The 288,358-nt window shown below is 42.3% G+C and overlaps 1 protein-coding gene and 3 long non-coding RNA genes across 11 annotated transcripts; 3 read left to right on the forward strand and 1 right to left on the reverse strand.

Moving 5' to 3' along the window:
* The first annotated feature begins 7,605 nt into the window (after positions 1-7,605).
* On the forward strand, positions 7,606-34,966 carry LOC120398873. Its single transcript, XR_005594761.1, has 3 exons — positions 7,606-7,717; positions 8,839-8,969; positions 34,868-34,966. It is a non-coding gene; the product is annotated as an uncharacterized LOC120398873 (long non-coding RNA).
* A 16,469-nt stretch (positions 34,967-51,435) lies between these two features.
* FAM110B (family with sequence similarity 110 member B) lies at positions 51,436-242,507 on the forward strand. Of its 6 annotated transcripts, none has more exons than XM_039527668.1 (3): positions 51,436-52,018; positions 112,221-112,376; positions 239,618-242,507. In XM_039527668.1, exon 3 carries the CDS (start codon positions 239,918-239,920, stop codon positions 241,028-241,030), a length of 1,113 nt encoding a protein of 370 aa, XP_039383602.1. In that variant the 5' UTR covers positions 51,436-52,018; positions 112,221-112,376; positions 239,618-239,917; the 3' UTR covers positions 241,031-242,507. The 6 variants fall into 6 exon arrangements, with proteins under 6 accessions (XP_039383602.1, XP_039383604.1, XP_039383603.1 ...); XM_039527669.1 differs by lacking the exon at positions 51,436-52,018 and adding an exon at positions 53,228-53,335; XM_039527670.1 differs by lacking the exon at positions 112,221-112,376.
* On the reverse strand, positions 78,031-84,854 carry LOC120399434. Its single transcript, XR_005595154.1, has 3 exons — positions 84,746-84,854; positions 78,931-79,094; positions 78,031-78,136 (listed from the first exon to the last, which is right to left on the reverse strand). It is a non-coding gene; the product is annotated as an uncharacterized LOC120399434 (long non-coding RNA).
* A 7,612-nt stretch (positions 242,508-250,119) lies between the features above and the next one.
* Positions 250,120-262,810, forward strand: LOC120398393. Of its 3 annotated transcripts, XR_005594346.1 has the most exons (6): positions 250,120-250,379; positions 250,645-250,722; positions 251,758-251,874; positions 252,557-252,676; positions 252,778-253,096; positions 262,424-262,810. It is a non-coding gene; the product is annotated as an uncharacterized LOC120398393 (long non-coding RNA). The 3 variants fall into 3 exon arrangements; XR_005594347.1 differs by lacking the exon at positions 252,778-253,096; XR_005594348.1 differs by lacking the exons at positions 252,778-253,096; positions 262,424-262,810 and adding an exon at positions 255,709-256,147.
* The last annotated feature ends 25,548 nt before the right edge of the window (positions 262,811-288,358 follow it).

Below are 288,358 nucleotides of genomic sequence, written 5' to 3' on the forward strand. Positions count from 1 at the left end.
TGAGACAACATGCCACAAATGGGTCATTAGATAATAAGAATCGAATGAGGGGCAGCAAATACCTATGTACTAGGGCACTGACAACATTACAAGGTTTGAGGATTGTAGAATGGACTTAAACTTGAGCTCTTTCTCCTAGGTATTCCCTCTTACACGTTAATTGGGCTTGCCATTCTGGGTTCCTGGATGGTACATCAAAACAAAGTTAAATCTGGAGAAGAATAAAGACCATCAGATTTGACAATGGTTCCAGAACCAGCAGCCCAGGTACCACTCCAGGCGTGGGGAGAGAGCAGTCAAACCATGTCTATGCCTAGTGAGTGTGGAGCAGATGCTGGGTGGCACTTGCTGAGTTATTAAATAGCTGGTATGGGAGATCCCTGATGGGCAATGACCAATAGGGGGTAAACTATACTAATTCAATTACAAACCCTGCACAGGGGTTCCTTACAAATGGGGTCAGTTATAAACTCTGCATAGGCTGCATGAGTTCCTTCCAGACTCCCAGTAAAACAGTTCCTGCAGCGGTAACATACATTATACAGATTGTATCAGTCAGCAGATCTCTTTTGCCTGGAGGAAGTTGGTGAAAATTAACACTAAAGGCCAAGGAACTTTACTGAACCTTTGCCATGTTCCCCCCCTCTGAAATGTCATAGAAATCTTGTTAGTGCAAACACAATAAAGCAGGCTTGTTGAAATAACCCATTGGTGTGCTTCTCTGATCCAGGCCACATCAGTAAATAAATGACTGCTCTCTCTATTTTTTGATCAATCCTTCTTTGTTACACATGTCCACTGAGGCTTTCCAGATTAATTCCCAAAGTAATAAACTAGTTCCTGCTGAATGGGCCCTATTGTATAGGCACCCCGACAGTAAACCATATATCTGCCAGGGACAAAGCATTCTATAGACGCCATCTCTTATTGAAGATTTTCAAACACTAAATACAAAAATGTTGCTGTTAATATTATAATGAGCACTGCAGTTAGCAATGTTAATATTGATAAATAGCTCTTTATATAGATATGAAGGTGGGAGATGAATTAGAAAGAGAAGTAGATAGATCTTAAAAGTGTCAAACAGTTCTCCTCAAACGTAACCTAATTTTTTGCAGGGGTAGCTGGGAGCCCCAGAGCTGCTCTAAGTTACCCAGACAGAAACAGCCCCCCTCCCTAGAGGTTACTCCATTGGCCCTAATTTCTGGAGTGCAAGGCTCCTCTCTTACCTTCTGAATGAGGAGGTTGTCCTATTATATTTGTGTGTTATCCCATCTCTCCACCCCAGCCTGGCCTGCTTGTTTGTCTCATCCAGACATTAGCCTGGTTTTTAAGGCTATAAGTCTTTTTGGAAACAGACTTTTATTTCTATGTTTGTACAGAAACTTAGTACAATGGGTCCAACCTGGTTGCAGCCTTCAGGCACTACTGCAAAATAAATGTTAAATAATAATATTAATAAGCTACATGGGATCTGCTTCAGTTGGGAATTTCTCTATACAAAACATAGTGTCACAAAGAGGCTAGACCAGAGGCGGCTGATCAGTCCCATAATTCTTACATGTAGATATCTTATTTATAGCAGCCCACCAAAAATGTAAGAGACAAGGCTCATTCTCTGAGCTGAGCTATCTGTAAGGAGGAAAGGGCCCTATTCATTAAAGATATAATATGAAGATGCATTTCCTTAATATTAGTTAATAAATGGCAATCTTAGAACCCTATTATCATTAATTTTAAGATGATTCCATTAATTTAAAGGGAGAGTTTGTATCCATTTGTAAAGCTTATCTTTATCTTCAGTAATATTTATTGGATGTAGATATTGTGGCAAATTGCCGGCACTATTATGATGGGTCTCGCTCTTTCTCTTCTTTGGGGGGGGGGGTTTCAGGGCACCATTTCTTGCCCCTGAATTGAAATATTAATTGCCCCACTAGTGTCCTTGAGGAGGGGAGTGGAGAAGGAGGGACCTGGGCCCACCCTCTACTCCAGGTCCCAGCCCAGGAGCCCTGAGGATAGTGATAAACCACTTGAACTGGCAGTTCCTTCCCCTGGGCTACTTCTGTCTCCTGCCCTTCAGCTTGTGGGGGGGCTTCCTACCCTCCCTCTACACAAGCCAGGTGCCCCTTACTTAGGGTCTTGGACTTCTTAGCCCACCACAGCACTCCTCCAAACTTTCCTCTGCTTCTCTTCAAACTGTTCTCTGCTCCAATACCAATCCTTTCTGCTGCAACTCCCACACTGTCTGATTGAAGCAGGGGGGTTTTATCATGTGACTGACTGCAGGTGCTCTAATTGGCTTCAGGTGCTCTAGTTAATCTATAGCAAACTTTCTTCCCCTTACAGGGAATAAGGCTCCCTTCTAACACTCTCCTGCTGCCCTCTGGCCATGCTGTATCACAATATTTAGTGAAAAACAGCACATATGAAGATATTTGCAAAAATGTGTGAAAATGCTACTTGAAGCAAATAAAGAATCATGAAAAATATTTGTTTGTGAAAATCACAAAACAGAAATCTTTGTTCTCAATACCTCTTTGATAAGTATAATATTCAGAGAAACTCAAACTCAGTGAAACTCAAAACTTTTACATTTTGCCTTTAGTGTAGCATCCAGAAATTCAGATGCATTATTTTAACTACCTGGGACTCTTAAGCCTCATTCTGACTTCACTTTGCTGTAAATCAGGAATAGTTCTGTTGAAATTAATGGAGCCGCACCAGTGGAAAACTTGTGTAAATGAGATCAGAACTGGGCATCAGAAGTTAGCAAAATTGGCTTGGAAGTCTCCTAAAATTATGCTTTCTGACTTCTGCAACTGAACAGAAAAATTGCAAAAACAGGTTTTTCTCATGGTATTTTGGAACTTCTAGTTCTAGTTTGGTTGGAATAGCTGTGTAAAAGCATTCATGCTAACATTTCATAACCTCAGAATAGGTTTGGTTTGAATTCAGAGGGAGGTTTGGGACAGGAAAGGACCTTGGTTTATTCCAGCTGGTTTGCCTAGTCCCAAAACAGATTATTAGAGATGAATCAGAAGCTTTAAACTGAATTTGTTTTGGTTAAACCCATGACAGGCAGTAAGAGATCAGCTGTGAAGATCTGATTTGAATTTGATCCAACTCATATCTGAACTTCCCCAAAGTTCTAATTCTGGGGTATTCACATCTGGGATAAAATCCTGGCCCTGTTGAAGTAAATGGGAGTTTTCCATTTACTTCAATGGGGCCAGGATTTGATCACTGGAATTTTGGCTCAGGGCCATTTCTGTCTGTAATGCACATTTGCTTGATTTCTTGCAAATCTTACAGATTCCTTTCTGCTTCTCTTCCACCAACCCCTGCTTACAAATGTCAAAAGCTAACAGAGCACTGTATTACTGCAACTATTTAACTGTCTTTGTATCTTATATAGTGGTGAAAAATGTGATATCGTTATTTTTAAATGTTGTTTATATCTTAAATAGACAGGAGACTACAGGATTAAGATGACAGAAGAGTGAAGCTGTTGTAGAAACTAGTGTTGATATTTGCCACATCAGCAGAGTGTGGGGTCAAAAAATGCAAGATTGGCCAGCAAAAGCATCTGTCTGGCATCCCAGCTAGTTAGCTGATATTCATTTTTTTAAAATGCATAACATCATAGCCAGGATAACTGTTATTGATACTGGGGATGGCTGAATAACAAAAGGAATCTCCCTGAACCTTCAGCTTGTTTAGAACCATACTTGAACTGAACCTTTGCTCAGGTTTGAAAGGTCCAAGTAAATTTAAAGGAGGTTAGTTGTTTATTTACTGTGTTCTTTTCACTTCCAGAGTCATAGCTGGATGTGCTATAATATCAAGAGAGAGGCTTTATTTTATTTTATTTTTTTGTCATATTTAAAACTGGGACTGGAAGTGGGAGGGTTGGAAATTTAGCAAGATTTACAGCCCAGTTATGCAGTCCTAGGAGGTTGTTACTCTGAAGATTGAGATACGCATCCAAACTATTTGGTGGTCATTCTAAGTTCCAAACCATTTGCTGTTCATCCATCACTGCCTGATCCTTCAAGGTGTTACGTGCCTCTGAGGCAGTGCTGAGCTCCCTCAGTGCCATGTGATACCAATGGGAGTTGAGGGTGCTCAGCATCCTACAGAAGGCAGTAAACCCCACGTGTGGCCAGACCTTTACTTGACCCTGCATCTTTTGGGTCATACATCTAAAAACGTGTAATGTTTCAGTCTATAAATTTGTGTTGCAGCTCATTGATAAGTAAGACAAATTTTACACATTGAGGAATTGTGGTACCAGTGGTCCAGCTATTCTGGTAGCCTTCCTCTGAAACTCTGTGAGAGGTTAGTGTAGGCCCTGAAACATGGGACTTGTATGCCTTCTTAACTATAAATTAAAGGAGTGTGCTGAGACTTGTTACACAATATATCATTTATTCACAAAAGTAATCTTATGTACAGGATCTTTCCAGTAGAAGGCAACGTCATTCCCTCGCATTGTGCACGTATGTAAATGATACATATTTATAGCAGGTATCAAGGAACAAAATGACACTTTTAAGACAACATGGCATCCCCATGAGTACAATGCCCCAAGCATTGGAGTCAGGGAACTTTGTCATCTTCCTTTACTCTATAAAGACTTGTGGTACAAAGCTAGTTGCAGAATGTGTGGAATGTGACCTTAATACTCTTTATATTACTAAAAACAAACTGATGTTCATATGACAGAGAATTTCATAATGTCAGCTTTGCCATTGGCAGAAAATGTTCCATCACTCACTTTAACAACTTTGCATTCTGCAAAACAAATATAAATGTTTTCTATAATTTTTCTAAACAGAAATATTGCTCAAAGCATTTTATATTGCATTAGACACTTGATCTAGTGACTAAAGTGACTGCTAACTTAGGTGAATGTCAGGGGGAGTGCAAGACCAACAGAGGCATGTATTCAGGGATTATCTATGTGTGTCTCTGTGTGTTTGTTTTGGGGAAGGAGGAAAGTTGTACTGGTATAGCTGCTTTTGTACCAGCGTCCATGTATTACATCACTGTAAAAAGTGACTTGCACCTGGGTAAGACATTCCAAAGCAAATCTCTTTTTACGAAACAGTACATCTATCCTAGGGTGTTTCACTAGTGCAAAAATAAATAAATAAACAAGCAAGTCAGTGTAGAAAAGCCCTAAGTCATTTTTACAATGACTATGTACTTTTCTAATTACACTCTCAGATTATTTCACTATGGGTCATATCTGCTTCCATGTAAACCAGCATGAAGCGCGCAGATATTCCCCAAAAGTTTCAGTGCAACAAAGAAGTGAAAACAGCATGTCATCATGACCTGTGAAAATCACTCTTCACAAATTGTGGTAGGACGTGTAAGAGTGGCTTAAAAAAGCTACAGGTGAAGCCATGATGTGGGAAAACAATTACTGCTCCAGTGTAACACTGCCCCATGATGCATCTCCCATAAGTGCCCGGTGCATGCAGCATCTAGCATAGCCACATTAACCTAACATATATATGTCACTCTCGCCTATATACTATGGATAAAATCCTGGCTCCCTTGAAGTCAATGGCAAATTCCCACTGACTTCAACGGGGCCAAGATTTCACCCTGTAATTATAATTACAGTCCATTACATGGCTCCAGTATAAGTTTCTTTTTGTGTGACTGTGCCAGATGCTAGCATGGTTGTCATATGCAGCAATTCTGCAGAATTTCTCATTAATTCTGAAAGTGTCTATAGCCAATGGTTTCCAGAGCTTGCTTTCTAGGTCAATAATTTGCAAACAATCTTTCAAAGCTCTGTTAAAATATTCAATTTCCTCATTGGCCTAAGGACGAGAAATGGAAGAAGGTCTGTTCTTAATATTTCTTCAGAAATTCTTCAAAGTCCATTTGTGTGAACTGAGCTGTCAGAGACTAATTCTTCAGGGTTTCCTTCATGCATGACAATTGCTAACACAAACCTCCTACAATTGCTGAAGAAACCTGGGTGGTAAAGGATACTTCTGTGCACTTGCTGAGGTAATCAATTACAGTAAGAACATAACAGCCATCTGCTGGCACTGTTTCAAAATGCCTTACTATGTCAATAATAAACTTTTCCCATGCATGATCAAATAAGAGGCTTGAATGTAATGGCAGCATGGATATTACAGCTGTTTTGTCTGCCTCTGGCAAGTAGCACAGGAACTTATAGCACATTAATCTTGTGAAGCCATTCATGGCAACCAGGAGATATCTCTGACCCTTTGTCATGTCTGAGAAATCCCTGGTAAGTTTCATATGGGATTTGAACAGACCTGGGTTAGAGCTGAGTAGAAACAAGGAGAGGCACATATCACACAATGATGCCCTCCTCTGCAGCCATACAGCCATACTCCTGCTTATCTGTAGTGCAGCATGCTGCCACAAGACTGGATCTTGAATGATGCTACAGTGGAGAAAAAAAAAGTTTCTTCACCACCATTGCAGCCCTGACATATGTTTGTAAAAAATCTTCATGCTGTGATTTGCTGAATTCAGCCTGGAATTTCTGCCACCAGCACTCTAGCCTCATTCCTTCATGCTTCATCTGCCCAATTATCAAATTCCCTGTTGTACAAAGACACAATTCAGCTGTTCTAAGGGCTTAGCTCTGCCCTCAGATACAGGGATGTGCAGTGCTCTGCATCTTGTAAAATCAAAATGTGCAGCAGCCAGTTTTCCCTGGGTGTGCCATGATGCATGTATTTATGTAGCTGGATATTGTGCTTCTGATACTCATAAGAGAATAAAGGCACATCTACCAATACAATAAACTTTATTATTAGGCACCTATCAGATCAATAGCATGCAGTAGGATCTTTACCACTGGAACATGAAACCTGGGGAAATCCATAGGCTAAACAGATGTTCTGGTTTATTTGGACAGTCCTGAAAGAGTACAGTAGTTTGGATGTACCAGCTGACTATAAAACAAGATTTTTATCCAGATATCAATATTATTAGCTTGCTAAATATCTGGCACCTCCCAATGTGGGTTCTCCACTACTTCCTTTCCCCTGACAGCTTCTACACCCTACCTTAATGCTGATCACCGGCCCAGCAATCCCACCTCTGTGTGTGTCAGTAACTTCTATGAATTCTGAAATTCTGAGCATGTGACCATGCAGTGACTATGGGGAATGATCTGAGATGCTTTATGCACCATTGCAGTGTTGGTCTCACTTAAACTTTATAAAATCTGGATTGTTTCCTTTGCTGCCATAAGAGCCCCTACATGCCCCATTTGAGAAAATACTTTAACAGGAAACAGAAAAAGGGCAAACTGAAACTGAAATTAAAAAATGAATATAATTAATGATTGCTAATGTAAATCTTATCAAGGCCAGTAATGATCAAACATCCAAGACTATTTAGTGATCTGTCTGAAATGAGATAGTGGTTTCAATTCAATTCTTTCCTCATGGAGAAGAGTTTACATCACAAAAATCCATCATCTGGTTGGCACACTTGTTGGTGATATGAACAGAAAAGCCAAGGACTGAATTGCTATGGATATAGAAATACTAACTTATTCCTTGTGGTGTTCCCTCCAAACCAAGGTGGAGACGTGCGGGTGGGAAAGGAAGACTGTATTGCCATTACCATGCTATAGACACTGTAGAGAGCCAGGATCTGCCTACCTTATGACGACTACTGCCAAAGAGATGAACCATGGAATAAGGTACTACACAATGTGAGTAAGGGTGGGAGAATTTGGGCCTCTGCGATTAGAGAGAGGGCTTCATTCCCCAGAGTGGTCTGTTCAGTACCATGAAGAAATATGAAATTAACTCAAAATACACCTTTATGATAATATTTTGTAAATTATAGCATGTACAAGTGGATTCAGAGGATTCATTCAGCTCCCTGATTAAAATGTTAGCTTTTTATTATATGTTTAGCCAGGTAGTGCGTGGGAAGATATAGCTTTTTGCTATTTTGAATGCAACCTTCATTTTCACTGACAGGTTGAACTCTGAATCAAAATGCAAATCACTGCAGGCACGGATACCTATAGAGCAAAGGTGCTGCTTTGCTATGTATACAACTAAAAAACGTACGAGATATGGACTCCCTGAAGAGCTCCCCTTAAAACAGTAAATTAAAAATAATGGACATGTGGGATTGAAGCCTTTTTGAAGGGTTGCATGAAATCCTGTATCATTTCAGAAGCACTAAGTTTTCCCTGGGAGCATAGCAAAAGGTTGCTAGGTTCCAGAGAATATAAAGAAAATGGAGACGATGTTCATTTTTCATTCTCGGTAAAATATTGATGGAGCATCACTGTCAAAATCTATTTGGCAAACTGCACTGTGTACCTTGAAAAACTACATTATATATTTCTGGACACAGAGAACATCATCTTTCAAGATGCTTCAAACCAATAGGTGTAGCAAAACAAGAATATTGAATTTTTGTTTATTACAATACATTTGGTAATAAAATAGTTAGTGTTACATTTAGACAGTTTTACTGACTGGAATAAATACTCATGAAGGTCAATGTTTTTCCACGCTCTTCTTTAGGTGTTCTCTGACCTGCTGCTTCCACTCTTCTCCATTTTAATGTCATATTGTGTCAACACAGTAGCAAACTGTTAAGATATTCAAATGAGTTTTCTACCCTGAGAAATTATGGGATCAAGTAGTCAAACCTCCAGGATAAGGCTAAAATAAGAAACATTTTCATTTTAAAAGAATGATTTATTTGAATAAGTAGTCATGCAAAGGCACATATTATTGGATTACAGCTATATCAGATACAAGATGGGCAGCTGACACAGACAGGAAATTCATTCCTCAGGGAGAGAGGAAGCAGAAACAGCTGGAATGTCTCCTGTGGCTTCAGAGATGCTCAAGATACTGGCAACAGCATATGCATCCCCAAGCAGCATTGCTGGCATATACGGAGAGCTTCACAGATCATTTGAAAAGGTTGGTGTCATCAATGCATTTTGCCAGTGTAGACACTTGTGGCTGGTCCTGTATGGGTGTGCCAGATGGGGGAGAAAGCTATGCTACTTCATATTTTTCAACAAACAGTTTCTCTCATTTCTAAAAATTACACAGCATATTCAATATTATAGTTTTCTATGGTATTTATTTGCTATTATGTCTAACATAGATATTATTAAATAACGAGTCACAATTCACTACTCACTGTTAGCATGCAACTGAAAAATGGAAATTATACTGGGCAAAGCACAATATCTTCTCCCCCATCTCGCACACCCACATAGGACCAGCCATAATTGAGCCCTTATATGATTGTCAAAATATATTCCATCTTTAGCTCTGATCAAAACTGGACACTAGAATACAAATACACTCTGATCAAAACTCAGAACTAGAGGTGATCCAATTATTTATTCTGAGTAATGTACTGAACAATGTTAGTCACTTTTTCTGACTTCCAATCAAAAACAACTGAGTCAATTGGATTCCTGCACCTAACTCAGTTAGGTGCCTTTGAAAATCCCTCTTTTTAACTGTTCACTGTTCATTATTCATGGTGTGTAACTGGTCAGTAAAGTTACATGGCATTTTTACTGATCCCCAGCTGGAAGACTAAAGCTTTATAAACAAAAGAAGATGAATACACCTCTACCTCGATATAACGCTGTCCTCAGGAGCCAAAAAATCTTACTGCGTTATAGATGAAACCGCATTCTATAGAACTTGCTTTGATCCACCAGAGTGCGCAGCCCTGCCTCCCCAGAGCGCTGCTTTACTGCGTTATATCCGAATTTGTGTTATATCGGGTTGCGTTATATTGAGGTAGAGGTGTACCTCTCTTTGCATATAGGTATTTGTATGAAAAACAAACACTCTTCAAACATTTTTGAACAAAAACTCATTGGTGTGGGTGTGTTCATGAACAGTGAATAAAAAGGGGGTATGAACATGGTCAAAGTGAACAGATGTTCGGAACTTGCACAAATGTTCGCAAATTCTGTTCAGCAGTATTCTTCTATCTCTGATTGAAACATGTCGGTATTTTTCTTGCAACTATGGTCTGCAGTTGTGTGGCTTAGTAAAATAAAGACAGATGGCAATGGATTAACTCTAACACTTCATTAATTGCAGTACAGCCATTACATACTTTTCTAATGAACTCACTATGTCTTTGCCTAGCACAATTTCTTTTTCTCATTCACATGACACCACTTAGTGAGTAGTGACCTAATAAGAAATCATGACTAATTAATTAAGAATGTCAGACATACACCATAACACATTAGCAAACGATATTATTGAATACGTTGTATTATTTTTATGACTGGGAGAACTTTTTCAATGAAAAATAGGAAGTAGCGCAGCAGCACCCAAACTCCAGATTCCTCATCAGGATTTGCTAATACAGACCCCTGTACGGGTGCCAGGAGATCATGGTACAAGGTCCAAAAGCAGAATCCAAACATAAATCCTGAATAGAACCAAACTAGATGTTTTCAGCAGAGTTAGGTGGGATACGGTTTTCCCCTTGTGCAAAAGTTTTTGAGATTTTGACATTTTGTCCAGTCCTGAAAGAAAAAGTCAAAACCTTGAAATTTTCACCAACCAATAATCTGGAAAAAATAGATTGGTCTAAATATTTTATTGGCATTTTAATCTTTATTTATTTATTTATTTTTAGCCAAAGTCTGCCATTTCAAAACAAAGTCATTATGAACCAGAAAATGAAAATTTTTGTTTAGAAAATGTCCACATGGGTTGTTAAGCCCCTAGGGCTTTTTGAAAATCCCACTACACCCCGTCTGCGAAGCTCATTGAAATTCAATAGAATTTAGGCTAAATGCCTAAAGGCCAGATTTTTAAATAGTAAATTCCGTCCACAGTTGATGTGATTTTGGTTCCTAAGTGCCTAAATGACTTTTGAAAATGAGATTTAAGCTCCTGAATCAGTTAAATGTTGTAACACTGAGCATAGCAACACTTGAATACCCTTACAAATCTGGGCCTTAGTCACTTTGGAAAATGTAGTTTAAGGTCCTAACCCACTAAGACTCTTTTGAAATTTTTACCCCAAATCTGAAACTCAAACTTGGAGCTTGTCCTGTAAATACATATGCAAATATGTTTCCTTGTGACAGTTCATGCAGAAGTATTTGTTTACCTAATCCGGGGCCCATTGAACTCAGTGGAGAGATTCCCAACTGACTTCAATAGACTTTGGATAAGGTCAACTTGAAATCTCTTTGATTTCTTTCCTTCTGTTTATAAAAAATTCAGTCATCTAGTCATGGAACAGAAACAACAGCCAGGGATTTAGGTGACAAATCACACGCAACTGATAAGGAAAAATGAAAAGTCAAAGTGAATAGTTCTGAGATAACCCAAAGGCTGAAATGTATTAGCATAAAATGTCCATTGAACAATTCTGAATAACAAACACATTTTAAAAAATAAAGTCCATGTGTGGAAGACTTACAGACAAAGAAAAGGGCTACATTCATCTAATGCATAGACTGCTCAATTCTGAAAGAGAGCAGTTAATATTGGCATTGTTTAAATATTCATTAAAATTATCAGTGTTGACTATTTTTTCTGCTTGAAAAAAACCCAGTATTAATTCATTTTGCCTTGTGAGCATACATCACAGGGATTTTGCAATACAGAAATTCATATTTTAATAGAGTTGGGAGAGCTTGGGAAACGTGCCTGGCAAATAGCTCACTTTTTATAGCAAGAGTAATGAAAAAGGCTTTTGCATCTAAAGAGAGGTTAATTGCAGTAACAGGAGAAATTAAAACTGTGTGCTAAGTGGTGGGGGGAAAATAGAGTACGAGGGACAAAACAGAAACAAAAAAAATAAAAGATTAAATTAGAATAATAAGTAAAAGATAATGTAGGATCAATATTGTAAAATGTTTCTTAATGGTAAGACTTTTTTACAGTGTGAAATAATCTCCTAAGGAAAGTCCAGTTGCTTCAGTCAGTTAAAACATTGGACAAAGCATTGCAGAACATACTCTCAGGAATGACTGTTCATTGGATTTTTAAGTGGAGGAACATCAAAAAAGAGCAGGGGTGGGCATTACCTCTGTATATGGCATTAGTGAGACCAATATTGGAATAATATGACTATTTCTGGTATCTACACTTTCAAAAGGATGTTGAAAAATTGAAAAAGGTTCAGAAAAGAGTGACAAGAAATTATTCAGATCCTGGAAAACATGTCTTTATAGTGAGAGATTTAAGAAGCTCAATCCAATCTATTTAGTTTATTCAAGAGAAGGGTAAGTGATAACTTGATCATGGTCTGTAAGTACAAATATGGAAAAAAGATAGCTGATTGTAGATGACTTTTTAATTTTGCAGAAAAAGATATACCATATATACTCGTTCATTAGCCTGTTCGTTTATAAGCTGACCCCCCAATATGGTTAGGTAAAAATAGCAAAAACTGCATGAACCTTTCATAAGATGACCCTATATTTCAGGGGTTGGCAAACTTTGGCTCCTGGCCCGTTAGGGTAAGCCGCTAGCAGGCCTGGACGTTTTGTTTACCTGGAACATTCACAGGCATGGAGCCCCTCAGCTCCCAGTGGCTGAGGGGCTTCATGCCTGCAGATGGTCCAGGTAAACAAAATGACAATGTATTAGATATTCGATTCAATGATTCCATACAGTTTAAAATAATCAAATTTTGGTGTAGACCCATTTATAAGCCGACCCCCGCTCTTTGATGCGTCACTTTTTTACCAAAAATATTTGGCTTCTGAATGAGTATATACAGTAATTGTTTGGATGCTTCAGCTAGGCAAATTCAAACTAGACATAAGGTGCATATTTTTAACACTGGGGGTAACAACCATTGAAACAACTTACCTAGAGACATAGTAAATTCTCCATCACCTGAAGTCTTTAAATCAAGACTGGATATTTTTCTAAAAGATCTGATGTATCTGAAAATAAGTTATGAGCTTCATGAAGAACTTGTTGAGTGTGGTTTTTTGGCCTGCGTTATATAGGAGGTCATACTAGAGCAGTGGTTCTCAAACTGTGAGTCGGGACCTCAAAGTGGGTTTTAATGGGGTTGTCAGGGCTGGCTTAGACTTGCTGGGGCCCAGGGCCCAAGTTATAGGCCCCCTGCCTGGGTTTGAAGCCCTTCGACTTTGGCCCCCCTGCCCAGGGCAGTGGGGCTCAGGCTTTGACTCCCCCAGGGCGGCAGAGCTTGGACAGGCTCAGGCTTCGGTCCCCCCTCCTGGGGTTGTGTCATAATTTTTGTTGTTAGAAGTGGGTCACAGAGCAATGAAATTTGAGAACCCCTGGACTAGAGGAAAATAATGGTCCATTCTGGCCTTAAAATCTATGATTTGATATATGGATTTGTCTTATCTAATATAGACCTTTCATTTTAGTTACATTCTACAGTTTCCAATAGCACTAACATTTCTTGCAAAACTTGACAAAATCTACTTTTAAATCATTCCCAAGGAAAAGAGCTTATGGGATTTATGGTGGATTATTATTCATGAAATCCTATTATCAAAGTAATATTCCTCACTTTCCACAATAAGTATCTTCCAAAAAAGTCCATGTGACAGGATGTACCTGAAAAAGGAGGCCTTTTGGGGAAAATGTACACAAAGTTTAGGCCTCTGGGAGCTGCCTAGAAAGGCCAGCCAGGAACAGCTGTAGGTGGAACCAATCAGTATTGGTCCTCTGGTAGCTAGAGGGGCTGGAAGCAGGCAAAAGCCAATCAGGGCATAGCAGGCAAAATAAAAAGTGCTGGCTGCTTCTTCCAGGGGCCAGTACTGAGTGAAGTTGGGATGGGGAAGAAGGATCTCCCCCATCTTAACCAAAGAAGCTTGGTCTGGTCAGAGCCTAACTTTGACTATACATTTTTGCTTGAATCAATGAAAGACTATTTTGTTTATTTTGTGGAATATAAAGCCCAGGTGGGCCATCCTGAGCTGAATATCAATTTGACTTCTGTAAGACAAGGAGAAGCTCATGCCATGAGATGCGACAATCCAATTCAGTCAGAGACAAAATGGGATTTATTTTATTTTATTTTATGTTATTCTGTTCTTGTAATTGATTTTCATACTGAAGGTAACTCTATACAAAGCAAACGGATAGGTACTGGTAGTACTGTTTTACTGTGCTGGAGGGATGGGCAACAGTGGTACAGATAAAATAAACATTGACCCAAAATTTAACCCAGCCAATGAACTTGTGTTCATTTTTGAGATTCATAAATTAAGTTAAGTTTTTATTATCATTTTTCATTCTGTATGCCTGATCTTGTATTGGTTTCAATGAACAGGGGTCTCAGAAGTGTAGAAATGGCATTAGAAAGATCACTTTCACAGTCTTTGCAGATTCACGGGAAGCAGGAAATGCTGGAAGTCTCATGGAAATGCCTGGTCTCTAGAGATTCCCTGCCTGGTACAGTTTTGACAAATTTCAGCTAAGTTTGCAAAAATTTGAACATATAGCCAAACCAAACCAGTGGCCCTTTTGAGGTTTGTCTATCACTACTGCGTAGGAAAATGCAGCAGCCATTATGCAAAAATGTTGAAACTTTTCCAACATTTCAAAATGAGAAATTAATGGAAACTGACCCTTTCCTGAAAACAGTTTTAGTTTAGATAAACTGGCATATTCCAATGAAAAAACATTTAATCAAAATATTCCAGATTGGCTCCAATTATAATAGCTTTTGAATTATAATAAAATGAACCCATTAGTGGTCACTTCTTCTAGAGAATATTATTCTCCAATACCAGACAGCCCCATATTTTGTATCATGATAAATAAATGGGTTAAATCCCATCTACACATGCACATTTGCAACTTCAATTGACTTCAACTTCAATATATTTCTCTCTGTCTAGGCAGAATTTAGCCTTGTGAATCTCTCTCTAGATTTCTGTAGCCTTGTGGAGATTTGTCTAAAAGAGGTAGATTAATACAAGGACTGAATGCTGAATGTATGTACAAATTAATTTAGTTTCTATAACAATAAGTTTTTCCTATGTAACATTTGATTAAGATTTTTGATTCATTCCCATTGTCCACTTCAAGGTCAAAAAACAGCTCTCTAATGTCTGTCTTAAACTTATATTTCTTATATTCTATTCTCTTCCTGATAACACTAGGTCACATAAGATGATTATTGAATGGAAAATTAGTGATTTTGATTATGATTATTGATGATGATTAATGGAAAATTTCCTGGTTTCTCATGACTGAATGTTTAGGGACCCATTTATCACTTCACTGAAAGGAGGTCTGGAAGTCCCATCATTAATGCCGAAGCATAATACATTTGTCTGTCATATCAATAAAGCATTTGTCAACCAGAAGGTTGGAGGGTTTTACAGCATTAATTTGCTTGATCTGGGAATAGCATTTACACATCATTTTTATTTATTATGCATAACGAGTGGGGTCCCACAGGGATCGGTTCGGGGTCTGGTTCTGTTCAGTATCTTCATCATGATTTAGATAATGGCATAGAGAGTACACTTATAAAGTTTGTGGATGATACCAAGCTGAGAGGGGTTTCAAGTGCTTTGGAGGATAGGATTAAAATTCAAAATGATCTGGACAAACTGGAGAAATGGTCTGAAGTAAATAGGATGATATTCAATAAAGACAAATGCAAAGTACTCCATTTAGGAAGGAACAATCAGTTGCACACATACAAAATGGGAAATGACTGCCTAGGAAGGAGTACTGCAGAAAGGAATCTGGGGGTCATAGTGGATCACAAGCTAAATATGAGTCAACAGTGTAACACTGTTACAAAAAAAGCAAACATCATTCTGGGATGCTGTAGCCTGGTGGTCCCCTGCTCCTGCCTGGGAGGGCTGCAGAAGTAAAATTAGCCCTGGAGAGGGCTGCAGCTCTAAAAGCTGGGCTGATTGTGGAAGCGACTGCAGCTGGGCCACACCCCAATCAGGCCCAGCTGTCCCCTATAAAAGGCTGTGAGCCAGAGGCCCAGGCAGTCTCTCTCTGTGTTCAGAGGGAGAAGGGCCTGGCTGCAGGGAGCTGGAGACAGGGTACCTGAGTGGAGCAGGGCTGGGGAAAGGTATAGGAGCTGGGGAGCTCCAGCCTGGAAAGCCCCAGGCTGTGGCCTAGCATTGGGCTAATAGGTACTGGGGGTTGCAGAGATCAGCCCACGGGTAGCCAGAGGCAGCAGGTCCAAACCCCTTTGCCTGTGATGAGTGGCTTATACTGCAGTCTGCCCTAGTGAATGGGGGCTATATGGAGACTGGGCAGTAGCCAAGACTGAGGCAAAGTGGGGATAGTGGTGGGGGTTCCCCTGGGAAGGGGAGACCCAGAACTGTGAGAGTACTGCCAGGGGGCAGCACCCAGTTAAAGGGGCACTGGGGTCCAGGGAGGGACACGGGGGCCAGAGGACAGGCAGATCACCAGCCTGCAGAGGGCACTCTGGTGCTGGAATGAGCTAATTCCTGGAAGTCACCAGCAGGAGGCGCCGTAGGGGTGAGTCTGCTCCTCTATAGATGTATTAGCAGGATTATTGTAAGTAAGACAAGAGAAGTAATTCTTCTGCTCTACTCCACGCTGATTAGGCCTCAACTGGAGTATTGTGTCCAGTTCTGGGCACCCCATTTCTGGAAAGATGTGGACAAATTGGAGCAAGTCCAGAGAAGAGCAACAAAAATGATTAAAGGTCTAGAAAACATGACCTATGAGAGAAGATTGGAAAAAATTGAGTTTGTTTAGTCTGCAGAAGAGAAGACTGAGAGGAGACATGTTAACAGTTTTCAAGTACATAAACAGTTGTTACAAGGAGCAGGGAGAAAAATTGTTCTTCTTAACCTCTGAGGACAGGACAAGGAGCAATGGGCTTAAATTGCAACAAGGGCGGTTTAGGTTGGATGTTAGGAAAAACTTCCTAACTGTCAGAGTGGTTAAGCACTAGAATAAATTGCCTAGGGAGGTTGTGGGATCTCCATCATTGGGGATTTTAAGAGCAGGCTGGACACCTCTCAGGGATGATCTAGATAATACTTAGTCCTGCCTTGAGTGCAGGGGACTGGACTAGATGCAGGGCCAGCTCCAGGCACCAGCGAAGGAAGCAGGTGCCTGTGGCAGCCAATAGAAAGGGGCGGCACTCCGTCCGTTGTTGGGGTGGCACGTCCAGGTTGGCGGCAGCACTTTGGCGGCAGCTTGATTGGCCCGCTTCAGTCTTTGGCAGCAATTCAGTGGTGGGCCCTTCACTCCCTGTCTTCCACTTCGGTGGCAGCTCAATCGGGTTGTTGGGGTTTTTTTTGCCGCTTGGGGTGGCATTCCTTGTATTCTTCTCCTGCTGCACATTTAAGGGGCAGATGCAAGTTAAAATAATGATGAGGCTTGGGAAAATCATCAGTGAAGCTGTAATGCACAGGCCAAGGTCACACTTTTTATATAAAACGAATAACAATAATTCATAATCATTGATTTCTTACTAGAGGGGAGAATCTCAGCCTGATTTTTACTAGATGGAGCATGAGCTATCTTATAAGTAAATATTTCTTATTCGTTGCTCTTATTGCATTATAGTATTATTATTACAGTATATGAGGGAATGCTGATTCTGGAAACGTGCCTTAAATGGAGGTGAGATGTTGCAAAATTTAATAGACCATGTTTAACCCCTAACTCCTCTGGAAGAACATACTGAAAAATACAGGTTTCAGAGTAGCAGCCGTGTTAGTCTATATTCGCAAAAAGAACAGGAGTACTTGTGGCACCTTAGAGACTAACAAATTTATTTGAGCATAAGCTTTCATGGGCTACAGCCCACTTCATCAGATGCATAGAATGGAATATATAGTAAAATATATATATATATATATACACACATACAGAGAACATGAAAAGGTGGAAGTAGCCATACCAACAGTAAGAGGCTAATTAATTAAGAGGAGAAAAAAAATGTTTGTAGTGATAATCAAGATGGCCCATTTTAGTCAGTTGACAAGAAGGTGTGAGGATACTTAACATGGGGAAATAGATTCAATATGTGTAATGACCCAGCCATTCCCCATCTCTGTTCAAACCCAAGTTAATGGTATCTAGTTTGCATATCAATTCAAGCTCAACAGTTTCTCTTTGGAGTCTGTTTTTGAAGCTTTGCTGTTGCAAAATTGCCACCTTTAAGTCTGTTTCTGAGTGACCAGAGAGGACGAAGTGTTCTCCTACTGGTTTTTGAATGTTATGATTCCTGATGTCAGATTTGGGTCAATTTATTCTTTTGTATAGAGACTGAGTTTGGCCAATGTACATGGCAGAGGGGTATTGCTGGCACATGATGGCATATATCACATTGGTAGATATGCAGGTGAATGAGCCCCTGATGGAGTGGCTAATGTGATTAAGTCCTATGACGGTGTCATTTGAATAAATATGTGGACAGAGTTGACATCAGGCTTTGTTGCAAGGATAGGTTCTTGTGTTAGTGTTTTTGTTGTGTGGCGTGTGGTTGCTGGTGAGTATTTGCTTCAGGTTGGGGGGCTGTCTGTAAGCGAGGACAGGTCTGTCTCCCAAGATCTGTGAGAGTGAGGGATCATCTTTCAGGATAGGTTGTAGATCCTTGATGTGCTGGAGAGGTTTTAGTTGGGGGCTGAAGGTGATGGCTAGTGGTGTTCTGTTATTTCTTTGTTGGGCCTGTCCTGTAGTAGGTGACTTCTGGATATTCTTCTGGCTCTGTCAATCTGTTTTTTCACTTCAGCAAATGGGTATTGTAGTTTTAAGAATGCTTGATGGAGATCTTGTAGGTGTTCGTCTCTGTCTGATGGATTGGAGCAAATGTGGTTGTATCTTAGAGCTTGGCTGTAGACAATGGATCATGTGGTGTGTCCTGGATGAAAGCTGGAGGCATACAGGTAAGTATAGCAGTCAGTAGGTTTCCGGAATAGGGTGATGTTTATGTGACTATCACTTATTAGCACAGTAGTGTCCAGGAAATGAACCACTTGTGTGGATTGTGAGGTTGATGGTGGGATGGAAATTGTTGAAATAATGGTGGAATTCCTCAAGGGCTTCTTTTCCATGGGTCCAGATGATGAAGATGTCATCAATGTAGTGCAAGTAGAGTAGGGGCATTAGGGGTCGAGAGCTAAGGAAGCATTGTTCTAAGTCAGCCATAAAAATGTTGGCATACTGTAGGGCCCTGTGGGTACCCATAGCAGTGCCGCTGACTTGAAGGTATATATTGTCCCCAAATGTGAAATAGTTGTGAGTGAGGACAAAGTCACAAAGTTCAGCCACCAGGTTTGCCATGATATTATCGGGGATACTGTTCCTGATAGCTTGTAGTCCATCTTTGTGTGGAATGTTGAGTCTATTTCCCCATGTTAAGTATCCTCACATTTTCTTGTCAACTGTCTAAAATGGGCCATATTGATTATCACTACAATTTTTTTTCTCCTGCTGATAATACCTCATCTTAATTAATTAGCCTCTTACAGTTGGCATGGCTACTTCCACCTTTTCATGTTCTCTGTATGTGTATGTATATATATATATTTTACTGTATGTTCCATTTTGTGCATCTGATGAAGTGGGCTGTAGCCCACAAAAGCTTATGCTCAAATAAATTTCTTAGTCTCTAAGGTGCCACAAGTACTCCTGTTTTAGAAAAATACAGTGGATGAGGTAATATCTTCACATCTGGAAGAAGAGCCCTGTGTATCTTGAAAACTTGTCTCTTCTGCCAACTGAAGGTGGTCCAGTAAAAGATATTACCTCACCCACCTTGTCTCTATTATCCTGGGACCAACACAGCTACAACAACACAACAAATATACTAGAAAAATAAAATGCTCAGTTCTTCTGCTTGCTTTATTTATTTTGGGCTTCTTCTGTAATCGAGATAATTTAAAAGTTTCCGGTAGGATTAAACAGAGATTAGATTATACCAGTGGTCCTGACTGTAACTTCAGTTTCACATACACAACCCAACTGGCTTCAGTGAGGTTTTGCAAATGTAACAAATTTTGGTCTTGTCCCAGTAATAAAAATTAAATAGAGATTAAACTAGAAAATGTTGCATGTTCTGTTATGTAATCTAATTTTCTGGTCCTTGTTGCTGCTTTATGTATCTTTGTGTGATCTAAAACCACAGAACTTTTGCTCAAATGTGCCCACTGAGGCTACCCTCTGTAAATTCTTAAATAGGAAAAAGATAAAGTCCATTAATTCACACTAAATTACAACAAATTTCCTATGGAATTACATATTATATTAACATAAATACCAAAAAGACTATCTCTCATTTAAAATGTTTATTGTAATGGGTATCAGAAGAGATGATAATGCATTGAAACATAGTAAACTTTCATTTTGAGAGATTACGTTTTGAGTTGGATGTTAATGTACATCATCATTATGAGAGAAACATTTTAGATCAATTTCTGCCCTGCTGAGATACAGGTTTAAGAGTCATCAGAAGAACTTTAATATTTAAATTCATGTCTAGTTCTGTTCTTCCGATATTAGGCCAATATTAAAGCCAACAAGATACATTATTTTAAATTTTGCGATACAGTGGTGTTAACTAAAGCTCATTCCCCATATATAAGCTTAAAAATTAACCTAGAAGGTTCTTTAATAATTAAAATGTGCAGTCTTCAGACTTCTTGATACAAGTGCCCACACTAATCTTATAACCTCTAAATTGCTTCTTATATTAGTTTTCTTTAGGGACCAAAAAGAAACAAGTGGGAATGGTGTATAGAATCTCATACAAGATTGTATGATTACTTGGAATTTGTCCTCGAAGAGTCACATGTTTAAACAGAACTGATTTTAGCATTAAGCTTAAACATCTTTCCAGTCAGCTAATCCATTTTTTAGACTTTCAAATTGTGGTCATTTGTCCTCAATTAAGATAATAATCTGCATCAATTCCAAGAAAAGTTGATTTAAGACTATGATTATCTTCTATTATTTTAAGTGTCCAGTTCAACAGAATACATATTAAAAGATAGCAAGACTGACTATCCTCATTTAATGCAATATTAGACCATTGTAACTCCACTGGGTATGTTGCACCATATTTACTCCAGTTTAGTGTATTTTTAGTACAGTTAAAATGACATAAAACTGGAACACAGTAGTGAATCAGAATAAGGTCCATCGATTTTGGGGGATTACTCCAGACTTGCATCCAATTTAAATTAGATTAGAATCAGGCCTATTTAATTACTACATATGACTGTCTCAGGTAATGGCTTCCTAGCCCACTCCCTGCTGTCAAGAGCTACCTCAGAAAACCTGAACAAAAGCAGGGAGTCAAAATTAAAGTTATGCTATCCAAAGATAGAGGGTGATTTTTTTTTTTAAATGAGAGCAGTGTTCTTGGTCCTGCAGGGCTGGCTGAAAAGACTGGAGTGAAGAGTGAGTGAGGAGTTGGTTACCACGGTAACAAGACTAATATAGGCTTCTTTGCTTGAAGAAATTAAATCCCTCCAAACTATTAGGAATTCCTCTATAGTGGGAACAGAAGCAGAAATGGCAAAAGGGAGGTCAGGTATGAATGCATTGTGTGTCCAGGGCTGTCAGATGTAGACAGAAATAGTGAAGATTTTGGAAGATAATGTGACTGAGTTAGAAAGCTGTAGCAGAAGTCTAGGAAAAGAGGGAAGACCTAGAGAAGAGAATTTGCCTCATCAGCCCCTGGATTATGGATCTGAAAGAAGATGCTGAGGAAGAAGGGAGTAATTAAGGCCTTTATTAATCAAGATATATAAGCATATGAAGTCAGTTGATGACACTCATACATGTAAAAGCAGCAAAGAATCCCGTGGCACCTTATAGACTAACAAACGTCAGTTAGTCTATAAGGTGCCACAGGATTCTTTTTCTTCTTTTACAGATCCAGACTAACACGGCTACCCCTCTGATACTTCATACATGTAAAGTAAAGCACATGCTTAAGTACCTTGCTGAATCAAGTTTGCAGAAAATTAGGGCAGCAGATTTTTAAAGCTAGAATCTGACAGAGAACCACAAGTAGTATGGCCTCACAGAATATCATTTTCTGTCTATAACAGTAACCGCCCCACATCTCTTATCTTTAGGAATTTAAGATACCCAAAGATGTTTCAAGATACAGTGATGAGCATCATAGAAAGGCCTAAAAGTAAAATAAAATTCAGATAAAGAAACACATACTCATGCCTCCCTAAGTGATTTGGACAGAAAATTATCACAACAGACCCAGAGAAAGGTACAGCTCAAGATATTCAAAAATAAGAACCTAAAGTTAGGTTCCTAAATCCATATTTGGGTTTCTGTGTAAGTGGTCTGACTTTCAAAAGTACTGAGCACCCTTCAGGGAAAGGGGACTTAAAGTTAAGCATGTAAACAAGTGTTTTGTTGACCCAGACAGGGGCGGCCAGTTTGTATAATTTTTGGTGGTGCCCAGAAGGAATCCAAGTGTCCCCCCCCACCAAAAAAGAGTAAGTGTTTAACAGTTTCCCTATATTTCACAATGTGGGGGGATGAGGGCTCTGGTGTGGGGATGAGGGGTTTGGAGTGTGGGAGGGAGCTCAGGGCTAGGGCAGAGGGTTGAGGTGCAGGGTTGAGGGCTGCTGGGTGGGGCCAGGGATGAGGGGGTTCAGGGTGCAGGAGGGGGCTCAGGGCTGGGGCAGGGTTGGGGTGTGGGGGGATGAGGGCTCAGGCTGGGGATGAGGGAGTTTAGGGTGTACTAGGGGCTCAGGGCTAGGGCAGAGGGTTGAGGTGCAGGGGTGAGGGCTGCTGGGTGGGGCCAGGGATGAGGGGTTCATGGTGCAGGAGGGGACTCAGGGCTGGGACAGAGGGTTGGGGTGCAGGGAGGTGAGGGCTCTGGCTGGAGGAGCAGGCTCTGGAGTGGGGCAGAGCTGGGGATGAGAAGTTTGGTACAGGCAGGCTGCCCTGGGGCTGAGGCCAAAGAGGAGGACTCCACAGTCCCCCGCCCCAGGCCTCTCCCTGCCAGCAGCAGTGAGCCCCAGGGAGGGACCCCCCCTTTCCCACCTGGCAGCACACTCACCTGGCACCATCACTGCATGTGCTCCTAGGGGCTGGGCACCTCTTAGGTCCAGGAAGCCCCCTTGTCTCCCCTGTGGTGGGTGCTGGGGGAGGGGAGGACTGCCATCATGTGTGCGCCTCCTCCCCTCCTCAGGCGGCACCAGCACTGGCACTGCTCCCTTTTGTAGCTGGCAGCAGCTGGCAAGGGATCGCAGCGTGGAGTGGTACGGCATCTGCCCGCTGTCCAGGGCACTGGCAGGGATGCTCCAGGGGAGGTGCACAGGGGCAGCAGGCAGGGCCAGGGGACTATCCAGGGGAGGTGTGCAGTGCAGCAGGTGGGTCCAGGGGAGAGTCCCGGCCCCAAACATTGGTGGAGCCGGCCCCCTGTGCCCTGAATTTGCTGGAGCACGGGCACCACAGCCCATATAACTCCCCACCCCTGGAATCAGAGCCTGCACCTTGAAGGACTGACCCTTTGATGTTCAAATATTAGATTCTAATATAGCTGTCCTAATGAGAAATTTCATTATTTCAGGATTATTTGTTGAGCAATATTTAAATCCAGTTATGGGCTCCCTGAGAAGTTCTAAGCTTAAACTTAATGGTGCAATGTCCTGTTTGGCACAAGTTTCTTTTCCTTTTCTGTAACACAGAACAGCCTCTGAGAAATTATTGGGTCATAGTCAAAACTGGTTTGACTGAGAATTCATACACACAATGCCTCTTTATCTGTTCTCTTTAATACTGATCAATAGAAATGATCCCTGGAATGTAAACCTAGGCTTGAAAGCTACAGCTGATGCTTTAGAAAGCGTAAATAAATTGCAATCCCGAGAAATTCAAAGATGAACAAACTGGTGTATGGAAAACCTATATATACCTACATATATAATAAGTAGCAGAAAATGCCTGGAAGAGTGAAACTGGATAGATGCAGATACCCCAAAAGTGGAAATTCTTGGAGAGGATGATTGTGTGGCTAACATCCAAGATTATGAGTCAGGCTAGTTGTGTTCTATCATGGCTCTGCCATGAACTTTTTGTGTAACTATGAGCAAGTCACTGAACATCCCTGAGCCTTGGTTTCCCCATCTGTGAAACTGGGAAGGTGATACTTTGTCATAATGAAGTTGTGAGGCTTAATTCATTAATGTCTGAGATCCTTAGATGGAAGGTGTTATAGAAATTATGTTTTGCTCTTTTACGTTTAAGGAAAAGTTTTTCTCTTTTGTAAATCTAAACTGCATTAAATATAGGTAATTTTATTCTCATAATTTTCCAGCTGCTGCTCCTCTGCAGTTAGATATTTTATGGATATTTTCATTTTTATGATATATATATAATTTCTTGTTTCTCTCCTTGATTCTCTGCATTCGGTCTTTTTGAATCATCTGTGCAAAGGGACACTGGTAATTAGATTTTACATTATTTGCACTATTATTAATGCTATAATAACTTATGTTACGTACCTTGAAAAGAACTTAGCTCATTTTTATGATACAAGTACTTTATTTATATTGTATGCTTTTATATTTATTTATGCACTTATCTTTATTGCTGTGGAAGTATGCATTTCTTACTGTAAGTAAACAAATTATCAACTTAAAAATGTGATGTTACACGAATGTTTTAGTCTATTCTAAATGAACTAGGCAGAGTATGTTTTTTCCAGATATGTTGAAATATTTAGGTGTGAATATAAGGAGACTCTACCGGTAAGAAATTTTTGTATTGTGCAGAACCTCCATAAAAGCCAGTAGACTAATGTCTTAGTTGTGGTGGTGGGTGGGGAAACAAGCTCTATTATATTTGGCATCTTGCAAAATGTAAATTTCTTTAAATGATTTCTTTTGTGTCCTGAAAGCAAAACAAATTTAATAAACTAATAAACTTGTTTAAGGCCCCGATCCAGCAAACCAATTAATTATATGCTTTACTTTAACACAAGCAGTCATGTTAATCGTGGGACTACTTGTGCTTGTGGATAAACGTGCTTAAACGCTTTACTGGATCAGGGCCTTAAAGTTGACTAAATTTGCTGCAACAGGGGGAGTTAAAAGCTCCATGATGGTGCATTGGTTTTGCTGTGGACACCGCAGCATAGATAATATCATGTATGTAGTTTTAGAGGCATCATATTAAAGCAGTAGAGAAGGGGAATAATAATATAGTTTGTTAGTTCTGTAGCACACACAGCTGAATAATTAAAATTATGTTTGATTAATAGCCTCCCTTTCCTGGCTCACTTATGCAGATTCTAAACATAACAAAACTCAGAGACATGGCTCTGTCCATTTTGCTAATTATTATTCTTAGCTAAATAGCTCGATGTTTATTATCAGGCATCAATCACTGTAGTATCTAGGCTGAAGCATGTATGTAGCATCATAACTTTTCATGGTTCATTATAGAGATTAAAAAGAATTTGCAACCTCAGTTAGACAGACACAAAGGAAAGAGATGTGATTTAAAGCAAATAAAAACAATGAGTTGTATTGTATCCAAAGCACACAATACAAATGTAGATAGTTTTAAGCAGAAACTGAATTGAGGCAAGAGAGGAGGAATAGTTTGATAGAGCATAGAAGACAGTAGCATAAAACAAGGCAAAAGAAGAGGGTATTGAGATGGGATTTAAAGAAAGGGAGTGAGAGTGCTTGTGTACATTTGAAGACAAACTGAGAGACAAGGTGGGGAGAGCGTGTGAGGGGAGAGGTGGGAGATTAAAGCTGAGCAGGGCCAGCGTTTCCACTAGGCGACCCTAGGCAGTTGCCTAGGGCGGCAGGATTTGCAGGGTCGGCATTTTGCCGCCCTCGGCAGAAATTCGGCAGTGGAGGGGGTCCTTCCACTCTGCATCTTTGGCGGAAATTTGGCGGCGGGTCCTTCACTCACTCCGGGACCCGCCACCGAAGTGCCCCGAAGACGTGGAGTGGAAGGACACCCGCCGCTGAATGCTCAGGAGGAGCGCTGCCGCCTAGTGTGGCAAAAACCGTGGAGCCACTCCTGAAGCTGAGAAGCAGCCAGGCGCAGAGCGGTGCAGAGTCTTAAACTGCAGTGTAGATATTCAGGCTCGGGATTCAACCCGAGCTCTCCTCCCTCCCACCTCAAACAGTCTTAGAGCCAAAACTCAAGCCCAAGCCTGAACATCTACTCTGCAATTAAATAGCCCCTTAGCCTGAGCCCGAGTCAGCTTCCATGGGCCAGCCGCAGGTTTTTAACTGCAGAGTAGACGTACCCAGTGAGGTCAGCTGTTGTGAAAATAGAAGGATAAAAGGAGAGGGCCAAAAACAGCCCTCTGAAAGGAAGAGGGAGGAAGAAGAGGGTACACCAAGGGAATGCTGAAGAAGCAGTAAGCAAGCTTGGACAAAACCTGGAAAGGACAGTCTCAGAAGCTGAAGGAAGTGAGGATCTTGATGGGAAGTGAATGATCAGCTGTGTCAATTAACAGGTCAGAGATGAAGGAAGAAAAGGCAAGCTTAAACTGGTGGAACCCAGTGAGGTTACAGGTCTCCAGACGTGAAAGTAAGACGGTACACTGTACCGGGGCGGATCAGCTTCCCCTGGCAGCAATTTAAAGGGCCTGGGGCTCCCAGCAGCGGCTGGTGCTCTGGGCCCTTAAATTGCTGCCGGAGCCCTGGGGAAGCGGTGGTGGGGCTTGGGCAGTGATTTAAAGGATCTGGGGCTGCAGCAGCTACCGCCCTGGGCCCTTTAAATCATCCCTGGAGCCCTGGGGTAGCGGCAGCGGGGCTCCAGCAGCTATTTAAAGGATCCGGGGCTTCAGCAGCCACTACCACACCGGACCCTTTAAATCATCCCCAGAGCCTGCTGGAGCCCTGGGGTCGCATGGTGGGGCTCTGGCGGTGATTTAAAGGGCCAGGGGCTCGGCCACCGCTACAGCCCTGGAGCCTTTAACTTGCCATTGGAACATCGCCGCTGCTACCCCAGAGCTCTGGGGACAATATAAAGGGCCCAGGGTGGTAGCGGCAGCCAGAGCCCCAGGCCCTTTAAATCACCGCCCAAGCCCCCAGCTGCCAGTGCTACCCTGGGGCTCTGGCAGTGCGGTTTGGGTGGCTATTTAAAGGGCTCAGGGCTCCCACTGCTGCTACTCTCTGGGGCCCTTTAAATTGCCACCTGAGCCCTGCTGCTGGAGCCCTGGGGTAGCGGTGGCGGGGCTCTGGCAGTGATTTAAAAGGCCAGGGGTTCCCGGCTGCCACTACTGTAGCAGAGCCCCAGGCCCTTTAAAGCTCCACCAGAGGCTGGAGTCCACTCCGATGGTGATTTAAAGTTCCCGGAGCTCCCAGCTGCTGCTACCACAGCCCCAGCAGCCCCGGGCCCTTTAAACCCTGATTTAAAGCACTGGGTATTTAAAGGCCAAGCCTCTTCTGGTTGGCCCCACCCCCTCTTAAGGACTCCAGAGTACCGGTATGTCCTTTAAGTTACTTTCACCCCTGCAGGTCTCTCTCCTGAGGTGCTCCCATAATGAGACCATGAGTGGAAATAAAAGACTTTGATTCTGGCCAAGATTCTGATCAGCTCACCCCTGAGCCCACCAGCTACCCATGATCAAGCCCTGACAGACTGTTCAGATCACCCGCAAACTTCCCCTTGACAGATGATGGAAGGGGCAGGTCCAGCTCCAAATGGCTGAAGTGCTGGCCCTGCACAAAGAACTGGCTTAGCTACAGAGGCATTCCATGCAACTCATATCTGAAGTACAAACCCTCTGAGAGCAACTTGCACAGTCACAAAGAGAGGCAGCTGCCTTATGAGTTTGGGCACAGCACATCCCTTCTGATGAGGGCCCCACAGTGCTTCTCCAGGAGCAATTTGATTGGGACCACCACAAACAGAGTTTTCCTAAACCACTATCACCTGCTCTTCCTGCTATGTCCTCAAACTTACCCCATGAATCATGCAAAGGAGAGGGCTGGTGCTTAGCCTGCTTACAGAAGAACAAAACAGTCTGGAACTACAGCCTTCCCTCTGTTAGAACAAAACAGTCTGGAACTCTTGAATCGTGGTGACTTCCTGCAAGAATTCTCACCCCTCTTTGACCCACACCAGGTTCACTCAGCAGAAATTATCCTCTGGAAGCTTAAACAAAGTCAAGGATCAGCCACATCATATGCTGCCCATTTCCAACAGATGCTGGCTGATGTCAAGTGGAACGAGGCGGCTCAACTGCAGCAGTTCCGATGGGATCTCAGCAAAGAGGTAAAAGATGAGCTACTTAGGGCTAGTCTACACTTACCAGCCAGGTCGACGCGGTGAGTTCGACTTCTCGGAGTTCGAACTATCGCGTCTAATCTGGACGCGATAGTTCGAACTCCGGAAGCGCCGGGGTCGACTCCGGTACTCCACCACTGCAAAAGGCGGTGGCGGAGTCGACCTTGGAGCCACGGACTTCGATTCTGCGGCATCTGGACGGGTGAGTAGTTCGAACTAGGGTACTTCGAATTCAGCTACGCTATTCACGTAGCTGAACTTGCGTACCCTAGTTCAACCCCCGCTCTTAGTGTAGACCTGCCCTTAGTGTAGAGAACCTTGCCCAACTCACTTTTATTGACTTCATCCTTTGTATTGACACCTACCTGTGGGGGGAGGAGGAGGAGGAGAGAAAAGGAGGCCCAACATCGCCATGCCCACCCACTGTGACTAGGCCTGTGGAACCAAACTCTGAATCAGTGCAGGTGAACCGGGATCACAAACATCTGACCCCAGAAGAAAAGGATGTCATCTACTATGGAATGTCAGGACACTCACTTGCCTCCTGTACATCCAGACCAAAATCGAGAAACAGCCCAGGGCCAGTAGTGGGTACTGCTGGGCATCAACAGGTCACCAAGCCCTAAGCTAGTTTCCCCACCTTTGAAAAGTACTCAACCAAAACCCTTCAGGGCCTCCCCACACTTTCAGATATCACCGCAATTACATGTCCTAGGGGCATCAAGGTTGATATCCCCTCAGGCAGCCATGATCGACTCCTGACTGCCAACAATTTTATAAATGCAAACATGGCCTAGACCCTAAAAATTCCTCTTCAGCCTAAACCTTCACAAGACTTGGTAGAAACAATCAGTGAGCCACCCCATCACTCAGTTCAGTAATTCAGGAAAATGTTCTCTTCAAGGCCAGAGTGGAAGACCACCATGAGTTATTACACTTTAATGTGATGCCCGCTCTACACATCCCACTATTACTTGGTATGCTGTGGTGGGTGCAGTATGACCCACAAATCTACTGAAGGAGGAAGTGTGTCCACTTTTCTTCCAATTATTGACAAAAAGTCTGTCTGCAACCCCCATGTGAGACAATCTCTGTTCCTCAGGAAGGGACATTACCACCTGAGGGGACACCCAGGGCAGTAGGGGCTGGCCAGAAAGACAGCACCTTGAGCCCAGAACTCCATCTCTCGGAGAAATACCAGGAGTATACTGAAGTTTTTGAGGAAAAAATGCAGACATCCTGCCCCCACACTGGGATTCTCACATAGACTTGCCCTGGGTGAATGTCCTGTTTGGCTGATTATATACCATGTCCGAACCAGAACTGGAAGCACTATATCCAAGAAAATCTTGAGGAGGGCTTCATCTTTTAATCTACTTCCAGCAGATCACTGTTCCTTTGCATGGACTGTTGAGCCCTAAATCAAGTCACAATCTGCAGCTGGCATCTTCGGCCTCTTATTCCAGAATTACTAGTTCCAGAAGTGCAAATGGCCAAGAACTTCACAAAGCTAGACCTTCAGGGAGAGAGCTTACAACTTAGCGCATATAAGAGCCAGGGAATGGGTACCAAACTTCCTTTTGTACTCAGTAAGGGTGCTTTGAATACCTAATAATGTCATTCGGCCTCATCAGTGCCCCGGTAACTTTCCAATACTTTGTGAATGATGTGGTCAGCGATGTATTGGATCAACATGACATCATTTATCTCGACGATATCCTAGTATTTTCAGAGAACCAAGAACAACACTGTTGTCATATCAGATAGATCCCCCAAATGATAGTAGCAATCCGTGACTGGGCAGATCCATGGAATCCCTGTGAATTACAATGCTTCCTGGCTTCCTGGCCTTTGCCAATTTTTACTGGTGGGTTATCACCAACTTCTCAGGAAAAATCACTCCACTGACTTTGCTCCTACTTAAGACCATCAGGTTCATATGGTCACCTGAAGCCCAGCATGCCTTCACCCAGCTCAAATCTGCCTTCACGATGGCTGCCATCCTGATCATGAGCCATTTTGCACATTCATAGAGGAGGCTGACACATCCAACATGACCCTGGGGATGGAACTCTCACAGAAGCTCAGACCCAGCAAAGTCTTGCACCCCTGGGCATTTTACTCCTGCAAGTTTTGCCCTAGTGGAAGGAAACTATGAAATCCTAGATAAGGAGCTACTCACAATTAAAAGTGTGTTTGTTTGAGGAGGGGCACTACCATCTTGAGGGGACTTGGCACCCTGTACAGGTCTTCATAAGACCATAAGAACCTTAAGCATCTCTGCAAAGCCAAGTATTAAACCAAAGGCAGCTACGGTGAGCCCTGTTTTTCTCTTGGTCAAGTTCACATCATCTACTGACCTGGTCCCAAAATGGGAAAGCTGACATCTTATCGTGAAAAGGAGAGTGCTCTTAGGAGGGCAAGAAACCAACCGCCAAGCCACCATTCCTCCTCAAACCCAGTAATTTCCTCAGTGCGGCAGTTCATCAAGGTCTGATCTCCCTTATTCAGTACACCTCAAAAGAGGATCCTGTCACCCAGGAGCCACTTCCTGAGCACTCAGGGACATGGATGCACTGCTCCAAACTCAATGGAGTAACATATTTCAATGGGTGCATGTACGTCCATCCATGAGGAGCCCTCATGTCAAGGTACTACATCTTCGTCATGACACCCAACTGACAGGACATTTTGATCATCAAAAGACTTCCCACACAGCCACTTCCTTTTGTTTTTTTTCCCGGCCCTGCACAAGGGCTGAAATTCAAGCCTATGTAGATTTCTGCAAGCTTTGTGCCCATTCCAAGACACCTCAAACCAAGCCCTTTGGTATCCCTAGAAACAATCGCAGAGCCCTGGACAGTGATCTCACTAGACTTCATCATGGAACTCCCCGACTCTAACGGTCACACTGTCATCTTGACAGTCATGGACTGTCTGACAAAAATTGCTCACTTCTTCCCCTCCAGCCACCTACCTTCCACTGAGGTTACCAGCCAACTCTTGATAAGACATGTTGTTTGTCTTCATATGCTCCCAGGTCACATTGTCTCAGATCGAAGCCCCCAATTCACCTTGCACTTCTGGCACAAAATCCTGCGACTATTGGACATCAGCACCTCTACCTCCACCGCTTACCACCCCCCAAACTGCTTCCTCATCTTCACCAGGGGCCTAAGAAGGGTTGCCTCTGAGCCCCTGGCCTGACCCAACCCTAATCAGGATGGCCCATTTCCAACAGTGGACAAGAAGGTGTGAGTAACAGTATGCTAATTTTTCCCCTACTATTACTCACACCTTCTTGTCAACTATTGGAAATGGGCCATCCTGATTATCACTACAAAAGTTTTTTTTCCTCCTGTTAATAGCCCACCTTAATTGATTAGTCTCATTAGAGTTGATATGGCAACACCCATTTTTTTCATGTTCTGTGTGTGTGTGTGTGTGTGTATAGCTTCCTACTGTATTTTCCACTGCATGAATCCAATGAAGTGAGTTTTAGCCCATGAAAGCTTATGCCCAAATAAATTTGTTAGTCTCTAAAGTGCCACAAGTACTCCTCGTTCTTTTTGCTGATACAGACTAACACAGTTACTACTCTGAAAATTGCTTTTCCTAATCACTGCTCAGAGAAATGGCAGCTGAAACACTTATTCATTCTTTCATTCCTGTGTATCATTTAGGTAACACAGTGATAGGCTGTCTGGTTAAGCTGGCAGTATGGCCCCTTTGTGCTGCTGGAGAGGTACAAGGGGGAGTAGCAAATCCCAAGGCTTTTCAAAAATAAACCATTAGGATTGGGCGGGCTTTCTAGTAGCAAAAGGAGGTACTGCTTTGTAGTACTTCGCATGTACCATGGAAAAGGTAGTAGGGTCTAAATTCATTGAAGAGAATTGAAACCAGCAAATGCAGGAAGCCCTATGGAAGTCAGCATATTTAGCTCATAGGATAAGAGAGAAGTCCTTCATGTTACATTTTACCAGTACCCTCTGAAAGTGGTGATGTCATGAAGAAGCACTGACAGAATCTGGAAGGAGCTTTATCTACTCTCTTCTCTGTCAGAGGAAAGGTCAGTCTGATGGGGGATCTTTAGGAAAGAGGAAAGATACCAAAGAGGAAGCAGAGGGATAGATTCTCAGTAGGCCAAGAGATCTCAGACGTTATCTGGGAGAAAAAAGTTTACGTCCACACTGTGATCCTTACTCATTGCTTCTCAGATCAAAATGTTGGTGCTCTGCACCTTATAGAATCTCTTCTTGGAATTAAGCATAAATGTGTCAATCATTGTTCATGCCATCCTGTAGGCAGAGGGCTTTATTTCTGATTAACTGTATTCCTTACAGGAAACCCAGTGAGCAGAGCTCTAAAGATTGTGGTTTTTGTTTGGTTGTTTTTTTTAAAGAAAATAAAAGCTCACATTATATTGGAAGTTACATAAAAGCTATATTATATTAACCATCAATGTAGTAAAATATATAATTTTTGGATCACTTAGGTCAAATGAGATGGATTTATTATCAAGAAAAACTTTTAACACTAAACTTAGACCTACAAATTAAATGAAACTTCCTCTTTGCTGTGTATACTGTATTTCAAGCATTTACAGATTTAGTAGCTTTTTAAAAATTATATACTTTAACTCAGGTGGAGACAGTTCCCATCAGTCTTCATTAATCAGCTAATCAGTGGCATATACTATATAAAATGCGTAAGATTTAATATTAAAAATATGGCTTACTTAAAGTCAGCAAATCTTCTTATGCAGCAAAATAGTACAAAATACTTTGAAGTTAAAAAACACTCCAAATGACAAGATTACCATATGGCTGGAATGTTGTGGGAATACTCAGAGGGAATTGATTATTTCATATAAAGTTTTATGGTGCCTAGAAGGATAACTGTTTATACTAAAAGCTCTCTTATGAACAGTTCCAATTTCTACCATAGAGTCAGGACAGTGATGCAGAGCAAAGGAGTTCTTACCTTAGAGGGACTGTGACAGAAACATTCTATATTACCAGCAAAAACACACTTGACGTTTCATGTGTTCTATGTTTATTACAAAATAGGTGGATAAAGAAATAACTAAAAAAAACAACGCTTATTTTATCAAAGTAAGACTGTTTTCTTCCCACCAGGTTACTCATAAAATGGAACAACCTAACATTTTGTTCCATTATAAGTATCTAAGGGTGGCTAGTTCCCCAGCAAGAGGCACTTTCCATAACAAAATGTACTTTTTCTATTTGCATTATTCTTGTTAACTTGCTTACACTATTACCTGCTTGAATCACTCCTGAACCGAGAAACTTCCCTTATGTTAGTTTTCAGAGCTGCTTTGGAGTCAGATTGGAGCATATGTATTCCCCATGTTTGACTGTCCAGACACAAAATGTGATGTGGAAAATATTATGGCTATCTCTGAGTGTTATTGTGAGGAGGAGGAAGAGGGAACACAGGGACCTCCTTCTCCCTCACCCCACAGAACATCCTTGCAGAAGGCAACCATAATGGAGCTGCTTATGCTCCATAATGTCCTGCCCTGTTATTCCTAGTGGGGCATGTTTGGATTGGTTAGGGGTGTGGTCAGGGTTTCAATCCATTAACTACTGGCTATCACTGGAAAAGTTATGAGTGTGATAAATGTATTTTCAGAGACGGCGTCCCCAAATCCCTCTGCAATGCATTCATTCTCTATCAGTAGAAAATACACCAACCAAAACATCGCTGTCGTTCAGTCATAATTTAATGTACACTATTTGAAAAAATATATGTATAAGAACCTATTTAGAACTGATTTAAAAATGAACCCAGGATTCAACATTTGGACCCAGATCAGGTTCCACACTTCTCTCAAGTTGAGGGATGTGTAAATCTAGGGTTTGGTTTAGCCCTTTGTAGAGTAAGGGCACAGCTGTAACATTCAGATACAGATCAGGCCTTGTGCAAAGTTTGCATCTGTAGTTTTGGTTTGAGCCCCTCACTAATCAGAACAAATATTGTTGCCAGCCCTCATGATTTAATTGGGAGTCTCACTATATTTGGTGTTTTCCTTAAAGCACCAGCTCCTGAAATCAAATAATTACATGAGAATCTCAGCTTTCATTTAGAAAGAAAAGTAGCCCCGATGGCTGCAGAGAAAAGCTTAAACAATACTTGAGTATAGCGTAAAGGCTCAAAAACCAGAAGACAAATAAAAAGAATCCAAACATTATTATTTTTTAAAATCTCATATTAAAATCAATCTAATAGTTTTGGGGGGCCTGAGTCATGTTTTTTTATTAAATCCAATGCCATCTATACTGATATGGGTATGACTAAATTTTGTTCACTTCTAATGGGCTGGAAACATGGAAAATATTGAAATAACTTGTGTAGCTGACAGAGGTGGCTCTAGGATTTGCGCCACCCCAAGCAGGGCGGCACGCCGCGGGGGGCGCTCTGGCAGTCGCCGGTCCCGCGGCTCCGGTGGACCTCCTGCAGACGTGCCTGCGGATGCTCCACTGGAGCCGCGGGACCAGCGGACCCTCCGCAGGCATGCCTGCGTGAGGTCCACCGCAGCTGCTTGCCGCCCTCCCGCGGGACGGAGTCTGGAGCCGGCCCTGGTAGCTGATATTTTCTTGCTTACACAGGATGATATCTGAGGGAGAAAATGCAGCTACCAGCCTTGATGTTCTGTATTGATGGAAATGGATGAAATGTCTATAACACAAGGAATACCAGTGAGGAGAATACAAAGGTCCTAAAAAGTACTGTATTTTTATAAATATGTGATGTCTAAAGCAAATCCAATATTTCCATATAAAGACTTTGTGAAAAAATGTAAGGAGTCAGAGACATTCAACGACTTTGGTACCAAGGTAAAAGTGTTTAATTAAAGAATGTGGCTAGGCAGACAGTGATGAAATGATGACACCATATAGTCTGTCTCTCTAGTGTGCTTACCCAAGACAAAAACATTACAATTGGGATTTTCAAAGGAATCTATGGGAGTTACATGCTCAAATCCCACTGAAACATAAGGCCCAGCTCCTGATAAGTCTCAGCACATGTGTAAGCCTTAAATTTCAATGGGAATTGTATTGCCTAATCCCTTTGGTTTCCTTTGAAATTCCTAGCCCTTCACCTCTAGTACACTAAATTATAGGTTGTATGTATGCCTTCTAATTTGATCAGTGTGGAAGCAAGAGTTCTAAATTGATACACCAGTTTCATTTGAATCAATGGGAATTTTGCCACTGACTTCAGCTGGGCCAGGATTGCACCCTAACTATCTAAACAGAAGAAGAGAGCACAGGCAAAATGAAATGTATTACTACTTTTACTGACAGAAATAAAAAGAGACAATCAAAACCAAATGAAATATTAAGAAGTTAATATTTAGTCAGTAGTTAAAAATATCAGATAAAGGTATATCCATAGTTTACAAGTGTATACCTCATTTCTGTTTGGCTGATAAATATTCTTTGAAAAACTGTTCACAATGACTGTTTTTCTTTCCTATTTTCTGACTTGATAAGTTGATGTTTATAATGGATAATTGTATTTACTGATACACAGTCTGGTTCCAGAACTAGTTAACTCAAGACCACTTTACTCAAAAATAAATTAAAAAATAGATATTTCTGGCCAGTTTCCACTATAGCAATATTGGAATGCTACCTCCTTTTCATTTAGGAAAGGGAATTATCAAATTGTCAACAAATCTTTTGGGCCTGCTTATTGTGTATTTTAATATTATATGATTTAGGTTTCTCAAAACTCCACAAGAGACTAACCGCAATACACTTGCTAGTCATACTGAGTCTTTCCTGGCTGATGTACTTTAATTTACTTCAGAGAAAGAAAATGAATGTTGCTAAAAGCCAAACTCCACTATTTTTTAAGAAAGACAAAAGAGAGTATGTTATTTTGTGCATCCGCCTCTTCTATTTGTTACTTTTGTTCAAAACGATGGGTGTAGTTTGGCTGGGAGGTGGGGGCATTGCCCTCCCTAAACTTCAAGCCTTGGGTAGGTGTGGAATTTGCCCCCGAAGGTGTGGCCCCATTGGCCTGACTGTAGATGCCCCCCGAAATATAGAAGTCTAACTACTCCTATGTTAGAAACCCAACTGGTTTAAGCAGGACTGTGGCCTTCCGTAGGCTATTCATGCTAATAAACTTTGCAGTTACAGAGCTCACATAAGCGAATCCCTCAAGAGATACGAGATTTTTATAAATTTTAATAAGATATGCCAATTTTTGTGCTAAAGAACAGCTGTTTCATTTGGGGGCATTTATCATAATCATAAAGAGTTGGAGTTGCTGAGCCCAAGGGGATAAAATGTAGTGAAAAGTATATTCTGCAATATTAGAAATATGTATTAGAACAAAATAGTAAAGATTTATTACTGAATCATGAGGATTAGCAATACAGTTTTGTCATTAATATGATTTATTCATAAAATAAAGTAACACCTTTGTAAAACATCAGGAAGGTACAGCATAATATTCTAAATCACATAATAAATAAGTCAAAAACATTCCAAAACAATTTTAAATCTTATGTCCAAGAATGCCCAAATAAATGCATCCTTCATAATTATTTTAGAGATCTAGGAAGAAGCTTATCCTGGTGCAGCCCTGAATTTCATTAATGCTTTTTATAGCTCTCGAAAATCTGCTTACCTTAAAATGTGTAGCATTAACAGGGAAAAAATAGAACAGAATTCTGTTTATATTTTAATTAATAAAATTACATACACTTGTCCACAATTCAGGAAAGCACTTAAGCATATGCTTAAGTCCATTCCTATAAGCATGTACTTAAAGTTTAGCATGTTGTAAGCACCCTTTCTGAATAGGGATGCCTTCCTGAATTGGAGTGCTGTATAGCGTCTAGAATAAACGTTTGTATAAACAGTAAATATGAATGTAAGTGTGCGATGTGATGACAACATGCTAGCAATTACACAATATAACACATTACACAGTATTTTTCCTCTAGCCATGTGTTCTATTAGTGCTATTATAGCTGCGTGAACAACATAGGAACCATTCCTTCGTCCCCTGTGCACCCAAAATCATTCATATCAGGTATAAAAACACTCCAGAGCCAATGGAATTTTGGGTGAGTGAGAAAAGTAGGATCTGTCCCAATTTATGGTAACTTTAATAAAACATCTTCCGCTTGGAAAAGTGGGAATCAGATACCTCATTCTTTTTCATGAGCAATTCCATTAACTACATAGAGCAAGAATAAGTAAACATTAATTCTCCTTCATTTCAATGCTTTCTTCTATAATACATTTTTGGATACTGTAAGGTTACCATAAAGCTAAATAGAGTAGTATGAGGCTATCATATCTTTGCACAGCATTTTCTCATTCAAGACACCTTATTAATTATAATCAGGGATCCTAGAAATCTGTTTGCCACAGAAAAACATGGAATTTGCATTTTTACAGAGAATCTTTCGTTTTTACATTTTGTGAAAAAATAAAAACATATGCAGTAGAATCCCATTTATCCAAGCCACCATTATCTGGCTCTCCATATTCTGTTCAAACAATACCTATATCTATGTGGCTAGAGAAACTAAAGTTAAGTATTTCATTTTAACTGCGGAAAAATGCTGATTTTTATGTTTTTTTTATATTGGAGAATGTTGCGGGTTTTATCATGGAAAACTAGGATCCCTAATTATAATATACTTGCAATGTGAGGATTTTATTGGGAGAATACTGCATAACTACAAATAACTTCTATTCTGATGTGAAATCAAACACCTTTACTGTTGTTATGCTTCTCCTTAATCTATGTGATTTCATAATTTAAAAGTGATCATGAACAGTAGATTATTTATTAGTCAATCTTTTATACAATAATAATACTTCATACTTACACTGCACATCACCTTCTATCTAAGGATCCCATCATGATTTACAAACATTACTACAATAATCCCTGCAGAAGCCCTGTAAACTAAGGGCATATTGATTTTGCTTCTTTTAAATATTATGAACAGAGGCACAGAGAAGTTAAGGCCTAAATTTTCAAATGCAGTCACTAATTTGGGGCACCTCACTTATTGGGTGCTCACCTTGAGAACACATGGGTCTGATTTTCAAAGGTGCTTAGCAACTGTATCTCCTATTGGCTTGAAGTGAAGCTGTAAGTGGTCAGTACCTCTGAGAACCAACCCTTAGGTGTTCCAAATTGGGGACCCCAAATTAGTGGCCACTTCTGGAAATGTAAGTATTGGAATATTCCTATGGTCTTAGAGCAAGTCTGTGGTGGAGCCAGGAATAGAATACAGTTTCCTGACTCAGTTTTCCGGTTTAACATTAATCATCCTTTTCTCTATATCAAAGATTTGCCTCTTGGGTAGGCTGCAGATGAACAGAGAAGCCTTTCCATGAGTTACAATAATGGCAAACATGGTGGCTCAAGTATTTCTCATCACACACATTGAAAATATGGTTTAACTAATCTAAAGAATCTTATCTGAGAACTAGTTTTCCTAAAAACTCTTGTTTAAATGTAATACTGTCTCACATAACCACAGAGGCGCTGGTATTGTGTCTCAGTGCATGAACCTATCCATATGAGAAGTGCCCCATCTCTCTGCCATCTGGTTTTCTAAAGTAAGGATTCCAATTTCTGATGATATTGTAGCGTTTGTAGCCTGCTACATTATGTTTGTTCCTAATGATGGAGACAGTAATTGACATAGTGAGAAGAAAGAACAACATTCTGTAAATACAAATGGCTTCAAAAGCTCCCTACACCGTTGCATATTTTGTTTTTGTTGTCAACAGATGGCTCCTTTAAAGGACTATAGCTAATCTTAGCAACATTGCCCAATGGCAGACTTTGCTGCAGGGCTTCTCCAGTGACCCCAAATTAAGATAATTTCCCCTCCCACAGTCCCACACCTCAGAAATCATTGTACCAGGTCCCCTGGTAGTTCAGTCTTTGCAGGAATTCCTGGCAGAAGAGGAGTATGACTCACTCTTCCCCAATTGCTTCTGAGAAGAGGGGAAAGTGTCATTCTTTTTATGTGAACACACTCCTGCTGCTGCATTAGAGTTGAGTGTAATTTAAAACACATCCTTTGACAGTTGTTGAGTAATAGGGAAGTATCTTTGAAGTCAATGGGACTATTCAGAATATGTTAAGTTAAGCACATATACAAGTATTTGCAGGAGCAGGTCTTTAGTTTGGAGGAGGGCTGTTGATTAATCGCAGTTAACTCATGATTAACTAAAAATAATTAATCGTGATTAATCACAGTTTTAATTGCCCTCTTAAACAATAGAATACCAACTGAACTTTATTACATATTTTTGGATATTTTTCTACATTTTCAGATATATGGGTTTCAATTACAACACAAAATACAAAGTGTATAGTGCTCACTTTATATTATTTTATTACAAATAGTTGCACTGTAAAAATGATAAAAGAAATAGTATTTTTAATTCACCTCATACAAGTAGTGTAGTGAAGTCTCTTTATCATGAAAGTGTAACTTACAAACATAGCAGCAAAGAATCCTGTGGCATCTTATAGACTAACAGACGTTTTGGAGCATGAGCTTTCGTGGGTGAATACCCACTTCGTCGGATGCATATTCACTCACAAAAGCTCATGCTCCAAAACGTCTGTTAGTCTATAAGGTGCCACAGGACTCTTTGCAGCTTTTACAGATCCAGACTAACACAGCTACCCCTCTGATACTTACAAACAGATTTTTTTTCTTACATAACTGCACTCAAAAACAAAACAATGTAAAACTTGAGAGCCTATAACTCCATTAAGTCCTACTTCTTGTTCAGCCAATTGCTAAGACAAACAAGTTTACTTACTTTTACATGAGTTAAAGCTGCCCAGTTCTTATTTACAATGTCACCAGAAAGTGAGAACAGGCATTCGCATGGCACGTTTGTAGCCAGCATTGCAAGGTATTTACATGCCAGATATGCTAAACATTTGTATGCCCCTTCGTGCTTTGGCCACCATTCCAGAGGATATGCTTCCATGCTGACAATGCTCATTTAAAAAAAATGTGTTAATTAAATTTGTAACTGAACTCCCTGGGCGAGAATTTATCTCCTTCTCTGTTTTACCTGCATTCTGCCATATATTTCATGTTATAGCTGTCTCAGAAGATGCCCCAGTACATGTTCATTTTAAGAGCACTTTCATTGCAGATTTGACAAAATGCAAAGAAGGTACCAATGTGAGATTTCTAAAGATAGCTACAGCACTGGACCCAAGGTTTAAGAATGAGAAATGCCTTCCAAAATCTGAGATGGACGAGGTGTGGAGCATGCTTTCAGAAGTCTTAAAAGAGCAACACTCTGATACAGAAACTACAGAACCCAAACTACCAAAAAAGAAAATCAACCTTCTGCTGGTGGCATCTGACTCAGATAATGAAAATGAAGATGCGTCGATCCATACTGCTTTGGACTGTTATTGAGCAGAACCTGTCATCAGCATGGACGCATGTCCTCTGGAATGGTGGTTGAAACATGAAGAGAATATGAATCTTTAGTGCATCTGGCATGTAAATGTCTTCCAGTGCCAGCTACTACAGTGCCATGCGAACGCTGGTTCTCATTTTCAGGTGACACTGTAAAGAAGAAGCAGGCAGCATTATCTCCTGCAAATGTAAACAAACTTGTTTCTCTGAGCAATTGGCTGAACAGGAAGTAGGACTGAGTGGACTTGTAGGCTCTAAAGTTTTACAGTGTTTTATTTTTGAGTGCAGTTATTTTTTGTACACAAGTCTACATTTGTAAGTTCAACTTTCATGATAAAGAGATTGCATTACAGTACTTGCATTAGGTAGATTGAAAGATACTATTTCTTTTGTTTTTTACAATGTAAATATTTGTAATAAAAATAAAGTGAGCACTGTACACTTTGTATTCTGTTACAACTGAAATAAATATATTTGAAAATATAGAAAACCTCCACAAATATTTAAATAAATTGTATTTTATTATTGTTTAATAGTGCAATTAATTGTGCAATTTATCACAATTAATTTTTTTAATCACTTGACAGCCCAAGTTTGGAGATATTTATAGACTCTTTGAATGGTCCCTGGTTACATACAGTAATATAGAATAATTATGCAAACATATTTGTTTCTCCTTAATTTTTCTCCCCATTTGTCATCGTAGTTTCTCTCATGCTGAATCTCTCTCTTGCTCTTTCACATAGTCTATCAGTTTGAATTATTTTTCCCCTCTTTTCACTTTGTTAATTCTCTTTACTCTCCTTTTCCTCGCTCCTTTCTACTGCTATTATCACTCCTCCATTTCTGACATTCTTTCTGACTCTCCTTTCCTGCAAGATAACAGAGATGTGTATTTTTTTAAATGACATACCCAAATCATAATACAAATATTACTTATGCTTGATGTCCGTTATTCATTGCATGTCAGTTCCAATGTATTCCTCCTGAGATAGCCAGTTGACACTCTTCCCCAAAATAAAAAACTCTACCACTACATTTCAGAGAAGAATAACACCCCCTCATGTATGAACTGTAAAAGAAATTCACAGAGAATGTCACTTGGTAAACACAACACGGACAAAGGAACACTGATGTCACCCACTGAAGGAATAAAATGTTGATAGGTTACACGCATTCCTCATGATAAGGCTGAACCATAACACTTATTGGCATCAGCTGGTAAAATCAGCAGAAGCCATACCCCAACTCTGAGATCCTATCCAAATAATGCCGAGTGTTTAAATACTTTTTATTTGTTCCTACATGAATGGATACTTGCAGCACTGCTCAGAATAGTGACACTGGAGGAAGTGTTTCTGGAAACGAAGCCTGAGTTCCAATGCAGCAGTATTTCAAGTGCGATACTTTTGGAAGAAATACTGGTAACCACACACAAAAATAAGATCCTTGGTTCCAGTTTATCTGTGACTGGTGCAGGACCCAACATGGGGAAGTCAAAGTGGGTGTAAGTCACCTTTTCACTTCCCAATTCACGAGGCTGCTAAGGGGACAGCAGCTTGATCCTTGCTGTAATGTAGAGTAGCCTCTGGGCTGTTCTAAATTGGACTGACTGAGCTTTTAGCAGCCCTGAGGAATCATTGCATCAATGTCCAGAGTACTCTGACCATGCTCCTGCCCATCCTGGCATGTCCCTACCCCAGCAAGATTAGGAAGGGGAGGTGAAGAAGTACCTGTTCTAGCTCTATCCCAGATGGGGTGCCTCTCACACAAAGGAAATCAACAGCTGCCTAATTAGTGCAGCTTTCTTCCCCCTTTTCACCACCAGAGTTGCACAAAGGAGGCAGGATCTGGCCCATGGCATGATCTCTTGTCGATAAATACTCTGAGAAGAGGATATTTACACTATGTATTAGTAACATAATGCATTAATTAAAATAATAAGAGCTAACAAGATCTGTCCATTCCAATAAACATTTTATGATCTTTCACTGCTGTAATTGTGAGGTTCTTATGTCCCATACCTCACCCTTTGCTTAGGGTCTTCACTTGCCATGTCACTTTTAGTTAGGTTGTAAGCATTTCAATATTATTGTTGTGGTTGTCTCTAAAGTGCCATGCACATTTATAATACTGTACAAATAAGTACCATGTCATAACAAAACTTATTAATATTATTTTAATATATCCTTTTTCTGATCTATCAGAGGGTTAATCTAGACGATTTTTTTGCATTTGTCCTCACTGCAGTCTTCACACTCTTGTAAGTGTTCAATCTGGAGTATATAGCATCTTTTTTATGTTCCTCCTCATTTTTTTCCCCTGGAAGATTGTTTCTTTAATCAGTTATTCATTTTGTCCTAAAGTTGACATTCTTTTCTGGCAAGTTTTACAAATATATTTTAAAAAAATTAAACACATACACTCTTCTGAATTGGTTATAATAAATCATTCCAGAAAAGCAAATGCTGCTGGCTGGATTAAGGATTTATCAATCCAAATGTTTGGTTTTTTTTAATTCCTGGGAACTGTAAAGAGTTTTTCCACCCTGATTTTGATCTTCAATCTGATATTCTTTGTGGCCAAGATAATAAAAGCTCTTTGATTTCTTTACTCTGGCATCTACTAATTCAGACACACAGTTCTGGCATCTACTAGTTCACATCTTGTGAAAATCTTTTGTTTTAAGGAATGTATTTTTTCATGATACGTCCTTACTGACCCTATATAAAAAATACAATGTACAACATATTAAATAAAAACAGACTATATTTAATAACATTAAGAATTTTAATTGAATGCACAATAGAGAGGAAACACAAAACCCTGCTCTTGATTCACACTAAATATTTTAAAGAGTTGAGTTAACAGATGACCATATTCTGATTTTATTTACACCAATGTAACTACCAAGTAATTCAACTAGTTTTAATAGAGTTAAATGAGATATGAATCTGGACCAGAAGGTGTCAGTTTTTAATTTCCTACCTCTTGTTCATTGAAGGTAAAGTTTCATTAGTTAAATCATCATTTTTGTATTGTTCCTCGTGTGAGGTTTTCAGAAGAAAAACAGTCATGTTAGTTTATAAAGCTAGCATTGCAACATTTCCCTAGAGACTTTTCATATTGTCTGGTTCTGTATAAATCTGTCCTATTATTATTCAGGTTCTGTAGGATTTATTGAAAGTAGATTTTTTAATCTATATTCCCTACTTGAGGTATTAGAAAAACATTGCAAAAACTGTTAATTTTGTGTGAAATTTGCCCCAGTGCAAAAGGCCCATGTGAGGCTCCCCTTGCTTCTTAACTCCTAAGAAGAAAACATTTTTCACCTGCATAAAGTCTGAATAATTGTGCTTCATGCAGGTGAAATGGGATAATTTTAGGAAAGCAGGAAACATGGATTAAGACTAAAGCACTTCTATGTCCTGTGCCTTCTCCCCTAGCCTATACAGGGACAATTTATGTAGGTATAAGAACAACTGTATCCTGTTGCCCCTCCCTGGCCAATCCAACCCTCACCTAGTGCTATCCTGCATGCTGGCCTGTTTAAATCTGGTACAAGACTCCTGCTATGATGTACAAGAGTAGTATAGCATGGCTTGCAGTTCCATCACAGGACATAAGTGGTGTGGAAGGTCTTATATGGCCCCTCTACACTGGGGTAAATGTTCTTCTCTACAAATTAGTGCCATCAGGTTATCTTGGTGGTATTGGCTCTACTGTATATGCTATCACTTTGATTTGATCATGACTCAGCTCTGTGTGTGTAGTAATGAGCTGAGTATCTACAATGAGAACAAGATTCTCCCTCCCTCAGATGTAGCTGCAAAGGGCTGTATTGTGTTATTGGTTACTAAGTAGAATTCTCTGATTAAATGACACTATTTAGTTACAGATCAGTAAAATATAATGTCAAAAATCAGTGTAGTGAATGGGTTGTTTATGAGGCTGAACTGAATGGGACTGTGGGGGGGGAAGTAAACAGGATTAGACTATATTGGGTATTTTAAAATTTGTTATTATTGCAATAAATACTGATATAGATGCATTCCTTGTCCTTTGGGAAATCTAAAAATGGAACTTTTAATTTACTTTTTGTGTATCTCAGTTCCTGTTGGTTTTGGGTCAAATAAATAAAATGACCCAGAGAATTAGACAAAGGAACCCAAAAGGGCAGCCTAAAATTACAATATTTAGTCTCACAAAGCACCTTATATAGTGAAAGCGCTGTGCAGACATTGACTAATTAATTTTGACAACACCTCTGTGAAGTAATATTATTACTTCCATTTTACAGATGGAGAAATTGAGAAAGAAACTGAAGTGATTTGCTCAAGGTCACACAGTACATAAATGGCAAAACTGAGATTAGAATTCAGGATTTCCCATCTAGTCTTAGAATCCTGTGGCACCTTATAGACTAACAGACGTTTTGCAGCATGAGCTTTCGTGGGTGAATACCCACTTCTTTGGATGCAAGAAGTATTCGTATTCACCCACGAAAGCTCATGCTGCAAAACGTCTGTTAGTCTATAAGGTGCCACAGGATTCTTTGCTGCTTTTACAGAACCAGACTAACACGGCTACCCCTCTGATACTTGACATCTAGTCTTAGTCCTTCAGAATACACGACCGCTCAAAAAAACACTGTTACTGCTGTTGCTAGAAAGCATACACATCTATAATTTATTCATATGATATTGTTGGGCGGTGAAGTTTATATTTTCCATGAATACTTACATGTGGTGTGAAGAGGATTGGAGGACTCAACCTTGTATCTAGTGTGAACGGAATCATATCTGAGAGCCAACAGAAGTAGTGAGCATAACCCACAGAGCTTGCAATTGTTATTAACTACACATTTAGGTTCCTATTATCAGCTTGTATATCTGAAGGGCTCACAGCAGTTACAAACTCGACTGGTGGATCAGGTGGGCTTGGACTCTAGTGGGCAGCCTAAGCCACTGCCTGTGTTACAATGTCCACACTTCTAGTTTTAGTGCACAGCTCAAGCTGAGCTAGTGTGAGTCTGTCTATCCATGCAGGAATCACAGCTCCCAGTTGCAGTACAGACATACCCATTGAGAATTGGAGTCCTGAGGGGATGTTTCCTGAGGAAATATTTATAATTTTTGCTGAAAAATATCCATTTTAAATATATGCTTAGGCATATTTTTATAATTTTGGATAAGTTTATACATGATCAAGCAGGACTAGTTGAAAGCCTAAACATCCAGCAACTCTACCTTAAAGAGAGTTGGAGCCCAGCTATCTATGCCAGGGGTGAGGAACCTATGGCCTGTGGGCCGGATCTGGCCCATTCCTTCATTTCATCCAGCCTTGGTGCCCCCCCCCACCCCGGGGCTGGAGCCACAAGCACCGGCTCGCACCACTGCCCCAAGCCTCTGCACCGCTCCCCGGGGTGCTGTGTGTGGCATGCAATTGATGTTTTCTGTGGGTCAATAGCCCGTGATAGAAAAAAGGTTCCCCACCCTTGATCTATGCTATACACTGTTATAGATGGCTGCGTCTTCTATTCCTATTCCCTGTCCCAAAGTAGAGAATCTAAGATTCTTGTTCCTGTAAAATATTGATAGGAAAAATCATCTGAGAAACAACCATAATGGTTTATTTTTACATTTTAGATCTAAAACCAAGGTTTACATTCTTGGGGCTAGATTGTAATGAAGAAGGCTAGAGATTTAGCCCTAATCTCAAAAATATTTAAGCACGTGTAACTTTTCTCATGTGATTAGTCCAAGTTAAAGGGACTAAATACTCACAGCACATACTATTAAGTGCATGCACAAGTCTTGTAAAGGTAGGCAATGGTTAGCCTCTGCAAGACTGGGGAAAGAGGCACCAATGCTGCGCGTTGCTCCATGTAGGCAGACCACACCTCCACTGACTTCACTGGGGTTCTGCATAGACCCAGAGTTTCATTCTTGTGGAACAACTTGCAAGATACAGACCATCAGAAATTTAAAACTCAGCACCTGAATGAATACTTACATTTTCAAAAATCCATAACCAATAACTAAAGCTGATTGGGGGAAAAAAGCTGAAAACTTTCAAAAAAAATTTAAAACTTGTTTTGTTTTTTTTTAATTCAAAAATTTTAATTTTGGAAAATTTTGATTAGTTCTATATGCGGTCAAAAAGATGGGGTAATTTTTTTAAAAATCTCATTTTTTTCAAATCTTGAAATTATGAATTTTGAAACGTCATTGAAATGTAGAAATCCTAAAATTATTGACAAACTTTACCAACAACTCAAAATGCTTGCACCCATCTTTATAAAAATTAAAAGATCTTTATGTAGATTTTTTGTACTAGATACCATCAGGAAATAAAATAAATTTGGAATTTTTAGACCAACGGCCCGAGCCTGCAAACACTGATTCACATGTACAACTTTATTCATAGAAGTAATCCCATTAGAATCACTGGGACAACAGACTACTCACATATGTAAACAGACACCTGGGTAAGAGTTTGCACAATTAGCATCCAAACTATTTTGGAGATAGAACTTTCCCTTCACAAAATAATACAAAGCTTTTTTCAGAAAAATTCACCTTGATCTTTTAACCTGAAATTTTCCACAAAACATCTTCTCTGAATAAAGACCACCCATATGCCATTTCTAAAAAGGATTTATTTTAAAGAAGTTGGGGTTGGCATCATCTCAGAGTCAAAACTCAATCTTAAATCAGTCAGTTATAAATTCAGCTTTAGAACTTTAATTCTCATCCCTTACTCATACAAGTCATTGCTACTCATGTGAGTGTGCCCAATTCCAGTCAATGAAATTACTTACCTGGATAAGAACTACTTGACTGACTAAAGTTTGCAGGATTAGTCCCTCAATTATAGTGTCACTACTGGATATGTCCATCTTGTAAGGAAAGTGTGTGTGTAACTAACTGCTGCCCTCTATTGGATAGAATCATTACCCTCTCCTGGGGACAATCAGAACTCTCCAACTGTGTTTTATACATTAACAGCTTACAAATTCTCCTTTAGCTCAAGTTAGAGGGAGGGGTCTGTATTTTGGAGGATAACACCAGTTCTAGCCTCACTGTTAATATAAAGTTAAAAATGGCGATGAGCCACAGATTTGTGGCAGACAGGGCTTGTCATCATAAGAATATTAGGTTGTGTTAGAATACGACCTTGAGGCACTGTGTTAATTAACCTGATGTTAAACATGATATAATCAGAAACAAGTTGTGTTTAACACTGAGTAAGCTGGTTGTCGGTAAACTGTACTGGAATCATACATTTAGAGGAATAAGTCTCATTGTTCTTATACTCAGTTGCATTAATATGGATTTAAGATATGTGTTTTGCGCAGCAGATTTCTGAAAAGACTCTGATTAACAGCATTAGTTGGGTTTTAAACGTTTCATCTCTCAACCTCTTTTCAAAATATCAAAATACTACAAACCATAGATAAGCTAATACATTTTGATAATTAGTAATTTTTAGATAAATGTAAACATTTCTGGACATAAGTAAGTGAAAAGCCATTTTAAAATGATGAGTGTAAGAAAATGTACTGAGTGTATTTTCTTACACCCATCTTAATTAAATGGCTTTTCACTTACTTATGTCCAGATTCTGCAAACACTTATGCATGTGCTTAACTTCATTCATGTACAGTAGTCCCACTCAGATCAATGGGACTGCTCAGGTGCATGAGACCGACCAGGTCTACACTAGACACTTTTGCCAGTATGGCAATGTTGGTTAAGGGTGTGATTTATTTATTTATTTAGCATCTATATACTGGCAAAAGCCCTAGATAGAGTTATACTGGCACAAAAGTACTTTTGCCAGGTATAGTTTGTTTTGCTTGCCAAACCAGGATAAGTACCTGTTTGCCAGTAGAAGCTGTGTCTACACTAGGGAGGTTTGTCAGGGTAGCTATAGCAGCAAACTTTTTCTATTGCCCTGTAGACTTCGCCTAAAGTGAAGCATATGCATGTTTACAGGATTGAGGTCTTCCATTATATAATGTGTTTTAAAATACAATATTTGTGAATCAGTTACTGTTTATTTTCAATAAATAACATTTCAAGGTTAAAATATAAATTGCTAGAGTTTTGTTTTGGGGTTTGGTTTTTTACAAATACTTGTAAAATAATTTGCTCTCAGACTGAGACCCTGCATGCCAAATTTCAGCTCTGAGGTAAATTTCATGGCCTAAACAAAACTCCCTGAATATAGGTACTTACATTTGAAAGGAAATAAATGAGACTCTAAAGCTGTTGAATCAAAAATGGCTACGTTAAAATAAAGAAGGTGAGATATTAAATGTAGTATTCCACTCTTGCTAGAAACATAAGGTGGTAATTTAATTAAGCTATCCGTCATGTGAAGTTTGGGAGTAAAAATCTGTCAGTGAATAGTATAAGAAACAATTTGATGGACTGCTCTGTTTCATTATCAAGGACATGACAGCAAAGGCACAATACATATTACTGAGCATTTAGAAAGATTTTGGCATCCTTGGGTAGCATTTTGGAGCTTTGTAGGCCTTTTCATAGAGTGTTTGGTAGAGCTTACTTTCAAGGTCAGATTAAGGCGATCAAAGGCCCTCAGCACACCATCACATGCAGGCTCCCCTGTGGCTTCTCCCCCATAGCTGTGCTCCCTGGGCCTTCGCCCTGTATCCACTTGGAAGGGGACGGCAGGGGAGCCCCACCCTTCCCAGAAAGGTAGTGGCTGTGACACTTTCCCCCTCAGAAGCACTGCAGCATCACAGGACTCCTCCCAAAGTCTGGACAGGCAGAAGGAAGCCCTTGGTAGTCACTCCAGCAGTCAGTGTGTATCTAGTTGGGTGAGTGGGCTGGGTACACTGCACTTTTCTCCCCTGCCACAAAGTTCTCTATAAGGGTGTTGTTGGCAAGGGCCCCCAGAGCAGTGGGGCTTGGAGTTAATACCCTACTGAGGTACAGGGTGCTGTTTAATTCTTGTTTCAGGCTCTCTGCTGAGTCAGTCAGACTCCTTGAATTTATTACACAAGTTTCACATTTTTATGCTTTTCTTCACAACAATGAGGACTGGAAACCTCCTCTTTTTTAAATGAAAGCTTAGGTTCTGGTGTAATCAAATAGCTGCAGAAACTGCGTCTCTGGCATGAATTTATAGCCCCTAGGCCTTAATTCAACCCTGCTTACATTTCAGGTATGACAATATTCTTTCCTTGTCACATAAACCCTAAGTAATAGGGAGTTCTGATGTTGGGTTATGGAATACATACAAATAACCTGTGAGCAGGTTGTTGATATGCAGCACTGGTACTTTGTGGATAATAGTTAAATATGTTAGCTGGAATAGTTGCTGCTGCTCCTATATTGGTTTCTGGGGACACTGAATCTGCTTTCGGGGCTGCTGGTTCTAGACCCTCCCAGCCCTCTTCCTTTGTGCCAGCCTATTCAGTGTGTAGTGTGTAGGAGGTGAAGAGGCCTCTATACAGGGCCATTCTGCTTGTGCTCTTCTCATGCAGATATCTAATGTCTGGCCTAGCTGTTGGAGAAAGCCTGGGCAATACACATTTGGATAAACTTCAGTTCTAATGAATGGGATAGGTTGTGATAGCAAAAGGGTAAGAACCTGTGTCAAGGGACAGTAAGTCAAACTCAGCCAGGGAACTGGGTCAAGGGCTCAGATTAGGAATGTGGAAAAGTGTGTATGAGCAGCCATATGGACACCTGGATGTGTAAATGAGTAGAGAAATGGAAGTAAGTAACTAAATGAGCAAGGAAGTGCATATGTGAATAGTGAAAGTATCAGTACATGTGTGCTGGCACAGACCAGAGGAAAAACAGTTGTCTAAATGAGCTTTAACTTTTGTGTGTGTCAGATTTGCATTTGCTACAGTTTTTGTATATTCCAAAGATGACTGCTGTGAATGCAAAAGAAATATTCCTTACCATCTCTGCTACTAAGATTGACAATTATGTAACAGAAAGCTTAGTCTAAATTAGGAGTCACTGGTCAGCTCCTCCAGGACAAAAATAGGCATTGAAGACAATGCGGCTATACTGACTTACAGCAGTTAAGGTTCTAGCCTACTGTGAGAAATGCTGCTCTCAGTCCTACGTATAACCAATTGACTCCATTCACTTCAATGAAGTTCCTTTAGATTTTTCACTGGTGCACATCTGACTACTGTAGTTAAAGCATGCCACATGGACCAATTAACAATGATCAAAATAAATGAACATCTTCTGTAAGCGAATTTCTCATTTCTTGTACAAAGGGAAAGTGAACATTGCTTTTACAGCTGTACAATTTTGGAAATTCTCCTATGCTGCCTGAAGGATCCCATCTTAACTTAATGGTATTTCATCAAAACCATATATATTTTGGTGAAGTAAGTTTTCTCGAGCCCACTTTCAAGGCTCTATTGGGTGAAATCCTGGCCCGTCCCCCGCTTTCAAAGATCTTCTGGGGGGAATCCTGGCCCCATTGACGCCAATAACACAACTCCTTTTGTAATGGGGCCAGGATATTATTTATTATTGTTATCATTGTTACTCTTTTATATAATGCAAATAATATTAAAATGGATGCAGCCGTTCTCATATCATCGCAGGCTAGCACTGGCATCGGGCTGCTAATCAGCTTCCACTCCAGCGTCACAAGAGCGTGCCTAACAGCAGCCCGGGAGTGAGTGTGTGTGTGTGTGTATATTTGCATAGAGAGTGTGTTTGTCATCGAGAACCCCCGCACCAGCCCTGACCCCAGCCTGGGCTGCCCAGCCGGGCTAGGGACCCTTTGCCCGTGTCTGGGTTGCAGAGCCCAGCCTCACCCGCTGGCTCGACGGAGGCTCCCAGCCGCTCCAGCCCAGAGCCCGGCTCGGCCCATTGTGTGTGAACATCCCCCCGCCAGTCCCTCCCCATTTCAGCGTGGACCAAACCATTGCACTGCGCCGCCAGACGTGCGGAGCCGCCGTCTCCCGAGCGGTCGCTCACCCTAGGCAAAGGCCGGGAGGCACTGGGAAGCGCGGGGCACGGCCGAGCCCGCAGCTCCGCTCCCCTCCGCGCGTGGGGGCAGTGGGAAGAACCCGGCTGCGCTCTGCCTCCCCCCGCCGCCAGCAGCTGCAACACCGCCGGGGAGAGTTTCATTCAGTGCCGGGAGGAAGCGCTGCCTGCACGGGAGGCGCCTGCCCGCCGCGCGGCTCGCTGCTCTCCTCCTCCTCTCGGCGGCTGCTTCCCCGCCGGAGGCCGGCTGCCCCCTGCCTGCGCTGCGCGCAGCCACCCCCCGGAGCAGAGGCGCCCGCGAGAGGCCGGCAGGGAAGGTAAGGGCGCCGCGCGGGAGGCAGGTCTGCGAGCGGGGAGCCGGGGGGAGGCAGCGCCGGGGCTGCACGCGCTTATTGTTGTCCCAAGCAGCTGCAGCTCCCGCTGCCTGCCCCCCAGTGTAATAGCTTTGCACGGAGGGTGGGCTTCCCGGAGCTCGTGTCTGAGGGGTAGCGGCATATTCAGCACGATTCAGAACATCTGTGGGCCCCGGGGTGTTTTTCCCCCCCGCGCCCCATGCGTCCCCCTTTCCTCCTGTGATGTGGGTCGTGGGGTCTGGAGTTGTGACAGCAGGAGGTGGAAGTTTCCCCAGCAGCTCGGGAAGCGGAAAGCTGTTTTTAAAGGGGGGAGGGATTGGGTGGTTTTGTGTGTGCGCCGACGGAGCCTGCAGCCTTGTAGCTGCAAAGAGAGAGGGGAAAGTTATGATGGAGAGGTTGGACGCACGAGGCGTTCGGAAGGATTTTTCTTGCAGGGTTAGATGTTTGATGCTGGAGGGGTTTGATCGCTGATACTAAACTTAACAGGGCAGATGCACTCAGCAGGGTCCTGGTGCCTAGTTGCGAGGTTGCTGCTGGAAGTCTCGAACCCGTGAGCGCTGACAGTTTTTCTCCATGCATTTGATTTTAATACCACTGTTGCCCTTTAAGGAATGTTTCAATATACTCACGTTCCTCAGTGTTTGCAGGATCAGTGCCTAAGTAGCAGTGGTGGGTTGCGGGCCGGGGGGAGTGATAAAGAGAAGTGAAAAGGTTGTTTGTCTCAGTAGTGCACAGTTCACTTTTCAGAATAAGATGCAATAATGTGGTGGCATACCCCTGCTGTTGGAAAGCCCAGCTGCCTCTCTGCATAGAGACAAATTGCAGTGCCAAATTTGTATTAGTTCTTTTTACTTAAGGCCAGGTTATTGTAGTTCTAGTAACAGGACAAGTCCCCCAACTCTTTTTTTTGTTGTATTTGCTTTCTTCACCATAAAACTGCTGAGAAATAAAGTGGTTTGGTTGTTCCTAAATTCCTCATTAATGTCAAGGGAAAACACGTGGCCCAGGAGACAGAAACCGAGAGTAACTGTTTAACCCTTCGGATGTGTTTTTCTGACTCAGAAAGAAGTGTGGACTTCCTTCCTCCTCTAATTCTCTTTCTCTGTGATGCAGGGCAAAGTACAAGGCTTCTTCCTGTGGGTCAGGCTTATGCCCTGTTCAGAATCTGGTACACATCTGTCACAACATTACATGAAATTAGGCCTGTCTTGTGGCTGGTTTTTTAAGGACCCCTGACAGGTTTTGTTTCAAGGGAGGATTTGACTCTGAAGGAAACTTTAGGTGAGAGAAGAGAGAAGACTTATCCAAAATAAAATGCACGGGGGTATTTTTCACTATTCCCTTTCCTGCTATTATTGTTATATAGATTATATTTCTCTTAGAAAATACTTGCTCAGAGCCATTGCTCAGAGTTCAGTGAAGTCAAATTGTTTTACATTGTTGGAAAGGTAGTGATGTGTCATATGACCTAATATGTGATCACTTGTAGGGGGCGGAGATGGTCTGTGAAGGAATGAAGTCTTTAAAAAACCTAGTGTAAGCAAATAGAATGTACAATAAGAAATTATGTTACAGAATCTGAAAAGTATATGCATTTAAGGACTTAACTTTGCAAGTTTTACTTAACATGAAAATTCATGTAATTTGCATGTTGATCCCTGTTATCTCAAAAAGAACAGGAGTACTTGTGGCACCTTAAAGACTAACAAATTTATTTTAGCATGAGCTTTCGGGAGCTACAGCTCACTTCTTCGGATGCATAGAATGGAACACACAGACAGGAGATATTTATATCTTCGGATGCATAGAATGGAACACACAGACAGGAGATATTTATGTATAAATATGTATGTATAAATATCTCCTGTCTGTGTGTTCCATTCTATGCATCCGAAGAAGTGAGCTGTAGCTCACGAAAGCTCATGCTAAAATAAATTTGTTAGTCTTTAAGGTGCCACAAGTACTCCTGTTCTTTTTGCGGATACAGACTAACACGGCTGCTACTCTGAAACCTGTTATCTCAGTGTTTAAGATAAAAAATTGATCACACTTATGTTAATTCAGACATACTGAAGCTGATAGCTGCTTTTGCTTCATTATATGCAATTATCCCTTGTACTTAAAATGACCGCGTTAATTTTCTTGCCTAAAAGACTTAACATACCTGTAAAAGATCTGGGAATGTAATTCTTTTTATAACTTAGTTATAGGTTTTAAAAATAGTTTGTATTCCTAACTCTTTCATAGATTTTCTGGGTGACCTTGGGAAAATAATTTAAGCTTTGAGCCTCAGTTTGCTCATCTGTAAAATGTCTGTAACCTTACCTTTTCTAACATATTGTTGCTAAATGTTCATTTGTAGAGTATGGCTGATAGGGCTGATGCTATAAAAGTATAAATGTTAATTTGTTACAAAAAATGTTATATCACTTCTTGTCCTACATACAAAATCTGTTGCATGTTCTTAATAGTAGGTGGTGTAGGTGCACTGCTTTGTGTGTGTGTAGACTTAGACTAAGTACCTCGCTTATTTTTAAATGCTCTAAAAAGATCAATTTAATCTATTCCTTAGTGCTAAACATTGGCATGCCCCTTCATGCTATGACCACATTCCAGAGGACATGCTTCCATGCTGATGACAGGTTCTGCTCAATAACGATCCAAAGCAGTGTGGACTGTTGCATGTTCACTTTCATCATCTGAATCAGATGCTATCTACAGAAGGTTGATTTTCTTTTTTGGTAGTTTGGATTCTGTTGTTTCCGAATTGGAGTAGCAAAGAATCCTGTGGCACCTTATAGACTAACAGACTATTAGTCTATAAGTCTATAAGGTGCCACAGGATTCTTTGCTTTCATCATCTGAATTCTTTGCTGCTTTTACAGAACCAGACTAACACGGCTACCCCTCCGAATTGCTCTTTGAAGACTTCTGACAGTATGTTCCACACCTCACCCCCCCTCAGATTTTGGAAGGCATTTCAGATTCTTAAACCTTGGGTCGAGTGCTGTAGCTGTTTTTAGAAATCTCATATTGGTATCTTCTTTGCATTTTGTCACATCTGCTGTGAAAGTGTTCTTAAAATGAACACGTGCTGGGTCTTCATCTGAGACTGCTATAACATGAAATACATGGCAGAATTCAGGTAAAACAGAACAGGAGACATACAATTCTCCCCCAAGGAGTTCAGTCACAAATTTAACTAACACATTCTTTTTTTTAACAAGCATCATCAGCATGGAAGCATGTCCTCTGGAATGGTGGTCAAATCATGAAGGGGCATACAAATGTTTAGACTATCTGGCACATAAATACTTTGCAAAGCCAGCTACAAAAGTGCCATGTGAACGCCTGTTCTCACTTTCAGGTGACCTTGTAAATAAGAAGCGGGCAGCATTATCTCCCGTAAGTGTAAACAAACTTATTTGTCTGAGGGTACGTCTTCACTACCCGCCGTATCGGCGGGCAGCAATCGATTTCTCGGGGATCGATATATCGCGTCTCATCTAGACGCGATATATCGATCCCCGAACGTGCTCATGTCGACTCCGTAACTCCACCAACGCGAATGGCGGTAACGGAGTCGACATGGGGGAGCTGCGGACGTTGATCCTGCGCCGTGAGGACGGTAAGTAATTCAGTATCAGATACTTCGACTTCAGCTACGTTATTCACGTAGCTGAAGTTGCGTATCTTATATCGATTTTCCCCCATAGTGTAGACCTGCCCTTAGTTATTGACTGAATAAGAAATAGGACTGAGTGGACTTGTAGGCTCTAAAGCTTTACTTGTTTTCTTTTTGAGTGCAGTTATCTATATAAAAAAATCTACGTTTGTAAACTGAACTTTCAAGATAAAGAGATTGCACTACAGTACTTGTATGAAGTGAATTGAAAAATACTATTTCTTTTGTTTATCTTTTTTACAGGGCAAATATTTGTCATAAAAATAAGATGAAGTGAGCATTGTGCACTTTGTATTCTGTGTTGTAATTGAAATCAATATATTTGAAAAGGTAGAAAAACATCCACAAATATTTATAATAAATTTAAATTGGCATTCTATTATTGTTTAACAGTGCAATTAAAGCTGCGATTAATCACAGTTAATTTCTTTAATTGAGTTAATTTGTTTTGTTAATTGCTTGAATTAACTGTGATTAATTGACAGTCCTATCCTAAATGTATTAAAATATGTTTGTGGAGTAAAGAATTAGTGTGTCATTTGCACTGTTAGACTAACTCTGTGGTGAATTGTTTTTTTCTGAAACTTGCAAAGTATCTGGCAACCTCCTCTGTTGCACAGAGTGATCAAAGCCCTGCTCCAGTAAGCACTTATGCATCTATTCATGGGACTACTGTAACTAAAGTTAAGCATCAGCATTGCATGATTCTGTCTTATCGGTGCAGAAAATGTGATATCTGGAAGGGGTGGCAGAGATGTGGCTATGCAGCATTCTTAACAATTACTAACAGCCTTTTCTGAGGCAACAATTTTTGTCATATGCTCGTGGTCATGAGAGCTGTGGCTGAGATTTAACTCAGAACAGCTACTCTGCATGGCATGATCCCAGTCAAAAAGGCCCTAAATTACACCGCAATTTGTCACAGATTATTGTTTTGTGTTTCAATGTTAACTTCTTCTTCAGGGTTTAAGTCTTTGGAGGTAGCAGGCAGGTGCCATAGGAGGTTTCAGTGGCAACTGAGCTAACTGTGGTGGCGGTGATCATGGGGAAATGGAGGGGCAGGCTCTCTAGAGTGGATGTCCTGAGATCCTCAACTGTAGGGCTTTTACAGAGATGCTTTTACACCATGCAGTTAAGCAACCATGCCCCCTGCCTCTTCCATGCAGCTGCTGATCCCTCTCCAGAGGGATCAAGTTTCCTATGTCCTCAGCCATGTGGAATATTTGTTGTAACTTTCTCCTCTGGTGGATTTTTTCACAAGAGTTGATAATGTGGTCCCTGTTCATATGAAAGGCCATACTTTTTCAGTATGACAAAATGATTGTAAGGCCTAGCCTACCCGTAACCCGATAACTTTTAGGTGTATGGGTTTTGTTTTTGTTTTTATTGTTACCAAAATAGTTATACCACTAAAAACCCCGGTGTGGGTATAGTTACACTGGTATAAAGGTGACTTCCACTTTCTCTTATGGAATAGTTACAGTAGATCAATATAAACTGTGTCCAAACTGGGAAGGTTGTTCTGTTTTAACAATACCGGCATAGTTAAAGTGGTACACATTTCTAATGTAGACACACCCTAAGTACACCATGGTTATTTCCAATTCCATATGCAGATAATTCACCATACTTTACTACCTTGTATCTTTTGATATTACTTTTTTCTTTCTTTCTTCTTTAGTTTTTAAAGTTAGTATCAACATTTTCAGTGTCTGTCTTTGTGGACTCCTGACATGGTGGGAATGTGAAATCTCAGAGTGTTATTGGAAACTTTCAATGTGGGAACATTCTTAGGAGGGGGAAAAAAAGTAATTTGACTCTTTTTCTGAAAGTATATTTTGGTATTCCAGATTGGGGAGATTACTGAAGTCTCATTTAAAGTAATGAATAAACTGACAAAAAAAACCAAGACAATTTCCAAGCCAAAAAAACTGCGTAAACTACAGTTAAGGTTGTAAGTATAGATTGCTTAATAATAATTAAAAAAAAACCTTAAATATATGTTGTAATTTTCCTAAACACAAACTGGGAAATTGAGAATTAAGATTACATGTAAATGTCTGAAAGTAAAGATGTGCAGACTACAGATAAACCAAACAACCTTAACCCTGCTCCCCTAAAACCACCCCTTGAACACCAGAAACAGGAAACAATTCTGTAGTAATGGTGGGACATGTAGGCATGCTGGTAATTGAATGAACTCTCCCTCCCCCCCCACCAGTCTACTCTCTTGAAATGGGTTGGGGTTATAAAAAGTAATACTCCTGTCACATGATGGGGGTGAGTAGGGGTGAGTATTTATTTACTCTGATGGCTACTGTGTTGTTTTCCCTTTTCATATGGGGGAAGAGGAGAAATGTAACTAAAAACTAACCACAAACGAACACAGACAACTAAGAAAACACACAAATGGAGAAATCTAAAATGGAGGTCAGAATGAATGACTTGAACCCCTTGATACATCAAAGGATTATTCTTCCTCTTTGTGGACATCTGCCAACAACTATTACCTCTTCCTAATCACATGACACTTCTTATTCTAAGTACCAGAGGGGTATCCGTGTTAGTCGCTTTCCTTATTCTAAGAGTTCCTTTTGCAATGGTCTTGTTTGTCTGCTGAGTAGGATCTGCCACCTAGGGCCTGTTTGCTTCTCCCATGTCCCTTTAGGTATGAATAAGAAGCAAGTAGTTGGAAGGGACCGAGGGAAGGCATAGTGCGATGGTGGAAGTTATAGGAGAAAGGCATTCATGTTTAGGGTCCTGGACTGGAGCCTGTAGCAGAGAATGGACATGCCCTCTCACCCCCTTGAATGCAACCTAGAGTGGTAGTGTGGAAATCCATGTGAGCCTGGCAGTAAGGGGCCTAAGAAAAAAGGTGTTTGTTGTTTTAGGGAGAGCTAAAGAACTCTTTAGCCAGATGATGGGTGAAGGTTGGTAGTGAAGCCTTAAATTATAACAGGTGTGAATGCTGTAGTCCTAGGAAAACCACTGCTGTATTTTAATTCTGTGCTTGGGACCTTTGTTATCCTGGAAGGAGCAGACTTTTGCTTTGATCAGAGGGCCAAACACTAAAATTCACTCTATGACCAAAGAAAGCAAGGCCAGACAGACAATGGATGCATCCTGGCACCAGCCTGCTAAGCCGCTGTTACAGATAGACTTTAAGTGCAGCCAAGTGCTTCCTTTTTCTCCAAGAAGGATGACGACAAAATTACATATGGACCATTTAATAAAGCAATTTAGCAGATATATTTGAGTCTAAGGCCCCAGATGTGACCTAGTCAAATGAATTGTTCCTCTGTTCAGGCACCCACATGGTATACCTTGCAAGGTTAGGCTTTAAGACTGTAAACTCGGCTTTTGAATTTCAAAGGTGAATGTTTAAAACAGAAAGAAAATGGATGTCAATAATGTGGACAGATATTTGGAAGAATCATTAAGAAAGTAAGATATTTTGGGTAATATTTTATGTATCAGAGCAACATCAGTGCTCTAGAAATTGCTTTATGCCAGTTGAGGTTTTTAATTGATAAAGCATATGTATAATTTTCTTGGGAAGTAATGCTCTTGCAAAGCACCCAGGCATAGTTAATCTAAAATATGATAGTCCAGATTTTTAGTGGTCACTTTAAATGCATGCTTTCTTTCAAGAGGAGCTGTAGCAAACTTGAAATATCTGTGTTCCTTGTAGGAAAGAAGTGTAAAGAGACTGTGATAAGCAGTCAAGAGGATAATTTAAGAAAAATTGTAGTGGATGTCTTTGTAGCATTTAGTATTCATTTATTAGTATTAGTATTCATGCATCTGACGAAGTGGGTATTCACCCACGAAAGCTCAGGCTCCAATACGTCTGTTAGTCTATAAGGTGCCACAGGACTCTTTGCTGCTTATTCATTTATTGTATGTTTTCATTTACTCTGTCTCTGCTTTATATGAGTATGTTGCTTATTGTTAAAATATTATCATTAAAAAATATGTGACTTTAGCTACTTTCATTTAAGAATCCTAAAGTGTCACATATTAATAGACAACACTTGTGTAAGGTAGGTAAGTATTGCTGAAGTATTAAAAATGACTAGTTAAACCCAAACTCAAACAATATCTATTGCAAAGCATAGTACGTAATGTAGATCTCACTCCTCGTCCTGTCTTTTATCTACAATATCACTTTATTAATTTGCTTTTATAATCTGAGAGTTTGAAAAACTGCATTTATAACTGTGAGGAAATTTTTAAGCTGGTACTGGTCAGTGAATATATATCCAAAATCTTCTTAATCTCAGTCAAGAGAAAACAAGAGGGTCCTTAATATTGCAGTTTACAAACTAAGACATGGTCTCCACCTAAAATTTAGGTCAAATGAACTGTATTGCTCAGGGGTGTGAAAAATTCACACTCCTGAGAGACATAGTTAAACCAAATTGAGCCCTGTGGAAGACAGTGTGAGGTTGACAGAAGAATTCTTCCGTTGATCTAGCTACCACCCCTGAAGGGGAGTATTTATTAAAGCAACAGAAAAACCCCTTCCATGTCTACACTACAGTGTTACAGTGGCAGCTGTGCCACTGTAGCACTTGTAGCATAGATATACTCTAAGGAAGAGTGTGTGTGCATGGTGAGAAGAATGAGATTGGGATGTATAGTGAGTTTGAATGCAGATAGAGGAGGAGTTTAGGAGAAGAGAAATGGAAGGAAATGAGAGAGACTGAAGAGAGAGGGGTAAGAATGAGGTATAAGATGGAGAATGGGTGAAGGAGGGAAAACAAGAGAGTGAGAAGAAAAGTCTGAGGGTATGTCTGCGCAGTGATTTTTGGAGCAAGCCTCCCAGCCTGGGTTGATAGACTTGGACTAGCGTGGCTTGAGCTAGTGCTTTCAAAATAGCTGTACAGACAGCACTTTGAAGTTGTGGCTTGTGCTGGAGCCTAGGCTTCAGAGTCTGAGCTTCAGCCCAAGCTACAACTTCAAAGCACTGTCTGTACAGCTATTTTTAGAGCACTAGCCTGGGCCATGCTAGCCCTGGTCCAGTCTAGAAGGCTCTCTCCAAAATGCTGTGTAGATTTACCCTCAGAGGAATGTAAGAGGAGAGAGACATATGAGGATAGTTGATAGAATTAATAGTGAATTTGTGAATGGGGCCATAAAGGGGGTAGTGCTCACATTAATTAAACTTCTACATAAAAATGGGAGGAATGTTGGTAAATATTAAAAAGTTCAAGTTGCATCATAAGAGCAAGCTTTGAATAGGTGTGGTGTGGAGATGGTAAAGGAAGAAGACAGTAAATCATTATTTTTGTTGTTAAGTCACAGAGGGATTTTACAGATGCCCATAATGACAAATGTAAAATATTTTTTCCTTGATTTTCCTACTATGCACATATTATTTTCTTAAAAAGGGGGGGAGGAATTGGGGAAACTAAAGAGGGAAAGGAAGGGTTGTTTATTTCCATCTCTCGACTGCACCTAGTTGCATGGAAACAAAGGAGACAAAAGGCAAGAATCGCTTCAGGTATTTTTTTTTATTTTTTTTATTATTAATATTTTTTATTATAAATCTAACAATGACTTCCAAAAAGCTAATTAGGTGACGTTCTATTTTATCATTGAGTGTAAAGGGTCCCTTTTCACATTTGTGTATATTCAGTAGAGTGTTAAACGTCATATATAGAATTTCAAGGTTATTTACTCTACCAGCTGATAAGGGTTGATAAGGGTAGCTGCTGTTGTGGTTCTGAAGAGCCATTAACATGCCTTGGGATAAAAGTCACTCTATTGTTCTTGCCGGCAAGTTAAAGAAGTATGGGCTGGATGAATGGACTAGAAGGTGGATAGAAAGCTGGCTAGATTGTCGGGCTCAATGGATAGTGATCAATGGCTCCATGTCTAGTTGGCAGCCGGTGTCAAGCGGAGTGCCCCAAGGGTCGTTTTTGTTCAGTATCTTCATTAATGATCTGAAGGATGGCGTGGACTGCACTCGCAGCAAGTTTGCAGATGACACTAAACTGGGAGGAGTAGTAGATACACTGGAGGGTAGGGATAGGATACAGAGGGACCTAGACAAATTAGAGTATTGGGCCAAAAGAAATCTGATGAGGTTCAACAAAGGACAAGTGCTGAGTCCTGCACTTAAGACGGAAGAATTTCATGCACTGCTACACACTAGGGACCGAATGGCTAGGCAGCAGTTCTGCAGAAAAGGACCTAGGGGTTACAGTGGAGGAGAAGCTGGATATGAGTAGACAGTGGGCCGTTGTTGCCAAGAAGGCTAACGGCATTTTGGGCTGTATAAGTAGGGGCATTGCCAGCAGATCGAGGGATGTGATCATTCCCCTCTATTCAACATTGCTGAGGCCTCATCTGGAGTACTGTGTCCAGTTTTGGGCCCCACACTACAAGAAGGATGTGGAAAAATTGGAAAGAGTCCAGCAGAGGGAATCAAAAATGATAAGGAGCTGGAACACATGATTTATGAGGAGAGGCTGAGGGAACTGGGATTGTTTAGTCTGCAGAAGAGAAGAATGAGGGGGGATTTGATAGCTGCTTTCAACTACCTGAAAGGGGGTTCCAAAGAGGATGGATCTAGACTGTTCTCAGTTGTACCTGATGACAGAACAAGGAGTAATGGTCTCATGTTGCAGTGGGGGAGGTTTAGGTTGGAAATTAGGAAAAACTTTTTCACTAGTAGGGTGGTGAAGCACTGGAATGGGTTACCTAGGGAGGTGGTGGAATCTCCTTCCTTAGAGGTTTTTAAGGTCAGGCTTGACAAAGCCCTGGCTGGGATGATTTAGTTGGGGATTGGTCCTGCTTTGAGCAGGGAGTTGGACTAGATACCTCCTGAGGTCCCTTCCAACCCTGATATTCTGTGATTCTATGATTTGTCTGCCTGTGTTCATGTGTTGTCTTGTCTTATACTTAGATTGTAAGCTCTTTGGGGCAGGGACTGTCTTCTTGTTCTGTGTTTGTAATGCACCTAGCACAGTGGTCCATGATGGGGGCTCCTAGGTGCAAACAATAAATAGTAATAATTTGCCTCTATCATCTGGCAAAATACTAGTCTATAACCAGTTACAGGTCAAATAGACTCTGTGGGCCAAATTAATTTCTCACATACACACTGAGGTCCATAGGATTGCATGAGTTGTATGTCCATGCAGAATTTGGCTGTATGTATCCTTTTGTATTGGATGATTCTAGTTCTATGATTCAGAGGATGCTTTTGGATTTTTTTAATTATGTTAATCTAATCAGTCTCATAGCTCTTCAGGTCCAGGTTGTTTCCTTCAAAATGACAGTACACTTATGTTCGTATCTTGGAATTAAGAACTCTTATAGTTTAAGATGCAGCACATAGTGCTGTGTAATGTGATGAGTATACACCTAAAAGGAGGAACATTTTATAGCTGCATTAATAAATTTAGTTATCTAAACATCACTAGTTTCAAATTCTGAGAGACTGCAATGTGCAAGTTAAATCTAAGTGCATGGTTCCTACCAGACATATTACTTCTTTCTTTTCAAGTAGGGACAATTCTGGAGTGATTTACTGTTCATCTTCCCAAATTAATTCTGGAGTGTTTTGCTGTTGAGCTCCCCAAATAATGCTCATTTGTTATTTTTAAGAATTGGGATACTGGATGCTAAAAGTTTCAGTGAGCTGCAACCTTTCATCAGTTAAAATGGCAGGCTGCTTGAATGAGAATTTACAGATTTCAGTCTGGCTACTGAGAGTGAGCAACTATTTTCCTGTGCGGGGGTGCTGTTGCAGTTCCGAAAAAACATAATGTCTAATGCCATTTCCAAACTAATCATGTCTCTTTTGACATTAGCCATCCACTTAAATCTGAGTTGAGAAAGATTTGATTTGAGTTGATTAATTTTCTTCTATCTGCCCAGCAATCTGTTTTCACTAGACAAGTGGTAAAGTCTAAAGGTGCTACTATTGCTTCCTTTAAAATTGGTCATCTGCTCGCAAAGAAGATAAAACTCTTTCAAGATGGTGAATTGTTGAAGGAAGCATTTTTGACTGGTGCTGATTGCCGGTTTCAAGGATTTCCTAACAAGGGTGAGATTTTGTTGGCAATATAAGACTTTCAGTTATCAGACAACACAGTTACGAGGAGGATACATGCAATTTCAAGTGACATGCAAACTCAGCTAAAGGATGACTTGGAAATATGTGACTGGTTTTCACTGCAATTCGATGAGTCTACAGATATATCGGATACAGCGCAGTTGGCAGTTATGGTGAGGATGGTATTTAGTGACTTCACTGTAAAAGAAGAGTTACTAAAAGTATTGCCTATGAAAGGGCGAACAAAGGGTGAGGACATCTATAATTTATTCAAATCATACGCAACATCAATTAGTATGCCACTACACAAGCTGTCTGCGATCACCACTGATGGGACACCAACAATGATGGGCCGCGCCAATGGATTCATTGCACTCTGTAAGAAGAATGAATCCTTTCCGAACTTTGTCGTCTTATTGCATTATACACCAAGAAGCTTTGTGCGTCAAAGTTCTTTCTTTTCAACACGTCATGAATGTCGTTATTAAAATAATTAACTCTATTCGAGCAAAATCTTTGCAACACTGACTTTTTAAGGCCCCGTTGGAAGATGTTTATGATAAACAATCTGATCTTATCTTGCATACAGAAGTACGATGGCTGAGCAAAGGTAAAGTTCTTGCACGTTTTTTAAGCCTAGTTGAAGAGATCAAAGAATTTAAGAAGTCCACAAATCAGAACATTAAGCAACTCGAAGACTCCAGCTGGTTAATGGACTTGGCTTTTCTTGCTGACATCACTGACAAATTGAACATTTTAAATCTTGAGCTCCAGGGAAAAGACAAACATGTGGCTCAAATGATAGGTTCTGTAAAATCATTCAAAGCAAAACTGGTCTTGTGGATGTCACATATGAATACGAAGTCTCTCGTATATTTCCCAAGTATGAAGAAAATGGTATGTGAGAGTGATTTTAACCCATCACCATTTGTTATCCATATTCAAATACTTCTGGAACAATTTGAAAAGAGATTTCAACAGTTCACCATCATTGAGCCTGCAGTTGCCTTTCTTGTGAATCCTTTTACTTGCCAAATAGAGGTAACAGAAATGTGGCTACATCAATTGCGAGTCTCATTCAAGTAAGAACAGAAGACGTGGAACTGGAGATTTTGGACCTTCAAAATGACGTTGTTCTAAAATCCTGCACAACAGATGAAAACGTTTGGAATCTGGTTGACCGAAAAAAGTTTCCTGCCTTAAAAAATGTAGCATATAAAATAAAATCTTATTTTGGTTCCACTTATCTATGCGAAGTTCTGTTTTCAACAATAAACATCATAAAATCAAAATACAGATCTTGGCTTTCAGATGCCCATCTTGACGATTGCTTATGAATGGGAATATCATCTTACTCTCCCAACTATGAAAAATTGGCTGAAGAAATGCAGTGCCAAAAATCACACTGACTGTATTAGAAAAACCACGTGAATTAATTATACCCATTTTCCATTAAGTGCTGATGAGCATGTATGATTAACTTGTGTTTAACTTGTTTTCATGTTTGTTTGTTTGTTTGTTGAAATCCAGATACAAGTAACAATACAAAGAATATTTTTAATTAACCATAACTGGCTATCAGTGTTAAAGTAAGAATAATAAATATATTTGGACCAGCAGTTCAACAATCTTTTACTTTTTTAAAATAAATAAGATGAAAACTGTTTATGATATTAATTTTGTAAAAACTCCTTAATTTTTCTTACAGGTAGATAAAAAATTCACATGGTCAGGTGAAAGAGTAATTGCCGAATAATTTAATTAATTTTACATGTAAAATTACCTTTTTTATCTTATGCATTCATATATTATGTAATATTAAATGTTATGTTTTTCATATTATTTAATGTACAAATACAAAATAAGCCTTGAAAAATTGTTGGCGCGCACCACACTCTTCTGAAAACATGAATGTGCTACTGGCCACAAAAAGGTTGGAGACCACTGTTCTAGGAGAACTGAGATCTCCACGCCTTCCTCTGCAAACTGTACCTAGGGAGGTCCAATCTCCTCTCCAGGACTTGCCAAAGTCAGGTCATGCCTCGACTCATTCTTTTGTGGTTTACTCACTTCCGACGGCATCACCATTGGAACCGAGATCTAAGTTCTAATCATTGGAGGATTCTGATGGAATGCAAGGGCCACCCATTTCCTACTGCCAGTAGAAGTACCTGAAAGGACTGCCAGTAATGTGGCAATACCCTCCTCTCCAGCAGCAGGGAAGGTCACTAGTTGCCCTCTCCATGGGGCCCTTCGCAATATCTGCTGGATCCATCTTGCTGGCTTTATTGGGGATCTTGGCAACAATACCCACCCATTTGGTGAGAGAGGCTTTGCCCCTCTCCCTGCTTAGGACACCCTTGAGCAGGCACTCCAAACTGATTATGGAGGATGAACTGCTCAGTCCAGTTCTGACGGTATGGCTGGAGCAAGAGTATTTCCCATCATCCTCTCCAGATGCTCCAGTAACTTCAGCCTCCCCCTTGTTTCCAGATGACTTTTGGCAATTCCAAGAACTTCTGCGAAGGGTGGTGGACAATCTTCAAATTCCACTGGAGGAAGTGCAAAACAAGCAGCACCAGCTTCTAGACATTCTTTATTCCTCGGTACTGAGCAGGGTTGCTCTACTGATCAATGATGCCATTCTTCAACCAGCCTGATCAATTTGGGGTACCTCAGCCACTTGCATGCCTACTCTCAAGGGGGCAGGGAGGAGATACTGTGTACCAACTAAGAGATTGGAGTTTCTTTTTCACACCCTCCACCCAATTCCCTCATGGTGCAAGCAGCAATAGAATGGTCCAGGCAGCAACACCTGTGTTCCAAATGCTTAGACCTTCTGACACACAAGGTTTTCTCTTCAACAAGGCTCCAGGCCTTGTTTTTCAAACTACCAGGCCTTGTTGACCAAATATGTCTTCCTTAATTATGGCAAATTGAAGGACTTCCATGAAAAACCTGCCCAGGCGTCTACTGTGGCCACTCTCCGTGATGTGCCACTTCCAGACATATGTAGGGCAGCCACATGGAGTTTGGTACATACTTTTGCCACATACTATGCCTTGGTGCAGGACTCTCACGGATGCTCATTCGGTGTGTCTGTCCTCCGTTCAACTGTCCCATTCTCTTCCTCACACCCTCCTCTGAATTAGGTACTGCTTGTTAATCCCTCTCAGTGGAATATAATAGAAGAAGAGGTTACTTATCTGTTACTGGAGATGGAGAATACTGTAAGTTTGAGTATGGAACCGGTTGATTCTCCAGCTGCCTCACATAGAATCTCAGGGTTGGAAGGGACCTCAGGAGATTATCAACCCCCTGCTTAAAGCAGGACCAATCCCCGATGGCTTAACCCTTCCATCTGCAGACTCTTTAAACAGCAGATGCTGTTTCACTCATATTCTAATGAATATTCACTCATATTCTAATAGGGATGAGGATGCAGTAGAAGGCAGACTTTCTCCTATGGTTCTTCCTGGTTCAATACTGCAGCACACTATCTCCTGCTTTCCAGGGGGATGTAGGAGGCAAGGCTCCTCTGGATGAATTAACTTGTGCAGAGGCTCATTTTATGGCTTCTTATGGGAACACTGAGATTATTCTGTCCAGCTTGCATGTTGAGCATATTAACTGGACCAGAGAAATGTAGATCTCAGTGAGACACAAATATAATTAACTCATGCATTGATGGCTGAGTTACAACAATTGATGGGGCAATACAAACATACCAGATGTTGGCTGTTCAGTCTTGGATGGCAGTTGTGACATGGAAATTTCCTGCAATATCATTGAAAAACCTTATTGAATTACATTTAAGTATTTTTGGAGTCCATTGTATTAAATGAATGGTTTATGTATCTTTATGGGCTGGGATTGTATGTAACCTCCCTCTAGGCGGGAAGTGTGATATGAAGCCTGGGAAATGTTATGAACTTCAAAGGACTGTGTTGAACAATGGACAAGACAAGAATGAACTTTTGGGACAAACAGGGTCAAGAGGTTGCCTGGGGAATTTCTAGGGGGAGGTGAATGCAAATTCTCCATCTCCAGTTATGCAAAAACCCAGCCTTCTGAAGCTATGTTCTGAGGAGAGGACCATTGTCTGCCAGTTACCTGATCCTGGAGTCTGAAGATCAAAAGCCCAAGCTGTATAAAGGAAAGACGAACCTATTCCTAGGGGTCTTTGTTCTGAGCTAAGTCTGTTATGAACTTATAACAACAGAAGAACCCACTTCCAGAGGTTTGAAGGACCAAACACCTGCCTGAGCTCCTGCTGGAGTCAAGAGGTGATTTTTAGTAAACTTATTAAGATGTGTAGGTTTTTTAAATTGTTTTAATGTTTCCTCTGTAATGGTTTCACCTTAAGAATAAATGTGCTTGCTTAGAAAGAGCTGTGTGGTGACTTGTAACTGCTGCTACATGGTTCATACACCTTCAGAGACTGAGGAAACCACAGATGCTGGCCTATTTAGATAATCTGGATTTCTGGTGATATCACAATGTAAGCAGGGAACTGTGCAGCCTGGGAAAACCCTGGTCAGGAGGAAGAGAGATGTGGGTCTCTACCCAAAAGAGGAGACAGCTGAAGAGCCAGGAGCCTAGAATGGATGACCTGGATGGACCATAGTGGGGTAATACATGTGCGCTTGGCATGAACTGTGGCAACAGTGTAAGGGTTATTGCAGAGGCATTCTTTTTGGACCCTATTATACAGTTGATAGACAGACATTGCACCACCAATGTAGCACTTGATTGATGTCCCCCCCTCCACCCCAGTATGCATAGAAAAGTACAAAATAGAAAAGGCAGCCCACAGATGCAGTCATTCATCCTTTTCCTGCGCTGCTTTTCCTGTTAGAATACACTGGGCCAAATTTTCAAAAGTGCACAATACTGAGCAGCCCCTATTGAGACACCTATGGCAAAATTTGCAAATGAGCTTAGTACCAGATGTGCTAAACTTGTTTGAGATCTGGCCTATTGCGCTTGGAGTCACATAGAAAAATTTTGCTTTGACCATGTCGCCAACGCTATTCAGCTGGAGCATGCAGAGATCTACGCGTGTCATGTGCAAGCTTTTGAGGATTCTAGCATAGTCCCGTCGAGAAGAGGGGTTGTCCAGGGTGAACAGTTTACAGATTGAAGGGAACTGAGTCTCTGTTTTGAATCAGAGTGATTTAAAAAAATAAGCATATAATTATTTTGGAGTCGTTTCACTTTATAACAGCTGCTTATTTATGGTAGACATGAGATACAAGCATTGAACTACAGCTAAATGATAGTTATACTTTCAACCCATGATATATTGAGCTAATGATAAATTGGTGTACTTACAAATGTTATGTAGTCTTATTTATGGAATAATTTTAAGGTTTTGTTTCCTTTTAATATTTGATTGCATTTGCACCTGAATTAATATTGGTGCCATATGGCTTACCAACTTCCTTTTTGTAAAAAATCATTCTGACACATAGGTTGCCTAATATTATCCCCTAATTATAACTGCTCTGGACCTGAATGCCCTTTTTTTCTGCTTCTAGCAGATGCATAGAACTGCTTGTTTTAAGCTGAATTTCTAGTGATGAGAAACAAAACTTGTTCCTTAGACACTAAGATTAATTTTTGTGGAATACTTCATCCTATTTAGTGCAACGTCCTAGAAACATAATGCTTGAAAATCAGGTCAGCTCTCTTCCTTCGTTGAGAAGGCTGATGAATGCTAGCAAGCACAATGCAGGTGGTGGTAATACAGTTCTTTGTCCTCGATGAAGTACAGTTTGTTAAAATAATATGCTAAATTGAAAGCAATTGAGTAGCTTTTTGTGATCTATTGTAAACAGTCTCCTTTTCTGGAGTTGCAATGATGGACTTCCAGTGGGTTCATTAAACATTTTCAGAATACATCTGCTTGGTGCATAATACCTTCTTTTGTAGAGAATATATATATAGAAGAAGAAAACATTTCAATAAGCTTTTTTTACAAAGTATAATCCTAATGATTGGAGTATTAGGATGGGAACCTCCTTTCCTTGTATAGAGTAAATGTATGACCAGGCATTACTTGTTTAAAATTGTTTCGCATATACAAAATGACCCGATTCTTTTATGCCAAGATTTTAGGCTCTTCTTATCTGACAAAGTCAAGATCTGCACAGTCCCCTCATATCCTGTTATTAGCAGAGATTATAATCTCTAACAGTGATATATAATTTTGTGCATCATTTTAGTTTGTTTATCTTGTTATTGAGCCAGATATAGAACTCTTGTATAAATCACTTAATTCAAAAGGATACCTTGAAAGTAGTAGTAGTAATAAAAACCACAGGTTTTTGGGGAATTGTTAGTAGCAAATTACACAGTCTACACTTGTGATAAACCAGTCATTAAAGGTTATGTTAGTGAGGATGCAAGAAACTTCATGAGATTCACATTGCAGAATTTCTAACGAAAACTCCCATGGAATAAACAGTTTTGTTGGAGGAGTTTGAGAGACTAATGTTCTGCTCAAAACAGCTGCTCCGACACACTCTGTACCACTGGAGGCTCCTAAGAAATGCCACTAAGCCACCATCTAGACCCCTGTTTCAGGACACTTTTATGCCTCAGGTCTCTTTGGCAGCTTACAGTATAGCACAGGGATCGGCAACCTTTGGCATGCGGCCCGTTAGGGAAATCTGCTGGTGGGCCGGGATGGTTTGTTTACCTGCAATGTCTGCAGGTTCGGGCGATCACAGCTCCCACTGGCCACAGTTCGCCGTTCCAGGGCAATGGGGGCTGCGGGAGGTGGCGGCCAGCACATCCCTCAGCCTATGCCGCTTCCCGCATATCAAATATAAACCAACTGAAATGAAGGCATCTGGTTTATTTTGTTGTTTGGTCATACAATATTAGTAGTTGGATAAAGGGAAAACTTATAAAGAAAACCTTCAATGTAATTGGCTTTTTTAGAGGTCATGAACAGCAGCTTTATTACTTGTTAAATATTTTTAACAATTTCTTCAACCAGGATTTAAAATTTGCCCTTCTATGCCAGTGATCCTTAAGTAATTAACAATATAACTTGCTATTAATACTGCATTTTAGTTGGGTAAGGTTGTACAGCAGCTTTACATACTAGATGCCAACATCTAGACACACAGATTCTAATTTGGCCTATAGATGCAAAAGTAGCATGTTTTGTTTTTATTTACTTTCCAGTTCATAAAAACTTGCTCCCGTTTCATAGATTGTAGGTTCATTTATGAATTACAATAGATTTAAGGTCTATATGTTGGTTAAAGTGACCAGCAATTTAGACACCACAATAATTGCACTCAAATGGAAAATAATAGAACTCCCTTCTAATCTGTCTTCCTTAGTTAAAGACCTGAGTAAACAGGTACAATTCAAAACATTGAGACTGGGTCAAATCAACAGAGGGAATGAGCCTCAGAGTTGGAGACCCTTCTCCAGAAAGACTTTGCATCCAGTCCCTACCATTAAAACCTAAGGACTATCAACAGAAGACACTTGCTGATTTCCTGTGGAGATGGCAGACAGGAAGAGAAGCAGCCAAGAACCATACCATATGGGTCTTTATATATCTCTTACAACATCTTATATTGTATCCAGAAGCAAATTAGAGATCCATCCCTCTCAAAGTAAACAGAGAACCTGCAAAATGAGACACAGTCTAGTCTCACTGAATACTGTGGCAAAAAGCCATTGGCTTTATTTGGCAGGGGCGGCTCCAGGCACCAGCACGCCAAGCGCGTGCCTGGGGCGGCAAGCCACGGGGGGCGCTCTGCCAGTCGCCACGAGGGCGGCAGGCAGGTTGCCTTCGGCAGCATGCCTGCGGAGGGTCTGCTGGTCCCGCAGCTTCGATGGACCTCCCGCAGGCGTGCCGCCGGATCCGCGGGACCGAGGACATCCCGCAGGCAAGCCGCCGAAGGCAGCCTGCCTGCCGTGCTTGGGGCGGCAAAATACCTAGAGCCGCCACTGTTATTTGGACCACGAATTACCGTGTGATTTGCATCTCTGAGCAGCTGTTCTGCAGGCACCCCAAAACCCTTTGATAGCTCCAAGTCCAGTACATTGCAGTAGTGTAGGAGGTGACAAAGACATGGATCACTATGGTGAAATCAGAGAAAAGAGTGCCAAAAGTAAAGGGGGAAGCAGTGTTACCCAATGTTGTTACTTGAGCTAGTAGGAGTATCTTGGCCTAAAAGTAACTCAACATTGCAAACCTCATCGACAGAGGATAGACGTACTCCTTATAAGGGGACAGGAACATCCCATATCAAATTGACTAGATGTTTCCACCAGCCTAATCTCCCTCTTCTCCCATTTGGGCTTCAGCCACCTCAATCTCATTCATGTTTTGGTCTGACTCTGGAAAAGCAGAGATGGTGCATTGTTTGTATTCAAGGAAGAAAAAGAGATGTGCAGCTGAGTATCATTAGCTACATTTGGAATGTAAATCTTTAGGGGCAGGACTCATACCTTCTGTTTTTTGCACAGTGTTAAACACACTGATGGTAATTAATAAAGAAATAATAACACTTAATCCCAAAACAATTCATTCTGTCCCGTGATTGGCTTTATATGTGCACTGAACAGGATGGATGACAAAACAGAACTCTGGAGGACTCTGCATGAGATTATTTCCCAATAACACGTTGTAAGTTCCTTGCAAATCTTTTAAAATACATCAAATGCTTTTAATTTACAGGTAAAGTATATACACCTGGTTGATTTGTCTGGCAATAATTCTCTCTCATAGAAATTCTGACCAGCAGTATAAGATGGCTTGCAAATTGATAGGCATATGGAGAAGACAGAAAAGGAGCTCTATGGAGAAACAGGGGGAGATTTTTGTCTTCATATGGAGCACTATCAAAATGTGGGTAGTTGCAAGCTACATATTTTCTTCAATATTTCATACTTTAAAAAAATGCTTCTAGATCACTGATTTTGACTCTCTCAGCTGGTGGGTCTTTGCTCAAAGCAGTGAGTGATTCTGAAAAGTTCATATCTGAGTTAGGAATAATAAAACCTGTTTTAGTAACTAGACGAAGCACTCAGTGTCCAAAATCTTCTTTTGGTAAAGAAAATAATACCTGTATTCATTCTTCCTTCAGAGAGAATTCTTACAGCATGTGACACTTTTGTTTGCTCTTACATCCCTAGAAGCAAGTGACGCTGTTACACAGCTGGTGAATTGTATTTTGCCTGATAACTTCATACAGGATAAAACAGTTTATAATAATACCAACAGTAATTTGGGTAACATGATTAACTACCAGATAATTAGTTTTACCTTTAATTTTTAAATAACATCAGCTGCTGGTAATTTGCATCATTAGAAATGGTACATTATCTGTTTTTAAATATATGAATCCAAATAGTGAGATTCTGCATGTATGTGGCTAATAAATGTAGAACTGGTGCAGATTCTTTCTGTGCTTTAAAACTTTTTATTCCAGCAGTCCTTCCCCTCACCCCCGCCCAATAAATTAGGGAAAATATTGGCCATCTTAATGGAGTGAAATCATTCAGATATGAAGCTGAAATATTCTTTTTCTCTTAAGTGCCTGTTAGTAATGCTATTTATTTAATTGTCACTGTAGTAAGCCTCATTTTTAGGATCTTCTAACGACCATAAAAAATTGTTCCCCATTGAAATGTGACACAATGTCAGATTGAGAGTGACTTTTAAAATAAATAACATTTAAAATAATAAAGAAGACCATAATTCTGTATATCCTTGCTCATATGAGTAATTAGTAGTTCACAGTCATGTTGGAAGGGCATAACGAGTGGGGTGCTGCAGGAATCATTTCTGGTTCCGGTTCTGTTCAATATCTCCATCAGTGATGTAGATAATGGCAAAGAGAGTGCACTTATAAAGTTTGCGGATGATACCAAGCTGGGAGGGGTTGCAAAGGCTTTAGAAGATAGGAGTAAAATTCAAAATGATCTGGACAAACTGGAGAAATGGTCTGAAGTAAATCGGATGAAATTCAATAAGGACAAATGCAAAGACTCCATTTTGGAAGGAACAATCAGTTGCACACATACAAAATGGGAAATGACTGCCTAGGAAGGAGTACTGCGGAAAGGGATCTGGGGGTCATAGTGGATTACAAGCTAAATATGAGTCAAAAGTGTAATGACTTTTCCATATTTTAAAATGAGCCTTTATGGAAAAGTCCTATAGAACTGAAACCAATAGCATTTGACAGAGGTTACTCAAAATGGGAATTAATAGAGACTGATATACTTCCCATAGACTTTATTTTTTTAAGCATTCCGTACCAAGATTATAAGTACTAAATTTTCTTTAGAACTTCTCCATATGATCCTTCTTGTTCTGCTCTGAAAACAAAACAAAACAGCTCTAGGCTCTTAGGAGTTGCTGGAGTTCCATCTAACTGGCTAGAGTTCAAGACTGAATCCTAGATCCTCAGGCTATGAGGGACTAAAAATGAAGCAAGTTCCTTGTGTACCTGTTGAATGATCCCACACTTGACTTGAGATGTGGAGCAGGATTTGCATGAGAGAAGGTTGATGCTGTAACAGAGAGCTTAAAGGGGATGGACATCCTTAAAGATAAACCTTCCCTTCCCTCCTCCTCGCATAAATTTGAGCAGTACGGTTTTAGAGAACTCTTCTTCCGTGCTTTTCCAGCTCCATGCACATAGTATCTGTCTTCCGCTGGTAGTTTTCTTGTATCGTGGGACAGTGGAGGATCCAAGACCAGTCTTGTAGCTACTTAACAAGCTGCATATTCTTTTATCCTTTAAAAGTTTACAATTGAACATTTCTCTCGTCTTATAGAGGACAATACTCACCCTTTTAGTATGGTTACCACATCTGTTCTCTTAACTGGTACCTGTGCTGCAATAGCAACTTTCATCTAAAGGTAGGAACCTTTCTGTCTGTAGCATGTTGTCATACCAAGTAGGAACAATCAGGGTAGCATAACAAAGTATTCTTTAGAGTAGTGGTTCTCAGACTTCTGTACTGGTGACCCCTTTCACATAGGAAACCTCTGAGTGCAACCTCCCTTATAAATTAAAAACAGTTTTAAATATATTTAACACCATAATAAATGCTGGAGGCGAAGTGAGGTTTGGGATGGAGGCTAATAGCTTGTGGCCCCCCCCCCATGTAATAACCTTGCGACCCCCTGAGGGATCCAGACCCCCAGTTTGAGAACCCCTGCTTTAGAGCAATGCATCCACATACAAGGCTTCAACAATCTACTTACTAAATTTTCCCAGGTATATGTGTGGAGGAGTGGTTCACCCATCAAGTTTTTTAGAATTTCACTTTTAAAAATTATAGTCTTTATGGTTACGAAGAAAACCTTCCAAATGTGAACAGATGCCACGCTCCATCTGTACTGCACTCGTCACTGTGCTAACTTTTTAAAGTGTTTGTAAGCCACTCAAATACCAATGTCCTAAAAGCAACTTGTGTGTCCTATCTCTTTCCTATCCCCAAATATGCAGTAAAGAGATTCATTTTCTCCCTGCATCATCCGCTGAAATAACAAGTGAGCGTAGCTTAGTGATGGGCTTACATTTTGTCCTGAAGCTGTTGAGATTTGTTGCCATTCTGACACTACGATGGAGTGTTCCATAGTGAAGGGTTAGCCACAAAGAATGCTCTGACCCTGCTCTAAAATATCTTCCCATCCATTATTGAAATTCAATTGTTTGTGAAGGATTTCAGTTTTCCTGGTATGTTCTGTTTGTGAAGAAAGAAGTGGTCCATAAGGTATCTTCACTGAGTGCTTTGAAGATCAGTTCAGACTTTAAATTTAATGCAGAGTTCTATGGGAATCCAGTACAGTGTCTGCAGCACTGTGGGGTAACTTGATTGTGTCAACTTGAATTGGTTAGCATGCAAACAGGCACATTCTTTAGCAGCTGGAATTTTTTCAAATTTCATGTTCGTTCTCAGGTATGGCAGTTGCAGTAATTGAGCCTGGATGTCATAATGCGTGGATCAGTTTTGTTTGACAAGATGGGGGCACTTTTTTGTTTTCGTGAAGACATACCCTCAATTTCTTTAGCTAAAGAGGCTTTTCTCAGACACTCACTCAGACAAAGTTTCACTTTAGGGCAGGTATTCTCTAGATCTCTCTTATGTATTGCAGATATACTATGCCTAAGATCACATGCTATTTGGTGATACTTGTGGACGCGAGGGATTAGAATAGAATTTCAGTCCTAATCCTGCTGTGGATTAATTTCAGATCCACATTATTCCATGTTGGATATCTGTAATTTAAAGTTGTATTTTTGATGTATAGTTGTATCCCTAAAATATTTTTGTATTATGTACACTAAATTTGAATCGGATTGTGGCAGAGGACACTATCATTTTATATTGTATTGGTGAGATGTATTAAGAGTTATGCCTTGATCCCTCCGCAAACTCAGTATATAATATTGTTAGTAATTTAAACTAACTTTAGTGACTGATTTAGGGTGGGATTTTTCAAAAGCATCTAAATGATTTAGGCACACAGGTCTGGTTAACTTTCAGTGAATCTTGTTCTCCTCAATAATTTAGGCACTTCTGTAGGATAAAAGATTTAAATATATGTGGCCAGTTGGGCGCACAAATATATTCTATATATTTTAAAAAAATGTTAGTTTTAGCAGGGGCTTGGAGTCCTTTTCAGAATTGTATATGTAAATAATCAAACAATTTCACCTCCTCCTGTTTACTTAATGTTGTTTAGTTTCTCTCTGGACTTGTCTGTGGTACAGAATTTAAGTTTGAACATGGTTGTGACCAGGTCAAGTTGGATGAGACATTGATGGCCAAGTTGTGGTCAGCAGCATAGACCAGTACAGATATGGTGAACACAATTTGTTTGTAACATGTTTTAGTGTATGGAAAAGGTCTCTTTCATACACTGCTCCTTCCATTTGTGTACTAAGCTCTGTCCTATGCAGCCATTTTAAAGGAGGTGTAATAAAGATACGAGTAACATACAAGATAGTTTAGTCAAAAACTCTGTGCTGTTCTAATTAAGAAGTCTAAAGGAAAAGTTTTTAAAATGCCCAGGACTGGTTAATGATTGCGTGTTTCTCAGACAACAAATTAACAGAAGCAAAGGATGTGGTATGTTGTCTTAAGTTCTGTTGGGGCCTAAAATGTAAAGTGATATGAAATCCCGGATTCACCAATGAGTTCTGCATTGGTGCTACCATATGCCTGTGCAGTGACTGACTGAAGTCACTGGGGGTCTGTGAAGATACACAAGTCCACTTCTGCAGAACATTTTATGGGATTGAGGCCTTGGATTTCAAAAGCTTTTGAGACAGGGACTGTATTCATGTATGTTGATACAGCATCTCATATAATGGAGCCTCTGGGCACTATTGTATTGTAAATATTTAATAGTTCATATATGATAGTGCAGCTCACTGGTGAGTCTGTTACAGGTCCCACCTCAATTTCAAAAAGAAATTTGAATGCTATTGTTGGAGCTTCAGATTGGAGAGTTACAAGATCCCAGGAAAACAGCTATGGCATAAAAATACCTACTTAATTGGATTGTCTTTCACTGCCAATGGATTTTGGGGAAGAGTAGTGGACTTCACTTAGGGGCCAGCAGTCTAGTGATCAGGCTGTGGCCAAACAGTCTCTCTGAGCCTTAAGGTGGTTCTTACGGCAGTCTGGGGGCCCAATGGCCAAGCCAGAATTCATCGCCTCCTCAGAATCCTCTGGCATCTCTCAGGAGGCCAGGGGAAGAGAGAAGGATAGCCAAGCCCTGAGCCCAAAGAGAGAGAGGCAAGGGGGCTCAGTCCTTTCTGACTGCCACTCAGGGAGCAGCCCGGGCTGCTCCCTACCTTTCCTGTTTTCCCATCTGTTTGGGGCATGGCCCCACCACTCCTTTTACCTTAGTGTGGGCCGTAAACCCCATCACACACCTTCCCCCTCAGGCCGAGTGCTGCGGGGCTGGTCAGCGTGGATGAAAGTCCCATGTAAAGAAGTCCATGTTCATTTGGTCACATCCTTCTCAATGCAATACTGCAAAATTGTATAGCTGTAGTGAGAGGTACCAGTGCATAATCCGCAGGTTATGGTCTTTTGTGGCGTTCAGCCACCTGAGGGATGCGTGATCCGTCATGGGATGGAATGGTTGTCCCCATAAGCAAGAGAAGAATGCTGCAATGGCTCATTTTATTGCCAAGGACGACTCCTTTATTACTGAATATGCCACTTCCGGGGGGAACAATTTCTGGTTGAGGTAAAGGATTGGGTGTTCTTCTCCCTTTACCCCTTGGGGCAACACAGCCCCCAGATCAACATCTGAGGCATCTGTCTGCAGGACAAAGAGTTCGAAAAATTGGGTGGAACAGGACAGTCAGCTAATACACCTCTAGCCCGATATAACGTGCCCCGATATAACACAGATTCACATACAACGTGGTAAAGCCCAGGGTCTAGGAGGCAGGAGCTGTGGGGGGGGGCAATTTTGGGGGCACTGCAGTCCAAGAGTGGCCCGGGGGATTAGCGGGGGCCCAGAAGTAGCCCGCTCAGCTTCCCTTGCCCCGACCCCAGCTGTGTCGCTTGGGGGAGGGGGCTTGGGGGAAGGGATCCCCCACCCCGCACTCACCGGCAGCGGTGGAAGTGGAGTAGCCTGGCCCCAGCCCGCTCTACTCCGCCAGCTCCCAGTCGCGGCGCTCCACTTCCCACTGCAGGTGAGTGTGGGACCTTTCCCCAACACCCCCCCCCACTCCCCTAGCGACATGGCTGGGCAAGGAAAGCAGAGCGGGCTGGGACCACGTCGCTCTGCTTCCCGCTGCAGGTGAGCGGGGGGGGGCGGTCTTTCCCCAACCTCCCGGCACTCACCGGTGGCGGGAAGTGGAATGCCACGGCTGGGAGGTGGCAGAGTGGGCTGGGGCCATATTGCTCTGCTTCCTGCTGCTGCCGGTGAGTGCCTGTCAGGGGGCGGGGTGTGTGGATAGGGGTCGGAGCAGTCAAGGGACAGGGAGCAGGAGGGTTGGGTAGGGAGTAGGGTTCTGGGGGTGATTAGGGATGGGTCTCTGGAGGAGGCAGTCAGGGAACAAGGAACGGGGGGGGGGGGAAAGCAAGTTTGATATAACGCGGTCTCACCTATAACACGGTGAGATTTTTTGTCTCCCGAGGACCACGGAGTATCAGGGCAGAGGTGTCGTTAAATTTCTTGAAGTCTGTGGCACAGTCCCGAGACAACTGGATCTTCTTGGAGGTTGCATCTTTCACCAGGTTTGTCAGCAGGGCTGTAATCGTGGTGAGATCTGGAATAAATTATCTATAATAGTGTTCCAGTCCTAAGAAGCATCATACTTGCCTCTTTGTGGTGGGTTCAGGGCATTCTGCTACAGCTTGGACCTTTCCTGCTAAGGGGCACAGATGCCCTCTCTCCAGTGTATACCCTAGGTACATCATCTCTCTATTAGCTGGGTAGCACTTATCAGGGTTAGCTGTAAGTTTAGTTCTTCTGAGGGCCTGCAAGATCACTGTGACATGTTTTAAATGCTCATTCCCGGACTTGCTATAGATGACTATATCATCTATTTATACAGTTGTGTACTAATTGTGAGACCAATGAACCTTGCCCATCAGCCTTTGGAAGGTGACTGCCATGCCTTGTGTACCAAATGGCATCGTCTTAAATTGGCACAGTCCAAACAGCATGTAGAAGGTCATCTTTTCTCAGGATTGCGAAGTCCAAGGGATCTGTTAGTAACTCCCGGTTAGGTTGAGGATGGTTATATACCTGGCAGCCCCTAATTTCTTTAACAGTTCATCAACCGTTGGCATCAGGTAGGTGTCAAATTTGGATACCACACTCACCTGCTGGAAGTCTATGCAGAATCTGGTTGACCCACCCTATTTAGGTACCAACACTATAGGGTTTTGCCATTTTTATGTGACTCTCCAACCACCCCAAAGTCAAATACAGCTTGCAGTTCCTTCTGTACTGTTTCCCACTTGTGCCTCAACAATGATCAAAAGTTCTCTCACCTTTTCCCCTGTTTCTATCTGTATGTGAAGGAACAGTAGATGAGTCTGTCCTGAAACTGTAGAAAAGACCACCGAGAAGGACTGGGCCAGTTTTTGGACCTGCTGTTTTTGCTCCATCTGCAGGTCTTCTTCCACCATGACTTTGTTGGAGCTGGGAGCTACAGGAGCCTGGGGCTTTAGTTCCAGTTCTGGAGGAAATGACAATACCAGGAGCCCTTCTTGATATATTCACGACTTTAGCAGGTTGACATGGTGCATAATTTACTGCCCCAATTCGTCTGATTACTTCAGAGGGACCTTGCCATCTAGCAAATACTTTGGATTCCAGGGTAGGAAGCAGGAGGTAACACCTGGTGCTCTGATTGGAACCCCCAGACATCGGTTCCCTTGTTTTGTGCTTGCCCCCTGTTGTGCCTTAGATTTTTCTCTCAAAAGCTTGTCCGAAGATCTTTAATTTCTCTCTCAGCTGTAGCACATACTGTACCAAGTTTGTGGGCTTGAAACTTTGTTCCTCCCACATCTCCCAAAGGAGGTCTAGTATTCCCCTTGGCTGTCTCCAGCATAGTAATTTGAATGGGGAGAATTCTGTTGATGCCTGAGAGACTTTGACGATGGTGAACAGGAGTGCTGGGAGTAATTGGTCCCAGTGGCGAGGTTCCAAGGCCATGAACTTTCACAGGATATTTTTCAAGGTCTTGTTAAATCTCTCTACCAGCCTGTCAGATTGTGGGTGATGCATGGACTTCAACAGGCTACACAGTTAACTCATAAGTTGGGACATGAAATTGGTGCCCTGATCTGTGATTATTTCCTGTGGGATCCCCACCTGGGCCAACACTTTCATGAGCTCTGAGGCAAGGAGTGTTGCCCTTGTGGAGCAGAGTGGAATTGCCTCGGTATTTCGTGGCATAGTCTAAAGATGACTAGCATGCACTGGAATCCAGCTGCACTCTTGTCCAAGGGGTTTCAAATGGGGTCCCTATCGTAGAGAGGGTGTTATAGGATCTAGGGTATCTTCCCTTGACTTTCCCACTGCCATTCTGGGCAGGAAGCACGCAGTACTCTCGTACCTCCTGGTGGATGCCTGGCCAATAGAAATGAAGTGAAATTCAGTCGAGAATTTTTTTATGACCCAGGTGTTCCCAACATGGTATGGTATGTGCAAGGCATAGTATTTCCCTGCAGTGGTGCTTTGGGACAATCAGTTGCATTTTAATATCCTCCTGTTTGGTGGTCCTTCTCTGTTCTATATGTTGTCTCTCCCTCTTGCTTGATGTGAAGCCATTTTTTCAGGAATCGAGTTTCTACCACCTCAATGTTGACCTAGATGAGCTGTTTGGAGGCTTGTCCCAACATTGAGTTATTTCTTTGTATTTCAGCAAAATCCATGTTGTCTGAAAATACGTTGGTTACTGCAGGCTTGTATAATTTCTCCTGTTGTTTGGCCCCCTTGGGGAGAGCTATCCTGCCCCAGTCGAGGCATCATTCATGGTGGACAATGTTTCTTCTCCTGGGTCTTCCTCCTCATCTTTGCCTACTAAGTCTTGCAGCTCTGCCATCTCCCTGTTTCTGGCATCGTTGTCTGTCCCTTCTGGAGGCTCCCTGTCTTTGGATCTCATCAGGTCTGTAGAAAACTTCCAGTCTCACCTGAATATCCCCAGATATGCCAGGTTCGGGGCTACCCCCTGACAGATTTCATCATTATGTTCCTGCACCCTCTGCTGCATCTTCTTTGTAGGGCAAGGGCATGCATCTCCCATGGATGCATTGCAAACAGATGGTGCCTGTGGGAACTGTTTCATGTCCCCTCATATTTGTCCTCACCAGAGTCTTACAGCACCCAAGTCAATCAGTTCTTGTGCCGCCATACCATTGACCTGTACAGCCACTAATATTTTATTTGGCACTCTCTTATGGGCCCTGGATTTGGCCAGCCATAGTTGGTTGTGGAGGCAGTCAACGTACAGGGAGTCATGGTGGAAGTGTCCTGGCTGCCCCCATGCAGAACAAGCCCCTCTTGCCAAGGGGTTTCCCATCTGAGTCCTGCCACTCCTGCCAGTTTTAGGGAGGGGCTGCTACCCGGTCTTCAACACTTCTTAATTCCTGGTCCTGGCAGAGGTGCATCCCCACCTGTCATGCTTGATCTGCATCCTATCTTTGCTGGACCCAGGTAGCCCTGTCCTTTTGTGCCCCCTCTCACTCTCTCCCCCTTCCATTGCCTGGGTTGGTGAGGTGGCACTGGACTGGCCCAAGGGGTCTCCACCATGGGCCTTGTGGGGAGCTGGTAATTCTCTGCCAAGGTTATGGCATCAGAGACAGTTTCAGGATGGTGATGCATCATCCACTTCCCTCCTCCCCAAGGGAAAATCTGTATGAACTGTTTTAGGACAGTTTTTCCACCACTTGCATCCGAAGAAGTGGGTATTCACCCACGAAAGCTCATGCTGCAAAACGTCTGTTAGTCTATAAGGTGCCACAGGATTCTTTGCTACTTTTACAGAACCAGACTAACATGGCTACCCCTCTGATACTTGTTTTAGGACAATTATTTCAGCTACTTAGGCTCTCAACTTTTCGTGGGGCTGGAGCCATTGTCAGCAATGTTCCTTTAGACATTGGGCTGCCGCCTGCTGTCGTGCTCCAGGTGTGAGCCTTTCCCCCCTTAAATTGCTGGTGGTATGTCTTTGTGGAAGTATCAAAGGCATCTAGGATGAGTGCCTTACGTCAAGGGTAGTCTTATTCAGCCATCATGTTGAGACCCCCGATACGCGGCCTGGGCTGCTCCTGTCAAGTAGGGCACTAGCAGAGTGGCCCAGCTCTCTGTGGGCCAGCGAGCTGCCTTAGCCACCCTTTCAAAGGTTACTAGGAACACCTTTGGGGCATCCCACAACCCCATTTTTGTTAGCTTCAGTGGAGGCCTTGGAACCACCTGCTGCCAAATTGCCCAGGGTGAAACAGTATGGCCATCTGCTGGGGAAACAGTATGACCATCTGCTGCACCGGTTGGTGCTGTTGGTCTGTTTGCTGAGCTGCTAGTTCCCTAATGAGTTGTTGCTGCTTCTGGCAGGCTTGTTGCTGTTGCTGAGCAGCCAGGAGCAACTGGGTCTGATGCTGCCGTTGTTCCTGCTGGTCCATCTCCTTTTTCAACATCTTGCCCAAATCCATCTTTTGCTCACCACTTTTCTTTTTTATGTTGCCCACATTCTCTACCACTTTGTAGCGAGCTTGGGGGCCAGTCAGGCCACACCCAAACAGTCTCACCGAGCCTGGAGACAGCTCTCCTGGGCCCTCTGGGGACTTGACAGCCAAGCCACAGTTTGTCACCCCCTTGCAGTCTTCCAGGATCTCATAGGAGGCCAAGGGAAGGATAGGAGGGACACAGGCCCTTCCTCTCCACCAGGTCCCAGCCAGGGCCTAAGGGGGGAGAGGCGGTGGGATCTCAGTCCCTTCTGGCTGCTACTCCAGATTAGGCTCCCCTAGGCTGCTCCCTGCTTTCCCTCTTTTTTTCCCTTCTGTTTGGGGTGTGGCACTAGACTTTTGCTTACTCAGTCCCAGTAGTTCAGGGTTTCAGCTGGGGAGGTGGGAGTGGGAGGGATGCTTCCTCTAACAATGTGAAAGTGCTAGCAGATGCTTTTCAGTGCTCATATTGTTTCCTGGAGAGAACTGTTTGGAAGGAACACTTCCAGGGTAACTGTCAAACCCTGAGGTTGAAGAAGCCATGTTGTAGGCAACCACAATAAAGCTGGAGTTTGTTCGTTAACCCTTTGTCAGAGTGAGCTCTTACATGACAGAAGATCCAGACACAACACTTTGGAGCTCACATTCAGAGTTCAGTTGTTCCCCGCCATCCCGCCTGCTTAGTCAGGGGGACAATGGATCCTGGCTGAATCGTACTCACAATCTTGGTATTTCCTTTGTAGATTGTTCAACCTCTGCGGCTACAACCTGTCTGCCTTGTTGCATGCCCCTTGCCCCCTCTGCTAGTCTGCCAGATCTCCCTTTAAACTAGTCCCTTCTTAAGGAGTATGCCCAACTCCCAGTACTTGGTCTAACATTGTTCCACTATGCCTTTTACCTTAGCGTGGGGTCTGTAAACCCCTTCAAAGGCAGGATAACTCCCTTTCTATGATAGTGAATGCAATTCTAGGTAATAAATAAATAGCTTTTTCTCTTGCCTTTGAAAAGAAGCCTGGCCATGAGCCCTGAGCACAGAACAAATTCTTTATATTCTGTGTGACTTAGGTATACAGGCGAGTCTCCTCTTACGCTGGGGTTACATTCTGCTGTCAGTGTGTAAAGTGAAAATCGTGTATAGTCAAAATTACATTGAGTGTAATGGCGGGTGGAATCGCCCGCACTACAGGTATAGTATTTAAATTGTTATTTTTCTCTTTTTTTGGTTTGTTTTTTGCCAGCTGTGCAAAGCTTAATTCGCACATGTTAAATGCGCGTAAAATGAGACTCGCCTTGTATGTATCTTTAAAATCTGTTTAACAAAGTACTGCAACAAATTAGGGATTAGCGACATGCTAGTTAGTTTTGTTAGGAGAGGTTGGGAAATGGGAAAATTCACATTTTTTATATTAGGCACGGCCCACTGACACAAAGCTTAGTTGTATCATATATTTCTTTTCAAACAGTTCCTGACCTCATGGGTGTAAGGAAGCTGTGATCCAGCTGTAGCAGTATAAAATTGGCAAAGGAAATAAGCAAGGATTTTGAACAGATTTGTGTATTGGCAATAAAATAGTCTTAGCTCATCTGGTTTCCTTAAACTGTTCAGAAAGCTTTAAAACCATGCAGATCTAGTGCTGAAAAGTGTGGTGTTGGTATATATTATACTGAAATACAAAAGTGTTTATCTTTTTAAAAACTTGTTAAAAATCTTGGACTGAATATAATATTATTTTATAGTGAGAACCTTTAACATTAGCCGGAATCAGACATTGTTCACACAGGCCTTGTTTAAGTTTCCTTCTCCAACAGTATCGGGGCACCTCAATCCCGATCTTGCATAGCCTTGCTGCTTCTTAAAAAAGAAAAAACAAAAAAGAAAGTTGACTAATTGGGACCAGAGTGCAGTTGGAATATGTGTTTGTAATTATTTTTGATTTGTTTGCACATACAGATAATTGCATGTATATACATGTCTGAGGTTGTATATTTATGTCAGAGGTGATATATTCTTATAGTGTGAATTTTTTTTAAAAGGTCCCTGTGGCACTCTGTATCTTAGGGGAACACCCTGCACCTCCACATTCATCCTTATAATATGATTGTGTGGTATCCAATGCAAAGTTTGTCATGTCGGGTGTCTTCGGAAGGCTCATGATGCACTGAGCATTGTTGTTATAGTAATGTTATAGGTTGTAATTTCATGTATATAGTTATGAGACTGAAAATGTATCCTCATGGCTCAAAACAAGCCTGGGCAAAACTCTCCAGGAACAAAGGGGCAGTTCACACCTCATCAGGGCATGTATAGGACAAACCCAGCCCAGACTCACAGGAACAAAGGACACTGGCCTAGGCAGCAACAAAGGATCTGTTGGACTCTTGAGTGAGTCATCCCCCTTCCCTGGGTCAGTTGGGACTACAGTGAGGTAATGCTCACCTGACTCTGAAGAGGGATGGGGGGCAAAGCCAAGAGGGAAGAAGGAACATGATAAAAGGGAGAAACATTTGCCATGCTCTTCCTCTCTCTCCAACCTCCATCTACAGCAGGGGTGGGCAAACTTTTTGGCCCGAGGGCCATATTTGGATTGCAAAACTGTATGGAGGGCTGGGAAGGGAAGGCTGTGCCTCCCCAAACAGCCTGGCTCCCACCCCCATCCGCCCCCTCCCACTTCCTGCCCTCTGACTGCCCCCCTCAGAACCCCTGACCCATTCAACGCCCCCTTCTCCTTGTCCCCTAACCGCCCCCTCCCGGGACCCCCCGCCCCTTATCCAACCTCCCGACCCCCTTACCATGCCTCTCAGAGCAGCATGTCTGGCAGCCACACTACCTGGCTGGAGCTAGACACGCTGCCGCTCTGCTCGGCAGGAGCGCGCAGCTCAGCTGCCCGGAGCACTGCCCGCGGGGCTGCGGGGGAAGAAGGACAGCAGAGGAGGGGCTGGAGGCTAGCCTCCCGGGTCGGGAGCTCAAGGACCGGTCAGAATGGTCCTACGGGCCAAATGTGGCCTGTGGGCAGTGATGAACTCCCAAGATCCAAAGAACCGGTTCCCTAATGGGTCCTCGGCGGTTCGGCGGCAGTGGGAGTCTTCACTCGCTCCAGGTTTTCAGTGGCAGGTCCTTTACCCGGAGCGAGTGAAGGACCCAGTGCCAAAGTGCCACTGAAGACTCAGTAGGGAACTGCGTGGTGAGTACTAGCCCCACATGCCTGTCTCCCCCCCGCCACCCACCCATCCGACCCCAACCCACATCCTGCCCCCGACTGCCCTTCTCAGAACCTGCAACCCATCAACCCCCACCTTGTCCCCTGACCACCCCTTCCCAAGATCCCCCCCTCTAACTGCCCCCCAGGACCTCACCCCCTACCCAACTTGCCCCATTCCCTGTTCCCTGACTGCCCAACCCCATCCACCACCACCCCGACAGAGCCCCGGACTCCCACGCCTAACTCCCATTCCCTGTCCCCTAACCGCCCCCCATAACCTCCGCCCCCTCCAACCACTCCCTACCCCTTATCCAACCCCTCCTCCCAGCCCCGGCTGGCCCCCTTACATGCTGCTGTGTAAGGATGCCGCGCAGCCCCACCCCCTTACCTAGAGGTGAAAGTAAGCTGGTATGCCCCCATACGGTGTACCGGCAAGAGCCGGTGCACCGTACTGGGGTGGCCCGGCTTCCCCAGGGGGCAATTTAAAGGGCCTGGGGCTCCCAGCAGGGGCTGGAGCCCCAGGCCCTTTCAATTGCCACCAGAGCCCCACTGCTGGAGCCCTGGGGTAGCGGCAGCGGGGCTCTGGGGGCTATTTAAAAAGTCCAGGGCTCCTGCTGCTTCTACCGCCCGGCCCTTTAAATGGCTGCCGGAGCCCCGCCGCCACTACTCCAGGGCTCCAGCGGCTATTTAAAGGGCCGGGGTGGTAGAAGCAGGGGAGCCCCGTGCCCTTTAAATAGCCCCCGGAGCCCTGGGGTAGAAGGGGGCTCCAGGGGCTATTTAAAGGGCCAGGGCTCCAGCTGCCTCTGCCGCCCTGCTCCTTTAACTAGCCGCTGGAGCCCCGCCGCTTCCCCCAGGGCTCCAGTGGCTCTGCGAGGGGAGGGGAGAAGCGGGGGAGGGGCCGGGAGAGCCTCGGCTTCCCCAGCTGGGAGCTCAGGTGGACCAGACAGGACAGTCCCGCAGGCCGGATGTGGCCCGCAGACTGGAATTTGCCCACCCTTCTGCCCCTTTAGGAACCGGCTTCTATATTTAGCAACCGGTTCTTGCGAACCAGCTCCAGCTCACCACTGCCCGCAGTCCATTGTTTGCCCACCTCTGATCTACAGAAACCACCACGAAGCGACTGAAGCGCTGATCAAAGGGGAGAGCCTGGCTGAAGGGCAACCAGCCAGCCTGTGATGAGAAGCATCTAAGTTTGTAAGGGCACTGAAAATGTTAAGATCAGCTTAGAATGCATGTTGCTTTTATTTCATTTGACCAAATCTGACTACTTGTGCTCTGACTTATGGTCACTTAAAATGTATCTTTTTGTAGCTAATAAATTTGTTTGTTCTACCTGAAGCAGTGTGTTTGATTTGAAGCGTGTCAGAGACTCCCCTTGGGATGATAAGCCTGGTACATACAATTTCTTTGTTAAATTGATGAATTTATATAAGCTTGCAGTGTCCAGTGGGCATAACTGGACACTGCAAAATTAAGGTTCCTAGGGTTGTGTCTGGGACCGGAGATATTGGCTTGTGTCATTCAGTTGCACCATCCAAGCTGCTTACGTGCTAGAGGCTGTGCGTGAACAGACCAGGAGTCAGGGTTCTCACAGCAGAGCAGGGTAAGGCTGTCTCCCAGAGTCTAGGATTGGAGTGACCTAGCAGATCCCTGGTCCAGATAACAACCCTATTTTTTAAATTTCTGTTAGGATATGAAATAAGTTTAAAATATAGAGAAAACAAAGACTTCACCTTTCAACATCACTTTTAGCTTAATCTTTTGTGGTTAATATTTTAAAGTCAGAACTAGTATATATATTGTATTTATATTATATATGCGCACTAATGTAATATAGTTTCCATTTGGGGATTAATTCTCTTTGAACCATATAAACACCACCTGTGCTAATTTTAATTCCTGTGTAATTCTGATCAATTATCTCAGCAGGCTAAAAGAAAGTTAATCAAAATGAGAAGTGCTTTTGAAAAATAAATACATTCTACCTGGAGTTCAAGTTTCTATTTTAATAAAACATTATTATTTGTACTCATGTTCTCATGAAACAAAATTGGGTATTGGAGAACAGGATAAAAGCAGTTTTGTTATTATTTGTGAATATCTGTTTGTGTGTGGTAAGTATCATATGTTGGTACTCAAAAGGCAAGACTGTTACAGGGGGTGAGTGTGTGTGTGTGGTTGGTGGGGGTTTTTAGCTATGAAAAAAACTAGGTCAAGAGATTCAGTCTTATTAATAACTTACTAATAACTGTATTTAACAGAAATTATTCTTTGTGATTGCAAAGCCTTCTGACTCAAGAAATATAGTTTTCAACCATAGTTGTGGGAGAGGAGGGAATCACTGCTCTGAAACACTGGCAATGGCTTTTCTATTTACGTAACATTCTGAAATGTGACCTTCCTCTGATGTAATCTTGATAACCTCCGTAAAAACTCATGTATGTACACTTTCCCACTATGCTTCAAGATGTGATAGGAACAGTGAGGGTAATTAACCACTGGAACAATTTACCAAGGGTTGTGGTTGAGTCTCCATCATTGGTAATTATTAAATCAAGTTTGGATATTTTTCTAAAAGACATACTCCAACAGGAATCAATTCAGGGAAGTTCTATGGCCTTTGTTATGCCTGTGGTCAGATTAGATGATTACAGTGGTCTTTTCTGGCTTTATAATCTATGAATCTATAATTTTGGAGGCACCATGGCATAGCTGACAGAACACTGGACTGGGACACAAGAGACCTGTGTTCTGTTCACAGTGACTTTGGGCAAATCATTTCCCTGCTTTTTTCTCTGTTTCCCCATCTAAAATGAGGATAATGATTCTGATTTCTTTTATAAAGCACTTTGAGATCTACTGATAGAAAAGTGCTATATAAGAACGAAATGGTGGCATTATGCATAGTGGAATTCATTTTAATTGGAAAGGCTTTCTGAGCCTCAATATGTTTTTAAGTCAATCTTATGATTTTTGTTTACTCTGGGTTGGCAAGGCAATATTTCTATACCTCTGTGGTCCAGGTTCATTCATCCCACTACATCTTCCAGGATGCCTCACAGACTGTCCTTGTGAGGTATATAAACACAGCATTATCACTTCAAAAGTTTTTTTTTCTCCTGCTGATGATAGCTCATCTCAGTTGATTAGACTCTTCCTGTTGGTATGCATACTTCCACCTTTTCATGGTCTCTGTATGTATAAATATCTCCTGTCTGTGTGTTCCATTCTATGCATCCGAGGAAGTGAGCTGTAGCTCATGAAAGCTCATGCTGAAATAAATTTGTTAGTCTCTAAGGTGCCACAAGTACTCCTGTTCTATAAACACAGCAAAACCCCTTTTCTTTGCTATGTATACATACCCTTAGGGCTTGGCTACACTTACAAGTTGCAGCGCTGGGAGTTACAGCGCTGGTCATGCAGCTGTGTAGGGCCAGCGCTGGAGTGTGGCCACACTGACAGCTACCAGCGCTGCAGTGTGGCCACACTTGCAGCACTTTCCAGCGCTGTATTGAGAGGTGCATTGTGGGCAGCTATCCCACAGAGCACCTCGTCCCATTTTGGCGCTGAGTATTGTGGGAAGGGGAAGGAAGTGTCCGCTTCCTGTTTGCCAGCGCCCCGTGGTGCATCGCTTCACATCCCAGCATTCACTCTTTCCGGCAGCGTTTGGCGCCATTGTGAGTGTCTTTCTGTTTTACTCTCTGTGTGAATCGCGATTTCTGTGGCAAATGGAGCCCGAGCTGCTGAGGACTGTGCTGATGAGTGTCGCCAGCACAACACGTTTGGCAGTCGAGCTATTCCTTCAGCTCCAAAGTGACAGTGAGAGTCTGGCGATGATATCGATATCGATTCTCCTGCGCGTGTGACACCAAAGTGCTTGTGGCATTCACAGAAATGCTCAGCACCGTTGAATGCCGCTTTTGGGCTCGGGAAACAAGCACTGAGTGGTGGGATCACATCGTCATGGAAGTCTGGGATGACGAGCAGTGGCTGCAGAACTTTCGTATGAGAAAAGCCACTTTCATGGGACTGTGTGCTGAGCTCGCCCCCACTCTGCGGCGCAAGGACACAAGATTGAGAGCTGCCCTGACGGTGGAAAAGCGGGTGGCTATTGCAATCTGGAAGCTGGCAACTCCAGACAGCTACCCGTCGGTCGGGAACCAGTTTGGTGTGGGAAAGTCGACCGTGGGAATCGTTTTGATGCAAGTTTGCAAGGCAATTAATCGCATCCTGCTAAGAAAGACCGTGACTCTGGGGAGCGTGCAGGACATTGTGGATGGCTTTGCACAAATGGGTTTCCTAACTGTGGAGGGGCGATAGATGGGGCGCATATTCCTATTCTGCCCCCACCTGGCATCAGAGTAAGTTAATCGTAAGGGGTATTTCTCTATTGTTATCCAGGCGCTTGTGGATCACCGCAGGCGTTTCATTGACAATTACAAATGCAGGCCGGGAAAGGTGCATGATGCACGCATCTTTCGGAACAGTGGCCTGTTCAGGAAGATGCAGGCAGGGACTTTTTTCCCAGACAGGAAGATCACAGTAGGGGATGTCGAAATGCCCACTGTGATCCTTGGAGACCCCGCGTACCCGTTACTGCCTTGGCTCATGAAACCCTATACAGGGAAGCTTGACAGGAGCAAGGACCGGTTCAACTACAGGCTGAGCCGGTGCAGAATGACTGTGGAGTGTGCTTTTGGGCGTTTAAAAGCCCGCTGGAGATGTCTGTATGGGAAGCTAGACTTGGGGGAAAGCAGCATCCCCGTGGTTATATGCGCTTGCTGTACCCTCCATAATATTTGTGAAGGGAAGGGTGATGTTGGAATATTTAAACCTGGAATGTTTAGGTTTTTAAATTAGGTTAATTAAGTTGTGAGTTTTGTTATGAAAAGTTGGCCTTGGCTAGCTTCTCTCTAGCAGGCATAATAAAATAATAAATTTAAAGCTGTCTAAAATAATGTTACCCTATAAAGTTATAGCAATGCTTGTGTGTATTTTATTAACCAATTTGAAACATTCAGTGAGGCATCCAGGACTTGAACCACCGAGGTTCAAGTCCTGGAGGCTGAATATGCACAGCCAGAGAGCAGGGCTAATAGAGAGGCCCAGCACAGGGCTACAAGGATTAGGGATGCCTTGAGGGAAGAATTTGAGGCTGAAAGCCAACAGTAATGTTTGCTGCCTTGCATGGGAGTGAATTGCACTGCTTACACTGTTATTCTATTATCCATAATAATAATATGATTTGCAGTGCCTCTTTCTTTACTGGGCTAAGGTATCTTTCACTATCTGCTATAATAAAGACTGTTTTCAAAGCCAAGAATTGTTTTATTGAAAAGAAAAAAACTTCCTTGACAGACAGACAGACACACAACATTTCATGAACACAAGAGGGCAGGGGTGTGGGTTGGTGAACTGTACAGTCACAAGTTTGCATATGTCCTGTCTGGATTGCTGTTTAATGAATCCTGCACTTCAGGGTGCATATACTGCATGGTGATGGGGGTTGAATGCAGAGGGTAAGGGTGGTAGGTATCAGGGCTGGTTGGTGAACGTACAGGTGTTGGAGGCAGCTGGTGGTGGTAAGAACCTGGATGCTGGGAAAGGTGGTTTGAGCTGACATTGGGGCACAAGGCAAAAGCTTTGGGACGGGGCTGTGGGGCAGCACGGGACTGCTCTGCCTGCATGGCTACGATAGCCTGGAGAGAGTCCGCTTGGCGCGACAGGATCTCTAGCAGCTGGTTTGTGCTTTTCCTCTTTGCCACAGCGTTTCTCGCCAATGTCTCTGGCGGATCATGCTTTCCTTCTCTCTCCACTCCTTCAATTCTTTTCTCTCTGTAGCAGAGTGATGAAGAACAGTTTTCAGCATGTCCTCTTTGCTCTTTCGGGGATATTTTCTCAAATTTTGAAGCCTCTGTGATGTTGAACATCTGGGCAGTCCAGTAGTCAAGGTCACTGTAGAAACACAGAAATGACAACATTTAACACGGGCAGCATTGTATCCACTATCTCCAGACATGAATTGTTACACTGAGGAGTTCTCACTTTAGCATTCTTTTCCCCACACGCATAACACAACAGAAGCCACGAAATGGTGAGTGAGGGGTGCTTATATAGGGAGAAGTGGGGCTTGAGTGATAGAGGGAGCTGGTTGCTTGGGTAATCTGGAGTGCTAGAGGGTTGAGTGAAGATGCAGCTGCAGGGGTGATCTTATCTCCTATCTCTTCACTAAAGAGTCTCCCAACATTTTTCACAGGAGTTAATCCTGGAAGATGTCTCCCTACTGCGAGTCACTAGGGAACAGCGGAGGCTCTTTTAGAGCAATGTGGATTCCGCCCGGGACCCTATGCGGCTTGCCTGTGTTCAGAAATGGTCCCCCCACCACTGGCAACAGAGTGGCGCGGACACGTCACCGTCACTGGGACAAGGGACACAGTGGCTCTGCCTATAAACCTGCGCAGGCATATTGCCCACGCTCTGGATGAAACTTTTGCTGAGATAACTGAAGCAGATTACCGCGACGTGATAGACCACATCAACGGGCTATTCCACATCTAGAGGCTGGCATGCATGCAGCCATAACCCCCCTTCCTCTCCAGAAACATTTCCACCCAGAAAATAAAAGCCGCTTACCGGTAACCCGCTCCTCTGCTTGTCCTTCTGCAACTGCTGGCTGCTGCGATTGGGTACTTTCCTCCTGGCTTGAGAAGAGCTCCTGGCTGCATGCCTCCAGGGACTCTGGGGTGTCTTCCCCCATCCCAGGAGCTTCACTCGCGGTTTCCTCTCCCTCCCCCGCCGCTTCCTCCGCCTCCGCCTCCTCCTCCTGTCCCCCAGCCTGCTCAGAAGTGTCCATCGTTATCCTGGGATTGGCAGTGGGGTCACCCCCAAGTATCTCGTCCATCTCCCTGTAAAAACGGCAGGTCGTGGGGGCAGCTCCGGATCGTCGATTCCCCTCTCGGGCTTTGTAATAGGCACTCCGCAGCTCTTTAACTTTCACCCTGCATTGTAGTGCGTCCCGATCATGGCCCCTATCCAGCATGGCCCTTGATATCTGCTCAAAGATATCGTAATTCCTACGGCCGGAGCGCAGCTGTGCCTGCACAGATTCCTCACCCCAAACACTGATGAGGTCCATCAGCTCGCCATTGCTCCATGCTGGGGCTCATTTGCCACGTGGAGGCATGGTCACCTGGAAAGATTAACTGATTGCACTCCACACCTGGCTGCAGCAAACAGGAAGGAGATTTTTAAAATTCCCGGGGCATTTAAAGGGCGGGTCACCTGAGGCAAGAGCAGTAGAGTGCAAACTGATGAGCAGAGTGGCTGAACAGGAATTCTGGGATACCTCCTTATTCCCTGGAGGACAATTAAAGCGCTGGTGAGTGTCCACACCTGCTGAGCAGCACTGGATCACCAGCGCTGCACTCCTTATACCCCTGCCGGGATGGGTTTTCAGCCAGCGCTGCAACCAGGGAGTTGCAGCGCTGGTTGTGCCCTGCAAGTGTGGACGGGGTGTAATTGCAGCGCTGGAAAGCCTCCACCAGCGCTGCAACTTGTAAGTGTAGCCAAGCCCTTAGTGATGGGAACCTAGCCCATAGAGGAGAATGGGACCATGATATACGTGAACTACAGTTCCCAAGAGCGACTGCAGCAACATTTCAGAATTAAAACACTTTGATTTATGTGTATGTTTTCCTATTCCAACTCAGAGCATCAGTAGAGAGGCTGCATTATACCCCTGTGGACCTGCCCATGGGTTGGGTTATATGTGAATTCCATCTGTTACAGTAGCATTGGGTGAGCTATTCATAACAATTTATTTTATGCATTTTGTTCTCTTTTCATTTGCAAATTGTTTGTAAGCAGACTAGGGTGGGTTTTTTTTTTAAATAGGAATTTGTTCCATAATAATTAGTAGCAAGTGTTCTAGGCAAACAGACTTCAGTTTTTGGATTCCTTGAAACTGTATTTATTGATGGTTTTAATGCTGTGTGAGCAGTTACCATAGTCATATTTATTAATCTGTTTCATGGCCACCTGACTGTAATTCTAATAAAGAGAGAGACAGAGAGAGCTTGGTAGGCTTGCTAGGCTAGCAAGATTTAAGCCACGTTTACACTTACCTGCTGGGTCGACGCGGCAAGTTCGACTGCTCGGAGTTCGAACTATCGCGTCTGATCTAGACGCGATAGTTCGAACTCCGGAAGCGCTAGTTCGAACTCCGGTACTCCACCGCGGCAGGAGGAGTTGCCGGAGTCGACCTTGGAGCCGCGGAGTTCGCTTCCGCGGCGTCTGGACGGGTAAGTGAGTCGAACTAGGGTAGTTCGAATTCAGCTACGTTATTCACGTAGCTGAATTCGCGTACCCTAGTTCGACCCCCGACCTTAGTGTAGACCAGGGCTAAGTTATTTTTCCTTTCCAGGCAATGCAAATCAGGCCTTGGAGGTAGATCTCTGCTAGAAAAGTTAGCTTATAGTACTGTGTGGTGGGGTAAGATTTTTGTTGGGAAGACAGATAAGCAGATCCTTAGGACTGTAATTTTCTGACTTCTTGACTGTCTGGAAAGTCTCCAGCATATAAAAGGCATTATTGTATACAAATAGTATACATCCCATGCAGCCCTGATGACTTCAGTAAGGTTGTATGAGATGTATGACTGAAATTTATCTCATTGCATCTTCACACACCCATATAACGCAAAATTTACTATTTGAACAGATTGAAAAATGTGGGAGAGGAAAAGATAACTCTGCAGGACAGATGAAGGCAGAAATTTCTTCATGTGCTGCTGCTTTTATGACACTTTTTCATATGTATTTCTTAACATTTAAATACACTTGCTTTTATGTTCCTTACATATGTATGTGCAGAGACACTCTTAGAATGTTATTTATAATTAAGCATTTTGTGCATTTCTGTATTGGAAGAGGTCACTGTTTAACCCTAAAACAAATTTTGAAGAACTTTTAAACCTGAGTCTTAAGAATTAGTTTTTAGGTAACTCTTAGGTACAGGTATTTATTACTACATACCTATGTGGTGGCCACGCCAACCTTTTAAGTTTATACAGAAGCAGAAGAGTATGACACACCAAATGTTACCTTCCTTGAAAGATGGTATGTCTCTGATGGTATCCGGGAAGTTGCTATATTTCATATTTTATTTTGTAGTGCTATTGATTTATACAAAATATTTAATATATATGTTTCATCAGCAATCTGAACTAAAAATCACTGAGAACCCCAAATGTTGACTCTTTATTTGGGTAAAACGCACAAGTTGTGGTACCTGAGCATCTTCACTTATGATATAGCTATCTCCAAAACAATGTATCTTTCTTTATGAAAATATATTTTATAGACTCAACTGGTTGACAAAACATACTTAACTGTGGAATCCTGAATTTAAAGTGGCAGTTGAAACCGTTCCTTAAAACTGTGGTGGTCCATCCCATTTGTAAAACAGATGTTGGCTAGATAATTGCCTCTCAAATACAAATGCAATGTTAACCCATTGATTCTAAAGTTTCATTGTAGGGGCAAATGCATGCTTGATGGAGCAATCAAGTGTGAATGTCAAATGCCAGTGGCTTTGGGCTTGTCAACAGTCTGCCCTGTTCCAACACCAGACTCTGTCTTACCACCTTTTCTGCTTCCTTGCTGCTGTGACACAGATGTATTAAAGGCTTTTATAATACTATTTATATAATATGCCTAATATTAGTAATTAAATCTGTTCCTGGCATGAATCTCATTGCTGTTTTTACAAGTTTTTCATTAAAGTTGTATGATTGTTGCTTTGGACTGCAGTGCTGTAAAATGTGGATAAGATTTATCAAATGAAAACCAGACACATGGCATGTCATAGAAAAGCAATGTCAGCTAATTACTACTGTTCTGTGCTGTATATAGTGGTGAACAGTATAAATGGAGAAAAATCACAGGTGGTATTTTAATTTATACATTATTAAACTTAGTTTAAAAAGTATAAATTTAAGAGTTGTGAATTAATGTGTACATTAATACAGGAACTCTTTAATTTCAATACTGATCTGATACTTTGAGAACAAAAGTGATGCAAGTCCAAGGTCAGAGAGAGGGATTCTGTGGCCATTGGCGCCATCATGCCTTTTATAACTTGACAGATCACTAATATTAAATGTTTATAATAGAAGCTGTAAGTGGCTTATGTCCTCCAAAGTGAAGTGTGAAATATTCAGATTCCATTTGATGATTTATACTGTTCTCAGCATTAATGGTTGGTTTGGCTGCTTGCCCCTCACAAGTTTGCCAGCTTCGAGTTTCTTTGAGAAATACAATCAGTTACTCAGATTTAGTTGCTATTGGCTACTGAACTACACAAGTATTAAACTGGAATTTTTGGTGGTGGTTCAGCTAGTATTGCAGCCAAACAGATTTGAAACCCAGGGAAAACAGCTAGTCTTGGTTTCTTATATGCATTTGTGTCTTCTCTGAACTAAGGTGCTTCAACTAACCATTTTTTAAACCAGGGTTTATTTTAGCATATATAGATGAACGTTCTCCTTATGGGGTTGGTTCTCTTCTTAGAGTAACGGAGTATGGAATAAGTGAATTATTATTGAATACCTCTGATAAAGTAGATTGCCCAGGTATGAATTGATTTGTTTTTTACATCTAATCACTGTATTGGGGTTGGAGGTGGAAATTACCAGTTACCTGCTGAATAGAGGACTACACTTACAGGCTAGAGGTGGGCCCTCCAGTGAAGTCTAGAGACAAAGACCTGGGAGGATCCCAGCATCTACCCTTTCTCAGAAGCTAAGAGTTGCAGGAACTGAAAATCTCACTAAAGGCTCATTCAAGAATCCTGTTCAGGAGTAAATTTCTTCATATTCACCTTTGACTTCACCTAGATGGCTGATCAACACAAAGCCTCTCCTCTGTGTTGCTGGTAGCCGTCTTTCTCTACCCCTGCCCCCATCACCACCTTACTGAAGGAGGAAAGGAAGATGTGACATGCCACAGGGAACTATCAGTTAGAGCTGGGCAAACAATGAATTTATTTTAATTTGCTGACAATTCCAAAAACAAAACAAACCAAAATTAACTTTGAATCGAACCAAAAACATTTTTCAAAAATTTTATGTGAATGGAAAATGAAAAAAACCTTGAATTGAAAATGAAAAAAACAGTCAAAACTGTTAGGTGAACTTGACATGAATTTATGAATAATTTCGGTTGACCTGAAATGCATTTTTTTGCCAAATAAATTGCTCTGAAAAATTATGCCCAGCTCTATTGACAATATTGGTACATTACTAGATTGTCGTTATAACTTTTACAGAGGGGATACTTTATACAGCACATTTAACTCCTTGATATTCAGTCTCTCGTGATCATTTACTTTTTTTAAATGTAAATGATTTTCCAGTATATAATCTTACTTTTTATTTGCTCTTTGTAATTCTTATCCCTCGGTGTCAAAGTAAAGGTTCTTGACTTGTGCACAATCCTGGCCACTTTGCTCTGAGATATGGATATCCTTATTATTTAATGTAGCAGACAACTCTGTCCTCTTTAGCATTTGACATTTTTACCATACTTACCTAGTGACAGCTTGTGTGATAAACTCAGGACAGACAGCTGCAAGGGAGGGGTAGGAATCAGTCCCAGAGGGTTAAAAGGCCCTCCTCCTTATCAACTGGGAGGCAACTACAGGTCAATCAGGTTCAGCTGAGGAAAGGGTTACTAAGGTAGCACTTAGAATCAGCTGAGGGGAAGCTACCTGAGGTTAATTAGGATCAGCTGATTCCAACTTAGGGCTGCCTGAGACCTTTTTAAACCCTTCCCTGGGAGGAAGGAGGGGGCAGAGCAGAGAGAGAAGGAGCCCTGCTGCCAGGAGTGTTGGAGCAGCAAGACAGCGAGCCTCACCAGGAGGAGAGGCAGTACTCTCTCCCACAAGGGAGTAAAAAGACTCTAAACAGGACTGGTGGAGACATGGGGAGCAGACTTCCCCAGTGTCCCAAGGGGGACCATATTACCCAAGCCTGTCTCACCAGGGCTAAAAGCAGCAGAGGCTGGGGGAGACTGCCTTGCCACACTTGTTAGTGTAAAGTTTAAAGTTAAAATAAATAAAAACTGCTAATGCATAAACACAGTCTGGCAAGAACACACACAAACTAAGAAATCTAATGTAGACTCAAGTGCTAGATTTTGGTACTGGTGCTCATGTAACATAGCACCATACTGCATGAGCAAACCTTCTGAAATACCGTTATTCAGTGTGAATGAAGGTATCAGAATCTGGTCCCAAGTGAACATGCATCAAACTGAAGGATTTTATGTGTGTGAAGCATCTGCCCAAGCAAGTAAATGAACTGCAAACCTTTACATTGGAAAGTAGTTGGGCTACTCTGTCTCTCAAACTGGAGGAGAACCTGCTTTTTCAGACACTGGTAATACCCTTGGCCTTCTCTTTCCGACTTCCAGTCTCTGTCCTTGCAGTTGCAACTTTCTGTAGCTCCCATAAATTCTTCATCGCTTACAGCTTGAGATCAAATGTAAGAAACTCAAGTCGAAAAAGTATACTTTTGTCACAGTAAATGGAAAAATAAGCATTTTGAATGTCATCTGAACTTTTAATTGTAGAATCAATATTACAATGCTGTGTTTGAGATGGAGGACTGTATTCACTATAGCTAACACTGCTGTCCCCAGAGGAGATCTTTTAAATTGAATTATGTTTATCAAAGTAAGAAAATGATAGTATATATTCAAACACTCAGTATTTTACTAATTGTTTTCTCCCTTACATGCCCACAGGCAAGGATAAAAAAACTTTTACATTATATTTGGATATCTTCTGTCTACTGTTTCTTTTTCCTTGGTAAATACAATGTTTACTGTGTGTTCCTGTGTAGTTTGTGAATGGCTTCTAGATCTTCTCCTTACTACATAAACGGTTATATGTTAAATATGATTGTTTTACATACAATATAAGCAGAGCTATTAGGCATTGCAACAGATTATCAAAGGGGACCCCTGTTAAGATATAAAAGCAACAAAGAATCCTGTGGCACCTTATAGACTAACAGACGTTTTGCAGCATGAGCTTTCGTGGGTGAATACCCACTTCTTCGGATGCAAGATATAGATATTCAGGCCTGTCTGCAAAGGCCTATACTTTAAGAATTTAGGTGTAATAAACATCAAATTGTTTGCACCTTCGGACTTCAGGTATTGTTGCTCTCTGTTCATGCGAGAAGGACCAGGGAAATGTAAAAGTGAAAAAATAAGCTCTCTAATAACACCCAGGTGGTAATGGCTAAGTAAAAGTTAAATAAGACAGAGATAAATGATAATGTATTGGAGTGTCCTGTTTGATGCAGAAGTCTGACTAGATAATCTGTGAAATTAGTCTTGCCAGCAATAATTCAGACTGCTTTCCTTCATCACGCAACACTGAGTTCCTGCTGGCCCATTGGTTTTATTGTTTGATAGAGCTATCACAGAAACTGATACAAACAAATTCAGCTGGTTTCCAGGCCCCTCCTGTAGCAATGTGTAAATTCAGTGGAATTAAAAAAATAAAAAGCAAAACCCAATTGTTGATAACATATAGCATAGTACAGCAAGTGAAGCAACTCTGTTCCCTTCTGCATGTTGTTTTCTTCATTTTCCTTAATCTAAGTTCTCTGTAAGTAAACAATCGCCTGCCTTTCTAAGATATACATATACACATACTTAAAAATAGACACAGAACAAGGAGTAATGGTCTCAAGTTGCAGTGGGGGAGGTTTAGGGTGGATATTAGGAAAAACTTTTTCACTAGGAGGGTGGTGAAGCACTGGAATGGGTTACCTAGGGAGGTGGTGGAATCTCCTTAGAAGTTTTTAAGGTCAAGCTTGACAAAGCCCTGGCTGGGATGATTTAGTTGGAAATTGGTCCTGCTCTGAGTAAGGGGTTGGACTAGATGATCTCCTGATGTCCCTTCAAACCCTGATATTCTATGATACAGTTCACATATATATGTAGTTGGATATGTAGAAAATGATTGCTACTGAAAAACTGCAAAGAATCCTGTGGCACCTTATAGACTAATAGACGTTTTGCAGCATGAGCTTTCATGGGTGAATACCCACTTCGTCAGATGCAAGTAGTGGAAATTTCCAGGGGCAGGTATATATATATGCAAGCAAGAAGCAAGCTAGAGATAACGAGGTTAGTTCAATCAGGGAGGATGAGGCCCTGTTCTAGCAGTTGAGGTGTGAAAACCAAGGGAGGAGAAACTGGTACTGTAGTTGGCAAGCCATTCACAGTCTTTGTTTAATACTGAGCTGATGGTGTCAAATTTGCAGATGAACTGAAGCTCAGCAGTTTCTCTTTGAAGTCTGGTCCTGAAGTTTTTTTGCTGCAGGATGGCCACCTCAAGATCTGCTATTGTGTGGCCAGGGAGGTTGAAGTGTTCTCCTACAGGTTTTTGTATATTGCCATTCCTAATATCTGATTTGTGTCCATTTATCCTTTTCTGTAGACTGTCCAGTTTGGTCGAGGTACATAGCAGAGGGGCATTGCTGGCATATGATGGCATATATTACATTGGTGGGCAGATATGTGGGCAGAGTTGGCATCGAGGTGTGTTGCATGGATTGGTTCCTGAGCTAGAGTTACTATGGTGTGGTGTGCAGTTACTGGTGAGAATATGCTTCAGGTTGGCAGGTTGTCTGTGGGCGAGGACAAATCAACATACCCTTAGAGCCCCAACCAGGGTTATTCTATCTACTACCCAAGATCCACAAACCCGGAAATCCTGGACGCCCCATCATCTCGGGCATTGGCACTCTCACTGAAGGACTCTCTGGATATGTGGACTCCCTACTCAGACCCTATGCCACTAGCACTCCCAGCTATCTTCGTGACACCACTGATTTCCTGAGGAAACTACAATGCATTGGTGACCTTCCAGAAAACACCATCCTAGCCACCATGGATGTAGAGGATCTCTACACAAACATCCCACACACTGATGGAATACAAGCTGTCAGGAACAGTATCCCTGATGATGCCACAGCACAACTGGTTGCTGAGCTGTGTGCCTTTATCCTCACACACAACTATTTCAAATTTGATGACAATATATATCTCCAGATCAGTGGCACCGCTATGGGCACCTGCATGGCCCCACAATATGCCAATATTTTTATGGCCGACCTGGAACAATGCTTCCTCAGCTCCCGTCCACTCACGCCCCTTCTCTACCTACGCTACATTGATGACATCTTCATCATCTGGACCCATGGGAAGGAGACTCTGGAAATATTCCACTGCAATTTCAACAGCTTCCACCCCACCATCAACCTCAGCCTGGACCAATCTACACGGAAGGTCCACTTCCTAGACACCACGGTGCAAATAAGTGATGGTCACATTAACACCACCCTGTACCGAAAACCTACTGACCACTATGCCTACCTTCATGCCTCCAGCTTCCATCCCGGGCACACCACCGGATCCATTGTCTACAGCCAAGCACTGAGGTACAACCACATCTGCTCTAACCCCTCAGACAGAGACCAACACCTACAAAATCTCCACCAAGCATTCTCAAAACTACAGTACCCGCACGAGGAAATAAGGAAACAGATCAACAGAGCCAGACGTGTACCCAGAAGCCTCCTACTGCAAGACAAACCCAAGAAAGAAACCAGCAGGACTCCACTGGCCATCACATACAGTCCCCAGCTAAAACCCCTCCAGCGCATCATCAGGGATCTACAACCCATCCTGGACAATGATCCCACACTTTCACAGGCCTTGGGTGGCAGGCCAGTCCTCGCCCACAGACAACCTGCCAACCTGAAGCATATTCTCACCAGTAACTGCACACCACACCATAGTAACTCTAGCTCAGGAACCAATCCATGCAACAAACCTCGATGCCAACTCTGCCCACATATCTACACCAGCGACACCATCACAGGACCTAACCAGATCAGCCACACCATCACCGGTTCATTCACCTGCACATCCACCAATGTAATATACACCATCATATGCCAGCAATGCCCCTCTGCTATGTACCTTGGCCAAACTGGACAGTCTACGGAAAAGAATAAATGGTCACAAATCAGATATTAGGAATGGCAATATACAAAAACCTGTAGGAGAACACTTCAACCTCCCTGGCCACACAATAGCAGATCTTAAGGTGGCCATCCTGCAGGAAAAAAACGTCAGGACCAGACTTCTAAGAGAAATTGCTGAGCTTCAGTTCATCTGCAAATTTGACACCATTAGCTCAGTATTAAACAAAGACTGTGAATGGCTTGCCAACTACAGAACCAGTTTCTCCTCCCTTGGTTTTCACACCTCAACTGCTAGAACAGGGCCTCATCCTCCCTGATTGAACTAACCTCGTTATCTCTAGCTTGCTTCTTGCTTGCATATATATACCTGCCCCTGGAAATTTCCACTACTTGCATCCGACGAAGTGGGTATTCACCTACGAAAGCTCATGCTGCAAAACGTCTGTTAGTCTATAAGGTGCCACAGGACTCTTTGCTGCTTTTACAGATCCAGACTAACACGGCTACCCCTCTGATACTGAAAAACTAGATTCATGCCAGCAGCAGTAAGTTTTTTTCAGTGAAAGTGTATTAAAAGAAACATATTCTGCACTTTTTTTGTTAAAATGTAACCTTACAATGGGTCCACTGTGCATTTCTGTTTGAGTAAGGACTTGTACAATATTTTGCCCAATGTGCTTTTGTAAATAATCGTATGATCACTGTAAGTACTGTTTTTTTTGACACACAGCACAGCAGTGACAGTGACACCCTGACTACAAAATGTATACTTCCTAGATACACTGATTGGTTAATCTGTAATGGATACAAATGCAGAGCTAAATTCTTTATAAGTAAAACACACTGTTTGGGGAGACCAAAAGAGAGAGAGTACTGAAAATGTGGGTGGGGACCTTACAAGCAATAACAGCCCTGAACCTAAAGTCTGACATGAAGTTTTTCCATAGGAAAATCCTTCTATAGCAAGTTTAAAACAAACAACCCCTATAGACTAAGTTCAGGCATAGCTGCAGATTTCAGTCAGAATACTTGATCTTTTAAAATCTGAGCTATTTACTAAGGTAAGCTATATTTCCTTAGTAAAGAAATGAAGGAAAACAAAATTAATTAGTTTTGTTTATGGCACTTTCATCGTGTGTGTGTGTGTGCGCGCGCGTATGTGTATATATATATATTTCAGATGAAGAAAAAGTGGAATGTTATTAATCCCCTTAATCCCCTTAATTTCCCCAAATTTTAATTTCAGATTCAAACTTTACTTAATAGGACCATGCCTAATTGAGGGGGATGACACATTTTTACAATAAGCATGATAAGTAATAGTAGTAGTGATAATAAATCGTTAGAATTTAGAAGGGATTGTTACCATGCTAATGCCCTGACGAGCAGTTTCACTCTATTTTTCCTGTTGTGATACGTATCCATTCAGAATAGTCACCAGTATATCTGTTTTCATCAGACTTCACTTTCTATGGGGAATTATAATATTGTAGTAAACCCCTCATTTCAGTTGCTCATAATTTTCTCAAACACTTATTTTAGGCTAAAATTTATCATTCCTGGTCTTTATCCAAAGGGTTTTTTGTTTGTTTGTTTGTGTTTTTGCCATTCAGAAGTCATGAAATTCAGAAGTTAAGATTCCCACAACAACAGTAAACTCTGCCACACTAAAGATATATATTAAGCATAATATTGACAACACAGGCAGGTAAAATGCAACATACGGTATTGCTGAGTTAGCATTCGTTGTTGGAACCTAACTTTTGCATTTCCTGACTTTTGTGTGTTTAATATCTGAATCGTCTCATCGGTTTAATGTAGGGTGTGTGTTTATGAAATAAATTGCCTAACCACAGATTGGAAGAGAAATTACTGGAATGAGGCAAAATAGCCCCTTAAATTATAAACCCCACCTTCAATGTCTTAAGAATGTCACACCCTTTAAATTCACTGTGCCTTCTTAATTCAAAAGTTGTGTTTTGGTTTTGCTGATTTGAGACTATAATGCTTTATGGATTTAGAAGAGCAGTGACTCACCTCTCCTGTCTGTAAAAACTTGGAGTATACATTCAGTAGACTGATTCTCTTTGGCATAATGTCCACTGGCAAATAGTACCTTATTTTCAGTTATTTGAAAGTCTGCAACCTCCTACACCTTATCTGCTTTAAGTAACTTCTCTCCCTCCAAGGATAGCAAGGTATCTTAGTTTTCTTCAGTTGCAGAAGGCATTCAAATCTATCTTAGCATAGAGGGTTTGTCACATTTAACTGAATGTAGCTGGAGCCCTCAAGCTATCTAGTTACAGTTAAACAGTAGACTAATATTTCTTTTCTTTCCTTTCCTTCCATTTTCCTCCAGTGATAGTCAGCACAGGTAGTATCCTATCCTCCTGCTATTAAGTGTCCAGATCAGCTTATCTCTTTAATAGCTACAGTCCCTCAGCGTACACCCAGTGATGTTTGAAAGTTTAGTGAGGTACTTTTGGAATTGTTAGGATAAGGAATTATTTCAGTCATTCATAAATCCTTCAGAATTAGCCTGGGCATGTCTTTTTTTTTTTTTTTTTTTGTGTGTGTGTGTGTGTGTGTGTGACCTTAGAGCTGCGTTATCTTCACAAACACCAACACTTTGATTTCATGCCATACCAGAGAGTGAAAAGAGGGTGGAAAATGTCAAACGAGGAAAACACCACATTTCTATCTGAAATGAATGTCCTGAGACTTCTCAATGACAAGCGCTATAGAGGCTATTGGTATTTTCGAAGGGTTATATAGCTAGATGACGGTGGCTGTGCAGATCGTACACTGGGTTCTTCGGGGTGAAATCTAATATCCTGTCTTTAAATAAGAACTAAATGTCCTGTGGTTCCAAGTCATTAAAAGAAAGTGTGTCACTTTGACAGTTACAAATATATATATATTAAGGTTAATTTAGTCATCATAGTTTAACGTGGGGATCTGTTTCTCCTATACCAGTTGATGATGTCAGCAGCAGCTAATACAGAAAAAGGAGTTGCAGTGTGTACACTGCTTAGCCTCAGCAGCACCTCTCAGCTCTAACAGGAGAAATATAAGACCCAGAGCTCTAATTTCAGTAGGCAAGTAAAGAAGGAAGTTATTTGTAAAGCTGGTCCAAAACTTTTGAAATATTGATGGCTTTATTCACAGATTTTTTTTTTGAAAATTTTGAGCTAAAATTGTTGCCATTTTTTTTACCACTTCTACTGATTTGATGCCTGCTGTCTGTGCTAGAAGTACTCAGCAGACAGAACTTTTATGACTCTGGCTGAAGACACAGGTGAAGACACCTGTACATGAACTTCTTGCAGCTGCACAGCCAACAATGGAACAGGTTCAGTAGCTACATTTACAGGACACAAGCTGTGCCCTTCTGGCCAACCATGGGTGGGCTTGCTGGGTGCTTGAACAGCCAGTTTCTGCTGTCCTTCTTCAGTCAACCTGAGGGTCTGGAAAGAAGACGTTTCCTTGTAGCAGATCCCTACAAAGTGGCTCCAGTTTTAAGACGGATGAGTTTTACGCTTTAGTGCATTATTTTAGTGAGATTTTAATTTAAAATGTGTTAATTTTGGTTAACAAAATAAATATTTGTATTGAATTGTAAAAGTGTATTTCTGTAAATCTGCTTATTGCTGATGTTTATTTTCTGTTATCGCACCAAACAGCAGAACCACAATACCACAGAACCACTATAGTTGTAGTAAAATACCTACATAACTATAATGGATAGCTCAGTGGTTTGAGCATTGGCCTGCTAAACCCAGGGTTGTGAGTTCAATCCTTGAGGGGGGGGCACTTAAGGATCTGGGGCAAAATCAGTACTTGGTTCTGCTTGTGAAGGCAGGGAGCTGGACTTGAAGACCCTTCAGGGTCCCTTCCAGTTCTAGGAGATGGGTATAATATAACCCTAAATAATAGCACTTATGTCATGCCTCATATTTATTTCTTGTTATTTATAACCACATATAAAAAGGCAGCCATCTGCTATTCTTGGCACCTATGACGTTGTTTGAAATAACACGACAGAAACAAAACCAGCAACTTCCTAGAAAAACTCAAACTAAACTTAATCTCCAAAAGAACCCAATAAGTGGGACTTTTTCCACCAGTGTCTGACAACATCAACAATCTCCTCTCTCAAGACCCAGTCTCTTTGGCTGAGTTTATTAGCCAGAAGTGGGAGAATCTCAGTAAACAATTCATATCAGACAAATGTCTCTTCGTTTGCTGTTTGCAAATTTTCCGAGGTGATTGTTTTTCTCAGATTTATTCACAATACACAGTTACTTCACAAATAATTTCCATAGATAGCTTGAAGTTTGTGAGATCTCAGTATTTGAAATTCAAACTATTCTGATTGGGCACACAAGCGTGTATCCTAACTGGATGATCGTAAGTCTTAGAATCAGGTTTCTAGAATTAATACTTATTACAAATTCAGAATTCTCCTTCCGAAAATATTCTGAAACACTTGCTTAAATGTAATTATTTTGGCACATGTTTTTGCTTATAAACTTGCTCATACATTTGCAGAAAACAACAAATATTTAAAAAATGTGAATTCATTAATTTTATTATTGCACAGTATAAGCCCAACTCTAATCACAGTAGCTGATGTTAGAAATAAGGATGCAGTGGTGGCTTTGGCTGGAGATGGAACATTGGAAGGGAAGCACTGGGGCTCTGAAGTGGCATTGAGCATTCTCTCCCAGGTGTTTTGCTGGCTGGTTCTTTCCCACATGCCCAAGGTCTACCTGATCGCCATATACAGGGGATTTTTCCTCAGGTCAGGTTGGCAGTGACCTTGGGGCGTTTTTGCTTTTCTTTGTGGTGTGTGGGTTTGCCAGGATTACCTGTGTATATCTTAATTAATAATTTCCCTGCCTTTGCTGGGACCTTGAGCATTGGTGTGCCTTGGTCCCGCCTGTTCTCTGCCCATTGCACATGATAGTCTAGCGTCTTTGGGCTGTAATGCTTTGGTCTAATTTTAGTTGTTGGGTTTAATGTGCAGATATTGAATGGCGTTGTTGGCCTGTGATGCACAGGAGGTCAGACTAGATCAAGGGTGGGAAAAACTACGGCCCGTGGGCCACATCCGGCCCTCCAGCCGGTTTAATCCGGCCCTTGAGCTCTCACTTGGGAGCAAGGTCTGGGGCTTGCCCTGTTCCCACGCTCCAGCCAGGGAGCGGGGTTGGAGGCCTCTCCGCACTCGAGTGCCAAGGCTCCCGGAAGCAGCAGCATGTCCCCCCTCTGGCTCCTATGTTTAGGGGCAGCCATGGGGCTCCGCGCGCTGCCCCTGCCCCAAGCACCACTCCTGCAGCTCCCATTGACCAGGAACTGTGGCTAATGGGAGCTGCAGGGGTGGTGCCTGCAGACAGGACAGTGCACAGAACTACCCGGACACACCTTCGCATAGGAGCCGGAGGGGGGACATGCTGCTGCTTCCAGGAGCTGCTTCAGGTAAGTGCTGCCCAGAGCCTGCACCCCTGAATCGCTCCCATGCCCCAACCCTCTGCCCCAGCCCTGATCCTTCCCCCGCATCCCAACCCTGTGCTCCAGCACGGAGCCCCCTCCTGTATCCTGAATTTATGGCACCACCCCAGAGCTCGCGCCTCCAGCCAGAGCCCTCACTCTCTGCCCCAGCCCTGATCCGCCTTCTGCCCTCCGAACCCCTTGGTCCCCAGCCTGGATCACCCTCCTACACCCCAAATCCCCCAGCTCCACCCCAGATCCTGCACCTCCAGCTGGAGCCCTCCCCCCTCCCACACCCTAACCCCCTCCCTCACCCTGAACTCCATGTTTCTGGCCCCAGCCCAGAGCCAGTGCCCCCAGCCAGAGCCCTGACCCCCTCCTGTACCCCAACCTCAATTTCGTGAGCATTCATGTCTCACCATACAATTTCCATACCGAGATGTGGCCCTCAGGCCAAAAAGTTTGCCCACCCTTGGACTAGGTGATCTGGTGGTCTCTTCTGGCCTTAAACTCTATGATTTAGAAATCTAATGTTAAGCAAGAGAGCTTGAAAATTAGGGTCCCTAAATTTCACTGTTACTTATTAAGATGAATAGGGTAGTTAACTGGGGGTGCAGAGTACAGTGTTTGTGAGGGGCCCAGCACCTTCAGTTCCCACTGAAATTAATAGGAATGAAAGTTGGTGAGCGCGCGGCAGGATTTTGGTTTTAGAGCTAATATTTTAGGCTATTTGTCTGAAAACTGAGAAAGACAGTGCTACACTGATTCACATGCGTAAGGATATCATCATACCCAGAAGAGCTAGAAACATTCTGCATCCGTATTTTAAATGAAAGCAGAAAATATTGGCTATACCAACAGTCTACCAAATATCTTACAACTTCCATGCTGTGTGTTTCTAGTGGCCCTTGAGTCCGCCAACTGTAATTCTGGTTTTTGTAATCATGGCACTTGTCCATCACTAACAGATTTCTCATCATGCCTAGGCAGTTGAAAGATTTTAACCAGATTCAGTCACTGTTGAGTTTGCCCTGTGACCTAGAGGTGAAAGGTTCTGTACCCATTAACAATCTTCTGAACCAACCAATTTCAGTCTCCCAATTTATATTCATAGCAGTAATTCATTTCTTATGTGCTGCATCGTATGACATCACTAGGAAAGTAACTCATTGCCTTGTACAAAGAACACTCTGGTTCAAGAGTCGGAGGGAGGATGAACAGAGATATACATTTAGAAATACTGACTAATTGCTCCCTTGAATGGGAATGCTGACTGGTAGAGAAAATTTAGACCAGCTTTTCATAAGAGCTTTTGACACACACAGCTTCATACTGAAAAGATGAAAGTGATGGAGTGAACACAAGAAGCATCTTTTAAATTAAGTACTTCACTTTTATGCCAAGTGAGTTAATGGAAAATGTTATGGGTAGACAGAGTCAAACAAAGTTACTAACTTTTATACGCATTGTGTGGGTATGCGGTGTAATACATAGCACGTGTATTGTTTGTTTGGTCCCTTTGTGCATATGCTTTATGATAGTATTCAATTACCTGACCACATACAACTTCTCAAATACTACACACACAAAAATACATTAGAAGTACACTATTAATATTACAACTCAAGCACTTAAAAGTTAGGGAGTGCCAGAATGAGAAGCCCAGAGAGGGAGCAACCTTCAATCAATCTCAGGGTTTGTCTTCACTACCGGGGTAAGTCGACCTAAGTTATGCTACTCCAGCTAGGTAACTAATGTAGCGGGAGTCGACGTAGCTTAGGTTGACTTAGCGCGGTGTCTTCACTGCGCTGCATCGACAGGAGATGCACTCCCGCCCACTTACCTTAATCTTCTCAGGGACCTGGAGTATCGGGATCAACTGGAGAGCACTCTGCTGTAGATTTAGCAAGGCTTCACTAGACCCGCTAAATCAGGGGTGGGCAAACTATGGCCCACAGGCTGGATCCGGTCTCTCAGGGCTTTGGATCCAGCCCGCAGGATTGCCCCCCGTGGTGCCGTGGGGCCCATGCTGCTCTCAGAAGTCGCCAGCACCACGTCCCTGTGGCCCTCAGGTAGGAGGGCAGAGGACTCCGTGCGTTTCCCTTGCCTCCAGGCACCGCCCCCCATAGCTCCCATTGTCCAGGGAACAGGGAACCGTGGCCAATGGGTGCTTTAGGGGAGGTACCTGGAGGTGCGGCAAGGGCAGCAAACGTGGAACCCTCTGCCCCCCATCCCCCAGGGGCTGCAGGGCTTCCAGGAGCGGCATGGGGCCGAGGACAGGGCAGGCATGCAGGGAGCCTGCCCTGGCACTGGTGTGCGCTGCTGCCACCCCGGAGCCACTTTAGGTAAGTGGCGCCGGGCTGGAGCCCAAACCCCTCCTGCACGCCACTCCCAAACCCCCTGCCCTGAGCCTCCTGACGCACCCCGCACCCCTCCTGCACCCCAACCCACTGCCCTGATCCCCCTCCCTCAGTCCGCACCCCTCCTGCACCCCTGCTCTGAGCCCCCTCCTGCACTCTGCACTCCTGCTGCACCCCAACCTCCTTCCCTGAGCCCCCTCATATACCCTGCACCCCTCCTCTGCCCCAATCCCTTGCCCTGAGCCCTTTCCTGCACACCACACCCCCTCCCATACCCCGCTCCCCAATTCCCTGACCCAGCCCTGCATACAATTTCCCCACACAGATGTGGCCCTCGGCCCAAAAAGTTTTCCCACCCCTGCGCTAAATCAACCCCTGCTGCACCTCCTTCCCTTCACCCCAGTGGTTCCCAGTCCCCTTGCCCAGCCAGTCCAAGTTTCTCTCTCCTCCCCTCCCCTGCCAGTAGTCCTAGTCTCCTCCCCTGTTCCCCTCTTCTACCCAGGTTGAGGGAGCATGGGGGCATGATAAGTTTCTTGAAAGGTTTCCAGAATTTTTAATATGGGCAAAACAACTTATATTTCCCTAGACTTGATCTCCGCAATGGCTGAAATATTTTGGTTGAAATTTTCTAGAAAAGTTCAGACTGAGGCATACATCTGGCATGGAAATTTTAGCCCAAATAGATGAAGTTTGGAAAAGGTATAAATAACTGAAAACAAGGTCTTATAGTGGGAAGTGCTGGGTATCCTTAACGATAGATGGTGCTACCAGCTTTGCCTGTAATAAGGAATTTTTAAAAACTTGTGGTGATGATCTGCTCACAGTTGAAGAAAAGTGATAAACTTAAGTCTCTTCTTCTTAAGATCAAATTCTGAATGAGGTCCATAGGATTAAAACTTCCACAATAGTAACAATTAAAAGAAATGTACAAGATTGTAATTTCATTAAGACATCAATGGGAATTCAGTGCCAAACCGCTCTTTTTGCCTTTTGTATGTTACGCACTATGAATCCGTTGTGTCTGGTGGTAATGAAGGTCAAACTAGAACGTAAAGTAGAACTGCCTCTCTCGAGATTAATCCATGCAACACCACCTTCAAACAAGTAACTTTTATGTAAGTCTTGCTTTATAAAGGTAGCTGTTAATTCCACATTAGCCAGGATGGTTAGTAATCAATCTGCCTCTGCCTCCTCCATCAGTTCTGATAGTAGTTTAATGGATAGTCCCACATTTCCTCTCCAAACAGAATTCTTGTTATTTCATAATAATCGAGGGGTAGCATTTGGGACAATATTAGATGGAAAGGCAGTTATGTTCCTCATGAGACTGCAGGCCTTAAGGAATTGTGATTCCTGGGGTGAAATTCTGGCCCCTCTGAAGTCAATGGCATAACTCCCATAGACTTCACTGGGGCTAAGATGTCACACCACTGCCCTCTCCGGTTCCCAAAGCATCTGTTAATGTAATTTCCAAATGGGGCCAGTGTTTTATTAGGCATACTTATAACTTGAAAGTGTATTTTGTTTGCTAAGGATTAGGACCCTCAACTTTGACTAGCAGGACTAGTATACTGCAACTGATTTGATGGTTTGTCTAAACCAGGGGTCGGCAAGCTCTAGCATGCGGCTCGCCAGGGTAAGCACCCTGGTAGGCCGGGCCGATTTGTTTACCTGCCGTGTCGGCAGGTTCAGCCGACTGCGGCTCCCACTGGCACATCCCTCGACTTGTGGTGCTTCCAGCCGCCCCCCATTGGCCTGGGACGGCGAACTGCAGCTAGTGGGAGCCACGGTCCACTGAACCTGCCGACGCGGCAGATAAATAAACTGGCCCGGCCTGCCAGGGTGCTTACCCTGGCAAGCCGCATGCCAGAGGTTGCTGACCCCTGACCTAAACCATTGACCATCTCCTCTCCCATCATTTTCCACCCACCCACCTCCAAAAGAGTATCTGTATATCTTTTGTTGTCTAACATCTGTTCTCTTTTTGTTTCACCTAATAGTTTTTATATTAAATATATCTATTTTCAATTCATATCTAAAAATGTGGTTTCTGAGACCTATATCCATCAAGCTAAATATTCTTCATATTTGCTGTGTTTCTAGGCATTGCAAGGAATCTTCTGGAATTCCTAGGTGAAGAGAGCTGCCTAAAATAGTGATATGAAAAGTCCCTCATTCCATTTAGAAATGTGAGCCTAAGGCAAGAAACTCTATGTAGTTCAGAGTGGCATAGCTGAGGCTCGGAAATCTTATATCCAGGTAAGAAATTTATTTTTGAGACTCTGTATTTTAATTTTGAGCTGGCAAAAATTCCTTTTAAAGCTGAAAGACACCACCTCAGTTTCATGTTCACAAATCTACATCCGCTAGGGAGCAGCCTGCTTGCGATCTCTATAATGTGTTGTTTTTAAAGATGCACTGAACTTTAATTGTAGAATTCATAATTATTTCTCATGTGGACAGAAAAATATAGAAACTTATAGTATGTCACTAACAAAAGGGGAAGAGTGAAGTTTCCATATAGAGAATATCTATTTACCAGTACAATAATTATTTCTTAGTACCAAATTCATTTTGGCTAATTGCTTGTAAAGGCTAAAGGGTGGAAAATAAATAAGAAGTATGAACAGCAGTCCTAGAAATTGTACTTGTTTCTGTACTACAGCTACAAACTTCTCAGAGGACTCGACTAAAACACAGTTTTATTGTGTAGCATAGACAGGACTTTCACCATATTTCTGTTCTATGTTAAATGAGAACTTTGTGGTGGATGGTTAGAACATACTTACCTGTAGAAGTTGGCTGAAAAGCTCTAGGAACAGCTGATGTGGGAGACGAAGAAATCTGTGCAGAACATCGAGATTAAAGGGCTGCAAACTTCAAATTTTTTAAATGACTATTGAATGATAAAATAACTTTTCTGATGGTGCACCTTTTGAATAGGAAATCATCAATTGTTTTAAAAATTCCTTTTAGAAAAATTGCAAAGGTATATTTCTGCTCAGCTGTAGTTTTATTAATATTTAACATTTATATTACAGTAGTGCCCAGAAGGTCCTGACCAGGGCTCATTGTGCAGGGACTATATAAACACATTCAAAGACATAAGGTGAAATCCTGGCGCCAAGGAAGTCAGTGGTAAAACTCCCATTGACTTCAATACAGCTGGGAATTCACCCAAGATCCCTGCCCTGAAGACCCTGAAAGGGTCTTTTAGACATACCTGAGATCAACGCCTCAAACATACTCCTGCCCTCCTTGCCGCCTCCTACTTCTTTCCATTTCTTGCTGCCTGTTGCCCATTCAGAGTCAGTTTCAGCCTTGCAGCTGGTTACTGGTAAGCATCAGTTTGGCGGGGTTCAGGGAAGAATGTACACCATGAACAAAACACAAAACTGATTCTTATACACAGTACTGTCAAATACGGAAAGTGAACAAACTGAAAAAATATTTTACCCTTTAGTATTTCAGTTACAGTTACCTTAGGGCAGTGGTTCCCAAACTGGGGTTCGTGAACCCCTGGGTGTTCACAAAATGTTACAGGGGGTTCTTAGGGAAAAATTCCCTAATGGCGGACAGAGCTTCCCTAGGGACCCCGGGCAGCAAGGGACCAGCAGCTAAGCAGATCAAAGCAAGCGTATCTATCATACTGAGGAGATTTAAACTTCAAGACTCCTTATAAGAAATGGAAAGGGAGGTGGATATTTTTTGCTGTTTTTAAAATTAAATAGGCAGCTAGTATTGTTTTTAAAATTATTATGAAGAACAAGTTTAAGCTTTGTTGTAACGTGCGTTGTTTGCCTGGACTGCTCAAGCCCTGAATGCTTGTGTAGGAGGAACTCTTTGAGTTGGCTTCTTAAATATCTGCTTGCTTTTTCACATCTGATACTCCTTGACAAAACATAGGAGCCTTGTCTTATAACAGGCTTATTCAAAGTGATACAAGCTACAAAAGTGAGAAGAATGTTGCCATTTTCATAATGTAATAAAAATACTATAATGATAAATAATAATTAATAGTGTGTAATCATGTCATAAAAACAAATTTTATATTTCTAAGATCACTGCTTTTATAATTTATACTCAGGTAAAGGAGAAAATACCTAGAAATATTTATTTTTAGTAGGGGGTTCGCGAGACTTGACATTTTATTGAAAGGGGTTCACAGTTTGTTAAAGTTTGGGAACCACTGGGATTACTGGTACCTATGGTAAAGACAAAATTTTGAGATGGAAATGTAATGTTTGGGTGGTGGTATCCCTTTTAAATAGTATTTTAAAAGTTGAATTTTACACTATAAGAATAATAAGCAAGTAAAGGCTTCATAAAAGGTATCAAATAATTCCATGGTGGTTAGTGGATATACTTACAGGAGGTTTTTATGATTCATGTACAAAGTTTAAGGTACCATAAGCTATCAATAATTCAGGGAGTGTGTGGGATTGAAACATGGTCTTGAACGCTATTACTATTTCCAGCAAATCAATTTGTTCCCTTTTTGGTGGGAAAAGGGGGTGGTATTACTAACTAGAAACACATGGCATGAAACGGTTGCCAAATGTTCCAGTGAAAATCAAGGGCACACTTCATAATTATGAAGATTGTGTTTGCCCTAGTTTATTTTCCCTTCACTGATGCAACTGTAACTGTTGCTGTAAATTGTATGAATAATTGATCAAGGCAACTTCACATGTTGCCTCAAGTGATATTATGCTTATTGCTTTTCAAAACCGTACTTCATTTTTAGTACCACAGCTTTACTCATGTGCTTGTGATTTTTCTGATGTTTCTTTCCCCCCAAAGGGAGTGCTGGCTTTTGCTTCAATTTCCTCCATTATTTAACTGAAAAGTTCAAAAAATCAACAACATATTAAAAAAAATAGAAAAGCATCCATGGTCCTGGGAACAGTGCAGTATACACATCTGTTTTCACATAAGCATGAATTGCAGGCTTTACAAATATTAAACATGTAGCTCTTGCCACATACTAGCTAAAGTGTTCCGTAACTTGAGACAGTATTTAAAATGAAAACAAAACTGTATAGTTTCTTTACCATACTAATGGAAAACATTTAATTTACCTTCTAAAGCCAACCAAAAGAATGACACAATGCTGTTGAAACAGATTTATGATGCCTTTTCTCCCATAGAAATCTCAATACAGCCTGAAGGTGCTGTCATGGGATCTGGCTGGCTGGCTGAGCTCCAGCTGTGTTCAAAAGTAAACTTTTGTACCGCAAACCAAAACTGATGACTTTGATTTCTTTAGTCATCACTTCGTTTCTGAGATATTATGGGGTGGACTTTTATTCATTGCTTTTCGCTGCTTTGTTTCTACTAAGTATGTACTGAAATTTCAGCCTAGCAAATTTCAGCCTCTTTATGATTTAAAAAAAAATGTATGTGACTTCAGCATTTCATGAATCAGAAGTGCTCAAAATATTTAGCCATGGTGGAGGTACTAATGAAAGCAATATCTATTTCCACCAATTGCACTTTGATGGAGCTTCACCTTAAAATACATTTGTGCAGAGGAAAAATGCCTTTGTTTTTCATCTGAAATACCAATCCTCCAATCAAAAGGAGAGTTAAGGGTCAGTATGTCCTTTCTGTTCTGCAGAGGTGGCTTAAGACATGGGGGAATAGGCCTTCCTACCCATCCATTTTTTTCCCCTTTTTTTCCCCTCTGCTAAACAAGATAAAATGTGGCCGTGCAATTTTTGCTAAATCCAGTTGGCTCTTACAATAGAGCCATTTATCTTGCAGAAGTAAAGCTAACATACCAGGTTTTCATATTAAACCATATTTTATGTCTTTGTTTTGAAGACAGTATCTTCTTCAGTGGATTTTTTTTAATGGTTCAGACTGAACATCTGATTGTGGACTGTTGTAGCAGGTACCTCTCTTTTGTCTCAGCCTCTTCCATAATTGGACACCTTTCCTATTTAAGGAGTGTGGGAAGGGCAGGATGTTCCAAGATGAAAACCACCCTTGTGGTATGTTTGTATAGCACCCATTACAATGGCCCCTGATCCTTCTGCATCCCTGGCTAAAGCCTCTATTTTGCCTTTGTTCCCTACACATACACATTCCCAGTCCATTGCACCTCCAGCCTTTTATGGACGCACAGCAATACAAATTGGAGAGAGTCCAGAGGAGAGAAACAAAAATGATAAAGGGTCTAGAAAACCTGACCTATGAGGAAGAGTTAAAAAAGCTGGACATGTTTAGTCTTGAGAGAAGAAGACTGAGTGGGAACCTGATAACTGTCTTCAAATATGTTAAGTGCTGAAATAAAGAGGATGGTCATCCATTGTTCTCCACGTCCACTTAAGGAAGGACAAGAAGTAATGGATTTAATCTGCAACATGGGTGATTCAAGTTAGATATTAGAAAAAATATTTCCAGCTATCAGGATAGTTAAGCTCTGGAATAGGCTTCCAAGAGAGATTGTGGAATCCCCATCATTGTAAGTTTTTAACAAGAGGGTAGAAAAACATCTGTTAGGGATGGTCTACGTATACTTTGTCCTGCCTCAGTACAAGAGGCTGGACTAGATGACCTATCGAGGTCCTTTCCAGCCCTACCTTTCTATGATTCTGTGATACTAACATTCACCAGAGGGAGTGTAGGAGACTCTCATCAATAACCAAACTTCCATACAAACGGACTTCACTAAAATAAGACAGGAGATCTACATCACTCACTTCACCTCTCTACAAAGGAAAAAGGATTGTAAGCTGTCTAAACTCCTACCTGCTACATGGGGCCACAACCGTGGTACCCCTAACCCGCCCAGCAATATCGTCAATCTATCCAACCACACACTCAGCCCAGAAGAACAGTCTGTCCTATCTCGGGGACTCTCTTTCTGCCCTGCCACCCCCACCAACATGATACAGTTCTGCGGCGATCTGGAAGCCTACTTTTGCCGTCTCCGACTCAAAGAATACTTCCAGGACAACACTGAACAGCGCACTGATACACAGTTACCCTCTCACCAACAGCACAAGAAGAAGAACTCCACATGGACTCCTCCTGAGGGTCGAAATGACAGTCTGGACCTATACATTGAATGCTTCCGCCGACGTGCACAGACAGAAATTGTGGAAAAACAACATCGCTTGCCTCACAACCTAAGTCGTGCAGAACGCAATGCCATCCACAGCCTCAGAAGCCATCCTGACATTATAATCAAAGAGGCTGATAAAGGAGGTGCTGTTGTCATCATGAACAGGTCTGACTACCAAAAGGAGGCCGCCAGACAACTCTCCAATAACAAATTTTACAGGCTACTTCCCTCAGATCCCACTAAGGAATACACTAAGAAACTGCACCATCTACTCAGGACACTCCCTACACTAACACCGGAACAAATCAACATACCCTTAGAGCCCCGACCAGGGTTATTCTATCTACTACCCAAGATCCACAAACCCGGAAATCCTGGACGCCCCATCATCTCTGGCATTGGAACTCTCACTGAAGGACTGTCTGGATATGTCGACTCTCTACTCAGACCCTATGTTACCAGTACTCCCAGCTATCTCCGTGACAGCACTGATTTCCTGAGGAAACTACAATGCATTGGTGACCAGAAAACACCATCCTAGCCACCATGGATGTAGAGGCTCTCTACACAAACATCCCACACACTGATGGAATACAAGCTGTCAGGAACAGTATCCCTGATGATGCCACAGCACAACTGGTTGCTGAGCTCTGTGCCTTTATCCTGACACACAACTATTTCAAATTTAATGACAATATATATCTCCAGATCAGTGGCACCGCTATGGGCACCCGCATGGCCCCACAATATGCCAATATTTTTATGGCCGACCTGGAACAATGCTTCCTCAGCTCCCGTCCACTCACGCCCCTTCTCTACCTACGCTACATTGATGACATCTTCATCATCTGGACCCATGGGAAGGAGACTCTCTGGAAAAATTCCACCATGATTTCAACAGCTTCCACCCCTCCATCAACCTCAGCCTGGACCAATCTACATGGGAGGTCCACTTCCTAGACACCACGGTGCAAATAAGTGATGGTCACATTAACACCACCCTATACCGAAAACCTACCAACCGCTATGCCTACCTTCATGCCTCCAGCTTCCATCCCGGACACACCACAAGATCCATTGTCTACAGCCAAGCACTGAGGTACAACCGTATCTGCTCTAACCCCGCAGACAGAGACCAACACCTAGAAAATCTCCACCAAGCATTCTCAAGACTACAGTACCCACACGAGGAAATAAGGAAACAGATCAGCAGAGCCAGACGTGTACCCAGAAGCCTCCTACTGCAAGACAAACCCAAGAAAGAAACCAACAGGACTCCACTGGCCATCACATACAGTCCCCAGCTCAAACCCCTCCAACGCATCATCAGGGATCTACAACCCATCCTGGACAATGATCCCACACTTTCACAGGCCTTGGGTGGCAGGCCAGTCCTCACCCACAGACAACCTGCCAACCTGAAGCATATTCTCACCAGCAACTGCACACCGCACCATAGTAACTCTAGCTCAGGAACCAAACCATGCAACAAACCTCGATGCCAACTCTGCCCACATATCTACACCAGCAACACCATCACAGGACCTAACCAGATCAGCCACACCATTACCGGTTCATTCACCTGCATGTCCACCAATGTGATATATGCCATCATATGCCAGCAATGCCCCTCTGCTATGTACATCGGCCAAACTGGACAGTCTCTAAGGAAAAGGATAAATGGACACAAATCAGACATTAGGAATGGCAATATACAAAAACCTGTAGGAGAACACTTCAACCTCCCTGGCCACACAATAGCAGATCTTAAGGTGGCCATCCTGCAGCAAAAAAACTTTAGGACCAGACTTCAAAGAGAAACTGCTGAGCTCCAGTTAATCTGCAAATTTGACACCATCAGTTCAGGATTAAACAAAGACTGTGAATGGCTTGCCAATTACAGAACCAGTTTCTCCTCCCTTGGTTTTCACACCTCAACTGCTAGAACAGGGCCTCATCCTCCCTGATTGATCTAACCTCGTTATCTCTAGCTTGCTTCTTGCTTGCTTATATATACCTGCCCCTGGAAATTTCCACTACTTGCATCCGAAGAAGTGGGTATTCACCCACGAAAGCTCATGCTGCAAAACGTCTGTTAGTCTATAAGGTGCCACAGGATTCTTTGCTGCTTCTACAGAACCAGACTAACACGGCTACCCCTCTGATATCTAGGATCTAGTGTCTCTTGGACCAAGGCTTATCTCTGACAAGCTGTAGTATGTGTTCCAACTTAGAAATTGCCTTTCTAGCAGAGCTACTAGCTCTACTTTCTAGGCTACTTTTGCTGCAGGTCTCTTCCTTGTTCTAACCTCTTACTGTGACCCACCAGTCATAGGGGACATGGAAGGGGTAAGGAGTACGGGATATTTATAGAAAGCGTCATCTGAGAAGTGGCTTCTACTAGACAGAGAGAACTTTCCTCAGGCTATTAAATGTGACAAATTGGGTCTGGGTCTCTCATATAGGGGGACGGTTGAGGTGCGTATTGAGGGTTTGGGGGAAGCATGGAAGTAGTTTAGGTGAATACTGCCTGGAGGTTATAGGGATGCAGAAGGGCTGAGAAGTCAGGAAGGGTTTGGACACCTAAAACAGAGAGATGGTCCGAGGGTTGATAAAAGGGACTGAGTGTGATGCTAGAGAGCAGTAGTTCCCTGGAGGATAAGAGTGAAGGAGTCTGAGGAAATATAGGGCCTTGGTTCCAGCACAGGCAGCAAAGTGCTATGCTTCAGCACCTCACTGCCTGGGTTATAGGCTGTTTTGATAACAAACCCATTATCTGTTTCTTTTGACACACACAAAAATAATAATCATAAATATAGTTGTATTCAAACATAGAATAAGTATGCTAATTGTTGTATTTTTTTTTGTTTGAAAAGTAGCCTCTGTCAGATTTGATATGGAACTATATGAACCGAAACTCACAAGTCTTAAAACTAACTGTTCACTTGTCCAGAGGAAATGGAAGAAAACATTAGACGTGTGGGTTGATATTTCAAAGAGTAATTTTTTTAAAAATGTCAAGTATCAGAGGGGTAGCCGTGTTAGTCTGGATCTGTAAAAGCAGCAAAGAGTCTGTGGCACCTTATAGACTAACAGACATTTTGGAGCATGAGCTTTCATGGGTGAATACCCACTTCGTCGGATGCACCAAACGTCATGCTCCAAAATGTCTGTTAGTCTATAAGGTGCCACAAGACTCTTTGCTGCTTTTTTTAAAAAATGTTTCTAAATTACTAAACAGATTTACTTCTTGAAAATCCAGTCACTGCCCTAAGAGTAAGTAATGTAAATTTGGTGATAAACTTTTTTTATACATGTTATTTATTTGCAGTTTTGGGGTGCCTGCTGTAATAGTGAGATGATTATGATTAGCATAATAATGAATATTTACAGCACAACGACTGCCAAGTGAGCGAGACATCACCTAATGGGATTTTAGTCACCACTAAATGGGATTTTAGTCACCACTAAATGGTAACTGCAAATCTCAGTATAAACTTAATTCTCTTCTGGGGCGTGTCTGTGATGCAGATAAATTGTTTTCCTGCTGACAGCATCACCTAGTCAGAATGAACAATCAGGATTTGTAAAGTTCATACAATAACTACGGATCTTGCCCCTGTGCCTACTCCTTCGCTAATTTTTGAAGGTGTTCTGCAAGAATTTTAAATAATTTGCCAAACATTCTATAGTGACTCTAAATGCGCAACCTAACAGTATCTGAATTGTAAACACAATTTACAACTCTGGATACAAGAATCATTTTTTTCAACCCAATATATTTTGTTCCTTTTTCATAAGGTTTATATAATGCAACCACTTTTGAGTTCAACTATAATTCAGATTCAGTTTAACACCACCTGACATCTGCTTTAATGATATCTTCTGTCAGATAGGTTTTTAGTCTTAGGTTGACAAGACTTTACAAGTGATAGTTGTGTAGTTAATTTTCCCTCTCTCTCCACTGTACATCTGTACTTCTCCGTGGATTACTAGTATTTCATAATGTGGTCCTGACTCTATTCTGATAGTAGTTTTCACTGGATCTCTGAATATACTTGCTTTGCTTACGTTACTTGCACTGCATTTCCATATAATCTGTAAAACTGAAGATTCTTTGTACCAATACTGCAAGCATTTTTCTGTAGAACACAAGACAGGCTGCAGATTGAGGGACTGGTGCTTTGCGATGGGATGCAGAAATAAAGAAATAGAAGTGATCCTCTCAGGCAAGCCAAATTTGGCAAGACATAATTGATGAGAAGAAAGGCATGAATTATTATGTAGAGTATAACATAAAATTAAATGCTCTAGTTAAGGACTGTTCAGCAGTTAAACAGCTGCAAGTGAACTGAAAATCAGGCTGGCAAAAATTACACTCAACATAAAATGTCTGTCTCTATAAGCTACTGTATGTGAATGTGTCTCACCTTCATATTGCTTGAAATGTAGTTGTTCTTGTAGATCAAATATGAATAGATTACCATTTTTTTGGTTGTCATTGTCCTAGCTGTGTCAAGGATAGCTGTCACTATTACATTATTTCCTAGCTTTGAAACTTGGGTTTTCACTAATCTAACCTTTAAGATTAATTTTTCCTTGGACTACTGTATCTGTTTCCAGATATCCGAATGCAGACTTGTTGTTACTCAAGTTGAGTAAAATAAGAATAATACATTTCATGCTCCACCTGTAGGTATTAGTGTAGAACTCTCCTGTTTGAGTACTGAGCTGTACAATTGGATAGGTGTGCATTATTATTTTCACTTTTCTGTGAATAATTGATGAGGCTGGGCAAATTGACATGCCCCAATCTGGTATTGTTGCCTCATTGTAACACACACACACACACACACACACACACACACACACACACACACACACACACACACACACAAAATCTCTGTCCTGTGTCCCCAAAGCAAGTTAATGGCATTTGGTGTACTAGCATGGTATGGCAAATTCTAGATTTGCTATAAATAAAGATTTATCTTAAAAATAAATAAAATTTTTGGTTTAATTGTGATGTTTTAAGGCTTGGAATTCCAGAAATCTGTGCTCAGCTAATTTCTTGTAACTTCATCATTTGCAACAGAAGGCCTCTGCATATGATAGGACTTGCCACGTTGGATCAAACCACTGTCCATCTAGCCCAGTATGCTGTCTGCAACAGTGGCTGGTAGTGAATGTTTCAGAGCCAGGTGAAAGAACCACACAGTAGACCTATGTGAGATAATCTGCTACTCACAGAAGGTTTCATCCTTCTGTACTTTTAACTTCCCACTTTTAATTTAATTGTCTGACCTAGTGGTCCCCAACCTTTTCCAAGTGGCGGGCACCAGACGACGAGCCACTGAGGACCGTGGCCGGCGGACAAGCATCTGCAGAAATGCCGCTGAGAAGCGGCAGCGTCACGAGGCATCGCCGCCAAAATGCCGAGTAGTGTCATCAAGAGGCGTCGCCACCGAAATGCCGCCGAAAATCAGCAGCATTTCGGTGGTGGCGCCTCTTGGTGATGCTGCTTTTCGGCGGCATTTCAGCAGATGTTTGTCCGCCGACCAGTACGCGGGCGCACATAGATGCCCCGGTGGGTGCCATTGTGTCTGCTGGCACCGCGTTGGGGACCACTGGTCTGACGTCTTATTTTGTGTTATCCTATAGATAGAACATAAGATCTGTGATGTACCTTCTGTATATCATTCATCATTTTTTGTATTTTTTATCATGTCCCCTCTGTTTGCCTTCTTTCTAAGGTAGATAATCCCACTCATTTCAGTCTTTCTTGATGTGAAAGTTTTTCCATGCCTTTAATCATTCTAGCTGCCCTTCTCTGAACCCCCTGTAGATTTAAAAGTATTACTATAATTTGTTTTCCCTTCTAAACTAAAATTTACTTGTTTCAAAAAGAAAGCAAAAGCTCATAGACCAGCAAAAACAGACTTGCTAAATTTCAAGAGTATGGATATTTTTTTAATAATAGGGAACAGCCTTAATTTTCTTAAAACTTGTAACGTTAGCGAGGAAGTTATATTGGCATATATAGGTAGATGTTTAATTTTAAATAAATTTGTTTTGAAAACACAGAGTAGGCAAGTTGTAAAGACCCAATGACTTCTGATTTTAAAAGAGTATTGATATTAAAACTTCTTCCCTTGAGGGACTCTGTAGAGCAAATAATTACCTATTTATTTTGATTTGGGGATCCAGAGTGCTCCAGAAGGTAGGGCACTGAACTGTGAGTGGAGACCATTCCTACCTCTGCCACAGTCTTGCCATGTGCCCTTGGACAGATGAGTTAACCTTTCTCCCACAGTTTCACCATCTGTAAAATGTGGATATTTTCTACACAATTCTGTAAAGTTACTTTTACATCTTTAGCTGAAAAGTGCTTTATAAATGCCAAACTTGTGCTGTTTATGAGTGGAGTATGACATAACTTACAGTAATCGTTACTTATAATTTTGGTGTTGCTTACATACAGTTTTAAAGGAAGTCAGACTAATAAATGGTGGAAGACACTGGCTAAGCATCTGGAGTCATGGTTTGTTGATGTGTTAAACCAGCTTTTTAAAGCAGTAACCTCTTCTGCAAGTGCAGAGAGATTATTTTTTCTTCATTTCAGTCTATTCTTCATTTCCGTTTATTCAACTGACTAGTTCAGTTCAATGACTAGTTCAAAGTTAAGAAACCAACTGGGAGCTGAAAAAGCAGGGAAACCTGTTTTCCTTTTCCAATCTGTACATAAAAATTCGGTATGATGAAAGGATGAGCTCTACTAGTTCTAAAATCTTGAAGGACATTGTGACAAAAAACAATATCAATTCATTAACTGCAGATAGTACTTCTTTTGTTTTAATAATGCAGTTACCTTTCATTGCAAAACTTGTTTCTTATGTATCTGGCACTTTTAAGGTAATTTTATTTAATAAAAATGCTATTTTGTGCATTTTAATTGAATTTAAATTTCCATCCAAATAGGCTGACACAAATGCTCAATAAAATATTAATCCTTTAGTAAATCATAAATGCATTAGTCACAATTTTCTAATGTATTAAAAATGTAAAATTTAAAAATCTGAATAAATGTAAATTGAGCTATATAATTGCTTAAATAAATGTGCATGAATATAGTGTATCCTCCTGATTAGCAAGAAGATGCACCAAATTAAGTATAAAAGCTATATTTAGGTGCAAATAAACATTTTAATTGTTACCAACTAATGAGACTCAACCTTTGTTTAGAAAGTAACTAAAAATATGAATACAAAACACAATTAAAATTGATTATTTAAATCAAGGTTTCTTGCTTGCTGATTTAAATAATTAAAATTGGTGATTTAAATCACTTTGATTTAAAGTCCTCTTTATGTACTGACAGTAAGAAAATGCAAAAGCAAAATAAAACCACCTAATACAGGGTGAGGAGTTGTTGTAAAATAATTTTGAAGGGAGGAGGATACTGATGGTTGACTTTAATGGATACCAATCAAGAGCAAAAGTGCACAATGAATGGAGTACAATTGCTGAGATAGGACAAGGATTGTAAAAACAGAAATGGTTAAAATGAAGGGGGGCAGAAAAGACTTGTCCCAAAATGAATATGAGACAGTCCTAGTCTGCCTGTGTCTTTTGCAAAAGATTTCCATTTGTGTTTTGTCAAGTAAATTAATTTTCGAACAAAACTTGGATTTGTTAACTCTTTCTAAGCATTCTAAACAAGGCAGAATTTTGCTAACTTTGGGCTAACATTTTAAATAGTTAGCCAGGTGGGAGATCTTTTTGTTTTCTTAAGTACTGTAAGAAAATTAAGGAAACATCCCATAAACCTAGCCAGTTGCTTTATACTCTATACTTACATTTGTAAGTATGCCAGAACACACTCAAAGAAAAGACATACACTTTTTTTTTTGTATGAATGCTTTTATTTCCTGCCTTGGACTGGGAAAGAAGAGTAACAGAGGGGTTTTGTTAAATACAGCAAAATCTAATTACAGCTTGATTTAAAGCCACATTTACACAATGGCTGAGGGGTGAGTTCACTTCCACAAAAACAAACTCAGTTGGCTCCCTACTGTGCATCAGTGAACAGTAAGATGTGTTGCCTGGAGAGCAGCTGCCTCCCTCTACTGGCACTGAATTTCTTTACATTTCTGTTGCACTTTTACTATTTGATGCAAAACAAAAACAAAAAATAAAAAAAAATCCCCACCCACACACACACACACACGCACACTTATTTACTTATGTGTCAGTGTGAACAGTATGAAATCTCCAGAGTGAAAATTTTCCAAGTGGCTATGGGTGAGTGGTGGAAGCCATATTTTTAAGTACATGAATGCTGTATGTTTTTTATTTTTTTAACAAACTGCAGTGTTTATATTGTGAGCAGTGAAATCTTAGTATTTCATGCCTGTAAGTGAATAGAAATTTTGTGCATTCTATCCTTGAATAGCTATTTTTCCCATTAATTCAAAACAAAATTGATAGAAATATTCAATACTTACCTTTTATAAAATTATTTTTAATTAAATGTACAGTCCTCCAAAAGATGCAGATTAAGATCTAAACTTCCTGCTGGTGTAACTTCATTGAAGCCAATGGACTTAAATGCTTATTTTTTTCCCCTGATGCTTTTACCCTTATCTGTTACTATTTTGATATGCTGCTGCCTTTTCATTGCATCCTCTCAGGATAAAGGTCTCCAGCCCAGTAATAGGAACACAGAAGTGTGAACTCCTCTCTTCCAGCACTGTATTCACTGTAGGCTTTTTTTACACTGTGAGCTTGTCTACACTTAAAACACTACATTGGCACAGCTGCACTGCTCTGACACTTCTGTGGAGACAACCTGTAGTCATGGGAGGGGTTCTCCTGTCAGCATAGATAATCAACCTCCATGAGAGGCAGTACCGAAGTCAAAGGAAGAATTCTTCCATCAACCTAGTGCTGTCTGTATGAGGACTGAGGTCAGCTTAACATTGCTGCTTAGGGGATGTGGATTTTTTGCACTCCTGACCGACATAGTTAAGCCAACCTAATTTTCTAGGCTAGACCAGGACTGAGTGTTTACACTGATGTAGCTTCACTGGTGCAACCCCCCTAGTAAACTGTGACATGGCATGCCAGAGTGAACTGTGACTTTTAGGCTATGTCTACACTGCACATCTTACAATAGCATGGCTGCAGCCCTGCTGTTGTAAGGTGCACAGTGTAGCTGTTCTTTATCACCAGGAGAGCTCTTTGCAGGTGACAAAATAAAACCACCTCCAATGAGGGGCTGTAGCTTCGTCCCCGGGAGCACAGCTCCTGCCAACAAAGCGCTGTCCACGCCAGTGCTTTCCATCGTTAAAACTTTTGTCAATCAGGGGTGTGTTTTTTCACACCCAAGAGCAACAAAGATTTTAATGTAAAAAGTGCCCATGTAGACAAAGCCTTAGATTTTATGAAAGAATACAGGAGGAATATGTAGAGGAGAAAGAGAGTGTGGCCATGGGATTTTCTCCTTAGTCATTCAGTGGCCTGAGAGCAGGAGTAGAGGAGTAGGATGGTGTGGGTAAGCCAGGGTGAGTAAAAGGGGTAGAGGATTCAAGGGAGGAAAAACAGAACTTGACAAATGAATCAATGGATGAAAGAACAGGGAGAAGGGGATGCGAGCAACACAAAGAGCAGAGGTGTTGATGGCTTGGAGATCACCTCTGCCCTCCTCCCAGTCCTTCTGTGAAGTGTGTAGTGTTAAAAGAGATGAAGTGGTAGAAAGATCAGAAGATATGGCTGAAGAAATGCCTATTGAGTAGAAGAGTGGATCTACATTTGAAAGTCAAACAAGGAAGTGAAGATGAGAGGTCAGGACATCAATGGAAATATTGAAATCACAGGGGATGAGGCGGTGGAAAACGGATTGGAGGAAAGAGAAGAGTTGAGGGTCAAGCAGATAAAATCAAGATCAGCCACTAAGAGGGAGAAAGGAGTTAAGCATTCAAGTTACTTGAAGGAGGAAAAGGAATGGGAAATGGGTGGAAAGAGGGGTTTGGAAATAATTGGTGCAGGAGAAGAGGAATAATACAACACCAATGTCTTATTTCCTGGAGGCCTCAACATGATGTGTGTCTGAGAAGGAGACACCATTGTGAGAAAAGTGTTGCTGGGGAAGCTAGGTTGGAGGGGAGAGCCAGGTCTTCGTGAGTGCAAGGAGGTAGAGCAAATGAGAGCTGAAGAGGTAAAAAACTGGTAGACATGTGGGAGGCATTCCAAAAAGACCAGGAATAGGGGAAGTGGCATGAAAAGGGGTAGGGACAAATGTTGGATCAGCGAGAAGAGGTGGTGACACAGGAGGATGTGACAGGAAGTTCTAACAGGGTTAAAGGAGAGCCAGGATTGAGAGATATATTGTACACTTGCGAGAGCAAAGGTGAAAAATAATGTAAAGTTGAGACGAGGGACCCAAGCTCTTAGGGTTAACATCTTTGTTTAAGCTCCAGCAGTGAACTTATCACTGTTCTTATTTTTTCCCACTCTTGAAGGATTTGTTGGCCCATTTCTCTATGATATACTGGTCTGCTACAAGTTGAACACTACTGATGACAAAATGGGTGGCTAGTCCAAGAGGAAGCCTAAAGAGCTCTGTGGTTTATGACAGAATGTGAAGAGTATTGTAAAATTAAGCATATCACATAGAGTTGAAACTGTGATGGAGGGTCAACATGTCCTGCAATCATACAGAGGGGGAGCTATGCCCAATCTGTTAGTGAGCCTGCATTCCAGATCACACTAGTCCCCTGCTGGAGTCTCCACATCCAGTGATTCTTGTGTTCTCAAAGAGATCCTCAGGTGAATGCCACAGGAGAAAGACAAACATTCTCTTTTCCCTCTCTACTTCACATCTTCAAGCTACCTGAAATGATTCTTCAAATCTTGGTGAAAGCCCCAGCACCAAAACCTCTGTCCTAGTAAAGCAAAGGAAGTTAGTTTTAAACAGGGGCAAAAGGCAGCTGAGTCTGGTCCATGATCGGCCCTTTTCAAACTCAAGAAGAGAAGAAAGCAAAAATTCTCTTCTCTCCCTGAAGTGAATCCCCAGGAACAGGGATAATTGTCAGACTCTCAGTTGAAAAATTCAGACGATGATCCCTAGGAAAAACTGTTCCTTCAGGAATCATTCAAACCTGTGCTATAGGCTCAAAAAGTAGTCCTCTAAACTGAGACTTCATTATTTTTCATAATATGAGCTGTTTGTCCTCTTATATGTGGGTGGAAAACCCTAGCCTAGCTGTGTGGGAATTCCTAAGTAAAGGCAGAAGATTGAATAGACCAGCTATGATGTTTTAAAAATTCTTATGGTCCCTGTACTAGACAGGCCAGTCTCCTGTCTTGCTAAGGAGACTATTATCCCATTGGTAGGGTATTTCTCCCCTTAGGATTCTGCCTGGAAGATGTCACCTTATGATGGAATTTCAAGGCCTCTGTATATCTGTATGAACAGTCTTTTCTCTAGAGGAGACCTGTTCGAGAGAGTGATTTGAGGGAGAGCTTACCAAATAAACTCATAGACTTTATGGTCAGAAGAGACCATTATGATCTTCTAGTCTGACCTCCTGCACAATGCAGGCCACAGAATCTCACCAACCCACTCCTATAACAAACCCCTGACCTATGTCTGAGCTATTGAAGTCCTCAACTTGTGGTCTGAAGACTTCAAGGTGCAGAGAATCCTCCAGCAAGTGACCTGTGCCCCATGCTGCAGAGGAAGGCGAAAACTCCCCAGGCCTCTGCCAATCTGCCCTGGAGGAAAATTCCTTCCCAACCCCAAATATGGCGATCAGCTAAACCCTGAGCATGTGGGCAAGACTCACCAGCCAGACACCCAGGAAAGAATTCTTTGTAGTAACTCAGATCCCACCCTATCTAGTGTTGCATCACAGGCCATTAGGCATATTTATCTCTAATAGTCAAAGATCAATTAATTGCCAAAATTAGGCTATCCCATCATACCATCCCTTCCATAAACTTATCAAGCTTAGTCTTGAAGCCAGATATGTCTTTTGCCTCCACTGCTCCCTTTGGAAGGCTGTTCCGCAATTTCACTCCTCTGATGGTTAGAAACCTTCATCTAATTTCAAGTCTAAACTTCCTGATGGCCAGTTTATATCCATTTGTTCTTGTGTCCATGTTGGTACTGAGATTAAATAAGTCCTCTCCCTCCCTGGTATTTATCCCTCTGATATATTTATAGAGAGCAATCATTGCTCCTCTCAGCCGTCTTTTGGTTAGGCTAAACAAGCCAAGCTCTTTGAGTCTCCTTTCATAAAACAGGTTTTCCATTCCTCGTATCATCCTAGTAGCCCTTCTTTGTACCTGTTCCAGTTTGAATTCATCCTTCTTAAATATGAGAGACCAGAACTGCACACAGTATTCCAGATGAGGTCTCCCCAGTGCCTTGTATAACAGTACTAACACCTCTTTATCTTTACTGGAAATACTTCGCCAAGACCGCATTAGCTTTTTTCACGGCCATATCACATTGGTGGCTCATAGTCATCCTGTGATCAACCAATACTCTGAGGTCCTTCTCCTTCTCTGTTACTTCCAAGTGATGCATCCCCAGTTTATAACAAAAATTCTTGTTGTTAATCCCTAAATGCATAACCTTGCACTTTTCTCTATTACATTTCATCCTATTACTATTACTCCAGTTTACAAGGTCAACCAGATCTTCCTGTAGGATATCCCGGTCCCTCTCTGTATTGGCAATACCTCCCAGCTTCGTGTCATCCGCAAATAAAGCTTTTAAGTAAACTAAAAAATCCTGGAGCTTTTTTTGTGGTGGATGCATTGAAGTTTTGCAGGAGATTAATTGCCATTCATGCAGTAGCAAGATGCCAGCTCTAGCTATTCCTTGGATGGGCCATGCACCAAATAAGCAAATCCTGGACTTTGTAAAAATTGCCAGAGGACAGCTTTTAATTAAAGTTGTAGAGAAAGATATCCCAAAACATTCAGTGAAGGAGGGACACTTTTGTCAGTTCCAAAGTATACCAAAAGGAAATTCAAATCCCTTCTAGGCCTCATTTCTGCAAGTTGTTTCATACATTCAGAACTTCATTAAGTCAGTGCACCTCTTCCTGGATGGAAACAATTTGCAGGATTGGTCCTTAGATAACATAATTATTTTCTTCCCTTCCAACCAGAAGGAGTGCATGAAGGATTCAGGATAGGATAAGGTAATTAGCAATAAATCACAAACATTCACAGCCCACTGTGGATTTTCCAACACCAAACTGGTTAGCTACTGACCAGGTTCCATGTGGCAATAGCAAGATGCTTCTTTGTGTGGGGGCGGGGAACTCTAGTGTTGGTAGTCTGACACTGCAGCCTGTTGTGAGCTTGACAGACTTTCAGCAAAGTGGTATTCCTGAAGTTGTTCGGTTTAGTGTGTGGGTGCTGGGTGGTGTTGATGACCTGTGATATACAGGAGATCAGATGATCCATTGGTTCCTCAGACCTTAAACTCTATGGGCTGGTCCACACTAAGAAGCGGGGTCGAACTAGGGTACGCAAATTCAGCTACGTGAATAGTGTAGCTGAATTTGAAGTACCCTAGTTCGAACTACTGACCCGTCCAGACGCCGCGGAATCGAAGTCTGCGGCTCCAAGGTCGACTCCGCCACCGCCATTTGCAGTGGTGGAGTACCGGAGTCGACCGCAGCGCTTCCGGAGTTCTAACTATCGCGTCCAGATTAGACGCGATAGTTCGAACTCCGAGAAGTCGAACTCACCGCGTCGACCCGGCTTGTAAGTGTAGACTAGCCCTAAGACTCTTAAGTTTTGCAGCCTCTGTTGGTCATCTCGGGTTTGCATCGTTATCTTATCCTACCAATTAGTGCTGATCAGATGGGCCCAAGTGTGGCACTCCACTGAGTGCCGCTACTCAAGGAAACTCTCCTCTTCCTTCTCTAAGGGTAGCTGTATGAAATCATGCTAATTATGATCAGGATCATCCTGGTTGCATTGTTTCCTCCATGCTTCTTGGCAGCTCTTTGAAAATTATTCTGGTTAGTGAGAACATAACTAACCTATGGAATACAGTAGATAGTATCATGGAACTTCGACCTTGAGTCCCACAGTTTCACTTGGTGCTAGCCAGCATCCCATAATCCACTGCAAAAATTACCCAACTACATAAAGCCTAGTAGTGGCATTTAGCACTATGGAATACCCACTCATATTGCAAGCCTTTAAAGCAATACTGTGCTGCAATTTGTGGATACAACGTTTTGCAAGCGAAGTATCTTAAACGAGTATATGATCAGCAATGTGGACTTTCAATTTCAGATTAGTTATATTGGTGCAACTTTTTCATGTAGGTGAGGGCTAACTCTGCTTATTCGCACTCATGATACCAGTGTGTTTTTCTCAATCCTCTTCCCACTAGCAGAGATTGGGGTGAAAAAATTGTTCACTTTTAAAAAATGTCCGTAAATAACTACAAGGAGATAGGACCTTTCCTCCATTACTAAAAACTGTGTAGCAGAGCAGAATTGTGTCCTCCTCCTATCCCCAGGATCCAAGGATGCTAGCTAGACAATATGTCCAGCATATAAATTGTACCACTGCCAGAGAGGCCGTTCCCTTCCATGAGATATTATCAGGAATTTGTTCCTATTACATGTGTGATATCCATACAAATTGGGGAAGTCAAAGTGCGGGATGGAAATTTCAGCCTTGACTGTCTAGGATAGGATAGGATTTGAACCATAGAAAGATGTGACTCTGCAGAGTTTACTAAATAGAAATACTATTTCACTACCTACAGAAGGAGATTATTGCAGCCAACATCAGCCAGTTGGATTCAATTGCTCATTGAAGACATAGTTCAGTTTAAGACACTTGGAACACAGCAATTTCATGCTTGAGTTCCTTCAGAACTCTTGGATGAAAACCGTCTGGTTTTGGTGACTTACTACTCTTTAATTTATCAGTTTGTTCCCAAACGTCCTTTATTGACTCAGTCTAGAACGGTTCCTCAGATTTGTCACCTGAAACGAATGGCTTACATGTGGGGAGTCTCCCTCACATCCTCTGCAAGTGAAGACTGATGCCGATAATTCTTCATTTCCTTCCCTGCAATCACCATGTCTTCCTTGAGTTGTCTGCCTTCATGTGATGTGATTGAATGGGACACTCTTTTGGACTTTCTCTTCAGTTTCTACCTGTACTTTATCAACTTGTATCTCTTCATGAGGTATAAAGTAATATTAATAAATCCTCCTCTAAGGGATGTAAAATTAATAAATCCTCCCCTACGGGATGTCTCTGTCTGAATCATGTGCTCTCTGCATCTGTCAGCTTTCCCCCAGTTCTAAGTTTAAAAACTCCTCTACAACCTTTTTAATTTTACACGCCAGCAATCTGGTTCTATTTTGGCTTAGCTGGAGCCCATCCTTCCTGTATAAGCTCCTCCTTTCCCAAAAGATTCCCCTGTTCCTAATAAACCCAAATCCCTCTGCTGAACCCCCATAATCTTATCCACACATTTTGATCCTGCAGTTCTGCTTCTCTGACAGGCGCTGACATGAAACTGGAAGCATTTTAAAGAATGTTACCATGGTGGTCCTCTACTTTAATCTCTTACCTAGTAGCCTAATTTTGGCCTCTAGGACCTCTCTCTTTCTCCTATCTCTCCTTATGTTGTTGGTACCTACAAGTACCACGAGCACCAGCTTCTCTCCAGCACTGCACATAAGTCTATCTAGGTGTCTCAAGAGAGCCACAATCTTTTCACCCTGGAGTCAATTCAGCCATGTGATCCTTCACAAAACTTTCTCTATTTCTAATAACTGAATCCCCCTATACTATTATCTGTCGATTTGCAATAACAGGGATTCCCCCTTGGAGTGGTATCCTCAGTGTGAGAGGATACCATGTCTTCATCTGGCAGGAGAGTCACAGCTGTGGGGTCGTTTCCTTCCACTCCAGCTTGATGTTCTCCTTCCTGGAGACTTTCACCCTCCTCAGAAGCACAGAGCCTGTCAGACCAGGGGTAGAACCGCTCTACTGTTTCCCGGAATATCTCATTTGTGTACCTCTCTGTCTCCTTTGGGTCCTCCATGAAGGTTCAGAGATTATTTTTGCAGAGGAAAAGATAGCAGAGCTGGCACCGGGGATATCCTATCCTTGTAGTGGAAAAAGTCTCTCTATTGTACATTTTGTTCTAGACTCTCACAAAGAATTGACTGAGAATGCACAGTGGTTACCAGAATGGCTTCTCGCTAGCTTAGAAAGCCAAAGATGGAAACAGCAACTGGAGAAACACTTGGTACTTCCTTAAAGATCAAAGATGGTTCCTAGGGACAGTCTGGCATCCGAACTCTTGGGCTTTGTCTCTGTGTGGCTTCCATTCATTGTACATTATTCTGATAAAGTGATATCAGTCTTATGACATCTGTGGTCCAAAACAAATAGAAAAATATGGAAAGAATTATGGTACAGAAGTGCAGAGAGAGAGAGAGTAGTAAACTTGTACTTACCACATGTACTGATTATCTTATATCATTTAGTTCAACAAAATTCACAGGCCGTCTCCTCTTCCTGTTTTATCTTGCCATTAAGCCATTACACTTAGTTTGTGACACCCTATTTATTTTCATGGCAAGTGATTGATATCATTAATAGAATTACTACCATGTCAGTCTTTGTTATTGTTTGAAAGTTATATTAATGAGGGGTATTGGCCCATTAGAGAGATTCAGTATAAGCTGTACGTAAAGGGATAGCAACCACAAGGGAGTGAAAAGGATTTGTTCACTTTGGCTTTCATTATGAAAGGTAGCATATAATGAAAGTGACTCAGAAAATGTTGACTCCCCTTAACAAAACTTTCTTTTTTTTTTATTTTGGAAGTCAGAATACAAGGTAATTTTTAGTTTAAAGTATTAGATCACATTCCTGTTGGCAAGGTTGCTGTTATGCCATTACAGGCAGGTCTTCCAAACACAGACAGTAATTTAAATTTCACTGTCTGGACAGACAGTACAAGTTGTCTTTCTACAAAGTCCTTAGTCACGCTCACACAAGAGCCCTTTAAGTTCAGGATTAAAACTTTTTCTAAGTAATATCAAAAAGATTCTATAATAGGAACAGATGTTTCAAAGTGACTGATTAGGTTTGTTTTTTTTTTTTTTAAACACAGGGTATCTTTTGGGGGATTCAGAGGTTAGCAGGATATATGGTATGTGTTCAAGGTATTTCTTGTTAGATGCCCTCCATACTTTATACAATGCAATCAGGCAAAGTGAGAATTGTTATTTGCTTCTATTACTCTGGTGAATCATTGAGTTACACTAGTTATCTAAAATATTGGACATCTCTACTTGCATTTGCCACTGTGCTGCTTCCTTGTCCCTCGCTCTCTTTCCATTCCGTCTCAGGTAGTAGCAACACGCAGTTATGTTAATGTAACAAAACCAGAAGAGTTGTTCCTGGTACCCTTGCAGGCCATTCTAATGGGTTTTCTTTCTTTTGGTGACCAGTTCCTGGGGAATCTGGACTTTAAATCTTCTAACTCCTTTCATGGTGTCTTTCACCAAACACTACTGAACCCCCAACACAGTGGTAAGTAGGCTGAATAAATACATTCTGAATTGAAGGTGACTTGGCCATTTGAAAGAACTAGGTATAAGGGCACCAGTTAGGTTCAAATACTTGAAATAATCTTTCTCTTTGCTGCTGCCTCAAAGCAATCTCAGAAACACCCTTCTTCCCACTCCTGTTCACTTTAGCAGCCATCCCAGTGCTCTCCCTTACACCAGCTATTCACCAGCTCCTGTAGTTTGTTGTATTTGCTATCCAGGGTTACTAAGGGAGGATAATCAGGAATTTATGAGTTCAGAAAGGGTCCATCATGTATCTAAGAAATGTGCATTATGGGAGTGTAAATGTAATGCCAAGGGAAAATTGAATGGGAGCATAAAATGGAAACTAATCATTTAGGTGCCTGTTCTAGCTTATTGATAAGATAAGACAATTCCAAACCATGGCCTTGATTACCTTTTGTGCCTCATTGAGGAGCTACACCATACTACAGACTGTAATGCTAATCACAGGTTGAGATGTCTGCCTTTTTAACTCATTGGTGAATTGAGCCACAGACTGTGTAAGCATTCAGACAAGAAATCAATACTATTTTTCCATCTGGTTGCCTTGAAGACTACGTAAATTAAATCTACTTATCTGTAAAAAGTATGTCCACACTGCTAGAAATATAGTTAGTAAGTACAAGTTGCCATTTGCACTCTTGTGGGAAAGAGACCTACCTGGATAATTATTTTTAATGCAGTTATGGTTAAGATCCCTAGAGATATAAAACAGTACTGTACAAATATACATCCAGCAGCGACATTGTGAAGGCAGATCCCAGAAGGTTTTAAAGCCTTACCCCCAGCAAAATTCCAGAACTTCTGTGGTTGGCCAGGAGATTCTGCCACCTGCAAGTCCTGCTTTTTGTTCAGAGGCTCCTCAGACCCTAAATACCTTTTGTCATTTATTAGGGCTGTGCAGGCTGCACCATTTCCTCCCTTTAAAAAAAATGAAAAAAGAGAGCATGCCTCTCTAAATGTGATAATGTTCCATCTCCACCACCTCCCCTTGCCCCCCATTTCTCTTTTCCTGCCTTGTCTTGAACTATCTCAGTGACTTGGGATAGTTCAAGGACTTGCCCTTTTTTTGAGGGAATCAATTAGCAAGTTTCATCAAGCACCAAGTTAGGCTTCAGCTGCAACCAAGACTAGAAGGGACACCATAAAACAGGACAAGACACAAGATACTGTAGAAAACCAAGGCTCAGATCCAGAAAAGGACTTAGGCTGCTTTAGGTGCCTAACTCCAACATTTGGGTACCACTGACATCATCAAAACCCCAGCTCAGCTCCTGCCTAACCCTGCAGATTCTCAAGTCCCTCAGTACCTACATTTCTGCCATTAAATTCCCCAGTCCTGATAGCTGATGTCTATCCCACACCTACCCCCACGTGGGATCCTCAAACTAGGCATTCCTCCGCTTGTTAAGTGTTGGGGCCCGATCCGTTAAGTGTTCTCAGAGCACACCTAAAGCGACACAAAATGGCTAGGGCAAAGGCCGCCCTTATCATCTCTAGCCTAGTGGTTAGGACATGAGAGACACCCTGGTGGAATTCTCCCCTCTGCTGGATATGCAGAAGAGATTTGAAGTTGGATATCCCATCTCTTAGGAGAATTCCCTAATTGTTAATGGGCTATGGGGTATTCTGGGGCAGTTGTTTCTCAGTTTATCCTGTGGAAGCTGTTTCACTGTGTCTAAATAATTAAATATGCATTGGGCCAGAGAGAGTGAGAATAACTCTTATTGTGCAGTGGTTAAGGCACTCTCCAAAAAGGGGGAGTTGAGAGGTGTGCCAACGTTTCTTGCAAGAAATAGCTCTCCAGTAGAGAGTTTACGGTTGTGAATCCTAAGTAGCAATAGACACCTCCATCCAGCCTGGATGTAGGCACCTCAGTACCAGAGGGGGAAGGGTTTAGGCCACAGCATCTGCTGTTGTCTAGTCTCTATGTGGACTTAGCCCTCGGTGGTTGCAATGGCATAAGGCCCATCTCCTCACCCACCAACTCCTCAACTTTGTTAGTTTTGGGATGGGGAGATGGTGGGAAAGAGGGCAGGGAGAGGAAGGAAATGTCCAGGCATAGGCCCCAATAAATTTCCCCAAATATTTGGTGGAGATGAAAGACAAATTTTGATCTTAGAGAGACAAGATGGCTACAACTATACTGCATACAGATTTTTATCTTGTTATTTATTCAGACCCAGATATGAAGCAAAGTCCTAATTATTTAAATTATATAGGAATAAGATAGGAAACAAAGGGTAGGAATAAATGGTCAGTTTTCAGACTAGAGAGAGGCAAATAGTGGTGTCCCCCAGGGGTCTGTATTGAGCCCAGTCCTATTCAACCTATTCATAAATGATCTGGAAAAAGGGGTAAAGAGTGAGGTGGGAAAATGTGCAGATGATACAAAACTACTCAAGATAGTTAAGTCCCAGGCAGACTTTGAAGAGCTACAAAGCTACAAGAGTTACAAAGGTTACAAAACTGGGTGACTGGGCAACAAAATGGCAGATTAAATTCAGTGTTGATAAATGCAAAGTAATGCACAGTGGAAAACATAATCTCAACTATACATGTAAAATGGAGTCTAAATTAGCTGTTACCACTCAAGAAAGAGATCTTGGTGTCATTGTGGATAGTTCTCTGAAAATATCCATTCAATATGCAGTGGCAGTCAAAAAAGCAAACAGAATGTTGGGAATTATTAAGAAAGGGACAGATAATAAGACAGAAAATATCATATTGCCTCTATTTAAATCCATGGTATGCCCACATCTTGAATACTGCGTGCAACTGTGGTTGCCCCATCTCAAAAAAGATGTATTGGAATTGGAAGAGGTTCAGAAAAGGGCAACAAAAATTATTAGGGGTATGGAACGGTTTCTGTATGAGGAGAGATTAATAAGACTGGGACTTTTCAGCTTGGAAAAGAGATGACTAAGGGGGATCTGATTAATGTCTATAAAATCATGACTGGTGTGGAGAAAGTAAATAAGAAAGTATTATTTACTCCTTCTCATAACACAAGAACTAGGGGTTACTAAATGAAATTAATAGGCAGCAGCTTTAAAATAAACAAAAGGAAGTATTTCTTCACACAACACACAGTCAGCTTGTGAAACTCTTTGACAGAGGATGTTGTGAAGGTCAAGACTATAACAGGGTTCAAAAAAGAACCCTAGATAACCCTAGATAAAGTCATGGAGGATAGGTCCATCAATGGCTATTAGCCAGGATGGGCAGGGATGGTGTCCCTAGCCTCTGTTTGGCAGAAGCTAGGAATGGACGACGGGATGGATCACTGAATGATTACCTGTTCTGTTTATTCCCTCTGGGGCACCTGGCATTGGCCACTGTCGGAAGACAGGATACTGGGCTAGATGGACCTTTGGTCTGACGCAGTATGGTCGTTCTTATGTTCTTATCTATTGAATTATACCTGGAGAAAACAGGGACGCTTCTCAGTGCTGGTTGGCTCTCCATCTTCAGTTTCAAATAAGAGGGTGGGTTTTTTTTTTGAGTCACTTATTTTGTATCTTGTCTGCTTATTACTTGTCCTGCTAGATCAATACATTTAGATGCTAAATCACGAACAGAAGCCATTGCTTCCTGAAGTATTGAGCTAGTTTACTATGCTGGAAAGTGGTGCTTCAGAACACCAAAGAGGGAAATGAGACTTGCATTCATTTAAACACCAACATTTCAATATAAAAAGGAGGTTATTGGGGGATGGCAGTTAAGTTGATAAAGTAGCTTATGTCGACCTGACTATGTAAGCATACATGCTACAGTGTTCCTCCTCTTGCTGTAACTTGCCCACTGACCTAGTAAATCCACATTGACAAGAGGTGTAAAGCTTAGGTCAACATAGTTCAGGTGACGCAGTGTCTGTATAGACATTGTATTACTTGTATCTCCTGTTGGCTGTCAGGGTGTCCAACAGCGGAGAGCTGTGCAATTGACAAGAATGTCAGTTTCACTGCTGCTAGGATCCCTGTTTTGAAATTGAGAGGGCAGGGGCAAGGGTGTTCCAGCTGTGAGGCCCAGCAGTGCTGACAGCTGGAGCATTGCTGCCTAGGCTGTGGGCTCCCTGCAGAGCTACCAGGTGGAGACAGCAGAGCCCAGGGTCTCAGCCCTCCACACTGCTCCTCTTAAATTGGTGCAAGCCCTCCTGATGAAGACACACACCACCCACAAAAGGAAGGTAGCGTGGACATGAAAAACCGCAGTAATTACTGGGGTGTTTGTAAGTCAACCTAACAATTACTGGGGTGGTTGTAAGTCAACCTGAATTGTGTAGTGTAGACATGGCCTTAGTGGGTTACAGATTGTTTTAATGAGGCATGAAACCAGTGTATCTGCTGAATCCATGATTTTGAATGTCTAGCAAAGTTATGAATTTAAGCTCTCAGCCTCCTCTTTTGAAGATATTGTGCAGGTTCCCTTGAGGACAAGGACCACAAGGTCAGCTATGGAGTGATCATTTTGTGACAAGTGTTCACCCACAAGTGATGAGGTGTTTTTGTATTTTATCATTTTGTAAGTGGAAAAAAACCTCCACATTCTGCATACCCGTACTTGTCACTGTGGCGCCCATGTGGGGTATTATCAAACAATTACAAATCATACTTGATGGGGACTACATCCTGAAATAAATCTTTCCCGAACCCCATCTTCTGGCCTTCAAACAACCCTCCAACTTTGCCAAGCTCATGATCAGAAGCAAGCTCCCTACACAGCAGGAGACACCAATTCCAAACACCACCAGAACCTGCCATAACAGACGCAAAACCTGCAGATATATCTCCACTGGTACGATGAACAGTGCCCTCCCAACACACCTTCCGCTATCCATGGGTCCTACACGTGCTCATCACAACATGTGGTGCACTTCATACAGAACATCAAATGCCCCATCAACTATGTGAATAAAACCAGACTATCACTGTGCTCTCAAATGAACTCGCACAGAAAAATTATAAAAGAAAAAAACACCGTATCACCCATGGGCAAACACTTTTCACAAAACGATCACTTCATATCTGACATCTGGGTCCCCCTCCTCAAGGGCACCATGTGCAATACCTTCAAAAGACCAAGCCTGGGAGCTTAAATTCATAATGTTGAGAGACACTAACAATCATGGACTCAATAGACACACTAGTTTTATATCTTATTACAACAATCTGTAACTTGCTAACCCTCCTTTGTCCTATGACTATAGAGGTGATAATTGAAAACTTCATCTTGATGTGATGTTAGACGAGTTTGAGAGACTGATTTCCAAAGGTATTGAACACCTGGTTGTAAGTCAACCTGAATTGTGTAGTGTAGACATGGCCTTAGTGGGTTACAGATTGTTTTAATGAGGCATGAAACCAGTGTATCTGCTGAATCCATGATTTTGAATGTCTAGCAAAGTTATGAATTTAAGCTCTCAGCCTCCTCCAGTCAGCTTCTTTTGGAATAGTGGATTCTCAGCTATTCTCAAAATCCGGTTCCTTACCTCTTTATAACCCCCTTTCTCATCTTTAATGTATAATCTATCTGCCTTAGAACAGTGTTGTGAAATTTCCTAATTTCTACAGTGCTTTGTTTACAGTACCTTAGACACAAAAGTGATAGGGATATTTTTAACTGAGAGGAATAATTTTTTTAATTAACATTTTAAGTACCAAGTTGAGGATATGTATACTTGTTTTTATACCAGATTTTTATTCAAGTCATTTTTGTTTCTAGGACATGGTGTTGGTATCCCTTTTTGTTACAACATATTAAATGTTGCTGAATGAAAGAATGGAATATTATGCTTTTTTGTGTTCAGTTTTAATTCCTAGCCAGATACAGCTTTGAACATATTGTTTCTTTTAGAAATGGAGTCTAATACTTGTACAACATAACAGGTTTTTATTAACAGTTTTCACTAACAGAGTAATAAAAGCTATGATTTAGTTATTTTCATATTGTCCGTAAATTTGGACGACTTCTAATACTATATGGAAGTCTTGTGTTAGCAACTTTTATGAAGTAACAAATTCAGTTTTTGCTACCCAGATAAGAATGATGTAACAGAAACATATGTAAACGTTTAATACCATACAGTAGGAGAGTGATTAATACTGTGTGGTGTTAATAATAAGAAAGTAAAGAATTAAGGAGAAAAGTGCTGCTGTTGGCTCATAGCAGCTCACTTTGAGTAATATTGTAGTGAGTTTTAAGTCTGTGTGAGAGGAGTTTATATATGTATTGTACATATGAATAGATGGGCATAAGGGAACATTTTTAAACTTGATTGCCTAAGTTTACATACCTACTCTCTCTATTTGGCTATCTATATAAAAGTGCCTTTATCTTTAGTGCTAGGCACCTAAAGAATCCACTTTGTTCCATGGGAGATGTGGATACTCAGCTCCTCTGAAGATCAGGCCATTTTAGTTAAATGCCTAACTATAGATTTAGATGCTTAATTTGGACATCCAAGTTTGAAAACTGTGACTTCTAATTACATAAGAGAACCATATGGGCTCTTAAAACTTCAGAAAACTACTTTCTTGTTGTGCTGGTCACAGAAATTACTTGACATACACTGACAAGAGTAGTAAATGTCAGATAGCTACACCTTTTTCTCATTATTGTACATCTGATAAGTATGGAAACTGAAATAATGAATTACAGAACTTGTCAGCAATTTTAAAACTCAGTTACGTACATAATAGTCTCTGTATGTTCTGTTTCAGAATCCATAATGTTAGTTATTTTATGGCATTAGGCATGCATTTATAACATGCATCTAAGATTTAGTGGATTAAATTCACCATACATGTGTGGAATATATTCATGATGAATATTTTCCAGATTGATTAGTAGTTTGTACAGTAGCAGCAATTTGCATGGCATTCCACTGTAGCCTGACAGAAGATTGATTACAGCTAGGTTTCCAAATGCACAAAGTTCCCCAGTTCAGCAAGGTATATAAGCACATGTGTAATTTAAAGCACATGAGTAATTCCCTTGACATGGTAGGATTACTCATGTACTGAATCACATATGCTTAAGCACCTGGCTGAATTGGGGTCTAAATTATTATGCTAAACATTGTAAATAAAGCAGGCTGTGAGTTGTGTAATTTTGCAATATACTGGTAATCACACATACAGAATCAGAAATACAGAATAAACTGCTACATTGTAATAAATGTTTTACTGCAATATATATATATATATATATAACTAATGGACTACAAGTCTGATTTTGAAAGTGCACTACTAAATATTGCTCATTTTTTTCAGAGTTCAGAAAAAAACAAGGTTTTAAAGCAGTTCATTGTGTAAGGTGGACTTTTAACTTTAAGCATTTACATTTTATTAAAAAACCCAAATCTGATTATTGTGGTTAAATGGTTTAATGTATTGAAATTTAGTTTTGCTCATGTGCTGTACTTCAGTAGCACTGTGCTAGCAAACAGCTATAATTAGATTAGCAGCCTGTTAAACTGTGGTGACAGTATCTGAGCCTCAGAGAGCATGTGCTGGATTCTGCATGTGCCTTTCTCTGATTGGCTGCAGACGTTGCTGCTTGCCAGTTTGATAGGTTTCCACAGTAATCTTTATGCTGCATTACAGACATAGATACAGAGGTACTGTGTCCATGCAACGGTGGAGGTGCTCAGCTTGTAGCGTTAAAAGAAAGCACACAGATGAAAGGCATTGGTCTTTGTTATAAAACATCAGTACTTAACGACTGCTAGCTGCAAGCAGAGGTCAGTGAAGGAGTTTCAATTCATGGTAATTACTTTCAGGTCTTTATCTTTCCCATAAAACACAGTCATGCATGAAATGAATACTGTTAATCATGTCATCTATTTAATTTGGTCTTGCTTCCATTAACATGTGTACTCCAGTGGGATAGCCATCAGATTACAAAACGTGTCATTACAGAGTGGATTTAGCAGGGAAATACAATGTATTTTTACAGGAAAATTTGCTTTCATGTGAAACCTTGAGCCTGTGCATGTGAGCAATTTTATTAGTTCCCTTTTGTTATGGTAATGGCAATATTGCATTTATTTGGGTCTCTTTGCAGAATAATTGAATTAGAGGCATGTAAGACTTTCTTTATATGGAGGTGAAACTATTCTAAATAATGAACAGTTAAAAGGATCATTCTGAGAGATGTACTTTAATTATATCAGGGTGATAACTATCCTCATGTTTTTTGCAAAGAGGTCGAGGAATGTGGAGTAATATGCTATTGTTCTTTCATCAAAGATGCTTGTAGCTTTAGTATTTGAGTGGATTCTTTGTTTTGTTTATTGAATTCCCTATTAGGCGGCTGGGGGGGGACCCCAAACTGGTATATTGCAGCATATTTTTAGCTGCACACACAAATATTGTTCCCAAAGGCCAGTTTTTATCCCAAAGCCTTGTTTGTTGTAGTAATTGCCTTTATCAATGGAATGAAACAATGTATATAAGACAATCTTTTCTTCTATGATTCTGAGACTTCCAGAATGTTTTCCGTAATTTGAGCACCATTTTATTTAATCTCTTTTAGATTTGTGACCTACATATTAATTAATATGAACTTTTTCTTATAAAAACAATACCAATTTAGAGGATATGTTTCCCAGTTAAAACTGTATTTGGAAGAGAAGAAAACAAGCACTAAGCAATGTAGTCATACTTCTTATGAAGGTAGTTGACTACCTTAGCTGACTGTTAAAACTTAAAATTAATGATATTGTCTGTGTCAGTCTGTAGAGCCCACATAAACTTGTGTGTTAAGTCACCATTCATCCAGCTGGCTTTCTGCCACCATGCGTCTGAGGTAACAGTAGATTGCCTCAGCTAATATCAGAAAGGTATAAGGAACTATCGCTACTTTAATGTCGCTTTCTACTCCTTCCCATCATCTCCCAATGAAGTATTGTGTTTGTGCTGTTCAAAATGTGGCAAAATAGGGTTGTAAACTTCTAAAATATTGAATTAAAACGGTGTAACCTTCTAAGTAAAGGCCCATAAAATTCCATCTTGGTCACTCGCTTGCTTAACTTTCTATGTAAGTGGATATGCGTACAATGTATATGAGTGTTTCATAATGTGGGGCACTTCAAAAGCAAAGATATTTTATCTGAATTAGTTCAAAAATATTTGAACTACTATAAATTTCAAATGCATACTTAGGTTCCGATTTTAGTACAAGACAAAGCATTACCAACAAAAATGGTTATGAAATTATTATTGCTACCACAAAGGACGCTCAGTTGCTGTCGTCTTGTATTGTCTGCATTTGTCTGTGCTTTATTGCCATAAGGTGGTTTTACTGGTGCAGACTTTGAAAATAACCTTCCTGCATAGCAACAGTTAGGTCTGGACAGTGATGAATGGGGAGAATGTGCAGGCACAATGTTCTTAGTGTATGGCAGTTTTTTCCAATATCCTCAGAATTGCCATTTAACTGTACTTACATGGTCTGTAAATTAATGCATCTCATGTGCATGCTTTAAAGAAGAGATTTCCTGATATTATAGTCTAGAATAATTTTTGACATGAGCCTCTCAAGCCGTGTCTGATGGAGATGCTGGTAGTGGTTACGGGAAGTTGGTAGGTAGAAATCCCCAACTGAATAATGTACTTAACAAAGCTGGACTGTTTTCATTCAAAATGAAGACAACATAATGTTACTTAAAGTGAACATTAAGTATATGCAGTGAACTAATACTGTATATCTGTAAAATGATAATGACTTCTTACCTGAAAACGTTTCTTATGCTTATCTCAGATAGGTAACAGGGTTCATATTTTAAAAGTGAGCATATTTTTTCTTGGTAATGTGTAAAACATTGTTAAAAGAAAATGTATACTGGAATTGCACATTATAGTTATTTATATGATGTTATTTCACCAGTAGTTATTTAGACATAGATGTCTCTCCCTCTGTTAGGTGTGACTGGTTTTTTTCTGGTGCAGCTAATACAGAAAAGCATGAAACTAGCATTGATTGTAATTTGCAGTAATATTGTTTTATTATCGTGAAGAAATACATTGCTTTTTTAGAGGTGAAAGCTTTGTTTTCAGTATGGAATGTGTTTTCCATTTGGGCAGGGACAGCAAACAAATTCAATTTAAGCAGTAATTCACATAGATAAAATTTTAGAGTTTACTCATTTCAGCTAAAACAAACTTTAAAAAAAACTTTAAATAGAATTGTACTACATTAAATCTAGCATGTGTTTCAGCTGGTTGTCAACAAATAGTGAGCTGCAGGGGATTTACTTAAAACTAAAACGTATTTAAAAACTATTCAATGTTAGGAAATGTGTGCATTACACATGATAATTGTATTGTGATAAGATAGCTGTTTTACCTCTGAAATGTGGCTTTGTAGCATGCCTCAGTTTTCATCAAGTCTTGTATAAATTTCCTTAATAAATTGCACTTTCTTGTGACATGAAAAATGAAAAACTCCTGATGCCCAGGAACAAAGTAAGAATACAGAAGTGTGATATCCAGTGCAGGGTTTCAGCAATTAGAACATGTCAAATATTCAATTGCCTAAGAATAATTTATTGTATATTGTATTTAAAATAGATTTTTGTACAGCTGAATATGGTTTTATCATCTTTGCTGTTATAGTGGGTATTCCATTGTAATCCAGTGGTATCACAAAAGGGCTTTGCATACCAGTATTTTCAGGATCGGTAATGATAGCTGACTTTTTTGTGTGTGTGCATATTATTGGTTGGGTTTACAAAAATAAGATTCAGACTGAATTTGAGTATATACCGGGGCGGGCAATAATTTTTGCAGGGGAATCACTCCATGAATTTTGGTAAGTTGTCATGGGCCTCACATTTCTACTATATTAATGAAGGGGGTGCAGGGTCTGGGAGGGAGTTTGGTTGCAAGAGGGAGCTCTGGGCTGGAGCAGAGTGTTGGGGCGCAGGGAGAGGGTGGGGGGGTATGGGCTCTGGGAGGGAGTTTGGTGCAGGAGGGGGCTCCGGGCTGGGATAGAGGACTGGGTTGCAGGAGGGGGTGCAGGGTCTGGGAGGGAGTTTGGGTGCAGGAGTGGGTTCTGATGTGGGATGGGGGTTGAGGTGTGGGAGGGGGCTCATGCAGGCTGCCTGCATGCCCCACGCCGCTCCCGGAAGTGGCTGTGGCTGGCTGCTGCTGCTGCTGCCAAGTCTCTGTGCGCCCCTTGGGAGTTGGGGCAGGCAGCGGTTCTCCATGTGCTGACTGCGCCCGCAAGTACCGTCCCTGCCACTCCCAATGGGATCTGTGAGAACGGTGCTGTGGGCAGAGGCAGCACGCTGAGCCGCCTCCCCACTGCCTCCCGCCAGGGGCACACAGAGACATGCCAGCAGCAGCCAGTCACTTCCAGGAGCGGTGTGGGGCCACAGCAGGCAGGCAGCCTACCCGAGCACCCCGCTGCACCGCAGGACTTTTAGCAGCCTGGAGATTGCAAGGGGGCAGCCAAAGAGCCTGGTGGGCCGGACAGAAATGTTAGACAGGCCAGATCTGTCCCATAGGCCGTATTTTGCCCACCCCTGGTATATACAGTAGTCTGACTGCCACTAACAAATAGTGTTACACTAGATTAGATTTATTAAGGTATTATGTCTTTCTACTGTTAAATATTTAAGTGAATTTCACTGTACTTAAAACCATGCCAAGTCTAAAGAGGAAAGATTATTCTTAAGGTTAATACATTTTTGTGGTCTTCTAGCAATAAGAGAGATGATATGAAAACTGTCATTGGGATTTAAGGTATTACTCAAGTGTTTGTCTGTGGGATTTGCACTTGGGTGCCTTGTGATTTGTAAAGATAAGCAAGAGCAAACAAGAATGCCAGAATATAAATTTCTAGAATTGTCCTAAAACAAGTAAAGTGTGATTTTGTGTCCTAAAGCATATTGTCACAGTTCAGGGCAGGTGCATCTGTATCTCCACTCTGTGCTCCATGACTGGCACCCACTTCTAGGCTTCCCTGCTCCTCAGCCATCCAGGGCCGGATTAACCTTTTGTGGGCCCGATGCCAAACATGGGCCCCCATGGGGGAAATGAGGCATGATGTGGGGAGGCGGGGTGAAGTTAGGTACCTGGAGCGAGGGGCTGGCCCAGGGCAATGGGGCACGGTGTGGCAGGGGCAGCCACAGTCCACCCAGCCCAGCGTGATGGTACTGTTTACAAACCAGCAGCCACAGATACATACTGGCCTGCCCAGCCCTGCGCTGCCAGCGTGCCCCTTGGGAGCAGGCCTGAACCCCGCCCTAGCACACACCCCCACTCCACCCCAAGGCCCCCAGACATCTTGCTAAATGACCCCCGCATAGACCCCTATGCCCAGTGCCCCTCACCCAGAGACCCCCCACAACTGCACAGCGCCCTGAACACCACCACCCATGGTGCCCCCACCCACAGAGTTCTGTGCCCAGCACCCCCACAGGCTCTCCACTGCCCTGCTCCCCAACACACACAGACCTCTACCCCCCACTCCCCAGCACCCCCCATCACAGACCCTCCACTGCCCAGTGCCACAAAACACTGAAACCTCCCCCACTGTCCAGCGCCGCCCCCAAGCCCTCCAGAGACCCACTCCCCCATGCCCTGCCTCCTGGCCACATTCACTGGCCCTGCTGGGAGGTGACGGTGTCTCCTGGGCTGAGCTGGCTGCGTGGCCAGGAGCCAGTCCTGGATGAGGATACTCCAGCCCCTCAGGAGCTGTGCAGTCAGCTAGGCTGAAGCAGGAGTGAGGCCTGCCCGGGCCAGGCTCCCTTGGGACCCGCTTGCCCGGCGGGGCCCAGCTGAGTCCAACACAATGGAGCCCTGATTATAATTGGGGACTCTGGGCACTACGGCAATACAACCAATTAAAGATAGTGGTAACGCTACCAAACTGTACCTGAATCTGCTGGGTGTGTGCCATAGGGGATGCAGGGAGGAAGAAGGTTCCTATTCCCCTCACTGCCCTACTGTGCAGGGACCAAGCACAGTCACTCTTTCTCAAGGGGTGCAAGAACTCTGAATCTAGCTCCCATAGCATTTGAAAGGGGGTGGAATAAAGATAGAGTCCTGGTAGCTCTGCACTTCTCATCTCTCCCCGTGCCAGCAAAACTGGCACTGCATGGAGGGCATGCACACTGCAATCTCAGCAGCTGTGTGCTCCAAGATGTGCTGTGTACCTATCTCAGGCATAGTGCCTCAACCTACTCCTACTTGGGATTGGAAACCTCGGCACCATCCACTACCAGAGGTCTCTAGCTTCTAGCTGCAATTTAGCCCTCAGCCTAACAACTTGTAATCAGACACTTAAACAGAAATCTACATCGATTTTTGGGTTCAGACATTTCTGATATACAAAACAAGTTTGCATTTTATGGGGAAAGGTCAACTGTGCCCTTTTCTTTCCATGAGGGCAATTATAAATCATTCCTTATCTGCCAGCTGTGAGCGAAATCATTTTCTGGTAGCAGAGACCATAACTGACAGCTGAGTAAGACGTCTTTAGAAAACTTTTTTGTGGCTAACTCCTGCAATGTGTGGGGCACGTCTTGTACTAGTAATGTTAATTAACTGGAGATGGGCATGAATATCAGAGTTTGGATTAGTATCTGAATGTTTCAGAAGTTCATGAGTATGTAGGTCAAGGCCCCTATCTATAATTAACCCTTTGAAGACCTGGGTATTTGCCCATTTTTGTCGGTGGTGGGAGGAGTAGTGGTATTACAGCAATGCGTGGAGGCCCCAGTGTTCTAGGTACTGTACAGCCACATCATGAGAGACAGTACCTATCCCAAAGAATGTACCTTCTAAATGGACAACACAGGTAAAAGAGTGACAGAAGAGGAGAACCACACACAAGTGAAAGCAACTTGCTTCTGGCCACAGAGCAGTTCATTGGCAGACCTGCAAATAGAACCCAGGTCTATTGATTCCTAGTCTAGAGCTTTATCCACTAGACAACACTGCCTCACTTTTTAGTGGTAGAAGCCATCACAATAAATCTATATGAACAGGGTTTGAAAACTTAAGATACCTCTGCAACTACTTACAGTATAAGCAGCAGTGCAAGTAGGCCGGTACGCTTCGGTATGCCGTACCAGCAAGCTATTTATAGCCGGTATGGAGTACCGGAAAGACACAGTAGCAGCCTCGCTGGAGGAGAGAGCTGGGGGTTCTACTCCTTTCCCCACTGGGAGGGGCAGCGGGGAAAGGAGCAGAACACTAGCAGCTTCTCTGGCAGCTTTACTGCCTCCAGCCCTATCCTCTGGCAGGGCTGCTGCTGTGATACACAGAGGGAGAACGGAGATGCAGCTCTGTGGAAAGGCACGGGGTGGGGCTGAGGTTCTGCTCCTTTTCCCACTGTGGTTCCTGGGAGAGCCCTGCCCCAAAGTCTCCAGTGCAGCAGGAGGAGGACAGACGTCCTCCCCGGTAACATGGGATGGATGTGGGGAGGGGATGGGGAGAGTGTGGGGGCCCCAGGCTGGGGGTGGGGCAGTGAGGAGTCACATGGAGGGTCATTTGGGGAGGTCACGTGCCCTCCTTAGCTGATGCACCCCCCCCCCTCGGTAAGAAATGGATTTTACTTGCACCACCGAGTATAAGCTCTTAGGGGCTGGGACCGTCTCCTTGTTCTGTGTTTGAATATTACCTAGCACAATGGAGCCCTGGCCTTTAGGCACTACTGTAATAAAAATAATTACAATGACTGAACCCTTGCAAATTTAAAGGAATTTGCACAAGTAGTTGTGTACTGCTTCTTGTATGTAATTGTAACAACTTTCTATTAATAGTTGTTAAAAATGAAAGTTGCTTTAAGAATCTCAGGCTTTTATCTTCTTTACCTGCCTGGCCCTATTTCACTTTTTTTCTCTTCTCTTTACTGTAATCATCATGGAGCGTGCTTCTTTAAGAAAGTCTTTCCTGCAGAAGTGAGGCTCACAGTACAAACACCCCTTTCTATTTGTAAGCACTTACCACCCCCACCCCCTGCACAAAACAAAACACCTACGCCCAACAGAGTTTTTACTGCCAAAAGTGCCGGACATACCATGAAGTCCACTGGGGATTTTGCGGTTAGTGATTTTGATGTGGGAGATAGTTTACTAGAGTAATGGGCAGCAGTATAAAACTCCAAGACAGTATCTTATCCTTCACTGTTTTCATTGTCTATTGTTTCCTCTTTTCTTTCTCTTTGGCTCTTACATCATGTGTTCAAGCTTTGCCTTTATATTTTTCTGGCTGCCCCACTTTTGCTCTTTCTATGTCTTTCTCTCTTTTCAGTCTATCCCTGTATCTCCAACCTGAATCCATCCATCCATCCATCCCACTCGTACACACCTTCACATCCTTCTGCCCCTCTGTGCAGACCATTTGAAAAAAATGCACCTGGCACATAATAGCCAGGGGCCTATAGTAAGGTGAAAAGATCTCCTATCCAAGAAAACGCCCAAATGAAGAAGGCCTGATTAGCAGAGCAGCTGGTGCTGTTGCCAAGAGTGCCTGGGATTGTGGAGAGGGCTTGGGAAGAAAGATAAGGAGTTCAATTTGAGCCATGTTAAGTTTAAGCTGGTGTGAAACTTCCAGGAGTGTGAGAGACAGGCGGAGATGAGGTTGAAGGGAGAGTGGAGACAAGTCAGAAGTGGAGATGCAAATTTGTTTTACGAACCTGCATCTCAGAACATGTTATAAGACCGTGAAGCCACAATCCATCTGTTGACACCTGACAACTGATCATTATGTTCTCTTTATTATAAGTACAGCAGCATGCTACTGGTAAAGTTAGAACAAATAGTATTGTTTACAGCTGGAAATCTTTTGAGCAATTCATAATGAAAACAGAAATTGGAAGCCTGAAATTCCACATCTGTTCTTATATGATATTTCAAGAATATCTCCACACCTGTGTCTCTGTAGTTATATTGTGCTCTTCACCGAGTAGCAGAGGCCTCTCACAGGATGATTCTCAGTACCTACAATAATAGTTATTAATTACATTAATATATCCAGAAACCTTTTGTGACATGCGTTTCTAAATGGAATTTAGATTTTATTTTAAAATCCGTCACAGCATCATATTCTGTATGTTTTGAATGTGTAAAATGCATGTATAGTGCAGCATTTATTACTCTATTCTGCCTTGTTCACAAGTTCTGATGGTGTGTCACTGCTACTTAGACAAGAATTATTTTGAAAAGATAGTATTTGCAAAAGAATGGGAAGTGTGTTTTAAAGATGAAAGAAAGCATTTTCTCTCTTATGAGTGCTTGCTTAGGCTTAATAAATCAACTTCTGACGCATCTACTAAGAAGTTTTGGACTTCATTTTTATATTGATTTTTTCAAAATTAAATTAAATGAATCCTTTTACTGTTGTCAATTGGCCAGTCTTTTTTGTTTCTTTTTTACATTGGCAGGTTAGACATTTTACATTTGGTTAGATTACTGTTGTCTTTTGAAAATACCTTTTAAGGTGATCTTTAGGTATGGTGAAGACATTTCCAGCTTGTTAAATACCCCAACTAAAGAGAGTTCAGAAGCACCTTTATATTTGTATTTAATTGTTGGGTTTTTTTTGTTCTTTTGAAAGAGAATAAGTTTCCAAAATAATTCCTTGCTTCTCCACCTCCATCTCTCTGGTTTACAATGCAAACCCTCTTTGACTTCCAACTCCCATTTGGAGTATATCCCAGAGTCCATCTGATGTTGCACCAACAGTTGGCTATCTATTTGTGGTAAGAAGAGTCTCATTGTCTCCAATATGCCATAATTTTAAAGTGTAATGCTTAAAATTCATATACTGTTCATGATAAAATAATGTTAAAAATATAGACTATTGGGTTAAAAGTGGGACTTGACCATAATGCAAGCTTCCAGCTTCCAGCGCTGTTTGTTCAACTGTAGATTTGATATCACTAGCAGAGTGCATACTGGGGAATAACCCAGAATAGGAGCTGGCAGTTATCAGAATCCTGCATTCCTGACACCTGAATTATGATAAAAGTGACAAAATGAGCAGAAAATGCTCCTTTCGGTGTATACATCTTATATTAAAGTCAAATTTTATTTGTAAAGTTAAAATTTTTGGAAAATATTGGGAATCTCTTTTTAGGCCCCAAGCATAACTTTAAACACAGGCATAATGTTTACAGATTTAAGATTGAGTACTATGTGTACAAAGAAAATACAGTAAGATTAAAATTTTATCAAGAAAGATATTTTGAGGAGAGATTTGAAAGAGGAGAAAAGGTGGTGGCTTCACACTATGTGGGGATGGCATGGGAGACAGCATGAAGGCTGATGCTGATGTGGGAAGCAGACAAGTGGGTAATCACAGCTGATTATTGACAATGAAGGTGGGGGGTCACCACTGTAATTAAAAACTAGATTTGATATATAAAACAGGCATAATTGTCCGAAGATTGGAAGTCAGCTCAAGAATTTCTCCCTGAGGGGAGTGTTTTGTTTTTATTATTATTATTTATTTGCAACATTTCAATGCCGACAAACTCCCCAGCGTAAACAGTTATACTGGCATAAAAGTGCTTTTGCCAGTGTAATTTAGCATGATTTCTTTACTTAGAGTAAATACAGGCTATTTTTATGTAGTCATTCTTCAGGGTAGAAAAACGTTTAAATTCTAAAGAAATTAGTAGCTTAGCCTCTGAACTCACCAGGGAAAGTTTCCTGCTCCACACTATTGAGCAGGCAGACAGATTTTTCAAGCCTTTTGTATCACAAAGTTGAGGATTGTGTATCCTAATTATGTATTCTGTGCAAAGATATTCCTTTAATCTTTCCAAAAAAATTAATTTTTACTTTTATATTCTATTGCTTTCACACATTATATCAGTTTTGAAAGACTGTTATCTCCTGTACATAGGTTGGAAACTCTGTTTGCATATGTCTAATTTTACTGGGCTGTGATTTTGTGTATGGAGGTGTGCTCTGTATATTTCAAAAAAAGGAAAAACAGATTTGTTAAGAATATTACTCGATGAGATCTACTGGACATTCTGTACCCAGATGGACTTACACTTCTTTTTAAGGTCTTTAAGAAGCGTTCTTTTTAACTGCTGTCTGAAATGTCCTAATATTTTTGATCAGTAAAGGTCACCTTCTTAATAGTGATTACACTAGCTAGATGAGTAGGCCAACTGGGAGCCTTATATCTCAAGGAGCCTTTCATGGTGTTCTTTTCAGACAAAGTAGCTCTTATACCAGCTCCAGAATTTCTCCCTGAAGTAAACTCCACCATCCACTCTAATCAGAAAGCATCTCTACCATCTTTCCACCTTAAACCAATTCATCCCTTTAAATAAAAACAAACAACAAAAACACTGCAGTCATATTTCATACACTTGAGCAGTCATCATCAAATACTACTTTAGTAGGCTATAAACGCTCTAGAAGAGTTTTTTTTGATCATGTGGAAGAACACCCCCCCCCAAGGTTCAGTGTTTTCAGATGGGTCACATTTCTGTTAGAACTGATGTACATATCTAAACATATGCCCTCCTTTGGACATTGGAACCCTTTCAATCAGATGTTTACCAGCTCTTATACAGAGAAAAATAGTCTCATATAATAAAATGAGCAGGGCAGTGACTTTGATTCATGAAACACAACAAAGTAGATATTTCATTTTCCACAGATACAGCCTTAGTTCAGTGTCCTATAGGTTACAGTTCCCCATTTAAAGAAAAACACAAAACTTCGGATACTTCTTATTTTCACCCAGCCCTCTTGTTTGTTTTATTTCCAGCTGGACTGGATACATATCTATACTGGTTGGATTCATCTATCAGAATAGAATAGTCTTATTTTTTACCTATAAATTGAGTCTCTTGTAATCTATATTAACCAGTCTGTAGGACCATCCCTCGTTCTTTTAATTACCTGCTTTTTAATTCCTTGTTATATGAATGCTTGTGTAACCCTTCTTCAGTACACATGTGTAAGGCAGAATGAGAAAATTTAAACTAAGGTATATTTGATCACTCCAAATACCATTTTGTGATGTGAATTCCAGAGACTCCTGTCTTTGGTCCCTTTTCTTAATTACAGTGTAATAATAATTTATCTCACAAAAGGAATATCCGTAATAATGCTATTAAGGGTTAAAAAGAATTGGGATTATGTGTCTCCTGGGAAAGCTTTACTGCATACATCTGTTAGGTAAAGGCATGTAACAGCACCAGAAACTTTAGCTAAGTTGCCTTCATGTACTGCAATGGACAAGTCTAACCCAATAGCATCTCTAGATGGGTGGATGTATATGCTATGAGATAAATTTGCAGCAAATGAATAAATTGTCATATTTCACTGAAGGAAGAGAAAGAAATGAGGTTAATAGAAAAGAGATAAGGGAAAACAGAGAATAAAGGAATGATTAAAGTTTGTTGTTGTATAACACCTTTGGTACTTGTGACGGAGTGCACTCACTCCACACTAGTACTGCAAGGGTTAACTCTACTCTCTGAGGAGGCTACGCCCCCTCAGCCCTGCTGGGCATGCTCCGGCTGGAGACTAAATATAAAAGGGAGCAGCTTGGCTCATTTAGGGCTGATCGCTGAAGAGGGATGATGCACACTGCAAACTCCAGCCTGGGCGAGCTGCTGAAGCCACAGACGGCAGAAGCCGGAGACGCCAAGACCCAGGGGAACACTCAAGCTCCTACAGACTCCCAAGGAGTGACAGAGCTGCTGAGAGTTGCACAGGCCAAGGAGCCTACAGACTCTGGGGATGCCAGGACCACTATACAAGGGACAGGGTAGGAAGTAGCTCAGGGGGGACTAGGCATTCTACCTAGTGGTGTGAGTGTGTTTTGGGCAGATTCCCTGCTGACCCAGTGGTGAGCATACTTGCCACTGTCAGGGCCCTGAGCTGAGACCTTGTGGAGCAGAGAGGGCCCAGGTCCCCCTTCCAGGCTACCACACCCCTCTTCTCTCCCCCCTCTGTCCTCCCTGTTGGTGGCCCACTATCCTGACCAGCTGCCAAGCCAAACAGCCCTACTTAAGAGGGCCATTATACTGACTCTGGCCACTAGACCACACAGCCCTGCTGAACAGGACAGCTCTATGGACTCTGGCATGAGGCCACACAGCCCTGAGAGAGGGCAGCCATATTGACTTTTACCCTTAGGCCAAGCTATCCCCAAACAAGAGAGAGTTGTATAGACTCAGCTGCAGAGCCATATTCACCCTCGCCCTGTCACAAAAAGGGATGGGGCACACTCGCCCTGCGACAGTACTGTAGATGCTATATATATTCAATGTGTATTTTCAAGTGCTAGTGCGGTGACCATGTGACCAAACACAGTAATTTTATGTTATACACAGGGACATTAGTAGCAAGATTTCATGCGTTACTTCAAGCATCTGGTTTAATAGACAGAACACAGGATTGCTGTGGGAGCGAGGAATTTGAATGCCAAGCCCACTTCTGTCGCTGACTTGCAGTATGGCCTTGGGCAAGTCACTTTCCCAGTTTTTCCACCTATAAAATAGGGATAATATTAACCAGTTTACAGGGTAGTTGCAGAGAGTAATTAGGTAATGTTTGTCTAATGCTTTGAAGGTGGAGGCCAAAATTCCCCAAAATAGGTGTCTAAAATTAGTTTTTGAAGTTTCTGGCATAAATGCTCTAATTTTCAAGTGTTCTGCATTCATCAGGTCCCATTTTAAATCAATGAAAGCTCTTGTATGCTCAGCAGTCTGTAACAGTAGGCCCCTAAATTTTAGGTAACCATTTAAATAAAAAATACCTTCACCATAAAATATTGTACATATGCTTGTTAGTACATGTTGTACAAATTTCATAATGCAGCATTGCCAAGGACACAACAGTTACCCTAATATCTTTTTGAAAAGTGCTGTCAGAACCTTAACTTCCACAGATAGTCAGAAGAGACTTGTGTTTTGTCTCCTCCAAAAGATTGTGTGTCTAGCAGTACAGCACCTCCTTAGCCAAGAATGTGAGTACTTTCTCTTCCAAATGTTGACAATTCAGATGAAGAAGCAAGTTCTAAAATACCTTTTTAATCTTTTCACTAAATCATCATGGTGTTTGGGAGCACTGTGCTGTCAGAAGCTGTCTTCTGAATCATAAAAGATTAGGGTTGGAAGGGACCTCATGAGGTCATCTAGTCCAACCCCCTGCTCAAAGCAGGACCAATCCTGAGACAGATTTTTACCCCAGTTCCCTAAATGGTCCCCTCAAGGATTGAACTCATAACCCAGGGTGTAGCAGGTCAATGCTCAAACCACTGAGCTATCCCTCTCCCCTGAAAAATAGTGGAGATATACCTACCTCCTAGAGCTGAAAGGGACCCTGAAGGGTCATTGAGTCCAGCCCCCTGCCTTCACTAGCAAGACCAAGTATTGATTTTGCCCTAGATCCCTAAGTGGCCCCCTCAAGGATTGAACTCACAACGCTGGGTTTAGCAGGCCAATGCTCAAACCACTAAGCTATCCCTCACCCTGGGTACTTAGAAACTTAGATGTGGGTGTATTTCACAAGTGGGGAGGGATGTTCATCTAAAAAACAGACTTCAAAAGGAGTCACAACCTGTCCCTTGTTGGTGTGCATGCAGTTTACGTACATGATCAGAGTTTGCAGAACAATGATAAAGCACAGATATTGTGCACAAGACAAATAGATGTCAAGTTTTAAAACCTGGCCCATTACTTGTAAAGTTTAAAGAGTACTTGGAGATCATTTGGGCTTAAAGGCGGTCTATAAATAGGCTGAGAGTTTCAAACTGTTCAGGAGATTTGGGCACCCAGTTCCCTTTAAAACTGACAATAGCTTTGAAAACATCAGCTAAAATGTTCATGTTATGTATTGCTGATAATGTAAGGGGGAAAGATTCTCCCATTCTTTCTGTATTTGTACTATATCAAGTTAAAGCTCAGATTAGAGGTGACATTTTATTTTCCTAGTGATCCTGCTACTGACCTAGTCTTTTGGCTATGTATGGTGATTGAGGCACAATGACTGAACCAAGCCTGTGCAGTGGTTCCTCCAAGATTAGAAATGATCTCTCATTCCCACTTAGTGCAGTGTTTGTTTCTCTGCTGCAAGGTTCTGGGGCCTAGGAGAGGGTGAGGTAGATTTTCTTCTTTTTCTTATTTTGGTGGCGGAGTGGTGGTGGGAATAGGGTGTGTGAGAGCGAGAAATGGTATATTTTGTCATGTCATAAATTTTAGAGGTTTGCGTGGTACTTTATAGATCAAATTATCTAGGATTTTTATTGACGTTACAAAGTTTGCACAACAGTCAAAAATTATTGTATCTCCTTCCTTGGTATGCAGCTGCCCTTGGGGCAGGGAGGAGCAACAGTTGAGTGGGATACGCAAGGTGAAGTGATATTTCAGCCAAAAGCCATACAGTTCTCCCTCCCCATCAGTGTTAGCTTTTGGAACATCAGCTTCCCAGGTGATATAAATGTACTTGAACTCTTTCATAACTTGCTCCCACTGTAAATTTGTTACACTTCTATTCTGCCAGAGCAATTTTATTTTCTCATATACATAAATATTGCCTTTGACAAGAGAGGAGAATGTATTCTAAATGTTCCTTTGATAGGTAGTGAAAATCTGCAGTAAAGCTTTCATATTTTAAAGCAGGCAATCAAACCAGGAATGGAGACTAAAATAAAAACTTTTCACCAGCTGACTAGTTTCACTCATTGCCAAAGAGGGTGTAATTTTGAAGTGTGCATCTGATGAAATAACAGTCATTTTTTTGCACCGGCCTAGTGAATCACACGCTATGAGAGCAGCAAATTTGTGAAGCATTTCAGCAATTGGCATGCCAGCTATTAAGCTATAAATCCTACAATTCTGAGCAAATAGGCATCACAATCTGTTATTCCCTAGAAATTGTGATCTACATATTAGGTCTGTGTAAAAATTATTGCTGCTTGAAATTGGCTGGCGTTTCATGCATTTTAGCATTAAAATATAATGCCCTTGCTGACAGTAATTAAGTTTTGTTGTCTGATTTATTTTCAAGCAACTTAATTTTACAACTCGTATTTTGTTGTTTCACAGAAATGCAGCTGCACTGAGGTGTTTATAATCTGAAGCCATTAATTTGCATTAACAAATGTTGGTTCTTTTCCTTGTCACAGTGTGTTGGTGGTTGGTTTTTTTTGTTTGGTTGGTTTTTTTATGACTAAGACGCAACTGTTAACACTCTATTTTGTGGTTATTTTAGTTGATACTGTAAATGACATAATCGTAAAGTAAGGATCCTGTCAGTCAAAACAACCAGGACAGTCATAGTTTATAAGAGCTCAAAACATGTTGTTTAGCTGTAAATATAAAATCTCATCACTTTCTGCAGCATAGCTAGCATAATTCTTAATTTGTTTTCCCACATAAATTCTAGCAAGAGATCAGATAGCATTAAAGAATGGAAGAGATTGATGAAACACGTTGCACACCAATTTTTTTTATGCATAGTTGTGTGTGTTTTTGAAGCCCTCAAACTTTAGGGATTTTTTGTGATAATTTGAAGGCCCATAATTGGCGGTGGGGTTGGGGGGATTGATGTGTTTTTTTAAAACAAAGCAGGGTTTTAATAGCAAGCAGTAAATAAGGCTTGGGACCACACACTGAATGATGAGGATGAAATAAAATACACATTAGCTGCTCATTAAGTGAGCAGTATCCATAAGGTGTACTGAATGAGGCAGAGGTCCTGTGAGGGAGAAAAAAAAATAGTATGTGTTGATGTAATTAATGACTGAATCATAATGCATACACACAAGGGGACCAAATTAAAATTACACCGGCAACCTTAATTCTGGCATTTCCTAACTTTTGAGTGCTTGATTTTGTCCTTAATGTTTTTTAACATAGTTTTTTATGTGTAGTTTCCTAGGATTTTGAAAAAGCAAATTGAAAAAAAAATTATATCATCTGACATCATATTGACACCCATGCGGTTCATCAGCAGGGCTGGAACTTTTAATTCCACTGCATAGACCTCACCACTTGTCCTAAGAGAGTAACTGAGAACAGTAGTGGGTTGTCATCCTCTTACTGGACCAGCACTAGAGTGGAATGAGACTCACACTCATTGGATATTTGCTGATGACAGAGGAATCTTGGGTTCTGTTCCAAGCTCTAGAGGAGAGTGTTTTCTAATGAGCACAGACACTTCTCATTCCCCTCAAGTCTGACCCTTTCAGCCCTGTCATCTCCAACCCATCTCTGTCCCAATCCTGTCTCTTTCCCACCCAGGATCCTTGACCCAGGCTACGTCTACACTATGGACTTATGCTGTGCTGTTGTAAGGTCTCCTGTTTAGCCGTTCTATGCTGATGGGAGAGAGCTCTCCCGCTGCCACAATTAAACCACTCCCAATGAGCGGAAGTAGCTATATCTGTGGGAGAGCGTCTCCAGCCAACAAAGCACTGTTCACACCAGCAGTTTTGTCAGTGAAACTTTGTCGGTCAGGCGTGTTTTTTTTCACACCCCTGACTGACAAAAGTGTTACCGACAAAAGTGCTAGTGTAGACATAACCCCCGTCTCATTTTTCTTGGCTACTCCAATCTCAGTATCTTGCAATCTCATCCCAGTCTCATTGCCCAGTAAGTCCTAGTCTCCCCCTCTGGGTATTGCTGTCTGAGTCCCAGTGCTCCCCGACCAGTCTCTATCGCTGTTTCCACCTCCAGTCCAGTCTCCTGGCCTGTGCGAGTTCTCCCCCATGTACCTCAGCTCCTTGTCAGTAGCCTAAGGGACCATTCAAGGTAGAGTATTCTGTTAACACTCTACAGAGGTGTTAATGGGCCACTCTAACTTGAATGGTCCTTTACCAGCGCCGGGGAAAGTTGGCACCTATGGCTACAATTACACTTCATATTAAACATGAATAGTTAATAAGAGCCTGAAAATGTTCTTATTTATTTATTTAAGCAATTGTATATAGTTTTAGTGTACCCTCCTATGTAACAAAAAGTTGTATCAAATCTAGTGTAAAGACTCTATTTAGTTGGAAATCAATGTGTTTTAATGGTTATATCAACCAGTGAAAATGCACCTTTCTTTAGAAAATTACTGAAGTACAAATGGAAAAGAAAATTAAAATCAGTTATTTAAACTTGAGGCGTGCCACGTGGTGATTTAAATCATGATTAATCCACCCTGTTTCAAACTATTCAGTGAAGTAGGTTGCCAGAATTTTTTAACCTTGGCAAAAGAACATTTTGCTCTAGCCTTGTTCTTGATAGCTGAAACATTTTGGTTGAAATTATCCAAAAAATTCCACTTTGAAAGCAGTATAAGCTATATCAGAAGAAAGCATTCTTGTTCCCCAATAAGAGTGTCTACATGAGGAGTTATATTGCTATAATAGTATAATTATATTGATACGGTTCTGTTAAATTTCCCTCTGTAGACAAGCCCTTAGATGTGCCTTTCCTCTTGTGTCTTTGGGGTATGTCTTTGGGGGATGGGAATTTCCACGCAGGGCCACTGCCACGTAAAACCTTCAATGGACCTTTGCATAGGATAGGAAGGAAGGCAATAAGCAAGCTCTAACACATACACTGCAGGAGGAAGTTGCACAGTGTCTTTGCCTGCTGCTGCTGTGCGTGTTTTATATTTTTTCCTGAGAGAATACAAATAAGAGAGAGTCATTTGAGAAAATAATTCAAAATTACTTGGCTAAACCTCCTGACTACGTGGGATAGTCTCACCTAATTGAGGAACTAGAACCAATGTCATATGACTTATTTAACCAATCAAACCCAGCCTAGGCTCAAAATTTTAAAAAAGCAAATTTTTGTCATACTATTTTCACTGTAAACATAATAGGCAAAAAAACTGTGAATTTTCATATTTTTTAATTTTGCATAATATTGTGTCCAATTCTGCAAACATTTAAACTAAAAAACAAATATCTTCAAGAGACGGAAAAAAATGATAGTTAGATGTATCAAACGGCTGTATTATTAACCAGTAAGAAGTCAAACACTTTTAGCTCTTATTGACTCTACAGCAAATCTATAATTTTTATTCCCATAAAGCAGAAATCCGGAAAAGTTCATATTTATAATCCTAATTACTTTTCACAAGGTTTTATGAACAGCAAGACTATAGTTAATAGCCCAAGGAGATTGTCATAGTAGGCTTATGACAAGAACACAGGCAATATTTGTATACGCTCAGGTGATATCTTTTAGGAAAAAATACTTAACCATAAGGCTTCTAGGTTTTCACTGCAAGTAGTCGGTGTCATTTCATCAAAGTCAGTGTAGAAACTTGAAACAACCAAGTAAGCTTCTCTTACTAATGGAATTGCTTCACAGAACTGCATTATACCCATTGGTTGGAGACCCCATGTGGTATGCCTTGTTTTCTAAATATAGTCTATACAGACAACCTTTACCATATTAGCGCACCAGCTACATTTAAATATAGCTTATAATGTAATTTTCTCTAATTTGTCAGAATGATGCAAAGCTTAATTGGCCTGCTTAATAATAATTATAAAAATTTGCTGGTGAAGGCCTTAAATTTTTGATACCTATGAAGTTTAACTTTATGTTCTCCCTATATAGAATGAATTAAGGTTACAATACATCTGAGTTTTCCCAGACATAGTCTCTCTTTTTGAGCTTCCTTTCTCTGTCCAGGCGGATTTCTCAGATAACAGGAAATATCCAGGGGTTTTTCAGAGCTGACAAGCTGCAGCTCAGAAAGAGCCTCTATTGGTCCGCTTCCCAGTTAGTCCCTTCCCTGCATCCGCAGCTGATTGGTCTAGTCCCCTGCAAGCCACAGCTGCTGGATCCCCCCCCACCCAGGCCCCAGCTCTCAGCCCTGGGGAGGTGGTCTTGCAGGGAGGCACAGATGGATGACTTTTGCTGCATCCTGCGTTTGCACCAGCTGCCCTACCAGAGTGACGGAGTGACACTGCCCCCACCTCCAGTGAGTACCCCCGCCACAGCTACCCCCTCCAGTACACTCAACTATACCTGCCCTCCAGCTTCCCTCTTCCACCCGCTCTCCAGTTCCTCACGTCCCCATCAGTGTTCTTTTTTTGGGAACCTGAAATATGGTAACCCCAGAATGAATCAAGTACAATAATTTGTTGTCTGAGTATCTCTGATGACCATTTTACATTTTCTGTTTCAATAGATCAGGGGTCGCCAACCTATGGCACGCGTGCCGATTTTTAATGGCACACGTTACCTGCAGGAGTCCCGGCAGGCAGCAGTGTGCCATTAAAAATCCTGCCCGGCCCGGCCTGGCCCGCTCTTCTCTGCCCTCCCGCCCCCTTCTGCAGGGGCAGGGGGCAGAATCTTGGTCCTGCTGGCTCCCCTGCCTCTTCCTGCAGTGTGCTGGGTTCCTGCCCCTCCTCCTCCTCTCCGTCCCTCTCTCCCTGCTGATCAGCTGATGGCCCTTGCGAGGGAGGGGGTGGGAGAGGAGTGGAGTCAGCGTGTAGCGGCAGAGAAGAAGCAGGGGCAAGGCCTTGGGGAAGGGGGAGTGGAATAGGGGCATATCCCCTTCAACCCCCTGCTGTGAGCACCCCACAACTGCAGCCCACACCCCCAGCCCTCTGCCCTGATCCCCCCAGCCCTCTGCCATGTGCCCCGCACACCCCCAGGCCCCTGCCCTGAGCCCCTCACACACACTCAGCCCTCTGCCCTGATCCACCACACACCACACCACACCACACCACACCACACAGAGCCCTATAATAATAATAAGAGATATACCAATCTCCTAGAACTGGAAGGGACCCTGAAAGGTCATTGAGTCCAGCCCCCTGCCTTCACTAGCAGGACCAAGTACTGATTTTTGCCCTAGATCCCTAAGTGGGCCCCTCAAGGATTGAACTCACAACCCTAGGTCTAGCAGGCCGATGCTCAAACCACTGAGCTATCCCTCCCTCCTGAGCCCTCTGCCCTGAGCCCTGCAGCCCCATACACACCCCAGGCCCGTGCCCTGAGCCCTGCTCCCCGCACATCCTCCAGGCCCCTGCCCTGAGCTCTGTACCCACCTCACACAAACCAGCCCTCTGCTTGACTCCTTGACCCCAGCCCTGACTCTGGCACCCCCACACATACCCAGGCTCCCCACACCCAATGCCCTGACACCTGCACCCCCTCACATGCCCCCAGCCTTCTGCCCTGACTCTTGCATCCCGCACATCCCCACCCCCACCCTGAGCACCAAATGGGAGCTCCTGCGCGCCCCTCCCCCCCCCCACACACATTCCCACCTGTACCCCTTGCACCAAATGGGAGCTGCCCAGGTAAGCGCTCCACACCCAAACCTTCTGCCCCAACCCTGACCCCCCTCCCTCATTCTAGCTCCTGGCCAGACCCTACACCCCAACCCCCAGCCTGCTCCTTCACCCCCAGCCCTGTGCTCAATGCATTCCCAGCCTCAGTTCAGTGCAGAGAGAGAGGAAGAGAATGGGCCAGAACCAGGGAGAAGGTAGGTATCCACTGTATGTGGGCAGGGCCAGGACCCCAAACCAACAGCGGGCTGAGTGGGTCTGGCAGCTGGGATCCCGGCTGGCAGGAGCCGGCGGATGGAACCTCTGAGCGGCAGTGGGCTGAGCCGCTCATCCCACTGCCGGTCTGGGGTCCCCGCTCAGCCTGCTGGTGCCCTAGGTGAACAGAACCCCAGACCAGCAGCAGGCTAAGCAGCCCAGCGACGTAAGATCAACATTTTAATTTAATTTTAAAGGAAGCTTCTTAAACATTTTGAAAACCTTGTTTATTTTACAATACAACAATAGTTTAGTTATATAATAATAGACTTACAGAGAGAGACCTTCTAAAAAACATTAAAATGTATTACCAGCACGTGAAACCTTAAATTAGAGTGAATAAATGAAGACTCGGCACACCGCTTCTGAAAGGTTGCCGACCCCTGCAATAGATTCTTATGCCCCAATCTCGCAGTCTGTTCTGCTATACAAGCTAGTGGTAGGTCAGAGCCTTAGTGTGAAAAGTAATCTAAAATTGAAGTATGATTTGTCCCTTACATTCTGGGGCAGTAACTGTCTTATTATCTGTACACAGTGCCCTGCACAATGGGCTGGCCTTTGGGAGCTACTGTAATGTTAATGATTAATCATGTATATCAGCTGCGATGGACAGTACAGTGGCTGGAAATGGGTAGACAAGACAGCATTGAGGAACTTGAAATACAGAGACCATTACCAATTGCCAAGAAGTGCATTTTTCAAATGTTCGATCTTTTCCCTTTTGAAAAGTTGGTAATTACTTGACTCTATTTTAGTCAGACTAAATTCTATAGCGATACTGAAAAATTAAAACCAAAAAAGCAACTATTTTTACAAAATGCCTGGTCACTTGCTTGATTACAGTGAACCTGTAAAATGATCTCACTTTGTTAATGCAGTATGTTACTATGGAAACACCCTTACTAGTTTAGAAACCCTTCAGGCTAGTTTCAAGAACATTAACTCTACACCAGTGTACAAAGAAGACATTAAGATACCCAGTGTCTAAGTAACTGTTAAATGTTTATGATGGTGCCAACAGAAGCATGCCCATAACAAAGGTCTGTTTATAATGTTTTTCTTCCTATTTTAGTGTTACACCAAGGAAATACATTGTGTTCATAACAACAAGCAGATCTGTGACTGCAAGCAAATTAGCACTGGTTTCCCTGTATGGTAACACCCTTTCCCATCCCATTTTTTTTCTTTTACCCTTCTCCTGATCATTACTTTTTTTTTCCCGGAAGTTAGATTTTTTTAATTTAATATTTTTGAAAATCATTGTAGAGATGACTACTTACACCAAATGTGGGAGATTATAATTTCTGATATATGCGTCATGCTCAGAAGTCTAATATACCCATGTCATATTCAGTTTTCCACTCAATGTAAGACTCTAGCATCTTTGTACAACACAAGTACTGCATATCAAATTCTATTATATTCACCTGTATGCTAACAGTTGCTTCGCTGGTATATATAAGATCATAGACTTTCAGAATCTTGTATTTTGAACACCAATGGAGTATCTGCCTTGTATGCAGCATATATTCTCTTTACCATTAATTTTTCTAGTGGGTTGAAAAAAATGCCAGTATTTGAAGGGTCACACTGAAATGCTATGTAGATCATGTTGGGTAATATGCTGAGATATCCCACAGTTCCTTCCACTGTAATAATTTGAGAATTATAAAATAACTCCTGTAGAAATGGGGACAATATGAAATTCACAGTGAATGGTACAGACTGTTTCAAGAAGAGATGTCTAGCTATTCTACTTAATCTGTGGAACTCACTGCTACAAATGGATAGGCCTATTTAATATGATGATTCTTACATTAATCTCTTTGGGCCTGATCCTACTGTGTGCTTTGTGCCCTTAATGTTTGCTGAATTCAGTGGGAATTGAGGGTATGTAGCACTCACAGGAGGTGCCCGGAGCCTTGGTAGACAGTGCCCTTTGTACATCACTATGCTTGCTCATCAGTTTTTCTTTTGCTAGATCTCCCATAAATATTATGCATTGTTTGTTTCACTTACAGTACAAAATGCCACACCGAGATTAATCTGAATGACTGTCTAATTTAATATGTGCATACATTTTTTTTTTGTTAAGGATGAAATTGAAGACTGGCTGTTGGGCATGCACAGCTAGGTCTATTTACTTGTTTACTTTATATAAGTACTTAAACCATTTCAGATTTGTGGACAATATTGTGTTGATCGCCAAAAATACTATCAAACTACAGAAAATGCTGCAAGAACTCAACACAAAAAGCAGTCAAGTCGGACTGAAAATTAACTGCTCCCAAACGAAATGTATGCAGTCTGGTACCTTGCCAAAAACCCAAATAACAATCAAGGGAGACCAAGTAGAAGAAGTTGAGCAATATGTGTATTTGGGCCAAGAAATTTAACATGCGCCACGATCAGGAAGGTGAACTCTCGCGAAGAAAGCAAACAAGTTGGTGCGCATTCAGTTCAATCAAGGATGTCTTCCAAGGAAAAATCAACAAGGCAACACGCACCAGCATCTTCAACTCAACCGTACTGCCAGCAATCTTGTACAGCAGCAAAACATGGGCGCTGGCCAAGAAAGAGGAGCAGCAACTGTCTGTCACAAAAAGGGTGATGGGAAGAAGAATTCTGGGAATTTCTGGGAATTTCAATCATGACTGAGTCCCCAGTGAAGTGATCAGAGAGCAAAGTGGAGTGCAGGACGTTGTCGTTGAGAGCAGGCACAGTAAAATGTGATGGGATGGGCATATAGCGAGGCTCACTGACAATCGATCGACCGCAGCTGTTGCTGAGTGGTATCCACAGGAACTGAAACGACCTCCAAAGAGATGGGAAGATTTTATCATGAAAAGACATGGCCGCACATGGAGAAGGAAGGCCAGGATACGAGAAGAATGGAAGATGTGTTGTGATTGGCGCAATCTATAGGAGAGCTGAAGCACCGATCGATCAAGGTGACTTTATGTAACTCTGGGTTAGGACCAATTACTCTAGTGGGACATAGACTGTAGTTAACTATTGTATTAGAAATCTCAGTTGAAGTGGTTGTAATAGGTGGTGGAAGGATATAGACAAGGCAAAGGGAATGTCAAGAAATTACAGAAAAATAAATTTGATTGAACAAGAATCTTGTTTGCTGAAGTATGTTAATCAAATTTACCTTATGGTGACTTTGTCTGCTGCTTGATTTTATAATAATAATGTATTGTTAATGTCTTTTGGTAATGTTACTTTTTTTTTTTTTTTCATTTAATTTTCTGAGTAAGTGGTATTAGATCGACAGGCCCGGAAACTGACAGCTAGTCTTAAATTACAGCTTCATCGGTTCTGCCTTAAAACAAACAGAGATGCTACATTATTATATCCAGACCTCTGAGTATTCTTTGGTGTCAAGGAATCCACCCTTTAGCAATGAATTGTGGCTCAGAATCTAAATTTTGATATATATAAAATAATAGTTTCTAGCCCTTCTGGTGGTTCAGATTTTCACAGAGTGCAACTGAGGCAGTGATGTCATCTTGAGTCTGCAGGCTGCCTGAAGCAAAAGCTTCAAGATGTTTGAATTGCCCTATTAATCTTACTGAGGTGTTAACTCTGAAACACAGCAACAGCACTTTAAATGTCAACATCACTTATAGTTTTAGCATAAACATACTGTGAATGTGAATGTCTCAGTATTCCCACAGGTGTCAAAAGCCATTGCTATGGGTTTGTCTGCACTACAGAGTCTGGGCCCATATAGCTATGAAGATAAAAGCCCCCCAGGTGTAGATGCAGTATAAGCTGGCAGAAGGACCATGACACCACCTCCCCAGACAACATTAGCTATGCCGACAGAAGCACTTCTATCAGGAGGGTTGAATCTTCACCAGTACTTTTGCCAACATAGCATAGAGGGTATGACTTTTTCCCCACACACACACTCCTAGGGCAAAACTTTGTAGTGAAAGACCAGGCCTATCTGAAACCCAACTGCCAGAACCTCCAGCTTCCCCTACAACATATTCTATTATGTGGTTATATATTAATACAAAAATGTGCAGTATTTCTGAAAACTGAACGTGTGTCATCATAATGAATTATTTGTATTTTATGTATGAATAACACAGGCACTACTTAAAAAACTAATTTAAAACAGAAATTAAATGAAGCTGCAGCAGAATTTCCAGAAAGCCTCAGAATCCATGGACCTTGCCACAGAATTTAGGACCAGCTGCTGTCTGGGAACTGCCTGAGGATTGGTTGTATCATATTTCCAATATAATTTCTGAATGTCATGAGTGATTGAATAAGGATAAATAGAAAAATATACACATTTCTAATCCAGATTTTGATTTATCTCTTGTCATATCTTCATCTCACTAAAAGGCAAACCAACCACACCCTTTATTGAAGTCCTATACTGTGAATATACTAACTTTACTCTACTTAAAACAAATTGGGGTGTTTGTGTGGAATATCTTATAAAACTCTTTTGACGCATGCTACACAATTTCTGAATGTATTAAAAAGCTATATAGCTAGACCTGTATTCAAATTAAAATTGGTTGGCTCACAACAAAAGAGTTATAAATATATTAATGGATTGAAATCTAGCATATTTCTCAGTAAAAGTTTACTAGTCTTTCAGGCTTAGGCTATATGATTGTTCCTACACTTCAGTATTTAATTAATTATGAATACAGTTCTCTGAATCTCACTGAAAAGAATAAATTATTTGACTGCAAATTTGCTGCCAGTTATTGCAATTGCCAGATGGCAGTGAAATATTTAAATGCCGTTTTAAGCCTTTTAACTAAACTCTTCCCATATTGATCCAAAAATAGCTTGTTTTAAAAATAAACTGTATAAGCAAGAGAACAAGTATTATTTGTCATATATCAGAGGTCATAATAGTAATATGTTATAAAAGTTTCCAAGGTTTAGAAATACTTACAGCAGCATTTATTTTCAGTTCAGGCAAAATTATTTCCTCCCTTTTCCCCTTTCACTCTAATGCATTTATAGTACTGTACATTAATTTCGCCACGTTGAATCATGCTGTTCATTTTGAAAGACTGAATACTGGAAACTGCAGCAGTATACAGTACAGTGGAGACATGTTTTTATCTTTTTGGCCACTGAAGTGTAGAGCTCTTTTGCCCATTTTGTCACATAGCCCTTTTAAACTCACTCATTATTCCTACAGGACAGGATGATGTCCAAAGATGACCTCCCAAACAGCCCATCAGAACAGATAATAACTCATGCTATCCCTGTATACGTGAATGCCTTTTCATATCCTGGGAAGTCAATACGCTTTATAGTTGCTGGTTGTTTCTGAATGTTTATAGAAGAGAGAAAATGTAAAAAGAGCTAAGAAGTTAAGAAATCTCTCTATTTATTTATATTACTGGAGTACATGGGGTCCTGTCTTCTAGGCTCTGGCCAAACACAAAGGAAGATGATGTCTCTGATAGGTTTTGCCAACTATCCAGATGCTGATGGTATTTTCAGCAGTCTCATATAGGGAAATAAAAAATAAGCTTCTTGGGTATATATAATTTCTTTTTAGTATGCCTGCCTCTTAGGGTTGCCAATTTGACTGGACGTATTCCTAGAGGTTTCATCACATGACATAAACTTCAATTAAAGATTAATCTTTAATTCCTGGAGCTTTCAGGCCAGTCCTGGAGGACTGGCAACCCTACTCCCTCTGAAGAGTTATTTTTTACTATCTCCTTTATGGTAAACAATTATGTTGTTTAATATTCTTATCTGGCTGACATTTGTTGAAATGTTTATATTACTTTATTCTATAAACAGGAACAAATTTACCTGGGGTAAGTGACTGGTCTCTTTGGACTGGAAGCAACCTGAATCTTTTGTGAGCTCACTAAATCCAGCTTGCCTGGCTGGCAAGATAGACTGGAATGCCGAAGAGGACTGTGTATGACTCCATTGTAAGACTGTTATAGTGCTTTATGAGTTCCCACTTGTTACTGGGTTGGGGAAATCTGATTATAGAACATACAGTGTCTCTTCCAGCTTCTTGACAGTCTGCTCTGAGGTTAAGTATCAGAGGGGTAGCCGTGTTAGTCTGGGTCTGTAGAAGCAGCAAAGAATCCTGTGGCACCTTATAGACTAACAGACGTCTTTGCTGCTTGCTCTGAGGTTGGCACTCACAGTTGTGAGCCTCTCCAGGCAGTATGACACTTGGATCAGAATCCTCTAGGGAATATCAAAGTACTGCAGGAAATGGTGTTGGTTATATACTAGTTGATACTCTTCTTGGATAGTCTGCCTACATAAATTTTCCCAGGAGGAGTTTGTTCTTGCAATACTGAGTTGTAAGATCAAGGCCTAAGTTTGTAAAGCACTTTTGAATTCTTTAGGATGAAAAGAACTATATAAATGAATAATTAATACAAAGTAGTAACAGAAAGGGTTATATGTGATCATGTTACTCAAGAGTAGTGTTGCCGTGATTCAATTAATCAGCTGCTAAAAATAAGTAATGAAAAAATGTATGCACGATTCAAAGGCAAATAGACAATACCAGTGGAGTATTTTGGTTATGTTTTTTAGGCTCTTGCGTTGTTTTTATAGTTTAGTAAACATTTAATGTGGTGTTTATTCTATGTTTGGGAGGGCTATTGTGTTAACCACTTCAACTAGTTTTTCATTTAATCTTTTTCATTTTTACTGAAATACAAACTTTTTATTGTATTTAAAGCTATTTGTTATTGGTTAGGCATCTGTGCATATATAATTATCAATTAAGTTGTATAGGGCTAGAATCTATAAGCCTTATTCATACTGGTGAGCATTTATTCAGATGATTAGCCCAATTGTTTGTGTTTGTGTGTGTGTATGTGTGTGTGTATAGAGAGAGAGAGAGAGAGAGATACTTTCGTAGCTGAAACATTGTGAAAGATGGTAGCTTGACAACCCTGGGGACAGAAGTGCTTTATTGTACGGCATAGGCACCGGCAGTACCATCCCACCTCCAACCCCTGTGTGCCTCAGTGCTGAATTAAAGCCCAGCTATGAAGCAAAGAACAACTTTTAATAGAGACAAGCCACATCTGATTCAGGCTTAGCAGCACCCTTTCAGCTCACATGGTGTAAAAGTTTCTGCTTACAGATGGCTGCCAGTCTGAATGTCATTCACAGAACGTTCAGGTGGTGAATCCAGGCAGTTAATGGAGACTTCATTAATTTTATTAACTACCAACTAGTTGTCAGACACAACCACCACTTCTAAAGGTGAGAAGTTAGTTCTATACTCATGTCCATTAAATTGTTAGCCTCTTTCCTGAAATTTTCCTTTAATACCAGCTGTAGTGATGTTGTCTTTTATGCGGACTCCTGCCACTCTAAATTGGACTGAGACTAATGCCTCATTTTGTACAAAACCCAACAAGCAGACGTTGGCATGTGACAACTTGCACTCACAAGTAATCTGGACTACATTTGAGCCAGTGACCAAGATACGAAACGTTCCATAGCCAAAAAACAACAACAACCCCCTGAGAGCGCCACTGCCAAAGCAAAAAAAAAATAAAACCCAAAAAACTCACCGGAATGCCACCCCTAGAATTGTGTTGCCCCAAACACATGCTTGGTTTGCTGGTGCCTAGAGCCGGTCCTGCCCATAATTGATCCAGCCCTTTTGAGATGCAAACTATTTTTGTTCTGCTGTTGCTGATGTGAGAAAAGGGCTCCTGTGGAGGAGTACAGCTCTGTCAACTAACTCTACAGTTACTTTTGATTTGGAAACTGCAACACAAACTGAAAGGAAATAGAGGTGAGAGAGAGACCAACACAAAAGAAAGTAGTGCTGACTAACTTTGATATCTTACCTAATTTTTACAACAAATAAATTGGTCACCAATGTAAGTAGGAGAATACAATAATTTACACTTTGGAGTGTATGACTGTCATTGTTAGGTCACTCCTAGAGCTAGCATGAAAATCCCTCCATATATATAGAGGGAAAAGAATACCAGCTTCCAAAAGCAGCTCCCTGGCTTTTGTTGGGTTGAAGGGGAAGCTGGAAGCTGGACTAAAAGCAAAAGATTTCTTAATTAATTTTTTTGGAAGAGTTCCCTTTTTATTACATAGTTTGTTGTCAAACAAACTGTGCAACCCCAGAGTATCTTCCCACTGTGCTTTTCTGCAGTCATAAATAGATCCTGTGTGTGGTCCCCAGTGTTAAAATGCTGCCTCTGTGTAATGTCTGCCATAATTTATCACCACTCCTTCTTTAAGTGTAGGAGTGCAAGTTGCAGGAGCGCTTGGCAATGACAGTCCCCACACACACGCATAGATCACAATACTGGGAGGAATGTGCAGAACAGAGGAAGCAATGGAGATTTTATTTTTAATAGAGAATGTCTGGATGCAGTGTCAAGGTTCCTTCCCCACTCTGAACTTTAGGGTACAGATGTGGGGGACCTGCATGAGAAGCTCTAAGCTCAATTACCAGCTTAGATCTGGTCTGGCTGCCATCACTCGCAAGCACTACTTTCCTTCCCTGGGTAGCCTTGTGAGACTTCACCAATTTCCTGGTGAACACAGATCCAAACCCCTTGGATCTTAAAACAAGGAGAAATTAACCATCCCCGCCCCCTCCTTTCTCCCACCAACTCCTGGTGGATCCAGATCCAACCCCCTTGGATCTAAAAACAAGGAAAAATCAGTCAGGTATTAAGAAAAAGGCTTTTAATTAAAGAAAAGAAAGGTAAAAGAAAAAACCTCTGGGAGAGATTAGCATACCAGCTACTCCCACAGACAACAGATTCCAAACACAGAGGATGTTCCCCTGGGCAAAAACTTAGTTACACAAAAAAATACCCCAATACCCAATTTGACTATTCCTCTAATTGCACAAGACAGGTTACAAAGAAATAAACATAAACCTAGTTATTTCCTTCACTAATACTCACTACTTAATAAGAGGCTGAAATCTGGAGCTTTCCCACTCTAGTCAGTTTCACTTTGACCAAACAAAGGAAACTTCCCTCCTTCCTTTTGAAACACCTTGTTCCCCCATTGGTTCCTCTGGTCAGGTGTCAGCTAGGCTAGGTGAACTTCTTAACCCTTTACAGGTAGAAGAGGCATTAACCTTTAACTGTCTGTTTATGACATGCAGTATACATCAAGGTATCATGTTTTGGTTTTGCTCTTATAGCACACACAAAATACAGAGAGATTTATTTCTTTGGGGTTTTTGTTTTGTTTCTCTTCCTCCTGACAACCCCTCAGAGATACTTTTGTTGTCGTATGATAGGAATTTTCCACTTTTTTTATATCACAAAATTGGCCTGTATTTTTCTTATGGTTCCCAGTTCTATAATTTTTTTTAGTAATATACCCAAGTGTCATTTATGTATAATGATGACGGCCCAGGTTTGTTTGACTTACAAGCTAGGGTGCTTTCAAAGCCCACCTGGCCATTGAGGATAATTAGGAGAGAGTAAAGCACTGGCCAGTGTGGTGTTGGTTGTTTGTATTTAGAGCTATTCCTTGGTAGGAGAGCTGAGCTGACTGAAGTGTATGTTTGATTTGCAATTTTAAATATTAGGCAGGGCTAAATAGAGGACACTGCTGAAGGCGAGTGAGTGGGAGGGGAAAAGGGGATACAATTTCTACTGTACACTTTCTTTCTACTTTGAATATCTAACATTTATAAATAATAAATATAATGGCCTCAAAAATAAATGTAAAGCAAATTTAAATGTACCTTTTTACATACAGTCAGTCTTTCCTACTGCACTTCTTCGTGTTGTGCCCATGCATATTTCTCTGTAGAGCATATCTTTCTCAGCAGTGGTTGATTGCTCATCAAGTAGCCATGAAAGTCTTTGCAATGTGTGTGCCTGAAGTTGTACTTCACAAGCAGGATCCCTTTTAGCAACTTGTCAGTACCATGCTACTCTTACTTCTGCGCTGCTGCTGGCGGTGGTGCTGCCTTCGGAGCAGGATGTCCGGCCAGCAGTAGCCACTCTCCAGCCGCCCAGCTCTGAAGGCAGCGCTGCTGCAGCCAGCAGCAACACCGAAGTGAGAGTGGCAAACCAGTAAACACTCATGCCATTATTAGGGCACACAGGAAATTGGAGTTCTACCAGAACCAATGTTAGAAAAAGGACAAGCAAGGAAAAATCACAGACATTTATTCCTATTTCAAAAATCCGCCCAGATGGAGATCAGAGGACCAAAAAGGAGGTCATGTCCAGGAAAACCCAGATGTATGGTAACCCTAGGCATGGCACTTCTAGACAGTGTGAATAAGGGAGTGCAACAGTTCTAAATCAAAAGAATATAAATAAAAAAGCTACTTAATTTCATATAATATGTAGCACATCTTTAATCTATCCTTCTGCCTTATTCCCTAAGCAGGCACTTAAATAATAGTTGTTCAGTTTTAATGGACACTGTTTCACCAGGCACAACAAAGGATGGCTTTTGCAAAAAAAAAAAAAACACTCTTGAGGCATCACTACTGGATCTGTACATGGACCTCAATACAATCATCGAATTCTTTTGACCCAAATCACTGAAGTTAGAAGTAACAATAACCTGTTGGCTTATCTAGTCCATCCACTTGCCAGTGCAGGAATTATTTTCTAGTAGTTCTTGTCCCTGATGGAAAGGCCCCCAAAAGAGACTGCATACTGTCAGACGTCATAAAATGCGGAAAATGTATTCTACTGCAACATCTTTATGAGTTGCTCTGCCTATCCTGGAAAGAAGGAGAAGTACCGCAAGAAATGAGAGATTCCAACATCAGCACTCTCTATAAAAACAAGGATAACAGGAGCGACTGTAACAACTATTGTGGCACTTCCCTTCCTAGTGTTATGGGAAAAGCCTTTGCCTGAGTTGTCCTGAACACACTTCAGACCCTTGCAGACAGAATCTATCCTGAATCACAGTGCGGCTTCAGAGTTGAAAGGTCATCAACATGATCTTCTCACTGAGACAACTACAAGAGAAATGCAGAGAACAAAAAAAGCTCCTTTACATAGCCTTCATCGATCTCACAAAGCCTTTGACCTTGTCAGTAGAAGCGGGCTATTTGTGCTTCTAAAAAGATTGGATATTCCCCAAGCTCTTAAGCATGATTCAATCCTTCCATGAAAACATATTAGACACAGTCCAATAAGATGGCTCAGTGTCTGAGGCTTTCCAGATTCATCGCAGAGTTAAGCCAGGCTGTGTACTTGTCCCAGATCATCTTCTCCTTGCTACTGAAACAAGCTTTTGGTTCCTCAACTGAGGGGATCTATTTGCACACAAAATCTAATGGAAAGCTGTTCAATCTTGCAAGTCTCAGATCTAAAACCAAGACTAGGGAGGCTCTTATCCAACACTTTCTCTTTGCCAATGACACAGCAGTGACAACCCACACAGAAGCTCATGTCCAAAACTTATGCACAGTTTTTCCAAAGCCTGCCATAAGCCTAAAGAAGACTAACATAATGTGCCAAGGAGTTGAGGAAGCATCCTCCATTAAGATCAACAACTATGAACTTGAAGTGGTGAACAAGTTCACATACCTGGGGTCCACTATCACAGTCAACCTCTCACTTGAAACACAACTCAGCATCCACATTGGAAAATCTGCTACAACAATATCTAAACTGAACAAGAGGGTCTGGCAAAACAATAAACTGACAGAACACACACAGATCTGTGTGTATCATGCACGTGTTTTGAGCACACTTTTGTACGGGACCAAGACATGGATCTTATACTCTCATCAGGAAAAGAGGCTCAACAGCTTTCATATATATGCATTGCCTTCATCAAATCTTTGGAATCTCCGGGAGGGACAGAGTCACCAACACAAGCGGGCCAGCATACCCAGCAGGCAAACGCTCCTCAAACAGAGACACCTCCGCTGGCTGGGCATGTATGCCGAATGAATTATGGGCACATCCCAAGGGACGTCCTCTATGGCAAATTGGCATCTGGAAAAAGACCCATAGGATGCCCAAAATTGCATTTCAAGAGTGCGTGCAAGCGAGACCTCAAAGAAATGGACATGGTTGTGGACAACTGGGAAGATCACACTCAAGACTGTAGCCTTTGGAAACAAGATCTTAACAAAGGTCTCCGGAGTTATGAGAGGAAGCAGTCCAGCTTCACAGAGGAGAAAAGAGCTCACAGAAGGAAGAGCCCAAAGGATCGAAAACCACCTTTAAATGTTGACAGATGAGGCAGAGATTGTCTCTCTCAATTGGGTCTCCTCAGCCACAGCCACAGCTGCCATAAAACCAACTCAGTAAATTCTTTACTCTCTCAGGGACTAGGGTGCATACTCATGGTCCCAAAAGAGACTGAAGGATGCCGCCTACTACTACTATCCCCATGATATACTTACGAAAGCCCTTCTTATTCCACATAGCCCCTTTGACCTAATAGTTCTTTCTGTTGCTCTTTTCACTTGCAAACCTTAACTGTCTTAATGGCTCTGTTGGTTGCTTAGTTATTTTCCATTCAGACTACATGGTTTTATTTTTTTAACCTCAGATGTTTGAGCAGTCCTTCCTTAAGCCACTCTGCTGCTGCTTGTTGCATTCTGCTTGTTGCTGTTTTCTCGAAAGAATTGTAGTCTGTTGAGACTTGTCTACACATGGGATTTAAACTAGATTGAGGTGACGTGCACTAGTTAATGCACAGTATGCAAGCTGCACTAATTGTGTGCACACAGGATGTCTGTGCCTTTTTCAGTTTACATCCTTTCGTACATGTGGGTGCTTGCTGTGTACTAAGCACATGGCATTCTCAGAGAGTATCCCATAGTCATTTGCTTTGCTGTTGAACAGTATGCATGGTGGGATTTTTCCCATTGTGCATTGTGGTATGCACAGCAGAAGCCAGATAAGTTAAAATTTTTAAAATCTAATGATTTTGCTGTCTCTGTACCATGCTTCCTTTCTAGGTAGGCTATGGCCATCTAGGATTCTTCAGCCTTACTCCATGTTGGTAAATATGAATACATCCTCCAGTTGGTTCTTATTCACTGCATTTCTTAGTATTTGCTCAATATTTCCTTTCATGAAATCACTGGTAGTTTGGTATTGCTGCATTATGTGAATGCATTGATTACTATTTAAATAGTCGTGGACCCTGGTTCCAGGCCTCCCTATTTTCATGTCCTCATTTAGTACCATTTATTGCTCAGAAATAAACCCATGACAGTTTCTTTTATAACTGCACTTTGGTTTTTGGATCATAGAAGAAACTATGTAACTTAGAAATGTCATTTTAAAAAAATGCAAGTTCAGCTATATTCGTTATTCAGTGGATACTGGTCATTAGATTTGGTATCCTGCGCTTTTAAGAGTCTTAAGAATTGGTCCAAAAATGTTTTGTTATATATTCTGCAAATCTCAGTAATCTATACAGATGTCCTGCTGTTTCCCATTTTATTTTTATTTGTATATTAATCTAAAGAATTCAATAACTACATTCTTCAGTGACCCATTGTTCTTCATTACCTTTGTAAATATTTTTGGCATATACAAATGCCACTCACTTCTTCTTCCCCTTTCACCTCTCAGAAGTAATATAGGTTTACCATATATATACATATATGAACGACGTTCCAGTTAGAATCATCCCTTTTCTGTACAGGGAGAGGTGAGTGTGCTGAGGGGGATTTTCTGGAGTTAGGTGAAGGGCAAAAGCATAAGTATAGAGAGTGACTGGGATTCTGACACTCTCTTGCCAAGTTTTAACCTCAGCGTTGCCTGGAAAAAATTCTGTAACACTGATAATCTTAGCTGTTAGTCTTCTAGTTCCATTTTTGATGGTAAATGGAAGTGGAGAGAAGTACTATTTTAGAGGAACTGGGAGGATAAATGATATATGGAAAAGGTGATTAAAGACTTTTACAGAATTCTATCATTACTGGCTGTAACCCTCTAAACAATGTAGGGACAGATCTTGTCCTCTGATGCCTGTGTTACCAGTGAAGTAGATGGAATCTATGTGCATATTTGAAGGCAAAATTAGGCCCTTAGCTGCACAAATGCCGTGAGAATGTATTGATTTTGTTAAGCTACTTTTTGTTTTTGTAGGAATGTATAACTATGCATATGTATTTGTTTGATTATACCAACACACAATCACTGGTATAGATATTTCTCCGAAAATCCTGCCATTGATACTCACTTCAGGACATAAAGTGAAAAATATATATAAAATTGTAGTTGATAATTTTATTTTAACTAAAACATAAAGACAAGTTTTTAAGTCTGTTTAGGAGACCATGTCAGAAAATGGAACATGATGGGTGCTGATTCAAACATTGTAATCAAGGTAATAAAAACAGCAATTGAAGAGAACCTATGCAGAAGAAAGAAAAAAATTAGTTTCACAGACGTTCATTGAATTTGCTTTTCATAATTGTCCAATTTTATTTAATTCTATTTGACAGAATTGTCTTATGCAGTGATAGTGTAGCCATGTTGGTTCCAGGACAGTATAAAGACAAGGTGGGTGATGTAATATCTTTTATTGGGCCAACTTTTATTGGTGGAAGACACAATCTTTCAAGCTACACAGAGCTCTTCCTCAGGTCTGGGAAAAGTACAAAATCGCAGCTATACAAGGTAGAACTGATAGTTCAACATAAGTAGTTTGCATGTATTCTAAGGAGCCATTCAAGGTGAAGACCATGATTTTTAGGGCCTAGCAAAGTTATGAATTTAAGCTCCCCAGATCATCTTTTGAAAGTGTTGTGCAAGTTTCCTTTGAGGATGAGGACTGATAGGTCAGATATAGAGTGATAGCTTGTGAAAAGTGTTCACCCACAGGCGATACAGTGTTTTCCTGTGAGTTCATCCAAAAATGTAGAAATTGTCTAGTTTCACCCACATAGTTGTTGTTGGGGCATTTAGTACACTGGAGGAGGTACACCATATGTTGTGATAGGCACCTGTGAGACCCATGGATCTTGAAAGGTGTGTTGTTAAGGGGGGAAGGGATGTTGATCATTGTAGCAGTGGACATGTGTGTGCAGGTTTTGCATCTGTTTTTCTGGCAGGGTCTCATACCACTTTGAGTTAATATGTCCTGGTCTGTGGGGAGGTTGCTTCTGTTGATGGGCTTGGAGAGGTTGGGGGGTTTCAGGAAATATTTATTTCAGGTCACCATCGAGTGTATGGGTTGTAGCTGTTTGAGGATATTCTGTATGGGTTCTAGTGTGGGATGGTAGGTGACAGCTACATGTGTACAGTCAGAGGCGGATTTATTTCTGTATTGAAGCAGATACTTTTAGGGTATTTGGATGGCCCGTTCCATGATGTGATCTACTGCTGTGGTGAAGTGTCCTTGTTTGGTGAAGGAGCTTTTCAGTGTGTTAATGTGTATATCCTGGACTTTCTCCTCAGTGCATATTCTGTGGTATCTGAATACCTGGCTGTAGATAACAGATTTCTTGGTGTGTTTGGGGTGGTTACTGACTCTGTGACAGTAGATGTGGTGATCTGTGGGATTCTTGTATATAGTTGTCGGTGGGGTTCCATTGTTGAAGCTGATTGTGGTATCTAGGAAGTTGATGCTAGTGTGGGAGTGTTCCAGAGAGAGTCTAATGGATGGGTGGTGGTTGTTGAAGTAGTGGTGGAAATCTATGAGGGAATTAGTCATCTGTCCAGAGAATGAAAATATAATTGATATATCTCAGGTATATCATTAATTTTGTGGTGCTTTGTCCAGAAATTCTTCTTCATGAAGAGGTTGGCATGTTGGGGAGCCATCCTAGTACCCACGGCCATTCCCCTGGTTTGGACAAAGTGTGTGTTGTTGAATGTAAAATTGTTATGGGTGAGGATAAAGTGGATGTGTTTAGGGTGAATATCTGATGGTTGTCCATTGTCTTGTAAATATTTGAGTCAGGCAACTATGTTGTCATTTTTAGGGATGTTGCTGTATTGGGAACTGACATCCATGATGAAAAGGATGATGTTCTGAAGGAGGTTTTTAATATTGTCGAGTTTGTGGATGAAGATGGGTGAGTCCTGGAGGAATTTGGCCCTTTTGTGGTGAGTGGTTTGAGGATGGTCTCTGAGAGTCCCAATATTTCTTCAGCAAGAGTGCCATGGCCAGCTATGATGGGTCTGCCTGAGTTCCTTTGTTTGTGTGTCTTGAGAAGTATGTAGAAGAGGTGTGTTCATGGGGGATGAGTTTTGTAGAGTTCCTCTTGGAGTTGTTTGGGGAAGGATTTGATGATTTGAAGAATTTACTTCTTGTAAGTTTTCTAAATTCCTCCACATTTCAAGATATAAAATTTAAATATTTAAATTGTTACAAATTATCATCTTGTGTAATTGCTGCAGTTTGCTGTTGGCCCTTACCTTCAGCCTTAGCTCACTGCAGATCAAACAATTCTTTTCCAGCTTTTGAGAAAATTATTTCACAAAGCCAGTTGTGTATTAGGAAGTTAGTGCCATTTTAACTGTGCGGCAGCAACTGTGCCAAACTCTTTCAATTCACAGGAAGCAGCTATTGTGATAATTGCTCTCCAAGTAAAAGGTTATGACTAAATATAGCAACAAAGCATGTTCCAGTGGGACTGGATTCAGTTTGGTAATTCACCAAAGTATGAAGCTTTTGTAGTTAGCATTATAGTGGCTCTTCATGATCTGTAGCTAGGGTTGTTTCAGCTTTTGTTATAAACCTGATTTTACAGGGCTTTAAAATGTTACAGGCTGCAGAAATTCACCCTAGGATAGACTTTGTGAAACAAGAAATTGGCTTTTTAAAAAATCTAATATGTTTCATACTTCAGGCACTTTATGCTCTGAAAGACTTTTTTTCTCTGAAATTTTAAACATATGGAGTTTGCTACAGGGGCTTTTTTTGTAATAATTAGAATTTAGAAATTAAAAATAACATTCAGCACCAAAACTATTACAGTCATTTCTTCAGGTAGTCTCAGCGCAAGCCTCCCCAGGAGCTGCAATCAAGGGACAAAATGCAAATCATTACAAGTTAACTTTCCCAGATGTTTATCCCTTTGCATTATGATGTTTACCTCAATTGAGAGGGGTTGGATTGGACAGGAGAAAAGAGAACACATTATCTGATCTTTATTTGGTTCTTTAAAATAAATCATTGTACTGTGTCATTGACATAGCCATCTACTTTGCAGCTTAAGACAGTGTGGATTGATAAATTAAAGTGATTTAAATGAGCATGCAGGAAACCTGAACCGAAATCATTCATTTTAATCTGGTTTTGCATTTGTGCTGGGGTTTTTGTTTGTTTGTTTGTTTGTTTTAAGTTACTTAGTATACTTAGTATACTTTAGTTAGTAGCATTCTTATTGGTTGGTAACCGTTAAAACATGTTAGCGTTCCACTGAATATAGCCTTAACACTAAATTTGGCACTTCTTTTTGCTTGCTAGGGGGATACAGTCTATCTATACACGTATATTTAAGCAATTAGATAGCTTTATTTACATTTAGTCAGATTCTTAATTTTTGCATTTTTATTATGTTAGAAAATGGTGAATGATGCATTCCTTATTTACTAGATGATAATTAATGTGTTACATGTAATCTGTGTCAACCTCTATTTGGACAGAAATTTGAATTCAATTAAAATGCACAAAACACCATTTTAAAATTGATAAATTAGTTTTATTTAACTGATATCTTAAATATTCTTGATAAAGTTTATCATGAAATTTATCAAAACATGTTTTGCATTTATTGTAATATTGCAAAACTTGGCCTGAAAGAAGTCAATTAACTGCCTTTCCTTCCCTCCCAAACCTCAATATACTTTACAAACTTGTACACAAACTAACCACTGGATTTAAAAAAAGGTTTTCTAGATTTTTCTAGGTTTTTAACTCATGGTTTAAAAAAAAAAAGATTTCTAAAATAAATTCCTATGGCAAAGTAGGATCAGTTAGTCTAGGATACATTATATAGTATTCAAAATATATGTAAAACTCATTTTACATTAGTAAATCAGTAAAATTAAGTGATTATTTTTAAAACAAAGTATTATCTGTAGCTAGTGAAATGAACTGATTCTAAAATCTTGAAGGACAATTAGTAGATCTTGTCCTCTCACATCTAGTTTTTATTCATAGACTGGAAGAGGAAAATAAGCTTTTCTACTGTTTCAGCTTCCAGTTGGTTTCTTAACTTTGCCTGAACTAGTCATTGAACCAAACTAGTTAAACTAACTGAAAACAAGAAGATATGCTCTCTGCACCTGCAAAAGAAGCTATGGTTGTCAAAAGTCTGTTTCCATATGTTTAGCCATAGCCAGTTACATCCACCAGTTTTTAAAAGTTCAAAGATGGTTCTAGTAACAAAAAAATCTAAAAGGGAAGAATGGGAATGCTATTTGAGCAGCAGTGAAAAATTGAAGTATAAATCAACAACTCGTGAATGCTAAGATGTGAAGAGACAAGCAAGTTGCAAGAAGAATACAGAATTCTAGATAGAGAGGTAAAAAGAGCGCTAGAAGAAACAAAAGGGCGTATATTGATAGAAAATGTCAAGAGACTGAAGATGCTAGGCAAAGAGGTGACCTTACAACTTGTATACAGTAATCAAACAGCTAACACGAAACTTACAGTACTGGATGCTTTATTAAAGATGTAAATGAAAGGACTGTTAGTACAAAAGGAGTAGATGGACAGAACGTTTTAAATCAAGCCCAAGTGAACTGCTAGAAATATGGGATGAAGGCTTACCACTCACTTGATATTGATTTAGGAGATATTACAGTGGAAGAAGATAGAAAAGCCATCAGTGCGCTCAAAAATGAGAAAACAACTGGAGGAGAAGCTTAAAGCAAGTGACAAAGAAACAGTCCTCCAGACTTTCCTTGTGTTTTTTGGTAGAATATTGAATGAAGAAAAGAACCTAACCCAGTGGAAGAAAAGCCTTATAGTAAAATCGCCAAAAAATTGCAATTGCCCTTACCAACTGCAATAACTTGAAGGGAATCACATTGTAATCAGTGCCTGGGGAAATAATTTGCAACATCATCCTGGAATGTATTCAGAAACAGACCATCAATGTAAAGAGAAACAAGCAGATTTTAGAGCACTGAGCTCACGTGCAGATCATATTGGTGTTCTCAGACATATTATAGGACAAAGTGTGGAGTGGCAAGCATCTTTTGTGATAAATTGTATAGCTTTCCAGAAGGCTTTTGACAGGGTGCACAGAGACTGTCTTTGGAATACTATGGAATAACAGCAAAAATTATTAGAATAAGGATCTGTAGGATAATGACAAATGTGCAGTCAGAAATGGTGACATCAGCCAATAGTTTACAGTGACAACTGGAGTAAGGCAAGGGTGTATTAGGTCCCCACAATTGTTTGCAATGGTCATGAGGAAAGTAACCACAAAAGGCAACCAAGGAATTTTATGGACAAAGCACAATTGGATTACCTCATTTTTGCTGATGATGTCCTGCTTAGTTCAACATATCTCTTAATGGAAGAAAAGACCCAACTTTTGCCAGATACAGAAAAACGTGTTGTTTTTTCATCAACAAGGGGAAGACAAAACATATAGCTACCAATGTCCCAAAAGTTATCATTTGAGTGGACAAAGAAACACTAGTAGAAGTAAGCCACTGTACCTGTCTAGGTAGTGAGGTATGTAGTGATGGCTACACTGTGTGAGATGTAAAGCAACAAATATCAAAGCAGCAAACAACTTTCATAAACTTGAAAAGATTTGGAAAAGTAGCATGAATTACAGTAACACAAAAATCCTAATTTTTAACACCAGCATCATGTCTTGCATCCTTTAATGGAGCAGAATCATGGAAATCTGTAATGGATATTGATAAGAAGACCAAGTCATTCCAAAATAAATGCCTGCAGAAGGTCTTCAGAGTCCATTGCAAAGAGTTTCTTGCAATATCAGAAATTCTAAGTAGAGCAAACCAATCTGAAACATCAATGCAAATATGGTAAGAAGATGACTGCTTCTTGGAGCAGCTAGTTCTGGAACCCACAAAAGGAGAGACAATTCTTTATTTAGTCCTAAATGGAGGTGAATTTAGCTGAACTTCTTGGTAATAGTGACCATAATATAATTAAATTTAACATCCCTGTGGTGGGGAAAACATCACAGCATCCCAACACTGTAGCATTTAATTTCAGAAAGGAGGACTACACAAAATTGAGGAAGTTAGTTAAACAGAAATTAAAAGATACAGCACAAAAAGTGAAAACCCTGCAAGCTGCATGGAAACTTTTTAAAGACACCATAATAGGGCTCAACTTAAATGTATACCCCAAATTAAAAAACAGAGTAAGAGAACCAAAAAAGTGCCATCGTGGCTAAACAACAAAGTAAAAGAAGCAGTGAGAGGCAAAAAGACATCCTTTAAAAAGTGGAAGTTAAATCCTAGTGAGGAAAATAGAAAGGAACGTAAACTCTGGCAAATGATGTTTAAAAATATAATTAGAAGGCCAAAAAAGAATATGAAGAACAGCTAGCCAAAGACTCAAAAAGTAATAGCAAGGGTTTTTTTTTAAGTACATCAGAAGCAGGAAGCCAGCTAAGCAACCAGTAGAGCCACTGGATGATCGAGATGCTAAAGGAGCACTCAAGGATGATAAGGCTATTGCGGAGAAACTAAATGAATTACTTGCATCTGTCTTCATGGCTGAGGATGTACAGTCAACCTGTGGAACTCCGTGTCAGAGGATGTTGTGAAGGCCAAGACTATAACAGGGTTCAAAAAAGAACTAGATGAGTTCATGGAGTATAGATCCATCGATGGCTATTAGCCAGGATGGGCAGGGAAGGTGTCCCTAGCCTCTGTTCGCCAGAAGTTGGGAATGGGTGATGGGATGGATCACTTGATTACCTGTTCTGTTCATTCCCGCTAGGGCTCCTGGCATTGGCCACTGTTGTAAGACAGGATATTGGGCTAGATGGACCTTTGGTCTGACCCAGTATGGCTGTTCTTATGTAAGATAATGATGAGTCTACTTAGGACACACTTTAAGGATGCCACCAACGTGACTTTCCATGGCAAGTGATAATATGGACACCACCTGGAAAGAAAAAAAGAGGATGATTTAAAGAAACATTACACAAAACAGTACAGAAAAAAGCCAAATCCATCAACATGACAGAACCCTGAACATACTAGCACAAAACTGAAATAAATGGCAGAAACTGGTGAATGCAGAAGGATAAAGAAAAATTACTCACACATGGGGTTAGGATTTGCTAGTCATTAGTGCAGTAGCTTATGGTTCTGCAGTCCATAGTGACATGCCCCTGTCAGCACGAAGAAGGTTTGCAACTAATTTGCCCATGATGTGCAAGTAGAGATCTCAGTGACCAGTTGAGAGAGTTAACAGTGGATCAGCCATTTTTCAGCCATTGTGAACTGAGCCGCACAGCTTCCACCGCAAACTCTGTGCTCCTGCTCCTGCAGCTCTAGCGAGCTTCCCACCTCTGTGAAAGCTACAGAAGACAACCATTTACCACCTTTTATCGGCCATCTTGAACCGAACAGCTCTCCTACATTTCACACTCTTTTTCCAGGATTACCTGTGCAGGCACCGTAGCGTGGCAAGCATGGAGCCCGCTCAGATCTCCGCTGAAGTTTTGACCATTGTAAATACCTCACGCATTATCCAGCAGTATGTGCACTACCTGCAAAACTGGGCGAGGAAGTGATGACAGTGCGATTACTAGACTGATGAGGACATGGACACAGACTTCCCAGAAGCATGGCATGTGGCGATTGGGAGATCATGGTGGCATTGGGCCAGGTTCATGCTGTGGAACACCGATTATGGTCCCGAGAAACAAGTGCAGACTGGTGGGACTGCATAATGTTGCAGGTATGGGATGATTCCCAGTGGCTGCGAAACTTTTGTATGCATAGGGCCATTTTCATGGAACTTTGTGACTTGCTGCCCCCTGCCCTGAAGCACAAAGACACCAAAATGAGAGCAGCCCTGACCGTTGAGAAGCAAGTGGTCATAGCCCTCTGAAAGCTTGCAATGCCAGACAGCTACTAGTCAGTCGGGAATCAGTTTGGAGTGGGCACATCTGCTGTGGGGGCTGCTGTGCTGCAAGCAGCCAATGCAATCATTGACCAGCTGCTATCAAAGGTAGTGACTTTAGGAAATGTGCAGACCATTGTGGATGGCTTTAATGCACTGGGGTTCCCTAACTGCGGTGGGACGATAGACAGAACACATATCCCTATCTTGGCCCCGGAACACCGGGGAGGCCAGTATGTAAACCACAAGGGGTACTTTTCCCTGGTGCTGCAAGCACTGGTGGATCACAAGGAACATTTAACCGACATCAGCGTGAGATGGCCAGGAAAGGTGCATGAGGCTCGCATCTTCAGGAACTCTGGTCTGTTTGAACAGCTGCAGGAAGGGACTTACTTCCCAGACCAGAAAATAACAGTTGGAGATGTTGAAATGCCTATAGTTATCCTTGGGGAACCAGTCTACCCCTTAATGCCACGGCTCATGAGGCCATACACAGGCACCCTGGACAGTAGTAAGGAGCAGTTCAACTATAGGCTGAGCAAGTGCAGAATGGTGGTAGAATGTGCTTTTGGACATTTGAAAGCATGCTGGCACAGTTTACTGACTCTGTTAGATCTCAGCACAACCAATATTCCAATTGTAATTGCTGCTTGTTGTGTGCTCCACAATATCTGTGAGAGTAAGGGGGGGATGCTTATGACAGGGTGGGAGATTGAGGCAACTCGCCTGGTGGCCAGTTTCACACAGCCAGACAACAGGGCGATTAGAAGAATGCAGCAGGGCACACTTTGCCTCAGAGAAGCTTTGAAAGCCAGTTTCATGACAGGCCAGGGTATGGTGTGACAGTTGTGTTTGTTTCTCTTGAAGTTAGCCGCCCCCTATATATATGAAAGGAAATAAAGTCACAGTTGTTTAAAAACCCTTCTTTATTATTTGTTGCACAACACATTGAGAGAAATCAGAAGATAGATTAGGAGGAGTGGGGTGTTGGGTTAGTGGGGTGGAGGAGGAGAGAAGGACAAGTCGAGAAACCAAATCAAAAGTTCGCATATGCCAACTTTCTGCTGCTTGGGCGATCCTCTGGGGTTGAGTGTGTGGGTCCCCCCCTCTTGTTCTTGGGCGTCTGGGTGAGGAGGCTACAGAACTTGGGGAGGAGGGAGGGTGGTTATACAGGGGCTGCAGTGGCAGTCTGTGGTCTTGCTGCCTTTCCTGCATTAGATCCACCATACAGTGGAGCATGTCAGTTTGCTCCCCCATGATCTTGACCATAGCATCCTGCCTGCTGTCATCACACACGTCCCTCCTTTCTTCATGTTCCTGTAATGCTTTACAGGACAATGCAATTGTTTGCCTCCACGCATTCAGCTGGGCCCTATCAGTGTGGGAGGACTGCATGAGCTCGGCGAACATGTCGTCCTGAGTTCGTTTTTTCTGCCTTCTAATCTGGACCAGCCTCTGGGATGGAGTAGATAGGGGCTGTGTTGAAATATTTGCACCTGCGGGAGGAGAAAAAGGGAGGGTAATATTTTAAAAGATACATTTCAGAGAACAAAGGGGACACTCTTTCTCAGTGAAACAGGAAATTCATAGTACACAGCACATGCTCTTTCTGTACAAGTTAGCATTTTGCCTCTTATACTAAAGTGCCTGCCACCTTAGTGTGAGTAAGCCATCACACACGGGCTACAGAATTCAGCTTGCAGGCAGCTTAGGGGCACACGGGGTTCTGCTTCTTCCACATTCATTTCAATGCTTTCAAGCTGTTGGGCCCCCTTTCCCATAGCAAGCAATGCCTGGTGGGTTTGCCATATAAAAGGAGGGCTCTCTGGGATCATTGCTTCACACAACACCTTTACCCCCCTCCCCCTTCTCCCTCGCCCCCTGCACTCAGGGCTGCCCAGAGGATTCAGGGGGCCTGGGGCAAAGCAATTTTGGGGGCCCCTTGGATAAAAAAAAAGTTGCAATACTATAGAATACTATATTCTCGTGGGGGCCCCTGCAGGGCCTGGGGCAAATTGCCCCACTTGCCCCCGCCCCCGGGTGGCCCTGCCCGCACCCACCACGTGGCTTCAATGAGGCTCTGAGCAGGGATGAGCCCTTTAAACTAAATGCGAACAGCCCAGTGAGCCTGGGTTCCGCCCCCCACTGTGTGGCTCCGATCAGGCTCTCAGTCACCAGAAGTACCTTCTTCAGGGTCATGGTCCAGGAGCCCGCCTTGGGAGTAGGGGGAGGCTATTGGCTCCAGCATTAAGAATAGTTCCTGGCTAGGGGGACAGTGGTGAAGCCACGTTTTAGCAGCAGGGGGAGCGAACACACAAAAAAAGGCGCCACCCTTTTTGTATGAAGGAAAAAAAAGGAAAAAAGAAAAATGCCGCCGAAGTGCCGCCGAAGACCCGGAGTGCTGCTGGGTGAGTAAAAATTAAAAAGGCACCACTTTTCTGCTCAGTGGGAGCGGTCGCTCCCCCTGCTCCGCCCCAGCTGCACTACTGTGGGGGGAAAACGGATTCCCCACTTGCCGCCAGTGCACTGTCCTCCTCCTCATCCTCCTCACTCCATGCAACTCCCCCCTTGCAGGTGTCCACAGGCAGTGGTGGGGTAGTGGTGGCGTCACTCCCCATAATTGCCTGCAGCTCAGTGTGGAAGCAGAACATATGGGGCTGCAACCCAGAGCACCCGTTCGTCTCCCTGGCTTTTTGGTATGCTTGCCTGAGCTCCGTGATTTTTGTACGACGCTGCTCTGTGTCCCTGGAGTAGCCTCTTTCCATCATGGCCCTGGAGGCTTTAGCGTATGTATTTGCGTTCCTTTTTCTGGAACGTAGTTCTGCCATAACAGATTTGTCTCCCCAACATGCGATGAGATCCAGTACCTCCCATTCAGACCATGCTGGAGCTCATCTGCGAATCCGGAACTGCGTGATCTCTTGTGATCGTGGACTCTGCATGGTCACCTGTGATGGTGGACTGTGCTGACGGTCACCTGTGCTGATGGTGACCAAAGAGGAAATGAAATTCAGAAGTTCCCAGGGCTTTTCCTGCCTACCTGGCTAGTGCATCGGAGTTGAGAGTGTTGTCCAGAGCGGTCACAAGGGAGCATTCTGGGATAGCTCCCTGAGGCCAGTAACGTCGAATTGTTTCCACAATACCTTTAACCCGGGATTGCAGTCTCGATTTAAGCACTACTCCACTTGCCAAGGTGGAGTACAGAAATCAGATTAAGAGCCCTTTAAATCGAAAAAACTGGTTTGGTCATGTGGACAGAATAATTTTTTTTCGAATTAACTTGGCTAATTCCGAAATAACCGACTAGTGTAGACCAGGCCTGAGAAAGAAACTGCATATTGCATTATCCTTATTTGTACTGCAGCAATATGTGCTTCTAATGCAGGGGTAGGCAACCTATGGCACAAGTGCTGAAGGTGGCACACAAGCTGATTTTCAGTGGCACTCACACTGCCCAGGTCCTGGCCACCGGTCAGGAGGGGGCTCTGCATTTTAATTCAATTTTAAATGAAGCTTTTAAAACATTTTAAAAACCTTATTTACTTTACATACAACAATAGTTTAGTTATATATTATAGACTTACAGAAAGAGACCTAAAAACGTTAAAATGTATTACTGGCACGTGAAACCTTAAATTAGAGTGAATAAATGAAGACTCGGCACACCACTTCTGAAAGGTTGCCAACCCCTGCTCTAACAGTACTGGAGTTGCTCAGGTGCACAAGACAACTTTCAAGAGACAAGAAAAGAAAAAAAATAATATGAGATACAAACAGCTGTCTGCATCAGTGGTTCCTAGAAGTATGGTCCATGACGAGTCGGCTCATGGTGTTGACTGCTCCTCCTTGTTTCCAGCTCCTGAATTGCCTTGACTTCAGCTAAAAATGCACTGAATACATTATATTTCACCATGTGAATAATTACTGTAAGGTTCCACAGGGAAGTTATTTGATTGCGGATGGAAGAGGAACCAGTCTCTCACTTTTTTAGATGTTGTCCTCACTATGTTAATGTTTGGAAGCCTCTGGCATACACCATTCCTCCCAGCTACACAGGAATACCCCATTTCCTTCTCACAAGTTCCTCTTTGGTTTCAGAAGAGGAAGGGTTCATGCTCACAGCACTATTTATGTCTAAAGATTAAGCCCCATTCAGCTACAATTTATGGAAAAACAAAGCACACCCTTTTATTTTTTCCTTTCTCATAATCAAATCCACAGACTAATGGGAATTTTGAATTCCTTTGCACTTCTCATGCTGTACAGCATTTAACCACTTTAGAAAGCAGTTAATATTAAATGTCACTTAACATGATTTTAACTTTCCTTGTATCAAACCTAGCTTGCAGATCCTGGAACTGTTGCTTACATGTACTTAATGGAAGTACACATAGTAGTGAATTTTTTTTTTATCTCTAAATATGTTTGGATGTGTGTCAGAATCACAAATTGTGTCTACGTAACGTTCAGAGTAGAAGCTTGATTTTTTTGAAAGTGTACAGTAAACATGTCATGTTAAAGCAACTGTGCAGTTTTGGTGTGAAACATTTACAAACTTCACCACAAGTAGTTCTGTAGACGGAGTGTGAAAAAATGTATTGAGAGGCTTGTTTTGACTCATTCTGTGAGTACTGTGATGCCATTTATACTTTATACTGGCTAATTTCCACTCCTGACATGACATAGGCTCAGGTAAGGGACACAAAGACTCAGTTTATGGTCACACGGCTATTTTTTTAATGTGCATTGATACAAGGAGTGTGGGAACAGTGCTGCACCTGAGAAAGTGCTGTTACACAGCAGAGCTAAGCATTCCCAGGCAGCAAACTGTGTACTCAGCTGAAATTTGCCTAGTACCTTCTCTTGTGCTTTTGGTGTAACTAGCTGATATGCATTATTAAATATAGACTCTCCAGAAACCATGTGAACTCTTTTTTATATCATGTGATTCCATATAGATTTTTGGGGGGAGGGGGATGATTGGGGACACTTCTGTATGTCAACATACTGGAACAAGGAGTGGACAAGGGTCACCTGGTGTCATTCTTGCCCTGATTGTGCTTGGTAGGTCACAGACAAATTAAAGAAATAGTAAATGGCATATATGTACATGTAAGAGATTGCTGGTAATATTTGTTTTCCATAGTTGGATAGTCCCACATTTAAAAAAAAAAAAAAAAGTTCCCTGTAGATAGCTAATGATTGTTCAGGGCTTAAACTAGGGGTCAGGACCCCTCAGGGGGTCACAAGGTTATTACATGGGGGGGTTGCAAGGTGTCAACCTCCACCCCAAACCCCGCTTTGCCTCCAGCATTTATAATGATGTTAAATATATAAAAAAGAGTTTTTTCATTTATAAGGAGGGTCACACTCAGAGGCTTGCTATGTGAAAGGGGTCACCGGTAAAACAGTTTGAGAACCACTGGCTTAAACCACAGCAATTAGGATTGCCTGTGAGTTGTCTAAAAAGTGAGTTTTCCCATAGAAGGAGTGCCTTTTATTTTTATTTTTTAAGGCAGTGGATTTGTCAGAGAACATGGACTCACACACAATTGTGCTGGTGAAATTTTTGTGGGGTGATTCAGTCTGTATACGCTGCTATCCCACAATGACATTGTGAATGTGATTGGTACATTTTATTGTCTGAAAAAAATGCTAATAATGGTAGCATTAAAATGGCATTATAGTGTCATAAGGCAAAATTCTGTTCCCATTGCAGTGATTGGTAGTGTTTACACTGTCATGAATGAGAGTCAGAATCTGGTGTGTAATGCAGAAAATGGGATGAGGAGGAGTGCCCTTAGGTGTGGCTGCTCTCTTTGTTTTCAGTTATAAGCTAGTATTTGTAGTGACAAGGCAAGATACTTTTCAGAGTAGGAATCCCTGAGCAGAGCCCCTGCAGAGGTGATTTGCAGTTCACCTATATGTAATGAAATATCCAGATGTCAGGTTGAATGGTTTGCACCCAATCCATTGATTGCCACTGAACTGCTCCCTGTAATTTATAAAAGCAATAACTCACATCTTAAAAGTGAGGCGTTTTGCATACTTGGAGTTTTGGTAGTACCCTAGTATATTTTTGCATAGAGTGAAAGCAATTTGGCTATGAAAACAGTTTATCAGAACCTAGTGGAGGGATAGGTGAGCCACCTGTGCATCTGATTTATAGTGTTATTAACAGCAAATATTTTGGCAATGTGACTATAACAGATATTTTTATCATAATACCTCTGCCTCAGTATCAGCAGCTCTTAAGTAAATTGATATGTATACAGAAGCTATAATTGATTTTGCAAAGGACCCAATTACATAATAGGTTCTTTTTTTTTCCCCCTAAGATTTAATAATGGTAGGATACCGTAAAAAAGTTCAGTGATAAACATTTAACTGGGTACAGCAGATATTGAAGTAAAACCACTCTTTATGCATTGGCAATTCCAGGTCAATAGCATACCTTTTTAATAGCTGAGTTGGATATTTGCAGCACAGAGAACGTTATAAGAAAGGAGATTGTTGAGGAGGAGGGACATTTGTGCACCACACAGATACACATTTGCGCTCTTTAAAATGTAATATTTGTTACTGTAACTTTTATAGTGTTGGCGATGTGCAACATTTACATGTTTCTCAAATGGGCACATGAACATCACATTTGTAAAGTTCACTTCAACCTAACAAAATATATACAGAGTAACGTCACTGTGATATACAACAGAGTAAACAGCCCTGAATCCAAACCTAGACCTCAGGTTTGGGGTATCTGTAAGATGATTTGTATTTCAGTGAGGGTTAATTTTACTTCTTTGTCAAATGGTTCCCTCTCTTCACCTCCTCCTAGGACCACCCCCCTCCAAAAAAGAAAATCATTGCTTGGAGGTTTCAACATCCCAGGTCTTGAAGTATCTTTAGTATCACGTTGCATTTATAAGAATCTCAACAAAGTGAATATTTTTAAATGAATATAGTTTTCAGTTGATTGGCACATTAGGAAAGTGATCTGTCATATATAATACTGAGAGAAACAGGATCTGTGGTACAGACAGGGGCGGCTCTAGACACCAGCGCGCCAAGCAGGCGCTTGGGGCGGCCGTTTCCCGGGGGGGCGGCATTTGGCTCCCGTGGAGCTCCCGCCGGCATGCCTGCGGCAGGTCCACCGGAGCCCGGGACGAGCGGACCTGCCGCAGGCATGACTGCGGCGGGTCCCGTCTTCCCGCGGCTCCGGTTGAGCTCCCGCAGGCATGACTGCGGCAGGTTCCGCTCGTCCGGGCTCGGTGGACCTGCCGCAGGCATGCCGGCAGGAGCTCAACCGGAGCCGCGGGAAGAGGGGACCCGCCGCGGGACCGGGGAAGGGCGGCGCAGCGCTCCGCGCTGCTTGGGGCAGCCCGATTTCTAGAGCCGCCCCTGGGTACAGAGCTGCATGTTTTAGAACACCTGGCCATCTTTACTGTAGTTTGTATGTTTTGAGAAAAGTGCCTTTTGCAGTGTTTATTTTAAAATGACTACATGTTTGCTAGTTTCAAATAATGGCATCGTTATTTAGTTCCACTGAATGGAAAAGGCAAGACTGTGTGACTTAGATATCCTGTGCTGTTAGTTTGCCTGGAATGCCAGCCCAGATTTTATTATGAGAAAATGTATTTCTTCTTTTGGATATGCAGCAGAGGGGGGGGGGATACATGGGGGGGCCATGCATGGCCTGAGCATGCTCACATGGACTGAGCATGCTCAGTAACACTGCTGAAGCTGGCTGCCCTCTCTCCACCCCCCTACTCTGCCCCTCCCTCTATCGGCAGGCACAGGTCATTTCTGATATGCAGTGCAGGAAACCTCACCTGGTGAGGGCAGAACTAACCTTAGTTTGGCTAGCTAAAGAATGTTGTATGCAGTCCAGTTGCATTAAGTATTATTGCAAATGAGTAACTGAATGCGGCTTGCCAGGATCACATAATGAATAGATCACAGAACGGTAATCCAGTCTGCTATTTCAGCATAAGTAATATGTACCACAGAAACTGGGAGACTGCACACTATTCCCTATAATTAAGGCTACATTTATGTCACGGAGGTCATGGAAGTCACAGCATCTGTGACTTCCAGAGACCTCTGTGACATTCTCTGCTTCAGCCCCAGGGGCTGCAGGACTCTGAAGCTGGCAGCCAGTGGAGCCCTGGAAGGGTTTTAGCGACAGGCAGCAGCAGCGATGGGGGCCCCCAGCAAAGTTCCAGCAACAGGTGACAGACTCCTGAGGGGGCCCTCCTCAGGGTTCCAGTGATGAGCAACAGCCTGGCACGGGGGCGAGGGAAGAAGCCTCAGGCGAGCAGCTGGGGGTGTCCCATTTTCTCTTTGGGAATATGGTCACCCTGCAGCTCCCAACCGCCGTGGTTTGAGGGGGAACCCACAGCTCCCAGACACCACGATATTGGGGGAAACCATGGAGCTGCAGCAGCAAAAGTCACAGACAGGTCACGGCTTCTGTGAATTTTTGTTTATTGCCCATGACCTGTCCGTGACTTTTACTAAAAATAACCATGACATAATCTTAGCCTTAAACAGCCCATTTCCTAATATGTGATTATGAAAAAAACTCACTTGATTAGGGAATAACCATAGAGTAGGATTTGTCAGACCTGGTTCCTCATCTTGCTCCAGCTCGGCCCATTTTGTATATTTGGCACAGTCACAGTAGTATCATTGTGGTAGTAAAGCAACAAGAAGCTTTGCTCAGCATCGTGTGGACAGATGTGCAGTCTGCTGAGCCTCCACCGGGAACTGAACACCTACCTTCATTCTCTGCACCTTCACAACCATCTCAGGAACTTGTAGAATTGAGCCCTAACTGTTCCTTTAATACAAAAATGTTATCGTTTGTTTGTATAATCATAGCATGAGTGAGAGCCCCACTCATGGACCAGGATCCCATCATACTAGGTGCAGTACAAACACAGAACAAAAAGACAGTCTCTGTCCCAAAGAGATTATGCAACCTTGATCATTTCTCTTGACTGTAGAGCTACCATGAACTTTTCCTTATCCTTGCTCTGGCCCCACCATGGAGAAATAGTTGGTCCTTCAACATGCACCATACCCAGTGATCATACAATTACACAGTCTATTCATACAGTATACATCAATGGTTCTCAACTAAGGGTGCACATACCCCTGGGGGGCACACAGAGGTCTTCCGGGGGTACATCAACTCATCTAGATATTTGCCTAGTTTTACAACACGCTACATAAAAAACACTAGTGAAGTCAGTACAAACTGAAGTTTCATACAATGGCTTGTTTATACTGCTCTATATACTATACACTGAAATGTAAGTACAATATTTATATTCCAATTGATTTATTTTATAATCATATGGTAAAAATGAGAGAGAGAAAAATTGCTTACTATCTGTGCTGTGACACTTCTGTATTTTTATGTCTGATTGTGTAAGCAAGTAGTTTTTAAGAGAGGTGCAACTTGGGAGTACACAAGACAAATCCAACTCCTGAAAGGGGTACAGTAGTCTGGAAAGGTTGAGAGCCACTGGTATACATTGTCAAAGTCAATAGTAAACCCTAAATATTAACAGGTAATATAAGCATAAAACATTCCCATTGCATTAAAAACTTTTTGCTTGCACAATGCTCTAGCAGAATCCTACCTACCTCACTGAACTGGTCTCCTTAAAATATAGGTGTCCTCTCATCATAATAATTAATAATTAATTAATGCCTTGTGCATCTAAGTAGGTGAACAGTGCCTCTTACACACATATGTAACTCTCCTCCTTAATTCTTCCATGTCACTCCATTTTGTGTGTGCTGTGGACTGCCACATTGGGAGGTGAAGCACTGTGAAGCAATGCAAAAGAAACTAAGGGAACCTAGAACACAAGAAAGAAAATATACAGGGGACATATAATGTGTAATAAGAAGGAAAGTCCTTAGTTTTTCAAAGAATAAGAAAAGGAGTGATGGGATGAAAAGTTAACAGAATAGATCACTGGTGAAGGATAAATAGGGGTTGAGAATTAGAGAGCAAAGTAATTGGTGTGGTGGAGAGGGAACCACGAAGAAAGTAGGCACAGGCAGGGCTTCTGTTTTGAATGTGTGCATTCTAGTACATTTCATTGCATTTCCCTGGCACATGCCCACAGCTGGGTTGATGTGAGTAGGGATGATGGAATGCAGAATGCTGAGGATGGAGTGAGTCGAATGGGCACTGTCATTGTTGGGCATGTAAGTGAAGAGCCAAGATTGGTTATTTTTTGTTTCAAATGATGTGCCCGGGTATCATTTTCCTCTCTTCCCCATGTGTTGCACCCTGCCAATATTCTAGTGCCTGCTCCTATTCTCCAACTTAAACCTTCTTAAATCACTCCTGAAAACTCATTTCTGCAGCATCAGCTGCAAAAAATTAGAGTGTTTGCAGCTGGAGGGGATGAAGAGGACACAGAATCCCCCGCCAAAAAAAATCACACACAAGTGCCTATTTGAACCAGCAGGAGATATGTGTACCTAAAATGAGTAACTCTGTAATCATTATTGTGACATTACACTTCATATTCTTTATGGAAATAATATGGATATAGCATAACTGAGATGTACTTTATGCAAGATGGCTCATGTAAGATATCATTGGAAAGGTTATGATTTACTGAATGTGATTATCCAATTTGTATGCCTGTATCATTTCTGTATCTGAAGTTAGAAATATTGACCCTGTATCTGTATTTCAAATGTGCTACTTTGGGTGACACCTCCAACTAGCCCTTCAGGTACAACAATGAAAGACAATGGACTGTGAAAGAGCTTAGTCTTTCTGTGGACTCTCCAGATAGCCTGCGAGTAATGGCTGCTACAACCCTGCAGAGACATGGGTCTGAGTCACCTGGTACTGGACACCCCCTTCTCTTGGAATGCCAGTGTTTTTCCATACACAAAAGCTACATAAGGCAGGGGCGTGACGTCATCGTGGTTCTCCTCTGCCTCCCCAGCCAAAGAGACACTGAAAACTACCTGGAAGCAAGAACTGAACTAGGGAGAGAAGAGTTGAGCCCAGGCTGGAAGGGCATCTAGCTTGTGAGTAATAATACCTGAAGTTTCAAGCTGCAGGCCAGTGCAGCTGACTTTCAAGATTCTCTATAGTTTGTCTCTGACAATATTTAGAGTGAGGAATTAATATTTGTAGCCAACTTCTTTAGTGAATCAAGCTTAGTTTGCGTGTTTTGTTTTATTTGCTTAGTAATCTGCTTTGTTCTGTTTGCTATCTCCTTAACCACTTAAAATCTGCCTTTTATCGATAATAAATTTGTTTTGTTTATTGTTAAGCTCAGTTTGTGCAATTTCTAACTGGGTCGGGGGCGGGGGAAAGAAGATGTGTATATCTCTCTTCACATTAAGGAAGAGGGTGAATTTTTATGAGCTTGCGCTGTGCGGATTTTTCTATACAATGCAAGACAATACACCTTTGGGTTTATCTCCCAAAAGGGGTGTGCACGTGAGTGCTGGGTGAGTCCACTCGCACACAGCTGACCTCAGTCTGCATCTGCAGCTGGGTGTGGCCCAACCTGTGTATGTGTGCTGCAGAGCCTAATTCAGCAAAACAGGGAGAGGGAATCCAGGCTGGTGGAGCAGGAGAGGCTCAGTGAAACCCCAGTACATCAGGTGACATCTTGGATGCGAGAGTCCAACCCGTTACAATTATCTCCTAACACATGTCCTTCCTCTCTCCTCCTCTTCCTACTGTGGGTTTGTATTATATCCTTATCTGTCAAGTCCATTATTATGATAGTAGACTCTTCAGAATTAGGGACCTGCCTTCTGTTTTTTGGTTTGGTTTGGTTTTTTTTAATGAAGAATTTAGCATACGTATAAAATAATTCTGTCTAAGTAGCAATTAAAATTCAGACCCCGGAACAGAAGACACACACACAAACACTAGTAAAAAGTAAGGTTGAAATCTAAGATCAACCTTTGTTCAAGTCTGAAGTAGAGAATTAATACCTGAACTCCACATCTTATGCTGCTTCCAGATTCTTTGCCCACAGAATTGCCTCTGGTGTTTCGAGAGCTCTGATGCAGATACCACATACTCCTCCAGCAAAATCCAAACTCCGTTTAGCAGGGCAAAGCACAGTTGGAGATTGGCTCAATGCCCAGAGTCTGCTTTTCATCTTTGCAAAGGCCCTTTTTTCCCCAACAGCCCTGGAGTATAGTTGGGGAAATACCCAAGACTTTCTCCTTGAGAGCAAAATGAATGATTTCCTCAGACTCTTTCAGTATAGTATTTCTGACACTAGCAAATCACATGTTATTGGCCTAGGAGACTTTTCTGTAGGCAGATTCTTCCCTGGTAATATTTTATTTGTTTGTAAAGAATTTGAGGAACATAAGAACATAAGAACGGCCATACCAGGTAAGACCAAAGGTCCATCTAGCCCAGTATCCGTCTACCGACAATGGCCAGTAAGTTTCAGTTTGACAAATATATTATATAAATATTTCATTTTAAACCTCTAGCATCAAACTACTTTACACTCTTTCTAGAGAGAGATACAGAGTTGAGACTCTGGGTTTTGTTTGTTCACCACAACCCTGGTGCCCGGGACAGGGAGCTCCTCCCTTAAGAGGCTATGGAGTTGATTCTGAATTTCCCGCTGTTTTATTGTTTCAGTGGGACCACTTGAAACCATCATGGTGTGAACTGAATGAGGGAAAACTCACACTGTCTCTCAGCCTGTGAGACTGCACATCAGGAAGACCATATTGCAGCACTTTCATTGGGAGCATCCTCAAAGCCAAGGCTAGAATCTTTTTTCCTACGGATCAGCGTAGACTGTAGGGACAAGCATTAAACAGTCAGGAAGACCCCACAGCTAGACCATCTGTCTTCTCCTTGGCCTGTTACTACAGAAAGTATATACAGGCACGCTTCTCTTCAAACACAGCATCGCTGAGCAGAAAGGAGTGTGATCCGAGGCAAGGTGGCTGGTTCCCACCCTATATATTCACACTGCCCCAGAAGGAGACAAAACCAGTGACAGAAGAACAAAGGAAGCCATCAGCCGCAGAGCAATATACCACAGCTGAATGGTTAAAAGGTACATAAGAGACCTATGGTCATCCTGGTACCCCTTCCTCCTCCCACAAATTCTATCTCCCCCAAAACAATGCAACAATTTGGGGGGAGGAGAACAAAAGTCAAGAACCTGAGCGGATCTACTATAAACAGACCAACTAGCCATTTTGAGGGGTGGAGGGAGACACCTGATGTCTCTTTTTAGAGATCTCCGTTAATTGCAAGCTGATAATTGAGTCGACGTTCTCCAAAGCAGTGCGACTAGTTTCAGAGTATATAAGGCAGAGTATCACAGGTTGACAATATTGGCAGTCACCTATGTGCACTTCAGCTGGCTGGTTTTGGGGTGGTTGTTTTTTTTTTTAATTTGTCTTAAGAAATTAGTTCCATCTTTCCCTCAGTGATGCATAGTGACATCTAAACAATATTGAGCTTTTTGCAAAGGCTGCTGATATTCTTAGGCCTGGTCTACACTAGGACTTTAATTCGAATTTATCAGCTTTAATTCGAACTAACCGCTCAACCAGGAAGCCATTTAATTCGAACTAGAGGGCTCTTTAGTTCGAATTTGGTACTCCACCCCGGCAGGTGGAGTAACGCTAAATTCGCACTTGCTAGCTCGAATTAGGCTTGGTGTGGATGCTAATCGAACTTAGCAGCTCCGGGAGCTATCCCACAGTGCACCACTCTGTTGACGCTCTGGACAGCAGTCCGAGCTTGGATTCTCTGGCCAGCCACACAGGAAATGACCTGCGAAAATTTGAATTAATTTTCCTGTCTGGGCGGTTTGAATCTGACGTTCTGGTTGCACATCGGGGCGAGCTCCGCAGCACCTGCAACGATGCAGAGCTCTCCAGCAGAGGAGTCCGGGCAATCCCAGAATAGAAAGAGGTCCCCAGCATGGACTGACCGGGAAGTCCAGGATCTGATCGCTGTGTGGGGCGAGGAGTCTGTGCTTTCGGAGCTGCGCTCCAACAAGCGGAACGCGAAGACCTTCGAGAAGGTCTCTAAAGCCATGAAAGAGAAAGGATACAGCCGGGATGCGATGCAGTGCCGCGTGAAAGTGAAGGACCTAAGACAAGGGTATCAAAAGTCAGAGCGGCAAGCGGACGCTCGGAGCCCAGCCCCAGACATGCCGCTTCTACGAGGCACTGCATGCCATTCTAGGTGGGTCTGCCACCAGTGCCCCACCAGTGACGGTGGACTCCGAGGACGGAATAGTGTGCGGGACAGTTCCTCCTCCCTGTTCGCCGATGGGGAAGATGAGGAAGGGTCTTTTGAGGACGGCGCAGGCGACATCGAACCCACTCCCGCTTTCCCTGACAGCCAGGATCTCTTCATCACCCTCACAGAGATCCCCTACCAACCGTCCCCGCCCGTTAACCCGGACTCGGAATCAGGGGAAGGATCAGGCGGTAAGTGCTACAAACAGGGAAACATTTATTTTTTTAAGAAACAGGGATATATATAAAAAATAGAAATACTATATAAAAATTTTTAAATATGAAACTATACAAACAGCAGGTCTACACATATAGGAATGGAGCAATAGTCCTCTGGGGATAGTTCAAAAAAGCTCTCAGAGAGCAGCTGGAAAAGCCTCAGCAAGAGGTTTCTTGGGAGAGGTGCTTTATTGGGTGCTCCGTTGAAGCACACTCTTCCGCCATGCCATCCTCAGGTACAGGGGACCATCGCCTCTGAGCATGGCAGCGTAGGGTCCTGGTCTGTGCAGGGCTTCTGTTAACATCCGCTCTCTCTGTGTGCGCCTGACACGCCTCAGGGTGATGTCGTTGTGGAAGTGCTGCATCTAATTAGTGGAATTAGTGTACTGTTACTATTGTGCATGGTAGACTTTTACTTTGCATAAGAATGACCCTCGCTTAACAGAGTTTTACTTTGCATAAGAATGACCCTCGCTTAACAGAGTTTTACTTTGCATAAGAATGACCCTCGCTTAACAGCCACGTGTTGCAGGCCTCAGAGGAAAAGCATACCGGGGACTTAACCGTTCACTGGCGGGAGATGCCGCATAACGCTCATCTTTTCTGCTTTGCACATTGCCTCCAGCAGGAGAGCACAGCTAAGCACTAACTGATAAGCACTCTGTACTGTAAGGCTTACCAGGACTTTGTGCAAGAGGGATGCAGCTGTCTCTCCTCGCTTGTGCGCTATCCAGTGCAATCGCGCCGCCAATGAGAGCGTATTCCGAAATCTCGGACTAGTTCCGAGATCTCCTGAGACTTGGTTCCCTGTTTGGTCTTCTTAACTGAAAATGACTAGACTGTGTTTACTGTTGGCAAACATGTATTTGTTCAAGGAAATCACCTAATTTTCGCATCACACAGCTTCGGCTCCTTCCCGGACTGCCCGCCATCCCCCTGCAGAGGCTGGCTCAGATTAGACACCGAAAGAAAAGACAAGGGACGACATGTTCCAGGAACTGATGGCCAGCTCCAGAGCGGAGGCGGCAGAGCAGAGACAGTCGAGGGAGAGCCTGTGTCAGCAGCATCGCACACACCTGGAACGGGAGGATAGGTGGCGGCAGGAAGACCAGCAGGCGACTCAAACGCTGCTTGGTCTAATGAGGGAGCAAACGGAGACGCTCCGCGCCTTGTAGATGTTCTGCAAGACCGCAGTCAGGAGGAGAGAGCCCCCCTGCAGTGCATCTGCAACCGCCCTCCAACGCCAAGAAGTCCTGTCCCCCCCTCACCCAAAGTGACAAGAAGGAGGGGCGGTAGGGGCCGTGAGAACTGTCACTGCACCGCAGCAGAGCGCTAATGTACAAGACACCTCTCGCGCTGTAAATTTGTACAAGCTCTTTCCTTACAGCATCAACCAGTCCCAACTCCAAGTTCAAACCCCCCACTGTGTATTACATTATTAAAAGCGGTTTGGTGTTACTGACTGTTTCCGTCACGTTTCTGGTGTCAGAAGACTTTCTGTTGTTCTGTGGGGGTGGGGGGGGAATTGTAATGTCAGTGCATAGCCCACAGTGCCATGCTACAGACTTGGCTGCAGGGTCAACTGCAGGGCACACACAGACTGCAGTCACTAGGCACCAGGGACAGTCTGTGTGGTGTATGCTGCCCGGGTCTTTCCTTGATGTGTATGCTTGTGCAGGGTCCTGGTGCCTGACATCCCCGAATGTAAAGGCAGGCTTCCCTTCACATGCACTTGGATCCTCACGATCCTCCCCGGTGCCCTGAGCCCCAAAAAGAGACCTCATCCAGGGGCAGATACTCACCCTTCCCCCCCACCCCACACCCCATCCAACGCCCAAACCCACAGCCGTGGTAACCCCAATCCCAAGACGGCACCCTCGCCTTCCTGCAAACCCACCCATCAGTGCACACCTTAACCAGCACAGAATGCTTCCATGTTTCAACGAAGAAACAGAAATGCAAAGTCAACGAAAGATTTATTATTAATTACTAAAACATGTCCTTAGTTTTAAAACGTCCTTGGGAAGTGGGGGAAACTTGGTTTATGATCAGGCTCTCTTAAAATCTAGTGGACAGTCACAGGTTACCCTGCTCTGCGAGGAAACTCGCTTTCAAAGCCTCCTGATGCATATCGCTTCCCGCTGGGATATTCTCTCAGCACGGGTGTCTGGCTGATCGTAAACAGCAGCCAGGCGATTTGCCTCAACCTCCCAAGCGGCCAAAAGGTCTCGCCCTTGCTCTCACAGAGATTGTGGAGCACACAGCAAGCAGCAATAACTACGGGATATTCTTTCGCTGATGTCCGAGCGAGTCAGTAAGGTCCGCCATCTCCCTTGAGACGTCCGAAAGCACACTCCACCACCATTCTGCACTTGCTCAGCCGGTAGTTGAAGAGTTCCTTTTCAGTGTCCAAGGCGCCTGTATAGGGCTTCATGAGCCAGGGCATTAGCGGGTAGGCCGGGTCCCCGAGGATCACTGTAGGCATCTGCACATCCCCAACCGTTATTTTGTGGTCCGGGAAGAAAGTGCCTGCCTGGAGGCGTCTAAACAGACCAGAGTTCCTGAACACACGCGTCATGAACCTTGCCCGCCCACCCGACGTTGATGTTGGTAAACGTCCCCTATGGTCCACCACAGCTTGCAGCACCATTGAAAAGTAGCCCTTTCGGTTAATGTACTCGCTGGCCTGGTGGGCTGGTGCCAGGATAGGGATGTGAGTCCCATCTATAGCCCCACCGCAGTTTGGGAATCCCATCGCGCGAAGCCATCTATGATGACCTGGACATTTCCGACAGTCACTATCTTTGAGAGCAGTTGCTCAACGATTGCGTGGGCTACTTGAATGACAGCAATCCCCACGGTAGATTTGCCCACGCCAAAGTGGTTCGCTACTGACCGGTAGCTGTCTGGCATGGCAAGTTTCCAGAGGGCTATGGCCACTCGCTTCTGCACAGTCAGGGCTGCTCGCATCCTTGTGTCCTGGCGCTTCAGGGCAGGGGACAGCAAGTCACACAGTTCAAGGAAAGTGCCCTTACGCATCCTGAAGTTTCGCAGCCACTCTGTGTCATCCCAGACCTGCAGCACTATGCGGTCCCACCAGTCTGTGCTTGTTTCCGGGCCCAGAATCGCTGTTCCACACCATGAACTTGATCCATTGCCACCATGATCTCCACTGCCCGGCGTACCCTGCTTTGTGAGAGGTCTGCGCCACTCTCCTCACCGTGCTGCCGGAGCCTCCTCGCCCGGTTTCTCAGCATCTGACTGTGGAAGAGGTGGACGATAACGTGCGAGGAGTTGACAACGGCCATAAGTGCAGCGATGATCGCAGCGGGCTCCATGCTCGCAGTGCTGCGGCGTCCGCGCTGCAACCGACCAGAGAAGGGCGCGAACAGATTTCCCGCCGGCGCTTTCAAGGAAGACAGGGAGGGCGGGATTGACGGTTCAATGACGACACATTTTTCCCCCCAGCATGCATTGGGGGGAAATCCCACGATTCCAATGGGCAGCGGGGAATGCGGGAACTGTGGGATAGCTTCCCACAGTGCACCGCTTCCAAAGTCGAAGCTGGCCCCGTGAATGTGGACTCAGAAGTTCGAATTTGTGTATTTAGTATGGATACACAAATTCGACTTATTAAGGTCGAATCCACAAATTCGACTTAAGTAGATTCGAAATAGTCCTGTAGTGTAGACAAGCCCTTAGATAATGCTGCTTTTGGCTTGGACTTGATTCTCCACTGTCTTACAGTCATTTGTAACTTGTCAAATTGAATATTAAATCAGAAAGATAAGAGTTTCACACCATATAGGAGAGCCCCTTAGCTTTCTCTCAGGCCACATGTCTCTCTGTTTCCCTTACTTGTGGTAATAGTCTGCCATCTCCCCATGCAGATGGGTGAACTGAGGTTTAGCCTTCCAGCCAAAACTTATATTAGAGTCCTTTCCCTCCCGCTGATAGACAAACCAGTCCACAAAACTGCATTAGTTCTTCACCTCTGATCCAAGATTGCCTCTCTGAGTTCAGCTAGCACTCCTCACCTCTTTGGGCTATGCTTCCTCTTTAGAGGCCCTCCCTAGGCACCTATCTATAGTCTGTTCAGCCCTTCTAGAGTCAGACGCTCATTTGCCCTGCTGACACAGGGTTACCCTCCTTGAGCTTAATAGTCACTAAGTCCTCCCTCATCCCTTCTTGGGCTCAATAATCCTTCTCCCCTTTATGCAGGAATTTCTGTATCCTGAAGGTGGTGATGCAGAGGAAACCCAATCTTTCCTCTACCCCAGGGATCAGCAACCTTTGGCATGTGGCCAGTCAGGGAAATCAGCTGGCAGGCCAGGACGGTTTGTTTACCTGCAGCGTCCGCAGGTTTGGCCGATCACAGCTCCCACTGGCCACGGTTCGCTGGTCCAGGTCAGTGGGGGCTGCTGGAAGCGGCAGCCAGCACATCCCTCAGCCCACACCGCTTCCCGCGGCCCCCATTGGCCTGGAATGGCAAACCGCGGCCAGTGGGAGCTGCGATCGGCCGAACCTGTGGACGCTGACAGGCCACGTGCCAAAGGTTGTCGATCCCTGCTCTATCCTGTACCAAGCAGCATTTGTCCACTTCACTCAGACCCCTGGACCACCCCAGAGATTCCTATACCACAACTCTATGCCTTTTCCACAGCCCCCTTCTTGGGCTGAGTGCTTCTGTCTGGGTCTCAGGTCAGTCAGTCTCACCTCAGTCCCTGGAAAAATCATGGAACAGGTCCTCAAGGAATCAATCCTGAACCACTTAAAGGAGGGGAAAGTGATCAGGAACAGTCAGCATGGATTCACCAAGGGCAAGTCATGCCTGACTAACCTAATTGCCTTCTATGATGAGATAACCGGCTCTGTGGATGAGGGGAAAGCAGTGGATGTGCTATTTCTGGACTTTAGCAAAGCTTTTGATACAGTCTCCCACAGTATTCTTGCCAGCAAGTTAAAGAAGTATGGGCTGGATGAATGGACGGTAAGGTGGATAGAAAACTGGCTAGATGGTCGGGCTCAACAGGTAGTGATCAATGGTTCCATGTCTAGTTGGCAGCCGGTATCAAGTGGAGTGCCCCAAGGGTCGGTGCGGGGGCGGTTTTATTCAATATCTTCATTAACGATCTGGAGGATGGTGTGGACTGCACCCTTAGCAAGTTTGCAGATGACACTAAACTGGGAGGAGTGGTTGATACGCTGGAGGGTAGGGATAGGATACAGAGGGACCTAGACAAATTAGAGGATTGGGCCAAAAGAAATATGATGAGGTTCAACAAGGACAAGTGCAGAGTCCTGCACTTAGGACGGAAGAATCCCATGCACTGTTACAGACTAGGGACCGAATGGCTGGGCAGCAGTTCTGCAGAAAAGGACCTAGGGGTTACGGTGGACGAAAAGCTGAATATGAGTCAACAGTGTGCCCTTGTTGCCAAGAAGGCTAATGGCATTTTGGGTTGTATAAGTAGGGGCATTTCCAGCAGATCGAGGGATGTGATCATTCCCCTCTACTCAGCACTGGTGAGGCCTCATTTGGAGTACTGTGTCCAGTTTTGGGCCCCACACTACAAGAAGGATGTGGATAAATTGGAGAGAGTCCAGCGGAGGGCAACAAAAATGATTAGGGGGCTGGAGCACATGACTTATGAGGAGAGGCTGAGGGAACTGGGATTGTTTAGTCTGCAGAAGAGAAGAATGAGGGGGGATTTGATAGCTGCTTTCAACTACCTGAAAGGGGGTTCCAAAGAGGATGGATCTAGACTGTTCTCAGTGGTAGAAGATGACAGAACAAGGAGTAATGGTCTCAAGTTGCAGAGGGGGAGGTTTAGGTTGGACATTAGGAAAAACTTTTCACTAGTAGGGTGGTGAGGCACTGGAATGGGTTACCTAGGGAGGTAGTGGAATCTCCTTCCTTAGAGGTTTTTAAGGTCAGGCTTGACAAAGCCCTGGCTGGGATGATTTAGTTGGGTTTGGTACTGCTTTGAGCAGGGGGTTGGACTAGATGACCACCTGAGGTCCCTTCCAACCCTGAGATTCTATGATTCTCAGTTCCTACATGACCTCCATGGTCTGCCTTGCAGTCCCTCTTGGGCCAAACCCCCTTTCCTAGATCTTTCGTTGGAGTAAGGACTGATGAAGAGGGTGGTAGATTGGGAATCAGGAGTCCTAGGTTGTATAAATCCATTGATGAAAGCACGAATAGTGTGCACCCAAGTTTGGACCCCTGGCTCTGATTTTCAGAAGAGCTGAGTATTTGTATCACCCGTGATCTGTTTGAATTGTGGGTGCTCAGTATGACAGATATAACAATTTCCTGCACTATCCTTAGGAGACCTTGTTGAATTTAAATGTAAGAAAGTTTGGGATCTGTTGTGCTAAATGAATGGTTTATATATTATTGTGCGATGGGATTATATGTTATCTCTCTAGGGAGGAGATGGGATGTGAACTCTGGGAAGCGTTATGAACTTCAAAGGACTATACTGAACACTGGGCCAGACAAGAATAGACTTCTGGGACAAACAGGGTCAAGTGGTTTGCCTGGGAAATCTTTATGGGGAGGTGAATGCAAATTCCCCACCTTCAGTTATGGAAAAACCCAGGCTTTTGAAGCTATGCCCTTGAAGAGGGGCCATTATCCGCTGCTCCCAGAGTCTCAAGAACAAAGGCCCACACTGTATAAAGGAAAGACTATTTTATTCATGGGTGGTCCTAGTTCTGAGATAAGGCTATTATGGACTTTGTAATGAGAGAAAAATCCCAATATGGTATTTGAAGGACTGACTCTGACCAGAGCCCTAGTTGGAGCTGGAGGTGATCTCTCGTGAGCTTTATTAGCGTGTGTAGGTTCTTTTATTGTTTTAATATGTTTTCTCTGAAACACTTTCACCTTAAGAACAAATGTACTTGCTTAGAAAGAGCTGTGTGGTAACTTGTAACTGCTGGCAATTACGGCTGGTGGTAACCTTCAAAGAGAAACCAAAGTGCAAACACTGGGCTGTTTAGGCAGTGTGGCCTGTTGCACAGTTCCCTGCCTACACTGTGAGCCTGGAAAAAACCCTTGTCAAGAGGGAGAGAGATATGGGTCTCCATCCAAGAGAGGTAACAGCTGAGGAACCTAGAGTGCCCGCAGAGGGGGAATACAGGTGCAGTTGCCCTGAATTGTGAAACTCTGCATGTCTTAAAATCAGACTGTGTCCACATTTAGGAACCCATAATTAAAAGCCATTTTTATGAAAAATTGGCCCTAAACCTTTCAGTGTCAGAATTTACCGATCTGTAAAAATGTGTGCAATAATACACCCATTGATAACAACAATATGTCTGTTATAATAAATGTTGGGAGAGTTAACATTTCATATGTGGTCTAAGGTCTTGGATGGAGAATGTTATGCACTGACAAATCAGTTATTATATGTACTATTTATTAGTGGACCCCCCCTTGACTGCTTTGTTTTAAAATAATCTGATTTACTTGCGCTAGTCAGAGTAAAAACTGAGGTGAGACAGACAGAAAGAGAACTTAATCAGAGTTTAAAAAGCATGCAAAACCAAGATTCTTCAGTGTAAGATAACTGGTCTTCAGTTTTAACTGACAGAAATATGAAGGTTCCAGTTACCTTGTTGGGATGATTGTAATTAACGCTCAGCTTTTCCTCCAGCAGGGAGAGGAATGATGCCATACCATCATGGAAATACCAATCCCAGTTTTTCAGTGAGATAAGATAGGCAGTAATAGGATGTCACAGCCAAAAACTCCAGTCATTTTAAAATTCACATAAACCAACAAACTACATAAGTTGAATGCTGTGTGGTTGGAGCTGTATTGGTCCTGGGATATTAGAGAGACAAGGTGGGTGAAGTAATTGTATTGGACTAACTTCTTTCGGTGAGAGAAACAAGCTTTAGAGCCACACAGAGTTCTTAAGAAGCTTGTCTCTCTCACCAACAGAAGTTGGCCAAGTAAAAAAATATTACCTCACCCACCTGGTCTCTCTCAAATCACGCAAGTGTCTTGAATAGATTTGGTAGTTACTTTTCTGCTGCCAATACCTGAGTTGGAAATATTGACTTTGGCAGTAAATTTGCACCATAAGGAGCATTTAAAAGGTCACTGCTGACACCAGTCCCTTCCTGTGAAATGGGAAAAATTTACACTAAATGAATTGTTAAACGAGTGCTTGACACCAAATGTTTAGAGCCCACTGACTGGGAATCTACCATTAGACCTGTATGGCTCTATAGCTTTTTTCTGTTTCTGTCTAGAGGTCATTTTGGGTAAAGGAACAAAAAAGCTCAAGAGGAAGAAGGGTTTGGGATAACTAGATAGCGAGGGGTCTTTTAAACTATCAATTTTACTTTCTTGTTTTCAAACTTAGAGTACTTCTGTTGTAAATAAGCTGCTGCGTGGCTCTGACAGTTCTTCACTTGTACCTCCCACACGCTAACCACCTGCTGTATTAAACACTCACTGCATTCCTAAGTGAAAAGCTGATTGTATCTTTGAATTCTCTTTCTTTTCATTTACATGTAAGGTAGCTGGGCATCTTTCCATATTAAACTCTCAAGTGTATGCTTGCATATTCTGCTAGAGAGTTGTAATCTCCTGGACACTTCAAATAAAGTTGCATGTGTTGTTTTTTTTCTTGTGGAGATATTGCCATACTAATGCTGTTTAGGGTCAAGCTTTCACTAAATATGGGAGAAAACAAAAAGCCAAACAGATTTTAAACATCCAGCCAAACTATATTTATATATAAATATTTTATCATTGTATAAAGAAGGCAGACTGCAAACAGCATGCTGCGTTTCACTGGCAAGATGCTGCTTTAGAAAATAATTAAAACATATTTTATAATTTCATTCTGTTTTCCTTTCTCCTGGTTTTCTTCAGCAAAGTAAATAGTCCTTTTATTTGTTTCATTGTCTTACTATGCTCTCATTGGCTCGCTCAGTCTAAGCAGAGTTGGGCCTTGTCAGTACTTGGATTGGAAAACCTCAAGGAAAAGCCAGTTTCTGCAGGAAGTGATACAGTAGGTGGTAAAGGGAACTGAATATAAATACACATGAATACTATGAATTTTGAAGTGTTTGGCTATACAGGTGCAGCTAAATAATCAACAACTACTCTCTCTCAAGGAGCAGAGAAAACACACTTTTGCTTCTAGACTCAGAACCCCTGTTCCTTTGAGCCCATGGCTAGAGAGAGAACTGACCTTAGAGACCTATTCTTGGGGCCCACATATCCCATTTCTGGTTTGGGGAGAAAGAGCAGCTATTTCCAGCTGCCATGAGACTCACTTCACAGGAAAGAGACATCAAACTCCTTCCTCTGACTTCAGGGGAAGGGAAGAAATAAGTTGCCTCACGTACCCCTAGCTCAGTAATCACCCTTGCTTGGTCTCAGCACGTAAGAGTGGCAAGTTTTAGGTGTTCCCCACACACACACTTTCCCCAGGTCCCAGAATCCCCACACACTACAGTAATGTTCTAGTGAGAAAGGTGTTTGTAGATGTCTTTGGAGAGTGGCTATGGCCAATTTCCCCCCTCCCATGCTCTTCGGAGGCAGATGGCTAACTTACTCCATCAATCCTTCTGGAAAAAGGAATCCCTCTCTCTTTCCCCATATCGTATCCACAACAGGGTCATCTGGATGTCAGACAAGTTGACCACTACCTTCCCATTCTGCAACAGGATTGGGAGATCAAGACCTGGCTCTGCTGCTTATTGGCACTTCAAGATTCTGAGGCCAAGACAACGCCACATGCTCTGAGCCCTGGGGTAGTGCCTCCCATAGTCTATTGCAATTTCAGTGCTGGAGTGTTAAACGGACAGTAACCAACTACAGAGCCATCAGTGAGACAGAAGAGTGTTTTCTGTCCCTACTAATAATAATTAAAAGTGAAAATCTGAGATGTTAAAACTTCTGGAATGTTAAGAGATGCAGCCTGATCGAAGGGAGAAGTTGGGAGTTCACTCTGGAGAGAAGCATGGAGAATGTATTATTGTTAGCTATTATTGTTTTTATTTATTTCTATTACTGTGATACCTAGAGACTCTAAATGAAATCACAGCACCATTGTGCCAGGCATTGTACAAATATAGAATGACTTTATTGGTGTAGGATCAGGCAAAATATTAAGGCTTATCAGTCTTCTTGGCTCCCAGCCTTGGGCTCATTTCTGTGAACTTTCTGGCAGGGTATCACTTCTTTTTCAATAGTTTTTCATCTTTACATTTCATTCCAAACTTGGGCTAATGGCTGATTTGGTAACCTTGGAAAGATTAACTTTGTACAGTCTGAGTTTAAGGCACAGATTCTAGTCTTCTGTTTGGTCAGCTACGACTTCTGCCTATCCAACTGAAATGTGTTGTCCGTTGTAACTCAAGAGGTAACTTAGCTAATGCACTGGGTTCAGTTTAGTGGGTGTCACAGTTTTAAAAGGCTGACATCAGCTTGCTTCATTCTCTCTCAATATGACTGTTATGTTGTCTTGAAATCTTTTTTCGTGTATAGGAAGTGAACAACAGTTAGGAAGGCTTAGGCAATTTTTTTTATGATTCATCCCTGGCCCAAAATTAGAAATACATCCAACTCCTACTCTTAAATCACTTAGTAAGTAGTAGGTATCAGTCTGAGCTTTAAGAAAAGCTCATCTGTCATGTCTTTGACTTGTTAACGTTTGTTGAGCAAGATGCTGTTGTGGGCTTTCTTTTCTAAAAGACCGTTTTGTGGAAACCTGTAAACATACTCCCTGGCCTGAGTCTGTGTTCATATGTTACAAGTCTTATTCCTGAGGGAATTCTGTACCAAAAAAAAAAATTAAAAATTCTGCACCAAAAAAAATAAAAAATCTGTATTTTTAATTAATTAATTTTTAATTCAGAATATTTTAAAATTCTGCAAAATTCAATAAATAAATGTGGAGACATCAGCATGGCAGTGGAGTCAGGGCACTGGCTGCATGGATGTGGGAGATCACTGTGCAGTCCCCCATCTCCTGGAATAGGGACTCAGCAGTGAGGCTGCACCGGACCCTTACATAGAACAAAGGCCTGTCCTGCCCAAGAAACACCCCATGGCCCTGCTCCTCCATGCCAGATGCACCAGGTATGGGCAGGAAGGTTCAGCCCAGCAGGATCCAAGTGTGGAGGGGCTTAGTGTGTGGGGATCCAGGTGTGGAATGAGAGGGTTCTGTAGGGGGACAGTCTGGGTGCAGGCAGCTCAGTAGTGGGTCTGGAAGCATAGAGGCTTGTTGGGGGCTTCTTGGTGCAGGGAGAATGGGATTCAGCAGGGGGGTTCAAGTGAAGGTGGTTGGGGCTCTGCAGGGTATGAGAGGATGTGGCTCGGCAGGGAGGGTCTGGGTGCTGGGGGAGTGGGCCTGGGTGTGGTTGGGGTCCAGTTGCAGCTAGTTGGGGATCAGTGGGGTGGGGGATCTGAGTGGCTTATTGGGGTGGTTCAGGTGTAAGGGGGTGTCCAGGTGCATGCTCGTCGGGGTGGGGGTTCGATGCTCCTGCTTAATGGGGGAGCCCCAGCTGCTGCCGCTGCCAGGGATCCTGCTTCCCCTCCATTCCCCTATCCCTACTTCTCTTCTCCATCCCCTCCACACTGCCCCGTACCCCATCTCCTCCCTTCACTCCCACATCCCCCTGCCCTAACCTATCCCCTTCGTTCACCACTGCCTGTTCCCTGCTTTCCCCATTTCCCCCGCACCACCCTGCCCCTTTGCTCTGCCCACTGAGGGCTCTTACCATTGTACAGAAAACAACCAGCACACATAGAAGGGGAAGTAGACTGGCACTAGGACCCAGGAGACGGCATTCAGCTGTAGGGTCAGGAACCCAAACTGCTACCTTCCCTCACCCTGGCAGCTCTGTGCCTGCAGAAATGGGGTGGCTTTTGGGGAGGCATTGCCCCCCTCCCCCTCCCCACGGTGATTTACTGCCGCTCTGGGTGCCCAAAATCAGGTGCCCACATTGCTGGGGAGGGACATGTGATTGCTCTTGCAGCTTCCCTTTGCTTTCCCGTTACTTTCTGCAGGGAAGCAAATCTGCAGAGCATCATGATTTCTGTGCCCATGCAGCAATGCAGAATTCCCCAGGTGTAAAGTCTGCCATCACTAAGTATTATAAATTATTTAAAGCAGAGGAGAGAATAAAGGATGAAAATAAAAGGGGATAAAAGTGAGTTTGTCAGTAGTGCTGAAGAGGACACTGTTCAGTGACATAAATCTCCTCTGTACCCTAGACCAAGTAAAATAACAAGATCAGGAGGCTTGCTCACTTGAAGAGAGCAAGTAGTTTTCATAACCAGTGTACACAGCAGAACTACACCCTCAGTTAGAAATACTGAACTATGAATAGTCCATACAGACTAGCAAATGTTCACAAGCCATACAGTACATCCAATGTGAAAAAAGTAGTAAGATGCACACGCTTGTCTTATTTGTTACCTAAATCACACACATGCAGGAGAAGACTAAAGCGTAGAGCTTTCTGCTCCAGAAACAGGCCCAAAGGAGAATCAGAGTAACCAGAGAAAAACTCTTCATTAGTTGTTGGTAGTTTTAAGACTTATTTTGTTTTTGTAGCCAGCTCGAAGTGAGTAGAGTCTCACTGCATCAGCCTACTGGTGATTCACGGTAGCAAGAGTCCCCGGTGGGTGTAGCATCAGTGTAGCTGGTTCCCTCAGGATCCTTCCTGCCTCCCACAGAAAGAGAAGCAGTGTATGCGGTGCTCCAACTGTCTTCAGCTGGTGTATGGGCCCTTGGGGACTCCCCTAGGCTGCTGTACCATGCACCTGAGACCAGACAGAGAATCAGGGAGACAGAACCAGCATGTCACATATGCTGGCCTGTAATATCTAACTGGCGTAGCACATGAGACTTTTCATTTTACAACTGTAGCTACATGAGTAGTTTGGAATTGAACAGAATTTTATGTGTGACTATTTTATTTATGTTAATTCAAGTCATCAGTGAAATAAGATTTCATGCTTTTAACTGTACTTATATGTGGCTAATGGTTTTGACTTAAATTTTCTACTTATAAAGGTTTTGGGCTAAATTCTGCACTGATTTTTTGTGCAATCCCATAGAATACAGTGGGGTTGCATAGGTGTAAATCAGTGCACTGTCTCTCTCTCTCTCTGTCTAATCTAAACTGTGCTTTAGGTATTGTGTTGATTAAGAAGTTTATCTGGAATATGTCACTTTAAGAGCAATATGCTGGACTGACAAACTGCTGGGAGAGGTTTGTTACCAACACAGTTAATCAAATTTAAATAGTGAACTTAACATATGGCTGTGCTTGAGGCACTTAGTAGATTGTTTCAGATTCAGTCGCTGATTACATTGCCATTACGTCATCCTCCTCTACAAAATTTCAATTTGAAAATCTGAACGCATCTTCCTCTAAGTTTTCCCAGGGACTTCTTCCCTCCTACAAACCACGGGCCCTGTTGTTGACTGGCCTGTGCACTGGAGCGGGGAAGGACTCAAAGATCTTTGCCTAGCTACACACCCAAACAAAAACCAGTGCCCCAAAAGCCACCGTTTGCCCCACATATGCCATACAGAGAATGAAGAGTATTATTAGGGGTGTTATTGGTTTTTGGTTCTTTTTAAATGCACTTCCTGTGTAGGAGTAGCATTTAAAGCCTTAACAGTAAAACTGTGTGTGTGTGTGTGTGAGAGAGAGAGAGAGAGAGAGAGAGAGAGAGAGAGAGAGAGATGCTATAAGTATTGTGCAACAAAGAGTAATTAAACCAACTTCCTTGATTATTTTTAAATCTTTCATCCCAACAACCACATCGCTAGCTCCTTGTTCCTGTATTAGCTTTGCCTGCTAGCTCCATCTGCAGTGTATGTTTCTTTCACAGTCACTGAACAGAATTATTGGTCTTCTGCTCCATATCATAGACATTAGACACCTGCAATGTGATTAAAGGCTCCATGGAACACTGATTTGCTTCTTTATTTGTATACCTTTCTCAGTCATTGTTATCCTGGGACCCAACCCAAGTTTGGTGAAATCCCTTGTGACATGACCTTTTCTAGCAATTTCACACTTTACTTCATATGCTCTAAAGGAACCCTTGAGAACTGGCACAGTTTATTTTTTGTGGAGCTAGATGATTGCAATAATCCACGGACAACAAGGCCACAATCTCATTGGCAATACTTGTGTTTTCTATTACCGTGACCTGAGTCTTTCATTTTAGGAGATTCAATAGGATACAGATCTTTGCAATTATATCTACCTCTGTTCATTATATAAGAACATCTTCGTCCATTGTAGTTCACATTGACAATCCCATCATAACTCTGTATTCCTTGTAGGTCCCTTTTGCTCTTTGGAGTAGTGATCTAGCACAAGTGTGATATATTTTGAAGAAATATTGCCATATCTTGCCACCAGCTAATTTTGCCTATTCGTTTATTATAAATTATTTTAAATAGATTTAAATATATGATCTTTATATATTTATTCCATGTATGTATGGCTCAATCTGTTTGTCTGTAGCAAGGAGGAAACTTCCCTTGATGAGTGACAACAGCTTCTTGTCTAAAACTTTCTCACCCTTATAGGTAAGTATGCTTTCCAGTGTGAGCCCTGTGTTAATCAATGCAGTGCTCTTTACTAAGTCTGCAGATAGTTAGCTCCACTGTCACTGCTGCTGCTTGTAGACTGGCCAGTCTTTTCATTGTGGATGTTCAGAACTTTGTGGGTAACTGTGAAACTGACAAAACTCAAGCCAGTTTCACATTATTTCTGTGGAAAGCTGTGGCCTGCAGCAGAGGGAGAATCTAAAGCCATTCACATGGGAGGACTACACAGACATGGAGGATGGGGTAACCAGTGCATTGAGTATTCTGATATGGGTTTCTCTCCATCTCTTTTGTTGAAGCTGTTCCACTTTAATAAATAATTTAATATTCATTGAGACAGAGAGAGAGTGAAAATCACTCTGTAAGTCCAGGGGACAGGACACTTACCTGAGAGGTGGGAGGTCCCTGTTCAAACCCCTCCTTCTCAGGCAGAGCAGGAAATAGAACTGGGGTGAGTGCCATAATCACTGGGCTAAAGGTTATAAGAGAGGTTCTCCTCTTCCTCCTCCTGGCTGTTTTGTGTGAAGTTAGACACCTGCTTAACTCATTCTCGCAAAAAATGGCTTAGACACCTAAGCTGCCTGACTCCAGAAAAGGGGTTCCCAGCTGTGGATTACAAGCAGAGATAGAGGCCTCCCTGCACCCTGGACTTAAGTGTCTAGCTTCACGATAGGGGAAGAGCTTAAACACACCTCTTTTTGTCAGCATCTCCCATTGGCTAGTTTAGGCAGCTCTGTGCCTAGTGTGCTTGCTTTTGTGGATTGCATTCTTAGGTGCCTCTTTCCCCCCATGCATTGTTATAGAGAGCCTATATGCCTAACTTGGGTTTTGTGAACCCCAGTGATTTTCTAGGCACCTAAAAGGTGTTGCAAAACCAACGTCCTTTTGTGGATCCTGCCTCAACTGCTTTATTCCTTAAAACTGCTAGTGGTAGGGCTGACTTTCAGAGTCTACTCTTGGGGTGTCTGTGGTGCACAGAAATTTTCTCTGTAACCACTGCATTTAGCCTTCAGGCTGGTAGGTGTTGGGTATATTTCTCCAGTTGTGGGTGGGTGTATGAGAACTTTTCATTCCTTTGCCCGAGTCATTCCCTTAGTTAACAATTCTGCTGACTGATGTATAAACCAGAATAGAATCCAGCGCACTCTTCCATAGTTGTAATGTATCTGCTGTGCTAACAGAAGTCATAATCAGGGGAGGAAATTGCCAGTGAAATAACCAGTCAAAAATTGAAAATACGGATAGAGAGCCATATCTGCTAAGCAAGGACATTCATCATGTACAGTCACTTTTTTAACCTAGCTACACAATAAGGATGATGATAGTTATTAGTTAGTATTTATTTGCTTTAAGAATGCACATTGAAAACATTTGTGTAATAGCAGTATACTACAAATGTACTGATTACGTTTTTCCAAATTGTTGTGTACAAATATATTGATTGAAAGGAAAATTTACCCATAATTTTTAAATACAATATGGTGGCATTCTATATGCCCTATAAAGTCTGAAGATACTTTAAAAAGTCATCAGTAGACATAAAATCCAAAACTTTTTGACTAATTGGATTCACAAGAACTTTTCCAAGTCAGTAATGATCCCTATTGTTGAATGGGGAAAGGTACTCCTGGAGGAATTCTGCCCCACTGTATGCATAATTAATGAGCCACACATCTTTTTAATTTTTTGTGCAGAAAAAAAGCTGCTGCTGGAAAGTTGCTGCGGTTCCGCATTTTGCTCACCAGAAGGTGCTGTGGCACTAGAACAGAGCAGCCTCCCCAGCAGAAAATAACTTTGTCTGGAAAGTTGCTGTAGTTCTGCCTTTTTCCCACCAGAGGGTGCTGTGGCAATAGAACAGAGCAACAGCTCCCTGCCAGCTAGGGAAGAAAAAAGAGCCTGCCTTCTTCATAGCCCAGTCAGGCCAGGTCAGGAGACAAACAGTGTGGGGCTGCTGGGGGGGGGGGGTTGGGTTCATAAGGGCTAGTGGGGGAAGACAAACTGGGGCAGGGGCTTAGGGAGGCCAGATAGCAAGTGTGAAAAATCGGGATGGGGTGTAATAGGTGCCTATATAAGAAAAAGCCCCAAATATTGGGACTACCCTATAAAAATCGGGACATCTTGTCACCCTACAGGGGCTGAATGGGAGTGGAAGCGCAGGGCCACATGGTGACAGGGGAGGGGATGCAAGGCCACACAGGGACAGGGGAATGGCTGGTGGGGGGGGTATAGAGACACATGGGGACAGGGAGGGGGTTCAGGGCCATATGGGGATGTGGGGAGTGGGTGTCTGAGTGGAGGTGCAGGTACACATGGGAACAGGGGCAGATGTGCCTGACTGTATATCTACCTCTGTTCATTATATAAGAACATCTTCGTCCATTGTAGTTCACATTGACAATCCCATCATAACTCTGTATTCCTTGTAGGTCCCTTTTGCTCTTTGGAGTAGTGATCTAGCACAAGTGTGATATATTTTGAAGAAATATTGCCATATCTTGCCACCAGTTAATTTTGCCTATTCGTTTATTATAAATTATTTTAAATAGATTTAAATATATGATCTTTATATATTTATTCCATGTATGTATGGCTCAATCTGTTTGTCTGTAGCAAGGAGGAAACTTCCCTTGATGAGTGACAACAGCTTCTTGTCTAAAACTTTCTCACCCTTATAGGTAAGTATGCTTTCCAGTGTGAGCCCTGTGTTAATCAATGCAGTGCTCTTTACTAAGTCTGCAGATAGTTAGCTCCACTGTTACTGCTGCTGCTTGTAGACTGGCCAGTCTTTTCATTGTGGATGTTCAGAACTTTGTGGGTAACTGTGAAACTGACAAAACTCAAGCCAGTTTCACATTATTTCTGTGGAAAGCTGTGGCCTGCAGCAGAGGGAGAATCTAAAGCCATTCACATGGGAGGACTACACAGACATGGAGGATGGGGTAACCAGTGCATTGAGTATTCTGATATGGGTTTCTCTCCATCTCTTTTGTTGAAGCTGTTCCACTTTAATAAATAATTTAATATTCATTGAGACAGAGAGAGTGAAAATCACTCTGTAAGTCCAGGGGACAGGACACTTACCTGAGAGGTGGGAGGTCCCTGTTCAAACCCCTCCTTCTCAGGCAGAGCAGGAAATAGAACTGGGGTGAGTGCCATAATCACTGGGCTAAAGGTTATAAGAGAGGTTCTCCTCTTCCTCCTCCTGGCTGTTTTGTGTGAAGTTAGACACCTGCTTAACTCATTCTTGCAAAAAATGGCTTAGACACCTAAGCTGCCTGACTCCAGAAAAGGGGTTCCCAGCTGTGGATTACAAGCAGAGATAGAGGCCTCCCTGCACCCTGGACTTAAGTGTCTAGCTTCACGATAGGGGAAGAGCTTAAACACACCTCTTTTTGTCAGCATCTCCCATTGGCTAGTTTAGGCAGCTCTGTGCCTAGTGTGCTTGCTTTTGTGGATTGCATTCTTAGGTGCCTCTTTCCCCCCATGCATTGTTATAGAGAGCCTATATGCCTAACTTGGGTTTTGTGAACCCCAGTGATTTTCTAGGCACCTAAAAGGTGTTGCAAAACCAACGTCCTTTTGTGGATCCTGCCTCAACTGCTTTATTCCTTAAAACTGCTAGTGGTAGGGCTGACTTTCAGAGTCTACTCTTGGGGTGTCTGTGGTGCACAGAAATTTTCTCTGTAACCACTGCATTTAGCCTTCAGGCTGGTAGGTGTTGGGTATATTTCTCCAGTTGTGGGTGGGTGTATGAGAACTTTTCATTCCTTTGCCCGAGTCATTCCCTTAGTTAACAATTCTGCTGACTGATGTATAAACCAGAATAGAATCCAGCGCACTCTTCCATAGTTGTAATGTATCTGCTGTGCTAACAGAAGTCATAATCAGGGGAGGAAATTGCCAGTGAAATAACCAGTCAAAAATTGAAAATACGGATAGAGAGCCATATCTGCTAAGCAAGGACATTCATCATGTACAGTCACTTTTTTAACCTAGCTACACAATAAGGATGATGATAGTTATTAGTTAGTATTTATTTGCTTTAAGAATGCACATTGAAAACATTTGTGTAATAGCAGTATACTACAAATGTACTGATTACTTTTTTCCAAATTGTTGTGTACAAATATATTGATTGAAGGGAAAATTTACCCATAATTCTTAAATACAATATGGTGGCATTCTGTATGCCCTATAAAGTCTGAAGATACTTTAAAAAGTCATCAGTAGACATAAAATCCAAAACTTTTTGACTAATTGGATTCACAAGAACTTTTCCAAGTCAGTAATGATCCCTATTGTTGAATGGGGAAAGGTACTCCTGGAGGAATTCTGCCCCACTGTATGCATAATTAATGAGCCACACATCTTTTTAATTTTTTGTGCAGAAAAAAAGCTGCTGCCGGAAAGTTGCTGCGGTTCCGCATTTTGCTCACCAGAAGGTGCTGTGGCACTAGAACAGAGCAGCCTCCCCAGCAGAAAATAACTTTGTCTGGAAAGTTGCTGTAGTTCTGCCTTTTTCCCACCAGAGGGTGCTGTGGCAATAGAACAGAGCAACAGCTCCCTGCCAGCTAGGGAAGAAAAAAGAGCCTGCCTTCTTCATAGCCCAGTCAGGCCAGGTCAGGAGACAAACAGTGTGGGGCTGCTGGGGGTGGGGGTTGGGTTCATAAGGGCTAGTGGGGGAAGACAAACTGGGGCAGGGGCTTAGGGAGACCAGATAGCAAGTGTGAAAAATCGGGATGGGGTGTAATAGTTGCCTATATAAGAAAAAGCCCCAAATATTGGGACTACCCTATAAAAATCGGGACATCTTGTCACCCTACAGGGGCTGAATGGGAGTGGAAGCGCAGGGCCACATGGTGACAGGGGAGGGGATGCAGGGCCACACAGGGACAGGGGAATGGCTGGTGGGCGGGTATAGAGACACATGGGGACAGGGAGGGGGTTCAGGGCCATATGGGGATGTGGGGAGTGGGTGTCTGAGTGGAGGTGCAGGTACACATGGGAACAGGGGCAGATGTGCCTGACTGAATGGGAGAAGCCAGGGGTTAGCCAGGGTCTGCATTGCTCCCAAACAATCCCTCCCCATCCCCCCAAAAAGCCTGTTCCATACATTTCCCTTCCATACCTAACAACCCACCAAGTTCACACCCAGGCTCCTTCCCAGCAATGACTTCCCTCTCCCTCAGCTCCTCCGTTACCCCTGACTCCCCCAAGCTTTGCACTGCTTCTGAGGGGTGCGAGAAATACGGTTCTGTATTGTAGTTTAAATGAATTATCACTCAGAGTTCTGTATTAATATGCCTAGTAAGGAATCTATTTGTCAAAAAACAAATTGTTGTCTGTATTGTTACAGACATACTTGCTGACAGGTATTTTGAAATAAATGACAAAAAATAATTGAAACTGGTGTGATTATATTGTGTTATTTTGACAAAATCATGCACAGAATTTTTAATTTTTTTGTGCAAAATTCCCCCAGGAGCTGGAAAGGTAAAAAAAAGTATGAAAAAGGTGAAAAATGCGAAGTGAAATGTACAGTAATTGGCTGGCAGTGAGAGTAATATGTTACAAGACAAATATTATGGTATAAATATCAGTCTAAAATGTAAAGCTGGTCAAAAAAGGTGCAAGTTTTGTTTTTGTTTGTTACTGAAGTTTGGAATTTCGGTCTCTTTTTCAAAAATCCCTACTACTTATCTCTCAGACTCCCAATAGTCTCCCAATAGTCAGTTCAAATATATTATGAAAAGTAAATATATACTTTTGTAATAGTCCTAGAAGAATTTGAAAAGTTCTTCTGATCTCATTTCTTACATTGGGAAACTTTCTAGTGTACTACACTTTGTAACAGTAGCATGCTAAGCTGCACTCCATCACGTTCACTGAGCTGTAGTAGTGTTCACATGGGGCATTACTTTATTGCAAGCTGGTGTGCTGTAGAGCCATGCCCTGGCTTTCAGCACAGTAACTTGCTGTGTAAATAAGTTCTAGTCCTTCATCCTGCTCCAGGAGGTAAACTCAGTAGCAAAACTCTCATTAACTTCAGTGAGAGCAGGACTGTGCCCTAGCACTGTGTCAGTGCTATAACGGGGCTACATCAATAAGAGAAAGCCTTTTGTAAAATAGGATTATCGTGCTTGCTCTGTGGGTCTGAACTTGAAAGACTCTTCACTTTGAAATGCCATTGACTTGATTCTGAGTTCCAGATGTGGAAGGCTTATAGCAGGGATCGGCAACCTTTGGCACACGGCCCATCAGGGAAAGCTGCCGGCGGGCCGAGACAATTTGTTTACCTGCAGCATCCGCAGGTTCGGCTGATCACAGCTCCCATTGTCCGCAGTTCAATGTTCTAGGCCAATGGGGGCTATGGGAAGCGGCGCGGGCAAAGGGATGTGTTGGCCACCGCTTCCTGCAGCTCCCATTGGCCTGGAATGGCGAACCGCGGCCAGTGGGAGCTGCGATTGGCCGAACCTGTGGATACTGCAGGTAAACCGTCCCAGCCCACCAGCACCTTTCCCCGACAAGCCGTGTGCCAAAGATTGCCAATCCCTGGCTGATAGGAATCTGCCATATATGATGTACTGTTTTTATCATAAAATATGCTCATGACTACCTTGAATCAACTATATTAACATTCATTAATTTTGAAAAATTTGTTAAAATGCCCTTTCAGTCCTTGGAAAATGCTGCTGAAGTAGATGACTCTGGGGTCAGTGACTAGGAAAGCTGAATCAATGTAGTAGTTTTAAAAGGAACTCAGGTTTTTTCTCTCATCATCTAGAAATGGCAGAAAGTTATTGGAAACTTGTTTTTTTATATATTTTCTTATGCAAATATTTACATTTGTTGGAATGTGCCGTTGTTTGTGACACAATGGCTTAGTGCATAGCTTGAATACTTTTGAAAATGTAGCCCCGTTAGTTTTGTTTTGAATGAATGTATAACACTGCTTAAGCTCAACATTGCAGATATGGCATAGAAGTGTTTAAGACCAAGTTCTGGGGCTTCCCAAATGTCTTCTGATAAACAGTCCATAGTTTCTTCAGTGTACAGCCAGGTTGCTTCTATCATTTATCTGCTAAAGTAGTTAGAAATATTTCCTGGTTCCTTGCATGTTTCCCTGTTCTTCCTCTGCAGTAGCATGTGATGTCTTATCTCATGTTAATGTTGTGTCCCTGTGTTCTCTTACATCAGGGAATTATTTAACTATGTTGAAAAGTACCTTTGCATTTTTCAATTTCTTACATCATTCCTACAGGTGGCTGCTGTATTTCTGTTTTTTGTCCTTTCTGATCTTTCTTCCTTTCATAAAGACAGTTACCCTAGTGGGGTTTGTAATCCCAGTACCAGGAAGGAAGCCAGCATTTTGCACTGCATTTTTACATGTACTCTTTTGTGGTAAGGTATATGATTCCAACAGGCTTTTTCTGATCTCTTGCCCTATATCTTTGAGAAACCTGTTCTAATGATAAAGGCAATTTTTCTTTGACCTTCAAATGGTGTTGATTGGTCTTGTATGTGTTTAATCTGAATGCTTAAGAAAGAAGGTTCCAGTGAGGAAAGTGGAGGTTCATGTCTTGGTGTCCTCAATCAAATACTGTAGGTGGAGATGTATCATGCTCACAGAATCCTCTCATGGAATAATCCAGTGGGGTTTTCTTTGTTCGAGTTGTTTGTTTGTTTTGTTTTTGTGCAACGTCTGTACTTTATCTTGTTACTGTCTCTGGTAGAAAAAAGGCTTAGAATCAGCTAGCTGTGATAACCTGTGTTTAAAAAAAAAAAGGTGCTATTTCCAAGCAAGCCCTTTCAACCTTAAACATCTAGAGTCTTCAGTTATGTGTATATATTTTACTAGTTATATCCTCAAACACAGAGGAAGCCTTCAATATCTTTGAGTCTAACCACGGCATTTTGGTGTTGTTTTTAGGGTTCTGGCAGGTAAAATATATTAAAGTTTAAAATCCTTTGTCCATCATTAAAGCTATTAAAAGACAAAATACAGTATCTTCTCTCTCTAGAAAGCAGTGAAAGAAAAAATAAGTGTAACAAAAGAAGAAGCTTCCTATTAGCTAATATAGGGAAAACTGCTGAAACCAGAGTGTATGGAAGGGAGACAGAAGCTGCTTTATATACCAAAGAGTCTACAATTCTATGGGAATGTACTTCTGTCTTCATAAATAGCTCATGAGTGGAGCTTGTGTAATCCAATTTATACATTATACCTGGATTATAAACTTCAGCTATGAGGCACTTTTGATGTTTTTTGTGTGTAAAAGGTGCTATAAAAATGAATTATCAGTGTTAATACATCATATATCACAAAACAATGGAATCTGTATCACGCTTCACTGATATTCAATTTTAATTCATTTAGTAGAAGGCATTCCACTTTCATCTGTTTCCAGTCACCAAATGCAGCTTTTGAAGGTGAAGCTGTATAACATGTGCACTTCAATTGCCAACTGTTTGTTGTTTATTCCAAGACAAAAAGTTGTTAAGAGTACATATAAGTAATTTACGGGTAAAAATGAAGTCGAAAGATGATGTAATCTCTCAAAACCAATCATTAGAAACCCAGGAAATTCAGAATTAAAGACACACATTTTCCATACTTTTCCACTTCATGGTGTCATTTTGTATTGGTTTTATTTATACTTGCTCAGATAATTCCTTCTATAATCAGTTCTCATACAAAGCACAAGGAGTGCTGTAAGTTTGGGAAAGACGTGTGTTTCATGCATAAACAAGATGCTGAATCCCAGCTTTAAGTGCAAAATGAAACTCAGACTTAGGTATGGAGTCACAACCAGCAATGGTTAGTAATTAGTATGACAGTAGTGTCTAGAGACCAGACACATTGGTTTGGTCTACACTGAAGAGTTTGATCAATGTAGGGCAGCTTATGTTGACCTAACTATGTCAATGTCTACACTACAGGCTTGCTCCCGCTTATATAAGTGCCCTACTACACTGACATAATAACTCCACCTCCACAAGAGGTGTAGGGCTTACGCTGGTGTAGTAAGGGTGATGTAGTGTCTGTGTAGACACTGCTCACTTACATCAGCTGTTGGCTAAAATTTTTGTCAATTTCACAGCTCTGTGCTGGAGCCGTGAAATGGACAAAAAAGACTAGCAGGTTCCCTGCTGTGAATCCTCTACCTGGCTCACAATTCGGGCTGTCACCCCGGGGCGGGTGGGGAGTGCCCAGACTTCCAGCTACTCACTTCCAGCAGGCTGCTGCCTGGGCTTTCCGCTCCCTTTTGGGAGTCCTGCTTCCCCCGGCTCGCCACTCATAGCCAGTCTGCTGCCTGGGCTCCCTGCTCCAAATCCAGCTGCGGGGCACTGGGAGCCTGTGCTCCCAGCTCCCCATGGAGCTCTCAGAGTGCAGCTGCTCTGAGCAGAGATAATAGCAGTGTGAAATTTCAGTTTCACTGCTGATAGGTTTTGTGCTGTGAAATTGAGCCCCCACAGGGCTCACAGCTGGGGCTGTCACCCTAGGGTGGATGGGGGGCTCCAGCTGTGAGCCCGGTGTGGCTGTCAGTGCCCCACAATGTCTTGCTTCAGTCGGTGCAAGTACTCCTGGTGAGGATGTGCTCTACTGGCAGAAGGAGAGTAGTGTGGACACCAACAGCAAATTAAATTGAATTAGTGGTGGCTGTAGATCAACCTAAATTAGTAGTGTAGACAAGCTCACAGTTCCTATCCTAAAGACTTTACACAGGGTCTAAATAGACAGAATGCACAATGGGTGGGAAGGGAAACAGGCACAGGGAGATGAATTTGCACATCAGGCAGTGCTAGGAGTGGAACCCAGGGTTTCTTGACTTATAGTCCAGTGTCTTATCCCCTACCCCACACTGCATTTCCTGAAAAAATTCTGCCATCAAGACTTGTACCAGGAATTTGCAAGATCACTTTCTCTAGAATCACCTATTACGAACTTGGCAATATTCGCCTTTTAAGGAAGGATGATCTTATGCTTAAGGCACTAATCAGAGCCTCAGAAGACTGAATCCGTTTTCTGGTTCTGCTGTAGACTTCCAAAGTGACCTAGTCAAGTTATGTAGTCTCTGTGTGCCTCATTTCCCCATCCAGGGGTGATATGCAGGTAAATACATGAATGATTGTGAAGTGCTCAGAGACAGCAGTGCTGGAGGCCATATCTGCAGATAGACAAACTGCTTAGCATTCTTTAATTTAAGTCATCTTTCTAACTGATGGATTACTGAGGATAAGGGGTTGGATGTGCTTTAAGTTTCAGGAGGCTCTGTGGGCAGAGCACTTACATGTATTGGTGTTGCAGCAGATTCCAAATTCAATTGGGAAGGTAAGAGAAAGGAAGAAATGATGTCAAAGGGAAAACTGGATTTACAGTAGACTCTACAGCAACTCTGTTTTCTCTTGCCCGATTGACAGCTGGCAGTTCCTGGTTGACTTGATTTTCTCCATCCTTTTTATTTTTTTTTCCTTCTTCTATAATGGCTCCAACTCTCATGCCCGTTTCCATTTCCCTCTATATCTGTTGTTTTTCTGTGTTCTCTTCTTGTCAGCATCTTCTGTTTTGTTTCTGTAGCTTCCACTCCTCCTTCCCCCAGTCTCTGTCAATGTCCCCCTTCCTTCTCTTTTTCATCCGCCTATTCCTTTTCCTTTCATTTCTCCCCACTCTTTTGTATTCTTTTCCTGCTCATATGTCCTGTTCCCCAGTATCTCTTTTCTCCCAACTCCTTTTTCCCTTTACTATTTTTTCATCCACTTTGCCTCTCCTCTTTTTCCTAGGCTTCCATTTATCCTTCCCTTTTGCCTCCCTCATTTTTGTCTTGCTTATCTTTCCCCTCCTGTTGCTGACTTCCTTGGGGTGGGAATATCTCAAACTATCTGTTCCTTTCCTTCCACTTCATTTGAATTAATTATGCTGGAGCACTCACCACAGCATTGACTTTAGGTAGGCTTAACAGTAAAAAAAATAGAATAATTGTAGTGTCAATAAAGGGTCATGTTGGTCCATTTACTTGAATAGGCCACATTCTGAGGCAAGAGAGCTAAAGGTTTCTGAAAAGGCAATTAATATTTAAAATACATATATAGGTGACAATGTATTTTGGCTTTTGTCAAGTAATATGAATCTGTAACTTGTAATGTAGAATTCTGTAGGGATATTGATTGTTTTCGAGTTGATTGTGAGTTCTAGAGGGTTATGGAGGTTATCACTGGGCAGGACATGTAGCTAGGATGATGAAGGCAGACCTGTTCAAGTCTCTTGGAAGGACATTTTTATGATGTCCAACCTCATGACTGACCAAGGAGAAGATAGAGGGATAATATTGAACAAGAGCATTTAATGGGACTCACCATCAGCAGCGAAAATATGCCCTTGACGGAAAGAGGTGAGGATAAATGCTGAGAGCATCCAAGGACCTCTGTGATCTATAGAGATGGAGGGTAAAGTAAAATAATAAAGTATCAAGTATACTCCTATGAAAGAGACTGATTTGCTTTGATTAGGTCATGTCATATCTTGCTTTGTAATAACTGAAATGAAGTGGGAAAAGCTGGCATTCCCTTTCAAATGGGCTTATATTTTCCAGATTCATGCATGTTAAGAACCCTGTGAAACAATTTGTGTTATTGCATGATCCTCATACACAATCACAATATGAAGGGTAATACTAGGGAATACTTTCTGTTATTCCCACTTGTAAAGCAAACAGAGTAAGAGAACTGTCTGTTTCCAGAGCTTGGACACTAGCATAATCTGAAAGCTGTGAACAGGAGAAAAGTCAGTCTGTTGGTATGTAAACAAACATCAGCATAAAGTACAATATTTGGAGATAATACAGGTACAATATCAAATTGTTACAATATTACTGATTTGCAACCTGTATTCCTGAGGTGTTTGTAACTCTGAGGTTCTACTGTACTTATAGATCAAAAAAGTTATCGCTGGAAGAAAAATTCCATCATAATTCCATCAGTGTCTTTGGGCATAAGGAAAGGTATTTAGTCCTCAGGGTTTGACAGTTTTACCTGCTTTGTTCTAAAGACAGCTTTCCATTTTAGTATCCAGTCTCTATCCTGGAGGTCATTAATGGGAAAAAATCCTCTGGGTATTGAACTGGACTTACTTTAGGAGTCAAATCAGATTTAAGGCTTTTTTTTAATACAGTTTCCGGATGTTGATATTTTCAAGTGACTATGTAGGTATTTGTACGAGGCTTATTGCAATCTTCATGTGAAAATAGTCTTCATGTGAATGCTCCATGATGAAGTATTTGTAGTGTAGCCTATTATTATTCTGGTGTGGACACAAACTATTAAAACATACATGAAGTAGTTAATGTGTGATTTGTCATTATACTATAGATGAAGTGCTAGATCCTCTCTTTACTAACAAATGCCCATTAAATTTCAGTGGCAGCAAAACAGAGGCCAATACAATCATTTTTCACATATCCTGACAAAATTTTCAACTGTGACTGGTACTTTTAGGTGACCAACATGAAACAACTTAGTGGGGCCTAGTATTCTGAAAATCAGCCCCCTTTAAGTTATCTCAAGTTGGGCAGCCAGAAAGGGAGGCACCTCAAAACACTAATGACCTTAGAAAATTTAGACTCCTAGTTTTATTTCCAGATCACTATTTTATACTAACTACACTGCTTACTATATGTGTGCACACAGTAGTATATACTATACTATACACACATGTACATTTTCTAATTCCTACCATCAATCTCTATACCTCCAGGCATTTACATAAAATCTTTTGAGTTTTAAAGACTATACAAACTTAATGCCTCATCCTGCACACTTTAGCTCAAGCAATAGTGTTTACATAGCAGAGAACAGGATGAGGCCCTAGGCTTAAAAGGTCAAGAGGTTTAGGTCTAAAGATGCCAATTTAGACTTTTTTAAAAGAAAAGTTTTAGAAAATTTGTTCACAATTAGATTTTTTATTAATGTAAGTCAATATGAAAATGTTTTATGAATTTAACAGCTGTATAACATCTTGACCCCACTTGCCTCTCCAGCTACTGCCCCTCTGCCTACTGCCTTTCATCTCTAAGCTCACTGAACACACTGTCACAGTTCAGGGCAACTGCACCTCTATTTCCCTTCCATGGTCTAGCAAGAGCACCCACTCTCAGGCTTCCAGCTCCCGGGCCATCACTTCTGTTGGGCGGAGACCTGCACCTCTCTCCCTCCTGACTGGGGTATTTCTAGACTGGTGAGGCCTGCCTGCACTGTGTGACTTCCTCAGCAAAGTCAGACTGCCTAAGCAGGACTGCTTTTCTTTTCTCCTTAGAGACGGCAAACAGTGTAATTGCCACAAGTGTTACCACCCAGCTCTTTGTAAGCAAGTACATTTATTCTTAAGGCAACAGCATTATAGAGAAAACATATTGAAAACAATAAAAAGAGCCTACCTGCATGGTAATCAGCTGACCATAGATCACCCCATCTCCAGCCAGGGTTCTGGCCAGTGAACAATCCTTCAAACCCCACTATGGTTACAAGTTTATAATCCCTTTTTGCTCAGAACAAGAACACTTATGGATCTGTGAGTTAGTCCTTTATGCTGTTTGAGCCTTTTCATCTTGGGAATAAACAATTCACAGACAAAGGTTCTCCTCTCCCCTCAGGGCAAAGGTTCAAAAGATCAGGTCTGGGGATGGTCCTTTGCATTACCCTTCCCTGGTCAGAAGGGAGTGGGACAAGGGTCCCTGCCCAGTGACAGATGATGGCTGGAGACCTGAGACTTGACTGGGAATTCCTGGAGTGGATTACAAAGGGTGCATACAGGTGCAGTTACTCTGACACACACTTTCTACAACTACTCTTTGGAACTCCTCTCTTCCAGTTCCATGCTAGACCCTCTCCAATCACCTTCCATCCCTTGCATTCCACTGAAACCCGGACTCTGCAGGGCCAGCCGGAAGCCCTGGACCCCTGAGCACCGACCCTGTGGGGCTGGCCGGCAGTCTCGACCCTGGACTCCCAACCCCACCGCGCTGTGCAGCCGGGAACCTGGACCCTGCCACGTGGGCCAGCCTTTCGCACACAGCTGAGCTGAGCCGCAGCTGTGTGCTAATTGGGCTGCATTGGTCGCGGGTTGAGAACCACCGCTCTACACCATATCTCTGAGTAATCTCATCTGCAAACACAAATTCAACTACTAGCTTTGTGCTGATGACTCAGACCTCTCTGCTTCAGACCTGCCTCCTTCTGTCCAAAATAAAATCTCAACCTGTCTCTGACATCTCTTGTGGATGTCTAGTTGTCATCTCAACATAACTAAACCAGATAGCCTAATCTTTCCCCATAAGCCCTCCTTTCCCACCTGCTTTCTCAATTACTGTGCACAATGCCACCATCCTGCCTATTGCTCAGGCTTGTAATCTGAGTGTCAGTTTTGACTCAGATGTCTCTCCAGGTCCTCACACCCAGGCTGTGTCTAAGTCTTGAAGATTCTTTCTGCACAACATCTCATGGTACAGTCTTTAATAATAATTATAATTATTATACCTATTTCTTATAAAATGCTTTTCATGAGTAGATTTCAGAGCACGTCATGACCTTTAATATATTTATCCTCACAACACCCCTGTGAAGCAAGGAAGTAATGTTATACCCATTTTACGGATTGAGAACTGAAGTACAGTGGAATTAAGTGACTTGCCCAAGGTAATACCGGAAGTTTGTGGCAGAGCAGGGAATTGATCCCCAGGTCTCTCAAGTCCTAGGCTAGTGCCCCAATTACTGGTGCTATGGTAATACAAATAATAATAATTATAATATATAGTGCATAGCTGTGCATTGCATTTTATGTAAGAAATAATAAACCCCAACAAAAACATTTTTAGGTAGCTGTTTCCTTGCAGTTATCAGCACTGCAAAAATGTTCAAGTGCATGAAAACCCCAAGTAAAAACTAACTAAAAATAGCCTAGTAAACATTGTTTGTGCTAAGAAAAGTGCAAAGGGTAAACGCACAGCATAAATGATGAAAAACATTAGTTAGATTTAACATTTCTTTCCCTATTAATATCAGGGGTTTAATTAATGGGAGAGGTTTTTAAAAAATGTATACAGTTTTGGTACTTATAGTGAAGCTTAATTCATCCGGCAAAAGTTGCATGCAATCTCTGAAAGTTTGTTTGTTTGAAAGAAGTACTATACATGTATATACAATTTGTCTACCTATTAAAATATTTATCCGTCGTTGCCATAGAAATAAACTGAGTCTGCAGGTGCATGAGTGAGGAGGAAATGTTTCAAGCCCCTGCAGAGTTTTTAGTAAATCGTTCTAATCAAACATATACTGAGATAGAAATCTTCACAAAGAGCTGGAGTTACAAAAAAGTCATATTAATAAACCTTTTTAGGCCTCTTCCAGAGACTTTTTAAAATGACAGTCTGAATTATTCCTGAGTGAATTCTGTTCTGAGCAGTACAGGGGCACAGAGAAAATAGAATTGATTTCCATTACTGCTTTTACAAATACAGCTCGTAATATTCCTCCAAACAATGTGGGGACCTATACTTGTCTCAGAATGGTTTTGGTCTCTAGGTGGAAGAAAAGGAGGTTTTGTTTCTGGGCTTTCTTGAGTATTTGTGCAGATTTGTATAGAAAGGTATTTATCCAGAAGCAGGTAAAACTGAGGGTAGATTATGGATGTTGGGTTGAAAATATAACAGTGCAGATTTCTACAGCAGAAAAGAATATTTCTATTTTTAGGTTTTTCCATCAAAGACATACTCTAGCTCCTGTCAAACAATAAACATATGCTTACATCCTGCCTTTGTGATGAAGAAGGGACTCGGTTGCTCAGCCACTTTTTTGGCATTTGTATGTAAATAGAATTTTTGGATACTTCTTCTTTGATAGAATCCTGGCATTTATAACATGGTTCATATCTGTTTCAGAACATGCTGGGATTCTAGTCTAAACTTCACAGGTTTAACTGCACAGTAGAATAGAATTGATATTAAATGATGGCTGGCTTTTGATAATGGAAAGTTTCAGCTTAGAAGGAAATAGTTAATTTAAATTAAAAAAATCCTTTTGGTTAGATTTAAGTTAAGAGTTAACCAAGTCAATCTTTATGAAACTAAACTAAACTGGACTTTTATTTCTATTGAAGTTTTGCATTTCTTATTCCATAATATTGTATGGAACTTTTTCATATATTAAGATTCAACAATTGGTATTTAGGTTAGAAAACTGATTTCTTCTACAAACTCAAAAATTGTTTTAAACGTTTCATAAGGAGGTTCAGTATCAAGAATTGATGTGCACGTTTGCACATCCTGTAAGAATAGAATAGAATTGGCATGAGGCTGTCAGACCATTGGTAAAATCCTGTTAAGAAAATACTATAACAGGAAAAGTTAGTTCTCTCTCTTGAATAAGTGCTCATTTTAAGTAACACATTAGGCAGGTAGCAGTAGTAACCAAAATTTCAGCCTTTCTTCTTGAAAGGTGACAGCTATAATTATTCAAACCTTTGTCACTATTGTGGATCAACATAATTCAATCCTCCTGAGGCAACTCTGAAAGACCACTCAGAAACTTCCACCAGTGTAGACTGTTCCTGACTGTTTAGCACTTCTTACTGCATGAAGCATATTACATCAGTGCTCCTGATGGGGTTTTTTTTCCCCCAGGTGTAACTGAAAATCAGCACTTTGATTTGTGGTCTGAGTCATAGCTATCTTAGAAATTGCCTCTCTCCTTATTCTGTATCCTGACAACAGACATCATCATCTTTCTGTGCACACACAAGTTGCACAGGTTTTAGGGGAATTGTTAGTAGCAAATTACACAGTCTACACATGTGATAAACCAGTCAATAAAGGTTATGTTAGTGAGGATGCAAGAAACTTCATGAGATTCACATTGCAGAATTTCTAATGAAAACTCCTGTGGAATAAACAGTTTTGTTGGAGGAGTTTGAGAGAGTAATGTTCTGCTCAAAACAGCTGGTCCGACACACTCTGTACCATTGGGGGCTCCTCAGAAATACCACTAAGCCACCATCTAGACCCCTGTTTCAGATCCCTGAAGTCGTGTTACCCAATGTTGCTACCTGAGCTAGTAGGAGTATCTTGGCCTAAAAGTAACTCAACATTGCAAACCTCATCGACAGAGGATAGGCATACTCCTCATAAGGGGACAGGAACATCCCATATCAAATTAGGCTGGTGGACACATCTAGTCAATCTCCCTCTTCTCCCATTTGGGCTTCAGCCACCTCAATCTCATTCATGTTTTGGTCTGACTCTGGAAAAGCAGAGATGGTGCATTGTTTGTATTCAAGGAAGAAAAAGAGATGTGCAGCTGAGTATCATTTGCTGCATTTGGAATGTAAATCTTTAGGGGCAGGACTCATACCTTCTGTTTTTTTGCACAGTGTTAAACACACTGATGGTAATTAATAAAGAAATAATAACACTTAATCCCAAAACAATTCATTCTCTCCCATGATTGGCTTTATATGTGTACTGAACGGGATGGATGACAAATCAGAACCCTGGAGGACTCTACATGAGATTATTTCCTAATAACACGTTGTAAATTCCTTGCAAATCTCTTAAAATACATCAGATGCTTTTAATTTACAGGTAAAGTATATACATCTGGTTGATTTGTCTGGCAATAATTACCTCTCATAGAAATTCTCACCAGCAGTATAAGATGGCTTGCAAATTGATAGGCATATGGAGAAGACAGAAAAGGAGATCTGTGGAGAAACAGGGTTTGAGATTTTTGTCTTCATATGGAGCACTATCAAAATGTGGGTAATTGCAAACTACATATTTTCTTCAATATTTCATACTTTTAAAAAAAGCTTCTAGATCGCTGATTTTGACTCTTTCAGCTGGTGGGTCTTTGCTCAAAGCAGTGAGTGATTATGAAGAGTTCATGTCTGAGTTAGGAATAATAAAACCTGTTTTAGTAACTAGACGAAGCACTCAGTGTCCAAAATCTTCTTTTGGTAAAGAAAATAATACCTGTATTCATTCTTCCTTCAGAGAGAATTCTTACAGCATGTGACACTTTTGTTTGCTCTTACATTCCTAGAAGCAAGTGACACTGTTACACAGCTGGTGAATTGCATTTTGCCTGATAACTTCATACAGGATAAAACGGTTTATAATAACAACAGTAATTTGGGTAACATGATTAACTACCAGATAATTAGTTTTACCTTTAATTTTTAAATAACATCAGCCCCTGGTAATTGCATCATTAGAAATGGTACATTATCTGTTTTTAAAAATATTAATCTAAATAGTGAGGTTCTGCATCTGGATTTAGTGAAAAAAATGTATGTGGCTAATAAATGGAGAAGTGGTACAGATTCTTTCTGTGCATTAAAACTTTTTATTCCAGCAGTCCTCTCTCTCACTCCCCAAATAAATTAGGGAAAATATTGGCCATCTTAATGGAGTGAAATCATTCAGATATGAAGCTGAAATATTCTTTTTCTCTTAAGCGCCTGTTAGTAATGCTGTTTATTTAATTGTCACTGTAGTAAGCCTCATTTTTAGGATCTTCTAACAACCATAAAAAATTGTTCCCCATTGAAATGTGACACGATGTCAGATTGAGAGTGACATTTAAAATAAATAACATTTAAAATTATAAAGAAGACCATAATGCTGTATATCCTTGCTCATATGAGTAATCAGTGGTTCACAGTCATGTTGAAAGGGCATAACGAGTGGGCTCCTGCAGGGATCAGTTTTGGGTCTGGTTCTGTTCAATATCTTCATCAGTGATTTAGATAATGGCATAGAGAGTACACTTATAAAGTTTGTGGACAATACCAAGCTGGGAGGGTTTGAAAAGGCTTTGGAGGATAGGATTAAAATTCAAAATGATCTGGACAAACTGGAGAAATGGTCTGAAGTAAATAGGATGAAATTCAATAAGGACAAATGCAAATACTCCATTTTGGAAGGAACAATCAGTTGCACACATACAAAATGGGAAATGACTGCCTAGGAAGGAGTACTGCGGAAAGGGATCTGGGGATCATAGTGGATCACAAGCTAAATATGAGTCAACAGTGTAACACTGTTGCAAAAAAAGAAAAAATCATTCTGGGAAGTATTAGCAGGAGTATTGTAAGCAAGACATGAGAAGTAATTCTTCTGCTTTTCTCCGCACTAATTAGGCCTCAACTGGATTATTGTGTCCAGTTCTGGGCATCACATTTCAGGAAAGATGTGGACAAATTGGAGAAAGTCCAGAGAAGAGCAATAAAAATGATTAAAGGTCTAGAAAACATGATCTATGAGGGAAGATTGAAAAAATTGGGTTTGTTTAGTCTGGAGAAGAGAAGACTGAGGGGAGAGATAACATTTTCAAGTACATAAAAGGTTGTTACAAGGAGGCGGGAGAAAAATTGTTCTTCTTAACCTCCTGAGGATAGAACAAGAAGCAATGGGCTTAAATTGCAGCAAGGGCCGTTTAGGTTGGACGTTAGGAAAAACTTCCAGTCAGAGTGGTTAAGCACTGGAGTAAATTGCCTAGGGAGGTTGTGGAATCTCCATCATTGGTTATTTTTAAGAGCAGGTTGGACAAACACCCGTCAGGCATGAGATAATACTTAGTCCTGCCTTGAGTGCAGGGGACTGGACTAGATAACCTCTCGAGGTGCCTTCCAGTTCTATAATTCTATTATTCTATGATAAACAGAAAAAGTTAAACAGTTACACATCTGGATGTAGAAACTCTTATGTCAGTTTACTGGCTTATTTTAGCTTATATTTATATTTATAAATTTACAGATACAAGTTATACACATATAAGCCAGGATCAAACCAAATTGAACCAGCTGTTAAACCCAGGGGTAACTAAATCAGTTTAAATCATACCTCTTTAGTTAAACTAATGCAACTTTGTGTGTTGACCAGGCACAAGCCACTCTCACTTCAGAATGGGACCCACAGCTCTGAAATGTACTTTCCCCATTGGTCCAATGGATCCTGAGTTTGACCTACAAGGCACATGGCAAGTGAGATCTCTCTTGTGATTTGGGATTTTTTCTTTGAGTCCTTTGAGCTGATGTCAGTTAGCTATGTGTATGTCGGTTAGTTAAGTATCAGAGGGGTAGCCGTGTTAGTCTGGATCTGTAAAAGCAGCAAAGAGTCCTGTGGCACCTTATAGACTAACAGACGTATTGGAGCATGAGCTTTCGTGGGTGAATACCCACTTCATCGCATGCATGTAGTGGAAATTTCCAGGGGCAGGTATATATATGCAAGCAAGAAGCAGACTAGAGATAACGAGGTTAGTTTAATCAGGGAGGATGAGGCCCTCTTCTAGCAGTTGAGGTGTGAAAACCAAGGGAGGAGAAACTGCTTTTGTAGTTGGCTAGCCATTCACAGTCTTTGTTTAATCCTGAGCTGATGGTGTCAAATTTGCAGATGAACTGAAGCTCAGCAGTTTCTCTTTGAAGTCTGGTCCTGAAGTTTTTTTGCTGCAGGATGGCTACCTTTAAATCTGCTATAGTGTGTCCAGGGTGATTGAAGTGTTATCTTACAGGTTTTTGTATATTGCCATTCCTAATATCTGATTTGTGTCCATTTATCCTTTTCCGTAGGAACTGTCCAGTTTGGCCGATGTACATAGCAGAGGGGCATTGCTGTCATATGATGGCATATATTACATTGATGGACGTGCAGGTGAATGAACCGGTGATGGTGTGGCTGATCTGGTTAGGTCCTGTGATGGTGTCGCTGGTGTAGATATGTGGGCAGAGTTGGCATCGAGGTTTGTTGCATGGATTGGTTCCTGAGTTAGAGTTACTATGGTGCAGTATGCAGTTACTGGTGAGAATATCCTTCAGATTAGCAGGTTGTCTGTGGGCGAGGACTGGCCTGCCACCCAAGGCCTGTGAAAGTGAGGGATCATTGTCCAGGATGGGTTGTAGATCCCTGATGATGCGTTGGAGGGGTTTTAGCTGGGGACTGTATGTGATGGCCAGTGGAGTTCTGTTGGTTTCTTTCTTGGGTTTGTCTTGCAGTTGGAGACTTCTGGGTACACGTCTGGCTCTGTTGATCTGTTTCCTTATTTCCTCATGTGGGTATTGTAGTTTTGAGAATGCTTGGTGAAGATTTTGTGGGTGTTGGTCTGTGAGGGGTTGGAGCAGATGTGGTTGTACCTCAGTGCTTGGCTGTATACAATGGATCATGTGTCCTGCCCGGGATGGAAGCTGGAGGCATGAAGGTAGGCATAGCGGTCGGTAGGTTTTCGGTATAGGGTGGTGTAAATGTGACCATCACTTATTTGCACCGTGGTGTCTAGGAAGTGGACCTCCCCTGTAGATTGGTCCAGGCTGAGGTTGATGGTGGGGTGGAAGCTGTTGAAACTGTGGTGGAATTTTTCCAGAGTCTCCTTCCCATGGGTCCAGACGATGAAGATGTCATCAATGTAGCGTAGGTACAGAAGGGGTGTGAGTGGACGAGAGCTGAGGAAGCATTGTTCCAGGTCAGCCATAAAAATGTTGGCATATTGTGGGGCCATGCTGGTGCCCATAGCGGTGCCACTGATCTGGAGGTATATATTATCACCAAATTTGAAATAGTTGTGTGTGAGGATAAAGGCACAGAGGTCAGCAACCAGTTGTGCTGTGGCATCATCAGGGATACTGTTCCTGACAGCTTGTATTCCATTTGTGTGTGGGATGTTTGTGTAGAGAGCCTCCACATGCATGGTGGCTAGGATGGTGTTTTCTGGAAGGTCACAATGCATTGTAGTCAGTTAGTTGTGTTTAGTTATGTTTTTAATGTGAGTGATGTATATATTTGATATGTGTGTCTAAAAGTTGTGGTAGGTACTTCTTAAAAATTGGAAATAAAATTGACTTGAGCCTTTAAAAATTCAGGCAAGACTAAGCAAAGGCTGACAATCTGGGTTGAAAGTGCAAAGGCTGATAATCTTTATTATCTCTTGGTATTGTGCTTCGTCCTGCCTCCCTTCAGCCCCCTCCCTTGCAGTGTGAGTTAAGAGCATTTATCCTTGGATAGAACCATGATCCCATTAAAGTCAATGGCAAAACCCCCATTGACTTTATTGGGGCCAGGATTTCCCCCTTTGCCTTTTACTGATGTGCTGTAACTTTAACATTATTTCAGTGAACACTGTTATTGTTAATAAACCCCACATAAACACAGTTAAAGCTTATACCACTTGTGTGGTATGGAAAGAATACATTCCACAAGGCAAACAGAGCTGTAGGGAAATGAAATGCTCTTTTTGTCAATTAACATTGTTAGCTTTTTGCTTAGAATATAGTAGTATGTGTGAGGGAAGGAGAAAGTAAACTTGAATATTGTGCAGTAATGTCATATTAATAATAGTACTTGCAGCTTTGGTTGGTTTTATATATTTCTTTTACATTCCAGAAAGTCTCTGTGTACTTAAGATCTTTGTTAGTATAATTTCAGTAAACTATTATATTTTAGTTACCATCTTTCGTAACTGCATCTGACTGGCAGGCTTAGTTCTCTGACCTTAAGGTATCTAGTAAACTTTTCTAACCTAAATTATGTTGGTATTTAAGTACAGTACATCAGTAACACAATTTAAACCATCGAGTAAGGCTGGCTCTGTTTCTTCCCTTCATTGAGCTTTTCCATTGACTTCAAAGAGCTTTTGTATCAGGCCGTTTGCTCACTTGCACACAAACAGTCATATTAGTCTCTTTTTAAATATTTTAATACTCATTTGAAGTCAGCACTGGGTGCGTAGCATGCTTTCCGGTTTTTATTGGGGCTGTTCTGAGCCAGTGACTAGTTAAGTGGTGTGCCAAGATTTTCCAAAATAATCTTGCTTGTGCTGTTTTGTTTTCTCACAAATACAGTGTCTCCGTAGTATTGCGCTGGTCTGCTCCCCAAGTAAGAGAATGCAGCTGGCAGACTGTCTTCTGAGGCAGGATCATAGTGGCACTAATGACAATGGCTGTGGAGGGAACTGAGGGCTGTGATCCTGCTTGCTTGAATACTTTTAAAGCCATTGAATAGCAAGCACTTTTTAAGTGCAAAATATTATCATTCTTTATTAAATTTATGGCCATTGTTCCTGCGTCAATTTGTGTGTGCCTGAGTTGTGCACACAGTTACCCTATGTACATTTTGTATTTGAACAAACATAGAAACTAAGCTCTAAACAGATTATGTGCACAAACGTGATTTGTGTATGCATATTAGGTATTTGCATGCATAATCTGATTCCTAATTACAAAACAATGGTGCTGATATCTATTTTGATTTTGATTCCGTGAGGGAAGAGGACTTTTCTTCTTTCTGAAATACTGTCTTGAAATTTAAGAAGAATTTAAGAAGTCAGACTGCTGAAGAGTTAACACTGGGATTAATAAAACAACACTGAAAGAGAAACTTAATTAACATTGCACTGCCTTTTCAATTGGACTGAAAGTGTGTCTGGTTTATCACCAAACCAAATAGATTAGTTTGTATTTGGAGAATACGTCTGACAGTAAGCCTTATGGGGAGAGCTCATCTTTTTCTTATAATCTTATTACAGTATTTGTATGCTTTATTTGCTTGCTTTGACCTTGAATGGTTTAGACGGAATGTTCAATGTCTATATCATTTATCTGCTTGAACAAATACTTGCTCTTTTCCTGAATATTTTAAATAATTGTATCTTTCATTTTAATCTTTTAGCTTTCTCTAGTAATTCAGATGAGTACTAAACACTGAGGATGATGATAATCCAGTTTATCAATAATAAGATGGAAATGCACTGAGTTAAAATACACTAAAGCAGTCAGTCTGGGAGAGGCTTTCACAGGCATTTCTTGGTACTGGTGAAGAAACTCTTTTTATTTCAATGATAAGAGAAATGGGATATTGAAAAAGGCAGCACGGCTTAATGAGGCAGTAAGAAAGCAAATAAGATCCATTAGCCAAATCACTGCTTTGAAAAACAGATACATTGGTAAGTGCCCCTGAGTGCCTTATGTGGGGAAAAAAAATTAAGTACTTGGACACAACATTGAGGTTGGGCTTTATGGTCTGGTGTGACCAAAATTAAATGACAGAATATTAAAACAATTCAGATAATGTAAACTTCATTCACAGTTATCCAGAGTATTCTATTTAATACTTGAACAATTGTGTCAACATTTTAAGAAGTAGAAGTTATACTCATTCCAGGCTCATAAATAAGTTTTATAAGTTGTCCAAATCTAAGCCATGACACACTGAAGGATCTTTGATATAATTTACTTTTTAGTAAGTAAATTCATCATCAGAGTTTAGTGAGTTAGGTTAGAACAGATTTTGCAATGCAACTTGTATTTTTAGCTAGACTACATTTTAATTATGAATTTGGTACTGGATTAATGCCTGCTGGGTGCACTTGGAAACATTACAGCTCTCCACTTGTTCCTGGCTTTGCAACCGTGCTCGTCTTCCTCTGCATTTAATGTAAAGAAATATAAAGGAAAATGCATTGATCTTTTTAAGATTTTATTTTTATGGGCAATATATCCTGCAAGTGTTCTTATTTTTCAAGATAAAACATATACATAAATTAGCTATGTTAAAACACACTAGTATCAATGGGGAAATTATCTTTCACCAACCCTACTCTATCAGCACATTTGTAGTTAGGTGAGACTGCATAAGCTCCCCAAATTGGCACGTTCCACCCATATACATACAACACCACATTCCCTCGCTCCCCCGCCCCCGCAAAAGAAAAGTAGCACAAAGGTAGCCAATAGATAGTGAGAAATGGTATAAGACGTGGAAATGTGAATGCAAACAGTCATATATAAATGTATGGCTGTTTTTCATTGATTTTCAGTTATAATGTTCTTAAACCCAACTTTAGATTGTGATTAATAATGAAAATCTTCCTTTAAAAATGCATTATAATACATGTATGGAAATATCCATGAAGAGAGAATGATTAATCCAGGTTTGCTTACTCTGTCAAAAAGACAGAAGGCCTGGTGGAATGTTTCAGATAGGACTGTCTGTTTCTTCTGAACTGCCCACAGCTGTAAGTCAGCCAGTAACTGAAAGAGTGTACAAAATTTCTCTGTTGCTATAGCTGTGATGTCACACGCTGGTACTAACATGTGGTTGGTTATTTTATGTTTCAGATCACTGCCTGTAGTTGAGCACAAAGAAAACGACGAGACTCCCACATCTTTCAGCGAGAAGAAAGGATTCAGCAGAGCAGATTAATACGGACTTGTGTCTAGTGGCCTTTTTGTACAAAGGCTGCCTTTAAAAAAGAAACAGTGTTATTTAATGAGCTGTGAGATGAGGCACTGCTGCTAACACTCCGATTCCAAGATTCATCTGCTATTCATTGTGCTTAATGTACATGTTTCTACACCGTGCATTTAGAAGCTCCCAGAGAAGAATCCAAAACGGCTGCGGGGGAAAGACCACCAAACATGCCTACAGAAACACTACAGACAGGTAGCATGGTGAAACCAGTCAGTCCTGCTGTCACTTTCACATCTGCCGTTCCTCTTCGCATCTTAAACAAAGGACCGGACTATTTTCGCAGGCAGGCGGAGCCTAATCCAAAAAGACTTAGTGCTGTGGAGAGACTAGAAGCTGATAAGGCAAAATATGTAAAGAGCCAAGAGGTCATCAATGCCAAACAGGAGCCTGTAAAGCCAGCAGTGCTTGCAAAGCCACCGGTTTGCCCTGCCGCCAAGCGAGCATTGGGTAGCCCTACCTTGAAAGTGTTCAACAATAATGCAAAGACCGAGAGTGGTCTCCAGAGAGAAAATTTAAAATTAGAGATTTTGAAAAACATCATTAATAGCTCAGAAGGCTCCAGCTCAGGTTCAGGTCACAAACATAGTTCACGAAACTGGCCTCCCCACAGATCTGATTCAGCAGAGCTGAACCGGCATTCGTTTGCAGAATCTCTAAAGGTCTACCCCACCCAGGGCCGGAGCAGCCCTCAAGAAAGCAACTCCAATGTGAGCAGAAGGCTCTTAGAACAGTCAGCGGAGACTTTCTTGCACGTTTCCCATAGCTCATCAGACATTAGAAAAGTAACTAGTGGTAGGCCCTTAAAAGCAATACCCTGCAGTAGTTCAGCTCCACCTCTGCCTCCAAAACCCAAAATTACTGCCATCACCACCTTGAAATCCCCAGATATCGACACAGTAGAATCCAGTTGTGGAGTCAGTCGAAGACCCTCCCTACAACGATCAAAATCAGACTTAAGTGACAGATACTTTCGTGTTGATGCAGATGTTGAACGATTCTTTAACTACTGTGGACTGGATCCTGAAGAGCTTGAAAACCTTGGGATGGAAAATTTTGCAAGGGCTAACTCTGATATTATATCCCTCAACTTTCGCAGTGCAAGCATGATTAGCTCAGACTGTGAACAGTCTCAGGACAGCAACAGTGACCTTAGAAATGATGACAGTGCCAATGACCGTGTGCCATATGGCATTTCTGCAATTGAAAGAAATGCCAGAATCATCAAGTGGTTGTATAGCATCAAGCAAGCTAGAGAGTCACAGAAAGTGTCCCATGTGTGAGAGGAAATCCACAATAGAATAAGCAAGAACTGTAACTTTGTCTGTGAATATTCAGTTGTGAAGGGTTGTGAAGTCTACTTGAAGTCTTGTACACTTCTCAAATCTCTTTGTGTTGCTTGTTGTGCAATGTTTTTAAGTTGCATGCCTGTCAACATGTGAACTGACCTGGCTTCCACTTGAACAATAACTAACTACAAATCCTGGCTGAGCATACGCATTATCTGCCAAAAGTTTAAGACCAGAATCTAATTAGGGCTTCATTATAATCAAATTGTTTACATGAAAAGGTTACATGACTTCTTCAATATTTACATAGCTCCTTGTGTTTTTTTATATCTCACGTTTTTGTGTCTTAAATACACATATTGTCAACTGACATTACTAGCTTTTAAATTGAAACTGAATCCTTTTAAAAGACAAGGCAAAATTGCCCAAAATAAGAGATTTAGATATACAATAGGCAAAGAAACTTGATCTTCTGTGGAATGGGATTTATTGGCTCATGTAAAAGTGTTTCTAAACTGCAGAGAATAATACATCCTTTGTTAAAATACATGAATCCACATTTATTAAAGAACTGTTTGGGGTATGATGGTTTTAATTTTCTAAGTTCCCTCATTTTTACAGCAAAAGTAGTCTAGCAAAGCTGCTTGACCTTCCATAGCCTAAATTAGTTTTGTGTTTGATACAGTGTAAAAATATTAATGGTTTTATGTTACACTGATGGAGAGGTTAATAAGTGTCAAAGAAAGTTGACTGATAGAAATGTTTTCAATGGTGTGTTGGGTTTTTGTTTTGTTTTTGTTCCTTTGTTTCTTTTCTTATTAAATAAAGATTCCTAGTCTTAAACTTTTGACAGGAATGATTAGATCCTATAGCTGATATTGAATGCCTTTAATAGTCAAGCACATCATGACTGCAAACTCCATGCTGTCTTTTAAGTTTTTGTAGACCTGTTTGAACAGTTCATGAACAAAAATGGAAACACACAGCCATATCAGTATAAAGCCTCCTATTAAGAAGTAATTACACTCGATAGCTAAACTATATCTGAGAAACTGTGATTATGTTGTTTTGCATATGTTATATCTAAGGCTGTGAAAGTTTGTTACAGCTCTAGGAAAGTGTAGAAACATGACAGTATGTAGCTTTTTTCTCCTTCCTTATGATGGTTAGTGCTGCACGTCAATCTGTTACAATTTTGTTGACAATCTGTGTCTTCCCAATGGTTTAATTAACTGTCATTCCAACTGACAGTTGTGGTGTGTGGTAGCAGAGAAGTTGAAAGTACAGTGGTCTGCTTCATTATTATTGTATTCATGCTCTGAAGTACATTGCAGCACTACCTTATATTTCATCAGCTAATAGGAAACTTTTTTTATTGTGTAAATGCTGTAATACTTTGTATATACTTCAGTTGTTATTAAATCTTTAAAAAGAAGAGTGTTATGCTAATAAATAGCTCCCGGTGCAGGTATTGGTGGTGTTTTTCCTTTGTTTTAGATTTTTTAAATCTTCTTTTGTAATAGTGGGTAATTTAATTGTGGTGCTATGGTAAATCTTGGTTAAATAGTAGTTCCAGTAGAAAATTTCTCCCCAAAACCACTTTGCAGAACATCCGTTCTTTTAACTGTAACTATAGAAACATCTTGCTCTAGAACTAGAAGAGTTTATCCAGACTCCTAGCCTGCTTCTTCCATTCTTACTGCAGTTTATCTGGCAACATTATTGTTCCCTTGTATTGCATCCATTCCCAACAAACCTCTGATTTCTTCTGAATCGTTCTTCAGTAATGTATATTTATAAATTTCAGTATTAAAAGTGCTTACAAAGTCAGGTTTTATTTTATTTCAAGGAGCCTCTACACCTTTAGCACTACTGTTCTCAACTGAATACAGCTTTCTTACTTTTAGGGAAGTTTCAGTTCTTTTTCAGTGCAGAAGACCTGCCATGAGGCTGGAGTTGGAGTACAAAGAACAGTGGACTCAGCTGTTGGATACATTACTTAACACAAATTGTGTTCATTTTTTATGTTTACAGAGTGATTATTCATGAAAAGAAAATACATATAAAAGGAAACCTACATTTTGTACACATTCTTCTGGGTGGTTTTATGGCGTACACCTATGTTGTTTCCAGCAAAGGTAAAAAAGAGGAATATATATATTTAAAGTACAAGTACATTTATGATATTTTAAGCTTTGTGGATTTGAGCTGGCATTGACATCACTTCAGTTTTTCCAACATATTTTCTTACTGTGAATTCTACCCAGTTCAGTAACTGTTTTGCCAAAGAAAGTAATTCTTTACGGGATTAAAGCCAAATGTAATGCAGATGTCCAGCTAAGAAATAAAGAACTTAAAATCAAAATAAAAATGTTCTCATGTTGTTGTCTATTAAGTGGTGTGTTTCAAGAATGATGATAACTATGTTATCTCTAATCATTGGCAGCCAGAAATAATAATTAGGAAAGCTTTATAACTAGGTGATCAGGTAGGACATACGCTAGTATTCTGCACTTGCTTCCTAGGATTCACTTTGAAGCAATGGGATCCAAGTTTAACTAATTTCCTTTTAATGCCACAAGTGGTTTGGGCTGGTGAGGTATCTATAATGCAGCATCTTCTCATACAAACGCTTATGTAGCACCTTTGACGGTACCAAGAGTCTGATGCTGCAATCCCTACTTATGCAAGTACCCTCTACTCACCGTGCTAATCCCATTGAAATCAGTGGGACTGCTGCTGGAAGATTTTCAGAATCAGGTCCTAACTTTCATGTCAGCTGTGCTTACAATGGTGGTGAGGTTGCTGTAATACAAAAGAGATTATCAATAAATCAATCTTCTCTGTAAATGTTAACTTTTTGTGGCTTCTAATCATCTGAGAAAATGAGTGACTTTTTTGTTCCTTGATAGAGTTTCTGCAAAGGGGATTTATATGTGAACAATTCTTACCTTTACCATGTTTGACTTTTAGGAATGAGTCAGATCACGTGTCTAGTTTGTTTTTGTTTTGTTTTTAAATAGGAATAGCCATTTCATCTTCGTACCCAGTTGGCCCACACGATTAGTGAGTGTCAGTTCTTTTATCAGTGCTTTGGGATCCTTCTGAAATGTACTGTATAAATACATGTTGGTATTATCATCCTGAGAATGCATTGCTATCATCCTTAAAGTCTAGCAAGCATTTGTGGATTGCCAGTTGCCTCTAAAAGGACTTTCTACAAAGCACATTGAAGTCAATTTCCCATTGATTTCAGTGGGCTTTGAAGCTATATTTCCAGCAGAGGGAGCTCTAATTTGTCTAAAAAATGGTATCACAGTTTTGTTTTAATGTAACTGACCTGACACAGTGCAAGTAATCTTGAAATCTGTTTGCAGTGCTGTACAAGTACTGGAGGAAATTAACTCTTGTGTACATGGAAGAGGTCAATAGGAAAACTTGCTACTTCATGTTTTAGAACAAAGTAATAGAACAGAAGTTGAGAAATATATGATTCCAGCTACTAAATTACTGGTAAATTATGATCAATGTGTTTTGATGGGTTCTGGCATGATATGAAGTTATGAATTAATTTTTTTCAGTAGAGAATATTATGTTAAAAAGGAGATGCACCATCTGATTGATCAAGGGCTTTTGAAGGGTAAACACAGAAGGATAATGTTTTTGGCAGGAATTCAACAATGAGGAGACATGTTTAGACAATGCAGCCAATCAGTATCGCTGACTTCTCACTTTTCACTGCAATTTCATCCATCCATGGTGGCTGTATATGTTTGATTCAAGTCACTGCGTTCATTCAATAAGAAACAAAGTGCTTAATGGGGCTCTGGGACATTGAGCTGAATAATCTCTGTTACAGGAAAGGACCAAGCATCTAGACCAGAAACAGACTTTCTGACAACTACTTATTGTAAAGAGAGAACATTTGACTGCATACATGTTTAGGAGTAGTAGGTGGCAAATAAGGCCCCTTTATACCATTTTGGCAGTGAGTGTAAACGCACACCCACTTTAAGGCTCCTTCACACTGCCAGAGCTGGGCAAAGTGGCCTTAGTGTAAATGAGAACAAGGGTCCATGTCTTGAGAACTGTTAACAATTCCATAAAAGTCCTAAATCCTTATGACCAAGATCCCGATACAGCACCTACTGAAGTCAACAAGCAGACTCCAATTAACTGTAATAGAGCTGAATCAAGCGCTAGCTTTATGAGAGAGGTCAAAGAATTTGTTCCTCACTCTTAAGAGAAATTATTTGCATTATCTTCAATGATGGAATATGTCAACTTTGTGGAACTCTACCAGGAATGCCTTTCTGATGAGAGATTTGCCTATCACCACTCTCTACTTATCACCATGGAAATCCTACTAGCTAACAAAATAGCATCTGTTGTAGCAAGAATACATTCACTTTAAAAGCTTCAAATGGTGCTGTACTCTATTCTGAAAGAAATAGTGCATCCATAGCCTACTGTCCTGTGAACATGAAAACACGTTACTCAAATATTTCATTTTAAAATATTTAAAATGTTGGATACGTTTTAAAATAGTCTTCCTGTCAGCATTTTGAAGTAGCTGCAAAAGTAGAAGACTATTTTATGCATTTTTTCTCTTTCTATGAAAAAAATTGGAATTCTGTAACAAGAACTGTATGCATTTAAATGTCATGCTTCTGAAACTGGTAGTAATTTTCAGAAATTATGGTCTTGTGATGAGTAAGAGTTCTATTATCTGTGCTATTATCTTCTGCTTTTGACACTGTCAGTCAAATCCACGTTCTCAGCATCTTGATGTCTCTGGGTTTTCACAGCACACTCTTCTCTATGCTCTTCCTCCACCTCTTGGGTCATTCTTTCATTCTTTCTTTTAGTGGTTCCTCCATCTCCCACTCTTTGTAGAGCTCCAACCAAGATCCCTTCTTTTTCCCCCTTTACACCTTTTTCTTGAGTAACATCATCTACTCATAGTTTCAATTACCATATTTATGTGACTGACTCTCAAATCTGCCTTTCCAGTGACCTGTTTCCTTTCATCCAGGTTCCCGTCTCAGCTTCTCTCCAAATCATCTCTTGGATGTTCTGGTTCTGTCAATAAGGCAAAGAAATCCCTGAAGTTTTTCAGTAACAATCTTTTATTTCATATGTCTAAGATATTACAAACCAGGCTGCAGCACTGACTGCTTCCTTATATATTGTCACTGTGATCTGCTCTCAGACCTGGTGCCGACTATTCTACATCCTGTTAAACACAATTTTTCACAGCTCAGGCCTAGCTGCAGTTCCCTCTTGTGGATGGGAAGCTGTCTCTCCTAACATCCCCTTTGTCATGTCTGTTTAAGAAAGTATACCTAAGTAACAATGTATAAAACATAATGCAACAACTTAATGGAATTTATGCAACGGTTGATGTAGTTTGGGAGAGTCAGTGATTCACTCAGTACAAAGTTTTTGTATCTGGATGGTGATTTGATGTCCCTTCATGCTGGAGTACTTTTTGATGGTGCCAGGAAAGGCTACTGTGTTTGGCACGTTGGTGGTCTCGGTTTTGCTTCTCCTTTTACATGGTCGGGTGGCATGTTTACTGGTTCCACCTCTGTCATGCGTGTGTTAGGCAGTGAATTTATTATATTCCACTTATCGCTGTTCAGAGGATTTCACAGTTCCTCCTCGCGCCACATTGAGTTTCCTTTGGCTGTAGGATATTCTATTGGACAGATGAATTTATGGTTCCAGTGATATTTATGTTCATCAACCACAACAATATAGGGGTGAGAAGTATTCTGCTCCATGCACATTGCCCTTTTCCATGTGCAGGATCTGTCTTGAGGAAATAATCACACTATTACTAGTTCTGTAGGTTGTATCTCTGGAAGGTTTGTGGCCTGTCTGTCATAATAGGTTTTAGCTTGTTGCACTTTTCCTGTAATTGATCTGGGACTCCTTCCCCTACTTCAAGTTTTAATAGCACATTGGCTGTAGGTACCAATGTGCATGTCTGTCTGGACATTAGATATTTAACAGAGCTTCTGGTCATGCCTTGGGGTATTTCTCCACTATAGGATAGTTTGCCACTTGTTTTCCTTATTCTTAAAGTTTTTCTTCAAGAGTTTTTTCAATTTTGATGGCTGATTCAGTTTTGCTCTTGAACTGACCGTTGTAGGGGAGGCTGAGATATGTTTAAATTCCCAATCTCTGGTGAAGTGTGCAAATTCCTTGCTGGTGAACTATGGTCCATTATCTGAGATGACACAATCCGGCATGCCATGCCTTCTACCTATTATTCTTGCTGCAGTGCTGTTCGATAGTTCATCTAATTCCCCAAAGTCAGAGTAGTAATTAACTATGATCAGGAAGCCAGTGTTGTTTACAACAAAAAGCTTGATTGCCATCTTACTTCAGGGTCTATCAGGAATGCTATGTATCTTCAACGTTTTTCTCCTTTTTTTTTCCTGCTGGCTTGCTTGGGATTCTGCCCATGCATTGCAGTTCCTTATCAGGTCTTTAATTTCATTGGTGATACTTGACTAGTATACTACACCCCTAGCATTTTGTAGACACGCTTCTATCCCAGAGTGGCTGTGATGTGTTCAAGATAGGGTCTCTCTTCTTAAGGCTTTAGGTATAAGCATTCGGTTGTCTTGAATATAATGTTCTCCTGCACACTGAGTTTGTCATGTTAGTTCCAGTACTCACGAGTGGCCTCTGGAACCTCTTCACATATGTCCAGCCATCCTGTTAAAATAACAGATGTCTGAATTAGTAATCCTTTATCCTGTAGTGTATGCTTACGGACTTTCTGTAGTCCTTACCTGGAAATAGTTGGTTTGATTCATACTTCCTGTTTCTTCTTGTGTTTCTTTTGCATCAGTTAGGTTACAGATTTTGTAGTCTTGTTCATTTGTATCAGATTCTTGTAGCAGAGCTTCTCTGGATAGGAAGTCTGCTATATACATTTTGGTTCCTTTTTTTATAGCATACATCTAGGTGATAACACTGCAGTCTTAATTGCATGATGGAGCTGATAGCAGTGGTTTCTTGAAAATGACTTGTTATGATCACTTTAAATATGTATAGCTTTTTGACTTCATGTGGATTGATCAAATTTTTCACAGGCAAATACGATTGCTAGACACACTTTTTTAATTTGAGCCTACCATCTTTCTGTCGGAGATAAGGACCTTGATGCACAGGCTACTGGGTGTGTGGTGAAGTTTTTAGTGTGGTTGGTAGCTGTATCATGCTGGGGCAGCCAGATGCATGTTGCATCTGAATCTAGTAATTGTCTAAGGCTCACATACGTCTGAGAGACAAGACAGGAATTTGGTCAAGTAATTTACAAATCCTAATAGTTGGTTGGAGTTTGAAGGTTTGGCATTTGCTGTATTACTCTCACCTTTCTGGATCTTGGTACAGCCTTGTGAGGTCAGCTGGTGACCTATGTATGGTACCTTGGTGAGTCACTGTCTCATCATCTGCTTGTTGTGTTTTAGGCAGACCTCCCTAGCCCTTTCTAGGAGTTTAGCGAGATTATGATCTAATAATGCCTTTTCCATTGTGTCTCCACACCTGTACACTCAGGGGCGGCTCCAGGCCCCAGCACGCCAAGCGCGTGCTTGGGGCGGCATGCCGCGGGGGGCGCTCTGCCGGTCACCGGGAGGGCGGCAGGCAGCTCCGGCGGACCTCCCACAGGCGTGCCTGCGGAGGGTCCGCTGGTCCCGCGGCTTCGGTGGAGCATCCGCGGGCATGCCTGCAGGAGGTCCACCAGAGCCGCAGGACCGGCGACCGGCAGAGCGCCACCTGCGGCGTGCCGCCGTGCTTGGGGCGGCGAAATGGCTAGAGCCGCCTCTGTGTACACTAAAATGTCATCAGCTATAACACTAATCCCGTTGAGACCTGCTAATACATCTTGCTGGCAGCATTGATATTCTTCTGCAGCTGGTTTGATTCCAAATGGCATTCAAAGCCATCTTTGTCAGTGTGCTAGTGTCCAGAAGGTGGTTAGATACTTTCTTCATCTAATAGTACTTGTCAGTATCCATCTTTTGCATCCACCACTGAAAATATCTTTGCTTTAGCAAGGTCAGATGGGATTTTTCTGTTGTAGGTATCTGGTAATGAGCCCTCAATAGTGCCTTGTTTAAATTGCTTGGGTCTATGCATATGCAAAGTTTTCCTGGTTGTTCTATGGCTGCCATGTTGCTTATCCATTCTGTAGATTCATTCACGTTGTCACTAATGCCATCCTTTTCTATTTGTTTTATTGCCTTCAGCATTTTTTCTTATAATGCTATGGGAACTCTGCGTGGTAGGTGTTGCACTGGCTGGATGTTTTTTTCCTAATTGTAAGTGTATTGTGTAGTCCTTAAAAACATCGTTGTAATTCCTCAGGATTCAAACCATGGAGATGCCACCTGGTTGTATTTGTCCATGTGTATTGGTTTCTTCTGAGTTGATTACATGAACTGTAGGTGAGAGGTTTAATGTCACACAGTTCATATGTTTGCATGTACTGGCTGATAGTAGTGGTTTCCGTCTGGAGTTCACAACTCGAAATTCTAGCTGATATATCTTCCCTTGGTGTTGTGCCTGTAATGCTCACTGCCCTAGTGGTGTGAAGATGATGCAATCATAGAGTTTTAATTTGGTATTGCGTGGCTGCAGTTTTACTGCACCATCTTGCATGATGTTGAGGAAGTCCTTGTAGCCCATTACATTTATGGATGTTCCTCTGTTTGGCATTCTGTTTCTTGTGCCAGTGCTTCAACGTTACTTTGGCAGGTGTTAGCATGAGCTTAACGAACCATTTTGTTTTCTCAGTGGGTATTGCTCCAGTGTCATATATGTAAAGGATGTCATTATCTGAGTTGCTGCTCAGCTCAACATTGTTCATCTCTGCTATACAGTGTGTTGCTTTCCTTTGCTTTCTTTGTACACTTGTGCATAGTGTTTCCTCTTTTCATAATTTCTGCAAGTAGTGCTGTAAGCTGGGCATTGATACAAGACATGAACAGTCACAGTATCCATAGCGTTCATTGTGAGGTGTGCTTGCCTCATCACTGTACTTATGTAGTGTCGGGGGGGTTATTTCTTATGGACAGCCGTATTTCTTTTTTGTATATAATGCATACTCTGTCTCCTGTGTGCTTATCATCTTCATTTGAGTGAGTGGCTGTTCACTCACTTTGCACATTTTATGCCTCCTGCCACTGCTCCGGTGGGGTTTCTGAATATTCTCATCTGAGCTCCTTTGTCGGGTTCCTATGGCTAAACGATCTTTTATCAACTCCTCTTTCCAAAAGCCAAACTCGCATGAATCTGCTGTTTTACACAGCTTGGCAATGTACTGGTGAGTGGTTTGTGTAGATGCTTGCTCACTCTTGTTGAAGAGGTAGTGTTCAGATATTATAACATTTCTTGGAGGTTGAAAATGGTTTTGGCGCATATCCAAAATTTTGGAGGGATTTCCGCAGACTGCTGGTGGAATATCCAGGTGCTGCTGGAGCACGTGGCATTCTTTCCCCATTGCTAAGAGCAGTGTGACAGCCCTTATTCTTCCAGCTTTTTCATTCAGTCCTGTAGCAACTTCATATTTTTCCCATTATGTTCTGAAGAACAGCCAGTTGTTGAAGACATCCCCTGCTGTGTCCAAGCATCCAGGACCTGGAATCAAGCTTTCTGCCAGGATTGAGGTTTGTGTTAAGTTGTCTGATAATGTAAGTCTGAGCAGCCGGATGTCCTCATAGGTGCACATTTACTTCTGACACCACTATCTGGTTCTCTGTCGGGCACAGAAAGCTTTTCAGGACCAGACATTTAGTTCATAGATGTAAGACGATACAAACAGGGTTGCGGCACTGACTGCTTCCTTATCTGTTGTCGCTGTGATCTGCTCTCAGACTTGGTGCTGACTCTTCTACATCCTGCTAAACAGAATATTGCACAGCTCAGGCCCTTGGAGCGTCTAGCTGCAGCTCCCTCTTGTGGGTGGGAAACTGTCTCTTCTAATGCTGGCCCCCATTGTAAACATATACTAGGGCCCAAACTGAACCCTTATTTTTCTTCCCAAAACCACTCCATCCCACTCATTCACTATCATTGTTGACAACACCACCATTTTCTCTGGTATTCAGACCCATAGATTGAAAATCATCTTCAGCTCATGCCTCTTCCTTCAAGCTCCCATCCAGTTGTGTCCAAATCTTGCTGCTCTTGAGTCTGCAGTTTTTAGGAATCCAGCCTTTTCCTTCTGCACATACAAAGTTTTTTTTTTTAAATGTATCATTTGTCTTACGGAAGTCAAGTAATGGCACTTCCCACTGCAACTTTACAAAGTTTATGTACTAAACTCTTATCCAAGGGATATTATTAGAAATATACAGGGGACGGTGCAATTATTTCTTCGGTTCAGCTGCATAATAATTGTGAATTACATTCTGGGTAGTATGAGTAGTAGACAAACTGGGACAGTACCACGCCCCAGAGCAACAGAACCCCATGTGGTAATACTATTCAGTGAGTTCCATCTTGTTCTCCTTGCTCGGCATGTGCATGGGGCTACTAAAAGGGTTAGTGAGGAAGCATTGGTTGTGGTGTCTTCAGCCTGTGAATAACACTCTATGACAATGTGTATGTCCCCAGTCATTAGCTGACCCAGAAAGGGGCTAAATCCCAGGAAAGGGCAATGACCCCATTACCTCTTTGTCTTTTCCCCATTTCTGTTTCAGAGGATGCAGATGAGAATCTTTTCCAGTGGCTGGTTGAGGTTGGAATAAGGATGAGAGCAGCAAGATGGCTGGAAGCCAAAGCTGGCACAGAATGTGGCTGCCTGCTTGTGAAGCAAGGTATCTGGCCACCAGCATGACACACCACTGCTGTGGGATCTGAACTGGCTGCCTGTGGCTCTCAGGGAGCTGCTGCTTTAGAGCTGTAAAGCCACAAATGGACTGCAACATGCTTACTTTAGAGACAGTCCATCTCCATGGGCCACGTTGCTGCAACTGAGAACAGCCCAGGTGCTTGAGCAGGGAGAGCTCCCTCCATAAAAAGTGCCAGAGCTGCTGGCAGGCTGCCCTTTTCTCTATGAGGGCTTTGGAAAGGGCTTCACACCCCTCATCCACTGCTGGTCCCAAATAGCTCGTGCTGTTGACTTGGGCTCCCTGCATGGCTCATCTTTATACAGAGACTAGGGGCAATCTTGAAGGGGGGAGGGGGATTAATTATCAGCGACACATAGGCCTGGATTACCTTTTATCTGTCTTTTTAAAAGCCAAGTTAAAAAAATGAGCTAATAATTCTCGTCCTGGTGTATAATTTGGTTAGTTTCAACAGTGTGGTTAGCACTATACCAGACACAAAACAGGACCGTCTCTGAACTGAAGAGCTTAGAATGTAAAAGACAAAGCAGAAAGTGGATGAGAAACACTGGTAGATCCAGATGAGGGAGTGACATACGTTTTCTCTCCCTGCTATATATGAGCTCAAACTCTGAGGGTACCAGGATTGAAGTAATTCTTTTAAATTAAGGATCTGCATGGAGAGAAAGCAATGGGTTTGCAAACCAGGGCCCCAACCCAGGTGCAAGGGTCCATCCACTTGGCTCCGGTTGCAAGACAGAGAGGCCATAGGTGGGAGAAGTAACATACAGTAAGTAGTTAAACTATTGTATGGAAGCAGAAGAAAGGCATGTCCTGTATATTACTTCCAAAAGCATTAAGGTTAATGGCATAACTGGTGTCTTTATACAGGTAGGCATATTGTGACGGGACAGAAGATAATCATGTTAACAGTGGCCACTCCCATCTTAAAAGGAGGAAAAAGAAAATAATAATCTTGGAACTACTGGAGAATTGGAGGGAGCGGTTATAAGCTGTTTATACAAATATCTTTAGAAGAGATGTAATTTAAAAAAAATGGCAACAATGTTTGAAGCTTTACATTTTTTTAAATGTGGCCTGCTTTTCAAACATATTAATCTTTTATGAAGTCAGTCTTGCTATTGTGAGATTACGCAATCTTTTCTATTCCAAACACTGGAGACATTTATGGAAGATACAGCGTTTTGAGGTATTTTTTGTCTTACTTAAGAATTAGAATATAATACTGCTTAGCTGAAGAGAACTTTATTTCACCAAATATGTTGGGGGGGGGCATCAGGTGGGAGGAGCGGGTGTAGACCAGAAAATTCACATATTCTTCCACATTAATTTTGACCTGCAAATGACTTAGAAAAGTGAGTGCAGTGAATATGTCTAGCTGCATGAAATTTATAGTATTAAGTCTCAACAAAAGCTTGATTTGCTTTATCCGTGTTATGCATATCTTGGAGCATATCGGCTTACAAGTCTCTGGCACAAAACTAACTCATTCTCCCTGCAAACCCTTCCTGTGAGCTTATGGATTTGAGTCCATCTGTTGATTTTTTTCCCCTTTTGTTTAAAGAATTTGTGAATAAAAAGCTGTCATATTTGAATTTCCCAAGGTTTTGTTCCTAGCACTTCCAGCAACTGGTGCCTCTCAAATGCAATATAATGGCCTAAAAGAATGTGGGAGCTGTATTTAAGTGTGCTCGTCATTATACTGAATTTCTAGGCAACTTTAATCCAGGCAAGGAAGTCAAATTACAACATGTTGTTTTTCCTAATTCAATTGCTGGTCATTTTTCTGCCCCCTCTACCTTTCATATGGTGACCTGAAGAAAACCAAACTAACATGCCGTGCCAGGATTCATAGCCAGCTAGTGACAAATGGTTTAAACTGGGGGCCAGATTCTCAAGTGCTTCCTCAGTTTTTACTTAGCCCTTACACTCAGTGAAGTCAATGTCAAAATGTAACAGGCAACAGTGTGCACTTGTACAGTTGGAGCCTTACCCTGATGAAAAGTGGATGTAAGATGCCAGCAATTAGTTTTACTATGTTTAGCCTATTTGTTTGCAGCTATACCAGGTGGGATCTCATGTGTTAGCCAAGTCGAGGAAGGCCTGCTGGCTACCTGAATCAGATACATCCGAAGAGAGGAAGGAGGAGCTAGGACTTGGGAGATGTGGGTTCAAGACCTTCCCCTGCCACAGACTTCTAGGCCACCCTATGCAACTTAATTAGCTTCTCTGTGCCTCAGTTCTGCATCTGTAAATGGAGATAATGTCACTATAGTGATAGGGGGTTGTAGGAATAAGTAGGATGGATACCTAAGACAGAAAGCTAAAACACTGCAAGCCACTCAGAACATGGCACTACCGACTGAGAAGAGGCTCCCCTCTGGCAGCACTGAACTCTTGCCCTAGCCTGCTGCTCGAGGGTATTTTCCAGCTTGGGTAACTATATGCTGCCTAGCTCAATTCATCCTGTAGTTGCAGTGGGGGAGATTGTGTTGTTCATCTCCCGTCCAGAAAGCCTTTGTGCCATGTTACTGGTTGCAAGGCCCTCTGCGGGCTCAATCAAAGTGCTGTGTCTGGAAAAAGTGGTAACAATAAAACATAATCAGCTCCTGGAGTCACCCAGGAAACCATCCAGACCCTTAGGACCAAACTGAGAGGTGATGATATGAAAGGTGGGTCAGTCAGCCCCACCCACAGGCTATACTTATTTATTTATGTGTGGGTGTAAGGGAGACTAACCCAAAGCAATTTACATGGAAAGGAGCTGGAGGAGGAAGGTTTATATTTATAGCAAAGAGGGAACTATGTTACCTTACACCCTCCTGTTTAGCAGATTTTTCCTGTTACTGTCTGGGACCACAGATCTGACCTTCCATCCAGTGGCCTGTTACCAGTCACCATAAGACATAACATAAGAAAGGCCGTACCGGGTCAGACCAAAGGTCCATCTAGCCCAGTATCTGTCTACCGACAGTGGCCAAAGCCAGGTGCCCCAGAGGGAGTGAATCTAACAGGCAATGATCAAGTGATCTCTCTCCTGCCATCCATCTCCATCCTCTGACGAACAGAGGCTAGGGACACCATTCTTACCCATTCTGGCTAATAGCCAGACTTAGCCACCATGAATGTATCCAGTCCCCTTTTAAACATTGTTATAGTCCTAGCCTTCACAGCCTCCTCAGGTAAGGAGTTCCACAAGTTGACTGTGCACTGCGTGAAGAAGAACTTCCTTTTATTTGTTTTAAACCTGCTGCCTATTAATTTCATTTGGTGACCCCTAGTTCTTATATTATGGGAATAAGTAAATAACTTTTCCTTATCCACTTTCTCAACATCACTCATGATTTTATATACCTCTATCATGTCCCCCCTTAGTCTTCTCTTTTCCAAGCTGAAGAGTCCTAGCTTCTTTAATCTTTCCTCGTATGGGACCCTCTCTAAACCCCTAATCATTTTAGTTGCCCTTTTCTGAACCTTTTCTAGTGCTAGAATATCTTTTTTGAGGTGAGGAGACCACATCTGTACACAGTATTCGAGATGTGGACGTACCATGGATTTATATAAGGGCAATAATATATTCTCAGTCTTATTCTCTATCCCCTTTTTAATGATTCCTAACATTCTGTTCGCTTTTTTGACCGCCTCTGCACACTGCATGGACATCTTCAGAGAACTATCCACGATGACGCCAAGATCTTTTTCCTGACTCGTTGTAGCTAAATTAGCCCCCATCATGTTGTATGTATAGTTGGGGTTATTTTTTCCAATGTGCATTACTTTACATTTATTTTACATTTACAGAACTACAAGCTCAGCACTGACACAGGACTCCAGTCCTGGGGTATGATTAGTGGAGCTCCAAGAATCCCAGTTGGTTCCCTGCTTCTGTTTAAACCAAGCAAAGGAATAGGAACTTATCTGTGCAGCTGGGTTTCACTTTATCACAATGGCTTCCCCAGCACTACCTATTGCCTGAGTCTGATCTCCCGGTAACCTGACCCTGCCTGACACGGGATTCTCTGTCGGTCCTCTGGCCTGTCTCCGATGCTGATCTCCTGGTATCCGACCCAGACTGCCTCCTCGATCCCAACTCACACGCCAACCTCTAGGTCAGACTACCCATGTCTCAACTGTGACAGTTACATTCATCGATTCCAGCCCAATAACGTGTGAGCTGCACCACCTTAGCGGATGATGATCTATATGAGGGTGTAGGTAACATGCTGGTGAGGACAGATTCTGTCCAGACCTTGAGTGGATGCGCAAAGTGTGGTGTTATTTATTATTTGTATTACTACACCACCTTGGAGCCTAGTCCTGGAGCAGAACCCCTAGGCACTACTAAACACAGAACAAAAAGTCCCTGCCCCAAAGAGCCTACAGTCTAAGTATGAGGTATGAGATGACTGAGGGATACAGACAGACAAATGTAGGAGAACAAGGAAACAAAGGTCTGCTTTCCTCCCCAGGGATGACTGTGTTAGAGTGCATATAGTCTGTAAAGTGCTGTGATATTTGTCAGGCTTATGGGCACCAGGGCCGGCTTCAGGCCGATTCGCCCGACTCCCCAGAATCGGGCCTCGCACCTAAGAGGGCCCTGCCCCTTAGGCACCTTTTTAATTTTTTAATTTTTTTTTACTCACCCAGTGGTGGTCAGGGTCTTCAGCAGCACTTCAGCGGCGGGGGGTCCTTCACTCACTCCGGCATTTTGGCGGCAGGGGGTCCACGGAAGACCCGGAGCGAGGGAAGGACCCCCCACTGCCGAAGTGCCGCCAAAGACCCGGACCACTGCCAGGTGTTTGAATCGGACCCCGCAGTTCCTAAAGCCGGCCCTGATGGGCACTACCTAAACATTTTGTTACGGCATAGCGTTTTATTTTAAGTATACAATGCACGTGCTCTTGTACTCTTTAGAATGTGGCAGCTAATTTAGTCATTTTGGGTAACATTTCTCAAAAAGCCTAATTTAATTAGGCTCCTAAGTCTCATTTCTAAAGCATCTAAGTCATTTAGAAGCCTAAGTCCTGAGCACTGTGTATGTGGCTGATTATCAAACACCTCAGGTCCCCTTCTCATAAGGTATCAAAGCAAAGGTGACTGGATCACTTGAGGATTACCTGTTTTGTTCATTCCCTCTGTGCACCTGGTATTGGCCACTGTTGGAAGACAGGGCTAGATGGACCTTTGGTCTGACCCGGTACGGCCGTTCTTATGTTCTTATGTAGAAAGTGTAGTGTTTGAAACACAGAGGGAAAAGACATATTGGCTCATCTAGTCTGTCAATCTTTCTAAGCAACATTTTCCCAAATGCGGTATTCATTTTTTTATGGCTCAGCTTTTTAAGTTATTTAGGCATTGTTGAACTCAGTAGTGCAATGCCTAGCTGGTTTAGGCGCCTGTCTCATTTTCTAAAGTGATGTCGGCACTTAGGAGCCTAAATCCCATTGACAGTCAATAGGATTTAGGCTTCCAAGTGCCTACATCGCTTTTGAAAATGAGCCTTAGGCTCCTAAACCAGTTAAATGTTGCATTCAGCGCTTACAAATCTGGGCCTCAGTGCCGCCTTATTGTTATGAACTGGAATATATTTTTTAAAATTCAAAACTGAAATGTGTTTATAAAAGTCTTAAAATGAAACAAATGTGGGGCCAGAGGCTAACTGGGCATAAAAGATACAGAGTTAACATCATGTGTGTCCGGAGCTGCAAATTAGAGCGCACCACTTCTCAGTGTTCCTGAATGAATTGGTGCTCAGCGCTTAAGAGGCACATGCACACAAATATTCCTGGAATGTACTGTATGTAATGAAACTTTCGGTAGCTGAAGAGCAGCACCCAGCAACTACAGTACTGCAGACGCCTTACTGAAGCAAGGGCCTAATGTCTTTGCTGAGGAATGCAGAGACAGACAAGTGTTTGAAGTATTTTTAAAATCAATTAAATCTGCAACTTAAGAGTAAATGGTAGTCCAGTGGGACAACAAGAAACCAAGCCAATGGGCAAAGCTTAGTGCCTCACCACAAGTTCCTCTTAACTTCTAAAAATATATTCACCTATAGCAGTAGTTTCTCCTTCAAAATAAAGAGCTCACTGACTAGCTACAATTGCCCAAAATGTAAGAAAAAAACCCAGTGAATATTTAATGTAAAGATGAAAAATCTCAAACATCTCCAGAGTCATCAAATTGCCATAAGCAGGTCTCTATTTCTCTCTTTCCCTTTCTAAATGGCAACATGTCCTTGTGTTGCTTCATTTTCAACTGCGTTGGTTGTATTTACCACAAAAAGGATTTTGTGCTGTATTCTACTGAGCTATCTTAATGAAAAATAAATCTGCACATTGATCTGCAAGATAAGCCAGAGAGGAAACTTGCTGAGTGCAATTTAGCAAGTTACTAGAACTGGATGCCAATAGCATGAGCAGATAAGGAGGGTTTCTTGTCCTGTCACCAAAACCCTAATTAACTGAATCTCTATACATAATGCACATCCTGTTTGCAATATATAATCCATTACCTGAATGTGTCTCATAGTTTTTATGCCATGCTCTGGGAGTTGTCTAAGTCTAATGAAGATTAATTATAATTTGTACTCAGTCATGTGGATGCCCCTTTTCTTAATTGCAGATTTACTGAGGTATGTTAGAAACATTGACTGTATTCACATAGAAGCATAGGACTGGAAGGGACCTCAAGAGGTCATCTAGTCCAGTCCCCTGCACTCATGGCAAGACTAAGTATTATCTACATCATCCCTGACAGGTGTTTATCTAACCTGCTGTTAAAAATCTCCAATGATAGAGATTCCACAACCTCGGTACACAATTTATTCCTGGGCTTAACCACCCTGACAGTAGAAAGTGTTTCCTAATGTCCAACCTAAACTACCCTTGCTCAGTTTAAGCCCATTGCTTCTTGTCCTATCCTCAGAGGTAAACAAGAACAATATTTCTCCCTCCTCCTTGTAACAACCTTTTATGTACTTGAAAACTGTTATCTCTCCCCTCAGTCTTCTCTTCTCCAGACTAAACAAACCCATTTTTTTCAATCTCCCCTCATAGGTCATGTCTTCTAGACCTTTAATCATTTTTGTTGCTCTTCTCTGGACTTTCTCCAATCTGCCCATGTCTTTCCTGAAATGTGGCACCCAGAACTGAACCGAATACTCCAGCTGAGATCTAATCAGTGCAGAGTAGAGCGGAAGAATTACTTCTCATGTCTTGCTTACAACACTCCTGCTGATATATTCCAAAATAATATTTGCTTTTTTTGCAACAATGTTACGCTGTTTGTAGTTAGATGAGGTCCTGAAACATAAGTCCTTGTATTAGAGGCCCGGTATGAGGCCTAAGGCCTGAACTAAAGTAATGATCAAAACTTTGTTAATATAAAGCAAAGTTAAGCTGTGAGCCAGAGGCAGGCCCTGCATACAGAAGCTGGCAAGGAAAAGGCTGATGTTGCAAAATTACACATACCTAAAAGGCACTGACACTAGAGATATAAACATGTGCCAGGATGGTACCAAGAATACTCCGATACTTGCACAGTCCACACATAACAAGGAACAGACTGACCCATCCTAAAGACAGGCAAAAAGGCAATATGATGGCAGAGTTGTTTTGTTCGAACCAACATGTACAGGCTGAGAGGCGGCACCTTACTACTACCTCAATATCTCAGGAGTGATGTGTAACTTGTTTGTACCTGTGCATAAGAATGCACCCCTGAGGAGTTGTCTTGGTCTGGCCTAGGGGGAAGTGGAGAGTTCCACCGCTGACCGAACTGGTCCATGGTCAGGGGGCACATATTAAAGTATGTCCTGTAGAGTCTGCGGGAAACTATTACTGTGCTTCATTTGGCAATAAACCTGGCTGGGTGCCTTCGTACCTTATCGGAGTCTGTGGTCATTGGGGGTTCTCTCAGGGTTGCTGTGCCAGCGATCTGCAGAGCCAGGGCAGCACACAGAGGGAACACGCACGCACCTGACTGTTATCAACACTGAACAGAGCAGAGCACCACACTGGTAGCATCTGACAACACTGTTGACTCACATTTACCTTGTGATCTACTATGACCCCCAGATCCCTTCCCCAGTACTCCTTCCTAGGCAGTCATTTCCCATTTTGTATGTGTGCAACTGATTGTTCCTTCCTAAGTGGAGTACTTTGCATTTGTCCTTATTGAATTTCATTCTATTTACTTTAGACCATTTCTTCAGTTTGTCCAGATCATTTTGAATTTTAATCCTATCCTCCAAAGCACTTGCAACCCCTCCCAGCTTGGTATCGTCCGCAAACTTTGTACTCTCTATGCCATTATCTAAATCATGATGATGATATTGAACAGAACCAGACCCGGAACTCATCCCTGTGGAACCCCCACTTGATATGCCCTTCCAGCTTGACACTGAACCACTGGGAACAGTTTTCCAACCAGTTATGCACCCACCTTATGCACCTAGCTCCATCTAGGTTGTATTTCTCTATTTGTTTATCAGAAGGTCATGTGAGATAGTATCAAAAAGCTTACTAAAGTCAGGATATACCACATCTAGTGCTTCCCCCCATCCTCAAGTCTAGTTACCTTGTCAAAGAAAGCTATTAGGTTCATTTGACACAATTTGTTCTTGACAAATCCATGCTGACGGATACTTATCACCTTATTTCTTCTAGGTGTTCAGGCTTCTGACCTTGAGTGCTTTCTTAACGAGACAGTGCACTCACTCATGCAGGGGCGCACACACTCTCTCTCACACACACCTTCACACTGTCTCCCCAACGCACACACCAGAGCTCCCTGCATCCAGGTCACTTCCCCACCTGGGCTGTGCTGAGGCATCAGGAGCTGCTGCTCTCCTGCCCTCCCCTTACACAGTCCGCAGGGAAAGTGACCTGGATGCAGGAAGCCATGACATCGCTCCTTGCTCCCCTCTCCCAAGCCCCTAGGGCTGCGCGGGGCAGAGGAGCAGAAGTCTAGTGCATCCAAGTCAGTTTCCCCATGTGGAGGGGGATGCAATGGTTAGAGGGGCAAAGGGGGGCACAGTGCAGGGATTAGTGGCACAGGAGGGGGCAGGAGTGGGGGGCAGGGGTTTTGTGAAGGGGATATGCACAGTGCTGGAGTTAGGGGCACAGGAGGGGCAGGGGTTGGGATGAAGGGGACACAGGAGGGGACAGGTGTTGGGGTGCTGGAGGAGGGCAGGGGTTGGGGTGAGGAAGCATGCACAGTGCAGGTGTTGGGGCACAGGAGGGAGGTGCAGGGATTGGGTGAAGGGAGCACAGTGTAAGGATTAGGGGCTCAGGAGGGAAGTGCAGGGTGGTAGAAGTGAAGGGGTGCAGGTGTTGGGGTACAGAAGGGGGCAGGGTTAGGATTTCCTCAGGGAGACCCCTGAGGAAATGCCCATGATTATATTTTTCTGTCCTATACAGATATAAATTGACCCTTATCACAAACTGAGTTTAAAGTGTCATAGAAAACTGCAAAGGGGGGTGGACAAAACCCACCCACAGCGTCCATAATAATTGTTGATGGTGGTGGTTGTTTAAGCTATAACTTTCCAAACACCTGAGGACAGTCCCTGTTTTGAGGCACTCACAATCTGAAACCTTACAGACAAGTTGTTTTTTTGTGATCTGCTTCTTCAGCTATTCACGCTATTATGCGTGTTGTGTGGTTGGACTCCTGAGTCACATGGCATTGTTTTCATTTCCTGATTGGATGACCAAAACATTTTAAGGAGGAGAATAACAAAGAGCAAAGAACAGATAACACACCACCACTTCAAATGTTCAGCTGCATAATCATTCAGGCTAAAATTCATAAAAACATTCAGGATTCATGAACATATGTTAGCCAGTTGTCCAAATACTTACCAAATATCCACAAATTCATAGTAAACCAAACTAAGTGCTTTCTGCCATAGCTGTTGCCAACTTGCTTTTATAACACTTAAAAAGTCTCTGGTATCTTTTTTCATAACAGTGAGCGCTTTCCTTAACATGTTAGCTGAGAACTGTACAGATAGTGTTGTTGGTTGCCTGCTGCGTTCCAAGTGCTGTACCACTGTGCTTCTGCTTATAAGCTCACTACATAATGATTCCCCCATACAACATTATGAGTAATTTTGGCTTCTATTCTAACGCTCCTACTATCATTAAATCTGCCTTTTCTTTTTTAATTAGATTCATACTATTTAACTGAAGTTCAACTTTTTTTCCTTAACTGTCAACTTAATTTAGCATCAATAACTCTTATTTAATCCTTAGAGTCTAGAACAATTAGGCTCTGTATCTAGCAGGTTTTCTTATCACTCCTCCTTTAGAGGTGGTAACAGGAGTGTCAGTGTCCCATTTTATTTTTTTCTGTATTTGAACTGACCACTTGAGACTCAGTAGATTCAGCAGATTTGTCTGTATTGCTTGCATTTCTGAGTTGGAAGTTGACAGTTCTGTTTGTTTCATATTTTCATTCCCCTCATGCACAATTCTCTTAGTGCTCATCAAATCCTTTCTGTTTCTTTTAGAAATCTCCTTCCTGTGTCTCAATAAGATCTTGGAGGAGTGTGTTGGTCAACCACCTTTGCAGGTTTCCATGCAGCTTTTTGAAGGGTACAAAGTGTCTCTCCATTTTCCAGTGGTGATAAAGGGTTTTCACCTTCGTCAATGAAATATTTCTACTTTGCTTGTATCAATGTTAGGGTCATTTGTATATCTCCGTGTATCGGCTTGGGTTGCAACAACTATGATGAAGTTGGCAGTTGAGTCCTTAAACATCTTCCCATGAGAAGCTGAACAGGTGATCCAGCCTCTCCAATAGGTATATTCCAATACTCCAACGGGCTCATATAGGTGTCTGTTATCCAAGCTGAATTTCGAAGAATCCTTTTTACAGTTTGAACTGCTCTTCCAGCCATTCCATTCCATTCTGGGAACAGATCTGATGATTTGTAAATAAAGTCTCATTGCTTTGCAAAAGTTTTAAAGTCTCTGGAGTAAAACTGTGGACCATTGTCACAAATGAGTTCTTTGGGTATGCCAGACTTTGCAAATATAGGTTTGCAGTTTCTGATGCAGAAGCAAACAGACGTATTTTGAATAATAATCAACCAGAGTAAAATAATTTGCACCTTGAAACTGAAACAGGTCCATGCCACGTTTTGTCAAGGTCTGTTTGGAACATTATGTGATAGCATTGGTTCTTTTTCCTTTCAGTTTTTGAAGGTTTGACATATATTGCAAGATTGTACTATCTCATCAATTTGATTACATATACCTGGCCAACAGACAGCATCTCGAGTTCTCCTTTTACATAATTTTGCTCCCAGATTACTCTCATTAATAATAGCCAAGATCTCTTTTCCGAGTCTTCCCAGTACTCTGATTCTATCACTTTAGAGGCAATTATGCAGCAATACAGCCCCTAATCTATTAGAACTTGCATCCACTGGGACAGTAACTGGTTTTTTTACATTAAAGTACATCAGCACAGGTGCCCTTGTGCACAATTATTTCAAGTGTTCATATGCCACCTTATCCAGGAAAACTTGACATCTTTTCCCAACAATTGTCTTAAAGGAGTTGTTAGTGTTGACATGTGAGGGATACATTTCCCAAGATAAGTAACCATTACAAGACCTTTTTGAGGTGCATGAATTACAGATGGTATTTGTGAGTCCAGAGTATGCCTCAAACTTATTCTCCAAGATCTGTATTTTTTCTTTACCTGTTACATTATCAAATTGAAAAGTATTCTTAAGTCTTTCATCATATGCTTGTCTGGTATTTCCCCCCACCAGTATGTCATCTATATAACACTCAACACTTTCCAGACCTTCAGATGTCGGTTGGATTACTCTTTGGTACACTTCAGGAGCTCATAGACTTTAAGGTCAGAAGGGACCATTATGATCATTTAGTCTGACCTCCTGCACAATGCAGGCCACAGAATCTCACCCACCCACTCCTGTAACAAACCCCTAACCTATGTCTGAGTTACTGAAGTCCTCCAATCGTGGTTTAAAGACCTCAAGGTGCAGAGAATCCTCCAGCAAGCTAAACAGATGCCCCAAGAAAGTCTGGTGAACATGTACCTGCCAAACAGTGTGTTGAATGTACCGAGTCTAGATCTTTTGTCATTCATCTGTATTTGCCAAAATCTACTACTGGCATCAAAGACCATGAAAATTGCAGCTTTTGCTAACTTGTTGGTTGATTTCTTCTACTGTAGGCAACTGAAAATGTTCCCTTTGTTATCTCTTGGATCTAAATGTATTCTTATTTCATCTCAACCTGGTTTGTCTAATTGATCCATTTTGTATGTTCTTGCACTTTTGTTATTAATTGCAATTGTCCCATGTAGTACAATTATTTTTCTACTTTGTCCCTTAATGCAAAGGAACTTTACAAAGTGGATGAATTATAGGTGGTACTTGCAAGTTCATCTTTATGGTGTGCTTACCTGGCAAGCTTTGAAATACGTACTTTTATTCTTTAAATATATCCCAGTCACCTTCTGGTTCTTCCTTACCATATTGACTCTTTGCACTAACTTTAAACTTGTCACGGCCTGTAAGCCCAGTATGGCTTGAGTCAAATTCCACCACCTGAAATTCCTGCAATGCTTCCTTATCGTGATACTCACAATCCAAACTTTACTGCATCCTTGCAGTTTTTCCCCTGAGTAGGTTATCAGCTGGATACTTGAGCTGTGAAGTAGTTTAGCCCTGAAAGTGTTGTATAACTTTACAGACATCACATTGGTCTGTGCCCAAGTATCGATTTTAAAATTCAGTTTTGTGATCATTATTGAGCAAATCCACTTCCACATGTACTTGAGAGACTCAGGGGAGGGCTGCACTGCCCCACAGGGTGGACAAAGTGCCGCACTGTAACTCCCCCATATGGATGCTGCAGGTGGAAACTTGGTGCAAACTTAGGAGCTTTAAGGACTACCTCAGTGAGAACTCAGGACCTTTTAAGTTTGTGCCCACAGCATTCACATAAGGGAATTACAGAGCAACACTTTGGTGTTCACACCACCTCAGTCCGAACTGCGGGACAATGTAGACGTACCGTCAGTACTCAATATTCTTCTTCGAGTGACTGCTCATATCAATTCCAGTTAGGTGACTCCCAAGCCTTACCTTGGAGGTGGGGTCAGAGCTAAGGAACCGCAGATTGAAGAATCGCTCTGCCAAATGCCACATCATCCCGAGAGTGCTGAATGATGGCATAATGGGATGTGAAGGTGTGAACCGAGGCCACGTGGAGTCTTAGTTGAACTTTATCTTTATGAAAAACAGTATAGGGCAGTTCACATGTGAGAGCCCGTAGTTCAGACACCCGACGTGCGGAAGTGATGGCCACTAGGAAGGCGAACTTCCAGGAGAGAGAGAGAAGTGACCACATCTCGAAGAACAACAGTTACAGAAAGGTAAGTGACCGTTTTTACCAAGGAACAGATCTTACAGATGCTCATCTGTGAGGGTAAACACCTGTTTGCACTGGGACTTTTCCTTTCCAGAGTGACAAATTTTGGCAGAATGACCTCACCGCACATTAAGTGGTGGAGGCCATTGTCCAGCTTGCTGGAAAAGGTGGGTGCCCCTTTAAGGGCTAGAGAGCCAGGGAGTGACTTTCTGCTGCAGCTGAAAGGCAGCTGCAGGGCAGATTGGGGACCAAAAGAGAGGGGAGACTATATAGGTCCATGCTGATGCAGGAAAGCCCTCTTTTCCATAGACCAGGTGAAGCAGCAAGGACTCTAGCTCAGGAATCTTGTTCTCTCATCGTTCCACGTAGTAGCGGACCAGTGAGACCAGGGTGTGACATTATTGATATATTCTGGGACCATATAGATCATTGTTGCAACCAAGGGCCTGTAGTGGCACCAAATCTGGTATAAAGGAGGTCAAATAAGGTGTCTAAGACAAGGTTATGGTTTGCTGGTTATGATTATGCTATCTGTATGTATATATCATTTTTTATTTAAAGATATAAGTATTGGCTCTATACTGTCTGTATTTCAAAATTATGCTGTGCTTCTGGGTGACACCCCAGACAAGTTGGTGTCAGCTCTGCCTAGCCTGTTTGATAGCCCATTAAGGACCATCAGCTATACAATTGACCCATTGATAAAAGGCAAATAGGCTTTGTAACTCAGCAAAGTATGCAGGGACTTGCCCAAGTGACTCCAGACTCCATTTTGCTGTAATTTTCCACAGTAAGGACAAAAAGGTTCTTACACTTGGAAAAGCCTATAAAAGGCTGATGCCTCATCTCCGTCTTGTCTTCAATCCTGTTTCTTACCTCTGGAGGGACTGGACTTTGCTACAAACGGAAGCTCTACACAAAGGACTGATGACCCATCCCAGCTGGGGATGTACTCCAGAGACTTGATTTGAACCTGCAGTTTACTCCATCACTGCTACAAGCCTGAACCAAGAACTTTGCCATTACTGTATGTAATTGATTCCATTTAACCAATTCTTGCTCTCATCTATATCTTTTTCCTTTTATGAATAAACCTTTAGATTTTAGATTCTAAAGGATTGGCAACAGCGTGATTTGTGGGTAAGATCTGATTTGTATATTGACTTGGGTCTGGGGCTTGGTCCTTTGGAATCGAGAGAACTGTTTTCTTTTATTGGGGAGTTGGTTTTCATAACCATTCATTCCCAGGACGAGTGGCACTGGTGGTGATACTGGGAAACTGGAATGTCTAAGGGAATTGCTTGTGTGACTTGTGGTTAGCCAGTGGGGTAAAACCAAAGTCTTCTCTGTTTGGCTGGTTTGGTTTGCCTTGGTGTGCATAGAAACCCCAGCCTTGGGCTGTAACTGCCCTGTGTTAAGCAATTTGTCCTGAATTGACACTCTCAGTTGGGACCCAGCGTCGTTACACAGGGGAAGGGGAGCAGGAATCCCCCCCCACCTTCCAGTCTGCAGTGGGGGAAGCAGGCATTTGGTAACAGAAAGGGGGGTTGAGCTAGTTTTGAGTGTAGCTTGAGCCATAGGAGACCAGTTAGAACAGGAAGTAGCAGGGAGGAGCCCCCAGCCCGCAGCTGCAGACACTGGCAGTTTGTAGCAGAAGGGGAGGAGGATCAAATCTCAAGCTCATCTCCAATCCATAGCAGACAGGCAAGAGCAGGTCGGGAGGGTGTCTCCCCCATTCCAGCTGGCCATAGCAAATGTGCAAGAGCAGATGGAGAGGGACTTTCAAACCCAGCACAGGGTGGATGGAGCGGGGCTGGCGGAGCCATGGGAGACTAGCGGGTAAGATCCTCACCACGTGGGCTAAAGGGTGGAGCCAGGCCAGGGTTGGTGGATCCCAGGGTGGTCTGTCAATCAAATGGGTTCCCCTCTACTGTGGAGTGATATGGATCCTGGGGAAGCCAGCACTCCTAGTGGAGAACTGGCTGCATTTGGAGGTGGAGCAGCCAACAGAGAATTGATTCAAGTGGTCTGGGCATAGGGTGACCAGACATCCCAATATTATTGGGACCAGCCCGATATTAGGGACTTTGTCTTATAAAGGCAACCAATTCCCCTTCCCCGGGAAAAAAAAAAGTCCAGATTTTTCATACTTCCTCTCTGGTCACCCTGCCTGGGCAGTTGCTTCCAAGATTGTTTCCACAGCACTACTGGGCTTACAAGGTGTAGTGGGTTGCCCAGATCCAGGACATTTGAACAAAAGGATTACAGGAGAGGACACCACTGGCAGGTGTGGGACTAGCACCAGTTGGAGGTTGCAAGGGCAGGGTGTGAAGGCGAGTCCCTTCCACCCAATGCTGCAATGGGTGTCTGTAGGGGGGGTCCTTGGGGTTCAGGGACCTTGCCCACTTTTACTTTGGGGTGACTTAATGGGGCAGGGGATAGTGGACCTAGCAGGGTAACAAATAGGCTGTGGGGGTGGAATTGGGCATCCTAGGAGCTGTATCAGAGATGTCTGGGGTACACACACCTTCTACAGAAGCTAATGGCATTACACAGCTGTTCCAAGCTAACCTTCAGTTGTTGCAGCAGCTGGGAGCATCCATGGGGAGGAGGAGTAATAGAATCCCAGCATGGGCTTAAGTTTGGGAGACAGGTGATAGGTGAGCCAGACCCCTCACCAGGGGGTGGGAGCCCATGGGGAGGGTGATTTCTGGGCACATCACCCACTGACAAGCAGAGGTGATGTGTGCGTTGGGGGAGGGGAGGGAACGTGGAGTCACGTGTATCTCCTGAGTTTCTGCCTGGCTTGTATTGAGCATGGTCACATGGACTGAGCATGCTCAGTAATATCCGCTGAAGCTGCTACCCTCACTCTGCCTCCCCACTATCAGCAGGTATGGGACATGCCTGAAGGAGCCCAAGTAGGGTTATGCTGGGGTGGCTGACCTGATGGGAGTTCACCTTCTCAGTACTACTGCAGATAGTATTTTGAGGGGTGAAAATGAAGCTATATTATCATTGTTGCAGAGGGAGGGGCTGACAGACAGGAAGCCGGAGCGGAGAAAGCAGGGCAATGAAATGCCCAAGTGGCCAAGGATGGCGAGAATATAGGAAAGTTCGGAAACTGACTTTCTGATCTATGTGGGAGTTATTGCAGTGGCCTATCCAGACAGCAGCTCAGCATTTTTCAAACGTATGGAAAGTATCAGGCAGGCATGTAATACGCGTGGAGGCCTGGCTTGGTTTAACTATGGCGAACTGTTTAACTTGAGGATGAGGGCTTGAGGATGCCCTCCTTCCAGATGGTGCTGGGGTTGCCTCTCGCACTGAGGTTGCCTCTCCGGGGGAGGGAACTCCAGTTTCTAGGAAAAGGCAGGTGTTAGTAATGGGAGATTTGATTATTAGAAATGTAGATAGCTGGGTCTGTGATGACCGGGAGAACCGTATGGTGACTTGCCTGCCTGGTGCGAAGGTTGCAGATCTCTGGAGGCATCTAGATAGACTTATGTGTGGTGCTGGGGAGGAGCCGGTGGTCGTGGTACATGTAGGTACCAATGACATAGGGAAGGGTAGGAGAGATGTCCTGGAAGCCAAATTTAGGCTGCTAGGGAAGAGACTGAAATCCAGGACCTCTATGGTGGCATTTTCAGAAATGCTCCCAGTTCCACGCGCAGGGCCAGGTAGGCAGGCAGAGCTTCAGAGTCTCAATGCATGGATGAGACGATGGTGTAGAGAGGAGGGGTTCACGTTCATTAGGAACTGGGGAAACTTCTGGGATGGGAGGAGCCTATACAGGAGAGATGGGCTCCACCTAAACCAAAGTGGAACCAGACTGCTGGCACTAAACATTAAAAAGGTTGTAGAGCAGTTTTTAAACTAGGAGATGGGGGAAAACCGACTGCTGCAGAGGAGCGTGTGGATCGGACACAGACTTCTCTTAGGGGAGAGTCTGATGATAGAGAATCTCCAGGTTATAGTCAGGAGCAGAGGAATGAGAAGTATAATGTAAGGGCCGGATCAGAAGATAAACAGTCACATAAAAAAGAATCTGGCACATCAGAAAAAGGCAGGCTAATAAACAGGGACAAGTTTTTAAAGTGCTTGTACACAAATGCCAGAAGTCTAAATAATAAGATGGGTGAACTAGAGTGCCTTGTGATAAAGGAGGATATAGATATAATAGGCATCACAGAAACCTGGTGGACTGAGAGCAATCAATGGGACACAATCATTCCGGGGTACAATATATATCGGAAGGACAGAACAGGCCGTGCGGGGGGAGGAGTGGCACTATATGTTAAAGAAAGTGTAGATTCAAATGAAGTAAAAATCTTAAGCGAATCCACAGGTTCCATAGAGTCTCTATGGATAGAAATTTCATGCTCTAGTAAAAATATAACAGTAGGGATCTATTATCGACCACCTGACCAGGACAGTAATAGTGATGATGAAATGCTAAGGGAAATTAGAGAGGCTATCAAAATTAAGAACCCAATAATAGTGGGGGATTTCAATTATCCCCATATTGACTGGGAACATTTCACTTCAGGACGAAATGCAGAGATAAAATTTCTCGATACTTTAAATGACTGCTTCATGGAGCAGCTGGTACGGGAACCCACAAGGGGAGAGGCGACTCTAGATTTAATCCTGAATGGAGCGCAGGAGCTGGTCCAAGAGGTAACTATAGCGGGACCGCTTGGAAATAGTGACCATAATACAATAGCATTCAACATCCCTGTGGTGGGAAGAACATCTCAACTGCCCAACACTGTGGCCTTTAATTTCAAAAGGGGGAACTATACAAAAATGAGGGGGTTAGTTAGACAAAAGTTAAAAGGTACAGTGACTAAAGTGAAATCCCTGCAAGTTGCGTGGGCCCTTTTTAAAGACACCATAATAGAGGCCCAACTTCAATGTATACCCCAAATTAAGAAAAACAGTAAAAGAACTAGAAAAGAGCCACCGTGGCTTAACAACCATGTAAAAGAACAAGTGAGAGATAAAAAGACTTCCTTTAAAAAGTGGAAGTCAAATCCTAGTGAGGCAAATAGAAAGGAGCACAAACACTGCCAACTTAAGTGCAAGAGTGTAATAAGAAAAGCCAAAGAGGAGTTTGAAGAACGGCTAGCCAAAAACTCCAAAGGTAATAACAAAATGTTTTTTAAGTACATCAGAAGCAGGAAGCCTGCTAAACAACCAGTGGGGCCCCTTGACGATGAAAATACAAAAGGAGCGCTTAAAGATGATAAAGTCATTGTGGAGAAACTAAATGGATTCTTTGCTTCAGTCTTCACGGCTGAGGATGTTAGGGAGATTCCCAAACCTGAGCTGGCTTTTGTAGGTGACAAATCTGAGGAACTGTCACAGATTGAAGTATCACTAGAGGAGGTTTTGGAATTAATTGATAAACTCAACATTAACAAGTCACCGGGACCAGATGGCATTCACCCAAGAGTTCTGAAAGAACTCAAATGTGAAGTTGCGGAACTATTAACTAAGGTTTGTAACCTGTCCTTTAAATCGGCTTCGGTACCCAATGACTGGAAGTTAGCTAATGTAACGCCAATATTTGAAAAGGGCTCTAGGGGTGATCCTGGCAATTACAGACCGGTAAGTCTAATGTCGGTACCGGGCAAATTAGTTGAAACAATAGTAAAGAATAAAATTGTCAGACACATAGAAAAACATAAACTCTTGAGCAATAGTCAACATGGTTTCTGTAAAGGGAAATCGTGTCTTACTAATCTATTAGAGTTCTTTGAAGGGGTCAACAAACATGTGGGGGATCCGGTGGACATAGTGTACTTAGATTTCCAGAAAGCCTTTGACAAGGTCCCTCACCAAAGGCTCTTATGTAAATTAAGCTGTCATGGGATAAAAGGAAAGGTCCTTTCATGGATTGAGAACTGGTTAAAGGACAGGGAACAAAGGGTAGGAATTAATGGTAAATTCTCAGAATGGAGAGGGGTAACTAGTGGTGTTCCCCAAGGGTCAGTCCTAGGACCAATCCTATTCAATTTATTCATAAATGATCTGGAGAAAGGGGTAAACAGTGAGGTGGCAAAGTTTGCAGATGATACTAAACTACTCAAGATAGTTAAGACCAAAGCAGATTGTGAAGAACTTCAAAAAGATCTCACAAAACTAAGTGATTGGGCAACAAAATGGCAAATGAAATTTAATGTGGATAAAAGTAAAGTCATGCACATTGGAAAAAATAACCCCAACTATACACACAACATGATGGGGGCTAATTTAGCTACAACGAGTCAGGAAAAAGATCTTGGAGTTATCGTGGATAGTTCTCTGAAGATGTCCACGCAGTGTGCAGAGGCGGTCAAAAAAGCAAACAGGATGTTAGGAATCATTAAAAAGGGGATAGAGAATAAGACTGAGAATATATTATTGCCCTTATATAAATCCATGGTACGCCCACATCTCGAATACTGTGTACAGATGTGGTCTCCTCACCTCAAAAAAGATATTCTAGCACTAGAAAAGGTTCAGAAAAGAGCAACTAGAATGATTAGGGGTTTAGAGAGGGTCCCATATGAGGAAAGATTAAAGAAGCTAGGACTCTTCAGTTTGGAAAAGAGAAGACTAAGGGGGGACATGATAGAGGTATATAAAATCATGAGTGATGTTGAGAAAGTGGATAAGGAAAAGTTATTTACTTATTCCCATAATACAAGAACTAGGGGTCACCAAATGAAATTAATAGGCAGCAGGTTTAAAACAAATAAAAGGAAGTTCTTCTTCACGCAGCACACAGTCAACTTGTGGAACTCCTTACCTGAGGAGGTTGTGAAGGCTAGGACTATAACAATGTTTAAAAGGGGACTGGATAAATTCATGGTGGCTAAGTCCATAAATGGCTATTAGCCAGGATGGGTAAGAATGGTGTCCCTAGCCTCTGTTCGTCAGAGGATGGAGATGGATGGCAGGAGAGAGATCGCTGATCATTGCCTGTTAGGTTCACTCCCTCAGGGGCACCTGGCATTGGCCACTGTCGGTAGACAGATACTGGGCTAGATGGACCTTTGGTCTGACCCGGTACGGCCTTTCTTATGTTCTTATGTTCTTATGAGGGGTACGGTGTGAGCTGGAAATGGTGGGTTGGACAAGAGCACCATCTTCAGTTAAGTTGCTGGTATTAAGGGCGTGGGCAGCAGGTATTGTACGCAGGGGTAGGCTGTGCTTTCCCAAACAGCCTAGTGAGGCTTCGCCCCCAGGCCAGGCCCCCTCCTGTGGTTCCAGTGCTCTGCTGCTGGGGCTGGCTGGCTGGGGCTGACTGGCCGGCCTCCCGCGGGGAGTCAGGGTGGCTGGTGCTGGGGCTGCGCCACCTGGAGCGCTGGGGCCTCGCCCCCCAACCGCCCGGTGCTGGGGCTGCATGCCATGATGGGGGGGTGCTCTGGGCTCCTGAGGGGGAAGTGGGGTCGAAGGGGGTGCAAAGGAGGAGGAGCGAGGCCTTGGGCACAAGAGGAGCAGTCGGGGGCTAGCTTCTCCCAGCGGCCAGGTCACCGGCTGCCCATGATTAAAGGTGCTCCTTTAGCATTACCCTGACAAGAGAGCTGGGACGTATTTGTGAGATTGGCTTATTGCAAGGTTTAGGATCCCCTTTATGAGGGGGGGAAAAAGTCATGTGATGTCTAAAAGTTTGAAGTCCTTAGTGGGAATGGGCCATTTTATAAAGAAAAAGATTACACAAGAATTAAATGACTATAGAGTAGTAGGGCCAGTCGGTCATTTATCTATACAGAACTTACGGGTTTCTCCCCTAGACTTTGTCCCTCAGAAGGTTTCTGGTGAATATCACTGAATTCATTACTTGTCATGCCCACGGGATAGCTCAGTTAGTAGTGGAATAGACCCGGACTTGTGTTCTGTCTGCTATTCCTCCATCAGTGGGGCTAGGCACATGGCTAGGGCTTGTGGCCGAGGGATGCTGATGGCCTAGTGTGGTATCAAGTCTGCTTTTCAACTGCTACCAATAAATCCTTCTGACTTCAACCTTTTGAGTTTCTCTCTTGAGGCACAGTTTTATTTTGTTAAAGCTATACCCACAGGATGTGCACTATCCTGTTCAGCATTTGAGAAATGTAATACAATGCTACATTGGGCAATGATGTGGGAAGCTGGTAAGTACTGCTCTACTAAGACAATTCTTTGTTTACGGGCAGGGTGGATTTGGATGAGTGTGTTAACCTGGTGGACACCTTTCAGGTCCTTGGGGGAAAAAATGGTAGGTACCCCTAGCGGAGTAAAAAACACTACACTGACCTACCAGGGGACTGAGCGGGACATTCTGGAGGGTATATCACAACTCCCTTTGGTAAGCTTAGGAGCTACTGGGCTTGACTAGGAGAGGTGTGGGGGCGGGGCAAGAAAGCTATAATCTGGGAACTGCAATCTATTCCTGGGCATCTTTAACCCTGCCTGCTTCGTGGTAGCCCCGGGGCGGGCAGTCTGCACCCGGCTTGCAGCGGTAACCGCAGGCATGGCAAGACCTCACCATTTTATAAAAGTTATAGAGAGATGAAGGAGGATTTGTGGGTGTGGGAACAGTTCTGAGCCATTTTAATGAAGTCTCATTATGGCAGGAGGAATGGATACTGGAGGCAGATTTAAAGATCCAGTCAGATTTTGGGGTGATTACCAAGGCAGGTGATGTGCCCAGAAATGGCTATCCGCCAGGACACAAAAAGGGACATAACATTTCTGGATTTTTTTCTCATTTTGGCTGCAGTGGTCATTTGGGGAATGGATTTGCTAATAAAAGAGTGTGTTTCTGGTGTGACAACATGGCAGTGGTATTTGTTATCAATTGCCAGTCCTCCAGATCACACAGGGGTATGAGGTTGGTGGAGGCATTTGTACTACAATGATTAAGCTTTATTATCTGTTTCTCTGTCAGACGTGTGCCTGGGGTTGATAATGGCATAGCCGATATATTTTCTCATTTTCAGATGGAGCCAGCAAGGAACCCGAACAGATGCCGCTGGCACTGTGATACCTTGGTGTATGATGGCTGTCAGGTGGCTCTGCAAACATTGCAGAGCTACGAAAGAAGTTTTAATGACCTTGTGCAGTGTCAGGATCTGGAAGGCCTGTCATCGATACAGCCCATTGCAGAGGAACGTGTGCTGCACTACATGGTGTCATTAGCACACTGATGACTGGCATCTTCAACCATCTCCACTCACCTATCAGCCCTTATATTTGGCAGAAGTCTGAACGGTTACCCAGATCCTTGCAGCAGTGTTTTAGTTTGAAGGTTTCTAGTGGGGTGGTCTTGAAGCCCCAGCCATAGGGAGGATACACATCATCCCATCACTGTTAATACATCAGGCATCTGATGCAGATCCTGGAACCCATTCGCCATTGTGGACAGGAGGTGGCCTTGTTCAGGGCAGCATTTCTGGTAGCATTTTGTGGAACTTTTAGGATCAGCGAACTAGTACGTGGGTCCTGTAGGGATTCTTCTGGAAGGGCCTTGGAACTGAGGGATAAATACTGGGAGGGGCAATTGGTTATATTAACATTGAGGAAGTCAAAGACAGATTAAGGAGGCTGGGGTTGAACCCATCATTTTACAGGAGGGTGGTGAGCCTGGGATCTGCTCTGTGGAGCCTGCGAGGGCATACGTGGTGCTAAGCCCAGGAAAAGATGGACCCCTTTATTCACAGCGACGGGAGTCCTCTCACAACATACCACTTTGTTATAGTTTTAAAATGGGGACTGATGAGGTTGGGCTTCCCAGCACATGAATTTGGTTCCCACTCATTCAGGATCAGAGCAGCAACAACAATGGCTCTGCTGGGTATGGGGGAGAGGGCAATTCAGGCAATTGGGCGTTGGCATTCAGATGCATACAGAATGAATGTGAGACCCTACATGGGGAATCTCCGTTAATTTTCTGTTGTGTTTTCATTCCAGATGCTGGCAGATGGGCCAGGCAGAGGATGGTGTGGATCTGCACAGTGGCCTGGCGATGTAGGCAGGCATTCCAGTTGTCAGGGCCAGCTCCAGCTTTTCTGCCGCCCCAAGCAGGGAGGAAAAAAAAAAAAAAAGACGAGCAGCGGCACTTCGGCAGCAGCTCAATCACGCTGCTTCTTCAGCGGCAATTCAGCGGCGGGCCCCCCCCTCTTCCTCTTTGGTGGCACTTCGGCGCCAGTTCAAAGAGGAGGAGAGGGAATGAGGGACCCGCCGCCGAAGACCCGGACGTGCTGCCCTGGTACCGGACGGAGTGCCATCCCTTTGTATTGGCTGCCCCAAGTACCAGCTTCCGATGCTGGTGCCTGGAGCCGACCCTGCCAGTTGTCTGGAGGTTTGCAGCTGACCCTCAATGGTGAAGCAATCCTGAGCTGGCATGGGAAGAGGGGCATATTATGGGACCAGCTGATGAGTGGGCCCCAGACAGGGGCGGCTCTAGACCCCAGCGCGCCAAGCAGGCGCTTGGGGCGGCCGTTTCCCGGGGGGGCGGCATTTGGCTCCGGTTGAGCTCCCGCCGGCATGCCGGCGGCAGGTCCACCGGAGCCCGGAACGAGTGGACCTGCCGCAGGCATGACTACGGCGGGTCCCGTCTTCCCGCGGCTCCGGTTGAGCTCCCGCAGGCATGACTGCGGCAAGTCCGCTGGTCCCGGGCTCCGGTGGACCTGCCGCAGGCATGCCGGCAGGAGCTCAACCGGAGCCGCGGGAAGAGGGGACCCGCCGCGGGACCGGGGAAGGGCGGCGCAGCGCTCCACGCTGCTTGGGGCAGCCTACTTTCTAGAGCCGCCCCTGGCCCCAGATATAACTGTGGTTCACCTTGGGGAAAATCATTTGGGAATGTGTAAAGGGGTAGAGTTAATGCTCAGAGCTGAGGACTTGGGCAGATCATGGAACTTTTCCCAGGAGTAAAAATTGATGAGAGACACTGTAAGGCAGGGTGTGGCGGGGAGCTGTGAAGACCCCCATGGCTCTACAAGACAAAAAGGTAAGTGAATACGCATGTGGCCAAGTTCATGGGTGTCATGGGAGGGAGTCAGTAATTTTGCCTCCAGACATACTATATGGGGCCCCAGAATTATTCAGGGAGGATGGGGTCCACCTGTCAGACTTGGGGGCTGACACGTTTTTGGCCAATATTAAAGGGGGCATTAGGAGATGTCTGATAACTCAGCTTGGTCTGGGGAGAGGAAGCCAAGCTAATTGCTAGCACCTTCTTGTGGCGGATGTCCAGTGCAGGTACTCCACAGGGAATGAATACAGCGATCAGATAAAATAGATTGGTAAAGGATTTAAAGGAGGTATTTTTTAAAGGAATGGAAACAGGGGAGGGACGAGGCTCCTATGACTGGTATGGAACAGACCCAAACCTTCCTCCACCTTTATAGCTCCCCCTTAACCCTCATTGCAGGGGAGGGTGGAGGGAGGTCCCAGCAGCAGGTTGGCTGGGTCACAGGCTGGGTAACAGGGAAAGCTGACGGAACCCCCCTTCCCCGGTACATATTGAAATGATTATGGAGTTATCTGCACTGTACACTTTTATCTACCAGGTACTCCCAGTCATTTAAGAATAAAGTTGTGGCCTAATTAAACCACATCTAGTGTCTCCTTCTTCCAGCATAGACAAACAATGATTTTATTTGCCACATTTTTGGCATTCTTGTCTATATGCAGGACAGTTTCTTATGGCCTGGCACTAGCCACATCTATACCAATCCTCAGTTGCCTCTGACTGCTCTCTTTTTCACTTCTCTGATCGCTGGCTTTATTAGCAGCAGGATGTCCACCAGTCCATGACTACATGTGTGAGTGTGTATATAGGTAGACTTGCACCAGTGGCGTAGCTAGGACTGGAAATCTGGGGGGGCCTTGACTTTTGGGGTGGGCAGAGAATGATGGGTGGGGGGCAGGAGGAATGGGGGACCCTCCAGCCAACCTTTACCACTCATCAGCCACCACAAAACGAGGCTGCCTGGGACTCACAGGCTGCAGGAAGTGCCCATGGGGCAGAAGAGGCCCTGCCCGGGCTCAGGCTCTGCCCGCCCCTCCTGGACTCGGCTCAGTGTCCATCCGCCCGGCTGGCTGCATCCCTCTGTCTTGCTGGCACCGTGTGCTGCTGCCCCAGTCTCCAGCACCCTGCTCTTGCCCAGTCCAGTCATGCCTAGGAACCTGGTCCAGCTCCACTCCAGCCCCAGTGCTAGCCCTGCCCTGACCCACCCCCCTGAGGCACCCCCCTCCGCCTGGGCTAGCACCCCCTCCCAGCCTGTGGATTTGTGGGGCTCTGGCCACGCCCACGCTCTGTGTGGGCCTGGATGCTAAGTGGGTGAGTCATGGCCCCGCCCCTATTTTACACTGCAATCTGTTGATGTATTTTCCCGGTTCACCCAGCCCTTTCAATTATTTTGCAGTCATTTCAACTGCACAACATATGTACACAGCATGTTCAAGGGTTACATTCATTTCCCTCACCAGCCTGAAACTGACACAACACTACACACGATGCAGTCGTCAATGAGTGATTCACACAGTTCTCCAAATCTGCAAAATTGTGTTGCCAGTTTTAAATCAGTCATATATTGCTCCATACTTTCCCCATCTGCCTGAATTCCAGTGAAAAATGTGCACCTCTCATACGTGAAATCTCATGGTGCACAGCATGCTTCCAATGTATTCTTTAAGATCTGTATTTTTTCTTTATCTGATGCAAAGTATTAACGACCTCTCTTGCATCTTCACCTGCCCTCTGAAGAAATAATGCTGTTTGCAGCCATTCATCATTTTTGTCTGTTCCACTCTCGATGCTACACAGCTCATGTACTTGCTTCCACTTTCTGCTGCCTTTCCTTCAAACGCTGACTTTGTGGGAGACTTTAATTGGTCCATTTTCAGTTACTTTTCAGGTTCTATTCTCTTACTTTCAGTTGTGTTCTGATGCCAACTTGCTCTCAGAACATCAGAAACGATACTGGAGCCTTTTTAAGTAACAGTGACTGCTTTACTGAGCTTGGTTGCCTCAGCACTGTACTTCTTTTGCTAAGGCTTGCAACGTAATGATTCCCGGCATACACCCGATGGGTAACTTTGTTCCTCCTCCAAAGTTCATCCCAGCCTTATACTTTCGTTTGTGAAAACAGTCACAAATTAGGGTTTGAAGCTATTTAACCAGTGCCAGTTTGAACAGTTCAGGGAAGAACTCGCAATCAGGAAATGTACAAAATAGACTTAGACCTGGACCTTCCCCACCTACTTGCTCTGTTGACCGCTTTTGGGGCTTGAAAACAGTGTGTGCTTTGGAGGGAAGGGGGCAGAGTTGGTATATGAGCATGTGCAACTTGATCTTTTCACTTTGCTATGGGGAAAGGGACCTGGCAGACAGCCTGCCCACAGTGGAAGTGAGCCTGCTCACTGAAAGGAGACCATTCTAGCTGAGCAGGCAGAGGCAGATTGAGAACAGGGTGTTGGCTGGTGGATTTGGCTGTCAAGTGTAGGCTTCTCTTACGCTGACCTTGAGGAAAGGAGGCTTTTAGCATCTTTAGTTGCGGAACCATAATTGTTGCTGTTTGAGGTAACTCCAGATTGCCCGGCAGCTGGGGGTAATGTGGAACATTTGGGAGCTTCCCTTCCTTTGAACCAGTCTCAAGGGCAGGACCCCTGGGGACGGTGGGGACAGTAGAGTTCTGCTTTGTTTTGTTTTTCTATCATTTCAACGAAGTAATGTGGGAAACGCTGGGTTTCCTTTCATGGTACATTATATAATACCATTAAAAAAGACATGATCCATCATTTCCCATTCTAATAAATCACCAAGGATTACATCAAGGCGGAACAGAGTTAGTTCAGTTATCAGCTGGTCACAATGGGGTTGTGTATTGCAACCTGCTCCCCACTCTGCAGTTCCTGGTAACAGCTAGAAAGTGGAAATGCCAAAACTACGGTGAGAGAGACAGCCTCTCTGGTCTCCCCAGCAAGAAGTACACCTCTACCCCGATATAACGTGACCCGATATAACACGAATTTGGATATAACGCAGTAAAGCAGCTCTCCGGGGAGGCGGGCCTGCGCATTCCGGTGGATCAAAGCAAGTTCGATATAACGCAGGTTCACCTATAATGCGGTAAGATTTTTTTGACTTCTGAGGACAGCGTTATATCGGGGTAGAGGTGTACTAGAAACATCACAACTGAGACACTCATAAAATTTTCAGCCTAGCGATGCAGAGCGAAGGGAGTCAAAAAGTTCAGCCACTGAAGACAAAGGGAATTTTGCCATTGACTTCCATGTGGCTCAAGATTTCACCCCCAAACTCTGGTTGCCTAGCTGAACTGACCTTGAACTGAATCGAACTGTAGTCATTTTTTGAGGTTTCTGCATTACTAGTCCTTGGATCAGACCATGGGAGAGGAATGGGGCTTTATAGCAATCAACAAGAATGAAATATTTAACAAATCATTCCCCAGTATTGCTGGTCCTTCTCCACGTGGAAAAAGAGAACATTGCTCTCAGTGAGTAAACCTTTCCTTCGCTGTAACAAACTGTTCTGAACAACTGGCCAGTGTGGATGGCAGCACAAATAGTTCTGCTCAGCCTTTCTAAAGGTAACTTAAATATAGGAAGGTTTTGTTGCATTAGATAGTTCTACATTTTCCTAAAGGGCTTATCGCTGTTCAGATTCTACAAATATCTCATGTGCATGTATGCACCTATGTACACGCATGGGCACACACACACACACAGGGTTTGAAATTGGTCGGCTGCATGAACAGATGTCCAATGGCATAAAAACGTAGAATATATTTAAAACATGAAAACTGGGCTTCCTGACCATTTGTTTATTGAATACAAAGTGTGCATTCCACTGTTTAAAATTAGGACAGACTATTCAGACTCAGTAAATGGCATGTGAAATCCTGCAGTCTGATATTATATTAAGTCAAAGAAATAGCTGAATATGAACACAGGACAGGTTTTAAGACTTTGTGCTATTTTTTTAATTGCGCCAGATCTATTATTCTGACCTGTGCTAGCTCCTTGTGCAGATGATATAGTGATGTTAGTTGGGCTAGGGCACAGGTTCCCAAACTCTGGGTCATGATCCCACATGGGGTTGCACCCTCAGCAGATGGGGGTTGCAGGTCCAACGGGCCAGATTCAACCCAGGAGACGATGCTGTTTGCTGCCAAATATGTTTAGATCTGCTCCACAAATGCCGCATCAGGAGGCCACCATTTTGATCTACAATTATATGAACTACCACAAGACTCAGCCTGTTGGTGTGTCTTTGCTTGCAAAACTGCATGAAGGAATATGGTCCAATCATGTGGTGGTGTTCCACATTGAAGCTCATTGGCTCTCAAAAGGAAAAATACTGGGACAATTTTTTGAACTGGGAGACAAGTGTACCTTTGCAATGGACTGCAAAAAGAGTGAATTAAATGATTTTCTATGTGACCAAAGGAAGATGTGCCTTCTTGCCTATATCACAGACATATCTGGGAGATTGAATAAATTGAATGCAGGTCTGCAAGAAAAGAACACCCACACCCTTCAGCTGAGTGATCGAAGGAGTCATGAAGAAAATTGTTTTCTGGAAGAATAATCTGTTGCAGACAAACTATGAATCCTTCCCACAGCATTGCAAGTTCCTGTCTGACAATGAAATTATTCAGCCTCCCACACAGGTGATGGCTGAGCATCTTAGCCAGCTGGAGAAGCAGTTTGCATCCTTTTTCCCAAATGTGGACGTGACAAAATATGATTGGGTGTGTAACCCCTTTCAGTATAAGCCTGATGCTCTGGATTTGCCAAGTGGTGAAATCGAACAACTCATCAACATTTCTTGAGATTAGTTCTTGTGGGGAACATATGCCCAACTTTCTCCCCCAGAGTTCTGGTTCACTGCACTCTCAACACACACCTTGAAACTGATGGTGCCTTTCATGAGCATGTATTTGTGTGAAGCTGGATTCAGCACACTTGTGTCCATCAAGTCTCAGTATTGATCTACTGTTGATGTCACACTGGAGATTAGATATGTGATTTAAGAACATAAGAACAGCCATACCGGGTCAGACCAAAGGTCCATCTAGCCCAGTATCTGTCGACCGACAGTGGCCAATGCCAGGTGCCCCAGAGGGAGTGAACCTAACAGGCAATGATCAAGTGATCACTCTCCTGCCATCCATCTCCATCCTCTGACAAACAGAGGCTAGGGACACCATTCCTTACCCATCCTAGCTAATAGCCATTTATGGACTTAACCACCATGAATTTATCCAATAATAAGTGGAGATATACCTATCTTCTAGAACTGGAAGGGACCTTGAAAGGTCATTGAGTCCAGCCCCTTGCCTTCACTAGCAGGACCAAGTACTGATTTTTGCCCCAGATCCCTAAGTGGCCCCCTTAAGGATTGAACTCATAACCCTGTGTTTAGCAGGCCAATGCTCAAACAGGGGCCAAAAGGGGGAGCTATCCCTCCCCCTTCTTCTACCACACCGCCGGACTTCAAGAAACTGTTGCAACATACAAGCCCATGTGTCACATTAGAGAGCATTAAATGACATACTTAATGTGTAAATTCCTTGGATTCCTTGGTCGCTATGTTGCATTGGTGCTGTCTGAGATCACAGGAAACAGTAAGTCTCAAAATTGGGTCACAAAGACAAAAAGTTTGGGAACATCTGGGCTAGGGAGAAGTTGCCTTTTCAGAAAATTCTGATTTTTCAGGAAGCTTTTCCTGACAGATACTAACTTTTTTCTAAATATGTATTTCCCAACAGTTATTACAAGCTTTAAGATCCTGTGGTGTCCTGAAACATGCAATGCATTGCTGTATATTTAGCTGATAACATTAAAACAAGAAAGCAAGAGAGAAAGGAGGGTAATTAATCCTTGGAATAGTTTACTAAAAGTGATGGCAGATTCTCCTCACCGGCAATTTTAAAATCAAGATTGGATCTTTGTCTAAAAGATCTGCTATAGGAACTACTTTGGGGAAGTTCCGTGGCCTGTGTTATACAGGAAGTCAGACTAGAGAATCACAATGATCCTTTCTGGTCTTGAAATCTGTGAGTCTGTTTAAAGGTTTAGGGAAAATATACTGAGCTTGATTTCAGGCTTACCTCAGTGCTAGGAAAAAAGTGTACTGTGTATTCTATTGGAAGGGGAGTGTCATAACTATAAAGGGAAGGGAACAGCCCTCCAGTGTACAATACTATAAAATCCCTCATGGCCAGAGACACCAAAATCCTTTTACCTGTAAAGGGTTAAAAATCTCAGGAAACCTGGCTGACACCTGACCCAAAGGACCAATAAGGGGACAAGATACTTTCAAATCTTGGTGGGGGGAAGTCTTTTGTTTGTGCTCCTTGATTTGGGGGTTGATCGCTCTTGGGACTAAGAGGGACCAGACATCAATCCAGGCTCTCCAAATCTTTCTGAACCAAGTCTCTCATATTTCAAACGTGTAAGTAACAGCCAGGCAAGGCGTGTTAGTCTTATTTTTGTTTTCTCAACTTGTAAATGTTCCTTTTTGCTGAGAGGATTTTATCTCTGTTTGCTGTAACTTTGAACCTAAGGCTAGAGGGGTTTCCTCTGGGCTATATGAATCTGATTACCCTGTAAAGTATTTTCCATCCTGATTTTACAGAGATGATTTTTACCTTTCTTTCTTTAATTAAAAGTTTTCCTTTTAAGAACCTGATTGATTTTTACTTGTTTTAAGATCCAAGGGGATTGGATCTGGACTCACCAGGAATTGGTGGGGGAAAAGAGGGGGGATGGTTAAATTCTCCTTGTGTTAAGATCCAAGGGGTTGGATCAGTGTTCACCAGGAACTTGGTGAAAAAGCCTCTCAAGGCTACCTAGAGAGGGGAAGGTTTTGGGGGAAAAGAGGGTGTTCCAGACACTGAGGGAATCTGGATGGTGGCAGCGAACCCAGATCTAAGCTGGTAGTTAAGCTTAGAAGTGTTTATGCAGGTCCCCACATCTGTACCCTAAAGTTCAGAGTGCGGGAGGAACCTTGACAGGGAGGAATGGAAAGAGGAGAGATTGCTGCTTTAGCACATGGTCTGCAGTAGAACAGAAGGGATGGTCGAAATAAAGTCTGAAAATAACATTGGCCATGATGCTCTGACCACGAGGCCTTTCTCAGGAACAATTTGCAAAGGCAGAGATAGTTGTTGTGTTTAAGTGAACAAGCTTCTCAGACCAGTGATGCTGAACAATTTCACTCTTCAGTGCTGCAAAAAAAATCTGACTGGACACGCCCCCCTGATGCCTAGTGCTGCATACAAGATACATCACTCAATATAAAGTTACACTGTTTCATTTATTGCCTTAGACAGGGAATGCAGAGACAGGGTAGGCCTGTTTAAGAAGCCTTGGGCCGTTAACATACCTTCTAGCAAAAAAACTCAGGGGAGGAGGCCACTGGGCCGAGAAGTTCATCTGTGGAAGTTCAACTGTGGAAGTTCATCTCAGTGAATTTCCTTTAAAACATGTTCCTCACTGGGAAGAGGCATTGGAGTGGGACAGATAGGGTTGCCACTTTTCTAATGGCTGGTAACTGGACCCCCAAGGCCCCGCCCCTTGCTCTGCCTCTTCCCGCAAGGCCCTGCCCCTTCTCCACTTCTTCCCCAAAGCCTCACCTCTGCTCCACCTCTTCCCTCAATGCCCCAACTCTTTCTTTTTCTCTTCCTCCCCAAGGCCCCACCCCTGCTCTACCTTTTCCTCCTCTCCCCCTCCATCAAAAAAACTGGCCATTAGGACTTGTTAAATGGCACCTAGACACACAAGCCGAAACCTGGACTCTTTGGGTGAAAACTGGATGGGTGGCCACCCTAGGGACAGAAGGCAACGGGAGTGGCCTCCAAACCTCATGGGTGCCAGGCATCCTCCTGGAAAGTCTCAGCCCTTTAGACAGCGTTACTGTTCCCCAGACTCCCTCTGGCCTTGCTGAGGAAACACACTGCCATTGGCTTTTCCATCACCTCTGCACAATACCCTGTGTGGCAGATGCCACAAGCAAGTTAATGCTGTTAGTAGCACATCAACGATTATATACAAATCCACTGAGCTGCAGGGGGAAATGCAATGTACAGGAGCTCTGCTACTCAGCACTGCCCTCATCATGCAGCCTCCTAATGCACTGAGTAGGGGCTCCCAGTCCAATTTCTAATTGTTTTTGAGCATTGAGTCATTCCTGACTCATGCATTTTTATATAACGTATTCAGGGAGTTGAACATTACTTGGCCAGAACTGCCTCGTGCTTACAGTGAATGGTGATATGTTAGAAATAATAACTGCCACTGTTTGCCAGACTGGCTCATCCATGAAATGTTTCTGCCAACTCCCCAGCTCTCAACTGGATTCCTAAGCAGAGAATCGAAGTTTGAACGGTGTCATTGTTTTTATTAATTTAAGTCCAGACCATTAATCTTCCTTATTTGGTCATTTTAGTCTTTGAGTTTCCTCTGGTTTCAACATTTATTTCTTTGAGAAACTTTTGCCATGTACTTTGAAAGACAATCTAATTATTATATGTAAACTCCTATATAGCCTCTCTGCTAATGTAGACAGTAGCGTCATTTAATCAGTATGAACTAGTGACCAGGTTGGATAAACAGTATGGGAAGTTTTAGAAACAGATGCTTGGGAAGTGCTTTGGAGCCATTCCAGTCTATCTGAGCAATGCAGATATTACACAGGCTGTATGCATTTGCAATGCATAGTAAAAAATATGATAAAATATTGATTAGTAAGTGAGATGTGTAATGTAATCCCAACTGTCCATTTCCCACAAGAAACAACTGTCATTTTCATCCTTGTTTATTTCTCAAAAGCACTTCATTGACTCAACACCTACAAAATTGTGTGTGGAGGGGGAAAAAAAGCCGCTTTCAAGTTAGAGGTGCCCAAAGTTAAACTGTTCTCTTGAAATGTTTGTGCATTATTTTTAACAAAGTATTTGCTGTTGTATCATGCAAAAGCAGTAGCTCTTTCCCTTCCCTTCTTTTCCCTTCAGTAGCTCTTCCCTTGTGAGGTTTCATCTCCCCCCTAACTGAACTGTTAATCCCATTCCTGCTTTGTCTACTGCCCTGCTTCCCAAATTTTTGAAAGCTGAGCGCCCTGTAGGAAAATGAAAGCCATTGTCTCCATGTGCAGGCACCCCTCTGCCCCCAAGTGGTCTTAAAGTTCTACCCATGTTGATTTATACATTGTCCATGTCCCCCAACTAATCATTTGCACTAACCCCAGCAGTATATGCCCCAACCTTTGGAAAAAGATAGGGTAGATCTTCATACTTTGATACCTGTTCTCCTTCCTTACATTCTTTGATGAGCAGTGAAATAGTTAACAGTGTTGGAATTTAAAGTATTAACATTGGCATCTAAGAATGGAGCAGTTCACGACTAGAGTTGGTCTGAAATTCTGATGGAATGTTTCTCTGTTGGATAATACAGATATGTCAACAGCAAAACAATCTGAACAGATGGGTTGATTTTTGACAAAGGTTTGATGGAAAGCAGCCAGGGTTCCACCAGAAACCTGCCTAGTATCCTGTCAGCTCACCCACCCAGCTCCTCAGCAGGCTGCCTGGTGTGCTGATGGGGAGCCAGGAGCCTAGATGCCCATCTCTAAGCTTGCAACTCCTTGGCAACCCAGTCTCCCAGATTTTCCAGAGACCAGGCCAGCCAGCCAGACTACCCCAGAGGTCAGGTCCCACAGGGCTTTCCCTTTTGTGGAGAATTTTGAAAGTTTTGGTTTTCCTTCCAAATCAGAATGAATCCAGATTTTGAACTATCAAAATCCTCTGCAACAGGGAATTACCTTTCTCCCCACAGCTGGATTCACACCTCAAAGCTATTGTGAACTCAGGCAGACATCCGATTAGTTACACTTGCTTCATGTTTTGAAAGTTTTCTTCAGAGCCATAACATCCAGAGACTTATGCTTGAAAGAAAAATGGAAACTGAGACTCTGGGGAACAATTGATAAGTCTTTCCATCTCATCCCCTCCAGCTAAGCTTTCACGCCACCTTTGGCATCTTTCCACTACATGCGTCCGACGAAAGCTCATGCTCCAATATGTTTGTTAGTCTATAAGGTGCCACAGAACTCTTTGCCATATTTTTTCTTAGTAGCTCAGCCACTTCATTCTTAAATTGCATCAGAATTCCTGGGTAAATATCATTTAGTCCTGGTGTCCAGTGGGTAAGAGGCCTTAAGAAAGATTAGGGTTTCTCTGCACTAGGAATATTCAGACCTGTACAGCGGCATAAGGCATAGCAATGGTGGAAACACTGGTGTACACATGTCTCAAGCATTTTTATGGCCATATCATTTAGCTGTGCTCTCAGGATCAAACAAACTGTTCAGTATGGTACTGCTAAGAGAGAGTAAGAGCAGAACAATCTGGTGTTATGTAATAATAATTGGAGATAGACCAATCTCCTAGAACTGGAAAGGACCTTGAAAGGTCATTGAGTCCAGCCCCCTGCCTTCACTAGCAGGACCAACTTTTGCCCCAGATTCCTAAGTGGCCTCCTCAAGGATTGAACTCACAGCCCTGGGTTTAGCAGACCAATGCTCAAACCACTGAGCTATCCCTCCCCCATATATATGTATATGCAATTGTCCAGTTAATGTTGCTGGAGCCATCTTTTTTAATATCCCGACTTCTAGGTACTTGTACATTCAACCTCAAATTTGAGTTACCAGGGTTTGGGGTGGTTTGACTACATTTCCTGTGTGTCTTTCTTTAAAGAAAATCTGGAGTGACTTCACTTGACCAGAGAAGCTTATAAACCTAGTTCCTCTCCCCTCTTTGCCGTTAGCAGTTGACGAATTCTGATGGCTTTGCCAGGGGATGGGGGGACGGATGACACACTAGATACTTTGAATCCACAAAGGTGCACATTTCCCCAGCACAGCTTTTCAGCATTGTTATCTACTGCACATGCTCAGTGCGGACTTAAGAAATCAAGGTTTTGCTCTAGTATCATCCAAAAAACCTGGAATTTTCTAAAATGGGAAAGGGGGTGTTTTTTCACCCAGACCAGACTCCAAACTTGTATTCAAATTTTCCAATAAAGACAAATCAGAAAATCACCTTTTGGGCCAGAAAATGCTCAGAAAATGTCGACCCAAAAGTTAATGTTTCCCAAGGCTGTGAGCATGTAATAACAAATTTATATCTGAAACCGCTTTGCAGCCTAACCTGTCATGGGTGCCACCAAGCATTCACTATAAATATGTATTTACTTATATTTTGTCTCAGTGGACTTTTTTTATGCATGTAAAATCCTCTCACTGTTTTTGTTTCTACATTTACTATAATCTCCATTTGGTAATTCCTCCTTCCGCCCCAGTGTAATTGTCAATCTTTCAGACAAAACTTATTAAAAGCAAATTAAGTTGTTCCAATTCACTGTGCTTTTATTATGACACACATAGATATAAATCACAGTTAACTAAGCTCCTCATTGTTTAGTTTGTATAATCACTAAATATGAACCAGTGTACAGTGCTACAGTCATTGCTGAAACAATATAGTCCTACCTATTAATACTCGCCCCCTATAAACTAGACTAGAATTATAAAATAGAATTGGAGCTGTAAGAAGAGGTTGAAGAGAAGATTGCATTTAAACTAACTATTAAACATGGAGACTTAGGGCTAGTCTACACTTACCTGCCGGGTCGACGTGGTGAGTTCGACTTCTCGGAGTTCGAACTATCGCGTCTAATCTGGACGCGATAGTTCGAACTCCCCGCACGCTCCGGTCGACTCCGGTACTCCACCACTGCAAACGGCAGTGGCGGAGTCGACCTTGGAGCCGCAGACTTCGATCCCGCGGAGTCTGGATGGGTAAGTAGTTCGAACTAGGGTACTTCGAGTTCAGCTACACTATTCACGTAGCTGAACTTGCGTACCCTAGTTCGACCCCCGTCCTTAGTGTAGACCTGCCCTTAGATGATAGCGAAACACAGAGAGTGAGAATCTCGTGAGGAGAGGGGGCAGTTTCAGAAAGCTGAGC

Source organism: Mauremys reevesii, linkage group 2, assembly GCF_016161935.1.
Source record: "Mauremys reevesii isolate NIE-2019 linkage group 2, ASM1616193v1, whole genome shotgun sequence".
In the NCBI taxonomy this organism is placed as follows: Eukaryota; Metazoa; Chordata; order Testudines; family Geoemydidae; genus Mauremys; species Mauremys reevesii.

What these genes read in the sequence shown, in the direction of transcription:
- FAM110B (XM_039527668.1), top strand. Translation starts at nt 239,918, where the DNA reads ATGCCTACAGAAACACTACAGACAGGTAGCATGGTGAAACCAGTCAGT.